This window comes from Phaenicophaeus curvirostris, chromosome 8 (assembly GCF_032191515.1).
Source record: "Phaenicophaeus curvirostris isolate KB17595 chromosome 8, BPBGC_Pcur_1.0, whole genome shotgun sequence".
Taxonomy (NCBI): Eukaryota; Metazoa; Chordata; class Aves; order Cuculiformes; family Cuculidae; genus Phaenicophaeus; species Phaenicophaeus curvirostris.
Window position 1 is genome coordinate 2,567,123 of NC_091399.1, and position 288,358 is coordinate 2,855,480.

At 43.2% G+C, this 288,358-nt stretch overlaps 4 protein-coding genes, 1 long non-coding RNA gene and 1 pseudogene across 6 annotated transcripts; 3 read left to right on the forward strand and 3 right to left on the reverse strand.

Moving 5' to 3' along the window:
- Positions 1–24,142: 24,142 nt before the first annotated feature.
- On the forward strand, positions 24,143–105,713 carry LOC138723254 (serine/threonine-protein kinase TNNI3K-like; annotated as a pseudogene).
- A 7,763-nt stretch (positions 105,714–113,476) lies between these two features.
- Positions 113,477–150,025, reverse strand: LOC138723186 (glutamate-rich protein 3-like). The gene is made up of 14 exons (XM_069862102.1): positions 149,982–150,025; positions 142,212–142,305; positions 140,164–140,289; positions 139,481–139,552; positions 137,584–137,712; positions 136,844–136,927; positions 134,569–134,796; positions 133,695–133,875; positions 132,251–132,437; positions 129,300–129,592; positions 126,575–126,775; positions 118,382–118,519; positions 114,252–116,578; positions 113,477–113,775 (listed from the first exon to the last, which is right to left on the reverse strand). The coding sequence occupies exons 1-14, from the start codon at positions 149,999–150,001 to the stop codon at positions 113,704–113,706; spliced, it is 4,152 nt and encodes a 1,383-aa protein (XP_069718203.1). The 5' UTR covers positions 150,002–150,025; the 3' UTR covers positions 113,477–113,703.
- A 5,017-nt stretch (positions 150,026–155,042) lies between these two features.
- On the reverse strand, positions 155,043–162,618 carry LOC138723187 (quinone oxidoreductase-like). Of its 2 annotated transcripts, none has more exons than XM_069862105.1 (9): positions 162,540–162,618; positions 160,443–160,567; positions 159,960–160,112; positions 158,805–158,968; positions 157,991–158,042; positions 156,623–156,772; positions 156,124–156,225; positions 155,941–156,036; positions 155,043–155,685 (listed from the first exon to the last, which is right to left on the reverse strand). In XM_069862105.1, exons 2-9 carry the CDS (start codon positions 160,551–160,553, stop codon positions 155,524–155,526), a joined length of 990 nt encoding a protein of 329 aa, XP_069718206.1. In that variant the 5' UTR covers positions 160,554–160,567; positions 162,540–162,618; the 3' UTR covers positions 155,043–155,523. The 2 variants fall into 2 exon arrangements, with proteins under 2 accessions (XP_069718206.1, XP_069718205.1); XM_069862104.1 differs by lacking the exon at positions 162,540–162,618 and adding an exon at positions 161,674–161,813.
- Positions 162,619–162,676: 58 nt separating this feature from the next.
- On the forward strand, positions 162,677–168,594 carry LOC138723198 (tRNA wybutosine-synthesizing protein 3 homolog). The gene is made up of 6 exons (XM_069862115.1): positions 162,677–162,866; positions 163,996–164,076; positions 165,927–166,025; positions 166,849–166,920; positions 167,202–167,335; positions 168,217–168,594. Exons 1-6 carry the CDS (start codon positions 162,693–162,695, stop codon positions 168,437–168,439), a joined length of 783 nt encoding a protein of 260 aa, XP_069718216.1. The 5' UTR covers positions 162,677–162,692; the 3' UTR covers positions 168,440–168,594.
- Positions 168,595–198,292: 29,698 nt separating this feature from the next.
- On the reverse strand, positions 198,293–202,790 carry LOC138723172 (tRNA wybutosine-synthesizing protein 3 homolog). Its single transcript, XM_069862077.1, has 5 exons — positions 202,669–202,790; positions 200,706–200,804; positions 199,812–199,883; positions 199,398–199,531; positions 198,293–198,515 (listed from the first exon to the last, which is right to left on the reverse strand). Exons 1-5 carry the CDS (start codon positions 202,687–202,689, stop codon positions 198,293–198,295), a joined length of 549 nt encoding a protein of 182 aa, XP_069718178.1. The 5' UTR covers positions 202,690–202,790.
- A 25,334-nt stretch (positions 202,791–228,124) lies between these two features.
- On the forward strand, positions 228,125–232,523 carry LOC138723126 (uncharacterized). Its single transcript, XR_011337816.1, has 3 exons — positions 228,125–228,300; positions 229,558–229,744; positions 232,410–232,523. It is a non-coding gene; the product is annotated as an uncharacterized lncRNA (long non-coding RNA).
- The last annotated feature ends 55,835 nt before the right edge of the window (positions 232,524–288,358 follow it).

Below are 288,358 nucleotides of genomic sequence, written 5' to 3' on the forward strand. Positions count from 1 at the left end.
TTCTTACAGATAGAATATAGTAATTATAACTCCTGAGAGCAAGTTCATAATGGAATCGTTGGCACAACCTTAACTACAGTGATAGGAACAAAATGGTGTTAGGCGTTTGCTATGGTGAATTAAGGAACACAAGGTTCTTTGCAAATCTGCCAGCTCTCCAGTGTCCGAGAGATGAGGGCGTGAATGCCAGTTGCCCATCAATAGCTGGAGGAGTGGAAGAGCCAGCTCTTGGAGTGCAGGGGCCACGCTCTCCATGGGCAGGGCTGGGCTGGGACCCCAAATCCAGAGAGGGTAGCAGCTCCCTGCCACAGTCCTGGCAGAACTAGTGGTCCCACGGAAGGATGAGAGCCAGAGACACAGCTGTTTACTTGGGCCACCAGCAGAGAGCTGGTAGTTGAATTCTCCTCCTCCTCCCCAACATTTTCCCGTCTTCACACTGCGAGATTGGTACGGGGCCATTTTTCAATGGCTGTGAGTACCACACCTCAGTGCTCAGTGGCAGCACCTTGGACCACGGGGTAACATTTGTGTGTGAACATCACCTTGCTTTTATGCTACCACAAGAAAAAATCACATATGGGAACCGTAGGCTGATGGGGAGGCGCCAATTACCTGTGTAGTCCTCTCTGTGATGGGATCAGTGAAGGCTTACTGAATACACACAACAACCTTTTTGACTGAATCGATTGCCTCGAGGATTTTCCTCCTGCCTCCAACCCACTAACACAAACAGGAGCTCCGGCACGGCCCTGGCCAGACCCACCAGTCTGCTCGGTGTTGTGCTTTGGGTGGCTCACAGCCGTGCCAACACGAATCCCTGCCCTGACCCCACTCCACCCCCAGCATTGCCCTTCTCCCCAGCACATCAGCCTGCAGTTCTTCTGCATGCTTACTCTGTTCAATGAGAAGGGAAATCAACTGTTTCGCAGCCTGCTTCACTGCCTGGATAACACACCCTGCCCTTTTGTATCCAGCGGGGCTGAACATTTTCAGCTTGGCATAAATTAATTTAGCCTGCAGTAGTAAAGTGCATTACAGAGATGATTATATTCCTGTACTAAAGCGTGTGCACCTTAATAAAAGCCCAGCTAGACTACATATGGAAAAGGCAACACTGCGGATTTATCTTTTTTTCTGCATTCTTTTATAGCCTCCATTTGCTTTTGTTCTCTTTTTTTATCCTTTTTGCTTTTATGTTTGCAAGTGATAAGTTTTTCCATGTTTTACATTTCATATGTAGTTTATCTCTTTATTTTGTACTCATTTTGCATTGAAAATGGAATGAGTCTTTAGAATAATACAGTCGATATTGAATTTTTTAAATTGCTGTTGGGTATATACTGCATAAGGTGGTTATCTGATCTCTAACTTAATCATTTGAAAATATTGCTGTGGGGAAAGCTGGCTTGGTAGCAACGAGACCCCTATGCTTTCATAAAATTTATTTAACTATAACCCATTATAAAGCATTAATATAGGTTTCATTTACTTTCTGTCGCATTCAGGTCAAATTCATTGTATCCCATTACTGAAATCACACCAAAAATGAATTTGTAAACATATACTCTCTATGCAGGATGTTATTTAAGCTTATCACAATATACTACTGCACTCTGGATTTCCTAGTTACTAAAGTCAGTAAAAACAAACAAAATGAGGGGTTTGTTGTAGTTCAAAAGTTGAGGCTCAGGGCCCAGATAGAACTTTATGTATTTGTTCTACTGGAAGTAATGGATGTCAAAAGCAGAAGGAAAGCCAGTTAAAACCCTAAACATTTCCAGTACCTTGGAAAACCCTTCCCACAGCACTGGAATTTCAAATGCCGCGGCCACATCTCACTCCTGTCTACTGTAGCTGGAACAAGAAGCACAGCACCTTTTCACAATAATAATCAGTTGCTGGTATACTATTAGTGTTGTTTTAATGCTTTGCATAAATATCTGTCTCACATTCTTTACTGGCAGTTCTGCAATGTTAGCACAGTGCCGTGCAGTGCACGGTCTTAACTCGGCACACAAGCAGCAATCCTGCTGATGGAAACGCCCCATTCAGTGTCAGTCTGGATAGATCAGCCATTGCGTGGGGAAAGAGGTACCATACATCTACTAAACGCACTTCTGCCAACAGCCCGCATTGCTGCCACAACCCACGAAATTACTTCCCAGTGCCGGATTTGAAATCCAAGTGCATCGTGGTGACTGTAATGAGGAAAATCCAGAGTCACTCCACTGGCAGTAAGGCACCCATCTGGCCTCGCACCAGGCTGACTGGGCACAAAACTCTGCTGTGTGGGCTGGACTCACAATTCCCAAAAGTCTGTCCCCCCAAAGCAGCGATGCCTCATGTAGATGCAGCAAAAGCAGTTCAGAAGAGAGAGTCCTGCGAGGTGAACCAGGGCCAGGGCTCTGCTCGGTCCCAGTCACGTCAGAGCTGACTATGTAAATGCCAACAGCAACTCAGGCCTGAGGCATCACAACTGTGCTGGCTTGGGCACCCATTGCTTATTGAGATGAGCTGCTGTTGAAGAGGTTTTCCTGCTGGACATGTTTCTGATTTTCACTGGACCAGATCTACCTACGTAGCATTCAGCCTGCAGGACAGTTTGGTACGGATGATAAATCATGACAAGGCGTGTTGCCCTTGCTTAACGTCTGCAGGCATGGATGCTTCAAACAAAGCTTGGAAGCCGCAGTCTTGGAGAGTTCCTTGTGTCACAACTGTGTTTTTACTACTACATTAATTCAGGCTGTTAAAGGGATCTAAATGGAATTATTTCTTCTAGAATTTTTACTCAGTGTTACAGTGATCACAATGCAGAATGAGGGCAATGTTAAATTGTAATCTCCACCAGAGCCGACCCTTGGAACAACATTCAGATCATACCATCTGCTGAGGATCGTGCCAAATCGGGCAGCTTTGGCCCTATCTGACTACGGTGGAAGTAGAGGAGAGGAAGCAGCTTCCATTGATAAGCACCCAGATGGACAAATCCAAATACCTACAGAATCAGGGAAAAGGAGAGAGTTTGACTTGAGATATTCTTATGTTGATTTCTCTTCACATTGCTAAATGTGAGATATTGTACCTCAAGGACTGTAGATATGAAGTTAGAGAATTATATTTAAATAATGTGAATCTATAAAGTCCATTTTCCCATTCTTAACTCACCCTGAAACAAATTTTGGAGGCATTTATGTCAGACTGCAAAAGCAAGCAGGGGTTCTTTATTTTCAGTGTAACCTAGTCATTCTGGTTTTTATGAGTTTATCTCTATAGGGCCCACAGATTTTTCATGCTTTATAAGCAAATCCAACGCATCTGCTCCAGCTCCCCTTTCCTCTGGTGTTCAGCATCAGAGGTTTAACAGGGAAGGCGACAAACTTCCATAGCTGATAGCTAACAAATGCAAGATGCACAACAAAGCTGCTATAATGCCATGTTAATCTATGCTCTGAAGCTTCTAACTAATAAAATCAAATATTTTAAAATATTTTCTGTATTTTGCGTAGTTACAGTATGTGGAAATTCTTAGTATTTATTATGAATATGACAGCTTTCAGCAAGGAATTCAGTAGTTGTTCATTGTTGATGTAAAGTTAGGGCAGTTTTAAGTTGGTTGCCGCCTCTTTTATGAGACATAAACTTGTGCCTGACTGTCCCTGGATCTTTGAATTTCTTACTCTACCCAAAGAAAAGGTGAATACTTCTCTTCCTTTTGATTTCAGGGGTCATTCTAGTCACCAGTACAAGTTGCTAAACCTCTGACACCAAAGTCAACTGCAGCATAAATCAGTGGATGGATCTAGTCTGTTAGATTCTTTATGTATCTAGGGGAAGTAGATATCAGGTTTGATTTTTCAGGCAATTACATGCCTTTGATTTCAAAGGCATTTCTCTGGTATAAAACCAAGGTATGAGAGTGAAGAATTAGTCTGCCTGAAATTAATATCACTTTCCATACACTGATGTGAGGGTACAGGTGTTTCAGTAGAAAGTAAAGGATTAAAAAGATAGGATGCTGAGGAAAATGAATACTTGCACAAATGAATAGCAAGTAAAGCAGACTTTGAATGTTAACATTCCTTCAAGTGTAATTTTTCTTGCATTATAGAAATGGTTAACATAAAAGCATTTCATATTTGTTTTTCTGGAAATTCTTGAAGGAGTACATTGTATATTCCCAATAGAGAAAAGCAGCACCGTACAATTGATGAAAACACTGCAGAGAGCCAGGCTCGTTCAAGTTTCTGCAGCTGTGGTATACACTAGGATTTTCTGCACCTTATTTCCCTGTGCCAGGTGAGATCCACAGCTAAAGTTGCCTCCTGAATTCCTAGTTGGATCAGTATTAACTTGAGGACGTTATACTGATTATAACTAGTGTAGCCAGCCACACTTTGGAACGTATTAGATCTTGTCCTGCACACCCAGCTGTGTCCAATGAAGCTGATTTCCTCCACAACCATGAATCATTCCCAGATGAGTCCAAAGGGTCACCGAGTCTTTCTGAAAGGGATAAAGTGGTATGAAATCCCAAACTTCACAATGAGGATTCTCACCATCAGAGCTGCAGGAAAGCCTGACCAATGCCTTGCACACTTGACCTTTAAAGTAACATGTCTTGACTGCTTCTGCAATGTACCTCATCTCCAGAGTTTATTGGGTTTTCAAGCAGTGAGAAGAAGTAACCCACTACTGACAGAGGTGGGTGCTGCTTTTCTTATAGACAAGAATCAAATTACAGGACTTTTAGCACAGAGTAGTTCTAATGTCACCCATCAGAAGAAATACAATATGTCCAAATTCAGATTTTTCTTTCAGGATTGTTAAAAATGGTATTGAGTAAAGTTTGCATGGGCCTCCACAGTGATGGACTGGAGGTATGACACCTTTCCCCACTGTTGCTCTGATGACCTTCTCAGGCTGTTGGGAACTCAGAAGGTTTAACACAGATTTTCTTATTCTGTAACCCTTCAGGAACATCAGATAAGGCTGTTGGTGTCTGTAGACTGACACACAGGCCCCAGGAATCACTGTGGATAGGACATGCTTAGTGGCAATGTCAGCAAATTCAGACTGCACAGCAGCCTGATGGAGAGACGTGGTATGTCTCAAACGTGGACCATGACCCATCAACGTGGCCTTAGGGAAAGGAAGCTTGAGCTACACCATGACGAGTGCTGACAGCACATCCTTCCCCTCTACCCAACACTGGTGAGGTTACATCTGGAGTGCTGGGTCCTGTGCTAGGCTCCTCACTGTAGGAGAGACATGGGCATACTGGGAAGAATCCAGCTAGGGGCTGCCAAGTTGCTGAAGCATCTCTTCCATGAGGAGAGACTGGGAGACCTGGGACTGCTCAGCTTGGAACACAGCAGGCTCAGGGGGATCTCTTTATTTATAAATAAAAATAAATTAAGTTACAAAGCAGGCAGATTAAATATAAATCATTATTTCAGCAATGCTCAGCAATATGCTTTCACTATTATTACCACAGGCACTACCAATACCCTTCAATCCTGATGATCTTGCCAACAAGACCTTTTTGGCTTCCTATATCTTGATTATATTAATTGGAGTTTAACTACTAAATATAAGAAAAGCAGCTACATTTGTAAATCAGTTTTCTTTGACTGTCCAGACCTGCATGTCTCTGGGAATTGTCTGTACATAGAGGCTAGGGATAAAATTAATAGAAATGTTCTAGAAACAATTTAAGAGGGAAAAAATATCACAACTGAAAAACTTTAAAGGCAGCAGAAATCTTGCCGTTTTATTTAGCAGGCTGAGGAGTCAGCCCTTTGTATTTCTCAGCTTATTCATTTAGGACTGAACAGAATCTTGCTGAAAACCTCTACCATTAATGCCATGTTGCTGAGGTGCCCACATAGTCCAACCACATTCACCTACCTATCACACATTTTTGATGATGCAGGTACCCGTATGGTGGGCATCATTGCCCTGCTCGGGATGGTCAGCCCCTTCCCTGGGGCCACATGCCACTCTCCCCTGGGAAACGGCACGCTCCTTGCAAGGAACACAACAGCTTCGCTCTGCACAGCAAAAACTGATGTTTCAGCCACGAGGAGGCTTGGATTGGGCTTTGGAAATCATGCTTATTCTTCTCAGTCTGAATTTCAGGTGCACCAAGCATCAATAGCTCCCACTGACAGATAAAATGCTGCCTGTCTGCAGAGTTTCTTAGAAATGAATAAGTGTTTTGTTTTTTTTTTTTTTAAAACAACAACAACAACAACAAATTGCTGGTTAACTAGTGGTGGGATAGAAAGGGAAGAACTTTTCCAGCTTTCAGTCAACTGAAAAGTTAATGAGTGAACTAGATCCCCTGGCTCTGTTAAGCATACCTTGGCACAGATGTAGAATTCACCAAGGACTGTGGATCCATGGACCAGTCTTACCTAGAAAAGTCTGAGTGTTACATACTTTAAGATAAAAGACCATTCTATCTCCCACCTGTGCTCTCTGCCCTCACCTGCTATCAAGCAGCCACCCTGAGACTGGAGCTGGGCACGAGACTGCAAGCTCTTCATGCATGTCATTCCTTTTGTCTCCTCAACACCCTTGAAGAAGTCTGCGTGGCTTCAGTCACTTTTTGTTCAACAGGCTGTATGTAAGCAAAGCCGTACTTATCACATTTTTTATGGGTCTGAGTAGAGGCTAGTGCTCTACCTGCAACGTGGCTGGCATTAATGGCAATTACCCGTCTGCTTCAGGAAGGGATATTCTCAAAGCCTATGATCAGATGTTTCTCAAGTAAATCACACGAGATCAGAATTATGTATTGTTTGTCAATGAATCAAGTGAGATGCAAATTGAAACATAAGATTTTTCTCTGTAATGTACAATAAAAATTCAATGGTTAGCAGTTGATATGAAGCATATAGATATGTTTTCAACTAGGTACAACAGCTATGAAATTAGGAGTTGCTAAGTCATAATGCATTTCAGCACAATACTGATGAACCCATTTTTCCGGCACATGTGAAATGACTAGCTCATTTTAATTCTTTATAAATAACAGATAACAGCTTAAGAGGCATGCTCCATGTAATTCATTTTTATGACTCCGTTTCCTCCACACTTGATGCTCCCGTGACATTGGGGTCAGGAGAAGAGGCTGTATTATACATTCTCTTCTTCCTTTCCTCTTCTTTGTTGCTTTATAATGTAGCTATCGTAAAAAAAAAAAAAAAAAGGCAGCAATTTAGGGCATCAGAGTTCCGGTTGACTGATGTGGCCAGAGATCATGTCATCAGTAACTTTTCATTTATCTGTGCTTTATATCTCTACTGTTGCTTTCTAATCAGCACTCCCACCAGGTACTGGTTTTCTATTGAAACAGTGACTAAATGAGCTGAGAATTAGATCTATATTACATCAGCAGTGGGCATTGCAGATATTACCAACACATTAAAAGAGACATTCAAATGAAACAAACAAGAACAAGTTCTTTCCTGTTCCAGAAATTGATCCTGATTCCACAGTTTAGTGGCTGAATAGTGTTCAGGAGAAAGCAATGAGTTCTGTCACAAACAAGCTATTATATGGGATCATTAACTGAAATAAGGTGACTGTTACTCTACAATTTCATGTTTCTTTGTTCTTAGAAGATTGACTAAGCTGGAAAAAGATGGGTACTTTGTTGTGACAACAGTTTAAGGCTCAAAACCACAAAATTCTTGGTTGTCAAGGGATTATAATTATGCATATAAGGAAGGCCAGAAAAAATAAACACTGACCCGCTACTGATAAAGGTAGGCAGTGCTTTTCTTGTAGACAAAATGCTGTGTGTGTGCCCCCGTCCATTCAAGAGGTAGCACCACCTTAATGTGAAAACAAGACATTCCTCTCCCTCCTCTGGAAAGGCACTAGCCAAAGGAGATGTCAGAGCAGCTGTAGCCCCAGCAGTATCCACAGGGCTGCCTTTGCCATTTCTGCAGGGCAAGTTAAAAGGACACTTTTGAGCCTCCTGAGTCCTGTGGCGGTTTTTGGGCAGGAAGGAAGCTTCTGAGTGTCCTAATGAGGGTCTGACAAGGTCTAACTGAATATGATGAGCAGCACAGCTGAATGCAGAAGCCGAGTATCTTTATTTCCCCACAAGGAAACTTCTATAATAATTAAACCAGGTCTTCATTCAGAAAGACCTGTGTGCCTATGTGGCAAAGATGGCCAATGGCATCTTGGCTTGTAGCAGAAACGGTGTGACCAGCAGGTCCAGGGAGGTTATTCTCCCTCTGTACTCAGCACTGGTGAGACCGCTCCTTGAATCCTGTGTTCAGTTCTGGGCTCCTCACCACAGAAAGGATGTTGAGGCTCTGGAACGAGTCCAGAGAAGAGTAACACAGCTGGTGAGGGGGCTGGAGAACAGGCCTTATGAGGAACAGCTGAGTGAGCTGGTTTTGTTTATCCTGGAGAAGAGGAGGCTGAGGGGAGACCTCATTGCTCTCTACAACTACCTGAAAGGAGGTTGTGGAGGGGAGGGTGCTGGCCTCTTCTCCCAAGTGACAGGACAAGAGGGAATGGCCTTGAGCTCCGCCAGGAAAGGTTTAGCCTGGACATTAGGAAAATTTTTTTCACAGAAAGGGTGATTGGGCACTGGCAGAGGCTGCCCAGGGAGGTGGTTGAGTCACCTTCCCTGGAGGTGTTTAAGGCACGGGTGGACGAGGTGCTGAGGGGCAGGGTTTAGTGATTGATGGGAATGGTTGGACTCAATGATCCGGTGGGTCCCTTCCAACCTGGTGATTCTATGATTCTATGATTACAGCCTTTGCATTGTTGATATTTTGGTGAATCACTATATAATGTTTTTTTTTTCCCTATGTGTTATCTGTTAAAAGATTTTGAGACAATCAGAATATTACTGCAAATATTTTAAAATACAGCAATCAGGAGTTGAGGAAAAACACAACAAAATATTTGGGATAATGTTGGACATCATTCTTCTGTTTCAGAAGTTTCAGTCCCCCCGTCACAGGAGAAATAATATCATCTGAACTACTGATTGCTGAAATAATGGGTAGTAGCTGATTATCAGCTCATCTGATGTGTAAATATTAGTCAACTAAATTTATATTTATCTGTGTACTTTCAGCAGAGTTTAGTCCATGTCCATATTTGCTTTGAACTCCCTTCCCTTTACCACGCCCTTTGATCTCTCTTGCCTCTCCTCACTGTCTCTATGCCCTGGAGAGGAGGGAAGAGCCAGGAATCCCTGCCCCACCAGAACCTCAACATCCCTCACTCTGCCCATCAGAGCTGCTTTGTTTATCCTTTCACTAGGCAGCTTCTTTTTGCAGGCCTGAATATGTGAATTTCTATGTTGTATATTGCTCCTGGTCTCCCATTTGCAGTGAGCAAGAAGCCAAGGGCGAAGGAGCGGTGACACTTTGCTCTTGGTCTGTTCCCTGGGCAAGAGCAAAACAACCTGCTTGTAGTGGCCTGAGGAGCAGCCTCCTGCCAACCTCCCCTGTCCCTTCAGTGCTCGTGTAATTCTGGAAATGTATAAAGGCTGCAGCCCAAAATCTCTGCAAATATTTGCTTTAATGTTTAATGAATTTGCTTCAGCAGTGTTTACCTTGCTTTTGTATTCACTTTCTCAAAACATTCATGCATGAAAGCCTCGTAAATGCAATCCAAGACTGAAGCAGTATTCAAAGTAAGAATTTCCTCCCCACTTTCATGCACAGCACTGCCACAGCATCGATGACCCCTCCAGTCACAGAAAGACACATTATTCAAACTTCAGAGGACTGATCGCTCCTTCCGGGAAGGAAGAGAATGGGATACAACACTGTTACCCATTGACACAACAGTTGTAAAAGCAAGATAGGTGACGTGGTGGCTCAGAGTGGCCATCTGCTCTACAGCCTCCCGTTCTGAGTTTCTTCAGTAACTAGCTAAGAGGAGCACTTTGCCACACATACCTCCCCAGAGTGAGGAGAAGCAGAGCTGGGCGAGGCTGGCATTCATGGTTTGCTCATGGCACAGCAGGCGCCACTGGAACCCCGCACAGGAGAGGGCTGCAGCAGTCAGTCCTCTCTGCTGCAGCTAACCTGGGCAGAAACTCCACACAACTCAGCTCACAGCTCACTGAGGGCTGTAAGAGTACCTACTCTCTGCAGAGCACTTGAGAGAAGGTAAATTCCTCTCTATTGTTAGTACCTTCCAGTGGACAAAACCAGGTGGTCACAGGAGACTTCATCTCCCCTTGGGCTGGGTTCCCCCACTTGTTTGTAGTCATCACTGAGGGTCATAGCATCTTCCCAACATAGACTAACCCAAAAGGGAACTTAATTATACAGATAACATAGTTTGTATCACAACTAATCAGATTTCTTGTTACAAAAGAATCTCTTATGAAGTGAGAGGTTAAACACTTCTTTTTTTCTGAATGGCAATATGCGCAGCTGCTGAGAGTAAAATTGTCTGAAGTGGGTGTTTTTTTTAAAGGAGCAAGTTAAATTGAACCACTGACATTCTCAGCTCTAGAAATGCAAAAAAACCAAATTATTTTTGCCTGGATTTATAAGCAAGGACAAAATCAAATTCATTGAACTTCAGTGTATTTGAAAGTGATTAGAATCCATATCACAAAAAAGGAGTCTACTACTTTTTCTAGCAAGAGGCGATTGTAATTCCATTGTTGCACTGCTGAGGATGATGGCGGCACATTGTATATTATTTTTATTCACATTGACTTCCACCTCACCCCATTATAATCAATGTTAAAATTCAAATCAATAGGACTGCGTGTATGCGTCAAGTTGGGTTCGTGCATGAAGGTCACTCATGAATCATAGTATAACAGTGCAACCACAAATCTTCAAAAAGAAAATAAATGTTAAGGCATAACCGTCTGACCTAAATGTACTTTTTATAGCAAGCAATACCCATTCTCCATAAATACTGTGAAACCAAAAATGAAATTTCCACAATGGGGTACTTCTTCCCATTTGTTGTGCAGTTGGATCAAGGTAAAATAATGATTGGTTTCTGTAGTCAGAGGAACATGAGCACAGGACTCCCCTTCCCTTTAGTTACTCGTGTTTGGATTTCTTTGTATTAGATGGGATACAAGAAGTTTGATCTGTGTATTCCCATAGTGTTAATACACCATTTCCTTTAATAGAGGAAATAAAATATGAGTGGGTAGTGCATCTTACGACAGATTAATTGTGAAGTTAACATTAGATGTTATTTTAAAAACTCATAAAATTGACAAGTGGTGTGGCTTGATAAGTTGTAATAAAAAATCTTGTTTGGTCTGAACACTAGTCAGAAATAATGGTTATGTCTTCAGACTTACAACAAGAAAATGGTTTTAATATACTTTATAATTTACTTAAAGAAAAAGAGAGAGGGTAGTAGTGCACAGCAAGGCCAGAGTCTTGGAGATTGAAGGCTGAATTAAACTATTTAGATTAGGCCTGGGTGTTTCAGCAAATGCTTCCTGAGAATGGGCAAGCATGAAAACTTACTTGGAAAATAGGATAAAAGGTAAAAATCTTGGGAGGCAGAGTTGCTGATGCTGAATAAAAGTGAAAAATACAATTGGGAGCACAATGCCGCACGAGAAAGCTCTCTGCTCTTGGGCTCAAAGCACGCTGGTGTTTTATTTAATAAAGGGAAAAAAAGCAAGCAGGGTGTGGAATGGCAACACAACAAACTCACGTTCCCTTTGACTGCTTTCACCTCGACTGCTCCACTGAAATATAGTGGCACTGTTCCCCAACTGCATCAAAAGATGAGGAAATTTGCCTTACAGAGTTTTGCTAACTGCAGGAAGAGCAGTTAACAAATAACCAGACGTAGATGGGTAAATCTCAGAAAAGGCTGGGTGCTGGGGTAGCCAGTCATGGTGCTGGAGCCCTGGCACACTCCAGCTCCACACCCCAAGGGAGAGGCAAAGCACTGATCTCTGACAGCAAATTCAGGTGTCATGTTATGAAAGCTGCTTGCATCTGCTAACGCACAGGTGGTTAAACAACTGTTAAACCAGAGCTCTGCCCTTCCAACAGCTACATCTGCTCAGAGTCCTGTGGTTTCCACATTTAATCCCTGACTGCTCAGCAAGCAGTGTTTTGGGAACTTCCTTCCACAAGTTCCTAAAAGAGATGATGCTTGTGAGGATGCTGCTGTTCTGCAGTCCCTGTGCTTTCCCAGGCAAGTGCCTTTCCACCCAGCACCATGGGATGTGCAGGCACGATTGTAAACAAAGACCAAGGTTGACTTCTAACATGCAGAACACTTTTATCTGTTTCAATAAAAAGGAGAGGTGCAGAAATAATGCTAACACAACAGCCATCGATGCCATGAGAAGAAACGTCAATTTCAAAATATTTTTATTTCTTTTAAAATTAGAACACCACACAATGGATATTACCTGGTACTTTATGATGAACAATTTTCTTGAATCTCTGTGCTCCTACTGATGAATTCAGAGATAAGCAGGAGTGGCAAAATAAGTTTTCAGTAGACGTTATGCTTCCTGGTGTCTGCAGGATGGAAGTAAATGGCACACAAATCTTTGTCAGGTTTGAAATAAACAATGCTTTTGTTTTCTTTAATGAAAGAAAATATCCTTTAAGCATATTATTATAACGAAAATCCACTCAAATTGTGGAGATATCTAAAGAGCACAGCAGTAATGCCCATATTCCCCCATGGAGAGAAAGAAGGGACAGAGTCCTGGAACAGGGATCCCCCAAGGCACCTTGCCCAATTCCTGGCATCAAGGCACCACAATCCGCACTTTCTCCTCACAATAACAGTACCACCCATACTGTTCTATTGCTTGTGAGAGCTGTAGCCCCATTAAAAGTCTAACAGAAATCTTGTTTTATCATAAAATATTGTATTTTTAAAATGGCATATGCGGATTGTCTTATTTCAAGCTCTTCCTGCAAACCAGGGCTGTCACACTGAATATACATGTAAATCTTTGCCTGCTTGTATATATCAATATATACATATAAATGCATGCAACTTTGCATCACTTGCATGATAAAATTACAGAAGGATATGGAAACGCAGCAGGGAAATGATAGCTGCGCCTGAATTGTGGCGTGTGCATCCCAGCTACAGCGGAAAGAACAAACTTGAAGGCATGTGAAGCTGAAAGCTGCTTTTGTATCTCCTGTGTTGTACTTCAAGTGAAGCAGAGGGAGCCTGCACGCCAGCATTTGAAGGAAATAATAATTCTTGCTTGTGAGAGGAGGGAAGGCAGCATTTTACATTGCCAAGGGCCATTTTTAGCATAGAATGAGCAAGTTGTTTAAGCAGGCGTCTCACACTGAGTTCTAAGCTGTCAGTCTCCTGTCGTCACAAGGATGCAAGCAATGGATGACACGCAGAGAACTCCTGCGGCACCTGGAGGATCCTGCCACATGAGGGCAAGGCCAGTTTTCGGTCTGTGAAGCTTGGGACCATTCTCTGATACCTGATGATGTAGGCACCCACCAAACAGCTGGTTTGAGAGGGACCCTGCCCCTTCTAGGAGCTCAGGAGGCTGAAGAGGATTGTTTTTCCAACCAGCTTACTTTCCACACAATCACTGGACAGCCAAATTTCACAGGGATCACCTGATGTGCTGACTCTTTTAAAAACCTGTTACTCTGATTTGGTGGCCAAATGGAGGAGGAGTGCATTTGGAAGTCTAGACCTCGCACAAAGAGATGACTGTGTCTGCAACTGTATACAGGGCTGGAGAAGAGGATCTCCCTTCATGTGGGCAAGAGCTTGCCACCTGGTAATTTTTTCCACCTCTGCCTTCTTGGTGGTGGAAGGAGGCTGCAAGGAGCCTGGCCTCTCCACCTGGCACTCCGCATGTCACGCGTGCCAGCACACTGCCCTCCTGGTTAGGGCTGGGGATCTGGTTCTGCTTGGCCACGCAGCATTTCATAGGATCATAGAATCACCAGATTGGAACAAACCCACCAGATCATCAAGTCCAACCATTCCCATCAATCACTAAACCCTGCCTCTCAGCACCTCATCCACCCGTGCCTTAAACACCTCCAGGGAAGGTGACTCAACCACCTCCCTGGGCAGCCTCTGCCAGTGCCCAATGACCCTTTCTGTGAAAAACTTTTTCCTAATGTACAGACTGAACCTCCCCTGGTGGAGCTTGAGGCCATTCCCTCTTGTCCTGTCCCCTGTCACTTGGGAGAAGAGGCCAGCACCCTCCTCTCTACAACCTCCTTTCAGGAGGAGAAGAGGAGGCTGAGGGGAGACCTCATTGCTCTCTACAACCTCCTTTCAGGTACTTGTAGAGAGCAATGAGGTCTCCCCTCAGCCTCCTCCCTGCCGTACGGCTGCTCGGGAAGCCGGCTGTGTTCTTAGAGGCATTTCGTACACTCGGAGAAGTGGAGACTGGAAGAGCCACTGGGCTCTGCCGAGCCAGGCCACAGGAGAGCGCAGACCAGCGGCTGCTCTGGACTGAGAAGCTTGTAGGAGTTGGCAAAGATTTTGCTGCTTTTTGATTATTTCTGCCAACGTTTACATTTACATTTACATTTTCATTTTTATTGGTAACAGCAGGTGTCTCGTGTTCAGGTGCAGGGGAAATGAATTTTACATTTTCCTCTTAAAAAACATACAGGGACCATCATATGAATTTCATAAATGGAATATTCGAGGAAAAAAATAAAGCGCACTATTCTTCATCGAACATTTGGCTGAACAGTAGAGTTTAGTGATACACAGCACTGCTGGTGTCCAGCATTCAGATGGGTTCAAGAAAAGATTAGTCAAACTCAAGGAAGGAAAATCTGCTTAGGCCCAATTGGTAGACCACCCTGGACACCAGCTAATTAAAGGGGTGGGAAGACACAGTGCAGAAGCATCACAGTATTCTTGCCCTTCTTTTATATTTTCCCTTGGCATTCGCTGCTGCCTAAAGGCCAGAGGCAGAATTCAGGCCCAGAATTCCTACAGCTGCAGTCTTCCACCCTCTATGCCTCTTCTTCCTCTGTGGATCTGAAGAAGGCTCATGGCCATTTTTTGCAGCATTTTAAATTATTGTTTGCATCTGCAATGTATTAGAAAAACTTGGCAGGACTGCTTTTAAAAAAAAATCTCAAATATGGAAGCTAAAACTTCCCTAAAATATGACAACTACTCCCATTAATTTTAAAACAAGAACAAAGAAGGTGTGTTTCAATGGAAACTGAAGTTCTAAACTAATGGACTGCCTTGTATAGATGTCAGACTATCACTTCAAGAAAACTCAATTTTCCTTAAAAGTAGCTAAAAGAAACAGCTGCACCTCCCAGCACACTTCAGTGGTGGGGCGGAGAAGCTACATCTCCGGGGAAGTCATCAGGCATACGCTCATTCTAATTTGATCATCATCATGGAGACTGGCAGCAAGGATAACTAGTTGTACCCAATGCAGGATCCTCTAGGATCTCTGTTGCAATGGATTTCAGGCACAAATTACCAGGCAGCCAACACCCAGTTACGAATCTCAGGCACTTCCAGCTTTTACTGGCTTTGCACCTCTGTTCAAATGAGACGTATGTTTAGACTCCCAGAAAGCACCATCACTCCTGAAGCATACAAACAAGCAAGTTCAGTGACAGAACAACTCAAATATGCAGTTTACATATTGTACTACAGGAATTGTCAGTGATTCTTTCCAATTTATTCACCTGCTTATGGCCTACGGGGATCTGAATGCCAAAGTCTGTCTTATACAGTCTTGATTCATGTCCGATTCATAACACTGTATGCAAAAATAACATCTTTGGCACCTGAGTATTATTCCAAAACTGTGCTGAACTGACCCAAGGGGCCTAATGAACTCAGATAGTCTTGACCAAGTGTAACGATACACTGAACTAAGATGAAACAGAATCTGTCCACAGCATATACTTATAAAACTCCAGGTCCTATTACTATTAGCAAGTCAGTTCTACTGTAGCAGCACTCACCTATTACAAGTGGATTAGTGCACCGATTACAGAAACAAAACACAAAAACATATTGTGTATGCCCAAAAGCTTGCTGTCTAAAATCTTGGTCCACCAATACTAACACACGAGCTCAAGTGAAAGCAAGGGAGTTCTTAAAAAAAAAGTACAGTTCAAAGGCTCAGCAGATGAATTCAAGGCACAGTAAATGCACGGAGCACATGGAATTTCAGGTTACAAGGAGATGAAAGTTGAAGCTAGCAGCAGTTAAAGTTAAATTCCACAGAGACACAGGGCGCAGGTAATCTCCAGGTGGTCATAGGTTTGTTTTTGTCTCTAGGACAGAACTGTAGGTTCTGTAGGTAACAGATCTAAAAAACAGCACAGCTCTATTATCCCCTGCAAGCCAAGAGAAAACAAGTTACTATCAACAGCACAATGTCCCAGTAATGCTTCCCATGAAGACCTACTTTGCCAGATCAAACTGGCAAACATCCCTCTGGACAGGACACGGCTCTAGCTGCAGAGATCAAGTCACAGGGTGTTTATGTAACTACGCTTATACAAAGTTGGCAAATCGCACCCAGGTATAAGCCTCGCCAGTCCAGATGGCAACTCAGTTTTAAAGCAATGGGAAACACGTCACGCTTTAGGGCTAAGAAATAGAACCGCTAAGGAACTCCCAGAACAGTTTTCATGTGCCTAGCATGATTTAACACAGATGAGAGCTAGAAACAGAATATAAAGATAGCAGCAGGGCTGCTTTGAATGCACGCTATGAGTACAGCTACGCCACCAAAGGGGGACAGACCAAGGCTGGATTCGCTGCAATCTGTTACAACCTCAGGATCACACTTCCACACCCTGTCTCAGCGGACAATTAAGTTCACACCAGTTCCCTGCCCTCAGCACATGCTCTGCATGCACAGCATTGGATGCTGGAGGATCTGCAAGGGGCCTCAACATCAATTCCATCACACAGGAAGGAGCACTGAGGACATCAATGACGCATTTTGTGTGCTGTGCTTGACTCCATGAGTAGATGCAAAACAAACCTGCACTTAAAATGAACACATCTTGTGGACTAAATTGCTTATGAAATGACATCTTACTTATACTAGTCCTGACACCACTACCCGACTCTGCAAGGTGCACAATCCTCTTGCACTCAAAATTACCAACAAATTCTCACTTTTAATAAATTTATTATCACATCTCAGTTGGGAAAAGTCCACACTTATTTATGCCTTCTTTCCACCTCTTCTGTTCAGTGCTAGGGGAAAAAAGTTAACGTAACAAGATATTATTACAAAGGGGGAAATACTAAAAATGAACAAATAGGAATAAGGAATAAAAGATCACAGAATCACACAGAATCACAGAGTCACTAGGTTGAAAAAGATCTCTTAGATCATCGAGTCCAACCATTCCTATCATCACTCCTATTTCATCGCAGATCATAGGCAGTTTGTGTTCAATCACAAGAAAATATAAATTAAGATTATTTTCGATCACTGCAGTGATTTTATAAGCAAGGATTTTTCAAACCTCATTTGAATTTCTGTTGGATTTTATACTCTATAGAAAGACTGCATCTCTCTTGCAGCCTCAACCTTCTCACAAACAGTTATATTACCTTTATTTAATTCACCGGGAAACAAAAATGTGAAAGTAACATTTCCATTTAACTCGAGAAACAGTTTGCACAATAGGACTGTCAAATGTAAGGAAGATAAAGCAATTAATTTTAAACTAGCAGTAAATGGAGAAGTCTTGGTACATTATGACAAGCAAGAGGCATGTAAGTCAGCTCAGGATCTAACAAAGCCATTGAGGAGAAATGTTAGAGGGCAATAAACCCCTGTTCTAGAAGGAAAAGACACTCCTGACTTATTCACTGTGTGGTGGATGGAATTTCATTGTTTGTCTAATAAATGAGAAACTCCCTGCAAGTTTTCTCTGGGATAATTTATGAAGATGTATGACTTGGACTGCATGAAGGTCAATATTTAAAACACTAGACATTAGAAGTGCTGACCCAAAAAAAGTGAATGGCAGGAAACGCTATTTATTCTACAGAAAAATGATTCCAGAGCAGTTTAATCTTTCTGAATTAATAGTGACTGCCTTGGACACTTCACTGCACACTTTTGTACCTACATTTGGATCAAGAACCATGGACTATCTCACTGACTCCAGCTCTTGCTCATTAACAGCCAGTCTTGAAGAATGATCCTCCCAAACCGCCTGACCGCTGCAGGAGAACAGTCAGCTGAGCTGACAGCATTTCCTCCCAGGGCCAGGACTGAGTCAGTCATGCACCCAAGGGCACAGCTGAGGTTCTGACTATTCAGGGCCATTAAAGACAGCACTTCTAAAATACAAGATGGGATGTTGGGTTTCCTGGTGACTCCTTGGATATAAGCGCAAATCCTCAGGAAGCGTAAGTAGTCACAGCTTCTCAGGTGTCAGCGACCATCGACCTGAAGTGCTGATCTGCCCCAAGTATTTAGAGCTAATTTTCTGACTGGCTCCATCTCCATTTCTGTAACTAAATAGTTCAGCAGGGCCTGCTGTGGACTGGCACATGCTTACATGGCCAGTGGGTTTGGCTGCATTTCAGTGACAGATGGCAGAATTAACAAGAACAGATAAAATGTCCGTCTTTTACAAATTCAGTAGGAATTGCATGAGTTTCCTACACAGACTCAACATCCATACTGGACATGCACAAAATGTAAAGTATGCATTAGGTCAACTTCTCTAAGATTCATTATGAAAAAAACTAACCTTGTTTATCATCCTCTGACGCACTGTCACTTTCATCTTTCTCACTGTCAGAGGCCCGCGTTGCCTTCTGTGATAAGTTACTCTCCTTTTCGTAGTCTAAATCAAGGTTTTTATCATCTGAAGATGACTTTGACACTCCATTCATCTCCTCGCTAGTTTGTTCCTCATCATTACCTTCTTCAGTCGCTTCAAAATCTTCCTCACACTCTAAAATAAAACAATCATTCTGTGAGACAGGAAATGGAATTCACAACTAATGAAGTTCTCTTTAAGCAAACAGAAGTTAGCTTCAGTAATCTCCTTTTGCCTTTGCATTTGCTCTTTTTAAAGGCATTAAAGAATCTAAGACTACAGACAGGAATCATAGGAGCACACTATCATCAAAAAGTACCATGTTCTTCACAGACAGAGTAGCAAAAATGTAATAAAGTTACTGAATGATGCATCAAGTATGATTAACACATTAAAAACAAACCAAACAAAATCAGTAGCCACTGAAAGGATCAGAAAAATTAAGAGCTGGGCAAAGTCAAAAGTAAAATGCAAGATATTTTCATTACAGGAGAAAAGTCTGTTGTGATGAAAAAAAATACAAGTAATGGAGAAAGCTGGAGAAAGCTAACATATTGTAGCACAAAGTAAGATAAATGTGGATTGACATGGCTAATTAGTAACAAAGTTGGGGGAGGGGGTTGAGCCCAGGCTAGACAGGAAGGAGCCTGGACGTGGGGCAATGGTGATTGGGAGAGGGTGTGCGGGTGAGGACCACCAGTACCTCACCACACAAAAACTGGGGGAGAACACACCTCGGGGTGCTAAGGGAGATGCAGGCACTCTGGTGTTAGCTACTCCAGTTACCAGGCAGTTGGGAACGAACTCTGTTCCCTCTAGGAGGGCTGAAGGCTCAGCAGCTCAGCTGAAGTGCATTCACACCAATGCACGCAGCATGGGGAATAAGAAGGAAGAGCTGGAAGCTGTCGTAGGGCAAGGAGCCTATGATGTCGTTGCCATCACGGAAATGTGGTGGGACGACTCATAGAACTGGAGTACGGCTATGGTGGGGTATAAGCTCTTCAGGTGGGACAGGAAGGGTAGGAGAGTAGGCGGGGTAGCCCTCTTTGTAAGGGAGGACTTGGACTCCATTGAGATGGATTGTGGCGATCAGGAGGTTGAGTGCCTGTGGGTCAAAATCAGAGGAGCCCATAAGAAGGTGGATTTTGTGATGGGAGTCTGTTACAGACCACCCAGCCAAGGAGAAGCAGCTGATGAGTTCTTTTATAAATGGCTGGAGTCAATCTCTAGATCAATGCCTCTCATTCTTGTGGGAGACTTCAATCTGCCTGATATCTGCTGGGAGTACAGTACAGCAGAAAGGAAGCAGTCTAGGAGTTTCCTGGAGTGCGTGGGAGACAACTTCCTTGCACAGTTGGTGAATGAACCAACAAGGGAGGGTGCCCTCCTGGACCTGCTGTTTGTTAACAGAAAAGGCCTTGTGGGGGATGTGGCAGTAGGTGGATGCCTAGGACTAAGTGACCGTGAGATGATAGGGTTTTCTGTTCTAGGTGAAGTGAAGAGGGTGGTTAGTAAGACGGTAGCATTAAATTTCCAGAGGGCAGACTTTGATCTCTTCAGAAGGCTGGTTCGCGAAGTCTCATGGGAGACAGTACTCAAGGGCAAGGGAGCCCATGAGGGCTGGGAGCTCTTCAAAAAGGAAATCCTAACAGCTCAGGAGAAAGCCATCCCCGTGGTCTGGAAAAAAAAGCCAACAGGGGAGAAAGCCAGCTTGGTTGAATAGAGAGATCTTGAGTGATATCAAGAAGAAGAGAAATGTTTATGGGCTCTGGAAGAAGGGAGAGGCCTCTTGGGTGGACTACAGGAGGGAAGAGAGATTGTGTAGGGAAAAAAATCAGAAGGGTTAAGGCTCAGCTAGAAATTGGATTGGCAAAGTCTGTGAAAGATAACAAAAAGTCTTCCTGGACTTCAGCAAAGCCTTTGACACAGTTTCTCACAGCGTTCTGCTTGAGAAGCTGTCAGCCTCTGGCCTGGACAGATGCACACTCTCCTGGGTGGAAAACTGGTTGGATGGCCGGGCCCAGAGAGTGGTGGGAAATGGTGCGAAATCCAGCTGGAGGCCAGTGACAGGTGGGGTTCCCCAGGGCTCAGTGCTGGGTCCAGCCCTGTTCAATGTCTTCATCAATGATCTGGATGAAGGCATCGAGTGCACCCTTAGCAAGTTTGCGGATGACACTAAGCTGGGTGGAAGTGTCGATCTGCTGGAGGGTCGGGAGGCTCTGCAAAGGGATCTGAACAGGCTGGACCGCTGGGCAGAGTCCAATGGCATGAGGTTTAACAAGGCCAAATGCCGGGTCCTGCACTTGGGGCACAACAACCCTATGCAGTGCTACAGACTAGGAGAAGTCTGTCTAGAAAGCTGCCTGGAGGAGAGGGACCTGGGGGTGCTGGTTGACAGCCGACTGAATATGAGCCAGCAGTGTGCCCAGGTGGCCAAGAAGGCCAATGGCATCTTGGCTTGTATCAGAAACGGCGTGACCAGCAGGTCCAGGGAGGTTATCCTCCCTCTGTACTCGGCACTGGTGAGACCGCTCCTCGAATACTGTGTTCAGTTCTGGGCCCCTCACCATAAGAAGGATGTTGAGGCTTGGAACGAGTCCAGAGAAGAGCAACAAAGCTGGTGAAAGGGCTGGAGAACAGGCCTTATGAGGAGCGGCTGAGAGAGCTGGGGTTGTTTAGCCTGGAGAAGAGGAGGCTGAGGGGTGACCTCATTGCTCTCTACAACTACCTGAAAGGACGTTGTAGAGAGGAGGGTGCTGGCCTCTTCTCCCACGTGACAGGGGACAGGACAAGAGGGAATGGCCTCAAGCTCCGCCGGGGAGGTTTAGGCTAGACGTTAGGAAAAAATTCTTTACAGAAAGGGTCATTGGGCACTGGAATAGGCTGCCCAGGGAGGTGGTTGAGTCACCTTCCCTGGAGGTGTTTAAGGCACGGGTGGATGAGGTGCTGAGGGATATGATTTAGTGTTTGATAGGAACGGTTGGACTCGATGATCCGGTGGGTCTCTTCCAACCTGGTTATTCTGTGATTCTGTGAAAAAATCTTTCTACAAATATATAAATAATAAAAGGGGGACTAGGGAGACCATATAGTCCCTATTGAACACAGAAGGAACAACAGTAACAGGGGATGAGGAAAAGGCTGAGCTACTTAATGCCTTCTTTGCCTCAGTCTTTAGTTGTAAGGAGGGTTGTTCCATCTGTGTACAAACCCAGGAGCTAGAGGAGCATAATGAGGCTCCCGTGATCCAAGAGGAGGTGGTCAGAGCCTTGCTAGCCCAACTAGACAGCCACAAGTCTATGGGGCCGGACGGGATTCACCCTAGGGTATTGAAGGAGCTGACGGATGTCCTGGCCAAACCCCTTTCCATCATCTTCCAACAGTCCTGGAAGACTGGGGAAGTCCCACTGGACTGGAGGCTGGCTGATGTTGTGCCCATCTACAAAAAGGGCCGCAGGGAGGATCCAGGGAACTACAGGCCTGTCAGTCTGACCTCAGTGCCAGGGAAAGTCATGGAGCAGGTAATCTTGAGTGCTCTCATGAGGCACATGCAAGAGAACCGGGTGATCAGGCCCAGTCAACATGGGTTCACAAAAGGCAGGTCTTGCCAAACTAACCTGATCGCCTCCTATGACAAAATGACTCGGCTGCTGGATGAGGGAAAGGCTGTGGATGTGGTCTTCCTGGACTTCAGCAAAGCCTTTGACACAGTTTCTCACAGCATTCTGCTTGAGAAACTGTCAGCCTCTGGCCTGGACAGGCGCACACTCTCCTGGGTGGAAAACTGGTTGGCTGGCCGGGCCCAGAGAGTGGTGGGAAATGGTGTGAAATCCAGCTGGATGCCAGTGACAAGTGGGGTCCCCCAGGGCTCAGTGCTGGGTCCAGCCCTGTTCAATGTCTTCATCAATGACCTGGATGAAGGCATCGAGTGCACCCTTAGCAAGTTTGCGGATGACACTAAGCTGGGTGGAAGTGTCGATCTGCTGGAGGGTCGGGAGGCTCTGCAAAGGGATCTGGACAGGCTGGACCGCTGGGCTGAGTCCAATGGCATGAGGTTTAACAAGGCCAAATGCTGGGTCCTGCACTTGGGGCACAACAACCCTGTGCAGTGCTACAGACTAGAAGTCTGTCCAGAAAGCTGCCTGGAGGAGAGGGACCTGGGTGTGCTGGTTGACAGCCGACTGAATATGAGCCAGCAGTGTGCCCAGGTGGCCAAGAAGGCCAATGGCATCTTGGCTTGTATCAGAAATGGTGTGACCAGCAGGTCCAGGGAGGTTATTCTCCCTCTGTACTCGGCACTGGTGAGACCGCTGCTCGAATCCTGTGTTCAGTGCTGGGCCCCTCACCACAAGAAGGATGTTGAGGCTCTGGAGAGAGTCCAGAGAAGAGCAACAAAGCTGGTGAGGGGGCTGGAGAACAGGTGTTACAAGGAACGGCTGAGAGAGATGGTTTTGTTTATGCTGGAGAAGAGGAGGCTGAGGGGAGACCTCATTGCTCTCTACAACCTCCTTTCAGGTAGTTGTAGAGAGCAATGAGGTCTCCCCTCAGCCTCCTCTTCTCCTCCTGAAAGGAGGTTGTAGAGAGGAGGGTGCTGGCCTCTTCTCCCAAGTGACAGGGGACAGGACAAGAGGGAATGGCCTCAAGCTCCGCCAGGGGAGGTTTAGGCTGGACATTAGGAAAAAGTTTTTCACAGAAAGGGTGATTGGGCACTGGAACAGGCTGCCCAGGGAGGTAGTTGAGTCACCTTCCCTGGAGGTGTTTAAGGCACGGGTGGACAAGGTGCTAAGGGGCATGGTTTATTGATTCATGGGAATGGTTGGACTCGATGATCCGGTGGGTCTTTTCCAACCTGGTTATTCTATGATTCTATGATTCTATCCCGGCACATATCTCCCTCACTTCTCTGGGTCTCACTTCACCTCCCCTCATAGCGCCTCACCCCAGCATGCCTCACATTGCCAGTCTTTACCTCACCTTTATGCTCCGTGCTTCACCTCACCTGCGCTTGCTTTTCCTTTAGCTGCTGTTAGAAGCCTTCTCCCCGATTTTCTCCCTGCAGGCAGTGCTACAGCAGCTGAGGGAGGGGGCAGCGGTGCTGCCTGTGGCCTGGGGGTTGGCACAGCTCTTCCCTGAGTGTTGGCAGCAGCCGTGCCATTTACCCCAGAGGCTGCAGAAGCTGCAGCACCAAAGCAAGACAGAAAAGGGGTGGCTCCCTGAGCTGTCATGGGCCTATTTCAGGTTATCCCATGGATTTTACTTCAACTGACAAACTTCCGGTTTGGCTTGTTCTGTGCATCCAAGCCCCCAGGAGACATCAGACTGAAGCCAAGTCCTTCTGAAATCGCAACATGCATGGAATAGGTAAGCCACGCCCTGGCAAGCCCCCACCTTGGTCAGGGTACTTGACTGCTCCGCTGTTCCCCAGGTCTCCCTCCACACAGCCCAAGCTGAGCCAGCAGCAAGGAGCCTTAGCTGCTCCCTGGGGACAAGCCCAGTGAGGACAGAGAAGCATGTGCAAATCAAGCTACAAGGTCCATCTCGGTATGTTCAGGGGCTCAGAGGGGAGAGGGTTCAATTTTTACAGACTTAATCATAAGGGTTTATTTCATAAATCTCATGAATTTTACAAAAAAAGGACAATGTTATTACATGCTTTATTAACACTCCAGAGAAAACTGAAGTGGTTTTACCCAGATCACGTGACACAGTAGTGAAAAGTGAAAAATAAAACATGCATCTCCTGCCTTTGGAGCTGTCATATGATTGATCCACATGCGACTCACTGTCCCAGGAGGGGCTGGTCTCTGTTGCAGCAAGAGGCTTCCAGCAGCTACCCTGGTCGAACCTGCACTGCCTTCACCGCAGCAGCTGCAGATGAGCTTTGCTGAGGACAGGCAATGGCACAAAGGAGCCTCCCAGAAACTTCTGTGTCTCTGGTGTGAGTAGCGTGGAGGATTGCCACGTTCTGAGTGGGTGTCTGGAAGCTGAGTGGCATGAGTGGGAAGCACGGCATTCCCGAAGGCAGAGCCATTCCAGGTGATGGGTGCTGGTGCAGCTTTCCTGCTGCTCTCCCACCAGGCAGCTGACATGGGAGGTGTGGAGCAAAGGCCGTGATGCTGGCTTCCTTATGAGGAGGAGAAAACTGAGTCCCAGAGGCCTGGAAACTGATAGATTTGGGTTGGCAACATCTGCAGCAGATGTGCAAACACTTGTGCAAGCGCTACCCTGCTCTGGCAGTCACTGAGACACCCTGTGTAGAGCCAGCAACTCCACCTGGTCCAGCCACAGATCTTGCCAGCAGAGCAGCTCCTTGAAGTACAAGTTATGAAAACAAATGCTGATCTATCTTGTTTGACAATCAAAGGTAAAAAGCCTCAAGGTTAACAGTCTCCTGCATGAATAGATGAGAAAACATTTAGAAAGTTCCACTGCTATAAAAGACCAAATGCATCTGTCGCTGAGATCGTGATGTTGTCTGGGCTGCAGAGGGAGGGCTGTGCTGAAGCCAGCATATCCTGACAGTCCTCTTTACCCCAGTGCTCTCCAGCAGGTGGGAGATACAGCCAAATAACTTGTGTTTGGCTGCACAGCCAAGGCTGTGTTTTACACATTTGAAGAAAAATAAAGAGTGCTTAGCTAATAAAAGCAGTGAGAGATGAGATACCCATCTCCTTGGTGCATTTCCAGCTCTTCCGGTTGCTTGGCAACTGGATGTGGAGGATGAGTTCTGAGGCTGGTGGCTTTTTGCAAATATTTGGTTGAATATCACAGGGCGTATTGTCAAAACAGTTCAAAGTCTCCTGAAATACATCCTTGGTTTTATGTGTAAATCAGTTCAAATAAATGGATGAGCTCATGCTGTGTCAGGAGGAGTGCAAGTTTGTTTACAGTGGGATGCAGCATGTTGAAGATTTTATGTATGTGTGTTATATTTACATATCTTCTTGCCTGAAATCCTTAACTGAGAAAGATAAGAACTTATACAGGACAGCTGCCAAGGTCAATCAACACTCTTTAAGTATATAAATATATGCTAAATATATGTCAAATATATGTTAAATATGTGTGTGTGTGTTTGTGTGTATTTATACACATATATATACCAAATAAAAAATAAACCACAAACAATAAAAGGGGGAAAAGAGACCTATACAGAAACCAGCATCAACCCCATCATTGGCTGGGACAGTATGTGTAAAATAGTTCCATCTGATAGAAGACACTGGGAAATGGATATGAAAAGGGGAGACAGTAGATAGGCAGATATGTACTAAACAGATTACTGAGGATGTTCAGTATGTGCAAGTGAAACGCGGTGTTATGTTGCTGTTAACCAATCTGTCACCGTTCTTCAGCACAGACTCTTACAGGAATGCATCTCTGTACTCATTCTGGATTAATTTTGTCGTGATTTATTTGCAAGTATGTGTGCACACACAGAGCCCTGTTTGCTTGATTCACCCTTCCCGCTAGCCAGTTCAGGGGGTGGGTGGGAGGTGGGGTGTTACTGTGTTACTGTGGTGCTGGGTCCAAGATAAAATACTAACAAACAGGACAACTTTGAGTACAGGATTTAGTCATGTATCCGTGTAGATCCTGGTCCTCAGCTGTCTTGAATGTGGTCTGCTGATTGATTTTGTCCTAATTCATGTCTTGAGGAATTCTGCCTAGAGCAGGAGCAAAATGACTTCAAGAGTCTCCTCCTTTCATTGTAAATCTGTAAGGGCTGCTCAGACCAGCTTCCACCTGGTCATGTCCTTCGTTAGCTCTGATGGCCGGTTTAGCCAGCTAGGCTGCTGCTGCCTGGTGGGGCCCAGAGGGACATTCTCTGGGGTGGTTCTGTATGTGCCCATAGCAGAATGCAGAGTAATCATACTGAACTCCTGTCAGCCAGCTCATTTCCTCATCTAATTCAGTGGGACTTCCTTGGCCTCCCAACAGGTACAGCTATTACTGAACTGTAAAAAATCAGTACTCTCTGATGCGATGCAATTTGCACTTCCAAAGTAAAATGACCAGATGCTCCAAAGCCATCCCCTGTGGTTGGACACGCTTTAATGTTATGAGCTGAGATCACCTCTGGTCTCCCCGAAATGGGGACCTCCAGCACTCCTTGGGGATCCTGAAAGTATGCTGGGAATTCAGCTTCTTAAATTCTTTTCTGTACCGAGTTGGTAGCAAGCTGCCAAATGACCCGCTTCCTGCCAATTTTAGGTATTCCACAGATGAAAGCACATGTTTCTATTGAAATAGACAGTAGACTTTTAAGCAAGCTGAGTAGGTACCTTTATTATTTTTTTATAGTTGACAGCACAGACTGTTTTGCTCTGTGTCATTGTTGCATGACATTCCATGTGGCACAGGGTTTATTTTTAGCCAGAGACTATCACAAGTATTTTTCGGTAGGTCTGTCGCTGCTCTTGAACAAGGAATCATATTACTGCAAGAACTTGCTGAAACAAAGAAGATACATTGGACAAATGGGAAATTATAAATCTAGACCAACCCAAACTTGCACTGGTAATTAATATTGCTTTTTTAAATGTGATATACCATATATCCGTCTACAGGATCCAAATGAAGTTTCAGGAAATAACTCATTGCTATTTGAGTTCAGGATAAGGTATTGTATTGTTCTTGGTTTACAAGAAGAACGGCTTAATCCAAATCACATCTACATTCTGTAAAAGAAAATGAAAGGCTCGTTAACTAAATTTCTTTGTACAATCATGTAAGATCATATTAACCCAGATTATTATACTGATGTAACTTGTACTTAATTAGAAAAAAACTTTAAACTTCCAATCTTTGTATGCTGTGTGTCTATGCTGAGATTTAAGAAAGAAGAGCTAACAAATGCAACCTAAGATTTAAGTTTTTTTCTTATTGAAGTTAAAAATATTTCCGATAAGGGTTCGTATGTGCAAGCTGTCCGTAAGTCAGCACATATGTGTTTCTTGGTTGCAGCAAAACTGGTTTAATAGCTGAAATATTTTAAACATTCATACTTTAATAAAAAATATATTAAACATTACAGCTGCATTTTTAAAAATCAAATGCTTTGGTTGCTGAGACGCTTTGATTTGAGCTCCTGGGTTTCATATGTTTTGAAGTGTTTTACAAATTGGTTTTTTTTCTTGGTAGATGAATGGAAGAAGAAAGTTAGTGAATCATATGCTATAATCATAGAACATTTAGAAGATGACCTGCAAATCAAAGAAAAGGAGCTGACAGAACTAAAGCATGTTTTTAGGTAAAATATTCTGGAAATATGTTCATTAATTTCTTTCAAATGACTATTTGCTATTAAACAGTTTCAGGTGTTCTCTTATGGAAGGAGTTTGTCATGACTGGAATGCATGTTCTTTAATGTCTGTTTTTGAGAATATGTCATTGTTGTTCTAGGCCAGAGTCTCACAGCCTAGTAGCAAACTTAGTGGCTGTTAATTAATAACGCCAATATTTTACAACAAACACCTATGTGCTTTTGTATATTAATCAACTTTAATGGGATGTCTATTTTTTTTTGTGTACTTTTAAGTTTTGCTAATGCGTTTCTTCAAACAGGAATATTACCAAAGGAACAAATTTTAAAGAAACACAAAAGCAGTTTGTCTTCTGAAAGTGGATTTCAAATTCATATCATAATCACTCTCTCAGGACAGCACATGGTAACAACCAAGTTCACCCAACTGAGTAACATACTTACAGGTTCATTATCTGAAAAGCTCAAATACAGAAAACACCCAGCTCATCGCCTGTGCATAAAGAAAACGATCAGGTAGATAATTTCAGACATCAAAACCACTTGAATAAAATAGGGGATTCCAATCAGAAAGAACTCATGAGCTCAAAAAGCCAAACTGGTCATATAAATAATTCATCATGCTCACTTTCAGCCAGCATAATTATCACTGTTTGAGCCTGTTAAGTGAAAGACGACACTGGGCTTTCACTGCAATATCCTGACCACTTTGCCTGTGATCCAGTAAAGTGCTTTAGTACTTGTCTCATTTTAAGTCTATTTAATATTAAAACTAACTATCCTAACAAATTGGAGCGGGAGAGGACCATTTTAGACGAGCGAGACAACAGAGTATGTGGCGAAAGTGCTTAATTCCTGCATTAGGCACAATAGTAAGGAAAAATACAACTTCAAGATTGTCAGACCTTTGGCAGTTCAGCTTATCAGTCTATCTTGCTGCCTCATGCAAGCCTGAGAAGATGTCAGCCAAACTCTTTTTTTTTTTTACTCAGGCTTGAGGAATCAGCCAGTGAGGTTCTTTTCAAAAGCTGCCTTCGCCCACAGATAACGAAGTCAGTCAGGTTTTGTACATGTTTAAAATCCAAGGATGGCCTGTGTGAAAAATCAGTCTTGACTATGCAAAAAATGTTTCTACAGAAGCAGTGGTTATTTTTGGAAGACTTCTTATCTCTGAAGTAGCAGAGGAATTAATAGTTTTTTTCCAACTGTTAAAACAAATCAATTTATATCAAAACTAAGAACTAAGGAACTGGATGGTTGTTGGAAGCTAAGGTAAGGAAGGTAATTTGTCTGATGGAAATTACATAAGTAGCTGTTAAAATCCCTGCTGTGAAGGATTTGGAACATAAATATGAGAAAAGTGACACAGCCTAGCAGAGGAAAGAATTGCCAACACCCCATTGTTGGGGAACCCATGTGCGGGTCAAAGGGTAAATTGTCCAATGCCTTGGGAAAAAAAAAAAAGAGTAGCTGCAATAGTGAAAAGTAAATGTATCCATAGTGCAGTACCTGTCACTCCTTGGATAAAAGTTGTCCCCATTCTGTTGCTGTATCTCAGAACTACTAGTGCAATGGTTTCCTAAAAAGACCACCCTAAAAATAAAAAGTCAGAATTTCATTTCCCTAAAAGAAGCAATTATGTCTTCAGAAAGAAATTAAGAGGACAAGTATATAAAACTAGGCCCTGAGCACTGTCATGTGAGCTAGTTTTCATTTTCAATGTAGGCCTTTTAATCACAGCTTTTAATATATAAAAATTCCCTTGCAATATTTTCCTGCAAAAACATCTAAATTTTGCCATTTTGTAAGAATTCAAATAATATTAGAAGTAAATATCATTAACAAAACAAACTGAAACTTTTAATTATTACTTTTCAAACTGGGAGAAGATGAAAATTGAAGTATATAGCTATAATCATAGAATCAACAGGTTAGAAAAGACCCACCAGATCATCCAGTCCAACCATTCCTATCAATCACTAAATGGTAATAATGGTAATCCGTGGGTTCCTAAACACACATTAAGTGCTAGGAATATGAACTTTCAATGTATTCTGGAAGACAGAAATTGAAGCAGGAGACATGACTTTACAGCACGATAATATGCTGTGATTTTGAGACTTACTGAATTCATCCTTCAAGCAAAACAATCAACTGCAGTTACTGCAGTGCACCAATGTGTACAGTGTGTACTTTCCTGCATACCTAACGTGCTACAGCAAAGAAAAGACATCTAAAAGGATTTGTTCCCCATAACCTGGAATTTATTTTCCCCTCAATTGACCCTGAAGGAAAACCTGAAAAACAGATGAGCTATCATTAATCATAGTAATCACTATCACTGTCATTAATCACAGTAAGTCAGAGAACAATTGCACAAAGAGAAAACATATTTGAAGAATGAGATTTTATTTTTACTGAGCAAAATATTTTCCAAATGGTAAAATGGCAGTGGCAGATGAAGGGCTGTCACCAGACAAAGGTAAATGTGAATACGTGTGACAAAAATGTTCCATGCGGAAGCAGTTAACATTTCAGACATTAAAAAATGAGCTTCCTTAACACATGATACCCGTCTTCTAAGGAATGCATATGTAAATCTAGACTTATGTAAGAATTAATGCCACTGAGGCACACAGGTTTCACAAAATAAATCCAATTTTTGCATTTATAAATAAATCCTGTGCTCTGTCTTTATCAGGCCCATATCTGTTTGAAACCATACACTGAGAGAGCTGGGGTTGTTTACCCTAGAGAAGAGGAGGCTGAGGGGAGACCTCATTGCTCTCTACAACTACCTGAAAGGAGGTTGTGGAGAGGAGGGAGCTGGCCTCTTCTCCCAAGTGACAGGGGACAGGACAAGAGGGAAGGGCCTCAAGCTCTGCCAGGGGAGGTTCAGACTCGACATAAGGAAAAAAATTCTTCACTGAAAGGGTCATTAGGCAATGGAACGGTCTGCCCAGGGAGGTGGTTCACTCGCCTTCCCTGGAGGCGTTTAAGGTGTGGGTGGATGAGGTACTGAGGGGCATGGTTCAGAGATTGATGGGAATGGTTGGACTCAATGATCCGGTGGGTCTCTTCCAACCTGGTGATTCTATGATTCTATGATTATAAAACATTCAGTACTGATAACAGGCAGTCAGGAGTTTTCATCAGAAAAAGAAGTGTTTTCCCAAAAGCTAGTTGTTATGAGGAAAAAAAAGTCAAATTTTCTCACAAGGAAAATATTTAATTTTTATATATGTAATATTTAATTACTATTTAATTTCATTTTTATTAGAGCCACTGAATTATTTACTTACATAAATACAATGCTTTCATAGAATCATGGAATAGTTTGAGTTGGAAGGGACCATAAGGGTCATCCAGTTCCAACCTCCTGCCATGGGCAGGGACACCTCCCACCAGACCAAGGCGCATCCAACCTGGCCTTGAACACCTCCAGGGATGGGGCAGCCACAGCTTCCCTGGGCAACCTGTGCTGGTGCCTCACCACTCTCAGAGTGAGGAAATTTCTCCTTATGTCTAGTCCAAATCTGCCCCTCCCCAGTTCCTACCCATTGCCCCTAGTCCTATCACTACAAGCCTTTGTAAAGAGTCCCTCCCCAAATACTTTACACATTTGCAATTCATACCACCATTTTCTTCTGTGAACAGCAATTCCTGGAGGAGCAGTACAGGTGCTCCTCCTTTTGCCCAGTCCCTAGGTGATTGCAGTTGTTATGGCACTGGATGTCTCAGCATACACTGTCCCGGAGAGTCCAGGCTACAGCTTCTGTAATGTGTCGCTTCATAATTTAATAGCTCTCAAACTGCTTCACTAAACATTTCACATCTGAAAGTTAAAATTATTTCTTCCAAAACAAACCCCAGAAAAATGCGGTAGTTTATAATTTCCAGATGAATTTTACCATACTTCATGAAAAATAATTTGAAAACATAAGGTTTATTCATGGTTTAGAATGATGACACATATTGAACAAGCAGAATTACTTTTAGTATAGACTTAACTAAGGTAACAAAAACCAAGACAAATCTCTGGTTTCATCTGCCCTTTAAATTCCTTTTGAAGAGTAAATTATTGAAATATTTATTGAAAGATAAGGCCTGAGTGTCACTTTGCTTGACAGGGGTCATGTTGCTAAGAGGAGATTTGCATAGGTTTATGTTTTAAAAGGAGAGAGAAGTATTAAATCCTTATTTTTATTTGTAACTACATTACATATGTTTAATAGTGCTACTCACTCAGGATGGATTTATAGACACAAAAATCTTAGTGTTCTGCTAAACCTTGATCGTTGGCACACTGATACTGAACAGATTAAAACCCAAACACCTAATGAAAGATCAAAATTTACACTCTCCACAAAAATATTAATTACTATATGTATTTAGTTTTCCACAAATGTAATTACTAAGGGTGTTTAACTGAGCAGTAACGAATCAATCTGCACTAAAAGAAACTGTGAGTCTTGACAACAAAAGCTAAAATATTCAAGTACACCAATTGTTTAACAATCAAAGTAACAACAGAGTGAACATTCTCCTTCACCCTTTTTGGAGGCTTTCTTCCCTGTTTAAAAAATAGAGGTGACACTTCAGGCATTCAGGAACTTTTCAAATAAACTGTAATGCAAATTTAGGTAGGACTTCCAGATGGAGGTGGGTGTAGCTCCAGCCATGGAGAGGTTACTGCTCTCTAATAATGTAGGGAGCATTCACTCCGTGAAGGGAGAGTGTCCAGTCACATTGTCCACAATATTACACGAAGATGTCTTTCATGTTTCTTTGTGAAACTAGAATCATCTTTAGGTTACCATCCGTCCCCTTGCCAGTGTTTCTACCATTGTTTTATGAAATACTCTATTTTTATGTACTTTTTTTTTTTTAAATAAAAAAGAACAGAGCATCAAATACAAATGCTGAACATCTCTAATGAGTCAGACTTGGTATGCATCCCATTTAATAGTTACTGTATTACAAATGTACAAATAATAATAATTACTTTCTTGTAATTATCCATTTAATTTCATCCTTGTGTGGCCTAAACACTATGAAATCATTAAGCTATGTAAAAATGTAGTACCAAAAATGTGGAAGAAAATTACATATTAAATATATGTTATGTGTTATGTGTTATGTGTTATGTGTTATGTGTTATGTGTTATGTGTTGTATGTTATGTGTTATATGTTATGTATTTATTATATGTTATATGAAGCTTCATTTTGCCAGTGTTACAATATGTGAGTGACATGTAGTTGTCCGAGAATTTTAAGTGCAAACATGCTTTTCCTTAGTAGGATATGAGTACAAACAGTAATATTTTTTTTATATATATATCAAAACCAGAAATACTTGAGTACTAGTTAATGAAAAGTTGGACTGATGCTCTACAAATGATTTTAAAATTCTGTTTTAATATATCTCATGCCAGTGCAACAAATTAAATTAGAAAAACAGCACTATAAGATTACACCAGTCTGCTGAGCAATGCAGGTGCCTGCTCTTCCTGGTGCCTCAAAGTAACACTCACAGATCTTTGGACTTTATGTGCTACTGAAACTGCAAATCGCACCCAGAAATGTCACTTTTGGAAAGACTAGTTCATTCCTGCAAAATGCTTTAGAAACATTTTCCCTTTAATCACCACCAAATTTCTATCTGGGCTTTGGTTACTTCCCTTTCATGGGTGCACTTCTGTAGTCTTTCCATATAAATTTTTCCACATATTGATTGTGTAGTGTTGCTACGATCTCATTTGGAGAACATAAACATAGTTTAGGAAAGGCTTTTTCTGGTTATTGTTTTCACTTACCTTGTTTGCCTCTAATTCTCTGTGTGTTGTGTTCATCACTTCAGAATAAACACGTAGGTTTTTAAAATATTTCTTATTTATTATTGCACAAATAGAAAAAACTGATTTTGTATGGATTATTTATGTTCCTAATGAGCCTTTCCTCTTTTTTTTCCTCTAAATTAGCTGAACTTAGAATGCAGATTCTGTGACTGAATAGCAAGATTGTACAAAAAATGAAAAACCCGGACTACTCACTTACTATCAGTAAACTATTTCTAGATTAAGTGAGTATGAACGGGTATAAATTTGGCCCTGTGTCTCAGAAAAAAATAAATATATATTAAGAGTTCTCTTTTAAATTTTTTCCAAATGAAAGAAACTGTGCTAAAGGGTGAAAACAGTAATAATCTGTAAAATCTGCTGCTCTGTTATCCACATAGTGAGTCATTGATTCATGTGCATACTTTGATCTAGTGGGATGTCCCTGGGGGGGGGTTGTAACTAGATGTCACTAGAGGTCACTTCCAACCCTAACGATTCCATGATTCTATGATACCATGATTCACTTGTTATACAATTTTCCACAGAAATTGGCTGAGAGAGGCAAAGAATTTTACCCTACGGCTTCAGCTCTGCAAAGTACTTAATAATAACATGCATAAACTATTTTCTCCATCTTAGATGCTATCATGAAGGAGGAGATGATCCTGCACTGCTGAAAGCTGAGTAGAACTTTACTCTTAATTTCAGAGCGTGCAAGATCATATCCAAAGATTGCGTTGACACCTGGTAACATTAAAGCAATTGGTGGGATGGTAGAGAAGATGTTTAAGAAAATATACAATGTTAATTAATTAGGTATGATATGTGAACACCTGAAAGAGAGACAGAAGCTCTTAGGTCCAACAATGTCCTTGATTACTATCTAAGTATTAGGAAAATAGATATGTTTTTTGAGATCATTTCTGTGCATCAGAAAGGTAGGAGTAAAGCTGCTTGCCCATGCTGACATTCACTAGCACCCCTCAAAACGACTGCCCCTGGAATAATGTTGTATAAAGAAGGAGTGCAGTGCTTCTGTTTTGAATGGACAAAAGAGTTAAGTGTCTGAGAAAGCCAAGATTCTGGAGGCGTTTGCTAGTTACTGGAGTTCTTTTCAGCAAGGTCTGGACCTTAAAGGAGGAGTTTGGTTCTCTAGATGTTCAACTGTCTTTAACAAATTCATATTAAAGTGTGAATTAACAGTGAGCCGGTACATGGCCAGATCTGCGACTGTCCCAGTGGATAAGGAGATGATGCCTAATTCCACTTTGAGGCTTTGCAAGGTGTATTTTATGACTTGCCTCGGATCAGCAGATGAGCTACCTATTTCACTTTGCTTTCAGACTCTCACAGAAGTTTTTTACATCATCTTCATATTTTTTCCTGCAAATATCACTGTTTTCTAACTTTTTCTTTTCCTAAAGGTAACAAATCACATATTAGAACTCTTATGCTGAAAGGACTGCGCCCATCCAGATTAACAAGAAATGGATTTACAGCTCTGCACTTGGCAGCTTATAAGGTAAATTATTTTTAAAATAATTGATGGAAAGAAATCAGAACTGCGCAGCTTGTTTGTTTGAGCTGTCTAGTTGAACGCTCTAGTTGCTGTTTCTGGTGAAGATGTAAATTTCACATTTACAGTGCGTGGGGATGTAAGGAAATTAGCACGTGCCTTCTGCAATGTCATCCACGAGGATGGAAGTATTGATTAAATCATGCAATGATACTCAAGGTAGAGGTGTGTTCTTTTTATTATTACAGCTATTAACATAAACAATCTCAAAGGGCTTTATTTTGCAATTAGTCTCTTTTTTTGCTTCCTTTTTGTTGAGCCTCCTGAGGTTCCACATTCAGCTTCAGTATTAGTTTTCTTCACTATTGTATTTATCTTTTATGACTCAACAATAACAGTAGGAAGGAATAAAGTGGACAAAGACGGCATTGCCCTAAAGAACTATTATGATTCTTATCTTGAGTTGGAGCATCTTACAAATTTCATCCATGTATAGAATAGCTCCAAAACCACTTAACTTTTTAGAAGGACCTCAGATCAAATTTAGGATTTTCTATTCTAGACTGTGATGTTTAATCCTTTTATGTCCCATGGGTGCCACAAGGCCATAACAGCCTCTTCTGAAAAGCTCTCATGGCAGACAGCATTATGATTTGCTGTATATTCAAAGCTGATGGAAGGTTAAGTAGGTTGGCACTTGTGTGTCACTCTTGATCCATCAGTGGTGTTCCTCAGTCTGTTGCAAGAGGACACAGATATGGTAGATGGTCTTTAATGCAAATATCCCATTCCAAATGCATCAGGAATCATCAGTCACAGTCATTCTCCTCCAAAAGCTCACCTGTGGAAAAGGACGCAGCTTGACTTCTATTAGGTAATAATCTGATAATTAGAATATTTGCACAGAGAGAAGATCAAAGTCTGCATTGGAGAGAAGTCAAACTGGCATTTCCAGTCAGCAGGTTATGGCTGTCCTGGAGTGAGCATGCAACCAGCTTTCCCCTGGGAAGGAACAAGAGGGTCATTAGAATGGGAAGAGGGAAGGGAAAGCCTAACATAGGTTGAGCAATGGCAGTATTGCCTGGGACACATGGCATGCAGTCATGAGTATTATTTGGGCAAGGAAGACACCAAACCCTTCATGCAGCAATGTTTTAGCTATTGTAGAGGGGAGTAGGAGTGGAAAGAAAGGAGAGATGCAAGCTTTTTTAACTTTGTCTGAAGATGGGAAGGAAGTTGTCCCTCTCCCGCCACTTCCAATGTTTGCTATGCACAAGCTAAGTGAGTTTCCTGCTCCAAATGCTGGACTTCATGAATCCAAACACTGGAAATCTGAACTTGCCCCAGAAATGTGTAAAGAGGTAGCTATTGCTTAGGCTGAAGATTCAATCATGGAGCCAGATACCTAAAGTTATGATGCTATGGATGCCTCCTGCTCTATAAATCCATGACTTAACTCTTTACATTGCACCATAAACTACCTCTTCTAGTTACTATAATATGAGCACTTCTGTTATCTTGTATTATATCTTCTAATTCCTATGTTAGTTTGATTTTAAAGCTACTGGTACCAACTAGATATGCAGAGCTATCAAAAGATGGCAATAATTGGATCCTATACATCATGAGTTGAAGTGATGGTAAACTGCAATCATAAACTCTTCATCATGTGCAATGTTGCATAATTTCGCCAATGGCGTAGAAGAATTTCTCTGCCTTTTTTAATGTCAATCTCAGTGAATGGTTTCCAGTGAATAATTTAGTTGAGAAAAAAAATACTTTACTTAATAGGATTTTTATAACAGGTTTCTAGAATGTTTTCATTACATGAGAACAGGCTTCATTTTGCTATCAAATCTTGCTTTGCCTGTTTTCCCTGCACTGTAAAGTTTATAAATCTCTAGCATGCACTTAGGCAAAACACTATATCAGCAATTTATTTAATCACTGAAGTCATGTGATACAACATCCAAAATCTTTGCCAGGCTGCACAAAGCTCATCAGACTGGTGTGACTTCTGGGATGTAAATTAAAATGTAATATAATATTTCTCCCATAAGTGATACTTTAGGACTTTAAGATTTCCCATGTGTTACGCAATGAGAGCTTTTGTTATATTATAGTTCTTTTCCAAATAAGTTATAAAGGAGCCTAGAGGTACCTCAGAAGCAATAAAGTGATGTATATCAAAACAGGACAACTTCTTGTGAAACTCCTTGACTACTTCTTATCTATAATCTAAATATTCTGTGACATTTTGTTACAGTGAAATGGACTGAGCTGCTAACTAGAACAGAACACTTCAAGATAATTCAAACAGCCTGTCTTCCCAGGCTGCATAATATACAATTCATTATACAACCAAGTACTGTGCTTCAGGGTCAAAAACTCTTTGATAGGAGAAGTGATATAAATTTTTACTGTCCATTATTATCAAAGAAAAAAATCCTAATATTGCCTGAAAATAGGAAAATCATTTCAGTATGAACAAACATTATGCTTTCACAGACATATTTTAACTGCTACTTCTCTGGTATCAAGTTATTTTTGTCCTTCTTTTTGGTGTCTGCTCTGAAGAGGTAAAGAACAATGAGGAAGTCTGGACCTTATAGCATCTCTTTTGCCCCTGTGTTATGAGCATTTCTTCTTAGGAAACAAGGAAAATTTATTGGAGAAGGCTCATCTCAGGGATAGATGATGGAAGGCAAAACCCCAAGACGTGAAAATTATGATATCTCTAGTTGTTGCTGCTGGAACACATGATGTTTGAGGAAGATGGCCTGGTTTCTCCTGAGAGCTCTACCACTGCCCCCAAACAAAGCAATTCCTTTCTCTGTTTTTAATATCACTGTTTCTAAAGGAAAATGTATTAATGGTTATATTTCCTGGACATTATGAATCTTAACGTGTTTCTCAACTTTATTTTTATTATTATCATTTGATAGTGCCTATTACTGTTGTTCTACCTGAAAGAAATTGTAGCAAAAATTGTAGCAAAAATTGTGCGCTTAACAGGAAAGAATTGAAACAACATGAAAAATAAGCTCACAGTTCAGAATTTGGCATACATGCTATATATTCATCCTGGGAACTCCTCAGGCGCTCTTCTCTCTTTGGTTCTATTAAGTTTTGACATTTAAACACTTTGTGTGAGCACTTAATAATGGCTTGAAGACTGAGAGATCTTTACAGATGTCATAAAATCAGAACAGAGACTGGTTTTAAGGATTTCTGAATAGAAAAAGACAGACTTCCAATGCCCAGGACAAATCTTCTCCCTACTCTTTTCCTTGCACTCTTGTTCTCCCGACTGAATATGAGCCAGCAGTGTGCCCAGGTGGCCAAGAAGGCCAATGGCATCTTGGCTTGTAGCAGAAATGGTGTGGCCAGCAGGTCCAGGGAGGTTATTCTCCCTCTGTACTCGGCACTGGTGAGACCGCTACTCGAATACTGTGTTCAGTTCTGGGTCCCTCACCACAGGAAGGATGTTGAGGCTCTGGAGCGAGTCCAGAGAAGAGCAACAAAGCTGGTGAGGGGGCTGGAGAACAGGTCTGATGAAGAACGGCTGAGAGAGCTGGGGTTGTTTATCCTGGAGAAGAGGAGGCTGAGGGGAGACCTCATTGCTCTCTACAACTACCTGAAAGGAGGTTGTAGAGAGGAGGGTGCTGGCCTCTTCTTCCAAGTGACAGGGGACAGGACAAGAGGGAATGGCCTCAAGCTCCGCCAGGGGAGGTTTAGGCTGGACATTAGGAAAAAGTTTTTCTCAGAAAGGGTGATTGGGCACTGGCAGAGGCTGCCCAGGGAGGTGGTTGAGTCACCTTCCCTGGAGGTGTTTAAGGCACGGGTGGACGAGGTGCTAAGGGGCATGGTTTAGTGATTGATGGGAATGGTTGGACTCGATGATCCGGTGGGTCTTTTCCAACCTGGTTATTCTATGATTCTATGATTCTCCTGGGGTCATGGTCAGTCATTTTTCTTGAAATGCAGCAGTGTAGTAGCTGAGAGGACCTAGACACGGGCATCTCTTTGGCTGCTTTCCTGTAATGTTAGCACTATGTCCCAGAAATAACATGTTTTAAACTCATGCCTTTCAGGACAACACAGAACTGCTAACCGCACTGCTGCATGGTGGAGCTGACATTCAGCAAGTTGGGTATGGAGCTTTGACAGCCCTTCACATTGCCACAATTGCTGGTCATCATAAGGTCTGTTTCCCTTTTTCTGTACAGGAAATTATAATAAGTGAGTGCTAATATCAGCAGGTCATTTAATTTTAGATTCATGCATTTCAAAACAAAACTCACAACTGGTTTAGTACACCTAAATTTTATTTAGTTTTGTGTACAAATGAGTGTTTTGACATTGAAGAAACATGCACAAAGGACATAGATCCGTTTGTCACTCTCTTACCTTTATATAAATGTCTTTTAAGTCTTGGCAAAAAAAAATGTTATTGTTTTCTACATATCAGAAGTGTTAACTGATAGTTATGTGATGAAACGTGCTCACTCATGTATGTCAGGATTTCTGAACCTGGTCATGGAGTAAGGCTTCCAAATGCTGTTTTTCTGAGTGCGAAGAACACACAGTAAGAGAGTTTTATTCCCTCTTCCAGCTGTCACAGGCTCTGCTTCACAGCTCTGTGGTTTTCACTTCAGAAAGGCACAGAGGTTCTCAGTTTAGAGCTCTTCTATACTTCAGATTAGTGCAGAGAAAACTTGTCAGGGTAAGTCTAACGTAAATCTCAAACATCCATATTGGTAAGTCTTCTATGGGTTGGAGGCTTATCGCTATGGGGAGCAGAGGAAGGAAGAGAGGAATGAGGTTCCCTAAATGCCCCTAATCAGGCCCTTCCCTTTCTAGACCTGTTGTCAGTCATGAATCTGTTTTCCTAGCATTTATCACCTCGGTTCTGTCATTTCACGCTTCATCTCATTTCTGTCACCCTGGCAACAGCTCACTCAGTGTAATTTATTTATTTTTTTTAATCTCTTAAAGTACTGGGTGTGCAAAATTACCTTGGTAATGAAGGGTTTATGACTGTAAACGCACTCATGAATTCAGGTGCTTTGCTTCTTATCTCCTTTGGGTCCATTAAGCAAGCAAAGATTTTGTCCTCTGCTTGAGTAAAAGTCTTAACTTTTACAGAGTGCTGGACTAATTTATGGAGACAGAAACATCAGAATTCTTTAAAGCGAGATAATCAGGAAGAAATGGGGAAAAAAGTACAAAGGGGGCAAAATAGATTATATTAATACTTGCCTTTAAGCTGTGAATTTAATTGTGAATTTTAGACTTATAAATTCACTTCAAATATAGAGTGTGACTGGATGAGTAGAACAAAGCCTATGTGCAGTTTTCAACAGAAAAGGACAACTTCTGTGTATGTACATGGCAAGAGAGACTTACGAACTCCCGAGTTAAAACAGTCACTGAGCTTATGTATGTAAAGAAAGCTTTCTCTTCTGCCACAATTTCAGTCAACCAGCTTATTCACGCACACACACAAAGAATTTACTATACTTATGCACATAGGAATAGTTAGGTAATAATACGTCGAAAGAGAGAGACTTCTATCTTTTCAAACATGCTGTATTGTTGGTGAAATAATCTCTTTAAAATTTAAGTTAATTACACATCTGAATTACTTTGAAGCTTCTGAAATTTGCAATAGGCACTCTTTGCAAATTTTTGCACTTAATACCTTTGAGTGTTTCTCTTTGTGTGTTAGCTGCACATATCCATGCATAGAGACAGTACCGAACATCACAGCAGTCATTGCAAGGCTCCAAGTTCTTTGGAGTCCTTGGACACTGATGCAAATAATCCCATCAGGAAAGTAGTCACTGGGAGAAACAAGCCAAGCTTTGCAAATCCAGCTCTGTACAGCTGACATACCAACACTTTTGCAAGTGCAAGTGAGAACTGTACTCCCTTAGGAAATCTTCTCACATAGCTTGGCTGCAAAAGGCTGCCTGATTGTGAGAGTAAAGGAGGCAGAGACTTACTGGAGCAGTTTTAATGTTACTTAGTATACTGAGTACACGGTAAGTCACGTGAAGGGAAGTTGTGTCAATGTAAAGGTACCTCCCATTTCTAATGGAAATAAATGTTATCTTCTTTCACCCTCTTATGGATTATATATATATAGGTTATACATATGTGGAGATTGAGATTCATGGGCGTGGGATTATGCATACTTTGTCTGCTGAGAACTTTATCAGACATGAGGGCCACCAGGAGTAACTCAGGATACTGGTGAATTTAGCTTTATGTTGCAGCCTTCAAACTGGTTCCAAAATTATTTAAATTCAATAGGTGTGCACTTCTTCTTGAAGACAGGATACGTAAAAATACAGTTGGTGTCATCCTTGAAATACCTAGAGAGTCTGTGTGTGTGAAGAAGGTGAAATTATAGAAGGTTAAAATAATTTACGGGTGGTCATATGAAGGCAATCAACTAAAAAGCTCTTAGTCTTCAGTGTTTCAGTCAGCAACTCCAGCAGCAATCAGGGGACAAATCAGTCTGTGGCACCTGTTAAAGCCAGAGAGTGAGGCAGCATCCTAGCGGAGCAGGCTAACTATTTATAATTTGAAGGTCAACTCTCTAGGTGGAAGAATGAGGCTCGTCAGTATGTCTGTGCACGTGTGAGGCTGATAGGAATGGTTGGAGTCGATGATCCGGTGGGTCTCTTCCAACCTGGTGATTCTATGATTCTATAAGTGTGAGTGGGGATTGGGGACAGCATTGTAGCATCACATGTCTCAGCTCACAGGGCATCGTGGCATTCACTTCAAGTACACATACAGCCTTTTTATTAGCTTAATGGAAATCCTTCCTTGTGTATCCTATTACTAAAAAACACTGGATCTAATTGTTCTGTGCAAGAATTATAATGGAGATATTAGCCAGAGTCTTAAGACTTTAATGATCTTTTTCACTTTTATGGAGTATGTATTTAATGTTTCCTCTGTGGGATATACAAAGTACTCTTCTCTACATTGGGGCTTCAAGTAATTTTTTAAATGTCTGGGCCTTATCCTGCAAATGTCAAAAGGAGGCCCGCTATTCGTCTCGTGTCATTAGCTGATACTGAGGTTATTGAAAAATACCGGTGCTCAGCATTCGACAAGGAAAAGGCCATTAACTTGCTAAGAAATGCCTTAATGTGAGTGGTTTTGAATAGTTCTTTATTTCTTCCTTGGGAATTATTAGACCTTTATCAGAAGCGTTCTCCATAAATGAAGTGGGACTCTATAAATCTTCTTTGGTTCGTCTGCTGGTCTGGGGACCAAAGACTTATAGTCAAAGTGCAGGCTTTTTTTTTTTTTTTCCTTCTTTATATAACTTTGGAATCTTCAGTCAGCTGAGAATCTCCTCTGGTAGATTAAACAGCTTATTTTGCCCACAAATTCATTACTATACATGGAAATATGGAATTATTTTCTCAACTTTCCTAAAAACAGAATAAATCTAAGAAAGAGAAAATATATTTTTTTTCATTTATTCCAGTAAGAAAAATAATTATTTATACCATCAAATAAATAAAGAGGAGAGGTATATACAACAATCTCTACAATATAGTCTTTAACTACAGAAGAGGACCAACTACATTTAAGAGAAAAATAGAGAGGACTTGGAGGGAAAATGGCTTTTTTCCTCCATTCCCTGAACAGTAAGTCTGTGGCTTTTGCTCTACCCCACACCTGAAACCAGTTCTATGAAATTAGGATATTGAAGGCCATCAGTGTCAATAAGATGCTCCATCTCATCTAAGTCAGTATGGTGTATAAATATTTCATGTGCTCTGTGACTCAGTGATGTGTTTTATTTCCCCAATACTATGCTGTTTGCTTATTTTATCTATTAATAGCAGTTACAGGTCTCAATGGGAAGAATGAAAAATTAATGAAAAAATATTAAATAAGTTGATGACCATGTTAGAAACATCACCAAATAAGTTTAATTAATCACTCATTAAGTCTGCTACTTTGAAAATATTAAATGCTTCCAGCCCAAGGAAGTCATGGCTGAATAAACAATGCATGTGCCTCGTACTCATTTCTGTGTTGTCCAGTACTACTGTGTTGGAAAATGAGCATCATTTTCTATTTCAAATTTTAAGTCAAAGTTTTCATTCTGAGATTAAAAGATCTACAGATGCATTAACTGGACTGAGGACTGCAGGCAGGATGAACCACTGAGACTTAATTTTTGCAATCTGCAAACCTGAGAATCCGAAGTGTGAATGTGTCTGTAGCAGGGACCTCTTGGGGAAAAGGGATTTAGACTTTCTACAGTAATAAATCCCTTTTCATTTGCAAGTCCTATGTTACATCAGCATGTTTGTCACCTCCTGCATTCACTGGAATTTTACTCGTAATAGGAGTGCATCCAAATGTTTAAAGAAGCCTTGAAAAATTAAATTTATTTGAGCCTATTTAAATGTTTCACAATGTTCCAATTCTCTTCTGTTATTCCCTGAATTTTATGCCAATGCTGCATCTTCCCAGCTCTTTGTTTCATCCGACACCAATTTTTCAGAACTTTTCAGAAGCAATCTAGAACCGGGAATGCAGAACTGGTATTCACACAGCATCAGTACTAATGGCTACACCAGCTGCAAGGGATTGGGGAATCAAAGAGTCTCAGAATTTGTTTCTCTCTGAGGACCTGGCCAGTGACAAAGAGGACTGCAACTCATGAGTTTTGAATTCAACAGCTGTTTTTATTAGCAGGCAATGAACTGTCCAGATTGAATGAAGTGCAAAAAGCCTTTCATAGCCCACAAGTTGAAGACCAAGGTGTTTGGCAAACATGAGTATAAATGCTTTGAGTTGTGGCTCAGTAAAGGAGCTTACCTTAACCTGATAATGCTAACTTGTCTGAAACCCGTGGCAAACTTGACAACACTGTTCTCTAGCTGTGCTTTCTTCCCTAGAATGTCCTAGGCAACATGTTTCAGCTAGAAGTCAAAGTAAATGCAAACTTTTAAAACTATGATATTGTTGAATTTACAGTGATCTCTTTGCCCACATTTAAAATATGTTGTTTCTAGCATCTACCAATACCTGTAGAATATTTTCAAAATCCCATTCTCTGGCTCCCCCTTTGGAAAAGCAATCCCAGGGAGAGCACTTTATTTCAAGACACCAGTACCTGCATCTTTCATTAATGATTTATCTGTGACCTGTGTTTCATCTGACTGGAACAGCTGAGATAAAAGAATGTATGAAAGCTTATTGCTGGTCTGATGTCTGTCCTCGTGTCTTGCAGAAGAGCATATATTAAATATTTCAGTAGATTTTTTCCTAAGGAAGACAATTAATTGTACGTTCATCAGCAAACTCTATTTAAAACATTCAGAAACTCCTTTAACGGTTTTTTAATTCAGTCTGATAGAATTTGTTCTACAATTCTTACAGATACCTGAAGAGTTAGGAGTTGTAATAATTTAATGCAGAGACACATTGCAGTACATGACTGATCATATCTACATTACCTAAAGTGGAGGGAATTTGGCAAATTCTCGCCACTAATTGTTGAAGTTGACTTCTCATTTAAATTTTGACTGGTAAGAAGACAATAATAATTGATTTTATTTTCTTAGAGGATTTCTTATCCCTTGCCCTTATCCAAAAGACAAAATCCTTATGTAGTCTGTCTTATGTTTTATTTTGTTGACTTCTAACCTTCAGAGTAGCTCAATTAATTATCTTTGAAGTGAAAATAATTGACTTCAACTTTCAAAAAGCTGCTGAACAAACTTTTCATAAGAGAATCTTAAGAAACATAGAATCACTAGGTTGGAAAGGACCCACTGGATCATCAAGTCCAACCATTCCTATCAATCACTAAACCATGTCCCTCAGCACCTCATCCACCCGTCCCTTAAACACCTCCAGGGAAGGTGACTCAACCACCTCCCTGGGCAGCCTGTTCCAGTGACCAATGACCCTTTCCATGAAAAGTTTTTTCCTAATGTTCAGCCTGAACCTCCCCTGGCAGAGCTTGAGGCCGTTCCCTCTTGTGCTGTCCCCTGTCACTTGGGAGAAGAGGCCAGCACACTCCTGTCCACAACCTCCTTTCAGGTAGTTGTAGACAGCAATAAGGTCTCCCTTCAGCCTCCTCTTCTCCAGCCTAAACAACCCCAGCTCTCTCAGCCACTCGTCGACAAAGTAAGAGTATTGTTCAAAGTATTGTTCAAATGGCATTTTTAATTTAAAATTGGTTGTGTGGAAAAGGGGAGCAGTTGCTTCCCTCATTGTCCAGGCCGTGACACTGCAAGTGCACCCCAGGAAGCTGCCAACTGCTGTTGCGGCTCGTGTTCAGCCTGCTGTCAACCACGATCTCAAGGTCCTTTCCAGCAAAACTGCTCCTAGTCAGGCAACCACAGCCTGTGCTGTCACCATACAGGATTTTGTGTTTGTCATTGCCGAACTTTGCATGGGTCATGTTGGTCCATTCCTCCAGCCTGGGTCCCTCTGGATGGCAGCCCCACCTCTGGTCTACTGAGGACTTTATTTGTTGTGCCCTGCTAACATGAAGAGAGTGCACTTCATTGCTGCCTTCAGGACCCCTGCTAAAGGAATTACAAAGAGCAGGTCCCAGCATAGACCTCTGTAGTACTCAACTTGATACTTAGCCTCAAGGCAGAATGCAACTTTTTACCTGCTACCCTCCAAGCCCTGTCACCAAACCACTTTTTCACCTGCCTACTTTTGCACCCATTCAGACCACAAGATCTCAAATTTGCTACAAGAATATTAGGGAGACTGTTGAAAACGGTGAAGAAGTCAAAGTAAATATCATCCACTGTCCTCCCTTCAGCCAAAAATTCAGTTATCCTGTGGTAGAGGACAATCAGGCTGGTCAGGCAAGACTTACCCTTCGTACATCTATGCTGACTGTACCTGCTCACGCTGAGGTGTTGAGAACTGCTTTCTCTTCAGCTTGAAAATTTTCCCTAGTTTATATACCGCACCTTGAGTCATAGTCTTTCTCCCAGGATTAAAATCTTTTCCTGGTCTTTCTACAAGAATTCAAAGCTCTTTTTGCATCATAAATTTTGCCTCCACTTTCTGAAGCAGTTTCACCCTTACACATCACTCCAGCATATCCACCTACTTGTAATGCCTAGCAAAACTTTCACTGTTTTCTAAGATTCCTTTCTTCTTTCTTAGAAAGATAGTTTGTCTGTGGAACTATCAAGATTGTCTCTGCACCCCTCTCATCATTTACAGTTGAGTGGAGTTTGCTTAATATGACTCACAAAATTCTTTTTATCAGGAAATCACAAAGTAACCAGCATGGCAGCCATTTCTACAGCCTGGAAAAATGTGTCAAAATCCATCTAGTTCTATGTTTATCATCAAAGCTGGATCCACATTGCTCAATGCAATTTTTTTCATCTTGAAGAGCCACAGTGAAGCTTGTAGATGTATCTAAATTTTGAATTTCAGCTTTCGAAGAAATTAAGAAGTGGAGTTGTGGTCATGTCCCTGAACATGTTATAGCTTCACAGTTGCATGCCTCAATTAAAACTAAACTAATACAAAGAATTTTTGACCATATTCATGTAAAACCTACAGGTTCAAACTTCTCTTTTTAGAGTCAATACCTACAACTTCAGTTTTATAATAGCAGTTTGCTGAAGAATGTCTAAGATTAATCACTCAAAAGCCATCAAACCATTAAATCACAGACTAGCTGGGTATGTGTTCCTCACCTCTGGTCAACCAAGCTACCTAGTATACTGGAAACTGTCTGGACATGAGAAGTCCTCCTAAATGGAGGGAGCCAGTAGCATTAACCAACCAGTAGCTGAGTGTGTTCTTTATCTTACTACATGAACTTATTAACACTCATCCAGCAGGCAGATGTGCTAAGGCTGTTTCTTTTATAGTCTTCAGCTGATATAAGGGTAGGCAGCTTCTCTCAAGATCTCAGGGGATCTTTCATGGATTTTTTTTTTTTTTATGGAGTCAAACTGTCATGCTCCATAGCAAAAGGATGTGCAACGAAAGGATGTCAATGCACACGATATTTAGTAAGGGAAACTCTGACTATATAAATGGGGCGAGGGGATCACAATGAGAGTGGTACAGCACTGAAAACTTTCCAGAGAGGATGCAGGACCTCTATCCTTGGAACTAATCAAAATTCAATTGGGCAAGGCCCTAAGCAAACCAGTCTTTGAAATTAGTCCTTCCTTTGATCAGGAAGGTGGACTAGGCACCTCCAGAGGACCCTTCCAGTGTAAATAATTCTATGATTCATTGTCTCTATTTCTTTCAAATGTGAACTCTATTTTTCCTGGGGGCTGCCCAGCTGGAAGGCAGAAATGGACCTAGGAATCCTGGTCATCAACAAGTTGAATATGAAATAGCAACATGTCCTTGCAGTTAAAGACATCCTGGGCTGCATTAGAAAGAGTGCTGCCAGCAGGAGTATTCCTGGCAGGTGAGGTGATTATTGCCCCATGTTCAGCACTGGGGAGATGGTATCTGGAGAACAGTCCCCAGTGCTGCGCTCACAGAGAAGAGATGTATGAACATATATGAGTGAGTGCACCAAAGGACTGTGAAAACAGTTCATGGATTGAAACGTCTGACGTATGAGGAGAAGCTGGCAGAGCTGGGATGGTTTGGCCTGGAGCAGAGACGACTGTAGTGGGATCTTATCAATGTGTACAATTACCTCTGGGGGGATGGGAAATAAAGAAGAGGGAGACAGGCTCTTCTCCAAGGTGACCTATGACAGGAAGGATGTCGACGGGCGCAAATTGAAATTCAGGAAATTCCATTTAAGCAGAAGAAATGGCTTTTATACTGTGGCAGTGCTCAAACACTGGAATATGTATCCAGGGAGGTTGTGGAGCCTTCATCCTTAGAGACTGAACAATATTAAAAAACCTGACTGGATGTGGCCCTGAGAGATCCGCTCTGGGAAACACTGCTTTATGTAGGGATATTGGGCTGGACAATCTCCAGATCTGCCTTCCAAGCTCTGTATTATCTGTATTATCCACAGAGTCTGGCTATGGCTGCTTGGAATGCTTTTCATCCCCAGGATTACCTTTATTCAGGAGTCCTCTCACTCCTGCCAGCTCCCACCTTCTCCCTTGCCACACGCTCAGAACTCACTACAGGTATAAATAGCATAATGTAGAAGCTTGCATTCCCCCTTCTTTCTCATTTCTTCCAGTTGCCAGGGAGGTGTTTCCCAGTTGCTCACTGTACTGTGGGTGATTCATGATCCAGCATCTGTCATCATTGTTACACTCAAAAATTAACATTCATCAAAATTATATATAGAAATACTCGATCCATGGTACAAGCTGCTTAGTGTGTCAAAATTCTTCCTTGTGCTTCAAAAAAAATGAGCAGCCCTTGGGCTTTGATGTACAATCCAAAGTTGGATGCAGACTTCTATTTTGACAGTTGTTCAGAAAGTCAGTGTTTGATAATTCATGGCTGTCCAGGAAAACACTGGCTCCCCGAAACTCCAAAAAAAAGTAGCAATTTGAAAGAAAGCACTTAAGTTTATTTGTTGAAGCCAAAAGGCTATTGTCTTCTGAAACACACAGAAATCTTTACACCTTGAGGGAATTATGCTTGAGGATTTACCTTCATACATTTACATTTTAAAAGATCTTTCTCTTTGGTTGGATTTTGTTCTTTTACTTCTAAAAACTCCGATATTTTTGTTGATCTTTGCTCATGATGGCTAAAAGAAAATCAAAGGTTATTTTGAGAAACTCCAGACGGTCATTTCTGCACCTCTTACTTCATAAATCAATCTATTTACTAGCAAACACATTTGCAGGCTTATTTATAAAGCACCAGTGACATTCAGTGTTCAGTTAAAGTACTGTAAGTTAATCACTTTGCCATGTTGTACACAGTTCCTCACCTTTTTAGCTTGCTTGTTTGGGGATTTTTTCCTTTTTTTTTAAATTGGTGATGTAAGGTTTTGAAATCTTGTTTCACTAGTTGACAATGCATGTATATATATTGTTTCTAACAGGAATTTTTTGTTTCCTTCTTTCTAGGCTGTTGAGATTCTTTTGCAACACGGAGCTTATGTAAATGTTCAGGATGCAGTTTTTTTCACCCCATTGCATATTGCTGCATATTATGGCCATGAACAGGTAACTGAACAGGGAATTTCAGAAGGCTGAGAAGTGAAACACTGAGGCAACTATGAGTTTAGTGTTAGATATCTTTGCTTTACAGTCCAAAGGATCTTCCCCTGAAAATGTCTCACATACTGAATTTACACTTTTAAGTCAATCTCTGGTTCCTCTGAAAGTCTGAATATCAACATTTCTTCACTTTAATGCTCTGTGCTATGTCGTAGTATGCCCTCCTCTAGACCCCTCGAAACGATTGTCTCACTAGATTCGATAGCCAACAGACAGACTTGGACCCAGATACATGTTTCACTTAGATATTTGTTTATCCCATGTTTCAAAGACTGTGTGAAGAATGTGAGCACACTATCATAAACCTCTCCAAGGAAGTGAACATCACTTCCCAGTAATAATTGCATGGCAATTCTACTGGTTTTCCTTGGAATCCACAAACTAAATTGCGGCAATGTTTAAGTTACTAGAAAAAATGATCATTCAGAGAGCAGGATTTTTCCATGAGGTACTGTGCACATGACTAGTCCAACCATGCTTGCTTCATTCATACAAATCACAGACTTATTGAAACATAATCTGAAGTTCTGACCAAAGCTGGCATCAAACCTCCAAGTCCTCTTTCTTTTACTGAAGTATAATTGACATACAATTAATCTAGCATTACAGTCATTTGCTCGAAATAGTCCTTCTGTGTGAGCTGTAGTAATGGGTCTATTTCAGCTCATGCGAGTCATTCCCTATCCCTTCCTTTGGCTAAAAGCATGTATTTGGGGATATTTTCAAGTTTCAAAGGATGACTTCTAGATAGAGTGTATTTTTCATTTCAGTGACATGTTACTTCAAGTTCATTGAGGAGTTGTGGTAGGAAAAGCTTTTGAAAGGGCAGAGTTGAGATACACAGATGATTGAAAATACTTTTGTGGCTGAGTGGCAGCAAGGGTGTGAGCCATAGATGTGTTTCTGAGATACTTTCTTTCAGATATATGCACCTCATCATCCAGTAACATTAAGAAACTCCCTGCCTGTTAGGCTGAGAGATTAGTTTCCTTTTTTTGCCATAAGCCACTTCTGAACAAATAGTCACAGTCTTGTGAAACTGTGCTGAAAGTGTGTATGGTGCCCTTGTGATAAGAGACTGTTCAGAAAGGAGGTTAAGTCTCAGGCATTTATGGGTTTTGAAGGTATTTACTTTATTATGCAGACTGGGCAGTTAAACAAATACATGTGTCTTGTGTCTAGCCTCTTGACCAGATACAACAGTTTAGAGAATGAACGAGCACTTGCTTTTGAGAATTTTAATATTTTCATAGATATGTAACTTAGAAATTATTTTTCTACTGCATCTCCTCTCCGTGTTTGAATTTTAAAGAGATGCCCACATATATTATTGGCCAATGCATTACTTTATCTGATTTTTTCATGTGATAATGTAATTACCTTTGATGAAATATTCAGGTAACCCACCTCTTACTGAAGTTCGGGGCTGATGTGAATGCAAGTGGTGAAGTGGGAGACAGGCCTCTCCATTTGGCTTCTGCCAAAGGCTTTCTCAACATTACAAAGCTCTTGATGGAAGAGGGGAGCAAAGCTGATGGTAAGAAAATATATTTTAAATAATCAACTTTAACACTGTATTTTATAAACAGAGTCAGGCCTTGAATCTTGAATTTAGCTTCCTAACACATACTCTATATGCTTGTGTATCATCTTTGAGCAACTAAAACATAAAAGAGCAGTTGGAGAGTTCTCTTCTTGGTATGCCTGGTTTGTCATCTCACTTGTATTCCATTCCCATTAATAAGTTAGGGGTGAAAAATAGCAGCAGAAAACAAAATAAAGATTAATGTACAGAAGTAACTCACTACTGAGACACTCCTATCCGGAACACAGAGCCCTGTGGTATCTATCTCAGATCAAAATTACTTCAATGCACACTGAACTCCTAGTGAATGAGGTACAGATGAAGGACTTTAAGTCAAAATTATACAGCAGGTAATTTAAAATAATTCAGATGAGAAATTGCAAATGGTTCACAATTCCACAGAAAATGGAATCTTTTTAGCACATGCTTCATTATGCTATACAAGTTTCATTGTGGGACATCTTCTGTAAAAGAAAGTGCACGTGAGAGACATAAGTGGTTGGAGAGATAGAAAAGCCTGTTAGCATGCTTTCGGTATTCTATGAGAATTCAGAATCTGTGCATTCTTTTTACAGGTGATCTGACACTGTAAGACTATAATGTTACAGTTCAATGCTGTATATTTCACATATGCCACAATTTAACATATTTTCTATTGTAATTAATATTGGCATGCAGCCAGTAGTACTACTGAATTCTTGCGCTTGCTCTTTCATTCCCTTTCCTTATGCTGTTTCAGCAGTGTAGAAGGCACAGAACATAACACACTCCAGTCTTACTTTTACATTGTTCTGACACTTGCATCACAGATGTGCACACACACTTGTGGCCACCTCTTGCCATCATAAATGTTATCTTATCTTCCACTTACATGAAGGAAGATAAACTTTACTATAGAAAATAAAGAGCTGTATTTTTTTTCCTGTTGTATTATCAGCTGGCCTGGATGGCCACACTTCTGCTGGTGTCCCAACACCCCAGCAGAAAAACGAATGTGGAAATCGAGAGTGGGATTTAAAAAAAAACAACATTAAAAGTACCTCAAAATTATCAATATGTTCCACTCTTCCTTATGTTCCATTTCTCTGAAATCAGGGAGGGCCTGGAAACAGTTGATTCTCAAATGCTTGAATATAGAAACCAGACTTCTAATGCAGATGTTTGCATGACTTCAAAAACTTTTCCTTTCAAAACAAAAGAAAAAAAAACATGTTTTAAAAACTGTTTTATAGCCTGATGTGGTGACTAAGAAACAAAATATCTACAAACCTGTAGAACTAGTGGGTGGCCAGAAAGCAAGCATTTCCTTGGCATCCCATAAGCTAAGGGATATTTTTTATTATTCTTCAAAACAGGGGTCCTGGAGATTTCTTTCAGGGACCACACAATATATTCTTTGTCATTATAATTCTGATGGTCTTTTAATAAAATTTGTCTGCTTTCAGGACTACTGGCCTGCCTGGAGTTACAAATGACTTTGAAAGTAACTTTGAAAATCAGTGTAATGGCTGCCAAATCCAATAAATTTTAAAATTAAAACCAGAATTTGACTTTAAATATCACAACACATTCAGTCATGCTTCATCTAGTATTAAACAGTTATCATTCACAGGGACTTGGGAAATTTCTTTTTTTTTTTTTTTAAACAGACTTACACTGTCTTTTTTTCATCCTTTTACTTACCAAAATGATTTCACCTGTTAGTTTTTACCTAAGTAAAGTCTTAGTCCTAAGAGTTATTTCTACTGTACTCCATTTGGTTCCAAACAAGAACTTACCATTTGTCTGATCTGACTGTTTACTGACTAGGCAACCTGAATTTTTAGTCTCTGATTGCCATGACAGTTGTGCTATTTACTCAATTTGCTGTAAAATATTTTAAGACCACTGTTTGAAGATCTCTCCTGTATTTGTCTTTAATAATTCCTGAATCAATATGAGGTACTGTTTTGTGACAACTCTCTTCTGAATTGTATTTGACTGATTTTGTCTTGTTTTGACTCTGAACTTCTCCTTTTTAAGACAATATCCCATCTTAGCTGTCGTGCTCCATTTAGAAAACAAAAAGCTATCAATTAAAATAAAAAACATCATCCTGTGTTGCGGTTATACATCCTTCCAGAAGCAAAGAAAATCATTTGCAAGTATTTGACATCATTTCCAACTGCATAAACAAAGCAGAAGTTATATGTTTCTTTCCTTGCTCCACCTTACACCTTATTGTTGCAGAAGCTCATGGCCCTGATACCCCTAGTGTCCTTCAGGCCCTTCAGTGGGTACATATTCTAAAAAGCAGACATTTATTATAATAAAACTTTGACATTTATTTCCCTCTTAGTTATTGAACTTCATAATAAATCAATTTCTGGTACCATGTCATAATAAAAAATAAAAGATAATATGTCACATGAATCTATAAATTGAAGAATGATTTTAAAATAGAGAAATAAAACAGTTTACCTTTCTTTACTCCTTTACTACAGGGCTGCTAGGAAGGTTAAGAGGGAAGTTGCAGGCCATAAACTTAATACATGTTACAGGAATTCTTTTCTGAGGGCCTGAAATAAATTTCATCTTTGGAACTGTCTCTGAACATCAGTGAAGTTACAGGTTCATCTCATTTCAAAGGATTGGCCATTTCTGTCAGCATTCAGCATTACTTTAGTAAGGCTTTAAAACAGGGATTTAAACCTCAGAATGTGTATGGTTTACCTCTGTCCCCAGCTACAGGGAAGAATTGTTCCTGAGAGATGTTTGTCAAAGTTTTGCTTAAGACCTTTGGAGTACAAGTTTGAGTACCTCTAATGGACAGATTATTCCTTAGTAGTCTATTAATTTCCTTTATACTGTCTCTAAGATCTGGTCCTTAATACTGCTACTCAATATGATAACATAAACCTTAAAACCAACTGGATTTTCCTTTCCAAAAATCAACAGTGAAACATGTTTTGTCTTAGTATTTCTAATTAACAACTACTGTTCCATGCATTTGGAACAACTGAGTGGATCTCTTTCTTACATAGAGTGACTACATAACATAATTTTCCTTCAAATTGTGGTATACTGACAGAAATGGTTCCTTCTAAGGGTTGTTTATAACTTGTGGTTCGTTCATGGAAAACTACATCAAATCATTCAATTCATCTGCTACTGGAAGAAAGCAATTATACCCTAAGTCCAAAAATTGTCTTGACATTGCACCATAGATGACACCGAATAATGTAGTTTTGATGTATGAAAGCCCACGGGAGTTTCAATTTTAAAGAAACAGGACCATAAATATTTTAGCAGAAGATTTCATAACATGTCTGCACAGCATAAAGCATTACTGAATATCCAAACCAAGCTGTATTAAGTATAAAATTCTTTCTATTGTCTCTTTCTGGGTCAAATGGCAGTGAATGCCCAAGACAATGAAGATCACGTTCCTCTGCACTTCTGCTGTTGATTTGGACACCATGAAATTGTGAAGTTCTTACTCCAGAGCAGCTTTGAAGTCCAGCCCCATGTGGTGAATATCTACGGAGACACACCTTTGCACCTGTGAGTCCTGTAGAGAAGATCTGGAGAACAGGCCTTATGAGGAGCGGCTGAGAGAGCTGGGGTTGTTTAGTCTGGAGAAGAGGAGGCTGAGGGGTGACCTCATTGCTCTCTACAACTACCTGAAAGGACGTTGTAGAGAGGAGGGTGCTGGCCTCTTCTCCCAAGTGACAGGGGACAGGACAAGAGGGAATGGCCTCAAGCTCCGCCAGGGGAGGTTTAGGCTAGACGTTAGGAAAAAATTCTTTACAGAAAGGGTCATTGGGCACTGGAACAGGCTGCCCAGGGAGGTGGTTGAGTCACCTTCCCTGGAGGTGTTTAAGGCACGGGTGGATGAGGTGCTGAGGGATATGGTTTAGTGTTTGATGGGAACGGTTGGACTCGGTGATCCGGTGGGTCTCTTCCAACCTGGTTATTCTGTGATTCTGTGATTCTGTGATCTGTTTTACAGGGTTTGGGCCTGACTGGGAAGCCGATGTTGTTAACAATTCTTTATTGACTCCATCTTCAGTGTGTGTTACAATGGAAAGTTTGAACTTGTCAAGGAAATAATTCAGCTCTCAGGAACAGAAAGTCTAACTAAAGAAAATATATTCAGTGAAACAGCTTTCCACAGGTGAGAGGTTTAAAATGCCATTATCAATAGAATTCTGCTTACACATGCATGCAACACAACACCCAAACTAACAGACGCCTCACCAACAGCCAGGTGAGGAACAAAGCAAGCAATGAGCTTAGCATGGATGTTCCATTTTTATCTTGAGATACAGGACAGGACATGAAGTAAAAGATAGAACCTAATAATGGAGAGAGAAAAAGCAAGCAAGAGAGAGAAAGGTAGGAAAGGCATCAGGTTTGTCAGCATCTATATGAATAATGACTACTCTTACTGTCCAGTTTGAGAGCTGACTTTAGAGTCTGTCCCACCTAGAAACCTGCTGGAGTCTGGATATTCTAAATTAGAAATGAGGTGACAGAATGACGTTTGTTCATGGTGCTGTAACTCTGTAAAGTGTTATTTAAAAGGCACTTTGCAAAACAGATTTTATTAATTTTACATAGCTATGCAAAATTAATTCATACAAGAATAACTAGGCCAGGTTGGATGGGGCTTTGGCCAGCCTGATCTAGTGGGACGTGTCCCTGCCCATGGCAGGGGGGTGGGAACTGGATGATCTTTAAGATCCCTTCCAATCCAAACTATACTATGATTCTATAGTTAGAATGTTTCTGAAATGACAGAAATGAACATACTTTGGTGGATTGTTCATGTGATCACACATGTCTAAAGCTCTTTTTTTCTGTTACTACATTCTTATCTCCATGTAATTATTTTTAAACTTTTGGCTACCAAAATTGTTTGTCCTTTAACGGACTATAGCATTCACTTTTCTCTTTCTTTTTGCAGTGCTTGCACTTAGGGAAAGAACATAGAACTTGTAAAATTTCTTCTTGACCAGAACGTTGTAAGCATTAATCACCAGGGAAGAGATGGACATACAGGTAACATTGTCATCCTTATCAGCACCAAAATATTTCGAAGCCATATACACTATCAGGATTTCCAGGGTACTTCCCATGACAATTAGATGTTTAGCATCCAATTGCTTTTTGCACAACTCTTAACTTTTTTGATATAGATTTGGAGGCAGGCATAGAAGTGACAAGAGTTTAATGAGGATGTGTCAGGCACCTTAGCTTGTGTATGAGTAAGCAAACCTCATGTAAACTGATCATCCCATAGTTAGGTTTCTAAGCAATTTTGAGAACTGGGCCCAAGTATTACTCTTCTAGAGACTGGGCGTATGGGATACAGTGTCTGAAGGGCTGCACACCTCGATGTCTCTACTACAGACAATGAAAAAGAGTCTTCTTTGTTTCTACTTGCTTTTCCTTGTGTACGAAGTTGTTAAATATGATTTGCAGGTGGTACGGTAAATTCTGACATGTGTAGCAGGCGGTAGATTGATTCTTGCAACCTTAATATTTTATTTTCACCCATTGCCTCAGGTATTTTTTTCAATAATATATTCTTTTATTGAGGAAATCAATTTGTGGTTTATAGTTGTTGCTGCAAGTCCAATCACAATGTTCTGAGCGTTCTGCTTACAATGCTTTCCTGATGTTCTAGGATTGCACTGTGCTTGCTACCATGGTCATATTCGACTTGTACAGTTTTTACTGGATAATGGAGCTGATATGAATCTCGTAGCTTGTGATCCCAGCAGGTCCAGTGGCGAAAAGGATGAGCAGACCTGTTTGATGTGGGCTTATGAGAAAGGTATTTCAATGTTGTAATTTCCATTACCAAATCCATAATAACAGTACTGGAAGGAGAGAACAGTACAAAAAAACCCTCAGTCCCTCTACACTGGAGCTCTCACCATCTGCTTTCCATTTCATGGCGCACAGGGTTATAGAGGAGAGCCTTTCCATTTATCTTCTCGATACTCTGTTAAACATCAGTTTAATTTGACACAAACTCAAGGACAGGAGTATTTATGTGCTGCTAAAATAGAAAACATACAGCCTGTCCAGAGAACTCTCTGCCTTTCTCCGGTAGCATTATGAGGAGCAATGAATCAGAGTTAGTAATCTTAAATTCTTGCAAATATGCATCAAAGCAAGGCATTTGTCCTGGTTCCTATGATACTGTCCTACATGTACAGCAATGCGTCTATTTTCTGTCCTATTTTGACTCCATGACTTCTAGGACACTCTTGCCTCTTCCAGAGGCATTAAAGTACCAATTATTATGAGAGTGACTGAAATGGAGTAAAAGTATCAATTTCAAAGGCCTTTCAAAGACCTGATATTTTCAAAACACTTTTTGAAATTACTGAGTGAAAACACATCTTTGAAAGGTTTAGAAAAGAGCTTTGAATGTTGCCAAGCAGAACCTCGTGCATCAAACATCTGAGCGTGTGAGCATGTTGTGCATATGCCTCTCTTTTCCGCTTCCTTGCAAAGGAGCACAAAGAGTGTAGCGACTCTCTGCATTAGGGTAGTGTACAGATTTTGTTCAGTTTAGGACACCAGAACTGAAATACTTCAGTTCCTCGTTAGGCCTATTGAAGACTATAGTCAAATTCAGCTTCAGGAGTTCTGTAGCAGGGTTTTTTTCTGTTGCCATATGTCACACTTTAGTATTAGGTGGGCTTGTGAAAATAACATGCTTGATTTTATTAACAGGTATTGCCCTATATTTCTGTAGGTAAGAATCCAAGTATGTTTCAGATTAGCACAGCTATATCTTTGTTTACATGTTTTATAGGCAGATTGCACATTTTTTAAAAATACACTTATTTTGTATAAATTAATTTAAAATAAAAAAGGCTATTGTGTTTACCTGAAATCCTTTTATTTCCCCTTTCTTTTTTAGGTCATGATGCCATTGTTACCCTTCTGAAGCATTATAAGAGACCTCAAGATGAATCACCCTGTAATGAATACTCACAGCCTGGAGGAGGTATGGTCTGAGAAATCACTTTATTCTCTAACTCAAGGGTCTGACCCAAAGGTGGCTGAAGTCTCTGGGAATGTTCCATGGATGTCAGGGAGCTTTGGATCAATTCTGCCTGGCAGAAAGAAAATTAGTGTCATGAGAATCTTCATTTGCCAGGTACACTCTATTTATGTCAAAAGTCTTCCTTGATCTTAAAATAGGGTTTTCACTTTGTATTACTCACTAGAAATAAAAGCTAAAAGCTCTGAGATGGAGATCAATCCTTGGTAATCATTACGGATACCTTTTTATATCGTTAACACCTTCTTTAGTCATTCTCTTTGTGTTATGCAGCTCTGATGTTTCTTTGATTGCTGACATTCAGTGTATTTCTATACTCACTCCCTTTCCTAATTTTTGATATCTTCAGATATCTAATTCCCCCTTGGGAAGAATTAATTACCCTTTTTGCTACAAAAAATACTCTTTTGTATTCTCTGATTGTTAAAAGAACTCAGCTCCCACTTAAGCAGAGAAACGAGAGATGAAATTTTGTCATGCGGAGAAAGCTGAAGTCTTTTGAAAAATCTAGCCAGTAAATGAAACTGTGTGATGTGCTTGCAGCTCACCTGCCAGAATATGTGGCTCTGACCTGAGTTCCTTTGCAGGGTCCAGCTGATGTAAAATTCTGCATTGGCTGCCTTTAATGCCAGAGAAACCCAGTGTCCTTCCACAGTTTTGTGGGAATACACGTAACACCCACCACTACCAAGAACACAGCAATGTAACATCACGATCATAGTGTTTGTGTGCTTATGTACATTTTTCAACCCTTTATTTTTCATTCTTTAAGCAGTCTTTGCCTCATTAATTTGTTAGTACAGATGCTTATACTGTCTTTGAATTCCATAAGATTAATTTTGTTCTTTTATTTCAGATGGTTCCTATGTGTCAGTTCCATCCCCTCTAGGAAAGATTAAAAGCATGACTAAAGGTATTCTCAATGGCAAGGGAAAACTTGAACTTTCATACTTCTTTTATGTGTTTGCCAGACTCAATATACCGCACAAGATTCTTTATTCCTGGAATTTTCATTGTGCAGGAATTTAATGATGTGCAGAAGCAGCAGCTATACTTCCCTAGGATAAATTTAGGATACCAGCTGTGTTGTTCAGCATCATAATAAGTCCTGTATTTTTCTGATTTACATTTCTTTTAAAAATATATTTACTTTAATTTCCTAGAGAAAAGGATATGATTGTGAATTAGTACTAACGGAATACACACATATCCATGAATGCAAACACATATTGTATTGAAATCCACTGTAAAATGTCTGGATTATCTTTACAAGAAAAATCCTGTCTGAAAATAATTTATGTTAAACGGAAACACATATAGATAAAACATTCAGATGAGTATCTGTACTTCAAAATACTTCAATTTTTGGCGTGCTTTCAATTTGCCCCTTCAAATATATAGTCTGGATATAATCAAAACCTTACATCCTTTATAGAAAAACACTGAAATATTCTATTCTATATTTTGAAATATTCTAAAGATCAACAAGGTAGAGAAGTTTGCCAACTAAATTAAGTTGCAAATTTTAGATTCCACCTGTCACTAAAGAGTCAGTCAGATCTGTAACAACATCCTCAGCATCAGCAGTGAGCACTGGCTATACAGAAAAAAGGAACTAATTCTCCATATAAAGAGTTTTATGCAACCATGACATGATACAGGCAGGGTATGATTATGGGACAGTGCTCATCATTGATAAGATTTTAAAGCCAAGAAAGCCCGAGGCAACAGTGTCGTTTCAAGTATTTTTCTTTCACTGGGGTTTACTGCTGTTACTGAAAGGAGAGGGGATAGGATTATCAGTCAACCAATTTACAGAGGAAAATCAGCTTTTATTGTGCAACAATTTTGTGAAGTTAAATGCTTTATCCTGTCCTTCCCCATGGCCCTGCATTTTACAAATAGACTAGGTGTTTTCTTTGGCAGAAAAGGCAGATGTTCTCCTCCTCCGCGCTGGTTTGCCATCACATTTTCATCTTCAGTTCTCTGAAATAGAGTTCCATGAGAGTATTGGCTCAGGTACCAGAAATAAGAATGCGTCCATTTAAAATATCTGATGTTCATGATAAATATCTTTGTCCTTATTTATTTTAAACCATTTTAGGGTCTTTTGGAAAAGTATATAAGGGACGATGCAGAAATAAAATTGTCGCAATCAAACGGTAAGTTTATCAGACTTTTCTTTGGTTAACAACCTAGTTTGAAGAATTAAAAAAACCTTGTATTTTATTCTATTTTTTACCCTATTTTTTTCCTTCACATAAATTCTAAGCTATCGAGCCAATACCTACTGCTCCAAATCTGATGTGGACATGTTCTGCCGTGAAGTTTCCATTCTCTGCCGACTGAATCATCCCTGTGTCATCCGGTTTGTGGGAGCTTGCTTAGATGACCCAAGTCAGTTTGCTATTGTCACTCAGTATATTTCTGGAGGATCGCTCTTCTCACTGCTTCATGAACAGAAGAGGTAGTCCACTCATTCTGCGCTTGGGATTGTGGTACAGAATTCAGAAGATCAGTAAACTTATGCTGGTAGATATGTTATTCATTTCAGTATAAAACAACAGAAAAAGTAACACACTAGAAAATGTTAGCTTTGATTCAAATTGTTTGGAGTATAAGGGCAATTAATAAGTAATCACAAAATTGTTATTTAGTCATTATTTTACATTATATACATTTACATTACATAGATTACATAACATTATTTTGTACTTAAAACTATTTCAAAGGTTCTGTGTTTTACAGATAAAAATAATGTACAGATCATTCTTGTCTGTTTATCAACACTGAGTAATACTATATTTTTTTCAAAATATAGAAATCTTGATCTGCAGTCTAAGTTAATCATTGCTGTAGATGTTGCCAAAGGCATGGAATACCTCCACAATCTCACACAACCAATCATATATCGTGATTTGAACAGGTAAGTTCCTTCCTCTACCCTAAAAATTCAGGGAATATTAACCCTCAAATCAACAGCCATGGTCTCCAGTTTCGTCTGTGTTTGCAGACCCTTGTAACTGCTGGGATCTCATTAACACTGGTGAAGCTTGGAGGAAGATCTACTTGCATTAGTTGGACTGGGGAACTGGGACACTATGCTTTCACATTCATTGGAGCCTTTAATCCATTTTAGTTGAATAACTTGACAGATGGTAGTCAGCTTCATGCTTATGATGATTTCATTGACAGACATCGAAAATATACAAAATATTTCTACCCTATTTGCGTATATTATTCCTGTCTGCTAGCCTTTTTACAACTGATGTGATGCAGTATATTTCCCCAGTATATTTTTTTAATCCAAAACATTGATTAATACATTTCACCTACTTTTACTACTCTAAGAATTAAGCGCTGGAGAACAGGCCTTATGAGGAGCGGCTGAGAGAGCTGGGGTTGTTTAGCCTGGAGAAGAGGAGGCTGAGGGGTGACCTCATTGCTCTCTACAACTACCTGAAAGGACGTTGTAGAGAGGAGGGTGCTGGCCTCTTCTCCCAAGTGACAGGGGACAGGACAAGAGGGAATGGCCTCAAGCTCCGACAGGGGAGGTTTAGGCTAGACGTTAGGAAAAAATTCTTTACAGAAAGGGTCATTGGGCACTGGAACAGGCTGCCCAGGGAGGTGGTTGAGTCACCTTCCCTGGAGGTGTTTAAGGCACGGGTGGACGAGGTGCTGAGGGATATGGTTTAGTGTTTGGTAGGAACGGTTGGACTCTGTGATCCGGTGGGTCTCTTCCAACCTGGTTATTCTGTGGTTATTCTGTGGCTTGATTTAAACTAGTCCTTAGCCCCCGTAAGTCTGATGTGCAAAAGACTTCCAGACAGCAATCCCTCCTGTTCATTCTAGGTTCTTGTCTTGAAAAGGGAGGAACCTTGGCTGAGCTTGTCCTTGTTGCAGGCAGGGGAGCAGCCATCTAGTTTAGACTAAGTGCCTAATGCTGACAGCCAGTGAGGTACAGGACATAAATCCCAGCTCAGGTTTCAACTGTAAATGCCACAGGCAAAGAAGTAGGAAAAAGTCTACGTGAGCTGGTGATCCAGACTTCCCTCAGGAAATGAAACAGGATTGAAAAAACCTCAGTTTTTATACAAACCACTATGAGTCACATGCACTGAACTGCACTTGTCTAAAGACATTTCATTTTGTTTATATCTCAAGTGACCAGACGTATAGAGTTGTGGTGATAAAATAAATAACATTTTCCTGAGTCTTGCTGTAAGTTTTCATTTCCTAGTGACACTGATAACTGCAATGAAAGATTCCTTGTGAAAGATACTCATTCATTTGGGAAAAGGAGCTGGGTTTTTCCCTTTGCTAGGCAAAGAAGTAAACTGCTTGTGAGACTATGTCTCAAATTCGCTCTCAGTACCCAAGAATTTAGGGTTCAAAAGGGTACTTTCAAAAATGAGTACCTGCTCTTAAAGTTGTTTTTAAGGGAACTAATAACTCTACTGGTGGTTACAGAGGAAAAAAATATCCTTTCAAATAAAGAAGAAATTCCAATCACTAGTGCAAAAGAAGCTGCATATTTCTTCATTTTAGTCTGAAAGATGCAGTCTACAAACCATATCACTTCAAACCAGTCTTCTCGGATTTAAGTACCCTGGGTTAGCAATATTGGCACAAATATTGCTTTATACTCAGACTGCCAGTTTCAGATCACTTTGCTTTATTCATCTACTCCAAAGTACAAGTGCATCCACCTGCTCATATTAAAACTACTACAAACACATAAAAATGACTGCTAACTGCTGCCAATTACTCATCCAATTACTTCATTTCAATGTGCAAATATGGTAATTCTGGATAGATGTGATAAATGTATGATGTTTAGCAGAATATTGCTGACATGACATATGCATCCATGTATATTGACTATATGGAGGGTTAATCTAAGTATATTAAGATAAGCCACATTCTGCAATTTTACTGTAGCAGAGCTACCTAAAATACATTGCGTCAAAGAGTATTTTAAATGCACTTTGGATTGGCTAAATACTTTCAAGAAGTACATCACTTTTCAAAATTCTTTTAGCCTAAAAAAGGCTGAAGCCACATTTCAGAGACTATTGAAATGCTTCATTTGGACATTTTAAATTATGTTTTCTGTTCTTCCTAGTTTTTTTTTGTTTTAATTCTAATTCAGATTCCAAGGTTTTAAAACATAATTCTACTTACCAAATAAATCTCAAAATAAAAGAAAAATTGAATGTTTTGTCTTCATATGAGCAAATAAGATTTTATTGACAAGAAATGATGTTGCCCACTTTTAATTCAATAATGTTAAGCTCTATAAAATAGTCAGACTCGATGCAAAATTATACAGTCCATTAAAACCACTTACTCAAACAGTTCCACTAAGTAGCAGGAGACATTAGGACAGTCAAACTCTTAAGCGCAGTTCAACTCTCTCTTGATACATTCCAAACTAATTACAATTCATTATCAAGCAATTTGACTGCAAAGCTCTGCAGTAACCAGTTCTAAGAAATTTGAGAAGAATTTGAGGTTCAGGGCAATCTTGGTAGGGAAAACACAAGGTGTGTATTCCTGACTACATTTGTGGGGGATACCTGCTGCAGCACAAGCTGCCAGCTCAACACCGGTCGTGTGGGAATCCTCCCCTGGAGCAGCAGTAGAGCTCTCTGCAGCAAGGTCAAGCAGATGAGGATGGCTCAGCTCTAGCTTGGGCCTGCAGAGCCACAGCAGGCAGCCAGCACTCCAGAAACTCCCTACTCTCCACTCTGCTGCACCTCCCAGCCCTGCAGCAGCAGCCACTGGGATCCCCAGAGATCAGTGTGTGGGCACATCACCGTTCCCGACCAGGCGGTGCTTTGCTACGCAGATGTGGCACCTTTTTATCCCCTTACGAGCTCCAAGCGCTCTTTCCATGGTGTCTGGTCTCAAATTCCCTGGTGTGTGACTTGCACCTTACGCTGTTGTTTTATAGTTTTTACGGATACGTTGGGAATTAAGTCAGCTTTTGACAAGGTCAGCCAAGGCTTCTCCAGGTTCTGTCTCCCTCAGTGCAGAGCATGCTAAGTCCTGACATCTTGTCATGAAGACTCTAATTTTTCTATAACTGAAATTATGAAATGCTGAACACTTAATTCATTGGTTTCTGTCCTTGCTGACTGGATTTCCCACACAGTGGAATACTTTCTTCTACTGTTCTGGAAGGATGGATACAAATACTTGTTTAACGGTTTTAGGTTTTTTTAATCTTCCATTTGAGAATTCTCGGTTTATTTTCAGCACAGTGCTGTGCTTTCAGATGACACCTTTTTTTAGCTCTCATGACTTATTTTCCTTTTATTTGTTTGGTTTATCTTTTTTAGATTAAATATTCCCCATAACCAGTTTCTTGGTTTGTTTGGCCCATTTGTTTCCAGTAAAAGCATTTCTGATTTAGGCTGAACATTAGGAAAAAAATTTTCATGGAAAGGGTCATTGGTCACTGGAACAGGCTGCCCAGGGAGGTGGTTGAGTCACCTTCCCAGGAGGTGTTTAAGGGACGGGTGGATGAGGCGCTGAGGGGCATGGTTTAGTGGTTGATAGGAAAGGTTGGACTTGATGATCCAGTGGGTCTTTTCCAACCTGGTGATTCTATGATTCTATGATTCTATGATTGGATCGCCTCTAAGAGCTAAAATCTAGTGCAGGGCAGTGCAGTCATTGGGTTTGTTTGATGATACTTGAGGGGAAGCGCTGAGTCCTCAGTGTATGCAGAGGAAATCTGTTCTTGCTTTTTTAGGTGTGAAAATAGTCTCGGGGTGTGCATATTACAGTACTGAAATACCTCACTGTATGGGATTGTGAGATTTGAGATGAAAATTCCTCCTTGGCTAGAGACAAAAGATGGTTCTTGGTTCTGTCAGCTCTTCAAAGCAGAAGGTGCACTATTCAGACTGTGGATAGTTGACTCTCCTCTTACACAGCAGAGCTGTGCGCTGCTTTGGACAGGCCACTTTCTGCCTTTGACTGTCATCTCTTCTCTTCTACATGGCTTCCCTTGTAAGTGCTGAGCACTGACATGGATGCAGTTCTGCAGTTTTGGCCCAGATCAGGACTGCTAACAATTTCTATAGAGATGCTTTTACTCTTTTGGCAAAGGGATCTTAGCCCATCTTGTATGACAAAGTCTGGATTAAAAATAAATAGAAACTCACGATATTACAAAGTTTCAGTAGATTAAATTGTTTGGAACTAGGCAGAGCTGTTTTATATTAACCTTTCTTTCTCAAAATAAAATAAAATAAAAAAAGCTATTGGTAACAGTGATATGGCTCCACCAGTCCTGGAGTCTTTAATAAATGTTACAGGAAAAAAAAAAGGTGGTTTAGGCCAGACCTTATTAGTGAGTGTCGAGTTTTTTAAGATTTATTCACTATGATTAGCTGTGCATAAAGCAACATGGATCTCTATCTACACTAACGACAATCTGGAAGAATGTCTTCTTTCTACCTTTTTTTTCGTGACTGTACTTGACTCTTTTCTCCATTGCATGTCCATGTCCATCACCTTTTCTCCTCCTTACAGTTAGGGTTCCCTTCTCCTCAGTCTACTGGCTCTGACTTTACATGTCCTCCACTTTCTTGCTGAGTCTCCTTCATATACCTGCATCCTTTCACAGGTTCCTTTCAGGTCACCAAACTGTGGAGCTCAGAGGAAGATGCTTTCTGTTAAGGCTGTAGTTCTTGCCTCAGTCATGACTCAAGCCAAAAATCCCATGTCTGAATGCTGCAGTGTGTAACTGTTTTAAGACAAGATCCAGACCTTTAGGTTCAGCTTTGTGCCTTTTCACCACCAACTGTTAAAAAACATCTAGTTCTGCACTGAAGGATTTAAATAATGTTTTCCACAAAAGAAAAGCCAAAATAGTATCTTAGTACCTCACTACAGAGCCAAAAAGCATATCATTGCTTCACACAGCTTTTACAGGATCGTATTTGTGAGGGTCAAAAGATAATTTACTGTAAGCACATCAGTGTCGTTGATGTGCAGTGCTGAAAGCAGCTTAACTTCTGAGAATTTTTAGTGAAAGCAGGAGCTGTGTTTTCAGCATGAATACCAGTCAGCCCACTGGCACAATTACTGGATTAAAATCTTTACAGCAGCTGAATAGGAAGAGCAAGAGTGAAAGTCTGACCCTCTTGTGTTAAATTTTGCCAGTGGCTTCACAGGAGCCTTAAATTTTTTACCTTAAATTTTCACATAGCTTGTAACCCTCTTTGTGATTTCTGAAATCTATTGCAATGCACAAAATGCATTAAATAAATCTGCAATATGAATTGACAGAACAGAGAAGAAAATTAATCCTTCGTGTCTCTACCGTGGAAAAGGGGTTATCCTTCCATTTTGAGGATAATTGGGAGTTTTATTTTGCTTTCCAGTTCTGGAAAATGAAGTTCTAACAGCTATTAGCCATGGTGACATGTATCAGCTTATTACTACTTATACCATGGTGAGGGATTGTAGCCACAATGATTATAGCACTTTAATAAAAATGAGACCATTTTAGTATCAATTTAATTTAAGCCATAACAGCTGAACATGGCTGGAACGAGCCTTTGAGTGGCTAACCTTCATTTGATCGCTCTAAATATCTGTAAAAGTTTCTGAGAGGTGGCTTAGTGAGGAAGATGAAAGGCAGGATGGAAGCCTGGTGGTAATGGGGATGGTGTCTGCAACTTCTCTTTGTTATAAAGTCCCTTATGAAATTTTAAAATAGCAGTCGCCTTTCATTAGAGCCACAGCATGTTAAAGGTAGAGGGAGCTTTTCATGACCCTATTCTCTGGGTAAGGGACATTCACTGAATGTGCTTTGCCTGTCTCCTGCCCTGAGCAGGAGAAGCCCTTGCAACTGGCAGGCCTGCAGAACTCCTTGCCTTTGTAAAAGCCAGGATGATTACACACTTCTGATTCTTTTCTCTTTTTTTCATTCCATGGTATCTTGAAGAGAATGATGCTTGGTCTCACAATTTCAAACTGTGTGGGGCCTTATAGAAGATAATTAATTTCTGATTCTGCTGAACTCATTATTAACCTTCTGTCAGTTCAGCTCGGATCAGATTTATCTTGCTGTATTTCTCCAAACAGAGGCTTAAGAGTTCCTTTCTCATCTGTAGTTTTCAAATTTCAAAGTGCCATTGAGGCAGTAATAGCATTTTTGAGTCATACCTTCCAAGCTTTATTTCTGAGGGTTGTATTTTTCAGTTTAGAAAAGAAAAATCATTAACTGTAGTGTTCACTGATGGTACCAGATTGACAATACCCTTCCGGAGACTTTCTCCTGCTTTCGGATATATCCATGAACTCAGCACCAAGATGGGCATTTTGGCACTGTTTTGTCAGAAATATTTAGGCATCCCATGCCAAGAAAGGGTCTGGTTATTGATTTTTTCAGCTTCTCCATAAAAACTCTTAACCCAGGGCTTGGCTATGTGTATCATCAAGTTGGGTTTATTTAACTTCTATACAATCCTTAAGTAGATTGAAGTTGAAGCTAGGGGTCACTACATTTTATTCACATTAAGAAATGGTGACAATTTGAAAGGGTCAAATTTGAATCAAGACCACAGAAATGTCTGCAGGTATTTATGACTCACGTGTCTATATTCAACCCAGGATACAGCCTTCAAGAATCCCTCTAGTTTATCTTTCCATTTGATTTAAATTTTCATTTGACATCTGGTGGGGGTCTCAGAACAATATTGTATTCAAATCACTTAAATAGTTGAATGAAAAGTATATACAAGCGCTAAAATTATATCAAATATAAACTAATAGTATATACAAGAGCTAAAATTATATCAAATATAAACTAATAGTCTCATGGCTCTTTTAGTTTAGAATCATACATTGTATAAACCCTCTGCACCCTTATGATGAAATTTATCATCCCAAGGTTTGGGTTCAGGTGAAGGTAGAAATCTTTAAGACAGTGATTTGTAGGAGTCCTGATTCTAAGAGCTTAACTTTTTTCTGTCCTAAAAACTGGTCTCTGGTGAAATTTGTGTTCCTCACTTGATGGTTCTTCCTCATATCTACAGCTCTAATACAGGCAAGTAATGCTTTTTTGTTGAGACCATTAGCATTACATCCATTTTTTGCTTCCTCAAAAGCCATTGCCAGCTTTTTTATATACTTTTTTATATACTCTTCACTGTCCTGAATTTACCTGGATAAGCCAGCACTTTGATAAACAGCATGTAAGCATTATTGTGTCCACATTCATACACTTTCGTGCTGTAATTTACTCAGCCCTTCAAAAGCCGAGTGCCATGACGGCATAGGGACTGCTGTTTGTAAACTTTGATCTTCAGAGTTACTGAAAGCTTTTGACCTAGCTAAAGCATTTTGTGGCTCTTTCCCCACATGCCCAGCTTGTTTGAAAATCTGTGTTTGTGATGCAAATTTCGAAAAGCCTTGCTCTTTATTTGTTCTATGCAACTGGTATTTTTCTGCTTCCTCTGGTGTGTCCTTTTCTGAAAAATAAATCAATTGCAATAGCTTCTTTAAATCAGTAAATCAATTTTCAATAGATTATATAGACAGTTTTCCTGCTAAATAACATTTCACTTACATAGTCATCATCTATATTGTGGTACTGCATCTTGGATATAGTACGTCTTCCACTAGCAAACATGTAAATAGGAAGTATTTTGTCTTTGTCCCTAAGCTTGGTTCTTTCCAAATTTTCTAAAGCTATAAAAGATTGTAAATGTGGCAGTAGCTCACTTTTCCAGTTATTTTTAAAGGTTTCCTCACTCATCAAGTTTCTGTACCAGGTACAGAACCTCCTCTTTTCTCTAGCAAGTATGACAGTAATTGAACAGTATCTTGCTGTTTCAGACAGATGTCCAGCTAGACCTAGTTAAGTGCAGAAGTGAGGAGATGTTATTGACGCTCTTTTCAGCTTTTCTGGTTGCTAGCATCTATCGTAGATGTCTTGTGCCTGCAGCAATATGTATTTGCATTCTATGATAGTATCAGAGTGGCTTGAAAAATAATGAATTTATGTGTAAAAACACAGCCTTTTCTTTTTCTCCTAGAAAAAGTTATCCTTTCCACACTTCAGCCTATTTCTGAGCTGCCCAGAAAAGTATGGCTGATTCCTAATTTGTGGATCTGTTAGGATAAACACCTACTGCAGCTGCAGTATGCAGGATATGAGGGATCGCATCCTTGTGCAGAGCTGATCCTGCTCAGGGCAGCCTGTGCACTAAAATGTGCTAATGGATGGCTCTCACTGTCCTAACCCCCTCAGATTTAAAGATGTTCTGTTTTAACTCCTCTTAGGCATGCAGATCCTTCCCTGCTGATTAGTGTCACAGATGATACCTTCTAAATAATCCTAATTTGTGCTGCATCACTACCTCTGTATTACTGACTTCACAAAATCTTGACATACTTGAGTTGATCTTTCCAAATTGGGTTAAATGTAATGTTTTGTTTAGAACACAGACACTGAGTTCCTTTTTCACTTGGCTGCTGGCTGTGTCAGGGAATCATGCCAAGGGTTTTAGGCCAGGATATGTTGTGTTAAACCATTAAATTTGAGTTTCTGCACCTGAGCAACACCACAGTTAGGGGAGGTGTCGAAAACCTCAGTTTGTAGGGAGCTCGTTGTCACTCCTGTGCATGAGTCAAAGGACAGGTACTGGCTTGTGATTTACTCAGCCTGCTTTCTCTGCTGCATACGGTCCAGTAACATGGTTCAGAAATGCAGCTCAGGGTTTGGAAGGGCAGCATGGAAAAGTTTTTAACTGTTTTGCAAGCCAGACTCTACTGCAAAGACTGTTCTGCTCACATGCACATGCTTTTGCAGAAAAAAGGTCAATATTACAAGAAAAGTAATTTGGACACTGATGAAATCAATAAATCTTCTGGCTCATGTCAGAAGTCTGTATAGAGGAATATCCCCCTGGGATCAACGGCTGTTGCAGGATACAACCATTAATAATTTCACGCTGATACTGCAATGATCCACTGCAAGGTTAAGAATAAAGGACCTCAGAAGCTGTAAATAGAGTGAAGTGAATCAGATCACCTTTTAGTCTAACTAGTAGCTATCCTTACTTGAAAACTATTACCCTTATTTTTTGCAATTTACTGAGCTCAAACTATGGTTTCCCAACCCCTCATATCTTACAGTTCAATTTCTTTTCTACAAAACCTTCAATTGAGAGTGTCATGTTGAACAAGACACAAACCTGAACTAATTCTAAAGACTGGAAAACAAACTTAGATTCAAAATATTCTGTTCCTACACAGACAGGAGTTAAAGCACAGCATTTTTCTCACACGGGGGATTATTTTTCCACCATCACGCTTAGTATCTTGTTCATTCTAGTCTGCAGATATTAAAACAAAAAAAAAGAAACATTTTAGTCGTCGTTCAGCTTAGGACTGAGACCTTACATGAGTCTACAAACACAGTCCTCTGCTGTTAGAACCAACCAGTTCAGAGTCTGCCATGTATAACATGGGCTATTACTTTGGCACTAGCACATAGATTGCAGTTGAAACACCACTATATATTAACGACTTTAAGGAACAGGTAATCTTTCCATCTTTTCATAGCTTACCTTCACTTTAAATGTTGGAACTGAAACCAATATCTATCAACATCTACCATTTTCACTCTTCACCTTCTCTCCTGGATTATCATAGGACTTTTATTCTCTCTTAATATGAAGTAGGTGCCTTCCAAAACAGCTATGTTCTCTCTCTTTAGACAAGCCTTGCATTTTTTCACCTCATGACCATAGTGTAGATGCTCACCTTAGTTTTTAGCCACTGTAAACCCTAATTCCAATTTGAAGTCAAACAGTGTATGGATTATGTTCCTAACTGCTTAGTGATCCCTTTTTTTTTCTTATATTAAGCGTTAGGTGGTTGTGTTCAGCTTTCCATGTTATAAACAACTCCATCAAACCTTGTGAGCATGAGTCACTTCAGTTTTCCCACGTGAAAGTCCTATAGTTCACATGGAAGGCAATGTGAAAATTGCACAATCCTAAGAATGCAACTGTCTCTCTTTACGGTGTGCAAGAAACCTACAGTTACGGAACATCTTAAGCAGTAGTGCAGAGACTGCACCAAGATTATTACACTGAATGCATCCTCTCGGTTCTGAGAAAGACCTCCAAAATCACTGGCCTGGCCTTTCCAGCCTGCAGAACCAAGACAGAGATGCTGCTTCATTGTTGTCCATTAGCTGTCATCTGCAAAAAGCGCTCATATTTACTGTATAAGAAAAGACAAGTCTTTCTATAGCTAGTTCTGGGAGTGAGTAGCTAGAATTTATTTGTATATGGGGAGGCAGCTCTCAGTTCTGATAACTATATGCTGTCAAATGTGTCAGCATGATGATAAAATGACACATCATTTTGTATACTCGGTTATATGAAGAAGAGGAACAGGAAGTAAGTTCATTTGAAAGGCATTTATGGATCCATAGAATAGCAAAAGCCCATATGTGTATAAATATGCATATAGATATTTACTCAATATTCAGGGAAGTAATGAATTCCCTTAGCAGATCTCTATGCAGTTTGTTGCATGAAAGGCTGCTTGCACGCTAAGATATTAAAGGGAGATCCCTAGAAAGCTACAGTTAATGAAAAGATAAAACAGTTAAGCTGGGAGGGAACTCGAGTATTCTCTAATCCAAAACCTTCCTCCAAGCTGGACTGACTTCAAAATTAAATGCCTGTATGAAATCAAGTAACAGTATACAAAGCTAGCTTCAAACCTTATCTCTGGCAGAATATTTCAATTTGTATGGCAAAACCTACCAGTCGATTAGACTAAGCCCCTTACAAAATACAGAAGAGAAGGCATTTTGGACTAGATTCAATTTTGGTCATTTTGATGGACAGCGCTTCAATCTTTTACTTCCCTAACCCTCAGAAAGGAAGCATCGTGGAAACGGAAGGACTGCTGCCAATAGCTTTAATTTCAAGTTCCACAGCCCAGTGAAAGGCCATGAAATGGGGACTGGTATTAGGAGGAAGATGTATTTTCAAAATTAAGGGTTTGAAGATTCACTAAGTGCATTCACAGTGTCACAGTGCTCATCAAATCAGTAGTGTCTTCCTAATGCCCAGAGAATGTGTCTATCTTTGACAGATGTAACCAAGAATGTCAAAGAGACCAATTTGATTTAACGCTTACTGCCATTCACTGGGGATAAAAAGACAAAACCAATCTTTTCTTTTTCTTGTTCCCTTTTTTGGTACATTAAGGATTGAGCACATAAAAAATAAAATAAGATTTTTTTTAAAAAAAGCCTGTATACCTGATAAAGCCTATTAGTCCCAAATGGTTTAGTTCCACAACATATTGACAAGCATAAGCAACTTACAAAACTGCCTTAATTTGTAGTGCTACGTAAGATAACAGAGTTGGCATAAAAGAAAGTATTATCTCCTCCAACTCTTCCTGTGCTTCGTAACTGTTTGCTCTTTTTCTCTACACATTTGGCAAAGTAAATATTATTTGAATTATCTCTCCGGAATTAACATGCATTTAAGCTAAAACAATTGTTGCTAATGGGTCTAATTGACCCATTTCACAGAGCCCGACAGTGGAAGACAATTCGGAGAGAAGGTGGCTCGCTCTCAAGCGGTGCATTGCATCCCCCTCTAGTGACCGCTCTGCAGATAAACCTCGGTAGCGCCGCCGGGAAGTTTGGGGTTGTTTTCAGGAACCAATGCAGTTCACGGAAATTATCCCCAGGAATTGTCAAAATTTCCTTATTGCACGCATTTGACTAATATATGAAGACTATAGGCTCCTAGGATTTATCATTATTTATAATGTTGGCCAGCTTAGAGGATAAATTCAGAATGGGACAGTTCAGTCAGGTTGTTTAATTACTTACAGGGGGGAAATGTTGTTTTCATTGCACAGCACTTTATGAGACGCCTGCCTTCCATCTTAATTCAGGAAAAAATCAGAGGGTGCAATTTTGAAAATTACCATAAATACCTGGGCTTATTTCCCAACCCACTCTAATAAACTAGTTCATTTCCAAGACCTTTGAGGTTTAGTTTTTCTGCGGACATTAACCTAGTCTCTGTTTGTATATTATCAATTTTCTGCAAATACCTCCATTCCAGTGCCCTTTTGTTAATAATTCGAACACTTGTGCACATGCATCTTATGGATAAATCTGAGTGGATAGCAGAAACTCAGAAAAAAAGACCTTTACTTCTTGCTGTTGTGTCCTTCTTCCAAAGCAGAGTTGAGATACTGAGGTTTGAGAAGACACAAAATGTCTGGAGTATTTATAAAATATGTGTAAGTAGAAGATCATCTGGAAGACTGTATGAGCTTTTTAGAATTTCTGACCAGGGCTGATGAGAAGAATTTTGTTTTGTCGATCACTGTGGTGACGTGGCAGTTGTACATTCATTATGTTACAAATTTAATGCAGCTAAAAGCCTTCCAGAGATGGCTACGTATAAATAGTGTAGGTTATGCTATAACTGTTTAGAAGGTTACACCAGTGCATTCGAACAACCCTTTGACTCCTTGACCATCAGAGCAGGGTAACTATCTCAACAATGAGGAACAAGTTGTCTTTTTCTAAAACATATGATCCAGTTTAGCCACAACTCTTAAAATGGAGTGAGAACTTAGAGGAATTGCATGTCCTGTGTTACATGGGAGTTCAGATCAGATCAATGCTGTGGACTTTCATCTGTAAATCCACCTGCTAGTAGCCATTGCAGATTTGTTCCTCGTTGTCTTTTTTACTAAATCCTCATCCAGTCTTGTTCTAAATGTCCCTCATTCAAGAGGGAACTCACCAGAGTGGCCACTCTGGCATGGGACCTTGTCCTTCACACCCAGTCTCTGCCCAGGAACCTGAGACAGCTGGTAGGAGGCTCTGTCATGCAAAAGACTGTCAGAAAGAGGCAGGTTGGTGATGTGTTTCTGTGTACTTGACTGCTTTATTGCACAGCCACCAATTCTGTCAAATGCCAAGATTCTAGCCAGGAGTGCTACACCAATGTTTCTGGAGAACTGGAAGCCAAATTACATCTGAGGTGGCCCCCACATCCCCCAGGCTGCTCTGCCTGGCTCTGTGAACAAGGATAAGGCATAGCCATTATTAAGTGGCAGGGGATTATTTCAGTTCTCAGCTTGTTGAAATCGGCGGAGAGCGAACGGAGGGAGTTTTCGACCACACTAGGATGGGTGATCAAAAGCTCAATTTATTGATTCACGGTTGCTTCTTTTATACAGAGTTTAATTAACTTATACATATTGCAAAAACTTAGCTCATGATTGGTTACATCCACCTGCAGAAGTTGCGGTCTATCATGCTTGCACAGCTATATTCTATCTTGACTACTCCCTCAATGTGTTCCTCCTTTGACACTAAAGTTTCTGTTTAACCAGCATAACTCACATTTTACAAGGACGACACGTCCTTGATACCTCTTTCTGAAAGCCATTGTTGTAAATATGTCTCTACATCAGCTCCAGGTGCTGGCTTCAGCCTTGTTTTGTCCAACTGTCTGTGCCACTCTGAGAGACAAAAAGATGGGAAAACGCAGTCAAGGGCTGGGTTGGGTGGATGGACAACAGAGCCAGCAGGTGCATGTTCACCCTCTGGTGCCACAGCTTGCTACCCACAGCCATTGGACCTGGAGTGCTGGGAACAGGCACTGGTGCCAGAGAACTCATGAGTTCAAAGGAACCACTGCTTTAACCAAGGGTACACTGAACCAGGATGACTCTGCTTGAATGTTTCTCCGCGTGTGGAGGAAGAAAGCAGCATCTGACACTACCCAAGTCCTCAACGAAAGCGCTACAGAGCTGCTAAGCACTCAGTTCTCAACTCCTGATTACCTTTCTTTATATATGTACCTATTTTTGTGACTGGCTTTCTGCATTACCTTACAGGGCTTTTGAAGGGAGTTTGCTTGTGAGCCAAATGCCGTTAAGCTGGCTGTCTCTCTCCAGGACACTGATGACAACCCTCCAGCACAGCCAGGGCTGCCCAGCCAGGGGCTCCAGCAGCCAGAAGGGTGACAGGGCGAAAGGGCCCCTGTGCACTGGCGGCAGCCCCAGGGCTGGGCAGTGAAGAGCAGGGCATGAAAGCCCCTCTGCCACAGTGCAGGGGAGATGAGCATGGTATAAAAAGGATAAGAAATATTTACAGTCTTGTGTGGCAGTATTTTTGTAGTTGTTTTGTTCATACTTGGAAGCTTATTTTTTAAAATCCTTCAATTAACAGAATGGACACATACGTAGGGTTAGATTTCCTCTCAGATGTTATCCATATCCCTCACTGTCTTTGAACAAATCATATGTAAAAAAAGCTGAGTTTTCTTCGCATTACCTTCAATAAACAGGTTTAAACCACCGCACAAATCCATAACTCACCTCTTTGGTTCAAGTAGTTTTAGGATAAATCCAGCAGGTTTAACTTTAAGCCTCCAAATACCTGTGCTGACAATCTGAGGTGACATTGTGGTTATTCAGTTCTTTACATTCACCGAGGCTTGCAGTTGCTATGGTTTCAAAGATTTCCCTGAAACCAAAACACTTCTACAGGTGTCCATACAAGTAATTATATTTGGTAAATAATTTCTCTGATCTCTAGATGTCCTGACAAGAGATTGCCCCAAATATGACTGACCAAACAGGGTTTTTCCTTCCTAACTCCAGATACCATATCTGGGGCAAAGATGAAGACTTCGTATTGAAATAAACGCCTAACAAATGCATCAGGCATGAATTTTCCATTTCCCTGTGATTTCTTGCTGTCTGCTGTTCAGTTAGAAGCCACGAGCCTGAGCCTCACACCAGCTGCAGGGCACCTGAGATCCAGGCCATTTCCTATGGTGCACAGGCAGTTCCAGCTATAGCAGCTGGAGTTAGGATGAGCAGGGGTAGGGAACAGACACAGGGAAGCTCTGCAGCCTTCACATGATAACTCCAGCATTTCCCATTCCTGTCTGCAAAATTCTGCTTGGACAAACCACAGCTCCAGCCACAGACCTGCGCAGCACAGGCTCAACCCTCCACAGAGCAATTGTTTCCATCAAGTAATGACAAAAAGTGTGTATTTCACTGACAATAAGAGGAAACATTAAAAATTCTCTAAGCGTTCCTGACTCTTGAAGCAGATGCAAGTCTGGCACTTTAGCTGAGACCCAGTTCAGGTCCAGAGTGACTTGGCATGCATCATCAGTTGCACCCTATGAGGTCGCAAAGATGTGATGGAAACCAACATTGTAGGAGTGGAGCAAGACTGAAATCCTGTCTCCAGCAATGTCAAGAGACCAATCTCCATTAGTGCAAGCAGGGAGAAGTTTTCATCCTAGATGCTGCAGTAAGATACAGGATGGATGACGTGTCTTTTTGTCGTAAAGAAATTTAGATATTTAAAAAATGAAGTACCTTTGCCTCTTGAAAGAAACACTTCCATTAATAAGTGTGGTCATTCAGCTGAATAGGACTCCACATTGCATCATTATTTTTTTCCCCAGCTTAATGGATTTTTTATGTCTTCCAGTGATCCATTCTATTTGGACTCTTCAGATCATTTCCTTCCTTTCTATATATCAGCATAAATTAGGAATTACCACTATTAATTTACACTTACTCAAGCCTTAAAAGAGAAAAGAGTCAGTCCATGTATTTTTATTGAACAGTCACCACTGTGTTTACATTCAAACATCATCCTTTTCACCTCATCACTGCGATTCAGTGTGCTTATTGAATAAAGCTGCTATACTTGATCTAGAAATAATTACAGGAATTGTTGCAATCTAGTAGTGATTAGAAAATGACATTCTCATTTATGAGGCTATTGCATTTGCCTTCTCAGAGTTAATGCATACTTTCTAACAATATATATGAGATGTAGTTACAAGTGTTTTATCTATAGACATTTAACTGCTTAAGCAGGTGATCCTAACTCCTCAAGAGTTTACCTATAAACAGAAAACTGTAAAGTTTTCACCATCTTTAGGAAACTGCATAACAATTACCTTTATTTTTTTCCCTCAGTCACAATATTCTCCTGTACGAGGATGGTCATGCAGTTGTTGCTGATTTTGGAGGTAAGGGGTCGTCAAGAAATATTCATAAACAAACTTCAAATTCACTAACACTAAACATGTGTTTACTAGAAAATGACATGTATCTCAAAGCGTAGCGTATAACACCTTCAGTACATTCATGCAAGGTCTTCTCATTCTTAGATGGGCTGCTTTTCTGACATTAAATAAGACTGGCAGGCTTCTGTGGGACTGTATTTTAAAGCAGGGCTCAGTGACTGTGGTGACTCCAGATACAGTTACATTAACCAGTACAAATAACCACACGGTCACAAATTCTGGGCTTTTGTAAACAGCTACTAAAGTCAATGGAGCTTTGAAGATTTATGCCAGTGCTGAATTTAGCAGGCAAGTTTCAGAATCTTCATTGTCTGTACACACTCTTGTTGAAAAAGAGCTATCACAGCTCATCTGCACTTTCCAAACACCAGGGATAGTTAAAAAAAGAAAACCAACAAACTTTTTATCAAGATTTATGTATAATGAGGTGGGTATCAGTGTTGGCTTAACAGTAATCTTTTTGTTGTTCTGTGTGTTTCAGAATCTAGATTTTTGCAATCCCTGGATGAAGACAATATGACAAAACAACCTGGGGTTTGTTTCTTGTTTTGTTCTACATAATTAGTATAAAACATACAGCAAAGTTAGGAGTATAGCATTTCATCTCTTGTAATGTTTCTCTGTGACGTTTTCTTTTCCTTTAAGCCTTTTCAATAGAAGAGATGAGTGAATATATAATAGATGCAAGAGAAAATAATATTTTTTAAGTTGTCTTTGGAGCTCTATTGTGCCCCATCCTCATACACAGTTTGCTGGCATGTGGTTCCTATTTCTGGTAGGGAATAGATTGTTAGACAGTGATTCTCTTTCAGAGTTATTTTCTCCATTACAAGCCCATCACTCACAGAGAGTCAACTTTGCAAGACAGTACCGTTGTCTTCATAAGTTTTAATCCAGATGGATTCTGTGTTTTCACTCCATGGTCATGACAGTTTGCATCACCTTAATTGCTAGTTGTGGAATAGGGTGGGTGATGCCAAAACAGGGTTGGTCAATCTCCTTTCTAACAATCTCCTTTCTAACAAATTATAACGCACACTCACTGTGTGAGGAGTGACTACTGCTGCTGCAGATGTGGGTCCTGCAGGATTTGATGACATCTCAGTGGGAAAGACTGTCTTGTAAAGAATGTAGATTATGTTAATGAGGTAAAAGGAATCTGCAAAAACACCTTGAACTCATCACTCCAGTGAGAGGCTGGTTGTTTGTGAAGCAGCCTCAGAACTGGGCTTCCGCAGGAAGCGGCGAGGTCCAAGAGAAAAGGTACCAGCCCAGTGCAGTTGTCAATTTTTTCCGCCTGCTAGCTGGACTGTTAATTAATTGGTGTTAGAAGGCATGCTTGGTCCTGATGACATGGTATCCAGACCTTGAAGCTGGGTGTTCTGATTTTGTTCTAGTATTGCTCTCATGTTTAAAGTCTGGTCAGGTGGGCTTTACAGGGCTGAGACAGCTACCATACTAATGTTGTTATGTATAGTGTGCAATAATACACTGCCTAGATTTTGCAAGCTAAGGGAAAAAATTCCTGGCAACTTTACCAGTTATTTTGTGGTGCCACGGAGGCAAGGGAATAGGAAAAGAAGAAAAAACAAATAAACTAATGCAGGAAAATGTGCATAAGTGAGGAAGCAAACACTGTTAATGTATTCTTTATGTTTCCTGACATGCAGAACCTACGCTGGATGGCCCCTGAGGTGTTCACCCAGTGTACCAGGTACACTATAAAAGCCGATGTTTTCAGCTATGCTTTGTGCCTCTGGGAGCTATTAACAGGTGAAATTCCATTTGCTCACCTGAAACCAGGTAAGATACTCAATGAGTTAATACTTAAACTTCTCTGAATGTAGAGAAGTAGCTACATTGTATGTACATTTTCACATTTGTGTTCCTTTTTCACCGGTCCTTGTTTCACGGCCACTTAACTGAAGATCAAAACTTACATTCCTGGGAGCAGTTCCAGTACAGCATCACCTACATTACCTAAACTTTCTGTAAGATTACTGTTTCTAATATCAGCTGCAGTTAATTTTGAATTAGCCAGTTTACTCTGTTCATACTGTGGTCTAAGTAGACCTAGAAGACTCGAGAGTAGTTAAAGCTCACTTGGAGCATCACAAATTAAATAAAAGGGATAAAAAGTTATACAGGAGTACTGTTTCTCCCCCTGCTTCTCCCCTCATTTCTTTTAAATATATTACATCGACTGAATTACAGGGTCCCTTTTCCTGAATTCTCGGGCTTGTTGCAGCTTTAGAGACAAGCATTTTATGTCCCTTCTTTCTCTGCTGAGACACTGTGCCTAGGGAAGGGCTCTTTCCTTGTCCTCCACTGGAGTGATGAGTCCTTCCTTACCTCCAGAGCACCAACAGTTTATTCGAATCCTATCATAAAACATATTTCCAAAGATTGTGTCGGTGCCCACAAACATGGGGATGCAGTTTTCCCAAATGCTCACATTTGATCTAGGCTATTCTCCTTAATGTTTTTGGTCCTCTCAGTGGCCTAAGTAAGTGTAATTTTCCCTCTTCCATGGATAAGTAAGCTGAGACTTTGTACAAGGTAGTTTTACATACTTTTTATGTACACAGCTGATTTTTCAGATGTAAGAGTCATGATTCACAGCTAGTTCCTCGTCTTCTGTGGTACCTCCAACTACTGCTCATAAAAGATATATTTACACACACAACAAAACCCAGATACTGAATGTGCACATCTGAATTATATATAATTCTGCAAAAAGCAGCTTTGGGGGTGTTGTATGTCTTATAGTCTATGTATAAGCCCTGAATTTATGATATATGCTCACATTATGACTATTCAATTAAATACAAATCTCATCTTTTTCTCAAAGTTATGTATTTCAAGGCAAAGGATTTTCTTTATGAAAATTTTGTATGTTATCTGCAGAACACTAATTATGCATCACTGACATTTTTTTTCTGGTTTACAGTCACCTCTGTGCTGGCTTAGATGTCTAAGAAGCCATTCTGGTGAAGTTCATTGAAATAATTAGGTGTTGAAAAGAATATCTGAGTATAAAATTTGATTATAATGACAACTAGATATTGTCCATTGAAATAAAAGTAGTTACCTTATTAAAAGCAATTTTGTGTTTTCTACTGAATCTAGTACAGTACCCAATTATATAAGGATATGCTCTATACTAAGATATCCATTCATCAAATTTCTATTTGATGAACATTAATAAACATTTTTATAGGTATTGAATCAAAGTCACTACTTAATTTATCAAATAGAATATCTATTAAAACAGGTGGTGTCTCAATTAAATGACTTCAAATCCTTAAGTCAAACATGATGCTTGTTGAGGTCCGCATCATGCACTCATATGGAACCAAACCCTGCAGCGTATCTTCTAGTTAGCAAGAAAATCTACTGAATGTGCTCAATGATCACCTGTAAAATAGACAAGGTGAAAAAGACATAAAGAATGGTGGTTCTGAGAAGTCACTGGAGAATGTAAAATTTAATATTTATGAACCATAGACTTTACTTCTTTGCTGAAGGTTTTACAGTCAGAGAGTTTGCATATACTTCAAATATAGCAATTAGGCAACAGGTTGATACTTAATTTTATTAGCAGATCATTATACTATTAAGGCTCAGGCCACACAGCAAGTGTCATTCAGGTTTGTAGACAGTTTAGGAAACAATTGGGATTAACAACCAAGCTGAGACTGTGTAAGTGTGGAGCACAAATACATGTGCACAGAAGGCACAGGAGCTGTATTTCATAAACACTGTGTCATCTCAGCACAGTTGTGCTTACAAAAGCAAAGAAAGAGTGTTTTTGCAGATCGGTGCATTGGATTATTTGTTTGATCTGCCTTTGTTGTCACTGTTTTCTTTTGGGGTCTGCATATATGTGATGCAAGTTCTTCAGCAGATGTGCCGATGTGTTCGTTGCTTGAGCTGTAGGTGAGATGTGTGGGTCTGTCATCAAGTTAGAAAGCCATGAATGGTTTCCAGACCAATCCCATCCTGTTTTCCTGAGAACTGTGGCTCAGTTCTCTGCTTGTGTGCTATGTATCCCATGCACGCTTGCACAAGGCCTGAGTGCAAAGGCATCCTTCTGTGCTCTAGGCAGAGTCTGCATGCAAAAGTGGACATTGGCAGTTACCTGGTGAGCAATCTTCCATTTAAAATATGTTTTGCAAGGCCCAGGGAGCAAGAGGGAACTCTCTGACATCTGAAGATCCTTTGAAGTTATTTTTCACAGATGATATTCAGTTCACACCCAGAAAAGTGTTGGCATGTGTGCTTTGGATAGAGTTTTGTGAGGAAAGACAGGGGTATAGATGTCTGGGGATTATAGACATGAAACTAGATTTAGAAAATGAACCAATGCATCCTGCATAGAAAAACAATGCAAAGATGACACTTGCATGAAGAAATGGCGTGTTATGATTATGAACACCCAGGTATCAAATACAGGAGATGTTGACTGGCATTCTGCAGTTTACTATTGTTGCCCTGATCCATAAACAAGAACAAATGGATAGAATATTTTTGTAGGTAGATTGCCATTGATTCCTCTCATGGCTTATAGTTGCTCTGACCCAGAGGAAAGGCAGAATATGACCAACCAGTCAAAACACAAAATACTTGGAATTTCAAGGATATCACACAATAGCGATGGAAAGCATCACCAAGTTCAGAGTTTTGGGGAGAACCCAAACCCTTTTTTGTTTTACTCATTTTTGAGACGAATGGATTGTCATTGTTCTATTCTGCCATTGTAAAGTACTTTTAAACAGATTTATATTTTTAGATTAAGAAAAAGCCCATTGACAGTGAAAGGAAAGCCCAAACCGTATTGACACAAACTTTATAAAGTATTATAGAAGTATACAGAGGCACGCTGTGTTTCTCCCTTTCTTTGTATAAGCCTGACCCAATTAAACTGGTGGAATAAATCCTATTAACCTTGGTAAGATGAGATTTTGCCAATAGGTCATACATCACTTGCATTACCTTTGGCAGAAAAACATAGAGTGCTTTTCATTGTTATCTTAATTTGATTTGCATTTGTCTTCTATTCTTGGTGTCAGCTAGGCAAAAGATGAATCTAGTAGTGTCTGATTCATGCTTCCAAAACCTTGTTGGAGTGGAATCAAAATTAGGCAAACTGTGTTTGCCCCTCCTATCCACAGGCAGTTACAATATCAGAGAATCTGATATTAACATTCTGAAACATCATTACGCAGACAAAAGCTGCAATGAGGACAGATGATGGCTGAAATTAATCTTTTCTTATGATGAATACTGTGATGAGAACAGGATATGGTTAAAAAAATTAGACAGTTCTTGTCACAATCTCGTGGTTGCAATCTTACAGTTCCCTGCCTATTCCATATTCACATCATTTTTAAAGTGTCGGGCAAACCAAGGATTTTACTTAGCTATTGATAGGAGTTCAAAATACATTTGTTTTGACTTGAAAAACTTTTGCTCAAAAAGAATGAGAGATTAATCATGGGTTCACTAAACCTGTAAAGTCAATTAGGAAACCACGGTGGCAATTTAGTCTTAGTCAGTAGTGTCTTGCACTTATCGAAAGGCACTTACTAGATTTTTTACTAAAGAAACATTTACATATAATTTTTGTAACAGAAACAGATGTGGGTTATTTTAAGACGTCTGAGTCTGTTACCACCTTCTCTACAACTCAAGTATACCTATCATCCTCTTAATTTTTTCTTAAAAGTGAGTGGAAAGTTAACTTATTCCCCACCCCATTCCCCCATCCACCACCCGCCAAGCCTCGTTTTTAGGGTTTAAACTGAGTTAGATTGTTTTCATCTATGCTCAGCCTTAACAGTAATGTGTTTCTGTTGGTTGTTCATTTGCAGCGGCGGCAGCAGCCGACATGGCGTATCACCACATCCGCCCACCCATCGGATACTCCATCCCCAAGCCCATCTCTACCCTGCTGATGAGGGGCTGGAATGCCTGTCCCGAGGTGAGTGTCCTGCTTCGCACAGCCAGAAAGGCAAGACAGCAGGAAAGTGGGTGTTTCTGCTTTGACTAGCCAATCTGACTTCATGAGGCTTCACTAAAAACCCCACCTACCGGTGCAGCAAACCCTAAGACAGGGAAATCATATGTCAAAAAATCCAGAAGAGTTGGTCAGCTTTGGAGGAAAGTAAATTAAGGTTTAGCCATGCAACCAAGCTTTATGTAGTTATGTAACTTCGATTGTGTCTTGAGTTATTATTGAATGAGTAGAAAAATGCTTGCTGCTTTCAGATATTTGTAGGTATTTTCTACAAATTCTTTTTTATTTCCATATAAAAATGGAATCTCTACCACTACAAAGTGAGCCAAATTACCCTGGAGTGTGTAAACTTCTGACTATTTATTTATATTTACTTGTCTCTGTGTTTATTGCTTTTAAATAAATATATTTTTCTCCTCTCAAACACAGAGTACATAAGACCAATGAGGACACGTTGCCTGGTCCAAGAGACTAGTCCTGATAAGATGATCTTTTAGTGATTCCAAACCAACAGTTTGGAAGTTTAAGAAATAAAGAATTAGGAATTTTTTGAATCTGCCCAGAACTCCTTCTGTGTTTACATTTAGTTCCTGAACAGCAGCCCTAGTTAAGTGTTTGGAAAGCATGCAGTGATCGATTATCAGATTGCCACAAAGGCATCTAAAAGTAGTCTATCAGGGTGTGAGGGGAAGGGCAACTGTCCTGGAGAAAGCCAAACATGAGGCCTTGCCACCAGGAACTTAACAGGTGCCTGTGCTTTATTAGGGAAAGAGGACCAGAAAACTTAGTGAGCAATGTGGATTGGAGATAGAATTTAATAGAGACTGGAAGATTTTGTACTTTCCATCAAGCAAACAGTAGTAAGCCAAGCACTGAAACGTTTTAAGTACTGCAACTTGTACATTACAGAGAGCAGACTTGGTTTTGAGAACTGTAAATGTAAATTTTTACATTTAATTCATGAGATACGTTCCAGGTCATGAACACCACTGGCTGCTCTGATCAGCGAACGTTTCTTGAGTTGTCTTTCTCTCACTTATATTCAGTGCGGTTCTGTTTGGCTCCAAGATGACCAGATGTGGTTTCTGTCTGATTCTTCCCATTACCAAAACCACAATTCAGATAATTGAGTAAAATTGAGGTGAATTACTTTTAATTTTTTAGAATATTTTAATCACAAGCTATTTTCTGAGTTTGGGCTTCTTGAACTCTTCCAACACAATGATGCTAGTAACTTTCAGGAAAGCTGTGGTAACTTATCTGCAGTTTTGCAGAAAGGAAAAGAAGAGTCATAACTGTTTTTTCCTCACTTTCTTTTACCTCTAAAGGTGAAGCATTAGCATATTCCACAGATGGTAGGTACAATATAGCATTAGTAGTAGAGTTTTCATCTTCATTTTTTCTGCAAGGAATTAAAGGCATTTCACTTTCTGTCTAAAAACTACCATTTCTAATTCTAGCAAACAAGCCTCTTCCTGTTCCTCCAGTGGCACTTCACCTTCTTTGAGTATGTGGTAGTTTTGATAAGGTGGATAGTTTTGGAAGCCTTGCAAATCCTACATATCTTCTTTATGCACAGAACTGTTAATCTGAAGACTGGTATAACTGCCTAGTAATATATTTCCATTTTCTGCAGAACTGAGGATACTGGGTAGACCAGGTGTAAATTATCAATTTTTTATAGTTTTGGCACGTTTTGCACTTCCTAACATCCACAATTTATAGCATATTTTTTGTTTTGATATCTGTGATTATTTGTGTGTCCAAAAAGTCCTTCCTGAATCCTTGACATTTCTACTATAGTTAAGTTTTTGTTCTGGATTTTGCATTCTTGTCTTTGGCTGAAGCATTGTGCTGTATTTTCAAAACCTCACTCTTCACACAGTTCAATTCCAGAACGTTTTCTTCCATCTGATAAGGGTTGCTTTTCATCATACTGTACTCTTCTGTTATTCTGCTCCTGACTTTTCTTCTTACCTTTCTCCACCTTTATGGTTTGTGGTTTTTTCTTGTAGAATAATTCTGGAACTTAGTACACTTTCTGTGTTTGCAGGTAAGACTGTTTCCTGGTAACAGAGAAACATTTTTGCCTTCTTCTGGCAATCCACATGGATCACCAGTTTATGGTCTGTAAAATGGTACCATCTTTTGCACATCACACTCCTTTAATTCTGGCAGTGGCTTCCAATGAAATGCCTATTCTTATGGAGTTTTAAGCTGCCTTCTGTTTTTGATGAAGACTGCCATGCTTTGATTGTTAAATACTTTTAAAGCAACTCCTTTGTAAGGATTTCATACATTCTGCTAAATGTGTCATTCCCAATGTCTTCTAAATGACAAAATGGAATTTATCACAATGAGGATTATTATTATTATTATTATTATTATTATTATTATATAGATTAAATAGCTGTTTGGGATGTTTATCTAGGTGGTACAAAATAGCCTTTCTAGTTGCAGCATAACATCAACCATTTAGGTAATATCTGAACCCAGGAATGATAAGACATTATCACCTTAGACCACTACGACGATGACACTCTGATGTTATGGCCACATTTAATAACATCCAATAAAATTAACCGATTGCATTTGAAAGCCCTTCCTGCAGTACAGAGATATCAACATCATCAAGAGCCAGGACTGGGGATGAAGGGAGTATAGAAATGCAGCATTTTGAAGATACAAACTTTTAAGAAAGGTTTAAGATTGGTACAATTTTATTAAGGTGACTTTCAGGGGGATTTGCTCAAAGAAGACAATCCCTGTCTTGGGAGCAGAAGAGTAGACCTACAGAGAGACATTGGAAGAAGGATGTGGGATGGTAGAAACTCTTGCCTCTGAGATGGTGATACAAACCAAATTCTTTTATTAGGTAGAATTTATTTAAACCAACATAAACTATTGCTTTTTAAACTGTCTTCAAATGCAAAGGAACATCATTCAGTGCATTAGTTCAAAAACACTTTAAAAATCATAGACTCATAGAATCACCAGGTTGGAAAAGAGACACTGGATCATCGAGTCCAACCATTCCTATCAGTCACTGAACCATGCCCCTCAGCACCTCATCCACCTGTCCTTTAAACACCTCCAGGGAAGGTGACTCAACCACCTCCCTGGGCAGCCTGTTCAAGTGCCCAATGACCCTTTCCATGAAATTTTTTTTTCTAATGTCCAGCTTGAACCTCCCCTGGCAGAGCTTGAGGCCATTCCCTCTTGTCCTGTCCCCTGTCACTTGGGAGAAGTGACAAAAAAAAAAAAAAGCTTTTGCATCTCTGGCAGAAGTTTCCAAATCTACTCCATCACAGTTACAAAACCACAGTATGTTTCTTGCTTTCATTCTTAAAGTGGCAGAGGATCCCCTTTGTGACTCCTTCCACAGAGAGCATTTCAGAATGCTGCTCTGGTACTGTATTATTCTAAACATAACCTCTCGCTGTTAAAGTTATTCAAATGCCACTCTATCAATAGCATTCTCATACTCAGGAGTGCTGTGAATGTATGAGTAATTTGAAGGAGTGTAAGGGTGCTCTTTAAAGGCAATTTTCTTGCCGATTAAAAATATCCATCAGCTTTCAGAAGACAGAGTAGGAAAATCTTGAAGTTTGTACTGTTCCTCTGCTTTCTTTTTATAAGCAGAGAAATGTACTAATATACTACTTTCCTGTCCCTGTCTTATATTAGTCCAATATAATCCACTATAGGTTTTCATTTTAGCCTGACTGCAAGGTTAGGAATCCATGGCTACCACCTACTTAGACTTGCTCATGAATACTTTGATATTTTTATAGCCACATATGCCAGTGTACAGGAGGTATAACATGTCCCTGAATTTTGCTAATGACCACTGATTCACTCAGGTATGTCCTCAATAAATGCACGATGATGGAAAATCAAACTCTATTTTTACTTCTGTGTTTTGAGTTTCATTCTGATTCTTACCTTACAGTTCTTTCTTTTCCTTCTAAAAAGAATCCACCGTTATCAATCTTTGAAAGGTCATGCAGTGCTGTAGTCTGTAAATCTCCCCACTGCCTCTGATTGCTTGTGTTAGTAGCAGGTCTGTAGAAATCCTCTTTCAGGGCCTCTGCTTCATCATTCACAGGCACGTTTCTGAAAAGCTCTTGAGAGAACAACTCTATCAATATGCCCTTGAAGCTTGAGATTGAGCCACTCCTTTTGTGATCAGTGTACTTCTGAACACGCCTTAGTGATGTCTGTAGGCATATGGACATTTTATTCGCAGTTAACATTGCACGAAGCCTATAATCTTGTAGAAAGTGCCATTTTTCTTTGTCAGATCCAACAATAGATATGGCTACAACTTCACTACCTGAGCTAAGCAGTGGTTAGCGGATTCCATAGTAAGATAATGTTCACACTGGGCTGCATCTGGAGTTTTTTGATGTGAGTTCATTTGCTCGACCTTGTTCAAGTTTCCAGTTAAAAAGGCCAAGACTAAACAAGAGAGACTAACATCTCCTGTGACAAATAGGAAATTTAAAAGGCAAAATTGCATACATAAGCATATTGTTAGGAAAATACAAACTTGAAAATACTCTGGTGGTCTCCTTGTAACATACAGTGGCTGAAAATTGAGAGTGGATAATAAAATCAATTACAGCCTTCTGCTGTATCATCTCACAGGCAGCAAACGCACACATATCCACTTGCAACACTGGATAAGATTTTTCAGCCAGCCTATCAGATGCAAGGCAGTGGCAGCTCTGCAGGCATATTCTGCAACAGTGCAGAGATCTCATTAGTCCCTACAGCTAATCACCCAACAACAGTCCCTCAGACTTTATCCAGATAATGCATCCTGAGTAACAGCATATGAGTACAATTTGTTCACATGTAATTCGGGCCATGTAGACCCTACAGAGCTTCGCACTTAACATTGAGCTGAGTTTATCAGGCATTTATCACTAATGCATCTCAGCCTCCTGTCAGGGCTGCTAGCATTGTAAATGACACAATAGTGGACCAGAATTTCCCTGCTCTTTTGAAGAATTGCTCCACCAGAAAATTTCTTCACTGCCTTGCAGAACTGATAGTTCCATTTGCTGGCACGTGGCTTAGTAAAACTGGTGTAGCCAAAGACAAGGAAGTCTCATCCGCAAAAGAAAGCTCACTGGAAACACATGATGATGGTCTAGGAGGTGAAAGAGAAAATACTGTGCCTTTTGAAAACTTGGAACAGACCTTGCAGTCTGTAGCGAGAGAGGGAGCAAGACTCTGAGGTCAAAGGCTGCATGAGTAGCAATAACAGATGCAAAGCCACGATTAGCCTAAGCAATAGGAATACTTGAAGCTAAGAAAACAACCATTGGGCTCCAAGATGGGCTGTCACATTTTGCTTTGCTTCCTCAGCAGCTTTTGTCCAAGCATGGAGTATACCGAACCTTCCTGAGCCTGACTGCTTACATGGGATCTCAGCCTTGGGTGATTTGACTGCAGGCAGTGATATGGCTGCAGGCAAAATTTTAAACTGTCAGATGAAAGAGCATGTTCAAAGATGGCTTTTGGCAGGTGTAGAGAAACGAGAGTTAGCCCACAGGAACAAGTGTTCCCTCACTACAGTGGGAGAGGGAAATGTAGGTGACAAGTGTGAAGTGTTGTATGGGACTTCAGGAGATAAAACACCACAACTACCTTAAGAAGCTAAAAGATGTGACAGCTACGTGTGTTACCTTGGGTCTCCCATTCAAAACTAATGCTGAATGCTCACCAGTGGCTCAGGTTGTTAATGCACTGACCAAGAAGCCACACTGATCTCCAAGCAAGGAAACCATCTCTGCAGGACCCCAGCCCTTTTTCTTCATCCTGTGGGGTCTTTCAATTTCCTGGAATTGCTCCTTTTGACTGGGGCACAGAACATCTTAAAAGCACTTCTGACTTGTCCTAAGCATCCCCTAAGGGATGCTGAAGGTGTCAGGTTTTACAGGAGCAGCTGTAAAAGAGGAATAGGAACACAATTTACAAGTTGTAGAAGTATTCTTGTTCTTGATCTCCATTTCCTAATGTAGCTTTCATCCTAAAAAGATCATATTTGTGAACTTTGGAGCTGGGAAATCTTTTTTTTTTCACTTGTTCCAATACAAAGAAAGTGGTTCTCTTGTATTATTGAGGGCAAAAAATAATTACTCGTTGCTTTTTACTCTCTGAAATTCCAGGAAGGTGCCTGTTCCTTTAATATTGATTTATTCAAAGAGTACTCTCACTATGTTGGCTATTCGCTAAATATCAAGTGTTAAATATATTTTGGTACTAAAAAAGAACAAATAGATTCAGCTGTAAATCTTTCCCCTTCTGCTTTGCAGAAATCACATTCTGGTGTCCTCTGGCTCTGCCCTCAGTGTCTGCAGAGACAGATGAGGGGTCACTTACAGGACCTCTCTGTAGCAAGGCCATTCCAGCTGTTGCCTGGAGAATGTAGGACATCAGCTCATGTGCATGTGGAGGGTCTCTTGGATAATCACCTATGAAAGCATTAACAGTTCCAGAGGTGACACCAATTTTTGCATTTCCCCTTGAAACCTGCCAATAGCAGTGATTGATAATGGTGTAGCCAACTCCCAGCGTAAGACTTCGTGAATACATGGCAAGACTCCAACCAATGATAAGGGAAGTTCTGTGATGAGGATACTATGGGAAGTACGGGAAGATGAGAAAGGTTGGCAGTGACAACCACACTCTTCCTTGCCAGCCTCAGGTGGCAAAAATGCTGAAATTTCGTAGAATCACAAAATCACCAGTTTGGAAAAGACCTCTTGGATCATTGAGTCCAATGATTCCTATCTGCCACTAAACTGTGTCCCTAAGCACCTCATCTACCTGTCTTTTAAATACCTCCAGGGATGGTGACTCTACCACCTCCCTGGGCAGCCTGATGACCCTTTCTGTGAAAAATTTCATTCTGATATCTAGTCTGAACCTCCCCTGGTGTAGCTTGAGGCCATTCCCCCTTGTCCTGTCCGCTGTCACTTAGGACAGAAAGAGAGTCTGGGAGTTAATGGTGATGCCCAGTGGCTCCCTCTCTCCACTCTGAACTGCATTCTCTCTGTCAGTGCCCAGTTCTGTTGGCCTGTCCACGTGCATTGCCCAGCTCACTACCATCATCTCTGCCTCCCAGCCCTCCACCAGCCTCCTGTTTCATCCAGGCACTTGATGGCTTTTCAGAATCATCATGTAATTCTCCTGTTTCTCCTGTGCATCTAATTACCAGACTTTTTTTTTTTTTCCTATGCCATGACATGACATATTTGTTCAAAAAACTGAAAGCCATCTGTTCTATTATATTTCAAAATTACTACATTTATTATTATTATTATTGCTGCTGGTTTGGGATGCATTTTTCATTGCTTAGGGAAGTAAGAAAGCAATAAAACTTCAAGGCAGGCAAGGCACGAGCCAATAACGTATGCATTCCACATGCATAGATTGCTCAGAGTGGTTCATTCCCATCAGCAATGTCACCGCTGATCTTAAAATGGGCCTCTGATTCCAGCTCCCTAAACTCTTTATGAGTCTTCCTACTATTCTGATTTTCCCACTGCATGATATGGAATCCAATTTTCAGAGTCTTTAAATAGTAAGAACAATGAATATTCCTTTCCTAGCTGATATCCTGGGAATTTTCATGTGGAGCTCTGATTAGTGCTGATAAAGACAATCCTCAGATATGTGTTACAATTAATTAACTCTTCTTTAGGATAGAAAGCAACTGTACTGCAAATATCAAAAATGTGTGTTGCATCTGCTGCAATTACTGTCTCATGTTTGCAGGTCAGGAGTCAGTTTAAGAATGAGTTATTGCAGTGCAGTTGTTGCTGCAGCACCTTTCTAACGAGCTGTAATTGTGACTAGTTCGTAAGGACCAGACAAGTCAGTCTGATTGTGCCAATGAACTCCATAGCAACAGCATTTAACCAAATACAGTGCACAACTGTCCTCTTGTGCTGTTAAAAAATGGTGGTTAATGAAAGATTGTTTGATGTGGGCTTTTGCAGTTTGTTGCTACGTCTGCTTTAGAGAGAACGTGAACTAACTAAGGCAAGATTGCACAACCACCATCATCCTCACACTGATAGCCTTCAGGGCCATAGACAGGTTTAATGGTGCTTGACATGATCCAAGGTAAGGGACACCAGTGACTTTCTCCTAACTGGTCTATATAGCTCTTTCCTTATATTGAGGGTCAAAGCTTCCAAAGTAGGTTTGACAACCAGCTATTTCTAGATGTTATGTGCCAGCTGTATCTCCTGACTGGGTGGATTAGATACAGACCTGTCTATTTGCACATGAAAATGCAGCAATAGATATGTATGTGGGCACTTGTGCTAGTTGAGATGAGTCAAGGCTGTCTCACTAATAATCTTACTGCTCTGGCAGTCAAAGAATCACAGAATCACAGAATAACCAGGTTGGAAGAGACCCACCGGATCATCGAGTCCAACCGTTCCCATCAAACACTAAACCATATCCCTCAGCACCTCATCCACCCGTGCCTTAAACACCTCCAGGGAAGGTGACTCAACCACCTCCCTGGGCAGCCTGTTCCAGTGCCCAATGACCCTTTCTGTAAAGAATTTTTTCCTAACGTCTAGCCTAAACCTCCCCTGGCGGAGCTTGAGGCCATTCCCTCTTGTCCTGTCCCCTGTCACTTGGAAGAAGAGGCCAGCACCCTCCTCTCTACAACCTCCTTTCAGGTAGTTGTAGAGAGCAATGAGGTCTCCCCTCAGACTCCTCTTCTCCAGGCTAAACAACCCCAGCTCTCTCAGCCGCTCCTCATAAGGCCTGTTCTCCAGCCCCTTCACCAGCTTTATTGCTCTTCTCTGGACTCGTTCCAGAGCCTCAACATCCTTCTTATGGTGAGGGGCCCAGAACTGAACACAGGATTCGAGGAGCAGTCTCACCAGTGCCGAGTACAGAGGGAGGATAACCTCCCTGGACCTGCTGGTCACGCCGTTTCTGATACAAGCCAAGATGCCATTGGCCTTCTTGGCCACCTGGGCACACTGCTGGCTCATATTCAGTCGGTTGTCAACCAACACACCCAGGTCCCTCTCCTCCAGACAGCTTTCTAGACAGACTTCTCCTAGTCTGTAGCACTGCATAGGGTTGTTGTGCCCCAAGTGCAGGACCCAGCATTTGGCCTTGTTAAACCTCATGCCATTGGACTCAGCCCAGCAGTCCAGCCTGTTCAGATCCCTTTGCAGAGCCTCCCGACCCTCCAGCAGATCGACACTTCCACCCAGCTTAGTGTCATCCGCAAACTTGCTAAGGGTGCACTCGATGCCTTCATCCAGATCATTGATGAAGACATTGAACAGGGCTGGACCCAGCACTGAGCCCTGGGGGACCCCACTTGTCACTGGCCTCCAGCTGGATTTCACACCATTTCCCACCACTCTCTGGGCCCGGCCAGCCAACCAGTTTTCCACCCAGGAGAGTGTGCGCCTGTCCAGGCCAGAGGATGACAGTTTCTCAAGCAGAACGCTGTGAGAAACTGTGTCAAAGGCTTTGCTGAAGTCCAGGAAGACCACATCCACAGCCTTTCCCTCATCCAGCAGCCGAGTCACTTTGTCATAGAAGGCGATCAGGTTAGTCTGGCAAGACCTGCCTTTTGTGAACCCATGTTGACTGGGCCTGATCACCCGGTTCTCTTGCATGTGCCTCATGAGAGCACTCAAGATCACCTGCTCCATGACTTTCCCTGGCACTGAGGTCAGACTGACAGGCCTATAGTTTCCTGGGTCCTCCCTGCGGCCCTTTTTGTAGATGGGCACAACATCAGCCAGCCTCCAGTCCAGTGGGACTTCCCCAGTCTTCCAGGACTGTTGGAAGATGATGGAAAGGGGTTTGGCCAGCATATCCGCCAGCTCCTTCAGTACCCTAGGGTGAATCCCGTCCGGCCCCATAGACTTGTAGCTGTCCAGTCGGGCTAGCAAAGCTCTGACCACCTCCTCTTGGATCACGGGAGCCTCATTATGCTCCTCTAGCTCCTGGGAACACAAGAATTCGGGGTTTGTTCATAACTTCCATGCTTTGACAGTGTTCCTTGGTGACAGAAAATAGAAAGCAGCCAGATGAATATCATCTCTATGAAGCATTTCTCACACAGGTGACTATAGAGATGGGAAGGTCCTTTATATGCTCCTGAGCAGGCATGCTTCTCAGCCAGGCAAGAGGTTCTGTGTGCTCTATGAAGCCATCTCTAAATCTGCCACTGCAGCAGTTGCATGACTGTTTTTGCACATGGCTCCAAACTGCCTGAAAAGTCAAGTAGCATACTCCAGAGGTCGGGAATTCAATTCGCTTGGAAAATGTTCCACAAAGTGGGTTAGCTGCTTTAGAAGATGCATTACAGGGATAGACTTCAGGTTTGGAAACTTTGGCCTAGTCGGTTGATTTATTGGTACTATTCTGGAATTCAAGGTTTTAACTGAACAATGTGGAAGCTTCTGTTCTGATGAATGGGAGCAGATTTTGGAGCCTGTGTAGTTTTCTGGTGTTACGGGAGGCCTTGTTTCGTATTAAAGCTTTGTATTACTGAACCAGGTACTCTGACTTTGAATATCCTACCAGAAACAGTGTCCTGGATTTGTGCCCTGGAGTCCCTTTTCGGTTTGGACTAGCTTAGGAAGACAGATTATGTGCCTAAACCTGTCCTTGTCCTGGATACCCAAGAGCTTTCTTACCTGGTTTAGTGAACTAAAGCACATGCTTGGTGTTCCACCAAGACAGCATACGGGGGAGGTTTGTGTGACTTTGGTGAATGATTTGCCACTTTTGGTGAGCTTTGCCCCTTACTGTGCTCCTTACTCATCATGTACGTATATCAAGGTGAGAACAGTGAATAATGGATAAAGTATATTTGCAGCACAGGGTGTAGCTAATTTATTTGTTGTTATTAGTGTTTCCTGGATTCTTGAATATGCTCTTGTCTTTGCACTTATGAGCTAATGTGGGAGGTGGGGATGTTTGATTTGTTTTCCATGTAGCTATAAAGTAGCTGCTAATAATCATCAGCGTGTAACTTGAATTCTGTTTAAATTTATTAATAAGATGTCATATTAAAATGTTGACTTAAGTGAGCGCTATGTAATGAATATAGTCACTGTCTCTTGTTAGCATTTCTACAGCTCATTTAGCCCAAATGAAAAAAAATCTTTTCCGAATCCTAATGCACCGTCTTTCTCATCAGTATCAGCCCAACATCATTTAATCTTGCTGATGTTTTAGAATTGTGTGTCAGAATCATAAGGCAATTGATAGTTCAACCAGCCAGTGGATGGATTGAACTTTACACAGGATGTGGGCTAAAACTTTTTAAAATGATCTGTATTAAAGGTGTTTTGTTACCATTCTTGGTAACAAAGGTTTTGAGTTATTTTTGGGAGCCTTGGAATAGTCTCTGGAGGGCCACTGCATAGAGAAAAATAAAGTAGTGTTATCACCCTCTCATCATGGAAGGTTTGTTGTGCAACCAACAGCCTACCCAAACCACCAACACAAATCTGCAGTACTGATGTAAATTCATCAAAGAGATTAATGATCAGTTCTTTCAGCGTCTCTCTTAGCTCTCTGGTGTCTATAATAACCCTCAACACAGTGATGGCTCCTGGGCATACCATTCAAGAGGATGGACCGTATGCTATTTTTTTAAATTGAGCAAACCTTCTGACCTGTGAATCCTTGCTGAGACCCAGTAAAAACTGAAAAAAAAAAAAAAAATACAGAGTGATAGAAAATGGAGCATATCTGCATGGATTTTACTGGATGTCTATGAAATGATTCCGAATGTGAAAATGTATCTTTTCTTTGCCTTTAATTTCATTCAAGGATCATCCCAACTGAAAACTAGCTCCCATCTGTCATGTCATTCTTATGATTTATCAGGTACTAGAACATCTGCTTTCCAGAAACTTTTGGCAGCAGTTGCTTCCAAAGGCATACTGACAACCAGAAAATTAGATAGTGTCTCTTATGCAGAGTTTTGCAGTAGCTGTTTTCATTTGTAAGCTTTAGAGTACCTGGGGCTTAGTTCCATATAGTAAATAAACATTGTTTTACTTTTATTAAGTACAACTCTTATGTTACAGTCAGTTCTTCCATGGGCTCTGATGGGCTCTGATCAAGTTCCATTGAAGGTGATAGAGCTTATCACGTGCAATAAATGCAGCATTTCTTGAATATTTTATAGACTAGAGCTCAGGGATACTCTAATGTGCTCATATACTGCTCTGTAACATAGTTCTTTATAAAAGGAACTACTGAAATCATCTCACAAAAAAAGTTTCTGAGTTTCTGTCCAGTCACTTGGTGAGATCTCCCTTCTTTCCACTGGTCTTCACTCAGCTAAAGAAGGGCCAACTCTGAGGACTCCTTGTTCCTGTGAAGGACTCTGTTCAGAGGATGGGTTTTGCCATGGTAATTTTCCCCAGTGTTTCCCTAGGCATAAGTTACTTGGAGCGGTGCTTCCTGGAGCCTGAGATTCTTGTGGGAACAGTGTCTTTCCAAGGGGCTTTTTCAAGTGGAGCATTTCAATGTGGCTGTTGGCATTGTGCAGCAGAAAGATTAAAGCAGTCAGAAGAGCAGAAGGCTTTATAGACCAGCTGAGAAGGGAAGCATCCAGGGGACTGTCAAATGTTGGTGAAATTCCCCTCTCTGACAGCTCATCCTTCGCAGAAAGGCCAGTAGGAAAAGTTAGGACGAATGGGCTGAGGTCTGTGCCCCGGGTTTCTGCAGCCCAGCTCATCACAGCTCTTCTTCACCAGCCAGCCCACCACAGCTGGCCTGCAGGGACACACAAGAAGCAACACTGCAGCTCCACCAGAGATATGCTGGCCGGGGCAGCAGAGGAATGTGGACTGTCTCACTGCCTTCAGCCACAACCACAGGGAGAATATATCATGCAGGACACTGCTGATGACACCAGTAAACATCCTTTCCTCTCTCCTTTTCCAGTGTAACTGCAGACAAGGACAAGTCTATGGAACTTAAAATGGACTGATTATTTTCTTTCTTATCATTTTGATAAAGAAAAGAATTTAACACCCATTGTGTTGCTATACTTTCTCACAGAGGGCTAAAACCTGAAGTCTTATTTGTGTATATTATCTCTTTGCTGTCACCTGTAGACGTGAGGGCTGCAGGACTTTGTCCTAAAGCTCTTAAAATATGCCTACCTCTTGTGAGCAATTTTGTTAAGGATGATGTGGCAATGGTAATGAGGAGCTTGTTTAACAGTTATTTAATTAAGCTATTTACAGTACCTCTCTGTCAAATACTATTGTGTGAAATGCTTTCATTAAGCCCAGATTTCCCTGGGAAGGCCGTGTTCTAAACTGCAACAGAACATTGACCAGAAATAGTAAGAAGGAGATTTATTTACTATTCCCCTCAGATACCTGATCCTGTCCCTGGCATGGCCTCCACAAACCCTTGTGCCACATAAAGCTCACAGAGTTGGAGACATGTCCGGGAATGGGTTGAGCAACCTGGGGGAACAGCGCGTAGAGCGGTGCCCATGGAGCGATGCCAGTACACCCACAAGAGAAGGAGGAGGGCAGTTGTAAGTGCAAGTGTCGGTCAGGAGCTTGTCCACTGCTCTTCATAGCTCTTGCTGTGCTCAAAGTCTTCTTCATGGGAAAAGAGGAAGATTATATGATGTATAAGTAGAGCCAATAATTTATTGTTAGCATTTTTGTATTCTCATGGTCTACTCATTATTGGCTAAATTCTAATTGTTACAGAAGAGAATAAAAATGCAGTTAGAGTTGTTATATGCACAAGTTTTAGTTTTGTAGCCTAGTACTGAACTTGCAATTCCCATCAGATTCCCAAGCAAACTGAAGGCAATGCTATGAAATTCAGAGAAAGGGAAATGGAGGGGAGCTGTGACTCATCGCCTACCTGTGAGTCAGTTTAATCACTGCAGATATGCCCCACTTCTGTTATTAACACAGCTGTGCCTTTCCTGTTGTGTTCACAGGGAAGACCAGAATTTTCAGAAGTAGTCACCAAACTAGAAGAATGTCTGTGCAATATTGAGGTAAGACACTGCAGTGTCTGCGTGTGTGCTGTGTGGCTGGGACTACAAGTGAGGAGAGCAGCAGCAGCTGAGGAAAGCAGTGGCTTTGGAGCCTGCAAGCTGCTTGTGCTGCTTTGTCCTATTATTAGCCAATGCATTATGTTTATAAGGCATGTAGTCAATAAGGTTTATATGGGAGGCAAGGACGAGATGTTGCTGGGAGCATCAGGAGCTACTCAGAGGTATACACTGAATGAGGAGCTCGACATGAGGTGTCTATGCACGCTCACAGCCCAGAAGGCCAATCATATCCTGGGCCACATCAAAAGAAGTGTGGCCAGTAGGCCAAGGGAGGTGATTCTGCCCTCTATTGCACTCTTGTGAGACCCCACTTGGAGTACTGTGTCTAGTTCTGGAATCCCCAATATAAGAAGGATATGGAACTGCTGGAACAAGTCCAGAGGAGGGCTTCAAAGATGATCAGAGGGCTGGAGCACCTCTGCTATGAGGACAGGCTGAGAGAACTGGGGTTGTTCAGCCTCGAGTAGAGAAGGCTCCGAAGACACCATATAATAGCCTTCCAGTACCTAAAGGAGACATACAAGAAAGATAGGGAGGGACATTTTACAAGGGCATGTAGTGATAGGCCGAGGGGGAACGGCTTTAATTTGGAGGGGGGAAGACAGACTTTAAGAAGAAATTCTTCACATTGAGAGTGGTGAGGTGCTGGCACAGGTTCCCAGGGAAGCTGTGGCTGTCCCATCCCTGGAGGTGTTCAAGGCCAGGCTGGATGGGGCCTTGGGCAGCCTGATCTAATGGGTGGTGTCCCTGGACATGGCAGTGACGCTGGAACTGGATGATCTTCTCAATCTCTTCCAACTCAAACCATTCTATAATTCTATGTAATAACAGTGCCTTTTTTTTAAAATCTAGTTAATGTCTCCAGCTTCCAGCAACAGCAGTGGTTCTCTGTCTCCCTCTTCATCTTCAGACTGTCTTGTTGCACGAGGAGGTCCTGGCCGTAGCCACGTTGCAGCACTGCGTAGTCGGTTTGAGTTGGAATATGCCTTGAATGCACGAGCTTATGCTGTCTGGTCGCAGAGGTATGTACCAGTCATGGTAGGGCTAAGGAGAGCATGACTCGGAAAGGGACAGAAAGAGTCCTCCCCAAGACTGCATAGCTCATGTGCCACCAACAGAAAGCCCCTGCAGCAGGGATTGTGGCCAGCTGGGGGATGTGGCTGCATGGGAAGCTAGCAGCAGAAACACACCCTGGGGCTGATCCACTGCCAGAGCCAGCGAAGAAAAGCACTTCTGCAGTCTTGTCCTCTCCTGTAACTGCTGTAGCACATGGCATTTGGATTATCTGAATGCTGTGTGAGCCATCCAACTGCCAAGAAAACAGCTAAGAATTTTCATTTTTTACTATGAGTAACATAAAAATAGCAGACAGTCAAGTCCTACTGTGTATGAGCTCTATATGCAGTACCACTGTTTTATCATGTGAAACAGCAGACCGATGACTGCCTATCCGAGAGGACAGTCATTCACTGTTTTATTGCTTCAGTCTCTGACTATATAGTGTTTTCACAAAATAGACCTTATTATTTTCCTCTGCCTGAAGAAGTGCTTCTTGTCCTTAATAATGGATGACCTTCAATAATGCAAGTGGTACAGTAAATGTATACATGATCCATACCATTGCAGGTCAATCCTCAAAGGGCTTTCCATTTCCAGAAAGGTGGGCAAGAGGTCAGGGGAGTGGATATGTGGATGGGTGGTGGAGAAGCCCTGCAATGCAGAGGAGTAACAGCAGAAAGGATTAGGGAAAGAGGTGAGTGGTCCAGTGAGAGGGAAGTCAGGAGCATTGTGGAGGTGGGTGGGATAGTGAAAGGTGGGTAGAAACAATATTCCAGAGGCATCAGCTGAGCTGGAGGAAGCTTTGCCTGCTCCTTCAGGATATGCCTGATCCACATTAAACTATCTCCAGCCTGCCAGGCAGCTCTCCTACCTCCTCCCACACGTCATACTGTCTGTCCAGGCATCGACAAGCAGCATCTCTATAGGGAACATGAATCCATCCATCCTTCTTAAAGATGTGTCTTAAAGAAGCTGGGAAATTCAGTGGCACAGACCTATCCTGTGCCTCCCAGCTCTTGCATCGGTGGTAGAGTAATAATTGTGTCCCAAGAGAGCCTGAAACAACCAGTCTGTGTCCTGCTGTTGTCAGCTGGTATCAATGTTTCATGTTCTGCTGCATGGACAATTCACTGAACTGCCCTTTCCACTTCATGACTTCACTTTACAGGTTGAAAAGCTAGATTGATCAGTTTTTCCAGAGAAAAAAACTTGAAGAGTAAGTGAAGCTGATAGCATGTCACTTTGCAGTAGTGTAATTCAGTAAACCTAGTCCTATATCCTCCCAAACCTGCACAGACAGACAACGAAAAGGCTGCCTTAGTCTCTCCTCAATAAAAGCCAGAAGCCATGAATACACCCATTAAGTTTAGATAGTCTAGTGGTAACAGACCTTTGGGGGAGTTATATATATCCACAGCATCTAATTAAGTTGATATAAAGTTCTATTTAGTACTGTGCCTTCTACTTGGACCATAAAAAGTGTCAAAGCCTGAGAACTGTGGCAAGTGGTATTTTCAATTAAAAGCCTTCTCATGCACACTCCACGAAGGTAGGCCAAAGGAAAGAACCTCTTTTTAAAGAGCAGCACTGAGCTGTTATTCTCATGAAGTATTTAAATCCAGAAGGTCTTTTTCAGTCCTCCACTCAAGTATCAGATACGGTCTGATAGATCTGAGCTCTCCTTCGTATCAAAACTGTCCTGAAGCACCTCTATGGGCTGCACGGCTTCCCTGTGCTGTTGGCAGCATCACTGTAACCATTGCCTTGTCCTTTTAACAGCTCATTGGAAATAAATGGACTAAGGACTAAAGAAGAACAATTTGGGCTTCTTGGGTTTGTGTGCGCTTGGTTTCGGTCCATCAGTAATCTGAGAAGGGCTGGCAGAGGGCAGTCCTGTACGTGATAGCTCCTTAGGATCAGGAATAAACAATGTGTTGGCAGGACAATGGTTTTGGTCAATGATGGGAAGAAAATTCAGTACTATTCTTTCCCAGTGAAACTAATTTGTGGGAATCTGTTAGCATTGATGCACCAAATAAATTACAATGATCCTAGATTGATGCCTAGAGTCGCTTCTAAAATAGTAATGTACAGATAATTGTGAAGCCCCAAACAGTGTGTTTGAGGGAAGCTACTTTGAGAATGGATGAAATGTGAGCATGCGATTCATGTTCTCGCTTCACGACTTTTTCTTGGCTTTTGTTTACTGCAAATGCCAATGGCTGGGCATCAGGTTGATACATTTCATGTTGCTGCCTTTTCCTTCCAATTCTGTGGAAAAAGGTCTCATGGTCTGGAGATGTGACCTTTATCAGTCTTATCTAAACTGACACCTCCGATTTCATTTGCAGCACTGGCCAACACCCTTCTCAGGGTCCGTCTTTGGATGATATGAGAAGAAACTTCCAGTACCCACCAATTGACAAAAATGGTGAGTAAATGCAGACTCTCAATCTAACCTTCATGCCAATCTTTGCTTGTACCAGACTCAGCTGATGCATCCTAGAAGGACCTGGTGGCTGGCATGAAGCCACTTTCAGTATGTGCTTGTCAGGGTGTTACAGGCTTTATCTGAAGGCGTGAAGCAGAAGCATACCCCAGCTCATTCACCTTCCAGGCCACAATACTACAGTGGGACTACACCTGCTGAGCATGTGATTTTTGGAAAGCCTCCCGCTGCTGTCCCACGGTGCTGCTCCTGCTGCCAGTACCAGCTGATCTCTTTGCCCGAATGTCCTCAGCTGCTCCAGGGCCATGTCACCTCCGCATTTCAGCCCTGACATGTGACCAGGGCTAGTCACAGAGGCTGCTGTGTTTGCTGAACAAACAACAGCACAGCACACATCATCATCTTTGCCTGGTGGCAGCACCACAGACTGTGCTAACACCATTTGCCCAGAGCCACGCAGATATCCTAGATCTCCTTCCCCCCACCCAGTACAAGTGTGAAAATCCAAGAGATGTTTTCTGAAACCATTGCTAGAGGGATCACTATCCCAGAGCACAGCAGTACACCTGGACACAGCAGATGCAAACCCAAATTCACCACCCCTGGAGGTGACGTGTTGATGTGGCTCTTAGGGACATGGTTTAGTGGTGGAGATGCCAGTGTTAGGTTTACAGTTGGACTTAATGATCTTAAAGGCCTTTTCCAACCTAAATGATTCTGTGATTCCATAATTCTGACACACTCTAACAAAAGCACCAGCGAGCAGGCAGGAATCAAGGCTTTGGCACTGCTTGTGCCAGTCATTTCTGCTCTGAATGCTAGGTAGAGGGGTTTTCATAAATGTTTATATCAGACTTGGAGATGTGATGACAAAAGGAGGCAAACAAAACTGGCAGGAGCCATGAGGCTGACATGACAGAGCACCGTATCAACATCTTCTGTACCAAGGAGTGAGACTGGGTTCTGACAGACAACATGGACTCCTAAGTAGAGGCATACACCACAGTCACTGCTGGTCAATGCCCAACAGGAAGGTCTCTCTGCTGAGAGCAGAGGTGTTCCATGCTACGTTAAGTTTGTTTCTGTGAGGCACACTTGCTAAGTATGCACGAGGAAAACATCGGGTTTTCTTCTGTATGCTTTATGCTCACAGACATTTTTATGCATGTTCAAATGGCAACTGTGTTGAATGGATCCATTGACTTTACGGTGTTGCTGTCCCCTGCCCTGGGGCTTTCTGACCCCACTCCTGGCACCTGCTCTCTTTTCTGACACTTTCCTACCTGTTTTCTCACCAGGAAAACACAGTATTCTGTTCTGCCTGAGGCATATCTCAGAAGCTCGTGATCTTTGCCACTTTTCACAGCCCTCAGCATGACTCTTACACTCCCTCCCCTCCTCTAAACTGAGCACATTGGGTGAGGAAAAAAAGAAAACCCGGTCATGCAAATATTTACCGAGTACAACACTAACATCAGCGTTGCTGTCATAACAAGTAGTGAGGCAACAACATTCAAAGCTGAAAAAAGAACAAAAATTTTGTTATTATTTGCTGTATGTGGATTCCCTTGGGACACAACTTTTATCAGGTACCCGGAAACTAGAAAGCTTGAGGAGGAAGAAAACAAGAACAAATCAGAAATATTTAGTGAACTCATAAAGTAGGACCATCCAGGCAAAACTGGAGAGGGTTCCTCAGGTCTGTATTTAAAAGGGACACAAGGGAATGAAGTGGAGAAAAGACTCTCCATGGCTGCGTTTAAGAAGTGATTTCAGACTCCACTCATGGAACCTCGAGATGTATTTTCAAATGTACCTGTTCTTTGAATCATAGTTTCCATAAAAGGGAACCAAAGCATGTCCACGGGAAGGAAGGTGGCCCCAGCCAGATTTCCACGTTCCAGGTCAGGATAGCAGACCTGTGGTGCAGCATAGCTTGATCACAGCCAAGAGGTGGTCAAGCTGAGCCTTGTGCTAACTCAGCTAACAATGGAAAAATGCAGACTGGTACAGAGGAAAGTGGAGATCCTGCCTGCTAAACACAGCAGGAATGAAAAGCCACTCCTTGCCACATGCTCCATTTAAGCAGGCTTATGCATCTCAAAGTTGGGTCCTACAGTGTCTCTAGGATATGTATTAATAACTCAAGAAGCAGCTGAATCACCATACCTTGTTGCCAAGACCAGCCTCAGCTGCTTTGGAGGCCCACGACAGTACTCTGCCGCCCAGCCATCACTTGCTCTGACTACATCCCAGTCTTCGAGATCTTGTTAGAGTGATCAAGCCAGTGCCATGCAGAGCAGCACATCAGAAGACAAAACTCTGAGCCCCTTTTTATGAGAGTGCCTGATCTAATGACTGCAAATATTTGCACCCATTATTTATGCCACATAAACTGATTTCACAGCTGTCTTTCCCCATTCATGTCCATTTTTATCTTTTTTCCTCTATTTGCGTTTTGCGCAATGTTTTCCATTATCCTCGTTTGCACTTGCAGTCCGTAAACAGTAGAGAACACATTCACTTTTTTTCTTTCTCAGTAAAAGACCCCTAAGCACTCTGCTTCTGTTTCTGCAAGAGCCTTCGTGATAGTAAACAATTTTCTTCATTAAGTGTATCTGAAAATAGAAATTCCACAAGTAAACACAGCCATGACTTCAGAGAAAGCAAAGCACCTGCTCTTCATGGGAAGCATCACAAATCGTGAGTTAAAACAGTGCCAGGCAAGCAGTGAAATCACATAGGGCAGATGCACGCTGCCCAAAGAAAACTGTTTATCCTCTAAAATCTAAGACTGATGTAAACACAGAGTTTAATTTTTACTTTACTCTCCGCCTTGCTCACTGCACCTCTCAGATGCTGGCAGATGAGCTCATCATGCTGCTGCAACAGTTACCAGAGTTTCCTGGCTGCAGAGAAGGCCCTGGCAAGGCTTGTGGCACAGAGGCTGTCCTGCAGGCAGGGAAGTGTCTGTACTCACTGAGTAGTTGTGCAACAGGGCAATCCCAGGCTGTGGCGTAACACAGCATCATCCCTCTTGGCACCGGGAAAGGGCACCTGTCTTCCTTGGCAGGGAAGACAGGAACCCTGGGATCCAAGCCAAGCATCCCCACGCTCTTGATTCTGACTGATAGGAAACTCTCAGGCACTGCAAGGGGGGAAAAATCCACACAGGATGTGGTCAAGGGGGCTGGACACATGAAAGCATGTATTAAAGAGAAGGTTCCCCACCGTGTGGCAGCAGGAAGGCAAATGGAAGTGGCAGGGGAGCAATGGATGGTCTCCCACCCAGTGTGACCCATGTACCATGGCACAGTGCAAAGTATTGTCATCATAGCTCAAACATATGTCCTGCTCTTGTGATGGCACAGACTGTCGTTCCTCATGTACACAGTGCTGCCCCACAGCTTTGGCTTCAGCGATGACACATGCTGCCTTCACCTCCCAATATTCAGGGCACATCCAGCATGGGCAAGAACATTGAGGCACGGGACATCTAGTACATACGTGAGATTTCTGCCACACTTCAAAGCATAGTGTGTCATGATTAGGAGATAAACCAAGGTTGCTTGATCACAGTTTAGGGATGCCATGGCCAGTTCTGCTGTAATTACCAGAGTCTTAATTTTGTGTGGCTATGTGTCTTTTCTGTTTGGCAGCAGGAATTTGGCATGCAGGAGCCTTACCAATGTTTTCTAACCCTTCTCCAGCCCCACCTTGTGACCCAGAAAGTTTTTCTGTTCTAGCTTCTCTGTTCTCTTGTTTCCCAAGCATCTGAATATCTCTGTACAATGTCCAGTTATCAAGATATTTGAGTTGGCGCTTGTGGATTTTTAATGCTTGTACAGTAAAATGTGAAACATGAGATTGATGACACTGTGTAAAGGGAAAAATGGTTTCTTTGGCATTGTTGGAGCAGCTCATTCCAAATACAGCGCTGGCAAGAGCAGCTGCTTTCTGTTTTGTAGCGTTAAGATTCAAAATATTTTAAGGACACTTATCAGACTATTTATTTCGAGCTCTTTGAAGCTCTAGCTGAAAGGGTATAAAGGTATTTCTTTTAATGGCAAACTTCCACTGTGTTATTAAAACATTGAGCTTCATGTTTTTATTTCAGCCACCAAAGTTGCTTTGCACTTGTCCTTATGAGTTCACTGCATGAAGGACAGGGTCTATTTGCTTGCAATTGAAATTTTCTCTCAGCAGGTGATGGAAATCTGCAGACAGTAACAAGGTATCAGCATGATCTGTGCCTATTTATCTCAAAATTATGTGCCCATTATTTCATTGACATTCTCAGTGCAGGAAAGTGTGAGGAGGAATCACTGTTACGTGGAGCCACACATAAACTTCTCTCTGCATCTTGCAGGCTACGTGTCAGATCCCATGAGTACCATGAGATTCCATTCCTGCAGCAGCAGTGGCAGCTTTGAAGAAAGCAGCTGAAAGCCTCAGCCCTCCACCTGCGGAGAGACTTGCCACCAACCAGAAGTAACAGTTCTCTTCAATAATCCTGGCTCCTGGGCACCCTGTGTAACACCAAGTGTTCCTAAACTGAACAGCTTTATTCATTCACGGCAAATATATATCTGTTATATCTTCTGCTCTAGCACCTTTCTCTGCTTTCCTGCTTGAGGGTGTGGGGTTTTTTGGCGGTGCGCATATGTTCTTTAACAAAGCGGATGTCCACAAGGAATGCTGCACTTACATCTGGAGCATTAATAATATGATGAGATGAAATTAAAATGCATCTATTATAGTTTCAGAGCTCTGAGGCAAGGTGCTGCTACCTTGGACAGCACGAAGGCGTGGGGCTATCGGCACCTCCTGACTGGTGGGTGCCAGACAGCTGCCAGCCCAGATACATCAAGAAGAGGAGCAACCTGTTGCTCCCCACCACTATCCAGGCTGCTGTGGAGGCAAAGCTGTTCCTGCTCCCAGCTTCTGAATAGCTCGACTTTCTTTTGTGAGTTCCCTGAAGTCCCAGTTGTGTCCCATGTCTCATTTTCTGCACCACGGGCTCAGGCAGCTCCCCAGCACAGCAGCCCATGGCTACAGCTCTTCAGAGCCCTGATCTGTGGAAGCTTTCCTGCTTGCTGAAAATAAAGAGATGTTTGGATGGCTGTTTTAACTGTATTCTTCCAGACATTTGTGTTTTCTTATCCACTTTCTTGTTTTGGTTTGAGTGATTGTTTTCCCTGAAGAGTGTAAGCTTTCATTCAGTCATTTCCTCACAAAAAAAAAGCGCAGCACAGTTACTGCAAACCAAACTTTTAACCAGAAGGAAAATATGCAAAACTAAATCCCGGTCCATAAATGTTCAATGCAGACAGGTAGAATTGCATCCCAGATGTGACAGTCTTAACGTAGTGCAAAGCTGCGGTTTTGACTCAAAGCAAACCTGCAGCAGGAGGCCATTAGGCACAAGCTGAGCTCCAAGGGCTGTGAGAAAATGACCAGGCTTTGCAGCAGCAAAGCTGATCTCTAGAAAGTAAAAAGAATATAAAAAGGGCTGGGGGGAACTCAAACTCTCCTCTTTGAAGCAATTACAGTTAATTGTACTGCTATTTTCTGTAATCTTTTCTCAAATTAGAAAAAAAACTAACTGCAAGCAATCCTGCTGTAATATTATTCCCTACCTGGATTCAAAGACACAACTGTCGTATTGGCCAGGTGCAAACCAGTGCTGCCACGTGTTACTCTGTGGATACTTTTCAGGATGTTGGTCTCTTAGAACTATGATCCCTGAACCGAGGTCTTTGATGAGGCATCCTGCAGTGTGACACAGATGAACTAGAAAAGTGTAGACTTTCCCAACTAACATCTCCCATGCCCACCATAACTTTCACAATCCTGAAGCAATGAAAATGGGGAAGATTTCACTTAGCAAGGGTCAGAGATGGTTTTTTATTTGTTTTGTTTCACTTGCTGAAAAATGCTGTGGGAGGAAAGGGAAATAACTACATCTCACTGTAAGTGAATTGTTGCTGTCAGCCCCTGGTAGCACCCAGCAGTTACCTTCTCCTGTGTTTGGTCCTTGTTTCAGTTGTGGTCTCAACTGCATGAGCAGTCACTGGGCTAATGCAAACAATACAATAAATACACAGACGGCCCTGGGATGCAGCTCACTAGGGGACATGTTGGACCCTTTGTCAAATTCCCCAGCCTCCATAAGAAGTGCAGCTGGGAAAAACATCCCATTGGTGCAAGTGGCCCTCAGCGAGCCTCCCATCCAGCTCCCGACCGCAGGAGCCAAAGAGCCTCAGCACCTGACCCTGACAGCACCAGCACTGCCTGCTCCGGCACCAGTCCCTGTGCCCTCATGGGCTGTGGGTTGAGGCAGAGCCACCTCTTCCAGCCTACAGAAACATATTTGTACCTTGAGCTTCGCATGAGGGGCCCAGCCCTCTCTTTCCAGCTCACACTTGTGCTTCCTTTTAGCACAGACAGAAAGCTCTGACTCTCCCATCCTTACAAAATGTCTCCATAAACTCAAAATCACACCCATGGCAGCCTCTTCACTCTGCAGTTGAGCCAGGTTTTCATGACCTGATAGCCCTCTCAGTTTAACACCTAATCATTGTGAAACTGAGGAATTCAGTGCAGCAAAATGAAGAAAACATTAGTGCAGCCTCTGAAATGGTGATTTGTAAATGGTGAGATGGAATGTCAACTGCAATGTGTTAAAACAAGATTAACAACTAAGATAACAATATATAGTTCTCTGAAATCCCTTTTGGCCAGAAACACTCTGAGGACAAATCCTGATGCTTCTCCAGCGCTGAATAAAGAATAACTGCCTTAATAGTTAAATTAATTATTGACTGTAAATTTTTTTGTTTCACCTCCTGACTGCAGTGCAGTGTTTCAGAGGATCAAATACTGCTCACCACTGGAAGGGTACTTCTCCTGATGCTTTCACAGCTTTCAGAGACAGTAAGTCTTTGGTCTGAGCAGGCCTCTGGACAAACCTGTAGAGCTCTCCACCCCATCTTTGCAAAGCTTTAGCAATAAGTCAGTGTCACAACGTGGGCAATGCTCTCTTAAGAGCTTTAATGAAAAGGAGCAAGAGGAAGCTTCAGTCTTTCCCATAGATCAAAGGAGATCATCTATCATCATGACAACTTTTCAGAACAATGATTAGCATTGTTATGTTGCAAATGCCTCACCTAGCAGGAGTATGGCTATAGAATTTGTGGTCCTTAAGTCTTGAAAGAGCATTAGCCAATGAGAGAGGAAACAGCTGTGCACAAGGACCCCACCCTGCAGCATCAGAGCTGAGAATAGGCACATCTGCATGACTCAATGCGAACAGCCAGAATTTGTTCTGCTTAAAAACATCCTCCTTGATCATTTCCCATTTTTAGTTCCTGAAAGCAGAAAAAGAGGGTAAAACACACTGAAATCAGCATTCTTCCTCCCTCAGATAAATCACGGTGGGGAGAAAGAGATGTCCCCTGAGCCAATTCCAGTTCATTGCTAACAAACAATTCCAAGCTTGCTGCTAACACCCTCCCAGTCAAACACAACATTACCAACACAGGCTGAACTCTGTCCTCGTTGCCCTGAAGTCCTCAGCACAGGAAAGACATGGACCTTTTGGAGTGGGTCCACGAGAGGCCGCAAAAATGATCTGAGGGCTGAAGCACCTTTCCCTATGAGGTCAGGCTGAGGAGTTGGCGTTGTTCAGCCGGGAGAAAAGAAGGCTCCGGGGAGACCCTACTGTGTGTTGCCTTTCAGTACTTAAAGGAGGCTTAAAAGAAATATGGGGAGAAACTTTTTAGCAGAACGTCTTGTGACAGGACAAGGGGTAATGTCTTTAAACTAAAAAAGGGAAGATTCATACGAGGTATAAAGAAGAATTTTTTTTTACTGTAGGGGTGGTGGGGCACTGGAACAGGTTGCCCAGAGAGACGGTGAATGCCCCATCCCTGCTAACATTCTGGGTCGACTTGCACGGGGCTCTGAGCAATCTGATCTGGTTGAAGATGTCTCTGTTCACTGCAGGGGACTGGTCGGGGTGGGCTTTAAGGATCCCTTCCAGCCCAAACCGTTCTGTGATCCTATGATTGCAAACCGTGACAAAACAACATCCAGATTCCTCTGCAACTAGGGAAAATCTGTTGTATTCTTTCTAGAAGTAAAAGCAACATCGGAACAACTGGCAAGTTTTGAGGAAACCTATGCAGAGCAGACGGGAGAAGGTGCGTTTAGGGTGCTGATGAAAATTCCCTATGTGACTCTCTAATTGACCAGATGTTTCACACATAGAGCTCCCAAAGCACAGGTAGGCACCAAGCTGAAGAATGCTGAGGCAGACAGAGATTCGATTTCATTCCTCAGAGTTTGTACTGCCCAGTGTATGAGACACCAACAGGACAGAAAGTATTAATGATCTTATCTGAAAAAATTAGTACCAACATTAAATTTCTGTTTCAACATGAATTTGTTGTTACAAATACCTCTGCATTAAGTCTCTTTCCCTTGCTTAAAACAATCATACAGTGACATGCAGCCACTGTACCTGAAAACCAGAAACTAAACTGGATTAGTGAGCAGAAAATAGAGCAAGGAAAGCAAACTGCATTTGCAGTAATGCCTCTGTGTACTCACTGTTACCAGAGCTGCACGGTATGATCTCTCAGCCCTTCCTTGGAAATGCCAGAAGTGGACACATGGAAGCAACAACAACAAACAATCAAAAAGTTTTTGAAGGCAAAAATGCTGTAGTTTAGAGGGCTCTTTACAAGGCCAACTGCTATTTTTCAACAGGTGAAAATCATCTCTTTAACCTGTGGACTGTCACAAGGAATTACTTCAGCTGTGTAAATCAGTAAAGATACATTTGAGGCACAACCATCAGTACTCAGTGACAAGCTACTGAGAATACCTGGCAGTTTAGGGAGTTAAAAGAGGCCTTTCTGATCAGCCAAAAATGAGTTTTGCCAGTGGCAAGACTGTTGCATAGTTTGCTTTTCTCACATATGCTTTGTTCAATAAATAGTATTTTTTCGGGAGGGGGGTTGGGGAAGGGCACACCTTGATTTTTCCCTAAGTGCCGCCTACATTTTATCACTTTGAAGTTAATTTTTAACTAGCCATGGGAAGAAGAGCAGAAATTACCATGGGTAGCCTTTCAAAACTGTAAAATTAATAAAATTATCCATTTCAATAGGTTTGCTTCTTACCAATTTCCACATTTTCAGATCACAAATATACTTGTGTTTTGAAAGGGAAGGAACAGTACATCTTTCATAGCCACACCTAGAGTTCCCTGAAGATGAGATGGCCAAGTTCAGCTCAATTCCGTAAGTGTCTCAAGTCCTCCGTCCACCTTAGGAATCAGTTGCCTTAAAGGACTCAGAGACATGAAGAGTAATGCAATGTCCCAGGTATAAAGCTGGCTTGTGCCATCCCACAGGTGTGCCAGGGAGCTGTGTGTGGCACTGCCAGCATGCAGAACAAGGGAGGGAAAGTGGGGTGTATGAGCAGGGGAAACCAACCCGTACTCTGTGGGGAGAGCTGTTGGGATGGGCAAAGGGGCATTTCCTTATCACAGGCCAAAGTTCACGGGTTTCTTTCCTGTAAATACAGCTGTCAGAGAAGAAGTGCGAGAGAAAAGAGATGATCCCACTAATATGATAGGAGACCAGAAACTGTGGAGTGGCTTTGGGAAATGTGATTTTTTTTTAATCAGTATATAAACCCAGAGTATTTGAAGTGAGGGATTTTCAGAGCAATAAGAGAACTTGTACGAGTTGGCATGTCCCTAACCAAAGGATCCAGTTCCCTAACTGTTACAGTCATATGCACAAGAGCCATTTATAAATATTTTAAGTGTTTTAAATAATTAATTATTAGTTTTCCAATAACTTACAACCACTACTGCATAGTTCATCTGGGACGTTCCTGATGTCCCAGGTCTTGTGGAGCCCAAGAGTGTCTTGGAAGTTCAGCTACCTCTTGATACCAACTGTTGCCTTATTTTCTAGAAGGCTGAAGTGGATCTAGTCTGCTCTCCTACTGCTGCTGCAAACTCATACTGCCACTTAATCATCTTCAGCATGTTCCAAAATCTGGATCTCTTTAAAGGAAGCTTCTATCCATACAAAAAGAGCAGGAAGTACTGGAAGTGTAGGTTGGCAGCTGGTGAGAGGCTGCACCAAGAGGAGAAATCTGCTTCAGAGACACCTTCCATCTTGAGGACTACCTGCCCCGGAGTGGCCCCAGTGCCACTGCTGCCTGCCCTGTCATCACTAAACGTATGCTTTAGAACCACCCCTGGAAAGGGAGAGCTTAGCAGGGCCATAGCACAGAGGGGACGAGTCCCTCAGCCAGAATAGGGCTGCTCTGGCTCCTGTGTGGCTGCAGCTCCCATAAGAGTTCTCCCATAAGAGCTCTCAATTTGCAGACTGAGTATTATTAATGAGTATTTTGCAATGGTTGGCAGATCACGCTGGCACTTGCCTACAACAAATGAATCAAACCTCTTCTCTTTCGCATTTTCACTACTCAGTAAAGCAGTTAGGTGTCAAATAAGCACTGTGTGGATCATGACCTATCCGAGTACAGCCTTAGTTTTAACCCTGACCCTTCCAGGGGATCACTGCCATGGCAAAAGCCTGCACTCCTCCCTCTGCCTTTGTTCGTCTGTAATGCTGGAAGTGCAACCCATGTGGATGAATAAGCATTTGTAAGTGGCTTGAGTACAGCCATGCTCATGGGCTGCAGGCATTTCCTTTCCATGGGGATCTGCAAGGCACAGTTTTAGTGGCACAAATATTTGGCCCAACATTAGTCATGGAGTTAGAAAGCAGAGATAAATATTGCAGACCAGGCCCTACTTGACTGGCAAGTATGATCTTTAGAGTGAAAGAACTGGCAAAATATCAAGGAACTACACAAATTGGTACAGAGGTTTTTATGCACCCAAGTAAATGGGCAGGTGTGCATATGTACAAAAACAAGGTCATTAGCATTAATTTAAATTCTGGCTACTTTGCATACCAGATCTATTCAACTGTAGAGTACGCAAACACAGTTTATCTATTTACTGCTCTTATTTTATATTCAACAAAACTGAAAATGTCTTGGTCCAATGAATAAGCCACCTCTGATTTTATGGACATACCCTGGTTAAAAGGAAATTGTTGAATGGTCAAACCATTGTTGAATGGTGAAAAGTCAAAAACATGCTTTGTAAGCAAACTGCTCACACCTTGCACAGAATACACATTTCAACCACACTGCTCAGCATCACTTGATGCAATGCTTTCATTTAAACTGCTGAGGACTGTATAACTATTATTAGTGGGTTTTGCCTCCTTTTCTCGTTCAAAGCTGTTCCTGGTATCCACGTTGACCAAACAAACGCAATCATCTTCAGTACAGGAGGGAACATGAATTACTTGGTCCCATTTAAATTTCCTATCTGATGTATATCAATCTTACATTAACTTACATTAAGTGACTTACATTAAGTGACTTACTTTAACAATCCATTCAAAACCCTGCTCATTTCAATTCTAGATCGCAATCTGAGAACAGAGTCACAATCCCCTTGTGTAGGAGCTGAGCATCCTGCACCCCACCGAGCGATGCCTGCCGAGCTGCTGCACGTACAGCACTGTACACCATGGCCTGGCAGCCTCTCAGGAAGCTCTCTGAGGTGCAGCAGAGCTGGAAGGGAGATGTTTGCAGCAGAGATCCTCAGTCAGCACTGATCCACCACCAGCGCTGGGCTGAAACAGCTGCAGTTATAACACAGCTTCCACAGGCCCAAGGGTTACTACTGACTGACACCACCAAAAACAAAAAGCCAGGCTTTATTCATTTCAAAAGACACATTAGAATTGTTCCGATTTAATAATTTCCAACAACATTTCAAAGTCCCAAGAATGCCACACAGTATGGCCAGTGAGAAACCAGGATCCCCATGGAGCAAGAAGCCACCTACACAGACCCACCTGGCACACACAGTACCTGAGCACATGGCAGGGCTCACTTGCCTGTGACATGCAGTGGAGACAGCCCCTCATGTTGAAAAACTCAGTGTGAGGATACTATTCCTTGTGATCCTGCCATTCCACATCTCTGCTGAGCACCCCCAGATGCTCTCATCAGAATCAAAGCATTAATGTGCGCCAGTGTCCCATGCACAACTGAAGATACAGTGAAGATTCTGCAGTTCAGAAAGGGAAGGGGCACACAGGCAAATGCAGTCAGAACACTGACACAGGTGAAAACATGGGCAGCTCTGCACAGACACACTTCTTGTCCTGTAGAAATATACAGAACAGCTGCCCTCAGCCCTCCCTCCTGCCAGTAGTGCCTAGGGGAGGAGAGGTTTAGTCAGAACAGTATTTATCTGTGTTTTGTGAAAAACAAGCACAGCAGCTGTGGAACAATCCTTGCATTTATTGCCTTCCTAAATACAAAGGCGTGCTGTTTCCCGGCCGCTGTGTACAGGTTTATTTCAGTTGTCTGCTGAACACTGAGAAGCTGCTTGAGGAAAACATGACAGGTAGTTGTGGTACCCATGGAGTAAATAAAGGAGGAGTGAACATCCCAACCAGCAGTGGTGTAAATGTTTCAGGAAACAGCACTGAAGAAGCTGCAGGAAAAGCTTAGAGGAGAGTTTCTTCCCCATCCTGAGGCTGAACGGAAGGCACAACAACTGCATCTGGGTTTGCAACGTCCTAGGAAACAATAACAAAAACATTAGCTTTACAGAAAATGTGCTAAACTTTGAGCTACTGAGATACCGCTGTAACAGAAGCAGATGCCAGAGTGACCAGAGAAGTGAAGTGCTGCCACTGACCTGGAGCGTCCCAGCCAGCAATGCTATGGAGGCTCAGCCACTGCCACCAGTGCAGGCAGAGGAGTGGTATGCGGGGTGATCAGAGCTGCACCACATGGCCAAGGGTAAGACAACTGAGGGGCCAGAAGCCTTAGGACCAGGGCAAAGGCATTTGCAATGAAGGTTCAGAAACAGGAAAGAATGCAGAAGCTAACACCAAGAAGGATTTACCACCCTTCATCCCACTTCCAGCAGCAGATGCTTAAGGTAAGTGTAAGAAACAGGATGAAGTGATGCATCCTCTGCTTATGGCAGGGACCAGTCTGGGGACTCAAACAGGCACAGGGTACAGTGGCCAACACATGCAGGACTCACCTCACAGGGATCACGGCTTCCTTCACCCACATCAGTGGCTCCTGGAGCATCAGGTCTCTCTCCAACAGGACTGTCCTTCCTCTGCACCCTGACTTCAGTGCTCTGTGTACTCTCCAAGACATCCATTCCTTCTCTTTCTCCCATGTTTTCACAGAGGCGTGGCTGCTCCCCCTCAGCTTTCACTCCCGCCTGCTCTGCCCCCTCCTGTGACCCATCCTCATCCTCATCTACCCCTGTCCCAGGAGCTGCTGGCTGTGGCTGGGTGCCCAGACATAGACCTTCTCCTCTCGCAGGCTGTCTCCCTATTGGCCCTGTTCCCCCACCCCCATGTGCAGGGGTGCTCAGGGAGGTTTCTGACATCGGCTGCTTTCCAAGGGACGTTGTTCCACATGGTTCTTCATGCTGTGCAGACAGGGGACGTGCTGTGCTCCACTCCCAGCCTGCCTCATCCGCTGGCACTGGCCTTCTTTCCTCGCACCCCAGTGCCGTCTCCCAGTTTGCCCCTTGCCTGCTGTCCATGGCTCCATTTGCCACACCTCCTTCCCCATCCCTCCCAGTCTCCCAGGCTGTGCCCCTTTCCTCAGCTGACACCCCTTCAGGAGCTGCTGCCTCCATCACACTCAGTCCCCTCCACGCCACTCCCACCACCTTCGCCTGCACCACCGCCCCTCCATCCACCCTGCCGCACCTTGCCATCTCCTGTCCCGCTGCTGTCTCAGCCAGAGTCCCTAGCCCAGCCCGGCCACCCACCACAGCAAAGGCCACCAGCCTTGCCTCCCCCATCCTGCCCACACTCAGAACTGCGGCAGGCAGAGCTGCTCCATCCATCACCCCCTCATCAGAAAACTTCTCCTTCCTTCTCTCTTTTGCACCGTCCAGTGATCCCTCCTTCCCATCTACCAGCTCACTTGGACCTGCTGCTCCACTTATAGTCCCCTCTCTGCCTCCTGACTCTGTTCTGCCTTTCTCTGCAAATAAACCCATCACCTCTCCAACAAGTCTTTCTTCCATTGCATGCTCTTTCTTTGCTTTGCTGCCTAGAGATGGGGTTCCACTTGAACATGTTTCTGCTAAGCCCTCCTCCTCCCCAGCTGCTGTGGTCTCCTCCAATGGAGAAGACACTTCACTTATAGGATCTCCTCCAGCATCCACCAGTGCCTTGAATCCAGGTGCTACCTGCCACAGGGAACCCTTCTCAGAATCCACAGACTCCTTCACTGCATCCTCTGCACTGAGAGAGTTCCTTTCTACCTCTGATGCCTTGTCAGTCTCAGATGTTGCAGCTCCTATGGCAGCTTCCCCCATTTCGATCTGCTCTTCCCCTGCTGCTTTCAGCTGTGAAAACTCATTTGGTTTCACAAAGTCTACTCCCCTAAGTGTTGCTTCTCCTGTGTGAAAATTGGTATCCCCTAGTGTTTCCAGAAGAACCTCAGGCTTCTCCGCATCCTCGTCCCTTTCAGAAATGGCTTCCTCTACAGCCTCATCTCCTTCAGGGCCAACTACCCTGGTAATATCTTCTGCCACACGAGCATCCTCCACAGCCTCCTCTCCCTCAGATACAGCATCCGCCACAATGTCTTTCCCTGCAGAACCACCCTCCTCCATAGCCTCCTCTGCCTCAGACACCATCGCATCCACCACCTTCTCCATCAGAGGCTCTGTGGCCCCCACGGCTTCCTTTGCTTCAGAGACCTCTTCTGCAGCCTCTTTTCCCTCAGAGACTTCCACAGCCTCCTCTGCCTCAGACACCATCTCATCCACCACCTTCTCCATCAGAGGCTCTGTGGCCTCCACAGCTTCCTTTGCTTCAGAGACCTCTTCTGCAGCCTCTTTTCCCTCAGAGACTTCCGCAGCCACCTCTGCCCTCTCAGACACCACTCCATCTGCCTCCCTGCATAGCAGTGCCCCTGCCAGCTCCTTTCCCGTAGGTGTCTGCACTCCCAGTGCTGCCTCACTCTCCGTCCCCTCCATCAAAACTTCCTGCTCCCCACATGCCACCTCTACACCAGACTCCATTCCCTTCCCTGTCCCCATGCCTTTGGGATCTTCTTCTGCCATGGTGCTGTCCTCAGGAGCAGATTCCTCCACCGCAAGCTGACCCTCCACCAGCATCACAGCTACTGTGTCTTCCTTGGGAAGAAAATCTCCCATCCGTGCCATTTCTTCTCCTGCCTCTTCAGTGCAAACATCTCCTCCCTCAGTAACAAAATCTTCCTTCTCAAGTGCTTCTCTCTCGTCTATCATGTGCCCTTCTCGTACCACTTGTTCTGCTGCCTTCTGCACATCAAGTGTTCTTGTTCCTTCTGCCAAGAAAGCTCCATCTGCCGCTATTAAGAATTAATCAAAACATTAGTTTTATTGAGAACTGTGTTAGCATTAAGGCTGGTTTATGGGGTTATTATTAAAGATTCTGTCTCTCCCAAGCAATGAAGGTACATCAGCATGGTGATGAGAAGAAAACTTGCTGTGCTACTTCTCATCACGCACCTGTGTTCTGTTCTACTGCTGCCATTCTGGCATCTGGCATAACTAATTTGAGGAAAAATGTTGATGCATGACCAGCTATCAAGTCTGACAGTTCGGCCTGCCTTGCCTAGTCTCCCTCCCTCCCTCACCTGCCTAGCGGGAAGCTCAGGTGTGTGTATGAAATAGCTCTAAGCTTGACAGCAACATTCAAAAATTAAGAAATAGGTGGTAAATTGCTGTTGTAAAACATGCACACACAGGAAGAATACTACTCAGTTGTTCATGCAAAATGGATAATTGCTTCCCACGGGTTCTGTGATTACATCAAGGGAAATAATTCCTGCCCCCTGGGAATTTTACAGCAATTCCTCCATTGAACCGGGTGCTCCAGGGTCTGTCCCTGAGCAGGCACCCTGCAGTCTGTACTGCGGCACCGCTGCTTGGCACAAATGTGGAAGGTTCCTATTCTTTAGAAAATGAGAAGTCTTGTGTCACTGAAAGGAGCGAGGATCCATGTCTTCCCCGATTTGTCTCTGATTTCTGCCTGGCGCTCCCAGATCTCAGTGCCTGCTGGCATGTGTGTGGCAGCTGATGATGCTCATCACACTCCATGTGCCTTCCATAGAGTTGGCTTCATTCGCTTGCTGGGAACCTTCAGATTTGCAGTTAGGTACAAGATTTTATCAGGTTACAGTGTTTCTGGTATTTCTTTTCTCAAAATCTCTTTGTACCATTGGATTGTTTGAGCATTTCGATAGAAGTGGTGTAAATGTTGCTGTCAAGGGAATGTAAAGGCCTGATTTTCTACCCATTGCAAAAAGAAGGAATGCCGAGGGAGTTAGGAAGATTCACCAGGAGATGGTTAGGTGGACATAAGGAAAAAGTTCTTCACCTAGAGGGTGGTGGAGCACTGGATCAGCTCCCCAGGGAAGCAGTCATGGCACCAAGGCTGACAATATCTAAGAAGCATTTGGGCGACTCCTTCAGACACATGGTATATACACAAAAGCACAGCGTCCAAATTGCCCAGCTGCTACTATTGGACTGAGTCTAATGCAACAGATTTTGCAAGTCCCTGTAAAAGACATGATTTGTTCACTTTGTCTAAAAGAAATCAAAGGCTGTGCTGTGTGTGGCATAACTATTTATAATCATTAGCCAGAGTAAATTAACTTTGCTGTGTGTGAGATTTCCCAATCGTCAATTATGCCAACTGCCAACAGGGAGATGAGTTTGGGAGACAAACAGCATGGAGATCAAGTCTGCAGTGCAGCTTCCTTCCTAGTCTGTCATTCGCATCCTATGCAAACAGTCCCATCCTACCTGTCTTGACAATACATTTCCCAGGGAGGCCCCATGCTACCTGAAAGCAAAGAGAAACTCACTAGATTCCTGCTTTCTGCAGCTGTTGTCTTGACTGGTAGCCAATTTTTTCATGGCCTGGATTCCTTACCTATGGCCACTATGACTACCAAAGAAAGTATTAATTTTACATGACTACAGAACCTAGCTAGTGATCACCCAATTTTATACAAGTTAGGAAAGAGAAGAGCACAAGGAGTGTTTGATAGCCTAGAAAGGAAAGGGAAAGGGCAAATACTTCTATAAAAAGATTTCAGGGGAATAAGATTTAATCCACATTCCTGATCAACAGCCAATCTCACCTTCTTTGGCACCACAGTCTGTATTTGTTATGTTCTCTTCTTCCTCATCTGCGTGGGAATCGCTAGGTTCAGGTTCAGAATTCACATGAAGATCATTTCCAATCACCTTTGCTAGTTCCTCCTGGATTGGCTTGCAACCTAACACAAAATTAAAAAAAGAGGAAGCATGAAAGAAACCATTAAAAAGCAAAAGGGGAGAAGAAGGCATGCAGCTACCTCAGCTTGGTTTAAAATTTAGAAATTTAATATTAGGGCAAACTCAATTTGAGCCATGTAAATCTTCACCAGTAAAAAAAAAATTTTTAACATAGGTTACAACCAAATGGAGAAAACTATTAAAATTCCAAGGTGAAATTCATGCATTAGCATCTACCAAAACACAGAGCAGCAAACTTCCACATTTTCACAAAACAGTGAGATTGCTTTCCTCAGGCAGGCTGAGAGAGGTCCAACATACAAGCAACAATGGTTTTTTCTAGATATAACATTATTAATGTTCTATGAATACTTAAAAAACATAAACAACAAATTCTACGTGATGTTTCCAACTACAGTTCTGATGATTCCTCAATTCCCCAAACTAACATATTTCTGAAGACCTATGCTTATCAATAAATAAGTGAGGAAGTGTTTTCTGTTCTGAAAATGCAATGCTTGCAATTCTTCACAGTCAAGTCAGACATTTGAAATGATTACTAAGATTGTGCTTCCACTTCCATTTTTACTTTATGATTTGCTGGATGATTAAGTGTATGACTTTCAACCTAGTAATACTAAACAGCCTCTTTATGAGGAGTATTCCAGCTATGTACACTGTCCAATCCCTTCAGATCTTTAAGATCCTTTCCAACCCAAACCATTCTGTGATTCTACAATTCTACAATTCTATGGATCATTGTAATTTCTGGGCACATTATAGTGAAATCATGCATCTTTGCATGTGGCAGGATGTTCCCTCTGGTAGTTTATTAAAAAAAAAGGGCTATCAATTCTTAAGAGACTGATTTTTTATACATGTTGCTGTCTATATGCAATTTAATCTGTCTGCTGCTTCAGAGTTAGTCAGGGCTCTGAAAGGTCGAAGAACAGGAGAGGTTTTTGTTCCCACTGGCTTGCAGTGAGAAGACTTTTCTGCCCTATCACAACCTTGCACTCTTCTCTTCCCAGATCCCTGCCTCTCTCTTACCGGTGCACATCCTGTGCTTTCCCACCTTTTTCCTAGGAGGTTGCTTTTTTCTACACCATTGATACTGCCTTGCTCCTCAGCCTTGTATATGTTATTTTTCTTTTTTTTTTCATTTTTGTTTTGATTTCTTTCTTCCTCTTCCTCCTGTCGTTCCTCATACTTTATGTTTACACCCATCCTTTCTACCCCATCAATACCTTGCACCTGCACAGCTCTGAATAGACTTGTGAGAAAACTTTTAAAAGACCATTTCGGTCTATAGTACAAGAGGCACTTGCTCAGCACAAACAACTTTCTTTCCTGTATCACAGGTCTCAAAGGATAGTGATAGCTTCACTCCTTGCTGTGACATTTCACCTGGGTGAAGCACGAAGACCTGCTCTGCAAGGGACCATGAAAGCTGAGCAGGGAAGGTCCCAGGAGAGCCTTAAAAGGTTCCTCCTGGGATCCAAGATTCTGACAAAGGTCTCTGTGTAATAGCACACAACCTGCTTGAGTCATTCTAACACTCCATCTCTGCAGAGGAGACAAGAAGCTTTCCACTCCAGGACATGCCTTGGCTGCTTCACGCAGAGATACCTACAGCACTTTCTATGACTTGCTGAAATACCAAATGCTTTGCTAGGTGTGGTGCATCTATTTCACTCTGACCTGATTACAGGCCTGAAGTCTGAGTAGCTGGCAGTTTCCATTCTTTGCAGTGCACTGCCTGCACGACATTTGACAAAAGGGAATTGACAGTCTATCAAAACACAGAGCCCAGGGAAAGATGACAAATACTGCTCACAATAATTCTCTCCCTTGGGATCAGCAACATCTCCCTGTCACAAAGAGCACAGCAAGATCAGAAAATGCGCAGCAGGACCCCATCCCAAGTATTCCCATCCTTCTGACAGATCTGTCACACCACCAGCTGTGATATGCCCAGACTCAGCCTGCAACTGAACAACCCCAGAGAAGAATTTCACACCTTTTGCTTCAGCATATACAGTTTTCTCTGATAAATTAGTTTTGCGCTGTTAATGACAGCACTGGTTAGGAGACAACGTGTCACAAGCAGAGCATGATGGGTTTTCCTAGAGCAAAGCTGAAACACTGCCACAACAATCCCAACCAAACACAGGCTGGATGGGTGATGAGAACGCCTACCCCTGCAGAGAAATCCACCTGAAGAAACCTGGGAGGCCCAAGAATGAACTGCAGTCACGGTAAAAGTCCAAGCTCTTCAGCCCTCTGAGTGTCTCTCAAGGCTTTAAGAGCTCAGCCTTTTGGAGGATGGGAGTAGCAGAAATTGTAAGCATCTTGCATTTCTTTTAAGACTGTAAATGTCCTTAAATTTTTTAATTAGAATCTTAATCATTGCAGCATCTGTGTCATGCACCTAGAAGAAGCTAAGTCCTTCATGACTGCTGTTATCCTACAATATTTCTTTAGCATGCTCATTTTATCTCAAAAAGGGTATTACCTTTTTCTTTCATTGCTCTACACACAGTTTCTTGTCAATCTATTATTTGCTAGAAAATATACCTAGACAAGCCCCACGTAGATGGGGACAACTTTGTATGCAGTGTAGAAAATCATTCCTATCTGTAGTTTCTATAATTCAACGATTACTCTTGTCCTTCCTTGACCTAAATCTCAGGCAGCAGAGACCGTGCAGGACTTGCCTAACAAGTAAATGTTGTTACCTATGTAAAAAAACAGACAATCTCTCTATATTTGATAGAAGATCTCTGCTCAGACCTAGAGCCATGAAACCATGTGTGTTGAATAGAAGCACACAGGAATTTATGCTAATAAAGAACAACACTATTGCCTTGGCCTAACTCAATACCAGTTCACTAGCTTCACACATTGATCCCTCCTTGGTTTTGTAGCACAATGTAATACTCTGTTTTCTAGGTTTTAGAAGTTCCTTCTTCTTCAGTAGTACTCAATGAAATCATCCGAGCCTAGAAGTGAAGGTGTTTAAAATAGAATTTTCCTTAACACAGGTGAAGAGAGAGGTTCCAGAAGGAAACATCTTCAAAAACTTCAGCATTATTCAATTAATAGTATGTTAGTGTCTTTCCTGTCGGCATTCTGAATGCACAAAAAAACAAAAGCCATCCAAGACAGCCAAGGTAACCTAGCAGCAACAGACTTGCAAAGCATTAACACCAACATTCAATCCAGTTATTCCACACACAGCTACCTCATATAGATGCACTGCACTGAACCAAAACCAACAGAAACAGAACCTAAAACTTCTGTTAAGATAAAGGGAAAGCACTCTACCTTCCACTGCAAATCCAGCAATACAGAAGGACAATTGGAAACTCCATCTACCGTGGCTGCTGACTCTCCTATACATCATCACCAGTGTATAGGACTATTCTTTTATACTCCCTGATTGAACAACTCCAAAGACATTTCCCCATAACCTGGATGACATGGGAAAGCAAGGGCTTACATTTTTTCCCATTCCTCAGAAATAATAATGCCAAGCCTTCCTCATGTGGCCAAGCTTTTATTAATTGTCCATTATCCAGAAAGGTAAAGTCGAAACTGCAAGTTGCCCATTTTATCAGCACTAAAAGTGAGGTGTCACACAACTAACTGATGTGCTCCTTGCTAACAAATGATGCGCTCTTTACCAGCAGAGTGAAGCAACATAACCACGGATGGTTTTGACTTTCCTGCTTCATCTATTCTTTCCTTTTCCAGCACAGAATTTTCCAGGTTTTCCTCCATTCTGAGCCGCTTATTCTCCCTGTTCTCATTCACATATTGTGCATGTGATGCATTATCAGATGCCCTTTTGGTATCATACTCCTCTTCATCCTCAACATCCTCAACATTTCTTTCTGATAATGGAACTGAACCAGATTACCTCCATCAATCACATTCCAACAGCACCTCTAAATACAATTCAGATAGGTTTTAAAATAGTTTCTTCAACTCCATTTGATAAAAGATTTTAACTATAGCAACAACTCTTCAGTGTGCTCCCGTTATCTCAGTGAATATGATAAAGATCTCCAAAATCATGTGTAAACCATTCAAGTTGAACTGGAGACAAAGTTCACTGTTTCCTCTTAAAAAACATACAGGGACCATCATATGAATTTCATAAATGGAATATTCGAGGAAAAAAAAGCGCACTATTCTTCATCGAACATTTGGCTGAACAGTAGAGTTTAGTGATACACAGCACTGCTGGTGTCCAGCATTCAGATGGGTTCAAGAAAAGATTAGTCAAACTCAAGGAAGGAAAATCTGCTTAGGCCCAATTGGTAGACCACCCTGGACACCAGCTAATTAAAGGGGTGGGAAGACACAGTGCAGAAGCATCACAGTATTCTTGCCCTTCTTTTATATTTTCCCTTGGCATTTGCTGCTGCCTAAAGGCCAGAGGCAGAATTCAGGCCCAGAATTCCTACAGCTGCAGTCTTCCACCCTCTATGCCTCTTCTTCCTCTGTGGATCTGAGGAAGGCTCATTGCCATTTTTTGTAGCATTTTAAATTATTGTTTGCATCTGCAATGTATTAGAAAAACTTGGCAGGACTGCTTTTAAAAAAAAATCTCAAATATGGAAGCTAAAACTTCCCTAAAATATGACAACTACTCCCATTAATTTTAAAACAAGAACAAAGAAGGTGTGTTTCAATGGAAACTGAAGTTCTAAACTAATGGACTGCCTTGTATAGATGTCAGGGTATCAGTTCAAGAAAAGTCAATTTTCCTTAAAAGTAGCAAAAAGAAACAGCTGCACCTCCCAGCACACTTCAGTGGTGGGGCGGAGAAGCTACATCTCCGGGGAAGTCATCAGGCATACGCTCATTCTAATTTAATCATCATCACGGAGACTGGCAGCAAGGATAACTAGTTGTACCCAATGCAGGATCCTCTAGGATCTCTGTTGCAATGGATTTCAGGCACAAATTACCAGGCAGCCAACACCCAGTTACGAATCTCAGGCACTTCCAGCTTTTACTGGCTTTGCACCTCTGTTCTAATGAGACCTATGTTTAGACTCCCAGAAAGCACCATCACTCCTGAAGCATACAAACAAGCAAGTTCAGTGACAGAACAACTCAAATATGCAGTTTACATATTGTACTACAGGAATTGTCAGTGATTCTTTCCAATTTATTCACCTGCTTATGGCCTACGGGGATCTGAATGCCAAAGTCTGTCTTATACAGTCTTGATTCATGTCCGATTCATAACATTGTATGCAAAAATAACATCTTTGGCACCTGAGTATTATTCCAAAACTGTGCTGAACTGACCCAAGGGGCCTAATGAACTCAGATAGTCTTGACCAAGTGTAACGATACACTGAACTAAGATGAAACAGAATCTGTCCACAGCATATACTTATAAAACTCCAGGTCCTATTACTATTAGCAAGTCAGTTCTACTGTAGCAGCACTCACCTATTACAAGTGGATTAGTGCACCGATTACGGAAACAAAACACAAAAACATAGTGTGTATGCCCAAAAGCTTGCTGTCTAAAATCTTGGTCCACCAATACTAACACACGAGCTCAAGTGAAAGCAAGGGAGTTCTTAAAAAAAAAGTACAGGTCAAAGGCTCAGCAGATGAATTCAAGGCACAGTAAATGCACGGAGCACATGGAATTTCAGGTTACAAGGAGATGAAAGTTGAAGCTAGCAGCAGTTAAAGTTAAATTCCACAGAGACACAGGGCGCAGGTAATCTCCAGGTGGTCATAGGTTTGTGTTTGTCTCTAGGACAGAACTGTAGGTTCTGTAGGTAACAGATCTAAAAAACAGCACAGCTCTGTTATCCCCTGCAAGCCAAGAGAAAACAAGTTACTATCAACAGCACAATGTCCCAGTAATGCTTCCCATGAAGACCTACTTTGCCAGATCAAACTGGCAAACGTCCCTCTGGACAGGACACGGCTCTAGCTGCAGAGATCAAGTCACAGGGTGTTTATGTAACTACGCTTATACAAAGTTGGCAAATCGCACCCAGGTATAAGCCTCGCCAGTCCAGATGGCAACTCAGTTTTAAAGCAATGGGAAACACGTCACACTTTAGGGCTAAGAAATAGAACCGCTAAGGAACTCCCAGAACAGTTTTCATGTGCCTAGCATGATTTAACACAGATGAGAGCTAGAAACAGAATATAAAGATAGCAGCAGGGCTGCTTTGAATGCAAGCTATGAGTACAGCTACGCCACCAAAGGGGGACAGACCAAGGCTGGATTCGCTGCAATCTGTTACAACCTCAGGATCACACTTCCACACCCTGTCTCAGCGACAATTAAGTTCACACCAGTTCCCTGCCCTCAGCACATGCTCTGCATGCACAGCATTGGATGCTGGAGGATCTGCAAGGGGCCTCAACATCAATTCCATCACACAGGAAGGAGCACTGAGGACATCAATGACGCATTTTGTGTGCTGTGCTTGACTCCATGAGTAGATGCAAAACAAACCTGCACTTAAAATGAACACATCTTGTGGACTAAATTGCTTATGAAGTGACATCTTAACATAAAAAGATATTATTACAAAGGGGGAAATATTAAAAATGAACAAATAGGAAAAAGGAATAAAAGATCACAGAATCACACAGAATCACAGAGTCACTAGGTTGAAAAAGATCTCTTAGATCATCGAGTCCAACCATTCCTATCATCACTCCTATTTCATCGCAGATCATAGGCAGTTTGTGTTCAATCACAAGAAAATATAAATTAAGATTATTTTCGATCACTGCAGTGATTTTATAAGCAAGGATTTTTCAAACCTCATTTGAATTTCTGTTGGATTTTATACTCTATAGAAAGACTGCATCTCTCTTGCAGCCTCAACCTTCTCACAAACAGTTATATTACCTTTATTTAATTCACCGGCAAACAAAAATGTGAATGTAACATTTCCATTTAACTCAAGAAACAGTTTGCACAATAGGACTCTCAAATGTAAGGAAGATAAAGCAATTAATTTTAAACTAGCAGTAAATGGAGAAGTCTTGGTACATTATGACAAGCAAGAGGCATGTAAGTCAGCTCAGGATCTAACAAAGCCATTGAGGAGAAATGTTAGAGGGCAATAAAACCCTGTTCTAGAAGGAAAAGACACTCCTGACTTATTCACTGTGTGGTGGATGGAATTTCATTGTTTGTCTAATAAATGAGAAATTGCCTGCAAGTTTTCTCTGGGATAATTTATGAAGATGTATGACTTGGACTGCATGAAGGTCAATATTTAAAACACTAGACATTAGAAGTGCTGACCCAAAAAAGTGAATGGCAGGAAATGCTATTTATTCTACAGAAAAATGATTCCAGAGCAGTTTAATCTTTCTGAATTAATAGTGACTGCCTTGGACACTTCACTGCACACTTTTGTACCTACATTTGGATCAAGAACCACGGACTATCTCACTGACTCCAGCTCTTGCTCATTAACAGCCAGTCTTGAAGAATGATCCTCCCAAACCGCCTGACCGCTGCAGGAGAACAGTCAGCTGAGCTGACAGCATTTCCTCCCAGGGCCAGGACTGAGTCAGTCATGCACCCAAGGGCACAGCTGAGGTTCTGACTATTCAGGGCCATTAAAGACAGCACTTCTAAAATACAAGATGGGATGTTGGGTTTCCTGGTGACTCCTTGGATATAAGCGCAAATCCTCAGGAAGCGTAAGTAGTCACAGCTTCTCAGGTGTCAGCGACCATCGACCTGAAGTGCTGATCTGCCCCAAGTATTTAGAGCTAATTTTCTGACTGGCTCCATCTCCATTTCTGTAACTAAATAGTTCAGCAGGGCCTGCTGTGGACTGGCACATGCTTACATGGCCAGTGGGTTTGGCTGCATTTCAGTGACAGATGGCAGAATTAAGAACAGATAAAATGTCCATCTTTTACAAACTCAGTAGGAATTGCATGAGTTTCCTACACAGACTCAACATCCATACTGGACATGCACAAAATGTAAAGTATGCATTAGGTCAACTTCTCTAAGATTCATTATGAAAAAAACTAACCTTGTTTATCATCCTCTGACACGCTGTCACTTTCATCTTTCTCACTGTCAGAGGCCCGCGTTGCCTTCTGTGATAAGTTACTCTCCTTTCCGTAGTCTAAATCAAGGTTTTTATCATCTGAAGATGACCTTGAAACTCCATTCATCTGCTCGCCAGTTTGTTCCTCATCACCTTCATCTGCTTCAAAATCTTCCTCATACTCTAAAATAAAACAATCATTCTGTGAGACAGGAAATGGAATTCACAACTAATGAAGTTCTCTTTAAGCAAACAGAAGTTAGCTTCAGTAATCTCCTTTTGCCTTTGCATTTGCTCTTTTTAAAGGCATTAGAGAATCTAAGACTACAGATAGGAATCATAGGAGCACACTATCATCAAAGAAGTATCATGTTCTTCACAGACAGAGTAGCAAAAATGTAATAAAGTTACTGAATGATGCACCAAGTATGATTAACACATTAAAAACAAAACAAACAAAATCAGTAGCCACTGAAAGGATCAGAAAAATTAAGAGCTGGGCAAAGTCAAAAGTAAAATGCAAGATATTTTCATTACAGCAGAAAAATCTGTTGTGATAAAAAAAAATACAAGTAACGGAGAAAGCTGGAGAAAGCTAACATACTGTAGCACAAAGTAAGATAAATGTGGATTGACATGGCTAATTAGTAACAAAGTGGCTTACAAACTAAATGAATTAATTAAATCCAGCCAAAGGCTTCTGCAGAGGAATAGTCTGTTATCACATTACTCTAATCTCCTCACTCAGGTCCCAAGTGAAATCCTAAAACAAATGACGCTACCGCAGAATTAGCATTCTTACATCAACAAGGTCTAGATTTCATTCCAAGCTACCAGCCTGATGAGTTGTAATGTTTGATAGATGACTTTGCTCAGATCTACAGGTAAAGACTTTCTTCACGCATACGCATAAAAGAATCTTTCTCTTTCCAGCCAAGGCTGCACTGTTTGAAATCTCAGGCACCAGCAGACACAGGGATGTCAGTGATTTCCACTTAAAATTCAGTCATTCCATGGCTACAGTGAGCTCACCGCACATAGAGCAGCGAGGCCACAAAGCTAAATTGTGAGGGAGAGCTGCCACTGCTGACACACCAGCTGTCCCTCAGGGCCATCATTTCTCACCTTTCCGATTTTATTGCTCATCTCTTTTTCTTCCCATCAATGCTTCTCAAGTACTGAAGTGACAGAATGCCAAGGACAGAAATGAAGAGTATCTGATGCAGAACCAATTAGGCAAATAAACAATTACCCAGACAGTGAGAATTAAGGGAATAAGGAGATTCATTTTCTGTATAAAAAATCATTTGAGATTCCAACTGCGTTGTTGGAACTGAGGCCTCCTTAGGTACCTGTCAGAAAGGTGCCCACCTCCTGGAAGGAAAAAGGCGTGATTAATCACAAACACACATCCACAGGGATTAATGAGGAAGCTAAGCAGTAGCACTGCAGAATTACAAAAGTAAAAATAGGAATAGGAAGTAAAAATTAAAATCTCTCTCTAAATTTTACTTTCTCTGAAAAAGGCATTATAATAAGGAGCAAGTCAAGGCACAGCCTGAGCTCACCAACTCTCCCACAGGGGCAGGCAGAGTTGGAGGCAGCCTGCTGGCTACAGCGACTGGCCTGAGGTGGCACTGGGAAATGGCACATCCTGAGCATGCAGCTGGACCTGCCATGCATCATTTTTATATCACAAATATTTTATACCACAAATATCTTTGTTTGCCACAAGAAACAGTCCTGGACAAACTTCAGCAAGGGCAGCCTCTCTCCAGTCTTTTTTTTTGTTTTAAATCTCTGTCAACTGAAACAAGATGGGATTCAGGCAAAAAGGGCAAGGTCAGCCAGTTACAACAGGCAATGGGAGCACTCAGTAAAGGGAAAGGACGATAGCCCCAGCAGGGCCAGAGCAGAGAACACAAGAAAGGCAAGCGGTAGACCTGAAGAAGGAACAAATGCTCAGATAAGGAAGCTGGAGGCTTGGGCAAGTGTCAGGTAAATGGTGCTTGGGGCAGTGCAGTGGAGAAAGGACTTGTAAGAGGCTTAGGTGAACAAAGCATTGCACTCCCACTGGCAACAGGAGAAAAGACCAAAATAGTTCATCTGGAGTTAAATCTTGCTGATTTTTTGATGCTATGTGCTCTTCCCACTTTCCCTCCCCTTCTACACCCAGTATTCAGCCTCCTCCCCTTCACAGTTTGTCACTCCCATCCATTTCGCATCAGGCAGCAGGAGATTTTCTACCTCCTGCCCCTATGGTCACGCTCTTCTCTCCATTCATCTTATGCTGATGCCCTGTCTCCCTTAGGAGCTCACCTCAGAATCACACCCAGTCCCTTTTCTTCCTTCTTCTCTACTTCTCCTCCACCTGCTGCTGTCGTCCTTCTTCACTGCTGTCCCTCCACTGTGCCCCATGTGCCCCGTGTTCCTCCTGCCTTCCCACCTACCTCAGGCTCCTCTTTCAGCCTCTCAGACCCTCCTTACTCATTTTCTTAGCTCTTGCAAAACCCTCTCATCCTTTTGCTTGGCCAAAAGGAGTCCCACCGATTTTTTTGCCCCGACACTACCATCACCACATTTCTCGCACATGAGATGTCCTAAGAGAGGATGTTCCAGGTGGAGTTGGAGGCCCACAATCCCATCCCTTCTCCAGAACCATCCTCTCCCATTTTTCATCCTCTTCTTTTGTTTTTGAATACCGTACCATATTTCCCGGTGTCTTCCTGACTATCTTCACTCTCATAACCACATATTTTCTCTTCTTCCTTTCTGTACTCATGTCTGGTCTCCATTTTGTCCTCACTAGTTTCCACACTCTCTTCATAACATGGTGAGATGACTAACACTGAATCTTTGCTTGATTTCTGCTCGATACTGCTTTCACTTGGCTCACTCTGCACTTCATCTCTCCAGGAATCTACATGCTTTTCCTCATTGTTCTCCATCTTTGTCTTGGGAGGGGATGGCTTTTTGTCCAGACCCATTGCAAAAATGCACCTATTAAAAAAAAACAAGGAGAACTGGGAAGTATCACATTTTTCTTCCTGTGAACAATGGAAGGGCAGCAGACACAGCTGTTTAGCTCTTTATCAGAAGTAAAACCAGATATTTATCTGCCTTTGCATTGCCACTCAGATAACAGGGTTACTGATAATGGCTTATTTGGAGAAGGACCCTAAAGTCCTCAAGTGCTCCACAAACATAGAGGCAGCTCCTCCTTTAAGGAGAGTAACATTATCTGCACTTAAAGGCAACAATTGAAACATAAACAGATTAAAATTGAAATTATCAAAACTGTCCATTAATCTCAAGCTACACCAAACATGATCTGTGAAGATATAATCGCGGAGAAAGGCAGAAGAGCTCATATAAGAGGCAGGTTTGCTCCAAATCCTGCTGTAACATCAAGTAAAGCAATAACTCAGGTTTTGTGGCCAACACTTGTTGGTTCTTTTGTTTTTAATTTCTCTAATAACTGTTGGGGGGAATGGGAGATTGAAATTGAATTCTTTTCAGTTTCTCTTCTGTTTTTCCTACCTAACAGAAATGTAAACAGCTAGAAAACAAAGCATTTGAATGGCCTTTTGAGAGTGTTCCTCTTCTATAACCTGGAGTCACAACTTATACAGTCAGGAGGCTCATGTAAGAGGCCAGAGTTCCTACTCCTGATTCACTTTACCTGCAAATGCCAAGAGCCACCCCCTAAGCCCTGCAAGCATCAGGATGCTATCAAAACTGCTTTTTTATGTAAGGCTTCATTGCAATTACCCTCATGTTCCAGCTGTTCACAAACTACAGTGAAATTCACAACAATCAGTCTAGAAATCCTTTCAGTTTGTGGGCATGAAATGTAAACGTGACAATGTGACAATTTCTGATAAAGGTCCTACCTTTCAATTATGTGTTCGTGGTATTTTTTTCAGGGACCTTTGAGATAGTGAAGCACTTTTACTGTAGAGAAATGCTGGACCCAGGCAGCAAAAAACTCTCTGTGCAAGGATCACAGCATCAGCATAGAAATCACTGCAGTGTCCCCTCTTTGTGAATCAAAGCCTTAACCCAACAGGGAAAATCAACTAGGATCTTTACTGAGAATCAGAGTGGGTATTTAACATGTGGATGTGGTCCAACACGCAAAATAGGAGTCAAACATAACTGCGTCAAAATAATTGCCATTTATGGAGAGTATCTGGTTAATGGAGATGATTTTTAGTCACCAGGCAAGGTTGGCTGGACTGGCAAGAAACAGGAAAACTGAGATATCACTAAGATTAAGAGGGGAAAAAGAACAGAAACTGAGGATGACTCAGGAAGATATTAATTCCTGGAAGATTATATTCATTACGAAAATTCACTTCAAGTCTCTCTAGAAATCACAGAGAAGCTGAGATTTGGGCATTTCCTAAACTCTTTTGGTACTATATCCGTTCTGAATGCAGATACTTTTCACTACTTTGAACATACTAAGGAATTCACTTAAAGAAACCATGTTCAGTGTTAGATTGGAGTGGATAAAGCATGGTACAATAAAGCAGATTTTTTTTTCTTGGAATTGAGTCCTTATCCAGAAAACATAGTATAGCTCTATGGATGGTCTCTTCTTCCAACTGGTTGTTGCTCTTTTAAAAATTACTTACGAAAAGAACGAAAAAGTTTAAAAATCACCCATGTGTGCAGAAGTTTACTTGTCTAGCATGGCTTAACAATCTCAGGATTTTATTAAATGTAAGGTTTCTTGGCAAAATAACAGACGTTTCTCAAAGCATGGACTTCTGCCCCAAACCAAGAACCTTCTACACAGATTTGTTGTCTGAAACCTGGCTAACATTCAACACTATCTTATTCAGCAGCCAGGGGTATTACAGCAGAATCCCACCTTAGAGGCAGAGCTGTTTAAAAAGAAATTATCCTGTTCTCACAATCACAAAGAAAACCCTGAAGACTACAGTTAACTCAGCAGTACTCCTAATATTTATTCCACTATCACTTCCACCAGAAACACACAAGCATACCACCCACAGCGACTCCTCCACACTGGACTGCAGAGAAAGTGCTAACTGCCTCCTGACAAGCTGACAGAACCAGTGCAAACACTGTCCACTGCTCGGCGTGCTCAACAGAGAGACTGACGAGGCAGCACAAAGAATCATAGAATCATAGAATGACCGGGTTGGAAAAGACCCACTGGATCACTGAGTCCAGCCATTGCTATCAATCACTAAACCATGCCCCTCAGCACCTCGTCTACCCGTGCCTTAAACACCACCAGGGAAGGTGACTCAACCACCTCCCTGGGCAGCCTGTTCCAGTGCCCAACGACCCTTTCTGTAAAGAATTTTTTCCTAATGTCCAGCCTAAACCTCCCCTGGTGGAGCTTGAGGTCATTTCCTCTTGTACTCCCCTGTCACTTGGGAGAAGAGGCCAGCACCCTCCTCTCCACAACCTCTTCAAAGGTAGCTGACCTCGATGGCATCCTTGGATGTGGGACTCTGAGGAATAAGCTCAATTCTGCACATTTCTTAGGGAGCCGAAAAACAGACCAGGTTCTATAGAGCTGCGGAGTGCCAGAAAGATTAAAACAGAAGAAACAAGTGATAAACTCTCTAAAAACTGGGCTGTTCAGTCCTTGTGAGCAAAGCATACTCATCTCCATACCTGTAGCAAGGAGAAGCTCCTTCCACATTGAGAAAACCAAAGTGTCCACGTCTGCCTCCCAGCCTGGTATTCTTGTGATGTTTGTATTCACAGCAACAGCTCAACCTGTCCACTTGCATTCCATTGAGGAAAAAGGTGAGGCTGAATGGGAAACCATGGTGCCTTTTCGAGACGAACTGGAAAGTCTCTGTAATCACAGAAAGGAAACGGATCAAAGGAAAAGGCAGTGCCTTTCTATCAGCCAGTTGCAATCGTTGTGTCTCATCTGCATCACCACCAAAGTGTCCAGCACTCTGAGGTCAGGTACATGGTTCACAGGTGTATTAATTAGCTGATAAGACTCTACTTCCTCCCCACACAGCAGCCTTGTCTCTTCGCTGTCGAGGAGTACCAAGATGGACACCCCTGCGACAAGCAAATACATCATCAATTTGGCCACTCAGTGCTTCAGCAGAACCAAAACCAGAGCCTCCTGTCTCAAAAAAATTAACTGTCACATGGTTTACGAGAGGTTAAATTACGCACAGAAAGTTTAGGATTCCTGGTGTGTGCCTGGAGCTGTTTCAGCTGCTCTGCAGAGGCACCGTTCAGCATCCAGGCCTGAAGGGCACTGAGGCTGCTACCCAGACCCGTGCTGGGGAGAGTGGGTTGTACTTCCTTCACCCACAAGTCAGAGTATCCTTCCTAACTGACCCGAGCACATTCCAGCAGGAAGGAAGCCCCACCGTACTCCAGCAGTTTCCCTAGCAGGTGTGAATGGGTCTGGGGACAACAGGATCACACACAAAGAACACCTTCCAGACAGCTGCAATGAATGCCTCTCTGTGGGCACACTGCAGTGCACCCATAACCTCAGGGTATATAGGGAAGTGCAGGGATCTCTGCACCATCTTTCCATAACAAGTGAAAACACAAATCCACACACAGTGTGTCCTGTGAGCAGGAATGAGTAGTATGGTCTGTGAAATCAGTCTTTTTCCTCTAGGCCATTTCCTCTTCCCAATTTCCCAGAACACAGTTCACCTTTCACTGATGTGATGGAATAGCAGTGGCATAAAATAAATGGGAACTGGGCTCCCACTATGCACTTTTCCTTCTGCAGCAATAAGCAACACACATTGATGCACTATTGCAAGTCAGAAACAAAGAACCCCTATTTAAGGACAGTTTACTGATACAACTGCTTTATTAATCACACATCTCTGTACAAAACTAGTCAAATCTACAGCATTTTATTAAATCAGTTCTCTAAATTCATTCTTTTGTTATTTGAAAAAGTAATCGTAACATCATTTTCAGTCATGAAACAGTAGATAAGGTTTAGTCTGGAGGCACATGTCTTGACTGAGCTCAGCTGAAATCATTTCAGTATCACATCAACATTTTAGCCAATAAAGAAGATGTTACTAGAGTCAATACAAACTCTTTGACTCTTTATCCTTACCTCCTTCCAACAGCTTGCCTTTGTAGACACAAAGGTTTTGTCCTCCACAATGCTGCTGATGGACTTCAATTTCATCTCTGTAGTTGGTACTGTCATAACGTAAATGCAAACCTTTTCCTAGGAAGATCATGGTAACAAATGCGTTGCTGTGTAACAAGGGCTTAGGGAATCCTCCAGAATTCTGCAGCAGAAAATACACAAAAAGTGCATTTGGCTTCCAGTTCTAATAAAAGGTGAACTCAAAGACCACATATATGTGGAATGCACTTGAGGCTTCCAGCCCTTTAAGACAGGCTTAGAGGTGTTTAAATTGGGAAGAGTTTTGTAACATGCAGAAGGGCAATAAAATATTTTTAATTGAAAAGCCATTGCATTGAATTTCCCAGAATGGCAGGGACCAAGTTTGATTGTCTCTCCCAGTCCTGGGTTCCTACAATTTCCTTGCAGCAGTCAAGACTGGCTGGAGTGTAACAGAAGAAGTTTTTACACACTCACAGCATTTCCCCCATCCTGCTGAAGTTCTGGCACCAGATACAGTCAGAGGCAGGATCTTGACTAAGACAGAAGGATTGACTAAGACAGAAGGATTGACTAAGACAGAAGGATTGACTAAGAGAGAAGGCCATAAGTAAGAGTTCCTACGCCTTTTTGTTCAAGCACCTTTTTAGCCCCAGCTGATGAAAAACACCCAATGGTTTAGTATACAGAGAAAAGGGTGGCAGCTATGCATTTTAAAAGTTGTAATTTTTTTTTCTTTCAAAAATTCAGGGAATCTTTATGCAAACTAGATAGCCACATCTTTCAGCTTTAGGCAAATACACCCACAGGGAAGGTAACGTAACAATAAACAGAGAAGCAGACAGGAATAACTCACCTTTGGTAAAAGCTGCCCTGTGACATTTGCCGCAGTGGTGGGATGAAATAATCTGCCTCTGAGCATCCTAGTTCTTACTGCTCTCACTGCATTTACACTATTGTCTCCCTTTTGCAGAGGGGGAGGTGGCACTGGTATCATATGATTTTTGATGACTGGGAGTTGATACGGGGATATACCAGTTACATATTCCACTGAATTCCTAAGTCTTAACTCACTCCTCTCCCCCTGCAAAAACATGTTAACCAGGTTAAGTAGGTGACACAAAAAATAGCTACCAAGCATATTGAACTACTCATGGTTTGACTGCTCTTTACAATTAGTAACACTCATACCTCTAGAACAATTTCCGCACTTGGTGCTTGCCATTACCTTGTTTATGTCATTAAATTGTTTATGTTACCTTGTCATTGCCTTGTTTATGAAAACATTTATAGGCTAAACCTCTTCGTTTTAATTTGCAAAGCAACGGACAGGCGGCTTGAAAATGTGGCCCTTAGAGATCTAGACAACATCATTGTTAAACACATACTACTCGTAACCATGCAGAGTTCTGCTTCCAGGCAGGCACAATACTGCACAACCCCACAGCACTGCTGCATTCTTTCAGATGGCAAGCAAATTCCAAAGCAGTCAGCCAGAATCTTCCAACAGTAACATTATTTGGCACCAATTATACAAGAAGTTGTTCAAAACGCTTCTTTGCCTTTGTAGCAGAGGTTTAGTCCTCCTTCTGAATGAATTGCAAACAGAGGACCAAGGCCCTGAAAAGCAAAACATCTCTAGAGAATAAATTCTGCAAACATTGCGTGCTCTGGATCCGAGTTCTGCATCATCTTCATGCTTTATGACCGATTTAGCTGTTTTGTCCGTTGTGAGCATTAAAGAAACAATGCAAATCACCCATAATTATAGAAGACATAGAAAGTGTCAGCAAATTCTTGGAGGGAAGATCATGACCATCATAATATGGAACAGATGCACAGCAGCACAAAGTTGTTCATGCATTTTCTGCCTGTCAGTGGTCACAGATCCAACATCCTCCATTCCCATGGAACTCCTATCATACAGTCAATTACATAATGCTTTTCCTAGAAGAGAAGACAAGTCCAAATCTCACCTGAAAGTAACTGAATGCATATTAAGATCATGCTTGGCTACACCAAAAAGCTCTCATTCTCTGAACCCGCTAGTGTGATTTAGCAGTAGTAATGGTAAAAAAAGAAAGATGTTTTTGGCTACTTTTCAGCTGTAGATGAAGATGAAATCTTGTAAGACTGTGTGAAAATATTCCTGAATTATTGATCTTACCCAGATGGCTGCTTCCCTCTTTACATAAAAGAAAACCTATGTAGAGGTAGAAAAATTTGCACACAGAGAGATTTTAGACTATAAAAGACAAGTCACCACATTTTTCCGGGCTGTGATGAAAAACTGGGCATTAGACCACTAAGACAATGTCTTGAAAATTAAACAGAGATCAAAAAGGAGCATTTAAATAAAAGCTGGTAAATATTTGGAAGGCGTGTTGCCTGCAGTATGCAGTTCTGGGAACTGCAGTACTAAAGCACTATTATAAAACTCTCCATGAATCTGCATTACCTCCAGAATGAAATCCAGCCTCACCCCACTGGCAAACTGCTGATCAGGCTCAAGTGTGTGGTGCTTTTGTTTAGCGCTTGAAGCCTTTGGCGCAGACCCTATGGCAGCAGAGCTACAAACTGGCGGGAGGCGAAGAGGTTGTAGCGTATTTCCTGGAGCTGTGTTTGGTCGCCAAGAAGTCTAAAAAGGAAAAAGAAAACAGCTACAAAATCTCAGTGGATCATTTCTAGTGCAGTGTAGAATCTTAAAATAAAAAATAGCACTGGTCAATATATTTGGAAGTGATGAGTGACTCTCAGGTATCCTGGGGAAACAAAATTTCCTGGACTGCCTCCAAAGAGCCAGACCACTTTAGGCATCTCTAACTGAGTATCCACAAACTGGAGCATCCAAAAGAATTCTTGGCCATAAATAGTTTTTGCTACTGTCTCTTCACAGTGCAGCCTTGAAGCAAATGTAATGAACTGAAAGGAACTGTAGCAGCATGCTGTTTCGGTGGCTTCACCACATGGACATTCAGACACTACACCACCAAAGCACGACTGTTCAATGCTGAACACTTTTCTGACTTTTTATTTTATCTTTTCCTTGTATACTCTTCAGAATACCGCATTGAAATGTTAAACACCTCCCCCCTCCCCAAAAAAAAAACTGTTTAACTGAGTTAAGTCACCATCTTGGAAAAGGCAAACTCCTTGGCTTGGTGTTGATGAGAAGGATGTTCACCATGATCATCAACTACAGCCCTACGTGCCCTCTGTGTGGGATGGAGAGGAGAAGGTCACTCAGGACTGAACAACTTTCTTCAGTCCGCACCAACTATCATTATAGAAATGGAGAACCAGATAAAACTGTGCTATATAGTTGACCTTGGACTTCAGTATCATTCTTTTTCAACAGTATATTAACATTCCTTCTCTTCCCATCAACAGAGTAAGAAATTTCTGAGCCAGCACTCCAAAGCATGGCCTTCTGGAATGAACTTTAGTCTTACTTCGCCCCTTCAACTCTGTTCTCTAAAAATCCTCCCTTGCTTTCAGGGTTTTATAACATGTGTAAGCTTGTCTGCAGCCACAGTATTCATTGACAATACTTATGGTAAGGATACCAGCCTAGCCTTGGGTGACGAGGCAGACAAAAAGGAAATATTAAAGTAGATTTATCACAAAGCAAAGCCATTTTTCTCTAGGTTCTGATTTGACACTCTTGCAACCTCAGCTTCTGGAGATTTCTTTTTAACTACACAACCCTGCAAAAAGGAAATCAGCCTTGAGTGGGGCAAGACAAAGCCTTCATGTAGAACAATCAGGGTGATCATTGCTTTACACTAGGCATAGATGTCATAGGTGTACGTACACACTTTTGGCTGTGCATGCTTACATTATAGCGTATAGAGCATTTGGTGAAACTCACCAGTTGTGACTGACCAGATGGTTCTCCCACCACAAAACGATGGGGCCTATAATGATTTCGTGGACCGAGTGGTGGATGTGGGGTGTACACAGAGCTAGCACCTTCCACTGATTTTCCAGATTTTTCCACCTAAAAGAACAGAAATGTATGTCTCTGAGGTGCTAAATATCCTTAACAGCAATGTCTGAGCTTGCCTTCCCTCTGTCTTTCATCAGACAGCTATGATAATCAAATTGCCCAGATCCAATTGAACACCTGCTTAAGGAATGAGAGAGAGATGAGGGAAAAGACTTCTTCCAGTCTCTGATTGATTCCCCTGCAGCCTTCTACAGCTGCACATCTCCCCAAGTTCAATTCCTCTGCCTATTTCTGTAGATCTCCCATTTCTTGATTTAGTCAAAGGCCTTTTTCTTTTCAAAATCTGACTGCATCTGCCATTTCCTTGCTCTGACAGTGCCCCTCCCTGCCTTTTCTTCTCAAGAGCTCCACACTGGGCTGATTACCCTCCTGGACATAGATAGCTACATTTCTTATCCTCCCTTGCCCAGTCATCAGGTTTTCTCCTTTCCTTTCAGATTAGCTACTCAACCAATTTCACTGAATGTATGAAGGGAGAATTAAATTACAATACTAATTGCAGACAGGTTCCTGTGTCCTAGCGTGGCATCACAGCAAAGACACAGATCGTATATCTGCAGGCGTCTCCTTTACACTTCTCACTGAAGGAAGCAGTTTTGCTTTATGTTCCAAAAGTACCCAACTCCAGAATCCCTTAATAGGGTGCCTTGGTCACTGCTTACACAGTGGCAACTTTCTACCAGCAGGAGTTCAGTCAGTAAATAATGCTTTTGCAATTATCATAGTGAGCAGTGGTTTTCATTAAAATCTCCTCCTTTCTTTACCTGATTAATTGCTCACAAACGCATTATTAAAATGAAAAAGATTCAAAACTGTTCTTTAACTGCTCAAAGAAGCAGCTAGCTTCTCAGCGCATGCTTCTCAATGCAGGCTCTAACGAAGAGATAGGATGTTGAGGACATGTCAGCCAAAATGACAACTTTTCCCATACGCGTCCAAGTGACTTCATAGGGAGAACCATTGACTTCTCTGGGATTTCCACTACTGTAACAACTACAGGATCAAGCTCTACCCACACAACACCAAACTCTTTTCATTAGTTACATGCTGGTTCAGATAAACATCGTGAGGAGAGGCAAACGACTGAAAATTTGAATGCAGTGCTCAGCAGCAGTCAGAAGTGGATAGTCGCTAGAAATACAAGAAGAACTTCAACAAGTATCTTAAATTATTCATCCAGTTCTGGTTCCCTATTTCAGAACAGAAATAGTAGAACTAAACAAGGTAAAAAAGATGGTAACAGTAATGAGAAGCCTGGAATGGCTCATGTATGAAAGATTCAACAGACTGAGGGTCTTCAGCTTGGGAAAATGAGAAGGAATATGAAAAACGCATGTAAAATCACAAATGTCTTGGAAAAGGGGAATAGTTATTAATTTTTTTCATAATGAGAACAATGGAGCATCAAACAGAATTATCAGACAGCAGATACATTAATTATTGTGCAGAAATTCAAGGAAGTACCATTTTATTCAACTTGCAATTAAATTCCACAACTAAGAATACTGCAGAACCAAAATAATAAGTTGATTCAAAGGGAATCATGTTTAGGAATGGGAGCTCCTGAGCTGTTCGATAGAGGAAGAAGATGTAACCTGGGGCAGGATCATCCTCTACTTGCTTGTTCCTTGTACTTTTTCCATAAACCACAGAGACAGGATGCTTGATTCAATGAATTGTTGGCCTGACTCAGGGCTGTTATTTAGCACAGGGCAAAACTAGCAAGTCCCATCAGTACTCAATAGCGTTCAAGCCTTACCTTGATTTTCTGCACCCTCACCTTCTTCACAGAATTTTCAAGTTTCCTTTTCATTTCCAGCTCGTGATGACGCTATCAATGTCAGAGAAAGAAATCTCATTAACAGACATTATGAGATGTCAGTGAATGTAAGAGCATTTGCTTCTGTTCTGCTTATCACTCACCTGCTCCCTGGCCATTACCCTCATTTTGCCCAGCTATGAAACTACTACTGACTCAATCCATTTGCATTACATCCGTGTGTATTAATATCAGAAAGGGAACAACTGAGCATTTGTAAAGTTGTAGGGACCAGCTGCACTCTTGATACGTAGTGGGGATGTGACCAAATCTTGTACTCAGGTAACATATACAACCATGTTCAAATTATTTTGGTTTTATTAGAATTTTTTAAGCAAACTAGCCTGTGACTATCACCCCAGAATCTGACAACTGCCAGCATGCATTAAGTGAGCCAAGATAGTGTCTGTTCTAATGGCAGTATGGTTTAACAGCTAGAGGCCAGTGGAGGTTCCATGTGGGGGACGCCAAGTACAAAGATTGTCCCTCTTCCCAGCAGGAGATACATTTTCAGGAGAGCATGAGAGCACAGCTACAGAAAACAGACTGGTATGAGATAATAGCCACTGTCTGTCTGCTGGGAAGTATTTGAAAAGGCTTACAGATCCCTAGTAAATGCATACCTCCATATCAAGGATCTTCTGAAATATGGCCTGAGCCAGGCACTCCTCTGCGTATCTTTGCCGATCCTTCCTCTGAACATTTTGCCGGTATTCTTTATCAGATATTATTCTTCCACTCCTTGAGATCTGTGGTAAACAAATATAAAGTGACTAAAAAGAAGAGACAACAGACCAAAGTATGTTTTCAAACAGAGTAGCACCTCTGCTTTCTGTCGTGGTGCTGGAGCTCACCTTCCCAGCACAAAACTGTAGTTTCTTTGACTGCATGGACCCCACCAGCCAAACGAGCAGGAGAGAAGCAGTCATGTTTTCTAACAACTGAGGGCTCAGCCTTACTCTTCACGGGCCATCGCCCAAGTCAGTGAAGGGTAATTAAACACTCGCCTTCCTACTGTGTGAGGGTTGCATCTGCCTGTGCTAACCAGCGTCACACCTAGGAGTGCATAGGTATTTTTAAAAATATTCAGCACATTCACCTTTACCAAATCCTTCAGTTTTCCATTAAACACTTTTGAAAAATAACATTGAAGCTATTTAAACTGCTAATAGAGTCAAAGATGCTTAGATCTCACAGTTTAAAAAAAAAAACCAAGAGAATCAATATGAGTCTGTATATTTGCAAACTGAAAGATCTTGCAGAGAAAAACTCCAGTAAGCAAAACGAAATACAGACCAAAAAACATAAAACATTCTAAATTTATCAAAACACCTCCATGAAAGATCTTCTTCTGCCTGGATGTGAAATGCAAGCAGATTGACAAGCATTCTCACATCACCAGAACAGTACAGTAATACAGTGCCACATGTAACTTCTTACTGGAAATGCATTTACTGAGCAGAAGCTCAGGGCTAAGCCAAAGCTCTCCAATGTTTAGATACATCATCAATCCATGTCAGCCACTCTTCGCAGTTTCAGGCAGACAGGCATTATGACTGCTGCATTACAGACTGCAGTGGAAGCATAAGCTTGATATTCCATGGAGTATGGCCTCCATACTGACTCTTAGCACATTCCTTCTTGTGTGGAATCATCGTTCACCAGCAGCCCCCATGGCACCACTTTCAGAGCCCCAGGTGGCCCTTGGACCTTGTCATCCTGAAACACGCTCAGTGTCAGGTGAAGCATTTCCTCAGCTGCAACTACTGTCTTCAAAACTGCTTAGCACACAGAGCTAAGCTCCGAGCTCTGGCTTTCTGTCATTCGGATTTCAGTAATGCAGCCTTAGGCAGAAACGGTGTGACCAGCAGGTCCAGGGAGGTTATTCTCCCTCTGTAGTCAGTGCTGTTGAGACCGCTTCTCGAATCCTGTGTTCAGTTCTGGGCCCCTCTCCACAAGAAGGATGTTGAGGCTCTGGAGCAAGTCCAGAGAAGAGTAACGAAGCCGGTGAAGGGGCTGGAGAACAAGACTTACGAGGAGCGGCTGAGAGAGCTGGGCTTGTTTAGCCTGGAGAAGAGGAGGCTGAGGGGAGACCTCATTGCTCTCTACAACTACCTGAAAGGAGGTTGTAGAGAGGTGGGTGATGGCCTCTTCTCCCAAGTGACAGGGAACAGGGTGAGACAGAATGGCCTCAAGCTCTGCTAGGGGAGGTTCAGGCTGCACATCAAAAATTTTTTTCATGGAAAGGGTCATTGGGCACTGGCAGAGGCTGCCCAGGGAGGTTTTTGAGTCACCATCCCTGGAGGTGTTTAAAAGACAGCTGGATGAGGTGTTGAGGGCATGGTTTAGTGACTGATGGGAACGGTTGGACTCAACGATCCTGTGGGTCTTTTCCAACCTAGCGATTCTGTTATCTAGATGACCTACGGTAGGTAATAATGCAGCAGAAAATGCCTGGATTAAACAAACCTGCCCTCAGTCTCAGTGTGATCGCATGGCTGTGATCTGGCACAGCACGACTTCACATTTGGCTAGCTGGTCAACTCCTCACCAACACATACCTCTAACAAACAAACAACAAATCCATTAGTGGTTTGATTTGTCCACTATTAGAGGAAACAAAGAACTCTCCTCTTTTTTTTTCTCAGAAAAGGAAACTTTTCAGTCTCACCAGTCCTGATCTCAGAAGATGTCGTCTTATCCTGGCATTGCTGAAATATCCAACCAGGTGTTTGTCTGTAAGGCTATTGTAGGTTCCAATAAATCTGAAATAAAATCAATATAGATACATGTAATCCCTTTGATAGTCAAATTATTACAGCTTAAGTTATACATACTTACCCAATAGTTTGCTGCACAAAATGCTATCTTGATGAATCAAGCCCAACATTTTGTCACATAAATGCTAATTAGACTATGTAAAAGCAAGATCTTACTTACAGCAGTTCAGCATTGACCAGCATCCCACCACTGAGGCACAGGGTCCAAGAAAGCCCAGCTCTGAAAGTCTCCTCCAAGACCGACTCTCACAACAGCCTCCTCAGGTGACCTTCACCAGGCCATCACCATATCATACAACATCTGGAGCTGGATTACTGGCATGGACTCCAGCTCCCTTGCTACCCAGCCATGGGCTTTGTCAGAAGTGCAGTACATGGTACATCTCCAGGGAGGGGGATGTCCCATAACTCCTGCACCACTGCACTGCCCTACCACGCGCCTCATGCTCCCCTTCCTCCTCCCGCCTCCCAACTCGTGGTAGGCATGGCAGTGATAGAGCTTCTGGCAGCTTGCGCAAAGACCTATAATAATAACTTGGCTTGGGAGGGACCTCCAGAAGCCACCTAATCCAGATCCCAGCTCCAGACAGATCACTTATTCAACTTTATCTCTACAAAAGAATTTTCCTGCAGTCTTCATAGCCAGCTCTGAGCCATTATTGTCTGGTCTCTAACACCAAAAAAATTGCTTTCTTCCGTCTACTCAGGTTAACAGAAACTGCTAGCACCAAAATATATTTTCAAGACAGAACACTGTTTCCATATTATTTTCACTGGCTTGAAAGTTAGCAGACATGTTATTAACTGGGATGCAAATTCTGCTCTGATGAAGGGACTATTTATTTGTGTTTTCAGCCAAAGCCTCCTTCTGTACCCACATTTCCATCCTTTTATTTTAACAGCAATTTCCCCTTCTTTAATGTTCCCTCCATCAGAGGGAGTGTACATCAAATTTGCCACTTTGAACACCTATACAGAAAACTAAGTTGCTTCAATTTCAGATGTCAAAAAATAGGCTTAAATATAACCTTCTGTTTTGAACAATTTTCTCAATTGGGATTCAGCTACGTATCTGTTACAATGTTGTCTGGCTAACCACTAATTTGCTCATGAACAAAAAAGCCTGCCTCAAAAAGCATTTCTCCATTTGGCCTTTACACAAATAGAACTCACAAACAACTCAGGAAAACCAATCTACAACAGCAACATTAGGAACCATCCTAAACCATTTCAGGGACCATTTATGTGAACACAACAGCGACTCCAGGCTACTATTTAAACAGACAGACAAGAATGTTTATCCCTCAAACATATTGATAAATTCAATTGCACAAAACTTGTGCAGGGCAAGATTCATAACTTCCATGGTATTTACAGGCCAGGAAGCCTACGGTACGGCATTACGGTTTTGCTGGCTGGCCCCACATGGCTATAGTTTGAAGTGCAACTTGCATTGATGAGAACAATTTTGCTCTCTAAATACAGTTACTGTGTTACATTTTTACATTTTTACATTTACTTTATTACATTTTACCAAAAATCAGCAGATCTGCTCTGTGTAACCTATTTCCTCAAACTCAATAAAATCCAAACATGCTCTGCAGGAAAGCAAAGAGTTCGTGCCAAAGTTGGGGCAGCAAGCAGACTCCTGTGTCTGCAGGAATCCCATCACTATTGCTCCAGCACTCAGCCAGCTACCACCTCTTCACCACCTCGGCCTTTCTGTGGAGAGCACGCTTTGCACTGGCAGGACCGAAGAAAGTCCCCCTCCAGACCCAGGTGTCAGAAAAGAGGCAAGTGATGAAGGATCTCTCTTGAGAACCCAGGTCTTCCTGGGTTAGAAAGCACAGACACCGGGCAACCCATCGCTCAGTTCGGTACCAGCCTGCACGGCTCAGAGCCAAGGACCCAAGGCTTTTGCCACACCATGCTCTCAAGATTTTAACGAGACTGACTAGCCAGTAGCACAACAGCTCTGAAGGGCTGCTCAGTCTAAAAGAGTCCTGGGACTAGGCAGTCGTAGCAGCCAGCGTGGCTGGGCTACACTACCTGCTGCCAATCTTTGCCCCTCAAAAGACCCCTCATGTTATGCAAAAGTCCTTTTCTGTATTTGGAGCAATAAACATGGGTCCAATATGAAATGCAAGAACCTCTCGAGTATTTTCCAGTTCCCATGCTAAAATACTCAAGATTGTCTTTAATGCATACACTGAGTAATCCAAAGTGAACAAACTGCATCTCTCTTCTCTTTATTGGTGAAAATCCGCCAAATCAACAAACATAGAGACCCTGATCATGTAGGTTGTCAGAGTAAGGCCCTCCCCAGCTCCACACAAGAAATGCCTTGCACCTCTGGAATGCCAACAGAGCTACAACTTCCTAGCTGCCAAAGATCAGAGCTTCAAAAAATTGAACCCAAGATATGAGAGTTAAACACAAAACCAGAAGCATCCGTAACTAGCAGATACCTTTTTTAAGAGTTCTTAGCACAACCTTATCGTACGTCACCCTCTGGAAAGAGGACAAACAACGAAATACATTTCAGTCAGCTGAAGTTTTTAATAGTCTAGATCCATTCACGTTGTTAAATGCACACACACAGCCACACATTGCATAGTGTTCAGCCTGACCTTCAGGCTCTCTGGGCAGGAAATATTTTAATTACACAACAAGAGATTGATCTCTCTGGTTTTCTTTGGCTTTAAATTTAAATGCCACTGTACCTCTCTTGCCTGTCTTTCAATGGGACGATTCATGAAAAATGTCTATTATTAGGCCAGGGCACCACACACAACAGCATGTTCAGGGGAAGAAAGAACAATTTGATTAAAAAAAAATTAAGAAAAAGCAAGGAGATCATGAATTTACAGGAATTTTATCTGGGGTTTCACAATAATCGCCCAAGTAGCCTGCCAACAATAAATTAAACTTTAAACAAACAATTTAGCTTACCCTGTTATGCACGTTGATCAAATACCGGCACTATAGCAACTGTTCTACATTACTTTTTAAAACCATTAGCATTTGAAACCACCAGATTACATCAATTATGCTAAATGTTGACTTACAGTACGCCCTGGCAGTTGCATACAGAGGCAGAGGAGAAACTCAATCCAACTCCTCTTCATTTACTCCCTTCCATCTAATATTTCATGGACCATGTAACTAGTCAAAACACAATTCCCACCTGAGCACGGTGACACAGCAACTTTAGTTTCAAAGACAACTCTGCACACGTTTTCTCATTTAAATTATGAACAGGCTGGTCTTTAAAAATGCTGAATTAAACTCAAAGTTCAGAGAGTATTGGGGAAAACGAGGAAATGTTTTGGGCCTGAAACAAAACCCGTGAAACCACTGGAAAGAATGGAAGGGCATCCACTAGGCTTTGGCAGAGCCTGACTTCCCAGAGACACCCAAGCTCTCTGCCCAGGTGAATGCCTCAGTTGCCTAGAAGAGCAGCACAAGCAGAGCCTCACTGAACACCCGGGCACCGGCTCAAGCTTGGGTTCAAACTGTGTGCAGAAGCAGCATCTAGCCCTGCAAGTCTGTGCCCACTAGCAGCTGCTGCCCAGTTCCTGCTCATGCTGACTGACTGGTTCATCCTCCCCTGTCAGACTTTAGGCAAGTGCAGCCGGAGCGGGCCATGCTGACACCTGTCCCAAGTCCCTCTGGAGCATCCCACTGACACCAAAGAGTTAGACCGACTCGGCACTCCAGAGGATGAGGTGCAGGTGCAATTCCCAGCCCAAGGGCAGCCACAGCGAGTTACCAAACCAGGTAACTTCCTTTCCCCAGGCACCAAGGAAGTCTACCAAATACCATCATGCGCATGGAGCACATGTTCTCTCTGGACACCCTGAAGAACTTAGTACATGAAGGGAGTTCCCCACCCGCTGGCACAAGGAGGGGACCCTGGGAGGCAGATGCATCCCATTCCCAGGTCTGTCTCTGCTTTATGTGGGCATCTTGACCTCCCACCCTTTGAGACCAGCAGCATGCCAGGTGCTCACTCACCCTTCGGTACCATCTGCGCTCCTAGGTAACACCTTAACTGCCTGTTCATGAAAACAAACTGCTGTTGCTAGAGACAACTCTGCTTTTCTCCCAAAAGTAATAAATTAATAAAGCCAAGTACAAGGACACAAATTAACACACAGAATGGATGCACAAACCAAAAAAGCCACAATTTGTTCTGCTTTAAAAGAATGTATTGAGGGCCAAAGTAAAACAATTATCAGCCCAAAGCCCCGCAGAAGGAATTACGTCTGCAGTGGCAGGGAGTCCAGCTGTGCAGATGACTAAGTACACAAAACAAAAAATACACCAGAGCCAGTGACTAGGATTTTAGTAAATTAAGGAAGTGTCCACTTAGAACTCTGTATTATACCAGATTTTCATTGCATTATCATTACCATTACTATTTATTAACAGTATCTGGTTTTGATCAGCTTACAGCGCAACGCACTGCGTGCAGAGCTTGTGCTGTGTATCAAAAGGATCTTTAAAACCACTCTTATTCATTTGAAAGGACTAAGTCACAGTAGGCATCCAGCATCAATTTTGTAAAGCACATGTTCACAGTTAATAATTTACAGTGCAATTAAATCAGTGACCGTTCACCAAAGAAATAATCCAAGAGAGCATCAAAGCTCTAGTTATTGATCGGTAGAGTCACAGGGAATTACAGCTCCCATGTTTTACATGATCACTGGAGTTCGTTGCTCCTTCAATCAAGCAAAGAGTCCTGCCCTAATGGAGACCATTCCTTGCTTTAACAAGCTAATGGATCTGGCATTGTTTCTGCTGGGGACATAAACAAGAAAGGCTCAGCCAGCCTCCAGACAGAACAAATTCAAACACAGACTGTCAGTTAAGAACCCCACAAGGCAAGGCCCCTGCCCAACATGTTCCATTTGGGAGCAAAGACTTCTCCCAGGAGACTTTCCAGACACCTGGCCACTGCCTGCAATACCCTCCCTAAGGAAACTCTTGAGCCACCGTTAAGTACATCCCATTTCAAAAAACAATGCCGTCAGGGTCTCCACAGAGGAAAGCAGATGGTGGCAAAGTGATTTTCTGCAGGACTGGAATATGACATGAAGTCCTGAAGGTCAGGACATTGTGAATTTTAGCTGGGAATAGCCCAACAGGCACATGTGGGCCTAAGAATCCAAAGACGGCATAGTTCCATCACAGAGGATGGGATTTTGCCATCAACCCACCAGTACAGGCATTTAGAAGACAACTGCTGGCATTGCCACACAACTCAACATAAATGCTTGTTCCGTTTGGTGCCTCCAAGCTTGAGCCAAGTGAATACGGCCAGTGACTACACTGCACTTGGATTCCTCTCTCTGTGAAAGAGGACCAGAAGATGAAAAGCCAGGAAAACAATCCCCAGTCTCCGCAAAAAGAGGATCTTGCTTTGTAGGGTGGCAGGGTTGTAACACTTGCGAACTGACTTTTCCAACTACAGCCTTAGGCCGTGGCCCTTTTCAAAATATGGGGAGCTGCTGCTGTGCAGCTGGGTCACTGGCAGACCCTCAGCTGCACCACCTTTGGACTTGAGGCACAGCTCTGGCTTCTGTGTTTTTTGATTTCAACCTCTGCTGCTGTGCTTATAAGAATAAGAAGCCACGCTGGAACCCAGCTACTGAACCAAACTTCATTGAAGTCAGTAGATGACTTGAAATCTGGATGGGGCTGTGCAGTCTAATGATAATTAATTGCATTATTTCAAGCTCACAAAACCCTGAAGCCCAGGTACAATCTTCCTCAGGTGATAACAAGGAAGGGGAAGGTCACAGTCTCTCCAAACCACACTGCATCTCTGCTTAAATAGTTGCACGTCCCCTCCAGCCTTGGCCAGCTGATCTCAATGAGACTACCAGTTGTTTGCCTCATGGACACACAGGCTACATTCACCTTTCACTTTTGTTTCAAAAGCTTCAAGCGGCTCTCTTTACTCTTTGCCTAACCTGAACTATTTCATGGCCAAACCACTGAAGATTCTTTGGCCAGATACTCCGTGAAAATTACTTTATTTTATGAATACTTTGCCCCAGGGCATGGTCAATGACCTCAAAGGAGCCAGAGATCTAACAAGCAGACAGAAATGAGCTTACTCTGCCTGCACCCAAAGGCAGTCACAAAGCTCTGGAACACAGACAGTGGCTCGCCCAGCACTGCCCAAAGGCTACGCAGGACCCTTAGGAAGTTTAACATGGCCAGGTGAAAGTCCTACACCCAGGAACGAACAACCCTGTGCTACAAACAGCACAAGCTGGAGACAGACAGGCTGGACGTAGCTCTACTGGAAAGGATCAGCCCGTCCTGGGGACACAAGCTGGATGAGGTGAGTCAGCCACAGCACCGGGCAGCGAGGACGGCCAGCAGCATCCTGAGCTGAAATAAGAGGAGCACAGCTGGCAGGAGGGAAGCGATTGTCCCCTTTCCGTGTCACCCACTAGACCCCATGTGCGTGGCTGCATCCAGGTTTGGGCCCTAGTGCACAGGAGCCGTGGATGCACTGAAGTGAGCTCAAGGAGGCCACCAGGATGGTGGAGCTGGAGCACACGCCCTGTGAGGAGAGGCTGAAGGAGGAGAGGCTGCGCAGCCGGAGCAGGGGTCAGTCTGAATGAAGCAACTTGGTCTGATGTCAGCTGACCCCATGAGCAGACCAGACAAGAGACCTTCCTTGTCTTTTGCAGAGTGAATTATTTTGTGATCCTATGGCTCATTTGACTGCTGTACTAAGCTAGCACTATTGAACGGCTCCCAGAGTGAGGAGCAGAGGCAAACCCCACATGTGGTGGCCTCTCCACTTCAGCAAGGTCTTTGCAAGTCACAGCTCTGCAATTTCCAGTGTTTTCCCTGTAAGGTAGAGATTGGAGCTGTTCCTCAATACATCTGTGAAATAAATGCCATCGGCCACGGCAGAACTGTTTCCCCAAAACTGTTCTAACAAACTATCATCCCGACTCCAAAAGTGCCTTTCACGGTAACTAGAGGGAAACAATCTTCCAAGAATAAGGTTTTAAGTATTTTGTTTGGAGTCCTATATATTTCTGCATACAAGAAACACACTTTTTTCCAAAAGCTTTTATACAAGCAAATCTTTCTACAGGTTCCAATCTTGAGCACAACTTGGCATGGAAACGGGAGCCAAAAGGCTCTTGTTCTGCTACCGATTTGTGACACGGCCGGGAGCAAGGGACTCGGTCGGTTCTTTACCCAGAGCATCGCTCAGCATACAGGACGTGCCAAATCACGTTACAGAGACGGGGACGTGCACAGGTCCTCAGGATCTGTAATTCGTGCCGCCTCGGGGCCGTGTGGATGCTCTGAACGTTCCAGCCCGCGGCTGCGAAGCCAGACACCGAGGAGGGGCACACCTGCCGCCAGCCCCTTCACGGACGGAGGGGATACAACGAATTCTCGGGGTCTTGGCCGGCGCTTTCGTTGTGAGGGGACAGGCGGCGCATCCCCCCCGCGCTGGACGCAGCGACACGGCGGTCCCCGAGTTCCCAAGGCTCGGAGCGGCGCGGCTCTACGCGGAGCCAGCCCCCGGCTGCACCCCCACCCTCCTTCCCCCCCAGGCTCTCGCTCCGCGTCCCGACAGAACCGGGCAAGCACGGCCCGGCCCCCGCTCCACTCACCCCGTCTGCGGAGCTCCCATCGCGGCGGCTCCCAGCGGCGCTATTGGCCGCGTCCCGAGCGTCGCTAGGACACAGCGGGGAGGGGCGGGGTTGCCAGGGCCGCCCCCCAACCCCCCGGCGGCGGCCGCCTGTGACGCCGACCCCGAGCTGGCAGGAGACGCTGCAACGGGCTCTTCCCCTGCAGTACCAGCGAGCTGCCAGGGTAAAGGAAGAGAAAGGCAAGGAGAAGGGAAGGATGAAGAAGGCCTTTGGATACAATACAGGCCTGTGAACTTAAAAACACAGTGGGAGATGAGAGGATGCTCGATTGTTTCAAATCATAGACTCATAGAATCACCGCGCTGGAAAAGACCCACCGGATCGTTGAGTCCAACCATTCCCGTCAATCACCAAATCATGCCCCTCAGCACCTCATCCACCCATCTTCTAAACACCTCCAGGGAAGGTGACTCAACCCCCTCCCTGGGCAGCCTCTGCCAGTGCCCAATGACCCTTTCTGTGAATTTTTTTTCCTAATGTCCAACCTTAAACCTCCCCTGGTGCAGCTTGAGGCCATTCTGTCTCATCCTGTCCCCTGTCACTTGGGAGAAGAGGCCAGCACCCTCCTCTCTTCCTTTCAGGTAGTTGGAGAGAGCAATGAGGTCTCCCCTCAGCCTCCTCTTCTCCAGGCTAAACAAGCCCAGCTCTCTCAGCCGCTCCTCATAAGGCCTGTTCTCCAGCCCCCTCACCAGATTAGTTGCTCAAATATCCATCCACATTTCCATTCTCTCAGCACAAATGACAGGAAAGCTCCAAAGGGTGCATTTCAGTGGCCTCCAGCTTGACTCTGATACAGGAGATATCATCATCCTTCCCCGCTCCTGTTGTTCCTCTGCATCACAGCGGTTCCTCTCAAGGCTGCAGCACAACTGAACTGAGAAGGCGAGGAAGAGCAGGGCCAGCCCTCCCTTGCTGATGAACCAGCTCCAAAACATTGAAGGACTTCAGCTGTCCTTCAATGGTCCTCTGTGCCATGATCCACCCACATGGAATACTGAATTGTCTCTTGTAAAAGAAGCAACTATCAAGAACATCAACATCTTCCAGACTTTTTTATCTTCCCAACCCTGCAATTAAAGTCTCATTAATTTATTGTATCCTGCTGGAACACACCAAGGCGGCAGGAACACATGCAGGGAACCACTCGGTTACAACGGAGAGGGGATACTTTTGAAGCACCATTTATTTTGGGCACAATGATATTAACGAACCACAGCTGCAATTCCATCCCTCTGTCTTTCAGAACTACACGTACCTGCCCTTTCCAGATGCTGCCATGGCTACACATGGCACACACAGATACACAGATAACATGTGGCAAGCGTGGAACCCCAAGCCCTGCCTGTCTGTGCGAAGTTGAGCACAACAGTGAGAGCCGGTGTAGCCTCTCCCACCACTCACAGCCCCATCACAGAGAGCACCAGCATTCGCTGATTCAGACCCCTCCTCTGATTAAACTCAAAACCAGCCAACCTGACAGAATTATTCTGCCTAGTTTGTTTGTCTGCTATCCTTTTCCTCCATACTCTCCGCTCTGTGGAGGGGATGGCACGTTCTAAAAAGAGAGCTGGACCAAGGGCTCTCTAGGATGACAGACTCTCCAGATGGGTGCCCTGACAGACCAGACGCAGCTGAAGGATTAGACAGAAATGTGACAAGCAACGTCTCCAAGAAGCTCAGCTGCAGCAGTTCCCAAGCCAAAGTGGTTCCCCCTCCAGTGACAAGAGTGTTCTGCTAACAACGAACACAGCACGGAACATCCATGGACACTTTCAACCGTTCCCCCTGGCAGATTACAGTGAGAGCGGGTTTGCACTGAAATGCGAGGCTGGGGCTACTGGAACTAAGTTGTGGGCAAGCCCCGGCCCCCTCACCTTCAGCATGACAAGATCTCACAGCGCTGCACCTCCACCTACAGCCGCAGCCCAGGCTCATGTCTGCCACAGCACTGACAACACTGCCCTCTCATCCCTCACACCCACTTCCTGGCCACAGTCCCAAAGAGCCACTGCATCTCCTTGTTCCTCCCTGTACCTTGTGGTCAGTGCTATGCTGTAATTTTTATTCACACTGCGTGTCCCAAAATGAAAACAACCCCTTCCATTTGTACCATACATCAGATATAGACCAAGAATTTAGATGCTCTATTGCATGTCTTCTTGGGGCCCCTCACTACAAGAAGGATGTTGCAGCTCTGGAGCGTGTCCGGAGAAGAGCAACGAAGCTGGTGAGGGGGCTGGAGAACAAGACTTACGAGGAGCAGCTGAGGGAACTGGGGTTGTTTAGTCTTGAGAAGAGGAGGCTGAGGGGAGACCTCATTGCTCTCTACAACTACCTGAAAGGGGGTTGTAGAGAGGAGGGAGCTGGCCTCTTCTCCCAAGTGACAGGGGACAGGACGAGAGGGAATGGCCTCAAACTCCACCAGGGGAGGTTCAGGCTGGACATCAGAAAAAAAAAATTCACAGAAAGGGTCATTGGGCACTGGAACAGGCTGCCCAGGGAAGTGGTTGAGTCACCATCCCTGGAGGTGTTTAAAAGATGGGTGGATGAGGTGCTGAGGGGCATGGTTTAATGGTTGATGGGAATGGTTGGACTTGATGATCCTGTGGATCTTTTCCAAACCAGTGATTCTGTGATTCTGTGACACAGCTGTCTGAGTGCTGCGGGTTCAATGTGCTTGGCTTTGCCGGGAGAAGCCTGCAGCGTCAGAGAAACAGAAGAACTCCTCTGACACCTTCTGGTCAGGAGCCCGTAACAAACCCTGTCCTATGAACATCAGCAAATGCATTGACAGGGAAACTGCTCTCAATTTCATCTCTGAGCATTAGCTCCAGCACAGAGGCGGCGTGAAGCAAGAAAGGAGTCACTGTAAACCATAAGCCTCTCATTCCTGTAACACCCTCTGAGCAAAGGACAAATTAAAAAGAACCACAGATTTTAAACCATACTGTGTATAAAGAAAATGTGTATTTTCATACACACATCATCATATCAACCATTAACTGCTATGCTTGACCTGCTATTTAGTACCTTCACATTAAGAGATGTTTTACTTTTTCTAACAGTGCTGCCAAGCAGAATCACAGATTCCCTACCTGCCATAATTTCACCAGAAGGAACAGGAATAATCAGCATCTTTTACCTTAATAATCAGTTAAACACTGCCTACCCACATCATTTACACTAGGCTAATCATTCTTAAACCTTCAAATTCAGAGCAGGTGGGAATGCAGCTCCCTACTCATGTTGGAATTTTGACCTGCAGGGAAGCCAGCATCTGGCCACTGGGACATCCACACAGCCTCCAGCTGTGACAGATGCCAAACCTGTGACACTGGCAGGCAAGGACCACGCTACTGCACTCCTACAGCCAAGTCCTCATAATCCTTCTCTTCCCCAGCAACTACTTTCAAAAGCACTTACTAAAATTAGTTTGAAATACTTAACTCCAGAAACGCTCCCATCTTTATCCCTGGCAAAAGCATCCATTTGATGCAACGGCTATAAGGGTTGTATGAACAAGGAACAGTTAAATGACTCCGTATAATAGCAGAAGGACCTCACATTTACATTTGCACAGAAGAAACAGCACTGTGATCTGCCTGCTGTAGAAGACGGAGCTCAAGTAGTTCACCAAACCAATTACATGACAAACAGCTTGAAAGAAATGAGGACTTAACTCAGTCACCCAGCATATTCCTTTAGACCTATGTTTAATAGCTATAATATCTTAGTATTATCCCCCCCCATCAGAAATTCAAACACTTTCTTAATTCCTGCTGGGAAAAATAGGTAGAGCTTTTTAGAGGTGCGTATATTTATGCTATGTTAGAAAATTTACTCACCTGTAAGTTTAAATTATCACTTGAGTAGCAATCCCAAACATGGCATTAAAAGAGACGCTTTCATACCTGAAAAAGGCTGATATTGCAAGTCTGAATCGGTGACTTGGAGCGCTCTCCTCTCTACTGAGAGGTTAATGAAAAACACCAGAGATGCACTTCCACAGGGACAAGCTTGGTGCTGGACAATGTCTTCCTTACATGACTTAACTTCCATTAGAAGAACATTCCTTTCCTCTTTGACACTGAGACCTTGCTCTTTCACCACCAATATTAACTAAATTAGTTCCGTAAGCCTCCCTGTAAAAACCTCTTCTCTCACCTTAATATTTTAACAGGGGATGACAAACCTAGGGGAGAAATCCAGACATTTCAAAAGATTTTGCCAATTATTTTCTTAGTTGGGATTAAGCAAAACATCAGTAGAAATTAATGCCGTCTCAGAAAAAAAAAAATAAAATCACAGCTTCGAAGAAGGTAGTGCAATGCCTGAGGAAACTACACTTGGATTCAGAGAACATGTGCTGATTTATGATAGTATGACACTAAACAAATCTAAATCAAATGTTAAAAAACAAGTTTCGCAGACAAAAATGCCTCTATATTAAAGTTTATGGTCAGTAAGGACTCACTTTTCCTCAGAGGAACAGAGAAGTTCTTCCTTGAAGTTGAGAAAATTCATCTGCAAGTGATGACTTCATGACTCATTAGAGAATTGGATCATTAAAAGGAAGTGCCTGTAATACCAAACATTTTGAGTGTAAAAACTGTCAACACAAAGAAATTGTTCTTCCTGAACTGCATTGTATTTGGATATGGACAACAATGTATCCACCTTCATTTATGAACTAACACAATTCTCAGCACCAATGAAAGCTGTTCAGCCTTTCTCTTCTCCTCACTTTAGCCACAGATTCAGGTGACTTTAAATTTAATAAAGTTTGCAGGAAGAATTTAAATCCTAGCCACTTACCATCAAGGAATTAGCTGTTTCTCCCAATATCATCAGCTACAGAGTAGCAAATACAATAACAGCAAGTAACTTCAGAGTTACAGTCCCTCTGAATTATCTGTGACATTTGCAATTCAGATACTAAGTCAGACATAGCAAAACAAAAATGCCTCTGCGTCCTAGTAGTTCTCATTTGACAGATTCTTTGGCCATGAGCTGAAAAGTGAATTGTTTTGACAGTAAAAGCTTTTATTCCAAGTAAATTATGTGACAAAAATGGAATAAGACAAATTACGGTTAAAAAATTAACAAAGTCCTAGTTATATCTGTATAGCTAGTTCTAGACATATGTGTATCTGTTAAAAATCATTTTGCACTGCCCACAGCAGCTTCATTGTAACTTCTCAGAGAGCAAGAGATCCAATCCTGCCTGAGGTATTCGCTTCCCTTGTACCACAAGGCCACATCACCAGAGAAAATTTATTATTTCCACATCAGCCAAAAGAGCTACAAAAATTACTTTAAAGTATACACAACTCTGCTTATTACAAAAAGAAAACCGATTGGTAATTGATTGATATAATTAATGTAAATCAGCATTTGCTGTTACTGCTAAACCTGATTAGAAGTAAGTTTTATACCATACATCCAATTAATCATGTAAGCAAAGATGCAGTTAGAACAGCTACAAAATAAATGGGAAAAGGCTTCACAGAAGGAGCACCATCTTTCCTCGTGCACCACTGCCATGAATAATGTCTTCATGAGCCTTAGCTACTTGCTCCAGTGGATATTCTGGGCCCACAATTGGGTTCAGCCAGCCAGCTTCTATGCCATCAAGAAGTGCCGCTGCACATTCATGCATCTCCTCCTGCATGTAATAAAGACAGCATTTACCACCGCAGGGCCTTTACATTCTAGAAATGTATTTACTGTTTATGCAAAAGTTAAACCAAATTTCACAACCCAAAAATATTTTATGATGTTCTGAGATTAGATAAAAATGTAAAGGAATGAACCAACAAGTTATTTACGGTGAAATGATCCCTACAATAGGTTTTAACTGAAAACAGAGAAGTGTTGGAATATGCCAACAAAACATGCTTTAAAATGAAAATGTTCCTACCTCAGCTGCAAGAAACAGACTGACTCCAATTATACTAGATTCCTTAGTCATCGTGTCTCTGGGATTTATCTCGATGGGACCTCTACAGCCCACAACCTGTTACAAATAAGTTACGATGGAGTTTCACTCATAACTATTCAACTGTGGTGTTACGTGCACAAAGTAAGTGACAAAACCACTTACCATCACCCTTCCTCCACAGGACAGCAATTGTAAGTCAGCAGCAAGATTGATGTTAGAGAGCATTTCTATTATTATATCAACTCCTTCCATCTTTGTGTATTCCTATACAGGATATAATACCTTATTATCAGTCCAATTAGTGCTTGGGTACTACTGTTTATTTCATATCCTATAAATAACACACATTTTACAGTTTATTGATTACATTTTAAATACAGCCTTTGTACTAAGACTGACAGGTAATAAATTTAATTTTAGAGTATTTTGATCTGATGAATTGTAATATGCTACCATACTGGAAATTGCTGGAATGCAAGTTTCTAAATTCCATCGCCAGTGAAGAAAGCTCAGCTCTTCTAGCCTGGGAAAGTTTTTCCTTGTGTAGAAATGAAAAAGACAGTACGCTATTGCTCCCACATAAATCTACTTAAAAAAACTTCTGCAAATGACTGCTCATTCTGTTAGTAAGAAGAATCACCTAGCCCTGATACATGCTTACCTTAATTTTATCAATGTAATTTGCTTCTCTGTGATTAAATACTTGGTGAGCACCATTTCTCAGGACTATGTTCATGCCCTCCTCAGTTCCTGCTGTACCCAAAACCTTTAAACCACAAGCTCTGGCAATCTGACATGTCGCTATTCCAACCTGAGGGGAGGAAGCGGGAGGGAAGAAAAGCAAAAAAAAAAAACCCACAAAAAGGAAAAATTAAGTAATTAAGTCTTTTTTCTCTTTCTTTCTTAGCATCGATTTCATATATTTCACCTGCAAATTGGAACTTACCAATTTAAAAAGTTAGCCTGGAAACATTTTTTTAGCCATAAGTTATTTGCACCTTAGAATCAGTCAAATAAAGAAAAGATATTTACAGAGATGTGGTAAAACTTTGTGGGGTTTTTGAAGAGATATCAGCATTTAATATAAATCCACGTAGAATGCAGTCTGTTTGTTAAAGCTGGGCCATAGATACTTGATACAAAGCCAAGGCAATTCTTGCCTTCACAGAATCATCTGCTATTGATACCAGCACTACATACTGCAAAGAAAACCTGCAAGCAGAAATTTTGTTAACATTATGAACCTTGCACAACCAGATAAATTATTCCTTTAGAAACCAAATTCTCTGGGTCTCGTATCAGCTCTGCACTCCAGAGGATGTTTGGAGGTGTTGGATGCCTCCACAAAAACCTGGTGCTGGAGCCAATGGTCATCCAGGCACAGCAATGCCATCTCTTGGCATTGCTCTGTGTCATGGCAACAGCATGGGAGACCAAGATGGGGGAACACAGACACTGCCTGCCCAGGATTCAGTCCCAGCTGGTCAGCTCCCGGAGGCTACCGATTCAGCAGCTCCCACAGCAGCCACAGTTACAGGATATGTTCCAAAACGCATGCTCCAAGGATGGTGACTCAACCACCTCCCTGGGCAGCCTGTTCCCATGCCCAATGACCCTTTCCACAAAAAATTTTTTTCTGACGTCCAGCCTGAACCTCCCCTGGTGGAGCTTGAGGCCACAGCCCCTTGTCCCGTCCCCTGTCACTTGGGAGGCCAGCTCCCTCCTCTCCACAACCTCTTTTCAGGTAGTTACAGAGGTCTCCCCTCAGCCTTCTCTTCTCCAAGCTAAACGACCTCAGTTCCCTCAGCTGCTCCTCGTAAGGCTTGTTCTCCAGCCCCTTCACCATCTTTGTCGCCCTTCTCTGGACACACTCCAGAAAAAAAAAAGCATCTAAATCATCTGAAACAGAAACCTAATTTTGTTAATCCACTAATTGATATAAATGTGACCATAAATCACACCACAGACAAAAGCAGATGCAAAGACAGAAAGCAGCATTTCTTATAAGCTGCCTTCTCCAAATACTTACCCCCCCACTGGCTCCATGCACTAGCACGCTCTCTCCTGCTTTGGCATGCCCTCTGAGTGGAAAACAGAAAATATTGGCATGAAGATTGCAGTACACAGCCGTTACGCGTCAGATTGTATAAACCAACGTCAAAACTCATCTTTCACACAGTATGATTTCCAATTCATGTTATGGCTAAACAGGTACAATCAGCTGGAGGCAAAATAAACTATATCACTTATAAATTTACGTACTGCACAGTTATGTTGTGCACCTAGCAGCAAGTCATGGTCTGGTACTGAACTTAAAGATTTTCACCTGTTACAGAACATAAAAGTAAACCATGCTGGTTCTAACAATTTGTTCCATCAAACTAAACCAGATGTCCAGACCTAAGCTCTCACCTAGCGGACATGAAGCCTGGCTTTAACTCATTACCCTGCCCTATGGCACAGACAGGGCTGTACATGAAGCCTCTCTGGCACAGAGGCTCAGGAAGAAGAGAAATTAGAAGAAATTAGAACTATTCCTGTTCTTCACTGGCTAAAGTAACAATTAGCACTGAGAGAGAGTTATACATTTTATTACAAGAATCTTATTGGAGAAGCCTTTCCAGGCCTGTTCTCTTGAGAAGAAATGTGTAACAGGAGAACACCGTTGCTAGCTTCTAGGTGACAATGATATGACAATGCCATCAGCATAACAAATTTAACTTAAGAGTTTTAAACATTTCCACTCATTGATCTCCTCTCCTTTTAGAGGACAATGAAAATGTGGGCTTCAATATTTTAAATATTCATAAGCAAAATGGATAAACTTAGATTTGACACCTTACTTTTGGAAAAGAGCACGATAAGCAGTGAAGTAGGGTATTGCAACTGCTGCTCCTTGTTTAAAGTCCAGTTTATCCGACAAAGGAAACACTTTATTAGCTGCAGCAACTGCATAATCTGCATATCCTCCAGAGATCGTACCAATGGTAAAAACCCTGTCACCTTTCTAGAAAGGAGGGAAAAAAAATAGAGACATTAATCATCTCGCTTATATTTTCTTTAATATAGTTTAAGAACCAGTTCACAGATGTTTAGCTGATTTCTAACAGCTCTCCTATTAAAACTAACCGATTATATTTGTCACAGAGAGGATTTTTATAATGCTAATACATACAATCCATGCAATACAAACCATATCATTTCATACACCTAAAGTGTCATAATTAGAACCCCGGCTCTAGAGGGTAACACACAAACCTACTGTCTCATTAATATTGACCTTAATGAACCTGAACACTAGAGAATTCCAAACACAGATTCCAAATGCAAAACCTAAAAAGTTTTCACAAACACAAAATAAACATTTCTCAATTATTTTTGCTTAAACGTGGAAAAGAGATATTCTCTTAATAAACCTTACAACACCTCAATATTGCCACTGCTCTGCAGAAGGGCCGGCTCAAGCCAAAATCCCACAGGCGATGTGGACATGCACAGCGGGCAGCACGTCACCTATGTATGCCCAGCGCCGTGGCACAACACCAGCTGTGGGGCCAAGACAGCACCCAGCCTGGCCCTTGGCCACTGGCAGAGCAATGCCAGGGCCCACAGAAGGCACAGATACACAGCTCTGAGTCTTCTGCTGCCAGCATGGTGACCTCCATAAACATCCAGCATGTGGATGGGGTGGGTCCGGTCTGCGGACACCGGGTAGTAACTGCTGCAGGGTAGTGCAATGGTTTGCCAAGCAGCTCGAGCATGCAAATGCACAAGCTTGGCCACTCGGCATTTTTGGGATGTCTGTCTGGGGCACACACACGCATTGCATCAGCTCTCACTCTGGACTGTCAGGGTGACCCCACTGTGTGCTGCCACTAGCTGGCAAAGGTGAAAAAAGCCAGCAAAGCAATAGAAACAGGATTAGCAGCAGAGCAACCACACAAAGATGATCCCATAAACAATCATGAATTAAAAATGAATGTATTTTCTACACCTACCTTGAATGCAGTAACATGTTCTCCAACCCCTTCAATTACACCAGCCACATCTGAGCCTGGAGTGTAGGGTAAAGTTGGTTTTCTAGCGTAAGTCCCAGAACGAATATATGCCTCGACAGGATTCACCCCACAGGCGTGGACTTTAATTAGCACCTAAAGAAAAGATGCTCCTTAAGCAATAATTAAAGAGTTTTAGAAATTGAATCCACAGCACAGGATCATGGCACTTTAACTAGATTTTTAACAGAGTAAGCAAAAATCTGAACTGAGGCTATTTTCAGGAAATCCTTTCTATAGATTATGTAGCCCATGCAAAAGTAAAAAGCCCACACTTGTTAAACATGATGTCTCAGGTTGTACAAATACACTGATCAAAAACTACATATTCAAGATGAAAAGTTTCGGTTTGCATTCTTCATTCTGTTCTGAGTACGCCTATTATCATCCAATGCCATTATTTCAGTACACAGAACTCATATATACCTGATTTTCTTTTGGAACAGGAATTACGACGTCTGACTGGATTTTAAGCACTTCAGGGCCACCAAATTCAAAAACTCTGACAGCTCTCATCAGATTTCTTGTGGCTGACATAGTTATCAGAATATCTGCAGGAAAAAAAATATGGTATTGCCATCATAATTTATTTCGCATTTTCAAAATAAAGAAATCAAACAACCACCTGCCAAGCAACTGATTAAACAGAGCTTCACTCTTTATTTAAACTGGGGGAAGGAGAGTTGGTTTGGGCTTTTTTCCAAAAACTTGCAAAACGCAGATCCCACTGCTGGCCAACTCCAGTTATGGAACTTCAGGGCTGCAGACAGAAGCAGGCTTTTCCCAAAGATGATTACAGCTTTCACAAGGACCTGACTTCAACATTATTTTTTTCCTAACTCTAGTCTGTAAGAAGCCTGCATAGTTTTGGTTGTCTGTTCAAGCCAGAAAGAGCACTGGTCACAGGGATGTACACTACTAAGATTTCCCTAGGACGTGGCAAAAATCCACTCTGCCAAGCAATTTCTGCAGTACAGGTCACTTTTATATGTTGTGATAACAAACCATAAAGCAGCTTCTATTCTGCTCAGAAAAAAAATGGACCCATATGTTTTAATAAACTATTCTCCAGCCTGGTGATGAACCTAGTATGGGGCCGCCTTCAGAGGACTGGAAGCAGCCCGGTACTGGCTGGAGTGGCTGCAGGCAGGCAGACATCATCCCAGTGGCTCCAAGCACCTGGGGAACCCCAGACTCATCGGCACAAACCAGTTGCGGAATGGGGCAGGGCCCAGGGCCTGAGAGTGGGGAAAGCAGGGAAAGCAGCAGCAGCACAGCCCATACAGAGAGCTCTGCCCCTCGGGATCATAAAATCATAGAATGGTCTGCTTTGGAACAGACTTTAAACATCATCCAGTTCCAACTCCCCTGCCATGGGGGGGAACTCCTTCCACCAGACCAGGCTGCTCAAGGCCCTGTCCAACATGGCCTTGAACGCTTCCAGGGATGGGGCATCCACAGCTTCCCTGGGCAACCTGTGCCAGTGCCTCACCATCCTCATTGGGAAGAATGTCTTCCTAATGTCTAGTCTACATCTTCTCTACTTCAATTTAAAGACATTTCCCCTCATCCTGTCGCTACATGCCTTTGTAAAATGTCCCTCTCGAACTTTCTTGTACACCCCCTTCAGGTACAGGAAGGTCGCTATAAGGTCTACCTGGAGCCTTCTCCAGGCTGAACAACCCCAATTCTCTCAGCCTGTCCTTGTACGGGAGGTGCTCCAGCCCTCTGATCATCGTTGTAGCCCTCTTCTAGACCTGTTCCAACAGCTCCACATCCTTCGTTTGTTTGTGATTCCAGAACCGGACATAATGCACCAGGAGGGGTCTCACATGAGACAGGAATAGAGGGGCAGAATGCCCTCCTTCGCCGTGCTGGCCAAGCTTCTTCTGATGCAGCCCGGGGCACGGTTGGCCTTCCGGGCTGCGAGCGCACATCGCCGGCTCATGTCGAGCTTCTCATAGACCAGCACAGCGAGTCCTTCTCTGCAGGGCAGCCCTCAGTCACATCATCCCCCATCCGCAGATCGCCCCGACTCGCGGTAGGGGTGGAACTCGGCCTCCCCGCGCCCCGAGGACACGGCGGGAGTCGGGGCCTCCCTCGCCTCAGAGCAGCCACCGGCAGCCGGGCCCTCGGCGGGCGGGAAGGTGGCCCCGTCCTCCGTGGGAAGCAGAGGCGGGGCCGGATGAGAGGGGCCCGACCCGGCTCCCGGGACGCTCAGCACCCACTCGACGGGGAAACGCGGCGCGGAGCCGCTCCGCAACGAAACAACAACCCGGGCACAGCGCGACCTCCGCCGCCAGGCCTCGCCCCCGAGTACGGCCCTCAGGGAGACCCCGCCCCGCCGCGCCCATCACCGCCAGGCCCCGCCCCGCCCGCCGCCGCCGCCGGAGCCCCGGGCCCCCCTCCCGCCGGCAGGGCCGGCCCGAGCCGGAGCCCCGCGGCCGTGTCCGCCTGGGCCTGCGGAGCCGGGCCCCGAGCTCGGGGACAGCCGGCACGGGCAGCCCCGCGCGCGCCGCCTACCTCCGCGGCGCTACTGCCCGCGGCGCGAAGCGGGCCCGGGCCGGCGAGGGGGGCGGTGACGGGATCCCCGCGCCCCGCCCCGCGCCCCGCCCCGCGGCCGCCCCCGCGAAGGTTTGTCCCGCGCAGGCTGCCGTCGGCCGGGCCCGGCCCCTCATGGCGGCCTTCGCGCGGCGGAAGGCGCAGCGGCTGGCGCGGGCGGACGGCAGCAGGAAGGGCCGCCTGGACGAGCGCGCCGCCCCCGTGCTGCGGCTGCTCAACGCCCGGGACCCGTTCTGCACCGCCAGCTCCTGCTCGGGCCGCCTCGTCCTGCTGCAGGGCGGCGCCGCCGTGAGTCCCGCCGCGACGGGCTGGGGGTGCCGGGGGTCCCGGGGTCCTGCTGGGTGTCTCTGCTCCAGGTTCTCATATTAATTGCTGAGACTTAAATCCTTCCAGTGCGAGACCGTGCTCTCAACGCTTTATCTGACTGAGAATAGAATCACAGAATAGTCTGGGTTGGAAGGGACCTTAAAGATCATCTCGTTCCAACCCCCCTGCCATGGGCAGGGACGCCTCCCAGTAGATCAGGCCCATCCAACCTGGCCTGGAACACCTCCAGGGACGGGGCAGCCACAGCTTCCCTGGGCAGCCTGTGCCAGTGCCTCGCCATCCTCATTGGGAAGAAATTTCTCCTTATGTCTAGCCTAAATCTGCCTCTCTCCAGTTTATATCCACTGCAGCTAGTCCTGTCACCACAAACTTTTGTGAACAGTCCCACTCCAGCTTTCTTGTAGCTCCTTTCAGGTACCGTAAGGTCGCTAGAAGGTCTTTTCAGAGCCTTCTCCCAGGCTGAACAACAACTCTCTCAGGCTGTCCTCATAGCAGAGGTGCTCCAGCCCTCTGATCATCTTTGTAGCCCTCTTCTGGACCCGTTCCAACAGCTCCACAGTCTTCTTATGTTGAGGATTCTGAAACTGGACACAATACTCCAGGTGGGGTCTCACGAGAGAGGAATCACTTCACTCGCCCTGCTGGCCACGCTTCTTTTGATGCGGCCCAGGACACGGTTGGCCTTCTGGGCTGTGAGTGCACATTGCTGGCTTATGTCGAGCTTCTCATCAACCAGCACCCCCAGGTCCTTCTCTGCAGGGCTGCTCTCAATCACGTCGTCCTCCATCCTGTATTGAAACTGGGGATAGCCCTGACCCAGGTGTAGGACCTTGGCCTTGTTGAACCTCATGAGGTTTCCCCAGGCCTATTTCTCCAGCCTGTCCAGGTCCCTCTGGATTACATTCTGTTCTTCTATGAGGAGCATGGATAAATCCGTTTTAAACTACTCCTATATGAATATATTTTCGTACCTTGAGAAAACACGCTTTTTTAAAAGCAACGTTATTTATGATGAAGGACTGTTTTCTTTACACAAAATCAAAGATCGTGTATCTGTAGTGCCACTTTAATTCTTTCTCTCTGTCTCCAGAATATAAACAGCTCTGAGATCCAGAAGAAAAACTGCACCTGGCTCATGGTAACACATGAAATGTGTAACAAAGACGATGTGGTAAGAGGACATTATGGTACAACTTCTGTATTTATGTAATGCAGGATTCCTAATGTCATGGAAAAAATGGCATGTAAATGGAAAGAAATGTTCAGGTGTTTTTATGACTGTTACTGAGATGAATCAGCACTCTAATTTAAAAATAAACTGTCCTCTAGTTGCTCTACTTAACAGATTCTCAAGAGCTGTTTTTAGGAGAATGCTTTTAAGCTTAAGACCAAGTTCCCTGCGTAGTTGTAAATGCAGCCAATATGAAATGTGACTGATTTTGTATGGTCAGAAGTCACATAATCCCCATGTCTCAATAGCTTCTCAAGAAGTCAGGAATAGGTGTTGCTTCTGTCACAGAACACTGACTTTCAGAAAATGATTTATGAAAATCTCGGATGAGGTGAGTCTTGGTTTTGCAAAGCCGTGGCTCTGTTCAAAATGAAAGCTGTCCTGTCCAGAAGTGAAATAAGCTCAGTTTTTGTCGAATGCTTGCTGGTCTTTGGGCAGTGATATAAGAGTCATTAGCAGGTGCCACAGGGTGAAATACAAAAAATGTATTCCTCACTGACACCACAGTGACAATTACTGTATCAAACCACGCATTTCACTGGTGGAAGTTCTGTATCAGGCAGCATTGAGATGATGCTTTCTGGAAAAGCAGCGTTCCAGAGACATAGGAATTACTAACTTAGCTGTTCAGAAAGACCGGCTTCCAACTTAAAATAAGAACATTTACAGAGGAGATTCTACACAAACACATTTAAGTAGTTTTCAGTTTTTGAAGGAAAGTGGGGAGTGCTACTTCATCAGTTTTCTTTTATGCCATCATTTCTTAAAAAAGCATATGAATCTGATTATTTTATTGAATATTTTCATTTTACAAGAAAGATGAGAAGGGCTGGACAAGACAGCAACGGAAAGGGTAACAACTGACATCTCTCCAGTTAACGCAGCACATTTCTTAGCGCTGTAAATTGAGCAAGTGAAGGCAAACGGGGGGGAGATGGTGCTTATGGTTAAATAATAATAAAATGAAACAAGTCATATAACTGCCTCAGAGCAACTTTTCTGAATGGAAAAAAGTAGTATCAGCCCTTAGGGCCGCTCTGCAAAAAAGATAGCATAGAAAAGTAGGGAAATTGTACTGATAAGCCCTGTAGAATGTCATACAGCTTTCTCCACGCTTGCAAGTCTAGGAAAAATTGCCATTAGCATCTCAGTCTTCTGGCACAGCTCAGGGGGTCTGAAGGTGATGTCTTGCATTTTACAATTATGAAGTTACTTCCCTTTTTTTTTTTTTTCCCTTGTCTTGTGTATTTATGCATCTAATTTCAACTTTGACTTTTTTACCTTTGTAGGTGTTATTATTTAAACTAGGATTCAAACGTGATCAAGTCTGTTAGGCCACAAATTTCATCTGCTGAACCTGAGAAGAGTTTCTAAAGTTGAGGAATGTGCTTCAGAAGTAAATGTCTTTTATTTTAAAGAACAGCTTTAAATAACTGAATAGTTGTGCTCGGGTTTCACATGGCTGCAGCAACGCAGCCCTCAGTCTGTGCTGTCTGACTGAATCTATTTGTTTGCATGTAGGAAGACACAAACAGAGAAGCGTACATCTTTAAAGTCTCTCTTGCTATGAATTGCAAACTGAATCATGGGAATCCATGAGATTTCTGTGTATTACAAGCAATGAAAAATTAAAAGCAGCTGAACGTGATTCCTTGGAGTTCATGGGCTGCATTTTAATGCTTGTTTCACACATGGACTAGGTACTTTTTTTCTTTCTTTTTGTTTTTGTTTTTTCTTTCTTTTGTAGCCCATCTCCAGTGTTAATATAAATATTTTGGTGTTTTTTCCAGATGGCAGCACTTGAGAAAGCTACTGGTGATGTTGTGCTCAAGTTTGAACCATTTGTTCTTCATGTGCAGTGTCAAGAGATGCAGGATGCGCAGCTTCTGGTAAAATTACATTGACTAACAGTATCACAATATTGTTCTCTTATATTCCATGCTGCAAAGGTAAAAGTGTTGGCTCCTGAGCAAGCTCTAGCACTTTAGAATAGTCCCAGATGTGCTATATGTTTAATAACCAAGGTATTAAAAGTAAGCTAATGAAGAAAACACAGCTTTAAAGTGAGTAGAGATTTTGCTTTCCATTTTAAAATCAAAATTACTCAACTGCAGCTTGGTTTGCAAGCTGAAGCAGATTGCCTGCTACAAAACTTTTCCAGCGATCTCAGGTTGCTTTCATGGGCTGAAAGTGACGGTGTTTGTAGACAGCATTTTGCTGCCAGCCAGGCCATTTGGCTCCTGTGTTGCAGCTCATTGAATAGTACCTTTGCCTTCTGCTTTTCTAGCCTGACTCCAGAGAGTAATGCATGATGCGTTTGTTCCTTCATTGATCTAGAAGAGAGCTGATTAGCTGCTTTTATAGCATTGCTGCCCTTCTAGCTGTACAAGAGTAGCATGACTGAGTGCATGGCTACCAGATGATGTAGTGCCGTGCCCAGAGAGATGGTCATGTCCCATCTGCAGTGACGGGTTTAGATTGGACAGTCAGGATTGACTGGAGCTCTCTTAAAACTGCCCACTATTTGTGACACTACATGGGTTTGATCTTAAAAACATTTTACTGTAACTATTTTCTTGTATTAATCTGGGGAGATGGTTTGGAATAAGTTTTTTGCAAAACTGAGACTGAGCTGCATGGCAACCTACTGGGAATTATTCCTTGCTGTGAAAGTGTGTGAGACTTGTTTAAGGTATCTTTTTTTTTCCTCAGCATTCAGTGGCTGTTGATTCTGGGTTCAGGAACTCTGGTATTACAGTTGGCAGAGGAGGAAAAATTATGATGGTAAGGACTTTTCTACTGACCTGTAAGGAATATAACAGAATCCCATCATTACTTGTAGCCTCAGTTTTTTCACAAGCCAAGATCTGTGCTGTAACGTGATTGACTGCTTTCACAGGCCATGCTGTAGCACTGCAAATTCTTTCTGCCTCATTTGACAGCAAACTAACCAATTGTGTGGAAGAGTGTTTTTTTTTCCTTTAGTAAATTCCCCATAATATTCAAACAACCTTAATAAAATAAAAAACTTTATTCTAGAGAAGTCTTTCTCTGTGTGTTTTTAGGCTGTCCGGAGCACTCATTGTTTAGAAGTTCCATTGAGCCACAAGGGGAAACTGATGGTCTCTGAAGAATATATTGAATTTCTGATACATGTAGCTAATCAGAAAATGGAAGAAAACATAGGGAGGATTGACAGGTTTGTTGGATTCCACTAGTCCTGTTCATTACATCTAAATCTGAAAGTGAAAAATGCACAGGAGAGATTGTTTATATAAAAAAAAACCCAAAACACAAACTAGACAGCTCTTACAAAGTCTAAAATATAATTTCAATTAATTGTAGGAGCTCCAAAGGCTATAAAGTATTTAAGGAAAAACCTGTAAGCGATATGAGTTTGCAGACTTTGTTATTAAGTGTGGTTTGAGTTTCTTTTCTAATGTTAACAGCATTTGTTATTCTAACACAGTGGCCATCTCAGCAGAATTCAGGTGGCAATACATGCTTTAAACCACTAAATGCTTTGCATAGTTTGCAAAACTGAGGATTTTTGAGGGTGGTGGAGAGTTACACACAGTACAATTGTGTCCAGCTGAGGAAGAGAACAGGCAGAAGTGCCAGAGTGCGAGGGACACAGATACTGGTGAGGCACCTATGTATACGTAATCAGAGGAGTTTCTTTTTATGTGTCCACTGGGAATCTCTGTAGTGGTTAAAGTTAGCAGTGACTGCTCATAGCAGCAGTCCATCTGATTGCTAATGCTGTCAGTCATTAAACATTTAACCTGATACCGTTTCTAGTTTCTGTAAGGTTAACAGGGTCTTCATGGCACTTGAGTGCCTCCACCAATTGATTGCTAACATCCAGGCATTACAGAGTGGAGTAGCAGGACACGCACAAGGACACGCCCTGGTATTTCTGATTATCCTTCCAGTGTTGGCTAGAACATCTCAATGTCAGTAGCAATTTTCTTCTCTTGGCACATTTTGGTGATATTGCAAAAGCATTTGTTTGTTTAGTTTTGCAGATCCTGAGCAAACCTACAAAAAATAATACTGACATAATTTGTTTCTTTCTAGATTCTACAGAAGCTTAGAGTCAGCTTTGCAAACTGCCGCTGGTGCAAATGACTTGCATTCTGAGGGGATGGAGAGGAGTCGCTCTGTGTATGTTCGTAGAAGGAAGAGGAAGACAGTTCACAGACAAAGTGTATGCCCCTCTCCCAAGGATCAGCATGAAGAGCTGGAGCCTGAGGATGATATAGAAAACAGTCTTGATATTTTTGCTGATATCATGATCTAGACTAAAGCAAACTGAATAACAATTGTAATGCTCTTTGTAAGAGACAGAAATACTGCTCTGTTCTAAGCAGTAACACTCCCATGGATGTTTACCAGAAAAAAGGTAATTAAACAGAATTGTGCACAGGTTCAATGCCAGAGAACAAAACCTTAGAAGGTTCTGGGTGTTGTTTTTTTTAAAAGCACTGTCTTTTACTCTGTCTGCTAGTTATCACAGAAATAACTGGTTTGGTACAGCCTTTGGCTATGTCCTCAGTGGTGGCGTTTTGTGTCCATATGCTGAGTTTAGGCCTTCTGATTTTCACAGACCAGAGAAACTCTAAAAGCCTAGTTGTTATCCCTGAAGGTTTTTAATCCCTGTAGGAGCTTTGCCAGCAGTACAGATGCCCGTCTCAGAACAGGACAAAGCTACGTGTCAGCCAGCTGAAGGACAGTTGCTGGTGTGGAGATAAGAACAGAAAACTAGAAGTTGGGTCCTGCTCTGTGCCAGCTTCAGCCACTGTGTCCTGGATCCTTTCTGGCCGTTGCACTGGGCAGCAGTGTTGATGTTGTTTTCCTGCACTTTGCTGTGTTTCAGGCTCCAGCCCCCTGTGTGTTGCCATCTTCTGCTTCCCTTGGCCAGTGGCCGTTAAGTGTTATTTTCCTTTGAGTCTTGTAGCCAGCTCCATACATTGATGGTCTGTTTGCTCCCTTACATCTCATTCCATGTGGCTGGTGCCCAGCCTCCGTTCTAGCTGTCGGGCATAAGGTCATCCGAAGTGTACCCTAACAGGCTTTCTTCCCAGGCTGTGAAGCATCGGCACTCAACAACTGTTAAGCACAAACCAGCGCAATAATGTGCACATTCCTGTATTGCATCCCTGGAAAATTCACTCCTTACTCCAGGTGTATTTTGCAGAGCAATGGTGAATTTGTGAACATTTGCAGCAATGGATCCTGAGCCTGCCCTGCTTTTTATGCCCCTAGTAATACACTAACACTGCAAAACAAGGCCCTGACTGAAGGAAAATGGTTTATTTGGTGCGGTAGCTCCAAGTTCACAGAGCAGGGAGTTGTCTGTTGGGAAATGGTTAAGTGAACAAGGACATGGAATTCTTCCAGGCCTCAGACTGTGGGTGGGAGGGTCCAAGGAGGAGACATGAATCTCCTTGGTGACCAGTCCTTTGCTGTCTCTAATTCACTCCAAGCTTCAGGAACGGTGGGGTTTTGTTTTATTTTTGTTTTCTCCCTGGCAAGGCTGCACATCAGGACCCCTTGGTGGTCAGCCTGCCCTTTGCTGTGTCTTGTGCTGCAGTTTCAAGCCCAGGAGCAGTGGTGTGAGTTTGGGAGTGGTGCTTCCAGCTGTGAGGATTGTAGCTTGCTGGGGCGCTCGGTGTGGTGTTTGCCTGAGAGGCAGTGCCATTTGGCTGGTGCCCATGGATCCCGCTGGCTGTGCCGCAGTTTGTGGTAGCTGGACTTGCCATGTCTCTTCCTCGTGTGCAGAGAAGTCAGCCACAGCACAGTCCCTCTGCCCCCCAAGAATCAACACTGTGTTACTCCACTGCTTTTCTCCTGGCAGACTCAATGAGATTTTCAGGGGACCATGATGAGGATGTCATCACCACTTAGCCCTAAATGCACCTGGATCCTTTAGCTGTTTTAGGATTCGGGCTTGGCAGAGCCCACATGGTCACTGCTGTGCCTGTGTCCAGGAGTCGCTGCCTGGGGAGCAGACCAACAGTCAGGCTACAGGTATGCCAGTCCTGTGGGTCCTGCAAAGCAGCTGGAGGCATTCCTGGCCCTGGCTTTGCTTCCTCTTCTGCTGCAAGATCTCAAAAGTTCTGAAGTCTTTGTTACCTGGTGCTGGGTTTTCCCTGTCCTAAACTCATGGTGTTGTCCTTCCTGTTCTGTGCTTAGTTCCAGATGCTGAGCCATACATGGCACTGCTGCATTTCCAGGAACTCCTGCTCCTCTGATATCTTACACATCCTTTGGTCAAACTATATAATAAATTAATCTTAGAGAAATTATTGTTATCATCAGTTAATTTCTTTAGAGAGAGGGAACAAATAATTTTCTCCCGTGCCTTGTCAGCTGGCTTGGCACTGGCTTTCAACAAGGAGCGTTGGGTCCAGGGGCAGTCTGAGCAGGGAAGCACATAGCTCAACAGGAACAGAATTGCACCAAAAGCAAACAAAACAGCGTTACAAGTGCAACTTTCTCTGTGTTTCAGTGCTGTTAGTGCTGAGCCAATGTAGGTGCATCTGCAAAAGCTGCTGGAAGTGACGTCTGTGCTAAACCCTGCAAGTGGTGTCCCATCTGTCCTGCTCAGAGCGATGTCTGCTTCCCTTCCATGCTCTCAGCTCCCGGGCTGTGGCACTAATGCTGCAGAAAGCTCAGCTCCTTTGGCTTCTCTTGGACTGAGTCTATGAGGATGAAACTTCTCTCAGAAGAGGGCCCCGCTGCCTCCAGGTCTTGACACTGGCAGGTTTCTCCCTGCCTGTGGCTGCTGGGGTCCAATGCCTGGGAGGCAGACACCTGTCCTTGCAGGGATCCACCTCCCCTTCTGGAGCCAGGCACCTCAGGGAGGCCGAGGTTGTGTGAGTCACTATCCCTGGAGGTATTTAAAAGACGGGTGGATGAGGTGCTCAGGGACATGTTTTAGTGGCTGACAGGACTGGTTGGACTCAATGATCCTGGTGGTCTTCTCCAACCTAGTGATTCTGATTCTGTGATTCTGAGTGCTCTGCCTGCAGTGGTGGACACCTCGCCTGGATGTTTTGGTGCACTTACTTCAAACATTAGTGACCTGGCACAACTGACCATGGGCACCAGGATTTTGGAGACCAGCTCTCCCTCTATCCTTTCCCAAGACAAGGAAGACTGACTGAAAATGTCGTATGAGTTGGTGGAACGAGAAGGTGCACATTCAGCATACAAATCTCAGTTGCAGTTGACACAAAGGTGTTGAAGAAGCATTCCTGGATAGATGGGGGCTGAGCCTAGGGCCCCGTGGTGGAGATGAGCCTGAGGCAGCTGGGCAGCAGGTAAGTGTTGTACTCGCCTGGTGCTACGCTGGGGGACAGTGCTGAGCTCTGGACTGCTGGCATAGGACTAAAGGACTGGTGTGACTGCAAAACACAGCACATAAACTGCTTATGCTGCTGAAGACAAGGAGGGACCATGAGTTCAGAACCAAACATTTCAGGAGGGGTAAAGTGAAAAGGTATGGTGGGCTAGCCACTCCAGAAAAAAATGCCTTGGAACTTGGTTTCTGTGAAGTTAACTGTGCATTGCTTTACAGTGTGTTAGTCAGCAGTTTACTGTTCAAAAGCAGAAATTGCGGCTAATTTCTGGAGGAGAAACAAATTCTTGTGTAATACTGGCAAGGTGAAAACCCACTGTAGAGTTGTGCCAGTCTGATCCTGGATTGTACGCCTGGAGTTTCCTCCTTGTGAGGTTGCTAGAGTGAGAGCACGTTGATCCCTGGGGAATGATGACATTTGATTCACTTTAAACAAAAAGAAAAGTTAAGAGTTTTTTGAGGTGTTTTGGTTATCACTAAAGCCCTTTGCTTCTGTAGTGAAGAGTTAGCTTCAGGCTAGCACAGCCAAGATAACTGGCACAAAGGCAGAGCCCTGAGCTCTGGGGAGAAGGGGAGGTCTCAACCTCTGCCTCTCTGGTCTCGTTTTTCCTGTGTGGAGTAGTTACACTTTCCAGAGTCACAGCGCTGTGCCGCTGTCAGGGCTGTTGATTTCCTTGACATCGTTTCTCCTTAAGGTTAATAGTATTTCACTTTTTTGTTTAAAACTACTAACAGCATTCTCTGTGTGCACTGGGACTTGGATATCTGAATTATAATGTCAACAGCCTCTGCTGTTTTACTTTTGTGGAATGAGCTGTAGTTACCAGAACCCAAATTACACCCTCTGCTTCTGCTTTTGCTCAGATCTTTCCTGTGCTACCTTTCTTGAAAACTTATCTGCGTGTCCTTTCCTTATTTCCTCTGGGCCCATTCCTGAAGCTACTGTGGATGTAACTGTGTGAACTGGGGATGCTCACACAACTGCTTTGTTTGTTAATTAACATCCAGTGACCTAGGCTGCAGATGGTGAAGGCGAGTGATCATAATCATCAAGCTGTTTTTCTTTCTTTTCAATATGAAGAGTTTGGGGGTAGGAATGGAGGTGCCTTTGCAAAGCAGTGGTAGAACCAGCTGGCATGCTGAGGGCACAGCAAGGTTGTTTGCCTTTTTTAGCTTGGTTTTGGAGACAGGTTTTATATCTCCATATGCCACTTTGATTGAGTTATCTTTATTGTTTGCCTCTTGGTTTTTTTAGTTTCCACCTTGCTCTCTAACGGTGGAAAACACACATGCTAGAAATTTTCCATGACAGGAAGTTCAAACTCGGTACAAAGATTCCTTCTTGGGAAATAGCTGAGGAAACAGGTTTTACTGTGTGCCCTGAAGATCAACAGACCTGGATCCCCATCAGTCAATGACAGAAGATAATTCCAGAGTCAGGGGGCTGAAAAACTTCATCTTTTTTTCCTAGAATAGTTAAATTCAATGGCAATGGACCATTAGATCGTATGGAAATCCTAGGGTCTCTCAATGCCTGAGCTATATAAGACCCCAGTTAGATGAAAACAGAGAGAAGGATGAGGTAAGATGCTAGGAGAACTATGCTGAAGTAAGTCTGCAATTGACAAACTTGCTTGAAGAAACTGTGCTTTCAAGATTGACTTCAGTGACTGATAAACTTAGGTGACACATTTATAAAGATGTGAATGAATATCTGGCACTTTAGACTGCCTGAAATTTCTAGCCTGAATTTTTTATTGGCTGCAGCTCTAAAATAGTGGAAGCCATTTATGTAACTCTCTGAACACCCTTGATAGGAGTGGCTATATATCCTATTCTTAAACAACTCTGCGTGAAAAATGGTTTTTATTTGACTTTGCAAAGAGGCTGGAGAACTCCACAATGATACGTTGCATACCCTTGAAAATTAGCAGAAGTGGGAAAAGAAAGGTAGTGCAACAGTATATCACAGATTCAAGGGGAGCAAGCTAGAATGGTAAATCCCAAATTATTGAATGAGGGTTCATTACTATGTGCTGTGAGTGCTGTGCGATTAAAGAATTGCGCCAGATTGCCTATGGTATGCTGGTATAATCACATTGATTTTATCACAGCTATGCCAGTGTGATGCAAAGGAGAATGTGGTCCTAGAAATGTTTATGGTTAAGTGTTAGCAACTCAGAGGAAGCAATCTAATTTTGTGCCTTCCAAGGAGACAGAGCTCCTGGTGAAGTCAGCCGTTCAAAGTGGCGTGTCGCTTCCATGAATGCCTTCTGTGGATGGCAATGCTGGGGAGCAGCAGGGGTAGCGGCTCAGAGTGCCTCCTTCTGTTATGTTTCTCTTGCATCAGGTCCCTGCTCCCAACACTGACAGAGAGTTGTGCCTGACAGTACCACAGGGTTCAGTCCTTCAGCTGCAGATGAGGAGTGAACATCTGAAGTCAGTTAGTCAGGATGGCTCTTCAACAACTGGCAGCATCTGTGCAACATTCATGGCAAGCACACAGTTTTAACAGCTTAGTTCTCAGCCATACCCATGCTTCTCTGTAAGACTGCAAAGCTGCAACAAGCTGTCCAACACTTTTGCAAGCTTTTACATTAAAGTGGATGATAATAAACCCATTTTTTTTTGAGACCTATGCATGTCAGCATGTTTTTGTAGCGACATGCCTTCATACCTCCCGTTCCACCGGTGATGGAATTTCAGCAACTGGCTTTTAGTGATACCAGAAATTTCTGGTGCCTCTAGGAAGCCCAGTGAACAGCTACAAGAAATGCAATTGTAGACACCTGTGATGAATAACAGCATTGATGTTATATGGTTAGTGAAGGCATAACTGCTCCTCTCTTGTACTAATTTCCCAGCCCTGTGCAGGCAGTGACTGTGAATGCACTCAGGCAGTGTGTCTATTAGCTCACTTTAGTTAGCATCATAATGATCGACTCGCTAGGATAACCTATAACCATTATAAGGGATTTTCAGCCTTACTCACTGTGTATTCTTTTGCAAGGATGCACACGAGCAAACAGTTACTTTTCCAGATTGATATTGACCAGAGAAGGTGAAGCCAAAGGTGGGAGAATCACAGAATCACAGAATAACCAGGTTGGAAGAGACCCACCGGATCATCGAGTCCAACTGTTCCCATCAAACACTAAACCATATCCCTCAGCACCTCATCCACCCGTGCCTTAAACACCTCCAGGGAAGGTGAATCAACCACCTCCCTGGGCAGCCTGTTCCAGTGCCCAATGACCCTTTCTGTAAAGAATTTTTTCCTAACGTCTAGCCTAAACCTCCCCTGGCGGAGCTTGAGGCCATTCCCTCTTGTCCTGTCCCCCGTCACTTGGAAGAAGAGGCCAGCACCCTCCTCTCTACAACCTCCTTTCAGGTAGTTGTAGAGAGCAATGAGGTCACCCCTCAGCCTCCTCTTCTCCAGGCTAAACAACCCCAGCTCTCTCAGCCGCTCCTCATAAGACTTGTTCTCCAGCCCCCTCACCAGCTTTGTTGCTCTTCTCTGGACTCGCTCCAGAGCCTCAACATCCTTCTTGTGGTGAGGGGCCCAGAACTGAACACAGTATTCGAGGAGCGGTCTCACCAGTGCCGAGTACAGAGGGAGGATAACCTCCCTGGACCTGCTGGTCACGCCGTTTCTGGTACAAGCCAAGATGCCATTGGCCTTCTTGGCCACTTGGGCACACTGCTGGCTCATATTCAATCGGTTGTCAACCAACAAACCCAGGTCCCTCTCCTCCAGGCAGCTTTCTAGACAGACTTCTCCTAGTCTGTAGCACTGCATAGGGTTGTTTTGCCCCAAGTGCAGGACCCGGCATTTGGCCTTGTTAAACCTCATGCCATTGGACTCTGCCCAGCGGTCCAGCCTGTTCAGATCCCTTTGCAGAGCTTCTCTACCCTCCAGCAGATCGACACTTCCACCCAGCTTAGTGTCGTCCGCAAACTTGCTAAGGGTGCACTCGATGCCTTCATCCAGATCATTGATGAAGACATTGAACAGGGCTGGACCCAGCACTGAGCCCTGGGGGACCCCACTTGTCACTGGCCTCCAGCTGGATTTCACACCATTTACCACCACTCTCTGGGCCCGGCCAGGCAACCAGTTTTCCACCCAGGAGAGTGTGCGCCTGTCCAGGCCAGAGGCTGACAGTTTCTCAAGCAGAACGCTGTGAGAAACTGTGTCAAAGGCTTTGCTGAAGTCCAGGAAGACACATCCACAGCCTTTCCCTCATCCAGCAGCCGAGTCACTTTGTCATAGAAGGCGATCAGGTTAGTCTGGCAGGACCTGCCTTTTGTGAACCCATGTTGACTGGGCCTGATCACCCGGTTCTCTTGCATGTGCTTCATGATAGCACTCAAGATCACCTGCTCCATGACTTTCCCTGGCACTGAGGTCAGACTGACAGGCCTGTAGTTCCCTGGATCCTCCCTGCGGCCCTTTTTGTAGATGGGCACAACATCAGCCAGCCTCCAGTCCAGTGGGACTTCCCCAGTCTTCCAGGACTGTTGGAAGATGATGGAAAGGGGTTTGGCCAGCACATCCACCAGCTCCTTCAGTACCCTAGGGTGAATCCTGTCCGGCCCCATAGACTTGTGACTGTCCAGTCGGGCTAGCAAAGCTCTGACCACCTCCTCTTGGATCACGGGAGCCTCATTATGCTCCTCTAGCTCCTGGGTTAGTACACAGACGGAACGACCCTCCTTACAACTAAAGACTGAGGCAAAGAAGGCATTAAGTACCTCAGCCTTTTCCTCATCCCCTGTTATTGTTGTTCCTTCTGTGTCCAATAGGGACTGTATGGTCTCCCTAGTCCGCCTTTTATTATTTATATATTTGTAGAAAGATTTTTTGTTATCTTTCACAGACTTTGCCAATCCAATTTCTAGCTGAGCCTTAGCCCTTCTGATTTTTTCCCTACACAATCTCACTTCCCTCCTGTAGTCCACCCAAGAGGCCTCTCCCTTCTTCCAGAGCCCATAAACATTTCTCTTCTTCTTGATATCACTCAAGATCTCTCTATTCAACCAAGCTGGCTTTCTCCCCTGCCGGCTTTTTTTCCGGACCACGGGGATGGCTTTCTCCTGAGCTGCTAGGACCACCCTTTTGAAGAGCTCCCAGCCCTCCTGGGCTCCCTTGCCCTTGAGTACTGTCTCCCATGAGACTTCACCAACCAGCCTTCTGAAGAGATCAAAGTCTGCCCTTTGGAAATTTAATGTTACCGTCTTGCTAACCACCCTCTTCACTTCACCTAGAACAGAAAATTTTATCATCTCATGGTCACTTAGTCCTAGGCGTCCACCTACTGCCACATCCCCTACAAGGCCTTCTCTGTTCACCAACAGCAGGTCCAGGAGGGTGCCCTCCCTGGTTGGTTCATTCACCAGCTGTGCGAGGAAGTTGTCTCCCATGCACTCCAGGAACCTCCTAGACTGCTTCCTTTCTGCTGTGTTGTACACCCAGCAGATATCAGGCAGATTGAAGTCTCCCACAAGAAGAAGAGGCATTGATCTAGAGATTGACCCCAGCTGTTTATAGAAGAGCTCATCAGCTGCTTCTCCTTGGCTGGGTGGTCTGTAACAGACTCCCATCACAAAATCTACCTTCTGGTGGGCTCCTCTGATTTTGACCCACAGGCACTCAACCTCCTGATGGCCACAATCCATCGCAATGGAGTCCAAGTCCTCCCTTACAAAGAGGGCTACCCCGCCTCCTCTCCTACCCTTCCTGTCCCGCCTGAAAAGCTTATACCCCACCATAGCCGTACTCCAGTTCTATGAGTCGTCCCACCACGTTTCCGTGATGGCAATGACATCATAGGCCCCTTGCCCTACGACAGCTTCCAGCTCTTCCTTCTTATTCCCCATGCTGCGTGCATTGGTATAAATGCACTTCAGCTGAGCTGCCAAGCCTTCAGCCCTCCTAGAGGGAACAGGGTTCATTCCCAACTGCCTGGTAACTGGAGTAGTTGACACCAGAGTGCCTGCATCTCCCTTAGCACCCCGAGGTGTGTTCTCCCCCACTTTCTGTGTGGTGAAGTACTAGTGGTCCTCACCCGCGCACCCTCTCCCAATCACCAATTCCCCACATCCAGGCTCGTTCCTGTCTAGCCTGGGCTCAACCCCCTCCCCCTTCACATCTAGTTTAAAGCTCGATTTATGAGCTTGGCTAGGTTTCTAGCAAGGGCTTTAGCCCCCCTAGGAGACCCATGTGTCCCGCCCTTAGCGAGAAAGCCTGGGGGTGCGTGAGCCCCCCCATGATCAAAAAAGCCAAAGCCCCTCTCCTCGCACCAGGCTCGGAGCCAGGTATTAATCGAATTCTTCATCCTGGCTTCCCCCTCCTCTCTATTTAGCATTGGGATGGAGCAGAATACTACTTGTGCCCCAGAGCCCTCCATCACTTTCCCAATTGCCCTGAAGCCATTCTTGATGGCTTTGGTCTTTTTGTTTGTTAGGTCGTCATTACCAGTTTGGACTACTATCAGAGGATAGTAGTCTGTCTCGTGGACCAGGGAAGGAAGTTTTCTAGCTACCTCCTTCCCTGATGCCCCCGGTAAGCAGCAGACCTCTCTGTGGAGCGGGTCCGGTCTGCAAATGGGTCCCTCCATTCCTTTTAGGAGGGAGTCCCCTACAACAATCACCCTCCTCTTCTTCTTGATGGAGGATGTTTTTATCTTTTTCTGAGAATGGTGCAGCCTAGGGAAGGATTCTAGGCTGTGGGAGCCACCATCCTCATCCTCAGGGCTGGATTCCACCTGCAGCACCTGGTACTTGTTCGCCAGGGGGATCTGGGGCTTTGCTGTCTGGGTGAGGGGAGCAGGTTTCCTTCCTCTGGCAGGAACTTGCTGCCACTCCCCATCTCTTGTTCCCCCAACCGTGCAGTTTGCAGGTGGATGATGTTCGGACACACCAGCTCCAGCAGGCTGCTGAGTTAGTGAGAGGGCCCTGCTCCACTGGTCTATCTCCCTCTCACACGCCCTGATGGTCCTCAGCCTCTTCACCTCCTCTCTTAGCTCCTTCACCATGTGAAGGAGTTCCCCCACTCGAGCGCAGCTTTCACAAGTGGGGCCAGTACCAGAGGCACGAGCCGGTGTGGGGGGGGGGCACTGCCTGCAGCCCAGGGTCTGGGTAGCTGCCTGCACCCACTGTGGCTCCGTCTGGGCGGCAGCATCCATCCTGCCTGCTGCAGCACACGGAGCAGCTTTAACCTTCTGCCGGGTGGCCACCATGGTCTTCGGTGTCTTCTGCCTATTCCCTAGGTCCTCTCTGCACCCTGCCTTCTCGAACTGCCACGCTCCTCTTTGCCCCGCTCCAGATCGCTGTGCTCCCAGGGGCGTAGTTTAAATCTCCCGCGGTAGCTGCCGGGACCGCCCCCTCCCGTCAGGCACCGCGCGGGACCAGCGTGTGGGGGCTGTCAGGACCCCCGCCTGAGAGGCGCCTGAGAGAATGGATCTCTTAAAGTCTCAAAAGCAAAGATTCATGTTTGATTATGTTTTAGCACCCTACGGACCAGTCAGTTTGTTGCGATCAGTAACTTCTGTTCATCTGATATCCAAAGCCGCCTTCTTGAATCACTTTTCCTTTGTGATCTAGAGTTTGCCAGTTCTGTTTTTAAACTCAGGTTAACTCCTGCTGGCATTACATGACACTACATATTATGTTAGAAGTTTGTTTAACTCCGTACAGAAATATGTGGTGACAGATAGTTCCTCAAAGAGCTCATTGCTTTCACCGATTCTCCAGCTTGACACTTTGCTGGCTACTCAGAGACCTGTTTTTTGGCAGGGGTCGTGGATGCTACCAGAAGAGTTAGGGCATTTGAAGGTGAGAGCCAACAGTCTCCTGCTTTGCCAACTATGTATAGTGCCAAAGTAAAGCTATCATATTGAAAGAAAACACACTCTAGACTTTTTTCATTTATTTATTGCAGCTAAAAGTGACCAGTATATTCAATGGTACAAAATGCGAGACTAAACTCTGGTCTTGTTTTCTTCTTACAACACTCTGTGGCCCTTCTTCCTAAGGAAATTTCCTGCTGTTGTGTAGATTTCAGCTGTTTGAGCTCTGCCTCCAGATGCTCATGGAATTAAATGTTCAATATTGGCTGTCAATGGCAATGAGTGCTGCTGGTCAGATCCCCCATTCAAAGGGGAAAACATAATTTCTTCTCTCGGAGCTTGTTAAAAGGCTGCTTGGCTGACCAGAAGCAGCCACATATAACCTCCGTGACGGTAACCATAGTGGATTCAGGTTGGTGCTGTGACTGTGTGTGGGAGAATGGGGTGCAGCCCTTACTTCTCCACGGTGACTGCCAAAATGACTCTCCCAATGTGTGAATGCCACCGCTTTCCCTCTTTAAACTGGGTGCCTAAAACCCCACGGGCTGCCTTTTGGCATGACAGGATTTGGTGAATCCACTAAGAGCTCACACACACTTAAAATCCTCAGGCTGGAGACAACGCTGCTGATTGTCTGCTGAGGATAGGCTGGGAGGTCGAGCATCTCCGGGTTGAGAAAGGAGTGCAAGCTGGCTGGGTGCAGGCAGACTTCTGTCCTCAGGGAGGGTTTTGGCAGGTGCCTTTGGTGGAGTGGAAAGACCTGGGCTGGAAAGAGCCTGTGGTGAAGGGCCCTGGCAGTGTCAGGCATTGGGAGGGTAGTGAAGCATGCATGTGTGCTGCCCTGTGTGCTTTTCTTGTTCCTCTTCCCCAGGCTGTTCATCAGTGTGTGCAAGCGTCTATATCACACTGGGACATTCGACTCCCTTCACCTGCCTTTCCTGGGAAACAGTGTTCATGGTGCTGACAGTTGCATGTAGGTAAGTCATCTTCTGGAATGCTCTGGGTGGTCCTGGTGCCAAGCTTTCTCCCCAGCCCTGTGAGTGATGTGTGTTCTGGAGGTGGCACAGAGCAGTCTCTGATACCACTTGTCTGCTCTGGAGCCCTTTGCTACACCACCCTTCTTCAGCAAGGGGAATTTTCCTTGTCTAGTTTGGATTTTACTTTTGAGTGAGGTTTCCAGTCTTGGGCCTTGGGTAACCTGCCTACTCCAAGGAATTACCAGTGCTCAGACTGTGGATGTGGTTATCGCCTTCCTGTGTGGGCTCTGCCTCACCGACATGGTAATGACATTGCTGTGACTCGTTACAGGCAAACTTCTTTAAATTATAACCCCCACTGATAAAACAGAATAATGACCTCCCTATGTCATGCCAGCCAGAGGAGTCCCACTGGGGGCTATTGAGGTCAAGGGCAGTAAATTAGCAAATGCCACGACAAATAAATGAGAGTTAAGGGAAAAAAATCTAGGCACATGGCACATTCTTGCTGAGCGTAGCCTACGATGGGGATTGTGAGGCTTTTATGATGCAGTTTGGGTGGGTGATTGAAATCCTGTAGTTCTGGAGAGAGGTGGAACCTTCTCCTCCCCACCCCCCTGCCTCCCTTGATCCCTGAGCTGGATTGATGCACATGGAAGACCTTCTGATGGGCTCCTTGCTAGGCTTCTCCTTTGCGAGCCTGAAACTGTCTAGGAGCTGCTCAGCTCCAGTTCTGCACATAGAGCTGTATTCCTGCTGAGCTGCTCAGCACTGTGCTTCTGCAGCACCTGTCCATGCTGAGTGCCTGCTCTGTACAGTTGGCATGGAGGTCCCACAGGCAGCTGGGGCTGGGCAGGCCACGCAGGCGAGCTGGAAGGGGTCTGATCTGACTGATAGTTGAGAAGCACAGTCCCCAAAATGGTGATCTAGGCAGCCTGTGTGACCGCATGCCGGTGCTGAGGAAGAGGTGGTGTGCCCCGAGCTCTCCTACCTGCGTCTCCTGGGTCATACGTGGCACCACCAATGAATCATAGAATCATAGAATGGTTTGGGTTGGAAGAGACCTTAAAGATCATCCATTTCCAACGCCCATGCCATGGGCAGGGACATCCCTGTGATTCTGTGATTCTGTGATCCCCTGGACCAGGCTGCCCAAGAACCCATCCAGCCTGGCCTTGAACACTTCCAAGGAGGGGACATCCACAACTTTCCTGGGCAACATGTTCCAGTGCCTCACCACCCTTATTGTGAAGAATTTCTTAAGGTCTAGTCTATATATTCCCCCCCTTCCCCTCCCCCCTCCCAATTTAAAGCCATTCCCCTCGTTCTATCACTACATGTCTTTGTAAAAAGTCCCTCCCCAACTTTCTTGTACACCCTCTTTGGTGCAGCATCCCTCTGCATAAAGAGGGACCAGAGTCATTGCAGAGGAGAGAGAATGAAAGAGGGGTTGAGAACTGGCTCTTGGGCATTCAAACAGTGTGTTTGACAGTCCTGGGATCTGTTCCCAGTGTCCCATGCTACTCCTGTACATTGCCTAACACAGAACATAAAAGTTGTCTTGCTGCCAGACATGTGAAGCAAAGAGGTGGGTTTTTTTACTGAGAAGTGCCCAGAAGTTAGGGTTTGTGGTACCTGGCTGCTTGTTACCTTGGGCCAGGTCCAGTAAAGCGTGTCAGCAATACGCAGTTTGTTAAGTGAAGGTCTGCGATCTGCCACACTGCAAAAGTGTCTGTGTGCTGTGAGTCATTACACCAGAAGCATACCCTAAGCAACCAAAAGTGCATTGCACTGTGTCAGGCATAAAATTTGGACAGGAAACAGAGGGTTTTTGGCTTCAGCAGACAAATCGAACCCCTTGTGTAAAGAATTTGCAATTTCAAGAGGAAAACTTGGAAGGAGGGAAGAATGTACAAAAAGTGCCAAGAAACAGACTCACTTATCTGGCACAAAATATGAAGAAATCTTTCCAGCTGATGGTGAGATACCCAAAAGCACTGCAGCGGTCACAAGTTAGCAAACTTATTTGTCTCTTTGTTCCAGGTAATATTAGTAATTTTCCAGTAGATTTTGAGGACCCTACAGTATGTTATAAAATCACTTTTGGGTGACAAAAGCAAGAACATAAAGCAGATTCTAAGTTTGTCAGGCACATATATTCATGTTTCACTGATGAAAACTAACAGAACAGAAAGTTCTTTTGAGCTTGGCTGTAGGTGTATACAATGAGGTCATGTAGATCCAGGTGCAGCCATTAAGGAAACATTTGGTATTGTGAAGTTGCTTGAACTTCAAATACTGATACTTCTAGAAAGTGTGTTATTTAATATAAGTGTAAATACCAGGAAAGAAAGGGAACTGCTTTTTTTAGCTTGGGAAGTCATGTGCTTTCTCAACAATAAATATAATTAACAATTGACCTCACTTTGCACACATGAAGTGAGATGTAGTGAGATGTAATGATGTAGAACCTGTGACATTATCCCTCTGTGCATTGCTGATAAATGAACCTATGACAACATTGCTAACCTACCGAAAGCCACGCTTGAGCTCTCTTCTGCCTACAAAACATAAATCCCCTGCTTCTGATCCTGTTCCCAAATGTTTCTTTGCAGAGCTCATCTTGGTGATTTTCCTGCCTTTGTACCTCTAAACTCAGGAAAGTGTCAAACTCATTTCATGTGCCAAGAGGTGGCTGCTGAGCAGGATGAACTTGGCCCGGGGCTGGCCAGCCCAGGGTGGCAGTGTCCTGGCAGGGACCCTCATAGCTGTGCCTGGGGAGAACCGAATGCTGCTGGGGCAGCTTCCCTGAGCTTAGCATTTTTCCTTCAGCTGTTGAATTTCAGTGTGGTGTGCTTGGTACATGCCTGGTGAGAAAAAGCTGATGGTTCGTGTTCATGAATGCGTTGAGGATCATTCTTGGCTAAGGAAGTTGTATTAATAAGTATTAATAAGAAAGACAGGCCTCCTCCTGCACTCCAAATTAATTTGTTTCAACATTGTAAAGTAAGAATTCATATTTTTTTCACTGTTTTGTCTCCTTTTTAAAATTATTTCCAACTTCTAGTGGCCTCTAAAGTCGGTAAAGAATTTAGACAGTACGTTGCCTTCCTTTGTATTGGTGTTAAGTGGAGGCATCAGCATAGTTTACAGTCTTGGTGGGGAGAGTAAAAATGATAGATAGTTGGTCAACAAAACTTTAGACCAAACTCTTCTCTCTGCAGATATTTGTCCTTTGAAATGCTGACACAAAATCTCTTCAGATTTTAAAGGCTGCATGTTACTCTTCAGTTTCTGGTATTAAAGTCAATTTCTCACAAATATTGCCTAGAAGTCTTATTTATATTCTTGCCTTCATTGATGTAATTAGATCCTGAAATGTATTGATCATATCTTTTAAATTCCTTTGTGCAAGACTAGAAATAAACTCCCCTAGGTCAAGTTCTGTTTATACAGTGGACTGTTCTTGCAGAATTACCTTCTTGACTTAATAGCTTCCTTTTGGATGACATTTCTGCCAGAAAGAAGACAAATTGTCGAAGGTCTGCGTGCAGATCAGCTCAGAGTGTGGGAGGAGATTGTAGCAGATCAGATAAATTGCAGCAGGCCTGGCCAGCAGCGTTGGGCAGCATGATGCCGGCCAGCGGCAAGACACTGTGGGAGCACAGCTCCCTCCCCACACTGTAATGTGCAGCAAGAGCCCTTTGGCTTTTGGATGCTATCAGGCTGTAATTTGTCCCGTTTAGTCTGTTCTTCAGCCTGAAGAACTTAACTGGCACGGTGACAATGAATTAGATCAGCATAGCTGATCCTTTCAGCTTAAATGTTGACAGGTTCAGTGGTCCTCCAGACTCTTTACATTAAACCTAGCAATTACCTGGCTGTACCCAAAGTAGTCACGTTCGTTTGCAGATGTTACACAGTGCAATTTTCCCTGCACCTTGCCTCCCACTCATTCCTGCAACCTTCTTTGAAACTGTTGTCTTACAAATAGTTGGGAGCCGAAACCTCGCTGCTGAATCTGCTCTCCTAATTGCACATCGGCTGTGATGCTGAATTGGTCTCCTGATGTGTAACATCAGGGAACCAGGACTAAAGGACCTCATACCGTAACCCTACTCTTGGCGAACTTGATGCTGTTCCATATATATATGTATGTTATATAGAACACACTATGTTATATAGCACACATTCTATATATGATACATATACATATACATATACGTTACCTATATAACACAGTTTGTTTTGTTTATATGTATATAAAAACAAATAAATATGAGTTGATTGAGAATAGTTCTGCTGAAGTTAAGGGCTTTAAATTGTATGAAGTTTATGGTAAGAGGATAATCAGGGCTGCAAGCACCAATAGAAGTGGCACCAAAATCTGTGCATTTTGCAGATGTACTTGAAAAATGAAGATAAAACTTGACTCCATGCTTGTCTTGTCATATACTGTGTTCATTGAGGTGGGGATCAGCATTTTTCTGTGGCATTTCTAGCTACTGCACCTTAATTCTGTTTAAAGTATGCCTCCAAAGCCTGTGCACATAGGGGGAAAAACACTAAAGCACAGCTGTGTCATACTTAAAACAAGGGAGTTGTCTTTTCCCTTTGCAAATTCTTCTATTTATTGTATGTTCTACAAGAGAAGAAATATAAAAGTCTCCTTTTAATTAAGCTTTTTATCCTTTGAAGTTATTTTGGTTTTTTTTTTCACATTGGTGATGTAATTTATGTAAATAATCATCTATCTATGAAAGGAGTGTGTCTGTCAAAAGCTAAAATAAAAAACATCCATCATTTTGAAGTGATTAACATTCTCCAGATGTTTAAATCATCAGATTTCAGGAGTTTCCCTTTGTTGCGATAATGATATAGTATCCAGAACAAGAATGTTTACTTTTTTGTATGGGTCAGACACAGATTTTTCACAATCTTATTAAAGCATGCAGTTTATTGTAATTGTATGTGCAGATGAAAGCATATGCAGTTATTATTATTTCCTTTAATTGTAAACTGCTGCTGCTAATTTTACTGTACTGCTGAAACAAAAGGAGTGAACTTGAAAGGACCACCACTGCCCACTTGTGTAATCAATTTATACATGTCAAGTCCGTACAGAGATGGTTATCCTGCTTTGTTCGAGGAGTGGTGACATGCTACCACCCTGCAGCCAGCCCTCTCCCCCTCCTCTGCTTTGAAGGAGCTGCTTGGGCATACAGTAGATGTAGCTGATAATATTAAGTGACAGTTCTGAACCGTTGTAGTCAAATGTGTTCAGCTTGTTCAGCTTTAGACTTCAGGGAAGAAATCAAACATGCATTCTTCTCTAATGCGAGGGACCTTGTGGTTGATCAAGAGAGATTTATCCGTCCTGCTCCAGCCAGCTCTCTATGGTAACTGGAGCCTCAAAGCCTCGCTGGAGGTTAAGGGCAGGGGGGGTTACAAGCAAGGAAAAGGGCTACACGTGGATAAAATGGGTCATTTCCTCTCCCTTCTGTTGTCATTGCAGAGCAACACCCTTCAATTCATAAAACTAGCTAACGTACAAGAGAAATGTGCAGATCTTGTGTGTCACCACCTTGGCAAACTTTTCTCAGTGCTGAGAAAATACACCTGGATAAAACTCTGAGCAGGCTGCTTGATGATGGCAATGAGCCGAGATGTTTGTTTTTAAAAAAACCTCTCCTGAAATACAAATTTTGGTAGATTCCCCTCAAAAAATAATAGATAATTGTTCCAGGTAAATAACCGCCCTTTCTTCCCCGAGATTTAAATTGAGCTGAAATGTTAACCAAAAAATAGTTCAAAATCTAACATTTTTTCAGTTGATGGAGGGTGCTTGTGAAATGAATAACTACGCCCTGCAGGATCGCAGTATTAGGTAGCCAAGGCAGGGACAGTGTGTGATGCTGCCTCCCAACACCTTCCCCACAGGGCTTGTTTTAGCACGCAGCTGTCCACTTAGTGGCTCCAAGCAAGCTTTTCTTCGAAAGATGTACAAATCTGTCAGAGCGATTTCTGCCTTGACCCATCCAGGACTCGTGTTTCTCAAAGGCTGCGCTTGGATGGGTCCGCAAGGGGGAAGCTCAGCCGGGTCCCAACATCTCATGTGCATTATGGAAAACTTGCCTTTCCCCAGGCATTATAACACACTCCTTGGTGTCCTTTACTCCATGGGAAAAAGGCAGAGAAGCGAAAGCTGTGTTTTGTGGAAGAGGAGAAACCAGGATTTCTCTCTGTTCTCTCCAGTCCCTGCCAACATACTATACATGATTAAGTCTCTAAAATGTTAGTCTGTTTTTTCATCTGGATCCTTGGATTTGATTTTGCCTCAGGCAAGGTAAAGAGAAATAGTCATCGAAACACAGTTTTCTGTGGCACGCAACCTTTACAGCGTCACAAGGTACTTGCCTAGGATGGCCAAAATAATTTATTAAGGACTTTAAGATTTATTTGCGAAGAAACCAGATTGTTCCACAGAAACCTGTGCTGCACCCAAAGGGCTGAAATGGTGAGCTAGATCAGCCGAGGAGCTGAGATGCGAAGGGAGAAAAACCACACACATGTGGTCAGAGCTCTGCGTGCTGTCCCTAGAGCAGCAGGAGAGAGTTGGTAATGAACAGACAGAGCTCATTGGTGGTTTCCTGAGCCCTCACCCATCAGGAAGTTGGGCACTTTGGGGAGTCTGACACCAGCTGGGGGCTCTGCTCTGCTGTGCGGGTCTGATTCTCCATCCCTAGAGCTTCTGTGCAGCTCAGCTCCTCTGCCAGCTTAGCAGGCACAAAGTCCTCCCTGGTAAGCATGGGCATGAGGATAAGGTCAAATCCTTCACCCTTCTCAGTGTGCTCCTATGCTCTCTAGAAACTGGTGGGCTTCAGAATATGTAATCAATTATGCAAATGTGCCTGTTACAGACTGGGTGAGCTGCTCAGATGGGCAAATGCAACCAGGCGCATTTGTCTAAGTACAAGGAGAGTGGGTGGACGGGTTTTGTTCTTAGCATTGGACCAACTGGGAATAAAACAGTTCTCACTTGGAGAGTTACGTCAGCGACATCAAGTGTAAATGATGAATTAAAGCCAAAGGCTCTCTTCTGCTTTGTCCTACCTTGGTATTTTCATATAACAGTGCTGTGCAGTGCACTCTGGACTCCTTGTGCTAATTAAGAAGGTAAATGCAATTATTTGTATTGGGGTCTGGCTGAGGGGTGGAGGAGGTGGTGGGAGCATGGGGACAGGAGCATGGGGAGAGGACGGGCTGGGCTCACCAAGTGGGCAGGTGCTAGAGAGGAGCAACTCAGAGGCTACCAAGTCTGGGGAGGAAAAGCGGGTGTCTGGGCCACCACTCGCCGCTGCCACAGTGCCACATTTGTGCAGGACTATTCCTACCAGTCGGGGGGAAGGGGTGATGGTCCCTGTGCCCCGGGGTCCCCTCCTGCCCCTCTGCACAGCTGGGCAGCTCGCTGGCATGAGCAAGGGCAAGAGAAAGGACCTTTTTCCTTGGCTGAGTGCTCCACTTGGGTTGTATTGACTCTCTCCCGACCATTGGCCTGATGCTACTTTCAGGGTAAGAGGCGTGGTGGTGCTCTGCAAGAATGTGTTGTAAATACAGGTGTAAGAAAGGAAATCATTTCTGCCATTGTGTGTTGGCTTCACTGTGCATTCTGTATTCCCTCTGAGTCTGACTAACTTTTTTTTTTCTCCTGAATAATGCTGAAACAGACTCTTCCTCTTTCTGGAGTAACTTATTTTTGTGAGTCTTCCATTACCTCATTCATATAAGCTTGCTAATTGGGCTGAAATATGAGCCGGTTGTGTGGTTTTTTTCCCCCCTTGATATATTGGACCCTCCAAAATGACAGCTTTGGAAAACAAATGATAGCTGTGAAAGTGAGTTAAAAATCTCCACTAAAATGGTCATTCTACTGCACTACAGCCTTTAGCACCCAGAAATATGAGTTCTGCTATCTTTCTTCTCCCTGGTTTTGTACACAGTAGCAAGTGCTGCCTTTCTAATGCAGCATTACATGAAATGGTGCAGTTTGACCTCTGTGCTCCCAGTGCCTGTCCCACCACTGCAGTCATGGATGTGGCAGCGCTTCAGTGCTAAACTTCTTTTAGAGATGTGCCAGTGGACAGTGGAAGTGTTACAGAGTTTCTCCCTGTGAACATACTCTGAAGCAAAATTCAGCTATTTCAGAGCAGTAGCAATTAAGTAAATTTATTTTAAAGGTATACATGGCTTCCTATAGATGGGTGTATGTGTTTCTGAACCCCGAATGCCTGTGAGTGCTGCAGGTTGGCACCTCAGTGGGGCTGGAGTTGTCAGTGCTGCCTTTTCAGTGCTGTGGGCTGGAGTGAACCTTGATGGTCTCCGAGGCATTTTCCCCTTGTACGAGGACCCCCTCAGGTGTGCTGCACATCTCTACAGAAAACTTGGGAGGGGTTATAAAATAAATACGATAGGCCAGCAAAACAGATGATTTCTGGTAAGAAGTGGTATAAATTCAAGCTCTTGTCTTGAATCTGGTTCCCAGACAAACAAAACTCTAAACTCCAGCACCTACACACCCATCAGTGCTTTTAATTGACTTCAGTCATTTGAGCATTTCCTCATCCCTATTTCCCATGTAACTGCAGGTTTGTTATGTGCCATGGAGTCCAGATGACATCCCAGCCAGCTTCTGCTGCTTTCTTTCAACTTCATACCTGGAATTGAAGTTCACACAATATTTTCAGCCCCCCGTCCCCACAAAAAAAAAAAAAAAGGGGAAAAAAAGGAAAGATACAGAGTGAGGAAGTAGAGAGGCAGGAGGAGAAAAGACAAACAAAAAATACAGTTTGCTTAAAAATATCTCTGCTTGATGGAGGCTAAAAGGTGGCAGCTGTGCCAAAGCAGTGGACCCTAAATCGTTGAGGAAAAGAGAGCAGGGAAAGCTCTGATTGCTTCTGGTACAGTGGTGAATGTGCGCTCTCAGCCATAAATCAAGCAAGCTTAAAAAAAAAAAAGACTCAATCAAGGCAATAATGGCCTCCACTTCACAATCAGACAAGTGCTCCTACTTCAGAAATCTTACCATTTAAGGCTGATTGCTAACCCTGGCCTCATTTCTAATCTAAAGGGCAAGTAATAATTTGGAAAAGGAATTATAACAACTTCCCAACCATTTGGTAAATCGTTATTATTTTAAAGGGGTGTTGGGAGGCTGTTGCTGTTTGTCAGACAGTTTGTCCCTGCTGCTGCGCTACCATTTCCACCGCACTGATTCTTGCTAATGTCAGACTAGAAGGAAAGAAATGCACAGCGAAAATATATAAGAAAGAAAAGCCCTGTGCGACATTCTGATCACAGGTCTTCAGAGAGTTACAAGTTTAGATGAAGGCACACAAAGAGAGAAGAAACGGCTCCTTTTTTGTTCCTGTACAGTGCCCACAGCCTTCTGTTGGGATGAGGGCTTGTGCGGAGCAGGGATGCTGTTTCTACTCCAGGAGCTCCTGCTGGAGTTGTCTTGGGTGGGAAGCTCTCCGCCTCAGAAAGGCCCCAAGCGCGCAGGGTGCTGCAGTGCCTGAGATGCTTCTGTGCCTGGGGTGCTGCAGTGCCTGGGTTGCTGTGGGGCCAAGGATGCTGTGGGGGTCGGGGTGCTGCGGCAGCCTCCTCGCAGGCCATCGAGGTGCTGGGGCAGCTGCCCCACTCCTGGATGGCGGTTGTGCTGCCTCGGCCCTCACGCTCAGGGGCTCCCCAGCCTAATGGGGACGAGGCTTTACTGGCCTGACACCACCTACACCGTTCCTCAGATGCAGTGCCACCAGAGATGATATTAATAATTTAACTGACAGGCTATCAGGAAGGGAAATGCAAGTTATATTAGTGTAGAACCCTGGCACCTTAATTACATTTATTGCACTTGTTTTCCCCTTTCAAGCATGCAGAACTGCATGTGTAAATATTTCAATATTTATGTAAATATTTATTTAAACATCTGCTCCAGATCTGTTGTGATTTTCATGTGGTTTTTTCTAGGGAGAAAGCCCTGAATGAGAGGATTTGGGCAATGTGCATTCCTGCCATGAATTGGGGATTGCCACACCGCAGAACATGGGATTCCATCAGCCTCTTTTCCGAACGACAAAGCATTGAAAAACAGATGCAATGTGACCCAGAGTGAAAAGAATGAGGGAGATCTGTGCCCGGCTTTCCCTAGGTTACTGGATCCTGCTGAAATCATGACAGTGTTTTGATAACAGCAGGCATTTGTGACCAAAATACCTCTTATTTTAGAGAATCGAGGACAAAACGGGATGCCATAATTTCCCGCATGACTGTGATACATTTTGTAAATAGGCCTGTCAGTAGGTTTTGGAGGAGCGCAAAATTTCATTCACTGACTCAGGAGTTAAATGCAGCACCAGCTTTAATGCACATTATAAACCTTACTGCTGGTTTGCCTCGTGAAGGGATCTGCTGCCACGGTTATTTCAGTCTGTCTTTTAAACATGATTTGAAGACAGACTGATTCGAAAATTTTCAGCGACCTAGTGAAATCTGAACTGCTTATTGCTGGACAAAAAGTATGATGCTTCCATCAAAATAACAACTTGGAATGTGTTTTATTAAAGGGACTCCATCTAATATTACCCTGGAGTGCTGGGGATTTGAAAACACATTCTTGAATTTGAACTTTTGTATCTAGGTAATAGGAATGAGGGGGAAACGGTAATTTGTAATATTTGTAAAATACGCACATTTGGGGCCAAATTCTGATCCTGCGTAGAACCAGCCACAGTGTTGCTGCATATATTTTCCAAAAGCGGCACATCCCTGGGTGCTGCCTATCATTCCAAGGCGAAGATGGTGCGGGGAAAACATGCAGACCCTGCACAGGGCTCTGTAAAAATTGCTGTATTTTGCTCTCTCCTCACTGCTCCATTTCTGCACAATTTCTGCAGTGAATGTCTTTTCAGTGAGGGAAAAACGAAACCAGGTTCAGTCTCTGTGGAAAAATTCTGCCTAAAATATGCCGCCAAGGGATGGAAAATAACGGGAAAAAGTAAATTGTGTGCATAAACTCTGAGCGCATTTCACTTGTAAATATTCCTTGGGTTTTGTTAGCAATGTTATGCAAAAATATGTAAATCAGTGGATTATAAAAGAGCAGTACTGCCAGTTTAATATTGATACAGGACCGATCGGGACGTAGAACACTACTTAGAAAGCAAAGGGATCCATTTACATCTCAGTTAGTGGAGAAACAGCGGTCAGTCCCAGAAAAAACGGGTTTTGCAGTCGAGCTGTTTGGTATTTCAGGAGTTTAAATGATTTATGCGACACGGGTGGGACAACCCCCAGGGGCTGATTTTTCTCTTTGGAAGATGGTGGTGTGAGTCCAACCGGCCCCAGAGACCACTGAGCCAGGCCGAGGCGAGGCCTGCGGCCGACGAGTCCTGACGTCGAAGTGCAGTGACAGTTGCGTTGGGGTCCTCGAGCGAGGGGGCCGTGCTCTGCCGTCTGCGTTGGGACTTCTCAGCCCTGTACCCAGAGCCGTGTTCCATCTTTGCCTCCTGCCACTGGTCCCGTGTCGCTGGGTCACTGCGGCGCGCAGGCATTCCGGGGCTGGGAAAGGGACACTGCGTGGTCCTATTCCCTCCAAGCAGACAAACCCAGGGAACGAGAGCCATTCCAGCGGAACAGCCCGAATAAAACACACGAGGGTTTGTTTAGGGGCTGTGAGTTCCAGATGCGGGGGGACCCTTGGCTTAACGTCGCGGTGTCACTGTTGGAATGATCACAGGGAGGGGGATGCGGGTGTTCCTGGCATCGGTGTCACGGGCACCGCGAGCAGGACGCTTCCCGGTTTCGGAAGCTGCCTCTGCAGTTCACGCAGCGGGGCAGACGCGGTCCTGCTGAACGCGTCACGCGGGGCGCTCGGTGCGGGGTCGCTGCGGCGTCCGGAGGGCGGCGGGACGGGCACCGCAGGACGGGCTGGGGGCCATGGACGAGCCCCGGGGGGCTCCCCGCGGTGGGGAACGCGGCTGCGCTCCTACCCGAGGCGGAGGGCTCTGCTCCGGGTGATCGGGGCCGTGTGCGGGGGCCGTGTATGGGATCGGATCCGTGTGCGGGACTGTGTGCGGGTCTGTGTGCAGGGTCCGTGTGCGAGTCCGTGTGCGGGTCTGTGTGCGGGACCCTTGTATGGGATCGGGTCCAAGCGTGGGTCCGTGTGCGGGTCTGTGTATGGGATCGGCTCCGTGTGCGGGTCTGGCTCCGTGTGCGGAGTCCGTGTATGGGATCAGGTCCGTGTGCGGGATTGGATCCACGCGTGGCTCCGTGTGCGGGGTCCGTGTGCGGGTCTGTGTGCGGGACCCTTGTATGGGATCCGTGTGCGGGGTCCGTGTCTGGGATCGGCTCCGTGTGCGGACCGTGTCCGAGCTCTCCCCGCGGCGGTGGCAGCGCCGCCGGCACCTGCGACCCAGCGCCGCGCTCGCCCGTCACCGCGTTTCCCGTGCCGCGTCCAAAATGCCGTAAAATCGCATTTAAACGGTATTTAGAGAACTCAGCCAGGAAATAACGCGTTTAGGGGCATGAAAGAGCGCGTCCTGCTCGACCGGGCGCAGCCCCGACGCCTCGGCTGCCACCCGCCCCCAGCTCGGGCTGTTGGGCCCCCTCTCACCCCTCGCGACTCTCGGCTGTTGGATTTTACCCTTTCTGCTGCCCTGGCCGTGCCGTGTCGAGCCTCGTCCCAGCACAGCGCTGCGATTCCTCGGCTCCGTGCCGGCGGAGGGGAAAAAGCCCCGAGGAGATGCGCGTCCACCCCGCGGGGAGGTGCTGGGAGCGGCGCGGCTGCCGGCGAGGGAATGGTTAAACGACCGGCTTGTTCGCTTCTAGTGGTCGTCTTCAAAGAAATCTAATTACAGTCACTACAAAGCTTGGTTACGGTGCTATTCTGCTAGGAAAGTTACACTTAAAGTAGAATAAAACACTGATCATCGACTAATCAGGAACTAAGACTGAATGTAAAATTTCATGATTCTGTTGATTCTTAACGTATCCTAGCAACAGACCCGAGGTACTTGCTCAAAGGACCTCATGTAACAAATAGGATCCAGGTCTGCTTAGGAAAAGTACGTACTAGCTACCCTACCCAAGTAGAACATACACCTGCAGCAGCCAAAAGACCATCATAAATCTTGTGAAGGACAGAAGAATAGGTTTCAGGAGGCAAGAAAGATATACCTGAGCGGTCAAGTGGAGATAAGTGCGGGTCCAGCCAAGAAAAACCGACGAGTTTGCCAAAAGAACAAGATGTAATAAAGACAATGCGAGGAAGACTACTTACTTCATCTGAGGAAGACTACTTACTTCATCAGGACGACCACCAGAGGGGGCTACGCAGGCGCAATAGAGACTGATGTCGCAATAAGGCGATGAAGTAACCTACCTATGCATATGTATTAGATAATGAAGTAACCTGTTGAATATACAATAGATTGCGAAACTTTTAGAGAATAAAAAGCGGACGCGATGTGACGGTCTTTGGAACCAGATCTGGGTGCGTACCCCTGGTTCCCGGGGCCTCGAAATAAAGCACCACATATAACCTCCTAGTGTGGTTATGTGTTTGTCATTCTGCTAACAATTCGAGGGAAGAAATTACCTTCTTTTTGATAAAAATTCAATTGGCTTTGAGAACAATATTTCTCTTCTCGTGGGGTTGTGCGGAATGAAAACAAAATAAGATCTATTTCTTTTCCCCGGTATAAAATTGACCAAAGTACTGCATCTGCTCAGTTACCAGAGAGAAACCTCATCCAGAAAGCAGGATAAAAGCTTATGTGTAGTTTCTGTGTGGAACAGGGTTATTGTCCTCTGTATTTAAAAAGGGCTGAGGATGCTCTGCTCCTGATGTCTGGATGTCTGTCTGCTGCTGTCGCACCAGAGCTGGGCGGTTTAAAACAGCAGTTTTTACAGGCTTTGCTTTCTCTTCCTGTAAAGAAATAAAGAAAAAAAAAATCGAGGAAAATTTAGGCATACGATTATCTATTATTTTTTTATAGACTCAAATTTCTTTTCAAGGAGAAAAAGCACAGCGCACACCACTGGTGTTGCTTCCAACCGGAAAGTTAAATGTCCTCCTTAATATCACATTGTGTAAAATCAAATTGAGAAGATATTGCAAACTAATTGTGTATTTTCAGTAATCAGAAGTATTAAAGACTTTCTTAGACTCCAGGGCACGGTATATTTAAGAGTACAAAATTGTTTTAAAAATTTGAGACTAAATTTTATACAATTGCATGTAGTTGTTAAGTGCAGGGAAATTCAAGTAAAGGATTAATAGGAGTGGTGGCTGAGAATGGATAACCCGTCCTATCCTGAGGCTTTAACTCCATTTGAAAACAGTGCTTTTTACTGCAATCTGATGCTGTTACTGTTATGTTCTTGTAAACTGATCTAAGTACTCAAGTTTCAGAGGAAGAAGTCGTTTCAAGCAAATACTTGTGCTTGTGACATCTGTGATTTGTATATAAAGCATTATCGCTGAGTGACTCCCGTGCTGAAGTGCCTGCCCGATGCTGTTTGTGAGCAGGACTCTAATGCCAGGAACAGCAACTTGAAGTGATTTTGTGGTACGGATGACAAATGTTATGGTGAGAGAAGACCATCAGTTACTGGAGGGAATGAACACAGCTGCCTCACTAGAAACAATTGAATGCAAAGTGAATGAGACTGTACTTTTAAATGTTCCAGTATTTAGCAAAAGCAATTATGAAAGTTGGGCTGTAAATACCCTTTTGTTAACTATGGCTAAGCCCACTTAGAAGTGGTAAAGATTTGCAAGTTTTAGGAATCTTATTGCTTCTCAGTAAGTTTCTTTTCTGCCATGAACCCCAGAATTACCTTTCCAAAGGCTCCGTGCAGCCTTCCTGTCTGCTGGGATCCCTGCAGTCTGCAGTTGAGTAATGCATTTAGGGCATGACAGAATTAGTTGCAGGAGCTGGAGATAAAACACAGCTTGACAAAATTAATCTCAAAAGGAACTTGTGAAAGTTGTGTAAGACTCAGGAGAAGTGTGGTTATCCCCTAGAATTGGGGCTAATAGGGGCAGTGATGCAGGGAGCAAGGTGGTGCTGGCATTTGGCACCTCCCCAGCAAGGCTGCAGGACCCCTGAAACTCCCCTTGGTATCGCCTCTGGAACATTCAGGGGAGGAAAAAAATAAGAAAAACTTTGTTATAACTGTTTGATCATTTAGGCAGTGAGGTAACAGGATTCTCTAATTACACTGAGAATCACACAACTACATATTTTTTCTTGTTGTGGGGTTGTTTTGATTTTTTGTATGAGGTCCCCAACAGTCTGCAATAATTGGAGTTAACGGGTATAAAGCAACAAGATGGCCATAGTTAGGGTCAACTTTCTGGGTTAAGACTGTCAAAAAATGTTCCTGAATTTGATATATAACTTTTAAGAGGAACGTGGGATCACATTGCACTGCAGTTGCTGGCAAACCTTATTTCTGAGAACGTAAATCCTGTACGGGCTGTTACACACAGTCAACGTTTGGGCATTATTGTATTGCTTGGACTAATTTTTTAAAAGAAAACAAAAGTAAAAGGAGTTTCCCAAAAATGAAGTAGTTTCACTAAATACCTTTTCCTCCGATGCACAGCCCCACAGCTCTGCCCTTGAAAGCACACTGGCATCCTGGGTTATACATAAAATTAGTATCCCTGCTCCCTCTCCCACCTTGCACAGGTGCAGTCATGACCATACACAGCTGGAAGTAAAGCCTTCTGAGTTCTGAGGCAGGCTGCCTTGGACACAGCAATGGCAACTCTTTGGGCTGGGATTGAAGTCTGATGCAGTTTCTTCCAATCTCTGCTTTTTCAGTACTAAATTTTTATCTTCCCATACGTGGGGCAAGGTGACAGCACTGTGAAGTGCACGGCAATGGCTCCCGTTCATTAATGACATCTGCAATCCCTTGCAGGATTGCCAACAGATCAGAGCCAGACCTTGCCAGCATCGCTTTGGAGGTAGAAGGTTGTTCTGGCTGCTCCAAGCAAACCCTCTGCAATCCACCCACACCCCAATAATGTGTGGCAGAGCCACATCCCCAGGCCTTGAGAGGCTGCTGACTCCAGCTGCCGTGGGGACCCTCGGCTGCTCCCACCCGTGGTCCTGCTGTTGCACAGGCTGTGGGATCCCAGGTTCACTTGTCCCTGTGGTGGCAGATTCTCTCTGCCCATTCCAAGCCCACCAGGACTCAGCACTTGCTGCAAGCCTCCCAGCAAGCAGCTCCTCAGCATTAGAAATGGTCTCCCCCTGGTTCAGTCAGAATTAAACAAGGATTAGTCCACCCAGATACGAAGGCTTCTTGCAATATTTCAAGATCTTATGTACACATTCACCTCACAAGCTGATTTTCTTTCATCTTCAAAAACTTATCACTAGTGCCTCACCCCCTCCACAAGAGGAAAATTGTAGCGACTACTTTTTCTGTTGTTTGTCCAATTTGTGCTTGCAGCCAGCAGCCAAGGGCAGCATCAGCCTCCAAGTACCTCACTTGACACAACCACAATCTTCTTGCATGGATAGAACCGCGTTGTCTTGATCACCTTGCCACACTTCTGCTGAGATCCTTCGAGCCACCAGAAACAGAGTGAAAGCACGTGCACCGAACTGCTCAGGCTGTACATTAGAAACACCACAAGCAACACAAAAGGCTCAAGTTTATTTTTTCTGGCATGCATGCTGCTGGAAACACATCCCAACAGGTCTTCCAGAATCTATTTAAAACCCCCAATTACTTTTCCCTTTAGCTGCCACGTTGTATGTCACTTTTTTTTTTTTTTATGGTGGAACTAAAACATCCCCAAGACACAAGTTTACGTAATGGAAACAATGACAACTCCCTGCTCTGTGAACTTGGAGCTACCGCACCAAATAAACCATTTTCCTTCAGTCAGGGCCTTGTTTTGCAGTGTTAGTGTATTACTAGGGGCATAAAAAGCAGGGCAGGCTCAGGATCCATTGCTGCAAATGTTCACAAATTCACCATTGCTCTGCAAAATACACCTGGAGTAAGGAGTGAATTTTCCAGGGGTGCAATACAGGAATGTGCACATTATTGCGCTGGTTTGTGCTTAACAGTTGTTGAGTGCCGATGCTTCACAGCCTGGGAAGAAAGCCTGTTAGGGTACACTTCGGATGACCTTATGCCCGACAGCTAGAACGGAGGCTGGGCACCAGCCACATGGAATGAGATGTAAGGGAGCAAACAGACCATCAATGTATGGAGCTGGCTACAAGACTCAAAGGAAAATAACACTTAACGGCCACTGGCCAAGGGAAGCAGAACATGGCAACACACAGGGGGCTGGAGCCTGAAACACAGCAAAGTGCAGGAAAACAACATCAACACTGCTGCCCAGTGCAACGGCCAGAAAGGATCCAGGACACAGTGGCTGAAGCTGGCACAGAGCAGGACCCAACTTCTAGTTTTCTGTTCTTATCTCCACACCAGCAACTGTCCTTCTGCTGGCTGACACGTAGCTTTGTCCTGTTCTGAGACGGGCATCTGTACTGCTGGCAAAGCTCCTACAGGGATTAAAAACCTTCAGGGATAACAACTAGGCTTTTAGAGTTTCTCTGGTCGGTGAAAATCAGAAGGCCTAAACTCAGCATATGGACACAAAACGCCACCACTGAGGACATAGCCAAAGGCTGTACCAAACCAGTTATTTCTGTGATAACTAGCAGACAGAGTAAAAGACAGTGCTTTTAAAAAAAAACAACACCCAGAACCTTCTAAGGTTTTGTTCTCTGGCATTGAACCTGTGCACAATTCTGTTTAATTACCTTTTTTCTGGTAAACATCCATAGGAGTGTTACTGCTTAGAACAGAGCAGTATTTCTGTCTCTTACAAAGAGCATTACAATTGTTATTCAGTTTGCTTTAGTCTAGATCATGGTATCAGCAAAAATATCAAGACTGTTTTCTATATCATCCTCAGGCTCCAGCTCTTCATGCTGATCCTTGGGAGAGGAGCATACACTTTGTCTGTGAACTGTCTTCCTCTTCCTTCTACGAACATACACAGAGTGACTCCTCTCCATCCCCTCAGAATGCAAGTCATTTGCACCAGCGGCAGTTTGCAAAGCTGACTCTAAGCTTCTGTAGAATCTAGAAAGAAACAAATTATGTCAGTATTATTTTTTGTAGGTTTGCTCAGGATCTGCAAAACTAAACAAACAAATGCTTTTGCAATATCACCAAAATGTGCCAAGAGAAGAAAATTGCTACTGACATTGAGATGTTCTAGCCAACACTGGAAGGATAATCAGAAATACCAGGGCGTGTCCTTGTGCGTGTCCTGCTACTCCACTCTGTAATGCCTGGATGTTAGCAATCAATTGGTGGAGGCACTCAAGTGCCATGAAGACCCTGTTAACCTTACAGAAACTAGAAACGATATCAGGTTAAATGTTTAATGACTGACAGCATTAGTAATCAGATGGACTGCTGCTATGAGCAGTCACTGCTAACTTTAACCACTACAGAGATTCCCAGTGGACACATAAAAAGAAACTCCTCTGATTACGTATACATAGGTGCCTCACCAGTATCTGTGTCCCTCGCACTCTGGCACTTCTGCCTGTTCTCTTCCTCAGCTGGACACAATTGTACTGTGTGTAACTCTCCACCACCCTCAAAAATCCTCAGTTTTGCAAACTATGCAAAGCATTTAGTGGTTTAAAGCATGTATTGCCACCTGAATTCTGCTGAGATGGCCACTGTGTTAGAATAACAAATGCTGTTAACATTAGAAAAGAAACTCAAACCACACTTAATAACAAAGTCTGCAAACTCATGTCGCTTACAGGTTTTTCTTTAAATACTTTATAGCCTTTGGAGCTCAAACAATTAATTGAAATTGTATTTTAGACTTTGTAAGAGCTGTCTAGTTTGTGTTTCGTTTTTTTTTTTAATTTGAACAATCTCTCCTGTGCATTTTTCACTTTCAGATTTAGATGTAATGAACAGGACTAGTGGAATCCAACAAACCTGTCAATCCTCCTTATGTTTTCTTCCATTTTCTGATTAGCTACATGTATCAGAAATTCAATATATTCTTCAGAGACCATCAGTTTCCCCTTGTGGCTCAATGGAACTTCTAAGCAATGAGTGCTCCGGACAGCCTAAAAAGACACAGAGAAGGATTTCTCTAGAATAAAGTTTTTTATTTTATTAAGGTTGTTTGAATATTATGGGGAATTTACTAAAGGAAAAAAAACAATCTTCCACACAATTGGTTAGTTTGCTGTCAAATGAGGCAGAAAGAATTTGCAGTGCTACAGCATGGCCTGTGAAAGCAGTCAATCACGTTACAGCACAGATCTTGGCTTGTAAAAAAACTGAGGCTACAATTAATGATGGGATTCTGTTATATTCCTTACAGGTCAGTAGAAAAGTCCTTACCATCATATTTTTTCCTCCTCTGCCAACTGTAATACCAGAGTTCCTGAACCCAGAATCAACAGCCACTGAATGCTGAGGAAAAAAAAGATACCTTAAACAAGTCTCACACACTTTCACAGCAAGGAATAATTCCCAGTAGGTTGCCATGCAGCTCAGTCTCAGTTTTGCAAAAAACTTATTCCAAACCATCTCCCCAGATTAATACAAGAAAATAGTTACAGTAAAATGTTTTTAAGATCAAACCCATGTAGTGTCACAAATAGTGGGCAGTTTTAAGAGAGCTCCAGTCAATCCTGACTGTCCAATCTAAACCCCTCACTGCAGATGGGACATGACCATCTCTCTGGGCACGGCACTGCATCATCTGGTAGCCATGCACTCAGTCATGCTACTCTTGTACAGCTAGAAGGGCAGCAATGCTATAAAAGCAGCTAATCAGCTCTCTTCTAGATCAATGAAGGAACAAACGCATCATGCATTACTCTCTGGAGTCAGGCTAGAAAAGCAGAAGGCAAAGGTACTATTCAATGAGCTGCAACACAGGAGCCAAATGGCCTGGCTGGCAGCAAAATGCTGTCTACAAACACCGTCACTTTCAGCCCATGAAAGCAACCTGAGATCGCTGGAAAAGTTTTGTAGCAGGCAATCTGCTTCAGCTTGCAAACCAAGCTGCAGTTGAGTAATTTTGATTTTAAAATGGAAAGCAAAATCTCTACTCACTTTAAAGCTGTGTTTTCTTCATTAGCTTACTTTTAATACCTTGGTTATTAAACATATAGCACATCTGGGACAATTCTAAAGTGCTAGAGCTTGCTCAGGAGCCAATACTTTTACCTTTGCAGCACGGAATATAAGAGAACAATATTGTGATACTGTTACTCAATGTAATTTTACCAGAAGCTGTGCATCCTGCATCTCTTGACACTGCACATGAAGAACAAATGGTTCAAACTTGAGCACAACATCACCAGTAGCTTTCTCTAGTGCTGCCATCTGGAAAAAACACCAAAATATTTATATTAACACTGGAGATGGGCTACAAAAGAAAGAAAAAACAAAAACAAAAAGAAAGAAAAAAAGTACCTAGTCCATGTGTGAAACAAGCATTAAAATGCAGCCCATGAATTCCAAGGAATCACGTTCAGCTGCTTTTAATTTTTCATTGCTTGTAATACACAGAAATCTCATGGATTCCATGATTCAGTTTGCTAAGCTTGAGGATTGATAGCAATTCATAGCAAGAGAGACTTTAAAGATGTACACTTCTCTGTTTGTGTCTTCCTACATGCAAACAAATAGATTCAGTCAGACAACACAGACTGAGGGCTGTGTTGCTGCAACCATGTGAAACCTGAGCGCAACTATTCAGTTATTTAAAGCTGTTCTTTAAAATAAGACATCTACTTCTGAAGCACATTCCTCAACTTTAGAAACTCTTCTCAGGTTCAGCAGATTAAATTTGTGGCCTAACAGACTTGATCACGTTTGAATCCTTGTTTAAATAATAACACATACAATGGTAAAAAAGTCAAAGTTGAAATTAGGTGCAAAATACACAAGACAAGGAAAGAAAAAAAAAAAGGGAAGTAACTTCATAATTGTAAAATGCAAGACATCACCTTCAGACCCCCTGAGCTCTGCCAGAAGACTGAGACGCTAATGGCAATTTTTCCTGGATTTGCAAGCGTGGAGAAAGCTGTATGATATTCCACATGGCTTATCAGTACAATTTCCCTACTTTTCTATGCTATCTTTTTTGCAGAGCGGCCCTAAGGGCTGATACTACATTTTTCCATTCAGAAAAGTTGCTCTGAGGCAGTTATAAGACTTATTTCATTTCATGATTATTTAACCAGAAGCACCATCCCCCCCGTTTGCCTTCACTTGCTCAATTTACAGCGCTAAGAAATGTGCTGCGTTAACTGGAGAGATGTCAGCTGTTACCCTTTCCTTTGCTGTCTTGTCCAGCCCTTCTCATCTTTCTTGTAAAATGAAAATATTCAATAAAATAATCAGATCCATATGCTTTCTTAAGACATGATGGCATAAAAGAAAACTGCTGAAGTAGCACTCCCCACTTTCCTTCAAAAACTGAAAACTACTTAAATGTGTTTGTGTAGAATCTCCTCTGTAAATGTTCTTATTTTAAGTTGGAAGCCGGTCTTTCTGAACAGCTAAGTTAGTAATTCCTATGTCTCTGGAACGCTGCTTTTCCAGAAAGCATCATCTCAATGCTGCCTGATACAGAACTTCCACCAGTGAAATGCGTGGTTTGATACAGCAATTGTCACTGTGGTGTCAGTGAGGAATACATTTTTTGTATTTCACCCTGTGGCACCTGCTAATGACTCTTATATCACTGCCCAAAGACCAGCAAGCATTCGACAGAAACTGAGCTTATTTCACTTCTGGACAGGACAGCTTTCATTTTGAACAGAGCCACGGCTTTGCAAAACCAAGACTCACTTCATCCGAGATTTTCATAAATCATTTTCTGAAAGTCAGTGTTCTGTGACAGAAGCAACACCTATTCCTGACTTCTTGAGAAGCTATTGAGACGTGGGGATTATGTGACTTCTGACCATACAAAATCAGTCACATTTCATATTGGCTGCATTTACAACTACGCAGGGAAGTTGGTCTTAAGCTTAAAAGTGTTCTCCTAAAAACAGCTCTTGAGAATCTGTTAAGTAGAGCAACTAGAGGACAGTTTATTTTTAAATTAGAGTGCTGATTCATCTCAGTAACAGTCATAAAAACACCTGAACATTTCTTTCCATTTACGTGCCATTTTTTCCATGACATTAGGAATCCTGCATTACATAAATACAGAAGTTGTACCATAATGTCCTCTTACCACATCGTCTTTGTTACACATTTCATGTGCTACCGTGAGCCAGGTGCAGATTTTCTTCTGGATCTCAGACCTGTTTATATTCTGGAGACAGAGAGAAAGAATTAAAGTGGCACTACAGATACATGATCTTTGATTTTGTGTAAAGAAAACAGTCCTTCATCATAAATAACGTTGCTTTTAAAAACCATGTTTTCTCAAGGTACGAAAATATATTCATATAGGAGTAGTTTAAAACGTATTTATCCATGCTCCTCATGGAAGAGCAGAATGTAATCCAGAGGGACCTGGACAGGCTGGAGAAATAGGCCTGGGGAAACCTCATGAGGTTCAACAAGGCCAAGGTCCTACACCTGGGTCAGGGCTATCCCCAGTTTCAATACAGGATGGAGGACGACGTGATTGAGAGCAGCCCTGCAGAGAAGGACCTGGGCGTGCTGGTTGATGAGAAGCTCGACATAAGCCAGCAATGTGCACTCACAGCCCGGAAGGCCAACCGTGCCCTGGGCTGCATCAGAAGAAGCTTGGCCAGCAGGGCGAAGGAGGGCATTCTGCCCCTCTATTCCTGTCTCATGTGAGACCCCTCCTGGTGCATTATGTCCGGTTCTGGAATCCCAAATGTAAGAAGGATGTGGAGCTGTTGGAACAGGTCTAGAAGAGGGCTACAACGATGATCAGAGGGCTGGAGCACCTCCCATACAAGGACAGGCTGAGAGAATTGGGGTTGTTCAGCCTGGAGAAGAGAAGGCTCCAGGTAGACCTTATAGCGACCTTCCTGTACCTGAAGAGGGTGTACAAGAAAGTTCGAGAGGGACTTTTACAAAGGCATGTAGCGACAGGATGAAGGGCAATGTCTTTAAATTGAAGTAGAGAAGATGTAGACTAGACATAAGGAGAAATTTCTTCCCAATGAGGATGGTGAGGCACTGGCACAGGTTGCCCAGGGAAGCTGTGGATGCCCCATCCCTGGAAGCGTTCAAGGCCATGTTGGAAGGGGCCTTGAGCAGCCTGGTCTGGTGGAAGGAGTCCCCCCCCATGGCAGGGGAGTTGGAACTGGATGGTATTTAAAGTCTGTTCCAAAGCAGACCATTCTATGATGTTATGATCCCGAGGGGCAGAGCTCTCTGTACGGGCTGTGCTGCTGCTGCTTTCCCTGCTTCCCCCACTCTCAGGCCCTGGGCCCTGCCCCATTCCGCAACTGGTTTGTGCCGATGAGTCTGGGGTTCCCCAGGTGCTTGGAGCCACTGGGATGATGTCTGCCTGCCTGCAGCCACTCCAGCCAGTACCGGGCTGCTTCCAGTCCTCTGAAGGCGGCCCCATACTAGGTTCATTACCAGGCTGGAGAATAGTTTATTAAAACTTATGGGTCCATTTTTTTTCTGAGCAGAATAGAAGCTGCTTTTTGGTTTGTTATCACAACATATAAAAGTGACCTGTACTGCAGAAATTGCTTGGCAGAGTGGATTTTTGCCATGTCCTAAGGGAAATCTTAGTAGTGTACATCCCTGTGACCAGTGCTCTTTCTGGCTTGAACAGACAACCAAAACTATGCAGGCTTCTTACAGACTAGAGTTAGGAAAAAAATAATGTTGAAGTCAGGTCCTTGTGAAAGCTGTTATCATCTTTGGGAAAAGCCTGCTTCTGTCTGCAGCCCTGAAGTTCCATAACTGGAGTTGGCCAGCAGTGGGATCTCCTGATACCTATAAGGTTCCTATGTGCCTCTGCTGTTCCGTGATTTTTTGCTAGGTCACAAGTAAAGTGCTTCTCTCTGAGTGGATCAGCTTCCTGACAGACCTGTGTGTAACTGTCCTGTGGTGGGAGTACCGTGCTCATGGTGGTTTGTTGGAGCCCATCAGGAATGAGTGTGGTTGGAGCAGTTGCACCTCCCTGTGTTGATAAGCTTTCCTTGTGTCCAGCAGTGCCTGTGAGCTGTGAGCTGCAGCACAGGGCTGTCACATACAGATGCAGTTGTGGAATTAAGGACTGGAATCTTAAATGTCTGCATTTCAGTCTTTCCTGGCTTGTTTTAATGTTCTAGGGGTACCTTTGTTTGTGATAGCTGATTAATAGATTTTTTTTGCCTTTTTTACCTGGAGGTTTGACAGCCTGCAGGAGCGGGGACTGGAATGTCACTTGGTTAGACAACCCTGTTGGCCTGTGTGTAGCAGGCTTTTTTTTTGCCAGAGCGTAGCAGTAAGTTGTAGCAGTTTTCCCCCCAAAGTGCTGTATATCTGTACAGATGTGACAGCTCCTGTTCACAGGAGCTGCTGTAGAAACATTTCTATGGGAAAATTATTTGCATGTGGTTCTCTTAATACCCATAAAGCCCTGCAAGTGGTGGGGTAAATGTTCTGCGTTTTGCAAGTTTTGGGAAAAAAGCCCAAACCAACTCTCCTTCCCCCAGTTTAAATAAAGAGTGAAGCTCTGTTTAATCAGTTGCTTGGCAGGTGGTTGTTTGCTTTCTTTATTTTGAAAATGCAAAATAAATTATGATGGCAATACTATATTTTTTTTTCCTGCAGATATTCTGATAACTATGTCAGCCACAAGAAATCTTATGAGAGCTGTCAGAGTTTTTGAATTTGGTGGCCCTGAAGTGCTTAAAATCCAGTCAGATGTCGTAATTCCTGTTCCAAAAGAAAATCAGGTATATATGAGTTCTGTGTACTGAAATAATGGCATTGAATGATAATAGGCGTACTCAGAACAGAATGAAGAATACAAACCAAAACTTTTCATCTTGAATATGTAGTTTTTGATCAGTATATTCGTTCTGGGACTTATGCTAGAAAACCAACTTTACCCTACACTCCAGGCTCAGATGTGGCTGGTGTAATTGAAGGGGTTGGACAACATGTTACTGCATTCAAGGTAGGTGTAGAAAATACATTCATTTTTAATTCACGATTGTTTATGGGATCATCTTTGTGGGGTTGCTCTGCTGCTAATCCTGTTTCTATTGCTTTGCTGGCTTTTTTCACCTTTGCCAGCTAGTGGCAGCACACAGTGGGGTCACCCTGACAGTCCAGAGTGAGAGCTGATGCAATGCGTGTGTGTGCCCCAGACAGACATCCCAAAAATGCCGAGTGGCCAAGCTTGTGCATTTGCATGCTCGAGCTGCTTGGCAAACCATTGCACTACCCTGCAGCAGTTACTACCCGGTGTCCGCAGACCGGACCCACCCCATCCACATGCTGGATGTTTATGGAGGTCACCATGCTGGCAGCAGAAGACTCAGAGCTGTGTATCTGTGCCTTCTGTGGGCCCTGGCATTGCTCTGCCAGTGGCCAAGGGCCAGGCTGGGTGCTGTCTTGGCCCCACAGCTGGTGTTGTGCCACGGCGCTGGGCATACATAGGTGACGTGCTGCCCGCTGTGCATGTCCACATCACCTGTGGGATTTTGGCTTGAGCCGGCCCTTCTGCAGAGCAGTGGCAATATTGAGGTGTTGTAAGGTTTATTAAGAGAATATCTCTTTTCCACGTTTAAGCAAAAATAATTGAGAAATGTTTATTTTGTGTTTGTGAAAACTTTTTAGGTTTTGCATTTGGAATCTGTGTTTGGAATTCTCTAGTGTTCAGGTTCATTAAGGTCAATATTAATGAGACAGTAGGTTTGTGTGTTACCCTCTAGAGCCGGGGTTCTAATTATGACACTTTAGGTGTATGAAATGATATGGTTTGTATTGCATGGATTGTATGTATTAGCATTATAAAAATCCTCTCTGTGACAAATATAATCGGTTAGTTTTAATAGGAGAGCTGTTAGAAATCAGCTAAACATCTGTGAACTGGTTCTTAAACTATATTAAAGAAAATATAAGCGAGATGATTAATGTCTCTATTTTTTTTCCCTCCTTTCTAGAAAGGTGACAGGGTTTTTACCATTGGTACGATCTCTGGAGGATATGCAGATTATGCAGTTGCTGCAGCTAATAAAGTGTTTCCTTTGTCGGATAAACTGGACTTTAAACAAGGAGCAGCAGTTGCAATACCCTACTTCACTGCTTATCGTGCTCTTTTCCAAAAGTAAGGTGTCAAATCTAAGTTTATCCATTTTGCTTACGAATATTTAAAATATTGAAGCCCGCATTTTCATTGTCCTCTAAAAGGAGAGGAGATCAATGAGTGGAAATGTTTAAAACTCTTAAGTTAAATTTGTTATGCTGATGGCATTGTCATATCATTGTCACCTAGAAGCTAGCAACGGTGTTCTCCTGTTACACATTTCTTCTCAAGAGAACAGGCCTGGAAAGGCTTCTCCGATAAGATTCTTGTAATAAAATGTATAACTCTCTCTCAGTGCTAATTGTTACTTTAGCCAGTGAAGAACAGGAATAGTTCTAATTTCTTCTAATTTCTTCTTCTAATTTCTCTTCTTCCTGAGCCTCTGTGCCAGAGAGGCTTCATGTACAGCCCTGTCTGTGCCATAGGGCAGGGTAATGAGTTAAAGCCAGGCTTCATGTCAGCTAGGTGAGAGCTTAGGTCTGGACATCTGGTTTAGTTTGATGGAACAAATTGTTAGAACCAGCATGGTTTACTTTTATGTTCTGTAACAGGTGAAAATCTTTAAGTTCAGTACCAGACCATGACTTGCTGCTAGGTGCACAACATAACTGTGCAGTACGTAAATTTGTAAGTGATATAGTTTATTTTGCCTCCAGCTGACTGTACCTGTTTAGCCATAACATGAATTGGAAATCATACTGTGTGAAAGATGAGATTTGACATTGGTTTATACAATCTGACGCGTAACGGCTGTGTACTGCAATCTTCATGCCAATATTTTCTGTTTTCCACTCAGAGGGCATGCCAAAGCAGGAGAGAGCGTGCTAGTGCATGGAGCCAGTGCGGGGGTAAGTATTTGGAGAAGGCAGCTTATAAGAAATGCTGCTTTCTGTCTTTGCATCTGCTTTTGTCTGTGGTATGATTTATGGTCACATTTATATCAATTAGTGGATTAACAAAATTAGGTTTCTGTTTCAGATGATTTAGATGCTTTTTTTTTCTGGAGCGTGTCCAGAGAAGGGCAACAAAGATGATGAAGGGGCTGGAGAACAAGCCTTACGAGGAGCAGCTGAGGGAACTGGGGTCGTTTAGCTTGGAGAAGAGAAGGCTGAGGGGAGACCTATGTAACTACCTGAAAAGAGGTTGTGGAGAGGAGGGAGCTGGCCTCCCAAGTGACAGGGGACGGGACAAGGGGCTGTGGCCTCAAGCTCCTGTGGCCTCAAGCACAAAAGTGCTTTTGTGGTGTACTGTCTCAATGTCCATGTGGTGAAGCCACCGAAACAGCATGCTGCTACAGTTCCTTTCAGTTCATTACATTTGCTTCAAGGCTGCACTGTGAAGAGACAGTAGCAAAAACTGTATTTATGGCCAAGAATTCTTTTGGATGCTCCAGTTTGTGGATACTCAGTTAGAGATGCCTAAAGTGGTCTGGCTCTTTGGAGGCAGTCCAGGAAATTTTGTTTCCCCATGATACCTGAGAGTCACTCATCACTTCCAAATATATTGATCAGTGCTATTTTTTATTTTAAGATTCTACTCTGCACTGGAAATGATCCACTGAGATTTTGTAGCTGTTTTCTTTTTCCTTTTTAGACTTCTTGGTGACCAAATACAGCTCCAGGAAATACGCTACAACCTCTTCGCCTCCCGCCAGTTTGTATCTCTGCTGCCATAGGGTCTGCGCCAAAGGCTTCAAGCTGTAAACAAAAGCACCACACACTTGAACCTGATCAGCAGTTTGCCAGTGGGGTGAGGCTGGATTTCGTTCTGAAGATAATGCAGATTCATGGAGAGTTTTATAATAGTGCTTTAGTACTGCAGTTCGCAGAACTGCATACTGCAGGCAACACGCCTTCCAAATATTTATCAGCTTTTATTTAAATGCTCCTTTTTGATCTCTGTTTAATTTTCAAGACATTGTCTTAGTGGTCTAATGCCCAGTTTTTCATCACAGCCCGGAAAAATGTGGTGACTTGTCTTTTATAGTCTAAAATCTCTCTGTGTGCAAATTTTTCTACCTCTACATAGATTTTCTTTTATGTAGAGAGGGAAGCAGCCATCTGGGTAAGATCAAGAACTCAGGAATATTTTCACACAGTCTTACAAGATTTCATCTTCATCTACAGCTGAAAAGTAGCAAAAACCATCTTTCTTTTTTTACCATTACTACTGCTAAATCACACTAGCGGGTTCAGAGAATGAGAGCTTTTTGGTGTAGCCAAACATGATCTTAATATGCATTCAGTTACTTTCAGGTGAGATTTGGAGTTGTCTTGTCTTCTAGGAAAAGCATTATGTAATTGACTGTATGATAGGAGTTCCATGGGAATGGAGGATGTTGGATCTGTGACCACTGACAGGCAGGAAATGCATGAATAACTTTTTGCTGCTGTGCATTTGTTCCATATTATGATGGTCATGATCTTCCCTCCAAGAATTTGCTGACGCTTTCTATGTCTTCTATAATTATGGGTGATTTGCATTGTTTCTTTAATGCTCACAACAGACAAAACAGCTAAATCAGTCATAAAGCATGAAGATGATGCAGAACTCGGATCCAGAGCACGCAATGTTTGCAGAATTTATTCTCTAGAGATGTTTTGCTTTTCAGGGCCTTGGTCCTCTGTTTGCAATTCATTCAGAAGGAGGACTAAACCTCTGCTACAAAGGCAAAGAAGCGTTTTGAACAACTTCTTGTATAATTGGTGCCAAATAGTGTTACTGTTGGAAGATTCTGGCTGACTGCTTTGGAATTTGCTTGCCATCTGAAAGAATGCAGCAGTGCTGTGGGGTTGTGCAGTATTGTGCCTGCCTGGAAGCAGAACTCTGCATGGTTACGAGTAGTATGTGGTTAACAATGGTGTTGTCTAGATCTATAAGGGCCACATTTTCAAGCCGCCTGTCCGTTGCTTTGCAAATTAAACCGAAGAGGTTTAGCGTATAAAGGTTTTCATAAACGTAATGGCAAGCACCAAGTGAGGAAATTGTTCGAGAGGCATGAGTGTTACTAATTGTAAAGAGCAGTCAAACCATGAGTAGTTCAATATGCTTGGTAGCTATTTTTTGTGTCACCTACTTAACCTGGTTAACATGTTTTTGCAGGGGGAGAGGAGTGAGTTAAGGCTTATGAATTCGGTGGAATATGTAGCTGGTATATGCCCGTATCAACTCCCAGTCATCAATAATCACATGATACCAGTGCCACCTCCCCCTCTGCAAAAGGGAGACAAGAGCGTAAATGCAGTGAGAGCAGTGAGAACTAGGATGCTCAGAGGCAGATTATTCCATCCCACCACTGCAGCAAATGACACAGGGCAGCTTTTACCAAAGGTGAGTTATTCCTGTCTGCTTCTCTGTTTATTGTTACATTACCTTCCCTGTGGGTGCATTTGCCTAAAGCTGAAAGATGTGGCTATCTAGTTTGCATAAAGATTCACTGAATTTTGAAAGAAAAAAAAATTACAACTATTAAAATACATAGCTGCCACCCTTTTCTCTGTATACTAAAACATTGGGTGTTTTTCATCAGCTGGGGCTAAAAAGGTGCTTGAACAAAAAGGCGTAGGAACTCTTACTCATGGCCTTCTGTCTTCGTCAATCCTTCTGTCTTAGTCAAGATCCTGCCTCTGACTGTATCTGGTGCCAGAACTTCAGCAGGATGGGGGAAATGCTGTGAGTGTGTGAAAACTTCTTCTGTTACACTCCAGCCAGTCTTGACTGCTGCAAGGAAATTGTAGGAACCCAGGACTGGGAGAGACAATCAAACTTGGTCCCTGCCATTCTGGGAAATTCAATTTCTAGCGACTATCCACTTCTGACTGCTGCTGAGCACTGCATTCAAATTTTCAGTCGTTTGCCTCTCCTCACGATGTTTATCTGAACCAGCATGTAACTAATGAAAAGAGTTTGGTGTTGTGTGGGTAGAGCTTGATGCTGTAGTTGTTACAGTAGTGGAAATCCCAGAGAAGTCAATGGTTCTCCCTATGAAGTCACTTGGACGCGTATGGGAAAAGTTGTCATTTTGGCTGACATGTCCTCAACATCCTATCTCTTCGTTAGAGCCTGCATTGAGAAGCATGCGCTGAGAAGCTAGCTGCTTCTTTGAGCAGTTAAAGAACAGTTTTGAATCTTTTTAATTTTAATAATGCGTTTGTGAGCAATTAATCAGGTAAAGAAAGGAGGAGATTTTAATGAAAACCACTGCTCACTATGATAATTGCAGAAGCATTACTTACTGACTGAACTCCTGCTGGTAGAAAGTTGCCACTGTGTAAGCAGTGACCAAGGCACCCTATTAAGGGATTCTGGAGTTGGGTACTTTTGGAACATAAAGCAAAACTGCTTCCTTCAGTGAGAAGTGTAAAGGAGACGCCTGCAGATATACGATCTGTGTCTTTGCTGTGATGCCACGCTAGGACACAGGAACCTGTCTGCAATTAGTATTGTAATTTAATTCTCCCTTCATACATTCAGTGAAATTGGTTGAGTAGCTAATCTGAAAGGAAAGGAGAAAACCTGATGACTGGGCAAGGGAGCATAAGAAGTGTAGCTATCTATGTCCAGGAGGGTAATCAGCCCAGTGTGGAGCTCTTGAGAAGAAAAGGCAGGGAGGGGCACTGTCAGAGCAAGGAAATGGCAGATGCAGTCAGATTTTGAAAAGAGAAAGGCCTTCGACTAAATCAAGAAATGGGAGATCTACAGAAATAGGCAGAGGAATTGAACTTGGGGAGATGTGCAGCTGTAGAAGGGTGCAGGGGAATCAATCAGAGACTGGAAGAAGTCTTTTCCCTCATCTCTCTCTCATTCCTTAAGCAGGTGTTCAATTGGATCTGGGCAATTTGGTTATCATAGCTGTCTGATGAAAGACAGAGGGAAGGCAAGCTCAGACATTGCTGTTAAGGATATTTAGCACCTCAGAGACATACATTTCTGTTCTTTTTGGTGGAAAAATCCAGAAAATCAGTGGAAGGTGCTAGCTCTGTGTACACCCCACATCCACCACTCGGTCCACGAAATCATTATAGGCCCCATCGTTTTGTGGTGGGAGAACCATCTGGTCAGTCACAACTGGTGAGTTTCACCAAATGCTCTATACGCTATAATGTAAGCATGCACAGCCAAAAGTGTGTACATATACCTATGACATCTATGCCTAGTGTAAAGCAATGATCACCCTGATTGTTCTACCTGAAGGCTTCGTCTTGCCCGACTCGAGGCTGATTTCCTTTTTGCAGGATTGTGTAGTTAAAAAGAAATCTCCAGAAGCTGAGGTTGCAAGAGTGTCAAATCAGAACCTAGAGAAAAATGGCTTTGCTTTGTGATAAATCTACTTTAATATTTCCTTTTTGTGTGCCTCGTCACCCAAGGCTAGGCTGGTATCCTTACCATAAGTATTGTCAATGAATACTGTGGCTGCAGACAAGCTTACACATGTTATAAAACCCTGAAAGCAAGGGAGGATTTTTAGAGAACAGAGTTGAAGGGGCGAAGTAAGACTAAAGTTCATTCCAGAAGGCCATGCTTTGGAGTGCTGGCTCAGAAATTTCTTACTCTGTTGATGGGAAGAGAAGGAATGTTAATATACTGTTGAAAAAGAATGATACTGAAGTCCAAGGTCAACGATATAGCACAGTTTTATCTGGTTCTCCATTTCTATAATGATAGTTGGTGCGGACTGAAGAAAGTTGTTCAGTCCTGAATGACCTTCTCCTCTCCATCCCATACAGAGGGCACGTAGGGCTGTAGTTGATGATCATGGTGAACATCCTTCTCCTCAACACCAAGCCAAGGAGTTTGCCTTTTCCAAGATGGTGACTTAACTCAGTTAAACAGGTTTTTTTTTTTTGGGGGGGGAGGTGTTTAACATTTCAATGCGGTATTCTGAAGAGTATACAAGGAAAAGATAAAATAAAAAGTCAGAAAAGTGTTCAGCATTGAACAGTTGTGCTTTTGTGGTGTACTGTCTCAATGTCCATGTGGTGAAGGCACCGAAACAGCATGCTGCTACAGTTCCTTTCAGTTCATTACATTTGCTTCAAGGCTGCACTGTGAAGAGACAGTAGCAAAAACTATATTTATGGCCAAGAATTCTTTTGGATGCTCCAGTTTGTGGATACTCAGTTAGCGATGCCTAAAGTGGTCTGGCTCTTTGGAGGCAGTCCAGGAAATTTTGTTTCCCCAGGATACCTGAGAGTCACTCATCACTTCCAAATATATTGATCAGTGCTATTTTTTATTTTAAGAGTCTACTCTGCACTGGAAGTGATCCACTGAGATTTTGTAGCTGTTTTCTTTTTCCTTTTTAGACTTCTTGGCTACCAAATACAGCTCCAGGAAATACGCTACAACCTCTTCGCCTCCCGCCAGTTTGTATCTCTGCTGCCATAGGGTCTGCGCCGAAGGCTTCAAGCTGTAAACAAAAGCACCACACACTTGAGCCTGATCAGCAGTTTGCCAGTGGGGTGAGGCTGGATTTCATTCTGGAGGTAATGCAGATTCATGGAGAGTTTTATAATAGTGCTTTAGTACTGCAGTTCGCAGAACTGCATACTGCAGGCAACACGCCTTCCAAATATTTATCAGCTTTTATTTAAATGCTCCTTTTTGATCTCTGTTTAATTTTCAAGACATTGTCTTAGTGGTCTAATGCCCAGTTTTTCATCACAGCCCGGAAAAATGTGGTGACTTGTCTTTTATAGTCTAAAATCTCTCTATGTGCAAATTTTTCTACCTCTACATAGATTTTCCTTTATGTAGAGAGGGAAGCAGCCATCTGGGTAAGATCAATAACTCAGGAACATTTTCACACAGTCTTACAAGATTTCATCTTCACCTACAGCTGAAAAGTAGCAAAAGCCATCTTTCTTTTTTTACCATTACTACTGCTAAATCACACTAGCGGGTTCAGAGAATGAGAGCTTTTTGGTGTAGCCAAGCATGATCTTAATATGCATTCAGCTACTTTCAGGTGAGATTTGGAGTTGTCTTCTCTTCTAGGAAAAGCATTATGTAATTGACTGTATGATAGGAGTTCCACGGGAATGGAGGATGTTGGATCTGTGACCACTGACAGGCAGGAAATGCATGAATAACTTTTTGCTGCTGTGCATTTGTTCCATATTATGATGGTCATGATCTTCCCTCCAAGAATTTGCTGACGCTTTCTATGTCTTCTATAATTATGGGTGATTTGCATTGTTTCTTTAATGCTCACAACAGACAAAACAGCTAAATCAGTCATAAAGCATGAAGATGATGCAGAACTCGGATCCAGAGCACGCAATGTTTGCAGAATTTATTCTCTAGAGATGTTTTGCTTTTCAGGGCCTTGGTCCTCTGTTTGCAATTCATTCAGAAGGAGGACTAAACCTCTGCTACAAAGGCAAAGAAGCGTTTTGAACAACTTCTTGTATAATTGGTGCCAAATAGTGTTACTGTTGGAAGATTCTGGCTGACTGCTTTGGAATTTGCTTGCCATCGGAAAGAATGCAGCAGTGCTGTGGGGTTGTGCAGTATTGTGCCTGCCTGGAAGCAGAACTCTGCATGGTTACGAGTAGTATGTGGTTAACAATGATGTTGTCTAGATCTATAAGGGCCACATTTTCAAGCCGCCTGTCCGTTGCTTTGCAAATTAAACCGAAGAGGTTTAGCGTATAAAGGTTTTCATAAACGTAATGGCAAGCACCAAGTGAGGAAATTGTTCGAGAGGCATGAGTGTTACTAATTGTAAAGAGCAGTCAAACCATGAGTAGTTCAATATGCTTGGTAGCTATTTTTTGTGTCACCTACTTAACCTGGTTAACATGTTTTTGCAGGGGGAGAGGAGTGAGTTAACACTTATGAATTCAGTGGAATACGTAACTGGTATATCCCCGTATCAACTCCCAGTCATCAATCATATGATACCAGTGCCACCTCCCCCTCTGCAAAAGGGAGACAAGAGCGTAAATGCAGTGAGAGCAGTGAGAACTAGGATGCTGAGAGGCAGATTATTCCATCCCACCACTGCGGCAAATGACACAGGGCAGCTTTTACCAAAGGTGAGTTATTCCTGTCTGCTTCTCTGTTTATTGTTACATTACCTTCCCTGTGGGTGTATTTGCCTAAAGCTGAAAGATGTGGCTATCTAGTTTGCATAAAGATTCCCTGAATTTTTGAAAGAAAAAAAAATTATAACTATTAAAATACATAGCTGCCACCCTTTTCTCTGTATACTAAAACATTGGGTGTTTTTCATCAGCTGGGGCTAAAAAGGTGCTTAAACAAAAAGGCGTAGGAACTCTTACTCATGGCCTTCTGTCTTCGTCAATCCTTCTGTCTTAGTCAAGATCCTGCCTCTGACTGTATCTGGTGCCAGAACTTCAGCAGGATGGGGGAAATGCTGTGAGTGTGTGAAAACTTCTTCTGTTACACTCCAGCCAGTCTTGACTGCTGCAAGGAAATTGTAGGAACCCAGGACTGGGAGAGACAATCAAACTTGGTCCCTGCCATTCTGGGAAATTCAATTTCTAGCGACTATCCACTTCTGACTGCTGCTGAGCACTGCATTCAAATTTTCAGTCGTTTGCCTCTCCTCACGATGTTTATCTGAACCAGCATGTAACTAATGAAAAGAGTTTGGTGTTGTGTGGGTAGAGCTTGATGCTGTAGTTGTTACAGTAGTGGAAATCCCAGAGAAGTCAATGGTTCTCCCTATGAAGTCACTTGGACGCGTATGGGAAAAGTTGTCATTTTGGCTGACATGTCCTCAACATCCTATCTCTTCGTTAGAGCCTGCATTGAGAAGCATGCGCTGAGAAGCTAGCTGCTTCTTTGAGCAGTTAAAGAACAGTTTTGAATCTTTTTAATTTTAATAATGCGTTTGTGAGCAATTAATCAGGTAAAGAAAGGAGGAGATTTTAATGAAAACCACTGCTCACTATGATAATTGCAGAAGCATTACTTACTGACTGAACTCCTGCTGGTAGAAAGTTGCCACTGTGTAAGCAGTGACCAAGGCACCCTATTAAGGGATTCTGGAGTTGGGTACTTTTGGAACATAAAGCAAAACTGCTTCCTTCAGTGAGAAGTGTAAAGGAGACGCCTGCAGATATACGATCTGTGTCTTTGCTGTGATGCCACGCTAGGACACAGGAACCTGTCTGCAATTAGTATTGTAATTTAATTCTCCCTTCATACATTCAGTGAAATTGGTTGAGTAGCTAATCTGAAAGGAAAGGAGAAAACCTGATGACTGGGCAAGGGAGGATAAGAAGTGTAGCTATCTATGTCCAGGAGGGTAATCAGCCCAGTGTGGAGCTCTTGAGAAGAAAAGGCAGGGAGGGGCACTGTCAGAGCAAGGAAATGGCAGATGCACTCAGATTTTGAAAAGAAAAAGACTTTTGACTAAATCAAGAAATGGGAGATCTACAGAAATAGGCAGAGGAATTGAACTTGGGGAGATCTGCAGCTGTAGAAGGCTGCAGGGGAATCAATCAGAGACTGGAACAAGTCTTTTCCCTCATCTCTCTCTCATTCCTTAAGCAGGTGTTCAATTGGATCTGGGCAATTTGATTATCATAGCTGTCTGATGAAAGACAGAGGGAAGGCAAGCTCAGACATTGCTGTTAAGGATATTTAGCACCTCAGAGACATACATTTCTGTTCTTTTTGGTGGAAAAATCCAGAAAATCAGTGGAAGGTGCTAGCTCTGTGTACACCCCACATCCACCACTCGGTCCACGAAATCATTATAGGCCCCATCGTTTTGTGGTGGGAGAACCATCTGGTCAGTCACAACTGGTGAGTTTCACCAAATGCTCTATACGCTATAATGTAAGCATGCGCAGCCAAAAGTGTGTATGTACACCTATGACATCTATGCCTAGTGTAAAGCAATGATCACCCTGATTGTTCTACCTGAAGGCTTCGTCTTGCCCGACTCGAGGCTGATTTCCTTTTTGCAGGATTGTGTAGTTCAAAAGAAATCTCCAGAAGCTGAAGTTGCAAGAGTGTCAAATCAGAACCTAGAGAAAAATGGCTTTGCTTTGTGATAAATCTCCTTTAATATTTCCTTTTTGTGTGCCTCGTCACCCAAGGCTAGGCTGGTATCCTTACCATAAGTATTGTCAATGAATACTGTGGCTGCAGACAAGCTTACACATGTTATAAAACCCTGACAGCAAGGGAGGTCTTTTAGAGAACAGAGTTGAAGGGGCGAAGTAAGACTAAAGTTCATTCCAGAAGGCCATGCTTTGGAGTGCTGGCTCAGAAATTTCTTACTCTGTTGATGGGAAGAGAAGGAATGTTAATATACTGTTGAAAAAGAATGATACTGAAGTCCAAGGTCAACTATATAGCGCAGTTTTATCTGGTTCTCCATTTCTATAATGATAGTTGGTGCGGACTGAAGAAAGCTGTTCAGTTCTGAATGACCTTCTCCTCTCCATCCCATACAGAGGGCACGTAGGGCTGTAGTTGATGATCATGGTGAACATCCTTCTCCTCAACACCAAGCCAAGGAGTTTGCTTTTTCCAAGATGGTGACTTAACTCAGTTAAACAGGTTTTTTTGGGGGGGGGGTGCTGCGATTAAGAGACGGGACGCAGCCTGATAAAAGCAAAATGTCAGATTTATTGCGTTTAAAACACATTTTTATAGTGATTACAAGAGGCGTGTTTCAAACTGATTTGTTTTTACCCTAAACTAGGCAATCAAAGGTTGGTTAATACAAATGAGCCTTTTTAAACATCTAATTGCTTTTAGCAACAGCAGCAGTTTCTCTGTGGATGTGGTCTTCCTGGACTTCAGCAAAGCCTTTGACACAGTTTCTCACAGCGTTCTGCTTGAGAAACTGTCAGCCTCTGGGCTGGACAGGCGCACACTCTCCTGGGTGGAAAACTGGTTGGATGGCCGGGCCCAGAGAGTGGTGGGAAATGGTGTGAAATCCAGCTGGAGGCCAGTGACAAGTGGGGTTCCCCAGGGCTCAGTGCTGGGTCCAGCCCTGTTCAATGTCTTCATCAATGATCTGGATGAAGGCATCGAGTGCACCCTTAGCAAGTTTGCGGACGACACTAAGCTGGGTGGAAGTGTCGATCTGCTGGAGGGTAGGGAGGCTCTGCAAAGGGATCTGAACAGGCTGGACCGCTGGGCAGAGTCCAATGGCATGAGGTTTAACAAGGCCAAATGCCGGGTCCTGCACTTGGGGCACAACAACCTTATGCAGTGCTACAGACTGGGAGAAGTCTGTCTATAAAGCTGCCTGGAGGAGAGGAACCTGGGGGTGTTGGTTGACAGCCGACTGAATATGAGCCAGCAGTGTGCCCAGGTGGCCAAGAAGGCCAATGGCATCTTGGCTTGTATCAGAAACGGCGTGACCAGCAGGTCCAGGGAGGTTATCCTCCCTCTGTACTCGGCACTGGTGAGACCGCTCCTCGAATACTGTGTTCAGTTCTGGGCCCCTCACCACAAGAAGGATGTTGAGGCTCTGGAGCGAGTCCAGAGAAGAGCAACAAAGCTGGTGAAAGGGCTGGAGAACAGGCCTTATGAGGAGCGGCTGAGAGAGCTGGGGTTGTTTAGCCTGGAGAAGAGGAGGCTGAGGGGTGACCTTATTGCTCTCTACAACTACCTGAAAGGAGGTTGTAGAGAGGAGGGTGCTGGCCTCTTCTCCCAAGTGACAGGGGACAGGACAAGAGGGAATGGCCTCAAGCTCCGCCAGGGGAGGTTTAGGCTAGACGTTAGGAAAAAATTCTTTACAGAAAGGGTCATTGGGCACTGGAACAGGCTGCCCAGGGAGGTGGTTGAGTCACCTTCCCTGGAGGTGTTTAAGGCACGGGTGGACGAGGTGCTGAGGGATATGGTTTAGTGTTTGGTAGGAACGGTTGGACTCGGTGATCCGGTGGGTCTCTTCCAACCTGGTTATTCTGTGATTCTGTGCTTTCAGCAACAGCAGCAGCTCCTCTCTTCAAGGCCACTGTTTCGCAGCCACAGACACCCGTGCTCATCCGCACGGAGCCAGCAGTCTCCATTCCTCTCTAAACAGAAGCCCTATCTCACTCCTCCCAGGGTCTCCGACTGACAAGCTCCAGCACGTCCTGTCCTACATCTCCCCCTTCCATTTGTACAACAAGAATCTTATCCACCCATTCTTTCGAGAATCTATCACCCAGGAACATCCTTTAACTACCACCCATAAGATTAAGAGCATCCATAATGTTAACGTCCTCCTCATTCTTGTCGACTGCTTTCGTGGCTGGGGCTCAACAGTTGTCACGCAGCAATGTGGGCTTGATCCACCTTGCAGGTGCCCAAAGTGGTCCTGTATCTGTTGAAACACAAGCATAACCTCGTCCCCATGTTAGTAGCTTATACAGACCTGTCCATTGCCCATAATAACTGGTTTACAATAGCACTTTCAAATTGTCTTATATTTGCTCTAATTTTGATGACATAGTTTGTACATGCTTCAACTTCAACACAATTTGATTATCTCTTGCTAATCGCAAAAAATTCATTACATATTGCTCCATTGCTCCTTGGTGTCTCTCCTGATTCCCCGCTTTTTCTTTTTTGCTAACAATGTTTTTATTACTTGATGGGTACGTTCAATAATGACATGACTTGGTAAATATATATCAGTACTTTCTGGATAATCTATTAGATCTACTTATAAATTCAGAATATTTACCGTGCACTACTTAGCACATTCTTTTGTCATTGGGATATAAATGATTGTCGAGTCTTGGCCTAATAACTAAACACTTCTTTTTCTTCCCTCGGTGATTATCATTGTAATCATTTCAAATTTAGTGAGTATGGTTTTTGGGGTTAGTGTGGTAAAATATCCACTCAATAATTTGTAATGAAGCTTTTGACTTTTCCTCTATTATTGCCTCAATTATCCCTAAAGTTTGTCTGCACTAAGACCCAGCAGTTGCTGACGAGTAACATTGGAATGCAGAGTGTTCTCACAACATTTTCCTAGAGAGATAACACCGTTAACTCTTTTGGACTTCTTCAAGGCTGAGAGAAAAGAAAAAAACTTAGAAAGGAAGGAGAAAGAGGGGGGGCACTCACACACATACAGCTGCATGTTTTGCTAGGTATTTTAAAACTTTTCCTTCTGAAGCCTTTCATTCCAAAGATCCCCAGGTAAATTTACCTGTTTGCCGGCTTAGTGGACATTTGAGATTGAAAGGTCCCAGAAATGTATTTTCAAGATTAATTAAAACCAATTTTTAAGTCTTACAGACGTTTGAAGCACTTCAAACACACACACACATACAACCACTCATTTCTCAGCTAGCCGAATACATTCATAAAATGTTAGTTATCACTATTGGATCCACAATTTTTCCATGTTACGGATATATAAATTACACACGGTACCGGGAACATACAACACTTAAAATATGTCCATGCATTATCTAATAAGGCTTATATCGATTGTCTAACAAATATTTCACTTATGCTAGTCTTTCGTAGTTTCTGCATTGATAGAATCACGAACTGGTCAGTTGAACCACAGCCTCTGTCTCTTCATGGGGTACAATTGCTGAAAAACAAATCAGATGAGTGATTCTAGTGCCCTTTGATATAAAGTCAGAAGGCATAAGCATCCAAACTATTACTTGCATCACTCTCGTAAAGTTGGTATCAGTCAATTCTGGTAAAACAAGCAATCTTTGTAACAGGTGATGATGCAATTAACAGTGCAGTAAGTCCATTATCCATTTTTATTTGAGAGGGTATACCCAAAGTGGCAAAGGCACGCATCAAATGTTTACGGACGTCATGTGCTTTTTCTCCTGTGTGACAAGAAGCAAATAAGGCACCGGAAAAGGTGTCTACAGAAGAGTGAATATATTTCAGTTTGCCAGACTCCAGAAAGTGAGTTACGTCCGTTTGCCATAGCTGTAAACTTTGTAGTCCTCTGGGATTAACTCCTCCTGCTATCGATGGAAAAGAATGTCTTTGGCAGTCAGGGCATACAGCAACGATATTAGATGCTTGCTGAGAGGTGGGGCCAAACTGTCGTTTGAGACCTCCAGCATTCTGGTGAAAAAAGGAAAGGCTAAGTCTAGCCTGTGCTATGCGATCGGGCAATACCTGTACTGGTAATGTCAATAAATCGGCCCATCGATTTCCTTCTGCAATAAAGCCAGGTAGAGAAGTGTGTGACCTAACATGCATAACAAAATAGGGGTGAGGGCGAGAGTCCAAAAGAAAAATAAGCTCCTGTAACAAAGCAAATAAGTTAGGATGTGAGAGGTCACGCAATAAAGATGCTTCGGCTCTCTCTACAATCCCTGTAACATAAGCAGAATCAGTGACAAGATTAAGTGGTATGGTCCACCTCTGGAAAACTCGAACTACTGCAGTCAGTTCCACTATTTGAGGGGATCCAAGAACGGTGTCTATGTCTGAGTTCCATCGTTCATGTTGGTCATCCCACCATAAAATAACTAACTTATGCGTTTTTCCAGACCCATCTGTAAATACGGTAAGGGCCTGCAATGGCTGATCACTCCTTTTTGGCTTAGGCATTAAACGAAAATCTGCATTAAGCAACTTATGTGAAGGTGGATGGGATGTAAGTTGGCCTGCATAGTCAGCTAGTGCCATAACAAAGGCATCTGATTGTTGATAGAGCCACTGTAAATACATATTTGTTACAGGTAAGCAAATACAAGTAAAGTCTACTCCTGATAATGCCAGCAAACGTTGCCTGGCCTTAATTATCAAACAGGCAAACATTTCATGCTGAGTCAAAATAGTTTTTGACGATCCGGAAAAAAAATCCATTCAATAATTAACAGTGGGTCTGATTTTTCAAAATCCCATTGAAATATCAGGGCATGAGGCTGTCGAGCGGGATTTAAAATGATCAGGTAAAAAGGTAACTTGGGAGCCCAACGATGTGCTTGTTTAAAGCTGATTGCCGTAGCAACCTTTTGTAAGGAGTTAATGGCTTCAGGGCCAAGACTGCGGTGGGAACACAAGTTAGTATCTCCCTTGAGCAGTTTGAACAAGGGGCCTAAATCCATGTTAGAAATTCCCAACAGCGGCCGGACCCAATTGATTGTGCCTAATAGTTTCTGTACATCATGTAAATTTTTTATGTCTGTTCGTATCTGTAAAGGTTGCAGAATTACGGATTGAGCCCTTATACGCCAGCCCAGATATTTCCATGGTGGTGTTTTTTGAATTTTTTCCGGCGCAATACAAAGGCCTGCCGAATCGACGGCGGTCATGACAAGGGCTACGGCTTCCTCCATGACCTCGTGGCATTGTGCAGCCACTAGAATATCATCCATATAATGATACAGTAAAGCATTGGGCACAGCAGCCCTGACAGGGCTAAGCACTTTAGCCACATACCACTGACAGATTGTAGGACTATTTTTCATACCTTGTGGTAGCACAACCCACTGACGCCTTTGCAACGGAGCTTGCATGTTAACGCTAGGAACAGAAAAAGCGAATTTAGGAGCATCACTTGGATGCAGGGAGATATTGACAAAACAGTCTTTAAGATCGATAACAGTCAAATGCCAATCCCGAGGTATCATAGTAGGGGACGGAAGGCCGGGTTGTAGGGCCCCCATGTCTTCCATAGCGTCATTAATTTTTCTAAGATCATGGAGCAAGTGCCATTTGCCAGACTGTTTTTTGATGACAAAAATAGGCGAATTCCAAGGACTGGTAGAAGGCACAATATGTCCTTTCAGCAATTGTTCAGCAACTAATTCTTGAAGGGCACGAAGCTTTTCCAGTGGAAGGGGCCATTGATCAACCCAAATAGGGGTATCAGTTCTCCAAGTTATTTTCAGGGTGTTGTGCACTTCAATGGCCCCATCTAAAAATGGGTTCAAATAGACATTCCCCACTGGGACAACACATCACGCCCCCACAAAATCATGGGAACAGGCAGTACAAAAGGCTTAATGGTGGCTATGTGTCCCTCTGGACCTTGAATTTGTATTAATTCTAGACTCTGGTGTCTGCTACCAGTCCCACCGATTCCAGCTAATGTTTGGGAAACATTGGTTAAAGGCCATTGTGATGGCCATTTGGCCTGTGATATTACAGTAACATCAGCTCCGGTGTCGATAATCCCACTGAGCACTATTTGTTGTTTCCCACGAATGAGGGTACATTGACATAGGGGTCGTTTTTGAGAGATAGACCCACAAAATCTGTGGGTCCCTTGTAGACCCGAACCCTCCCTTCCTTTGATTGGGTTGGTGAGAGTCAGGGGGATCCGTTCCCATGGGAATCAACACCAATTGCGCTATACAGCTACCTTTTGGTACTGTACAGGGAGGAAATGGGGTCCATGCCATAATTTTAATTTCATTAACGTTGTCAGAGTCAATGACCCCTGGTAATACAAAAAGTCCTGACAAAGTAGTAGATGACCTTCCTAGCAATAGTGCCTGTGTCCTGGGGGGTAAAGGTCCTGAAACATTTGTCGATAATAAGTGAACCGAGGAATCTAATAATGTTACTGGGCGTGAGGTTGCCAAGTCCAGTCCGGCACTACCTGCTGTTGCTGGGCGAAGACTTGAGGCGGTGCTGTTTCCCTCCAGAGGTTTCGAAAAGTTGGCCATGGTATTTGTGTCCGCACGCGTCGCTGCCCCGCGCTCCGTGGTCGGTTTCCCTGTATCGGTTGTCCCTGAAAATCATACTTGGAGCGACATTGATTAGCATAATGACGCCCTCTCCGACATTTGAGACAAATTCCAGGTGTTTGGAATCAAGTTCCAGCGTTAGTACTTAAACAATCTCTTTTCAAATGACCAGGTTTACCACAACCATAACAATTCCCCAGTCCTGTTTGATTCGTCGGGGCACGCCTGGCTGCAAAAGCCACAGCCATAGTTTCAAATTTATGATCTATAGTGCCGATTCTATTACAAGCCTCTACCATTTCAATTAATGTAGGATTTGGGTTCGGGAGAGATTTTAACAGTTTCTTACAATCCACATTAGCATTTTCAATGGCTAATTTCAACAATAAAATTTCCCGGGCCTGTACATTATCTACTTGTCGTTCCAAAGCCTGTTTTAATCTGTCTATAAATTGCATATAAGGCTCTTGGGGTTCCTGGGTAATAGTAGTAAATGCTTTTTGCGGTTTCTGAGAATCAGGGACTTTCAAAAAAAGCCTTTTTAGCCTCTTCACGGGTCACCTCAAGGGCCTCCTGTGGGATCCGAACCTGATCCACAGGATTAGTATGTTGGCCTGTGCCTGTGAGATGTTCTATAGTTAGCGCGGCTATATCAGCATTACCGTGACCCTCATAAGTCAAAAGAAGTGCCTGTAGTCCCCTCCTCCAGTGAGCTTCCCACAAAGAATATTGTGTAGGTGTCAGTAACAATTGTGCCAGAGATTTTAAATCATGTGGAGTCATGACATAGGTATCAAAAACAGAAGATAATAAACTCGCAAAATACGGAGAAGAAAGTCCATGTTCGGTTACCGTACGGTGCAATTCCTTAACAATTGGGAAAGAAAGAGCCTCCCACTGAGCCCTCCGACCTTGATAGATAACAGGGGCCACTATGTTTTTTGCGATTTCTAATTCCCCTTCTTTTAAGGCTTGGCGCCTTATGTTAATCCACACATCATGTGGATTGGGGGGGTAGAGGTCTGGTTCCTTTTCAGGATCCTCCGGTCCCGGATCAAAGGGATTGTCAGCCCCCCCATCGGGGTGTGCAGAGACAAACGCAGCCAGTTGAGGGAGGTGAGGGGTCAGTACAGTTGTTGACGATCCTGCACTCGGCTCGAAATTATCGCTCTGCTTTTTTGAGCCAACATGCGCCTTTAACGCTTCAAAAACTTTCTGCCAGGGAGCCCCCCTTTCGCTCTTTTTTTTTTCTCTGTCGTAGCATCCCATAGTTTCACCCCCACATCATCCCAGAATTTCCGCATAAAGATAGTGGACGCAGTTACAGTGGGTATTTTCGCCTGTACCCATTTAAGTTTTACTTTGAGATCATGCCCAGAAATATTTTTCCCATGCTTTTGAAGAAGGGCTTTCATAAGTTCATATACGTCTCTTTCAGGGGAACACACCTGATTCACCATCTTATGGTTTCCCACGGCTCACCTCTATGCTCCAGAGGGATTTTTGACCGGTCGGTTTCTGCTTCGTTTCAGCAATTTATTCAATCTTGCTTCTTTTCAGCAGCTTATTCAATATTCCATGGGACTCGCAGCATTCCACTCAGCCATGTGGTTCTCCGACCCTTTGGTAATCTCATCCGTATCACGTCGGGGTCACCAATTTGCTGCGATTAAGGGACGGGACGCAGGCTGATACAAGCAAAATGTCAGATTTATTGCGTTTAAAACACATTTTAAAGTGGTTACAAGAGGCGTGTTTCAAACTGATTGGTTTTTACCCTAAACTAGGCAATCAAAGATTGGTTAATACAAATGAGCCTTTTTTAAGCATCAACTTGCTTTTAGCAACAGCAGCAATTTCTCTCATCAAGGCCACTGTTTCGCAACCACTGACACCCGTGCTCATCCGCACGGAGCCAGCAGTCTCCATTCCTCTCTAAACAAAAGCCCTATCTCACTCCTCCCAGGGTCTCCGACTGACAAGCTCCAGCACGTCCTGTCCTACGGGGGGGAGGTGTTTAACATTTCAATGCAGTATTCTGAAGAGTATACAAAGAAAAGGTAAAATAAAAAGTCAGAAAAGTGTTCAGCATTGAACAGTCATGCTTTGGTGGTGTACTGTCTCAATGTCCATGTGGTGAAGCCACCGAAACAGCATGCTGCTACAGTTCCTTTCAGTTCATTACATTTGCTTCAAGGCTGCACTGTGAAGAGACAGTAGCAAAAACTATATTTATGGCCAAGAATTCTTTTGGATGCTCCAGTTTGTGGATACTCAGTTAGAGATGCCTAAAGTGGTCTGGCTCTTTGGAGGCAGTCCAGGAAATTTTGTTTCCCCAGGATACCTGAGAGTCACTCATCACTTCCAAATATATTGATCAGTGCTATTTTTTATTTTAAGAGTCTACTCTGCACTGGAAGTGATCCACTGAGATTTTGTAGCTGTTTTCTTTTTCCTTTTTAGACTTCTTGGCTACCAAATACAGCTCCAGGAAATACGCTACAACCTCTTCGCCTCCCGCCAGTTTGTATCTCTGCTGCCATAGGGTCTGCGCCAAAGGCTTCAAGCTGTAAACAAAAGCACCACACACTTGAGCCTGATCAGCAGTTTGCCAGTGGGGTGAGGCTGGATTTCATTCTGGAGGTAATGCAGATTCATGGAGAGTTTTATAATAGTGCTTTAGTACTGCAGTTTGCAGAACTGCATACTGCAGGCAACGCGCCTTCCAAATATTTATCAACTTTTATTTAAATGCTCCTTTTTGATCTCTGTTTAATTTTCAAGACATTGTCTTAGTGGTCTAATGCCCAGTTTTTCATCACAGCCCGGAAAAATGTGGTGACTTGTCTTTTATAGTCTAAAATCTCTCTATGTGCAAATTTTTCTACCTCTACATAGGTTTTCCTTTATGTAGAGAGGGAAGCAGCCATCTGGGTAAGATCAATAACTCAGGAACATTTTCACACAGTCTTACAAGATTTCATCTTCATCTACAGCTGAAAAGTAGCAAAAACCATCTTTCTTTTTTTACCATTACTACTACTAAATCACACTAGCGGGTTCAGAGAATGAGAGCTTTTTGGTGTAGCCAAACATGATCTTAATATGCATTCAGCTACTTTCAGGTGAGATTTGGAGTTGTCTTCTCTTCTAGGAAAAGCATTATGTAATTGACTGTATGATAGGAGTTCCATGGGAATGGAGGATGTTGGATCTGTGGCCACTGACAGGCAGAAAATGCATGAATAACTTTGTGCTGCTGTGCATTTCTTCCATATTATGATGGTCATGATCTTCCCTCCAAGAATTTGCTGACACTTTCTATGTCTTCTATAATTATGGGTGATTTGCATTGTTTCTTTAATGCTCACAACAGACAAAACAGCTAAATCAGTCATAAAGCATGAAGATGATGCAGAACTCGGATCCAGAGCACGCAATGTTTGCAGAATTTATTCTCTAGAGATGTTTTGCTTTTCAGGGCCTTGGTCCTCTGTTTGCAATTCATTCAGAAGGAGGACTAAACCTCTGCTACAAAGGCAAAGAAGCGTTTTGAACAACTTCTTGTATAATTGGTGCCAAATAGTGTTACTGTTGGAAGATTCTGGCTGACTGCTTTGGAATTTGCTTGCCATCGGAAAGAATGCAGCAGTGCTGTGGGGTTGTGCAGTATTGTGCCTGCCTGGAAGCAGAACTCTGCATGGTTACGAGTAGTATGTGTTTAACAATGATGTTGTCTAGATCTATAAGGGCCACATTTTCAAGCAGCCTGTCCGTTGCTTTGCAAATTAAACCGAAGAGGTTTAGCGTATAAATGTTTTCATAAACGTAATGGCAAGCACCAAGTGAGGAAATTGTTCGAGAGGCATGAGTGTTACTAATTGTAAAGAGCAGTCAAACCATGAGTAGTTCAATATGCTTGGTAGCTATTTTTTGTGTCACCTACTTAACCTGGTTAACATGTTTTTGCAGGGGGAGAGGAGTGAGTTAACACTTATGAATTCAGTGGAATATGTAACTGGTATATCCCCGTATCAACTCCCAGTCATCAACACTCATATGATACCAGTGCCACCTCCCCCTCTGCAAAAGGGAGACAAGAGCGTAAATGCAGTGAGAGCAGTGAGAACTAGGATGCTCAGAGGCAGATTATTCCATCCCACCACTGCAGCAAATGACACAGGGCAGCTTTTACCAAAGGTGAGTTATTCCTGTCTGCTTCTCTGTTTATTGTTACGTTACCTTCCCTGTGGGTGCATTTGCCTAAAGCTGAAAGATGTGGCTATCTAGTTTGCATAAAGACTCACTGAATTTTTGAAAGAAAAAAAAATTACAACTATTAAAATACATAGTTGCCACCCTTTTCTCTGTATACTAAAACATTGGGTGTTTTTCTTCAGCTGGGGCTAAAAAGGTGCTTGAACAAAAAGGTGCAGGAACTCTTACTCATGGCCTTCTGTCTTAGTCAAGATCCTGCCTATGACTGTATCTGGTGCCAGAACTTCAGCAGGATGGGGGAAATGCTGTGAGTGTGTGAAAACTTCTTCTGTTACACTCCAGCCAGTCTTGACTGCTGCAAGGAAATTGTAGGAACCCAGGACTGGGAGAGACAATCAAACTTGGTCCCTGCCATTCTGGGAAATTCAATGCAATGGCTTTTCAATTAAAAATATTTTATTGCCCTTCTGCATGTTACAAAACTCTTCCCAATTTAAACATCTCAAAGCCTGTCTTAAAGGGCTGGAAACCTCAAGTGCATTCCACATATATGTGGTCTTTGAGTTCACCTTTTATTAGAGCTGGAAGCCAAATGCACTTTTTGTGTATTTTCTGCTGCAGAATTCTGGAGGATTCCCTAAGCCCTTGTTACACAGCAACGCATTTGTTACCATGATCTTCCTAGGAAAAGGTTTGCATTTATGTTATGACAGTACTGACTACAGAGATGAAATTGAAGTCTGTCAGCAGCATTGTGGAGGATAAAACCTTTGTGTCTACAAAGGCAAGCTGTTGGAAGGAGGTAAGGATAAAGAGTCAAAGAGTTTGTATTGACTCTAGTAACATCTTCTTGATTGGCTAAAATGTTGATGTGATACTGAAATGATTTCAGCTGAGCTCAGTCAAGACGTGTGCCTCCAGACTAAACCTTATCTACTGTTTCATGACTGAAAATGATGTTACAATTACTTTTTCAAATAACAAAAGAATGAATTTAGAGAACTGATTTAACAAAATGCTGTAGGTTTGACTAGTTTTGTACAGAGATGTGTGATTAATAAAGCAGTTGTATCAGTAAACTGTCCTTAAATAGGGATTCTTTGTTTCTGACTTGCAATAGTGCATCAATGTGTGTTGCTTACTGCTGCAGAAGGAAAAGTGCATAGCGGGAGCCCAGTTCCCATTTATTTTATGCCACTGCTATTCCATCACATCAGTGAAAGGTGAACTGTGTTCTGGGAAATTGGGAAGAGGAAATGGCCTAGAGGAAAAAGACTGATTTCACAGACCATACTACTCATTCCTGCTCACAGGACACACTGTGTGTGGATTTGTGTTTTCACTTGTTATGGAAAGATGGTGCAGAGATCCCTGCACTTCCCTATATACCCTGAGGTTATGGGTGCACTGCAGTGTGCCCACAGAGAGGCATTCATTGCAGCTGTCTGGAAGGTGTTCTTTGTGTGTGATCCTGTTGTCCCCAGACCCATTCACACCTGCTAGGGAAACTGCTGGAGTACGGTGGGGCTTCCTTCCTGCTGGAACGTGCTCGGGTCAGTTAGGAAGGATACTCTGACTTGTGGGTGAAGGAAGTACAACCCACTCTCCCCAGCACGGGTCTGGGTAGCAGCCTCAGTGCCCTTCAGGCCTGGATGCTGAACGGTGCCTCTGCAGAGCAGCTGAAACAGCTCCAGGCACACACCAGGAATCCTAAACTTTCTGTGCGTAATTTAACCTCTCGTAAACCATGTGACAGTTAATTTTTTTGAGACAGGAGGCTCTGGTTTTGGTTCTGCTGAAGCACTGAGTGGCCAAATTGGTGATGTATTTGCTTGTCGCAGGGGTGTCCATCTTGGTACTCCTCGACAGCGAAGAGACAAGGCTGCTGTGTGGGGAGGAAGTAGAGTCTTATCAGCTAATTAATACACCTGTGAACCATGTACCTGACCTCAGAGTGCTGGACACTTTGGTGGTGATGCAGATGAGACACAACGATTGCAACTGGCTGATAGAAAGGCATTGCCTTTTCCTTTGATCCGTTTCCTTTCTGTGATTACAGAGACTTTCCAGTTCGTCTCGAAAAGGCACCATGGTTTCCCATTCAGCCTCACCTTTTTCCTCAATGGAATGCAAGTGGACAGGTTGAGCTGTTGCTGTGAATACAAACATCACAAGAATAGCAGGCTGGGAGGCAAACGTGGATACTTTGGTTTTCTCAATGTGGAAGGAGCTTCTCCTTGCTACAGGTATGGAGATGAGTATGCTTTGCTCACAGGGACTGAACAGCCCAGTTTTTAGAGAGTTTATCACTTGTTTCTTCTGTTTTAATCTTTCTGGCACTCCGCAGCTCTATAGAACCTGGTCTGTTTTTCAGCTCCCTAAGAAATGTGCAGAATTGAGCTTATTCCTCAGGGTCCCACATCCAAGGATGCCATCCAGGTCAGCTACCTTTGAAGAGGTTGTGGAGAGGAGGGTGCTGGCCTCTTCTCCCAAGTGACAGGGGAGTACAAGAGGAAATGACCTCAAGCTCCACCAGGGGAGGTTTAGGCTGGACATTAGGAAAAAATTCTTTACAGAAAGGGTCATTGGGCACTGGAACAGGCTGCCCAGGGAGGTGGTTGAGTCACCTTCCCTGGTGGTGTTTAAGGCACGGGTAGACAAGGTGCTGAGGGGCATGGTTTAGTGATTGATAGCAATGGCTGGACTCAGTGATCCAGTGGGTCTTTTCCAACCCGGTCATTCTATGATTCTATGATTCTTTGTGCTGCCTCGTCAGTCTCTCTGTTGAGCACGCCGAGCAGTGGACAGTGTTTGCACTGGTTCTGTCAGCTTGTCAGGAGGCAGTTAGCACTTTCTCTGCAGTCCAGTGTGGAGGAGTCGCTGTGGGTGGTATGCTTGTGTGTTTCTGGTGGAAGTGATAGTGGAATAAATATTAGGAGTACTGCTGAGTTAACTGTAGTCTTCAGGGTTTTCTTTGTGATTGTGAGAACAGGATAATTTCTTTTTAAACAGCTCTGCCTCTAAGGTGGGATTCTGCTGTAATACCCCTGGCTGCTGAATAAGATAGTGTTGAATGTTAGCCAGGTTTCAGACAACAAATCTGTGTAGAAGGTTCTTGGTTTGGGGCAGAAGTCCATGCTTTGAGAAACGTCTGTTATTTTGCCAAGAAACCTTACATTTAATAAAATCCTGAGATTGTTAAGCCATGCTAGACAAGTAAACTTCTGCACACATGGGTGATTTTTAAACTTTTTCGTTCTTTTCGTAAGTAATTTTTAAAAGAGCAACAACCAGTTGGAAGAAGAGACCATCCATAGAGCTATACTATGTTTTCTGGATAAGGACTCAATTCCAAGAAAAAAAAATCTGCTTTATTGTACCATGCTTTATCCACTCCAATCTAACACTGAACATGGTTTCTGTAAGTGAATTCCTTAGTATGTTCAAAGTAGTGAAAAGTATCTGCATTCAGAACGGATATAGTACCAAAAGAGTTTAGGAAATGCCCAAATCTCAGCTTCTCTGTGATTTCTAGAGAGACTTGAAGTGAATTTTCGTAATGAATATAATCTTCCAGGAATTAATATCTTCCTGAGTCATCCTCAGTTTCTGTTCTTTTTCCCCTCTTAATCTTAGTGATATCTCAGTTTTCCTGTTTCTTGCCAGTCCAGCCAACCTTGCCTGGTGACTAAAAATCATCTCCATTAACCAGATACTCTCCATAAATGGCAATTATTTGGACGCAGTTATGTTTGACTCCTATTTTGCGTGTTGGACCTCATCCACATGTTAAATACCCACTCTGATTCTCAGTAAAGATCCTAGTTGATTTTCCCTGTTGGGTTAAGGCTTTGATTCACAAAGAGGGGACACTGCAGTGATTTCTATGCTGATGCTGTGATCCTTGCACAGAGAGTTTTTTGCTGCCTGGGTCCAGCATTTCTCTACAGGAAAAGTGCTTCACTATCTCAAAGGTCCCTGAAAAAAATACCACGAACAAATAATTAAAAGGTAGGACCTTTATCAGAAATTGTCACATTGTCACATTTACATTTCATGCCCACAAACTGAAAGGATTTCTAGACTGATTGTTGTGAATTTCACTGTAGTTTGTGAACAGCTGGAACGTGAGGGTAATTGTAATGAAGCCTTACATAAAAAACCAGTTTTGATAGCATCCTGATGCTTGCAGTGCGTGGGGGGTGGCTCTTGGCATTTGCAGGTAAAGTGAATCAGGAGTAGGAACTCTGGCCTCTTACATGAGCCTCCTGACTGTACAAGTTGTGACTCCAGGTTATAGAAGAGGAACACTCTCAAAAGGCCATTCAAATGCTTTGTTTTCTAGCTGTTTACATTTCTGTTAGGTAGGAAAAACAGAAGAGAAACTGAAAAGAATGCAATTTCAATCTCCCATTCCCCCCCCCAGTTATTAGAGAAATTAAAAACAAAAGAACCAACAAGTGTTGGCCACAAAACCTGAGTTATTGCTTTACTTGATGTTACAGCAGGATTTGGAGCAAACCTGCCTCTTATATGAGCTATGAGCTCTTCTGCCTTTCTCTGCGATTATATCTTCACAGATCATGTTTGGTGTAGCTTGAGATTAATGGACAGTTTTGATAATTTCAATTTTAATCTGTTTATGTTTCAATTGTTGCCTTTAAGTGCAGATAATGTTACTCTCCTTAAAGGAGGAGCTGCCTCTATGTTTGTGGAGCACTTGAGGACTTTAGGATCCTTCTCCAAATAAGCCATTATCAGTAACCGTGTTATCTGAGTGGCAATGCAAAGGCAGATAAATATCTGGTTTTACTTCTGATAAAGAGCTAAACAGCTGTGTCTGCTGCCCTTCCATTGTTCACAGAAAGAAAAATGTGATACTTCCCAGTTCTCCTTGTTTTTTTTTAATAGGTGCATTTTTGCAATGGGTCTGGACAAAAAGCCATCCCCTCCCAAGACAAAGATGGAGAACAATGAGGAAAAGCATGTAGATTCCTGGAGAGATGAAGTGCAGAGTGAGCCAAGTAAAAGCAGTATTGAGCAGAAATCAAGCAAAGATTCAGCGTTAGTCATCTTACCATGTTATGAAGAGAGTGTGGAAACTAGTGAGGACAAAATGGAGACCAGACATGAGTACAGAAAGGAAGAAGAGAAAATATGTGGTTATGAGAGTGAAGATAGTCAGGAAGACACCGGGAAATATGGCACGGTATTCAAAAACAAAAGAAGAGGATGAGAAATGGGAGAGGATGGTTCTGGAGAGGGGATGGGATTGTGGGCCTCCAACTCCACCTGGAACTTCCTCTCTTAGGACATCTCATGTGCGAGAAATGTGATGATGGTAGTGTCGGGGCAAAAAAATCAGTGGGACTCCTTTTGGCCAAGCAAAAGGATGAGAGGGTTTTGCAAGAGCTAAGAAAATGAGTAAGGAGGGTCTGAGAGGCTGAAAGAGGAGCCTGAGGTGGGTGGGAAAGCAGGAGGAACATGGGGCACAGTGGAGGGACAGCAGTGAAGAAGGACGACAGCAGCAGGTGGAGGAGAAGTAGAGAAGAAGGAAGAAAAGAGACTGGGTGTGATTCTGAGGTGAGCTCCTAAGGGAGACAGGGCATCAGCATAAGATGAATGGAGAGAAGAGCGTGACCATAGGGGCAGGAGGTAGAAAATCTCCTGCTGCCTGATGCGAAATGGATGGGAGTGACAAACTGTGAAGGGGAGGAGGCTGAATACTGGGTGTAGAAGGGGAGGGAAAGTGGGAAGAGCACATAGCATCAAAAGCATAGATTTAACTCCAGATGAACTATTTTGGTCTTTTCTCCTGTTGCCAGTGGGAGTGCAATGCTTTGTTCACCTAAGCCTCTTACAAGTCCTTTCTCCACTGCACTGCCCCAAGCACCATTTACCTGACACTTGCCCAAGCCTCCAGCTTCCTTATCTGAGCATTTGTTCCTTCTTCAGGTCTACCGCTTGCCTTTCTTGTGTTCTCTGCTCTGGCCCTGCTGGGGCTATCGTCCTTTCCCTTTACTGAGTGCTCCCATTGCCTGTTGTAACTGGCTGACCTTGCCCTTTTTGCCTGAATCCCATCTTGTTTCAGTTGACAGAGATTTAAAACAAAAAAAAAGACTGGGGAGAGGCTGCCCTTGCTGAAGTTTGTCCAGGACTGTTTCTTGTGGCAAACAAAGATATTTGTGGTATAAAATATTTGTGATATAAAAATGATGCATGGCAGGTCCAGCTGCATGCTCAGGGTGTGCCATTTCCCAGTGCCACCTCAGGCCAGTCACTGTGGCCAGCAGGCTGCCTCCAACTCTGCTTGCCCCTGTGGGAGAGGTGGTGAGCTCAGGCTGTGCCTTGACTTGCTCCTTATTATTATGCCTTTTTCAGAGAAAGTCAAATTTAGAGAGAGATTTTAATTTTTACTTCCTATTTTTACTTTTGTAATTCTGCAGTGCTACTGCTTAGCTTCCTCATTAATCCCTGTGGATGTGTGTTTGTGATTAATCAAGGCTTTTTCCTTCCAGGAGGTGGGCACCTTTCTGACAGGTACCTAAGGAGGCCTCAGTTCCAACAACGCGGTTGGAATCTCAAATGATTTTTTATACAGAAAATACATCTCCTTATTCCCTTAATTCTCACTGTCTGGGTAACTGTTTATTTGCCTAATTGGTTCTGCATCAGATACTCTTCATTTCTGTCCTTGGCATTCTGTCACTTCAGTACTTGAGAAGCATTGACGGGAAGAAAAAGAGATGAGCAATAAAATCGGAAAGGTGAGAAATGATGGCCCTGAGGGACAGCTGGTGTGTCAGCAGTGGCAGCTCTCCCTCACAATTTAGCTTTGTGGCCTCGCTGCTCTATGTGCGGTGAGCTCACTGTAGCTGTGGAATGACTGAATTTTAAGTGGAAATCACTGACATCCCTGTGTCTGCTAGTGCCTGAGATTTCAAACAGTGCAGCCTTGGCTGGAAAGAGAAGGATTCTTTTATGCATACGCATGAAGAAAGTCTTTACCTGTAGATCTGAGCAAAGTTATCTATCAAACATTACAACTCATCAGGCTGGTAGCTTGGAATGAAATCTAGACCTTATTGATATAAGAATGCTAATTCTGCGGTAGCGTCATTTGTTTTAGGATTTCACTTGGGACCTGAATGAGGAGATTAGAGTAATGTGATAACAGACTATTCCTCTGCAGAAGCCTTTGGCTGGATTTAATTAATTCATTTAGTTTGTAAGCCACTTCAATCATAGAATCATAGAATCACAGAATCATAGAGTCATAGAATACTTTGGGTTGCAAGGGACCTTAAAGATCATCTAGTTCCAACTCCCCTGCCATGGGCAGGGATACCTCCCACTGAATCATGCTGCCCAAGGCCCCATCCAACCTGGCCTTTGAGACCTCCAAGGATGGAGTAGCCACAACTTCCCTGGGCAACCTTTTCCAGTGCCTCACTACTCTCACGGTGAAGAAATTCTTCTTTATGCCTAGTCTAAATCTGCCTCTCTCCAGTTTATACCCATTGGCCCTAGTCCTATCACTACAAGCCTTTGTGAACAGTCCCTCCCAGCTTTCTTGAAGACCCTTCAGGTGCTGAAAGGTTGCTATATGGTCTCCTCAGAGCCTTCTCTTCTCGAGGCTGAACAAGCCCAACTCTCTCAGCCTGTCCTCACACAGGAGCTGCTCCAGCCCTCTGATCATCTTTGTAGCCCTCTTCTAGACTCGTACCAACAGTTCCATATCCTTCTTATGTTGAGGGTTCCAGAACGGGACACAATACTCCAGGTGGCCTCTCACGAGAGAGGAACAGAGGGGCAGAATCACTTCTCTTGACATGCTGGCCATGCTTCTTTTGATGAAGCCCAGGATATGGTTGGACTTTTGGGCTGCGAGAGCACACTGCTGGCTCATGTCAAGCTTCTCATCAACCAGCACCCCCAAGTCCTTCTTTGCAGGGCAGCTCTCCGTCACATCATCCCCCATCCTGTATTGAAATCAGGGATTGCCCCAGCCCAGGTGTAGGACCTTGCATTTGGCTTTGTTGAACCTCATGAGGTTCTCGCAGGCCCATTTCTCCAATCTGTCCAGGTCCCTCTGGATGACATCCCGTAGTTCTGGTGTGGCAACTGCGCTACTCAGCTTGGTGTCATCTGCAGACTTGCTGAGGGTGCACTCAATCTCGCTGTCAGTATCATTAATGAAGATATTGAACAGCACTGGTCCCAGTACGGACCCTGGAGGGACACCACTTGTCATGGATCTCCATCTGGACTTCGAGCCATTGACCACTACTGTCTGAATACAACCATCCAACCAGTTTCTTAGCCACTGACCTGTGCACCCAACAAATCCTCATCTTTCTGATTTAGAGACAAGGATGTTGTGGGGGACCTATCAAAGGCAGAAGTCCAGATACATCACATCTGTTGGTTTATCCATGTCCACTGCTGTGGTTACTCCATCATAGGAAGCATCTAAGTTGGTCATACAGGACTTGCCCCTGGTGAAGCCATGCTGGCTGCCATTAACCACCTCCATGTGCTTTAGCATGTCTTCCAGGAGGCTGTAACAACCCAAATCTACATCTATGTCTCCCCCATCCAGGTCCTAGGAGCCCACCTCAGCCCAGGACAGGGCCCTTGGTCCTGCCTGAGCTCCATGTCCCAGCCCAACTCAAGACCTGGCCTGTCACCTGCCTGGCCATTCCAACACTCAGAAACACCTGGTCCCACAGGGGCATATACAGCAAATGGTCTGAAAAGGTTACAGCTGAATGAAATTTTGTAGAGGCTTCAGGAAGAACAAACGATTCCAGCTAAAATCTCAAAAAGTGTCTACATTTCCTCACCTGGCTGTTGATCACAAGCTCTCAAAGGTGCAAGGTCTAACCAGGAAATACACACACCACTCTCGTTTGTAAGCTGCAGGCACTAGTGGTTAATTTACAAGATATATAAGTTCTAGCAATAAAAAATTCATGAAGCAAGGGTTGAATCCCTCTGCTGCCAAGCAAATGGGAACATTTCCACCACCGCAGGCTAATGATTAATTTATACACACGTACCGGGACAGCAGACAAAAAGTCCTGTTTATTGTCTAGACAAGAGCCGGTTCCACCTTTCTTATCCTAAAGAGCATTGCCACTTCTAAAAGTTGAGTAAAAATCATCAATAATTCTTCAGAAAGGGCATTAAAATTAACCTGCCTATTCAGTTATACAAGACAGGAAGGGAGGGAGGTTTAGCTGTATGCAGTCACATGTTTGTCTTATAACTTCAGGTATAAAGTTCATAATGACACTATCGCAATCCCAAAGGTGTAAAATCCTAAAAACCGTCCCCAGAGGAACAAGGATTAGTGACAAGAGGAGTTTTTGTCACTTCCTGGTCATCTCCATCCCTGAGAATTGTGTTGGCAATGTTTTGACACTACTGAACTCCCTGTGCTCTTTCCTCTGTGGCGCTGGAGGTGGCAGCAAGCTCTCCCCATGCCCCTCTTCCCTTCCCAATGGCACAGCCACCCAGCCACCCCAAGCCCAGATCGCAGTGTTTGCTGGGTCCCCTGCCTTGGCTGGCAGAGTTCAGGGAGGCATCCCATGGGCTGAGGCACACAGCAGGGCATCAGGGAGCTGTTCTCTACCCTGAGGACTGGTGGCAGATGGGATTTCTCAAAAGATTTGGTCAGGTAGATTAGAAGAAATTTTCCTTTGTTATTGGAAGCCCAGTGCCTAAAGAAACTACATGCAGCAGTGAGAACTCTTGATCAAATAGCACACAGTTTTCAAGTCAATTTTCTTGCTCCCTTTCTGGTGACCTCTCATTCAAGCAATGGCTAGTATTGCACCTGCTTTATTTGTAGAGGTCTGAGAAGTTCACAGACCAAATTATAAACATTTCACTCTGACTGACTACACATTTCATAATTACTTTGAAGTCTGGCATTTCTGGTTTAGGGGAAATACGCAGAACCCTGGCTAAAGTATTGTTTGGGTAAAAAAGCCAGATTTCACTTTAGAAAGGAGCAGGGAAAGGGGAATTAAAATTGTGTTTATTAGACTAAAAGTCACATTTTCCACCCACAATTTTGCAAGCAGCCTTCCACAGAAAAACAAGAAGAAGGTCACCAATGCTGCGATTCTGTTGCTAATGCTACTCAGCTGCCACCCCTTACTCATTTTTTATCCAGCACGGCAGTCCACAGAGCACATGTAGCATTTGGGCTCATGACTCACAACAGGATAAAAAGAACCCTGCACGCTGGCCTGTGAAGGAGGAAGCATTTTGTGGAGGAAGGAAACCAAAAGTCAGCAGGTTTCATGTTTTCTCATCTCTTCTCCAGCACAGCCAAACATTTCAATGGTAAAACAGCAGAAACAAGGTGTTCCTCTTGAGCTACTGCTTTCTCAGGTGCTTCTGCACACCAGCACCAACCCACGTCTTCCCGACAACAAGGGTACTCTGACTGCTGACGCTTCACCTCCTCTCGGATGTGTCACCTTGTGGGTGTGGGAGCCGGACCCCGAGTAACGATGAATCTCAATGTGAGTATGGTCGTTCTCGTTTATTCGTAAACACAACAATCCTTATATACTTTTCCAACAGAGCATGCGCCAACAAGCAACTTACAATTGGTCCAATTAAACTGTCCGCGCACCTTAAAAGTTACAGGATTGGCTCGAGAGGGTTGAGCGCGCGAAAGGAGCTAGTCCGGCCCTTTCAGGGACTTTCCAGCGCTGAGTTCCGGGCTTTTGTTATGCGCTTCTCCCGGTCAACATACCGAGGTCAGCTTAAAGGGGAACGCCAGGTTTAATCCTGAATGTTGAACCCTGGATTGTTCACTGCTATTAAATCATATAGCCACCCTTCCACAACTCCCCCTTTTTGTTTTTGAACAAGCCAGGCTTCATCATTACGTGCAACAGCATTTTTCTTACACATAATATTACACAGCTAAAAAGTGCTATCCCTAAAACAACCATTATCAACAACATTAGTCCAACTACTACAAGTACACAAAACATCAAGATAACAAACTTCTGATCTCTTCATTTATTCACTCGCATTGTCTTTTTGTGTTGGCAATTGGTCGCGTGCCATAGATGATTCTCGATAGGGTCGAATGCTTCTAGCTCGTATCCATTTAGGACCACCCTCTGTGGAAACACACATATATCCTCGACCATTGAATATAACAGCAACAGGTCCTTTCCATACCCCAGTTATCGGATCCCTATATAGCCCTCAAAAGCGAGGAATAGTTGTTTTCTCACTTAACTTTATACTCTGATGATGTATTACTACTGATGGCTCTTCTCTGTTACCCATTAAACACAAGTAGTTCAAAGTAAATAATGCCTTACTTAACCTCATTTGCACATCCATGTCTTCCCCTTTCTGCTTTTGCAAATAATCTTTTAAAACTTGATGCGTTCGCTCTACCAAAGCCTGTCCAGTAGGGGAATGCGGAATCCCTGTAAGGTGTCGAACTCCCCATTTAGACGAGAAGATCCTCATCTTTTGACTACTATAGGCAGGCCCATTATCCGTTTTTATGTTCTCAGGCACCCCCATTACCGCAAAACAAGGTAACAAATGTTTACAAACGTGTTGTGCCTTTTCCCCAGGCAATGCACTTGCCCAGACAAATTTCGAGAAGGTATCAATTGTTACATGAACACATTTCAACCTTCCAAATTCCGCAATATGTGTGACATCTGTTTGCCAAAGTTCTAAGGATTTTAAACCTTTAGGGTTAACTCCTATCCCTATTCCCGGGCCGTGATTTCCACATTGTGGGCAAGCCTGTACAATACTGCGGGCTTCATTTTCTGTTAGATCATATTGTCGTCTTAAACTTTGGCATTCTGGTGAAAGTGCTCATGGCTCTGCCTTGCTTGACGAAACTTATCCATAGGCGGCATATGTTGAGCTGGACTAACCAAACTATCAGCTATTTGATTTCCTTCTCCCAGCCCCACGTCAAGTTGGTGACTACGAACATGAATAATACAACAAGGCTCAATACGTTGTTGAAGTGTTGATTGCAACTGCATAAATAATGTCCCTAGTCTGGGATTGTTTCTTTCTCTTATAAGAGCATCTTCTAACCTGGGCACTACTCCTGCCACATATAGTGAATCTGTAACAACATTGAGAGGAACGTTCAACCAATTTAACAAGGCCCAGGCTACAGCAGTTAATTCCAAAGTTTGGAGAGAATCTTGAGATTGTCCCTCTATAATGTGTTTGTGCCATGCGTTGCCATTGTGCCATACACAGACAGCACGATGCAACCGTTTTCCGGCATCAGTATAGACAGTAAGACCGTCTGTCAGTGGCTGTGTGCTGACCTTCGTTTTTTCCAACCACTGATTTCAGCACAATATTTGCCATCTTTTCCCTTGTGGATGCTGTGAATGTATTTTCCCTACAAATCCTAATAGGGCTTCGTGAATTGGCGTTACATTTCGTAACCACCACTCCAGGTCTACAGCATTAACTGGGATGCTAATATCTGCAGGCACTTGTCCAGTGAGCTCAATGATTCGAGATCTACCTTTTCGTACCAATTCTGCTACAGCATCAGGTCGGGTTTGGATGCTTGTTTTTGGCTGCACTCTTAGAAATACCCATTCCAAGATGATAAATTCATCAAACCCGTCTTTGTCAGTGGCATTACTATCCAGTAAGGTAGAGACTGTCTCCCCCTTTTTGTTTTGCCACTGACAAATGACGGCATACGGTGATTCTAAACCATTACACACTATAAGTGAAATAGGTATATCTACGATTCGCCGAGATGACCAAGAAGTTTGCAATTTGCAAACAATTTTTTGCAACAGGCTATGGTGTTCTGCAGTAAGTTCAATCTCATGAGCTGGGTCCGCATTGCGTAATAACGCAGTCAGCGGGGCAATTTCAGTGTTTGAAATCCCGACACAGTTACGTACCCATTGAATGTCACCTAGCAATGTCTGTACATCTTTTACTGTTTTTACACAAGTTTTGAGCTCTATCTTTTGAGGCCGAATTTGAGCATCAGTGATATGCCAACCCAAATATTTCCAGGGGCTTGATCTTTGTACCTTGTCAGGTGCAATAACAAGCCCTCTTGCTGCTAACATGTCTATTAAGGTTTTTAACGCCATGTCGCCAAAGGGGGACTCTTGACAACAAAGTATATCATCCATATAGTGATAGATAATTGTCTTTGACCATTGTTGGCGAATGGGTCGCAAGGCCCATGCAACGTACAATTGACACAAGGTGGGTGAGTTTTTCATTCCCTGTGGTAAAACCACCCATTCATACCGCTCTGCAGGTTCGGACTTATTTATGGCGGGAACTGTAAAAGCAAATCTTGGTGTATCCTGTGAATGTAGCGGAATTGTGAAGAAACAGTCCTTTAAGTCTACTATTAGAATATGCCATCCAGCTGGCAACATATTAGGTGAGGGCAGACCAGGTTGCAACGCCCCCATAGGTAACATCTGATCATTGACCTTGCGAAGATCATGTAGCAGCCGCCATTTTTCCTTATTCTTTTTTGGTAATACAAAAATAGGTGTATTCCATGGGCTAATGGATGGCTTTATATGTCCTGCTGCTAGCTGTTCAGCAACCAATTGTCTAGCTATTTGCAGTCGCTCCTTAGTCATGGGCCACTGGTCAACCCACACCGGCTCATCCGTTTTCCAAGTCAGCGGCGGGTTGGGCAACTGCTCCCCAGCGGCCAATACTAAAAAGGGCGTGTTGTCAAAACTGCTCCAATTTGACTCAATACATCCCTTCCTATAAGAGCCTCTAAAGTGCCTGGTAATGCCATCACGTATACTTTAAGGACAGCTATTTGGCCCTCAGGGAATTCGAATTGAACAGGATCTCGATTGACCATAGGGACAGAATGTCCCCCCACACCAGCTATAGATGACGAAGGCTGTTCTACTGGCCAGTGTTGAGGCCATTTTCTTAGACTGATTATTGTCACATCTGCACCGGTATCTAGCATGGCCTGAATTTGCTGATCTTCATTCTGACATGACAGTTTAACTGGTACTATAGGTCGTTGATGCATTTTGGTAGTAAAACAGACAGCAGGTCCTGTAGATCCAAAACCCTGATCACCTCTATAGGCCTGTGAAGGGCGCGGCGATGGTAAAATACCTTCAGTGGCGACAATCTGCGCAATTTTACTACCCTTTGGTATAAAAATAGGTGGATGCAATGTATATGCCATTACCTGTATATTACCTGTAAAATCGGCATCAATCAGTCCAGGTAAGACAATTATTCCCTTCATGCTAGCAGACGATCGACCCAGTAAGAAACCCCCAATTTTACTGTCCCGATGATAAAGTGGGCCATGAGCCGTGGTAGGAATCTTTTGTACAGTAGAGTCTATAAGAGTGATATCTACTGCGGTCTCCACGTCGACTCCCAAGCTCCCTCGGGTTGCTGGCTGGTGTTGCTGTAGAAAACATGGTTCCTGGGCTGATAGGTCTGTAGAGGATTCATTTGTGTCCGCACGCGGCCTCTGAGCGCGCTCAGTTCTCCGTTTCCCACACAGGCCTTTGTCGCATGGGATGGCCTCTGGCAGTTGTCACACCAAAGTGTTGCTCGACAGTTCTTTTTCAGGTGCCCTTCGTTCCCACATCGGTAACATTTCCCACGAAAAGGCTGAGCAGAAGATGATGTCGCGTCCCGATATTTCTGCTTTCTTGCTACTGCGGCAGTTGGTTGAGTAACCATCCTCTGCTACCAGATGTGGGTGTGGGAGCCGGACCCCGAGTAACGATGAATCTCAATGTGAGTATGGTCGTTCTCGTTTATTCGTAAACACAACAATCCTTATATACTTTTCCAACAGAGCATGCGCCAACAAGCAACTTACAATTGGTCCAATTAAACTGTCCGCGCACCTTAAAAGTTACAGGATTGGCTCGAGAGGGTTGAGCGCGCGAAAGGAGCTAGTCCGGCCCTTTCAGGGACTTTCCAGCGCTGAGTTCCGGGCTTTTGTTATGCGCTTCTCCCGGTCAACATACCGAGGTCAGCTTAAAGGGGAACGCCAGGTTTAATCCTGAATGTTGAACCCTGGATTGTTCACTGCTATTAAATCATATAGCCACCCTTCCACATCACCTCCATGAGATGACAACTCTAAGAGTAATGTGGCAGTGACAGCTTATTGGTGTTGTATGACTCTGTAACGGTGTCATTCCTGAAAGTACAGCTGTCCAAAAGGATGAATTAACATGATGGCTCTTGTATGGCAAGAGTCTAAATACTGACAGCTCGGTAGTCGCGCAGGTCACCGCGTTAGACGCTCTGGTGCTCATTCTGTTCAGCAGTACCTCACTGTTTCAGAACAGTAGGGATCAATTTTTCATTCGTAATAAGTAAAGTTCAAAAGCCATGGAGTTTATCAGCCTGTCCGAGACAGCTGTGAGCATTGCCAGGTGTTTTACTTGTCAGGCTGTTACCCACAAAGTGTTTTTTCTGCATAACAATGTTACAGCTAGAAAAATGTTGTTTCCTAAGAGTCTATTTCCAGATGAAATGTTATTACTTATTTATATGCCCACGACATGTGCCTGGAAATTAAGAGGTATTCGCAGAAGTGATTCTCCAATGACCATCAAGTACATGATGCTGCCAGTGCTTATTCCTTACATTTGGCTTTCTCTTATCATGAGCAGTAAGTATGAATTTGATTCATTTCTTACATGGCTTCTGGTGATTCATCTGAACTTCCTTTTATCCCAATAATTCTGCACGATGCGCTACATGAACATGAACTGAGCGATCAACATAGGCTCTGCCTGACAGTGAGACCTCGTTTTGTCCACGCATCAAAGCCACAGGGTAAAAGTTCATACATTTGTTTACACCTGAGACATGTACTGCAGAGAAACACCCTCTGCCCTCTACCCAAGCACAAGGATTGGCCAGAGCAGTGGTAGTAGGGCCACTGAGGTCATCCCTCGATGTCCTCTTCGTGGCAGCATGAGAAACGTCACAGCTCTTCTCCAAGTGCAGACAAATGATTTTATTTCCAGTCTGAGCAGTGTGTCAGGCTACAGCCAGCAGCAGGTTCAGTGCCACAAATGCTGCAGGAATGACCTCAGAAGGGTCTGAAGAAAATAAAGTCATCCTAGGCTCCTCATGTTATTTCCCTTCCCCAGTTTTCAGGAACGCACAAGATGCACAGCCATGTCCTCTGGGATACGACAGCATCCATGGAGAGTCCAGCAGAGCTCAGCTGAGCAGAGAGGGATGCCTGGGCAGGGCGAGAAACAGCCCAGAGCATCCCCACTGCTCAGCCAGCAGTGTCCTGGCCAGGCAGCTGACACCCTCTGGCCCCACTGCGACAAGCGTACGGCTTGCTCACTCACTGCAGGCCATCCCTCACTCTGTCGAAGAGGAAGCTGGTTTTTTATCTCTTCCTTTGTGAGATAATAATGGGGTTTTTTAATTGAAACATGTTCAGCTTCTCCTTCTTCCTTCTTGTTTCAAAAAGTTCTGCCTCTGCCAGCAAAATAAGAGCCTGTGTTGCTGGGGTTTTTTTTCAGAAAATGAGAGTTTTCTCTTCCCCTCTTTTTTGCAAGATTTCAGCTCTTTGACTTTGGAAAAGAAATCATTGTGGTGAAAGTATTTCTTGAAACGATGACAGAAGCAAAATTATATTCCTTTGTAGAAAACAGGGACATTTGAAGACAGGCTTAACGTCTTTGTTCTTTGTTCCGGGAAGTATGAATTCTCAGGCTCCTGGACCATTAATCCTTCCCCGTTCTTAGTTTTTGAAGATGAACATTTCAGAGGATGAGGCATTGTGCTTGAAAGGTCTTTTCAGAAAATAACTTTTCCCTCCACAGTATGTTCCAGTTCTCTGATAATATGTAGGATAACTTGGCAATTTGTGGCTTTTCCTCATAAATATTTATTTTCCCAAGACACCACAGTGTGAATGGGCTCCCAGAGCTGCTGCAGCCTCTCCCTGTCATACACAGCAGAGCGGATTTAGCAACTGCCCCAACCCCAGTGCCTGTTGGGCTATCTCCTGAAAGCTCTGCTCTACTGGAGGATGCTCTGGCCACAGCCGTACTGCTGAGGGCTGGGGTACCGAGCATCTCCTCCTCCCTCTATGCCCCCAGTCTCCTGAAGGTGAAACCATAGAATCATAGAATTCTTTGGTTAGAAAAGACCTTTGAGATCATCAACTCCCACTGTACCTGTCCACTACGAAAACATATCTCTGAGCACCTCATCTATCTGTCTTCTAAATACCTTCAGGGATGGTGACTCAGCCACTTCCCCGGCTAACCCATTCCAGTGCCTGCTAACACTTTCCCCCTACTTGGGACAGGTCTTCTTTTCTCTGTAAATATTAGTTCTACATCCATTTCTCACTATATTGCTGACTCCAACAATTTTCCATACAAATTTCCTAAATTTGCTATCATGAGGTTCAGAAACTTAATTTACTAACTCTCTTAGCATCTTAGCAGGAATGCCAGATGAAACTAGGTGTTTTCCGATTATTTCCTTTATCGTGTGCTGTTCTTAAGGTAACTTTAAAAATTAAACTTAAAAATTCTTCAAATACATTCATTTTAAGTCAGATCTTAAAGAGGACAGCAATATTTCATGACTTTTGAGTCAGTTTTAAGTTTAGTTGATCCCATTCTTCATTAGCACTGAATCTGCTTTTCTTTTCACAGTTTTTCAGTCCTGGTATGTTAGTCCATGCTTTTTAAGATACTCATTCCCCAGTGTATTACCCACCAAAATTTTTAATGTCACCCATGTTGTTCAGACTAGATGTTGCTCCTGGTTAGAAAGAATTGATTCCCGCATGGAAAAACTCAGGCTCCCACGTCACAAATCCAATTTGTCCCTCTTTTATTCCCAGGCCTTCAGCAGGCTGAAGGAAAACTATCTGAGTCTCCACAGGGTTTTCAGCAAGTTCTGGCATCACCAAAAGCTTTCACAGAACTGTGTGTCACAGAAAGTAAAAAGAAAAATGTAGGGAAATGTGCAGTGTTTGCAGAAAGCATGTGTTTAGATTTCATTCCTGCCTCTGGAACTTTTTCCTTTAAAACATATTATGCAATTTTTCTATCAGTTGGAAAAAAATATTGACTGTTCTCTGGAAAAAAAAAAGAAAAAAAAGACATTTGGCTGGATTTCTTTTTGGTGATCTTTACTTAAAATACCCAATACTTCTATGTACTCCTGCAGAGGCAGAAACCCATCTTCAGCAGAAACTTGAGTGTGTTGTACGTGCACAAGAAAATGAGAAAAGGTCAGAGCTGCAGTCACGGTGCCGAATGCCACACCAGAGCCATAGGGTAGTCCCCAGGCCATCCTGGCACCACCGGGGCATGGAACTAGGAAAAGCATTGGGATGGGCCATGGTGAGCACCTGCTCATGGACTTTGCTCCAACTGCACCAAAAAGCCCTTCCTGCCACTTGCTGCCTATGCCAGGGTGCAGGAAAACCTGGTCTGCTTCTTCCCAGGGACAGAGAAACCTAACAGGGGGAAACTGGAGGCTGGCTGATGTTGTGCCCATCTACAAAAAGGGCTGCAGGGAGGACCCAGGAAACTACAGGCCTGTCAGTCTGACCTCAGTGCCAGGGAAAGTCATGGAGCAGGTGATCTTGAGTGCTACCATGAAGCACATGCAAGAGAACCGGGTGATCAGGCCCAGTCAACGTGGGTTCACAAAAGGCAGGTCTTGCCAGACTAACCTGATCGCCTTCTATGACAAAGTGACTCGGCTGCTGGATGAGGGAAAGGCTGTGGATGTATCTTCCTGGACTTCAGCAAAGCCTTTGACACAGTTTCTCACAGCGTTCTGCTTGAGAAACTGTCAGCCTCTGGCCTGGACAGGTGCACACTCTCCTGGGTGGAAAACTGGTTGGCTGGCCGGGCCCAGAGAGTGGTGGTAAATGGTGTGAAATCCAGCTGGAGGCCAGTGACAAGTGGGGTTCCCCAGGGCTCGGTGCTGGGTCCAGCCCTGTTCAATGCCTTCATCAATGATCTGGATGAAGGCTTCGAGTGCACCCTTAGCAAGTTTGCGGACGACACTAAGCTGGGTGGAAGTGTCGATCTGCTGGAGGGTAGGGAGGCTCTGCAAAGGGATCTGAACAGGCTGGACCGCTGGGCAGAGTCCAATGGCATGAGGTTTAACAAGACCAAATGCCGGGTCCTGCACTTGGGGCACAACAACCCTATGCAGGGCTACAGACTGGGAGAAGTCTGTCTAGAAAGCTGCCTGGAGGAGAGGGACCTGGGCGTGTTGGTTGACAGCCAACTGAATATGAGCCAGCAGTGTGCCCAGGTGGCCAAGAAGGCCAATGGCATCTTGGCTTGTATCAGAAACGGCGTGACCAGCAGGTCCAGGGAGGTTATTCTCCCTCTGCACTCGGCACTGGTGAGACCGCTCCTTGAATCCTGTGTTCAGTTCTGGGCCCCTCACCACAAGAAGGATGTTGAGGCTCTGGAACGAGTCCAGAGAAGAGCAACAAAGCTGGTGAAGGGGCTGGAGAACAGGCCTTTTGAGGAGCGGCTGAGAGAGCTGGGGTTGTTTAGCCTGGAGAAGAGGAGGCTGAGGGGTGACCTTATTGCTCTCTACAACTACCTGAAAGGACGTTGTAGAGAGGAGGGTGCTGGCCTCTTCTCCCAAGTGACAGGGGACAGGACAAGAGGGAATGGCCTCAAGCTCCGCCAGGGGAGGTTTAGGCTAGACGTTAGGAAAAAATTCTTTACAGAAAGGGTCATTGGGCACTGGAACAGGCTGCCCAGGGAGGTGGTTGAATCACCTTCCCTGGAGGTGTTTAAGGCACGGGTGGATGAGGTGCTGAGGGATATGGTTTAGTGTTTGATGGGAACGGTTGGACTCGATGATCCGGTGGGTCTCTTCCAACCTGGTTATTCTGTGATTCTGTGATTCTGTGAGACCAGAAGTAGCACCCACTTTACAGGCAGGTATAGGATTAGTCTTTCCTGAAGGCAAATTCTTCACTGCACAAGGTGCTGTGTCATCCTACTCCTCACTATGGATTTTATTTAAAAACAATAATCAATGAAATTGAAAGCATCCCTGGACTGACGAAAGAAGGCTGGTTGTGCTGTTGTGCAGGCGTACCTTGTTCAGCATACAATCCTGCACCAACAGCTCTGTGAGGTGGGCTCTTGGGCATGAGGGAAATGGCTTCTTTTGGAAAACTTATCTGCAGAAGAAGCAACAATTTCCCTGTGAGGATTTGCAGGATGATCTGAAACAACTTCAAGCTATTACTGAAATTACCTGCATCTCACATTCCCTCTTTCCTGCATTATTGTGTGTCTCTCGTTCCTTTACCTGCATTGATACTTTTGGTTAAAAATCATCCTTTATTCAAATTTTTTCAGGGCTTCCATGCCTACTGCTTCCTCTCCATATTAAAATTATGGTGAAACCATAATATTTACATTAAGATCTTCCCTGTGCCTATTAGAAACTTTTTTTGTTCCATCACTTAGAATATTCTTCTTGTGTAATTTGGTTGCATCTTTTTCTTGTCTGTATTTTCTTTTTTAATGGAAGGATTTAAGACACATTTTCCTTTTAGAGGAATTGTAAGGTTACATTTCGTTATGGAAGACTGTATTTTTACAGTTGCCTTTTTGACCTGGCTGTGCTGCACTGATGTCAAATATTTTCTCAAAAAAACCCCCAATTTCCAAAGTTTTCCATACAGAATTTACCCAGAGTTGTCAGAAACATATTACAGGACACATCCAACTCAGGGTGATGGATCTGCAAGGTTCACAGTCCAAAAAACCCTGCTGGGATTTTTCTCTTGCCCCATTTAAAAAGGGAAAATGCCAACATGACAGACAAGCTTTACAAATGGAAGGAAGGTGCATGAAACGCAAGCACCATACACGTCTGGCTGAAGGGCCTTTTCTGCAGGTAATAAACTCTCTGGTGCTAGGGCAGCGCACTGGCAGCTTTTGCACTCTCTGTTGTTGCAAAGCTCTCCATCACTCTCAGCGAGGTGAGAACCCCGAAGACAAGCAAACAGCATGGACAGCATGGGAGAAATTGGCAGGGTTTGCTGCCCAGCCAGTACGTGTTCATGTTTTATGTTATTACTCAAAGTATATTAACACCAGACTATGACACATGTGGAAGTGTGAATCTGAGGACCATTCAATACTGTGAAGTTTCCCACTTTATCAGTTACAGAAGCATCTCTGCGAACTTTGTGCTGTGAAAATTCAGCATTTGAGACGCTTACAATTTCTCAGCTCTTAAATGCTGTGGAGTGGTCTCAATAAGGGTGTGCTGAGTGGGTACAACATACCCCTCGTGCTGCACCTGCGTGTGTGCATGTGCGCTGCCCATTGAGGGCTGGTTCAGCTCTCCCTGTCAGCAACGTTCGTGGACCAGACTGTGTATCTCCCTCTACAGAAGAACTAGCCTTGGGCTTCCTAATATCCCAGTTCTCCTCCTCTTCTGCTAGTGGTATCAAGCCTCTCTGACAACAGTGCATGCTGTAGACTCTCAAAATGTCACCGACGATGACTAAAGCAAGTACAAAATATAGGGATAGTAACAAAAAAATGCAAACTAAACCCAACAAAACCAGGCAATTCTCTTTTACAGAACCACTTGGAACACCTGTGATGAAACAGTTACAATTAGATCAAGTTCTTTAGCAAAACCAAAGAGTTTCAGTGATACATAGGACGAGTAGTGAAATTTGTAGGCAAGCATTATGTGTCTCTGCTCATTACAAAGAAAGAAAACTGGGAAATGTGACCAATTGAAAACTGAAAAGGATGCTTATAGAAGTATCAAAACCACTTCTGGAATAGTCATACAACTTAATTTTAGAAATTAAAATTAACAATGAGACACCAGCCTTGCTGGTCTGGTGAGATGTTGGTTTGGACATAGAGAAAGCTCCTCTAAAAGGAATTTCAGAGCCCTTGGGCAAGGTACTAGTCACAATATGGTTCATAGGTTTGATTCAGTTTTCATTCCAAAGTCAAATTATAACAAAAAACCTTGAAAGTTTTAACAGAACAAAACTAATATTTCTTGCAGCTTTGTGCAATGCTAAGGAGTAGATGTTGAAAGTACCTTCCAGCTCCTGAAGTTTCCCATTCTCTATTTCTTAACCTGAACAGAGTATGGATTTCAGGTTTCACACTCAGCACTACAATCCGAAGATTTTTCCCAGCCTTTTCCTGTGTGTTAATGAACTCCCTCAAGGTCCCAGTTGCAGTGAGAGATAAAGATGACATTTGATGTCAAACTCAACTCAAATTTTTTTTTATGTAATTTTAAATAAAAGGCATCTGCACCTTGGCTGCGTCCCCTGAATGCCAGGGAATTCTGGCATGAAAGTAAACCTGTGTCATGATGCCAGCACATGTTGGTGCTAGATGTAGCAGCAAAGCTGATTTCTGGGGTGGAATCCATATCTTGGTGCCATCACAGAAAAGGCAGTTGTCAGATTTTTTTCCTTCAAAATGTGGAAACAGAAAAGTAAAATCTGTATGCCCCTAATCCTCCAATTTACACATGTGAAAAAAAATGAAGGCTGGAGCCTTCTGGAGTGTTAGCCGTAGTCTACTCACAGCAGATGTCTTATTTATTTTATCACATGTTACCTGACTAGATAATCCAAGAACCAGAGTAGGTAAGACCACTAATGGTAGTGGAAAACCACGAAGGCTGGGCAGGACAACACATCATATAAAATCTATAGTTTTATAAACATATAAATCTATAAAAAGAATCAAGACACAAAGTATGCTTTAGCCTGCAAATTCCTCAAAATAATGATTAAGTCATACAGGATGTAATATAGCAGCAGAAATTATTAATAAGAATAATTAGGAGTGCATTTAGCTGCATTAACGCAGTTAAGATCAGAATTTTGCTCCAGACCTTTTTCTGTTTTCATCTGGACTTGCAGAGCCTCACAGCGCACTGCTGTCCAGGTCAACCAATGTCAACAGTCATTGTTTCACCAAATCCACCGTCTCACCAGCCTCATGGTCGGTCTGACAAAAGTTAGATGTGAAACTGCAGGTAGCACCTTGAGCACAGGGTGTAGGACAGATTCCCCAGGGTGTAGTGCTTGAAGCCCCAAGGGCACAGCGGCAGGAGCAGCCCTGTAGTTGGTAGGATGGCTTGGGCAGGTCAGACAAACACAGCCAGCACCAGCCTGGCCCCTCACACCTTGAACCAGCAGCAGAAGGCAGCAGACATCTTTGGAGGCTGCATGAGAGCATGGATGAGGAAACTCTTAAACTGACAATAAATAAAAGCACAAGGAAGCTTTCTTGTTAGACACTTCCCATACACTCCTAGAAAACCTCTTCGGGTCTGACCAAGACCAACAGCCAGGGCGGCTCACGTGGAAACTGCCCAGGAGGTGCAGCTCAATGATGGGATGTAGGAGCATCCTCTGATCTGGGAGAAGGCAGCAAGACCAGAAAGTGTCTTGCCCTAAACACAAGAGGAGAGACCTGGTCATTGTGGATGGTCTCAACAGAATATAAACCATACTGTTGCATTAATAAAAAAAAATAGAAATCGTATTTGGTATATGCAAATTCTATAAATCAAATAGATATGGGCCTGGCTGCCTGAGAGTAAAGCCCCATTAATTACTTAGATAGTCTCAAACCAGATGTCTCAAATCCAGTATACACCTTTCATACACATCACTTCCCTTAGGGGCAGTAAAAAAAGTACATAAAATAAAACCCAACATAAAACGTACAAAGAGAAAACAAGTCAACATCATCTCTGAGGAAGAGCACAGACCAGCACACCACCTGAAGAACCAGCCAGAAAGATTATTTGGATTAGTCTTCCAATTATACAGCATAGAATGGGAAAAAAATGATTTTTATAAGGCAATGACTCCAAACTTGACCGACTTCTCCAAAGCTTTTCTGAAAAATCAAAACAACCTCATGATCAAATCTGTGCATTGCTGCCAAGTTTTGTTTGTTTCTCCTCCTGAAAGGATTCTTTAAACAGCAGCAAGGCAGGAAGCAAAGAGAAAGACACCACACTGACATCTAAAGACATCAGTGTACATACAGCATTGTACGTAAAATCCCTGAATGAAAATAATCTGTTCATCCACCCGTTCATCTAAAGCAAATTCCTTCTTGCCCTGCCGATGAGAGCAGCAGTGGGTTATCCCAGAAGCAGGTTATCCTGGCAGCTGCTGCAGTTTGCAGCCACCTAGCATGCTCCTGCGGCTGCTTCAGGCAGGGGGTCTGGGTGCTGGGGCAGGGATGGGCACAGCAAACCTTGACACAGCAAAGCTTAGATCTAGTCACAGCCCGTACTCTGAGAGTCATAACGCCAGTATGGTTGTGACACTGCTCTTGATTGATCCAGCAGTTACGTACCTCATCATACTCCTCCAGAGGCCACAGGCTTCTAAAATGGTGTTTGGGCCTGCAGATCTCATTGTGGTCATAGCTCAACATCTTTTTCTATCCAGTTTTGAAAAATAAAATGAATCAAATATGATTTGCTAGAACACGGGTTTTACCAATGAGATTTTGCACATTGCTCATCCGCACGTCTTGGTCATAACAATCCCTACAAGTGGCATCATCAGCACCAAGTTGGGGTGAAGGCAGAGGGGACAGGGAGGGTGAAATCACTGCATCTTCTCCATTCTCCCTGGGGCAGATACATTCTTCGGGGTTCCCCAAGGGCAACTGCTGCTGCAGGGGTCACTGAGCTCCCCAAGGCAGAGAGCAATAATGAAGTTGCAGGAGTACAGGCTTGCACTCAAAATTTTGACACGGAAAGGGCTTCATCTGGCAGGCAGAGTCCACCTTGGTCTCCTCTGAAAGCACAGACAGAACCTAGCAGAGGAAAAAATTCTGAACTCAACGCTCCTCAGGTTCTACCCATCTCTGTCCACACCTGAGAGGCAAGCTCAAATCAGAAGCAAAAAAATTACACAAATTTGCAAGAGTTTAAGGGAAAGTGACTATAAACAACGCTAAAACCCCAGTTACTTCAAGTACGGCATCCTGCAGGAACTGCTGAGGCAGATGGATTCTGAACAAAGATTATTTTATGATAATGCCACAAGGCCAAGGAGCTTAGCGCAATTCAGAGCTCTGTCTGAGCACTGATAAATTCAAAAGCAAAGCTCACGATAGTCTCACTTAGCCCACTATGAAGGTGGAGCACTGAGAGATGTCAGGGAGAAAACGGGCAGTATCAGAGACAGGCACGATGCAAAGGGACCCTTCTGTGAACCCGGGACCCTCTGGTTTTCCTCTCTTCTCCATCTTCTGGGGCAGAGATCCACGCTGCAGGAGGGATATGCATGAAGTCAACCCCCGCTTCTGAAAATTTCGATATTGCAACCAGACTTCTATATTATTAACGTTCTAGATTTTTAATTTTTTGCATTTTACTTTGTTACACAAAAATAGGATGCGGGATGTAAAACCAACGTCCATGCATCATGTTCTACAGTCTCATTGAGGAAAATACAAACACCTGGTAGGTGCTGGTGATAGAGGCAGACCCTTCGCTGGATGGTGTGCTTTGCACTCAGATCCCAGTCGTTGCTTCAAGACCACATGTGGAAGAAGCACCTGCAGAAATCCCTCAGAGGCACTTTGTAAAGCTTTGCTTCCTCACCAACACACCCAGAGCCATGAATAGTAAACAGAGTTGTGCCACATAAGGTACCAGTTACAGTCACAGACTTCTTACACTTCAGTGTTAAATCCCCACGACAAACAGCTGCTGTGGCTCCTCTGCAAGGCAGAGTATCCCCCTTCACTCACAGCCACATGGAAAACGAACCAGCCCAGTGTGTTTCCAAGCCAGCTATTACTTATTACCTACCAAATCTGAAATCTAAATACAGGTTTATTTGCATAGCACTTACCAGCTCACCACTTGTCATCTTCCTAGCATTTCAGTACTCCTAACTTTGAAGGGCCAGTGTCAAAGCCTTTGAACTGGTTTGAATCTATAGCAGGCATCTGCGTGTATGTACAGAAATATATACAATGTTTTACAGAAGTATCTGACACTACCCTCTAGTTCAGAAACTGTGGAAAATTGTGCTACAAGCATGTGGTTTTTAAGGTTTATGGCTTAACTTCCACAGTTTGGCTAGATGAGACCTGACAGTTTATCAGCTTGGAACTGGTATTATATAGCCCCTCCCCATCCTCAGAGCAAACAACAGACTGTGTGTGCAGGACTATACAGAACATAATGCAGATATTTCTTACAGTGCAAACTCAAACAGGTGCACATTGCAGCACAGTGGTGCTGTGGACTGTAGCAGCTACAGAAGCTGGAGCAATTCACCGTGCCAGTACCCACTGCTCTCACCACTCATTCACAAATAGTCCTTGGCAATGGGAATGGCGTGAATGTTAGCCGCACAAAGGCTGTGCAACTCTGCTGCAGAGGCAACAGCCAAACCAAACAAGGAGTTCAGATTTAAAAGAAGGAAAAGTGGTGTCTGGGTTGAGCAGAAGGGGGGATGTCACTCTCTGTGCCACTGAAACAGAAACGTTGTTACCGTGAATAAATAAGAAGTGATCGTTTTCTCCTGTGTCTTGGGCTCTAATTCTGGCATTAGATGGGCAATCTCCTATCACCATATCGCTCATAAAATCATTTTAATAATTACTTTCATGCTTGATCACACCCTCCTATCATTAATAGCACTGGCCGTGTGCAAATATAGCAAATAGTGAATGTCGGAGGTTATTTGAGCATGTTACTTTGAAGCTGAACTGCCACTTACCTATTGGGGGGGTGCATTTTTCTGGGGGAAAAAAAAGCCTATAGCGTTTTGTTTACAGAACATAAAAAGAACTGTGGTACTGAGGAAGAGAAAATGAACCATAAAATGTTGTTGTTTTGCCTGTTCTTTATTTCCTTCCTAGGGTAGCCAACCCCTCTTGCTTTCTATTGTATGCATCACATTGCGTTGTCTTTGTCATAAAGGGGCTTTCTACGTGTCACTCTGTTCTGGAGCTTCTTCCCCTCTGGACCTTGGCTGCACGACAGATATGGAAGCCACTTGTGAGGGCCCTCAGGCACTCCAGACACACTTGATATTTCACAATAAATCTGTATTTATCTAAAAAAGAGCTCCCATGTACTTGCACCAAATTATTTACACCATGCTTGTGTATTTGGCCTCTATGCTCTGCATGAGCTGCAGTTTCAGGTTTCTGACAAAGAGTTTCTGGAAAGTTCCTTTACATTTACATGGAGGTCCCAGCATAGCTCACGTAAGATCCACTAAAAGCAAAATTGCACTGGAGGAGAAAGCCCTCTGCAGAAATAACGACAACCTGTAAATGTGAAGAGTGAACTGACAGAAGTAGTAGCAAAAATTTTATCACATCCAGCCAGTACAGGCCCAGGGAAATTTATAGAATAAGGTTAATAAAAACAGGATGGAAAATAAATAGTGGAAGGCAGGCTCAAAGCAGCATTTATTTATTTATGTTGAGTGCCTCATTCACTGCTGACCTACTAAAGAGATATCCAAAGAAATACCAAAACTGTGCAGTGCTCATCCAGTGAAAATCGTGCAGGGCTACGGCAAGTTCCAGGTGCAAAGGCGCTGCTGATGTAAGCTCATCATCTGTCCAGGTTTTAAAGTCAACTGGTAATACTAACGTCATCTAAATGTTCACATTTTCCAAGCCCTCAAAACATTGTCTTTCCAAATACTATTCTTATCAAATATAATTCTTGCCATTCACGGCTTTTGCCTGGCAGTTTCAGATGACTAAAGAGTTTGCTAACAATGTTCTCACACCATCTTTTTGCTCAAAATATACTGAAATGATCTGGTTATAAAAACTATGGTAGTTAAGATCAATTCATGGTTATTGCTACTTCTTCTAAATGCATTGTCAAGCTTCTTGAGACTGTGGGCTTTCAAGGTTACCACAAATCAAAGGCTATTTTGGCTTGCTCTTCCGAAGTCCAGCTAGAGTTGAGCCACACACAGTAAAACAATCCTTGAAACACATCTGCACAGCAAACAATATGTGGACATTTATTTGCTCCCATCAGCACCTCAACTTGGTGCGTGTCCCCCAGACAGACTCTCCTTGGATAATAGTTGCTTTTCACAACCCAGCTAAGTGAACTGTAGTCGAACTGGATAGAGAACAGGGAGGAAAGTAAGAGATTCCCTATCAGACTCTTCTAGAAACTCATTTTTGTTCCTTAATAAGAAAAAGCGTCCAAGCACTGACGGAGGAAATACTTTCCACTTGTGCCAAAATAAAAATAAAGATTTTTCTCAAATGTTAGCACCTCAGGTCAAAAAAAATTACCCTTCAGGTGAAATACTGTAGAAGCTTGCTGTGGAAAAGGCACCAATCCAAATTCACTCTATGTGTACTGGCTTCTGCCCTTTTCCTTCTGCCATCTCTCATTGTTTCACATGCTCACCACGCTCAACTGAAGAAGTCTTTAACGTGCATTCACGCCAGCTGGAGTTCAAGGAGTAACTGAAGGAAAATAGTGAATTAAAGAGGGTGAGGTTATTGTAAGTTACTTCTTCCTCTGACTCCTCATCTGGCAATTTAACCATCGTGGATGCCAGCAGAGTTCAGACAAGCTCTCCTGGGAATCCAGCAGCAGTCCACCCGTGCATTGCCTCCAAATGTAGCCCAGTGCACCAGCAGAAGTGGATAGCTGTGGGTAGGCTGGAGGTGGTTACATTTCAGATGACAAGAGATTCAGTTGTCCTTACAGCCATATTTAGTAATGGTTTGGTCACCTGAGGATCTCTCTCCGGCTCTCCAGGCACTGCAGTAGCATGGGTTTGCCTGCCAGCTGCCTGCAATGTCTCAAACACTTTAGGATGGGAGGAAGGTCCTCAAATGCCGATGTTTAGGTAGATGAGTCACAAGCCAAGTACCACCAATAGTGCCTCTTCCTAGACTTGCTGAGATTCACATCAGTATTTTGCCCTTTCTCTCTCATCATGATAAAGCTGTCAGAGTACTGCCCATAGCGTTGCTTTAGGAAACCAGTTTTCAGGACAAGGAACTAAGAAACCATTTATACAGCAAATTTTAAAATGCAGCAGCATCTTCTGCCATGAAAGAATCTCTTATGTTCATTTTCAGTCTCATAACATGATCAATAGTCAAACAATTTTTTCGGCTCCAGCTCTCACGTACGTGTTAACTTGCAATTATGCTCACAGGGTGTAGGCGCAGAGTACAGCATTGATAAAAACTGAAATACCTTTCTAACCCTACTAAAATATTTGCCAACTTCCTGCTTGTTTCCTCTTCTTAAACTTGCTGACATATACACTTCATCTTTAAAATTATGCAACCAAAAAATCTGTACAATTTGTTAACCAAAAACCTGTACAAGGTAGTGAAAAATTTTTCTTTATCAAGCTGACATAAAAAGCAAGTAAACGTACGCCAAAATTCCTGTTCCTGCTCTCTGGACCTTCCAGCCTTTTAGTAATGAATCTGCAATATTAGAAAACAGTGTTTTCCTCAAACTTATCTTTCTTTTCTATTTCCACTTTACTCATTTCAGTGCTCCGCTGAGCAGCCTTGAGCATCCTGAGAATCCCAATCAGAATCCACTGTGCTGCCCCATTTTTGAACTTTGCTTTGAAAATCAACTTTAATTGTCATTGCGTTGGCTTCCAAGTCTGGATAGCCTACAGCTGTCCTGGCTGCAGTGGTCGGCATCACCAAGAGGGAAATCACCAGGCTGCAGGCAGCAGAAACCCGCTCAGCCTCTCTCTTGGCTGCAGTACTGCATCACCATCTTGCTGAACAGTTTTGGACTGTGTTAATGTGCTGGGCAAATTAGTCAGCCAATCCGTTGGTGTCACCCAGGGTCTTTCCATTAGTTTTAATGGGCTTTGGGTCAGACCCTTACACAGGAGTGGCTAGCAAATGACCAATCATAAAAACCCCTTCTGGTGACATGCTAAATATTCTCAAACATATAAAAATGTTCTCAACTGTTTATGACAAAGAGCAGCCACTCCTCATGACACTGTGCTCGCACAAAAACTCACCATAGACTAACACAGCCACAAGATTTTTATGTCATTCTGTGAACATTCTGCATGAGGAGTGCTGCAGCGACCATTTCAGAAGCTCACTCAGACATACCATTAATAGAAGCAGGTTTGAACCTTGGAATGCATTCAGACCCCAAAATATCCCATTTAAAAAGGACCAGCAGACAGGTAACAACTTGGCTGCTGTCTCCCACAAAATGTCTATGGCTTTGGATGAGAAATTAGAGCTGTGATGAATGAAGTGCCTAAAGTGACAATGATCTCCATCGAGATGAGGTTAAGTTTGTGAGAGAGACCTTCTGCACAGCAGCGTACCAACCACTGAGCTCAAGCAGAAAGTAACCGCAGCTGCTGCATCTTACCAGGAGCATGCAGGAACCCAAGACAGCATTGGCACTGCAAGGCAGACACAGCAAATGAAGCTGCTGAAAGGAGGGCAAGCAGGGACAGTACACAAGGATAGCATGATAGGATCATTGTAATGATGCTGTTTGGACAAAGCCTCTGCCCAGCCAGGCTGCTGCTGAAGTGAGTCCTTTTGGCTTCCCCAGCACTACCTGGGGAGGGAGGTTTCTAAAAGCAGAGGCAGCACCGCTGGCTGAGAGAAACCCTGGCTCTCTCCACTGCTGAGACCAGGAGATGTCAAACTGGAACTGAAACACCAAAACCAGAGCTGTATTTCTCCTTTCTTGTCCTCCTCCTTGTGCATGTACGTAATTGACTTTAATTAAGCTCGCATAGCATCTAAACCGTGAAACCTAAATGTCTCTGGGATCAAACAGCAGCATCAGGAGAGAAATTACTGCAGCGTAACATATAAATCTTATTTCACAAATGAGAAAATCATAGGCTGTTTTTCTTTTGCCTAGATCATTTTTTTAAACTTTCTGCCTGCTCACTCTTTTGCTTCCCCTTTGGTAAGAGATCACCAGCAACAGATAAATAGTACCCAGGAGAGAGTTGAAGTCAGTTTTAGAGGAAGCCAGGCTGCAGACAATATAAATATTGTATTAGTCCATTTCAGTAAAAGGTCTTCCCAGCTGCTGAGACTGACTCACATCACCAGGAAACCAGAGAGCACTGTGCCATGATGACCCACTGCAAGCAAACAAACTATACTTAATGCATTTAACCAATAAAATACAGAGATTCTGGGATTTGCCAGGCTCTCTCAGCCATGTACACATCCACACCTTGTTACTGACAGCAACAGTGCCTCTTCTGAACAGTTTCTCTTCCTTGTTTTGGATAGACACACAACCTTTACCAGAGACACCATTTCATTTAAATCCTCCAGGCTCTGCTCCTGGAGGAGCAAGGCAGGACAGTGGGCTGTTATTGCACGTATTTTCTGGTGCAATAATTAGTACTTTGAACCTTCTAGCTTGGAGTCGAGCCTCAACCCTTCCCTAGCCTGCTGTCTTTCCTCCTCTGCAGGAATATTTTCCCCTGCCAGAGTGCTGACTCTATACAGGTCACCCACACCCCATACCAGACCACGCTCCTGCCCTGTGCTTCTGCAGTGTCAGGATAACCTGGGTGTCAGAAGTCTACATGGGGAAGCATGTGGAGAAGAAACCCTTTCAGCGTTACCCAGCAGGGACAGAGACAGTTTCTGCCTCCCTAACTGGCAGCTGGCAGGGCAGGGTGTCCAGAATAATGTGGCCAGAGCAGCACAGCGCTCGCCTCTTCTGCCCTGGCATCCACCAGTTCTTGAGGGACTGGGTATTGCTGACCCTGCAGCACAGGAGCAACATAGACATGAATCTTGGTTCACCCCAAGCTTTAACTAAACTTCCTATACTCTGGCAAAAGCAAAACACAAATGACTGGTTTCATAAATGCGGCTTTTTCCCAGAGTTTCTAGCTAGCTATAACCACACCAAACCCAAACCCAGTAATCCAACTGATTGCATACCTGCTGCAGCAAACAGCCACTAGACTTTTCATGTTTTCTTTTGTTAACTACAGAACCACTACTGCAATCACCACCTTTGGAATAATCAGGGCCAATGTTCAGATCCTCCTCATTAATCCCACACTCATGATCTTCCTTCTCTCCCACAACGAGCTCCTCCCACTATCAGAAACCTGATTAGCAAATGAATACCAACTATTTGTGCAAAAGGAGCCCTAACTCTCAATTAAGGATTTAATTTCTTCCATTTTTCATGGATTCCGTGCTGTGTCAGATCCCTCCTTTCTTGCTGTGACCAGACTCCCACTGACTCATGATCAGTAATTACCTGAAGTTCACAAATATTTCATACAGCAGAAATGATGTGGACTAATTCACATCTCTTTTATGTTGCTAAAACACTAAGCAATTTCACCAATTTCAGCAGTAACCCTAGTTTACTTTCAGTGCAGGGGTGATCAGATGTCAGCTGGTAATTAATATACACTAATTGCAAGCCCACTGTGTGAGATTCAGATATTTATCTGTCCCTCCTGACATCCTTAAAATATTTAGTAGAAGGCAGACACTAAGAACATTTCAAACTGTGCAGTTAAAATTAATCATAACTATGACAAATGCAAATAGAGGAGTTATACTTATTTGCTTGGTTCAGCTATGGGAGTCACTATATGCACATACAGGAGAACTGTATGCAAAAGAAAGTTATTATTTTGCTATATTTTGACCTTCCTGTGTTCAAAAAAGTCTTCAGAAACTCCAAGCAGAGGGTGTTAACAATTTCGTCATGAGGACTAATTGCTGTGGAGCTAGTGCAGTGCAAATCCAGCAAGCAACTCAGGATCTTTCTTTTCTCCTTAGAAGGCATCATCTATACGTGCAGCTGTAAGCTTGTGGAATGCAAACAAATGAAGTATCGGTGTGATAGCTTCACTTTCAGTGAATGTAAATAACTAAACAATTAGTCATTTAAAATATTAATGTTGATATCTGATGGTTTTTCATGTGTAGGTATTGCTGCTTGTAAGATGAGCAGGAATGTTGAAATTTAAAGGAAATGCGAAGTTTGGCATCAGCTTTTTGCTGGTTAGAAAGAGACGGTACCTGGAGGTAATTGCTTGAAGAAGCAGCACTAATTTTGTTTTCACATCCTGCTTACAGAGTAAAGACTTATTCTAATTTATTTTATTATTTTACAAAGTCATAAAATCTGATGCTGTAATCCTCATTGTATTTTAACATGGGCCATTAGGATAAATGGGAGAACTTGCATGCTGTGAATGCAATAAACAGCCCCAAATGTATCTTACCTATCTATATATTTTTTAATTATGTTTAATCTTTGGAATATGAACTATATGAAGGACAGGTGAGGGGAGAAATGAAAAGGAATATACATACTGTGTGACATCGTTAGTATTCCAGGGTGAGAAAGCAGCAAACAGATAGTTTACCATGTGCCCTTTCATTAGAAAGGCCACCTGCCAACTCGTTCCCATTTTCCCTTTACTGAGTTATCAGATGCATATAAATGAAAGTATTCCTGGGATAGGCAGAAACGCTCATCTGTAGTAAGAGCGCGCTGCCGTTTGTGAATGAGCCTGGCTGCAGTAGCTGCTCTTCAATATATGCTAAATAGAGCACCTTTTAGAGCAAAACTTTGAACGTATATTGTCTGTGTGCTCTAAATTAAGCAGCCCATGAATTAAAAAAGCCCTTTTATTCCGACAGTAACAGCAGCCTTTGATACAGTTCTGAGTTTAACTTCTGGATGGTTCTTTGGCAGCAAGTGTTGCTCTCATTACCTTGCAGGTGTGTAGACTTAGTCACAGCAAGGAGAAAGGATTTTGTTTACTCCAGTGAAGTCAAAGTAATACTGCTGCAGTTCTGGCCTGGGAGCCTTAACCTCCAGTGCCAACCTGGGGCTTCTGCAGAGAGGGCAGCCGGCCACCCAGGCTTTTGCTGGCAATGTTGCAGAAAAGGCTTTCACTTCCTATCACACTACAAATAGCCAGAAACTGGATTATTCAGCATTGTTTATTCACTCCAAAACAGGGATTGGTTGTGTTTATGGCACAGAAATATAGAAGGGCTCAGAGAAATCCTACAGAAGCCACTGAGTCCCCCTGACACGCACCCACACACAAGTATTTGCACATAAACTTACATGTGTGCACATACATGCTTGCAAACACGTGATGCACATTCTTTGGTTCAGTAAAGCTCTGGAAGACTCTCCAGGGTAAGAGCAAAACACCCATCTCTGTCTTCCTGACCACTTTCTTTCTCTGTGTTTTTGGAGACATAACATATGAGGGTAACATATGAGTTACCCTTTTCTGATGACAGTAAATTACTGCACTTGTTTCTCCTGGGAAAATATCTTTGTGATAAAATATCATTTGGAGTGCCATAACTTCACTTCAGCTATTTGCAACAGGAAGAAAAACACATTCAGTGTTGGCCTCAGGTGTGACTTAAAAGCAATTCTAAAGCATATAAAAGTCATCACATCAAGGAAAATGTGGGTTTCTCTCAGAGGCATGTGTTTGTGCATGCATATACCAAATATTTATCCCATACCTATTTGATAAATGCCTTACTTCTCAAATTGCAGGTAAGGGAGTTGATTCTATAGTAATTTTGTACTTTCATCATGACAAATTTTGCTTTTATACTAATAATATTGTCATCCCGTTGTTGTTGTTTCAATTTCTTTCTCTACTGCTGATAAATGAAAGTTAATTGAATTTAATAATGTAAACGGTAGGAGCAAGCCCATTAGCTACTCTGAGCTACTTGAATTGTACTCGTTGTTATCAATTAACTAACCAAACAATAAGATGCTGACTCAGCAACTGGAGACTAAGATCTCCTCCCCAGTTTTTTACCAGCTTCAGTCCCAGGATAGGGAGTCTTCGTCATTGGTACATTATTCATGAAATTAATGAAGCCTTGTCACTGAAAGATATAAATTTTTGGTACTCAATGTTCATGAGATATTTTGCCTCATGTTGTCGAGAACAGAGATGCCATGAAGGTTACTGTGGACTAATGAAGCAAAAGGGTCTGGATTTTCTGCAATTGCTGGAATTTATAACTTCCATTTCCATTAAACAGTATCTTCATGTGGGAATTCAGATTTTCAAGAAGGGAAGAGAGTGGGGACCAATTTCCAAAATTTCCCCACGGTATCTGTAGCCTGTAATGCTTTTATTGTCTCCACTAAACAGGTACATGCTTATGACACACAGAAAGTTTTTTTTTTTGAGAGTATTCTTTGAAACATTACCTTGACAGGAACCAGCTCATACCTGAAAACAAGGTTTTTGATTTCTTCCCTTATCTGTGGGCTGGAGAGTGGTTAGCACATGACAGGGTCCTTCATAGTAAAATCTTACAGAAAGAACAGAGTTTCTTGCAAGTCATGCTCTGTCTTGACAAGAATAGCATTTGGGCAGAGTGTTTGGATTTGAAATTTCAAGGGTGAAAAAAGGGTGTTAAAATTCTGAGCTAAAGCGTGTTTATTCTTCCAGCATAAATTACACAGTTGCTTAATATTGTTTACTAGTGTAAAAAATGCGCTTATAACATTCAGGCAAATATAGCAAACATCCAAATGCACATATTTGATAGATCTCTCAAAGAAAACAAGGTAGGTACCAGTATCCACGACAACAAAGCCACTAAGATCCATGGGAATGTGAGCAAGATACTGTTTAGCATTATGTAAATTTAAGAAAAAAACAGTACTACGAAGGGCAGGGGGTGTTGTGCATACATGTGAAATTTATTACCTATCCCCACTCAGACGTCTTGATGTTTTGGGGCCGCAATGCTGGGGGGTTGTCAGGAGGTAGGAGAACCTGATCTCACTGCAGAAAGAGCAGCCCCAATACCTTATCAGGCAGCCTGGGAGAGCAGTGGGCAGTCCAGAGCGAGCTGTGGGGATGATGCCAGTGTGGGTCTGCATCCCCTGCATCCCACAGCGGCACGCAGGATCGAGGTGGGAGAGGAGTGGTGGTGGCACAGCTCTGGAGTTCTTCTGGTCACCTGCCCACCATGGGTGGTTTTGTTGGACATGCTCTAGAATGTGAAGTCCCATAAACTGCTATTTTCAGTGTTTGTTCTAGAGGATATGTCAGCCTTCATCAAAAGTTTGACTATGCTCTACATCAGCATGAGAAAGACTGGAAGGCAGAATTCGTATAATCTGTTACTCAAGCAAGAAACTTCCGATACTGCTGAATACAGTTTTAAGGGTTAACAGTTCATTCTACTGCCTCAGTTTCATAATTCTTTATTTCTGACATAGCAAATTCTCAAGAGCAAAAGTGACTAGAAAGTGGGTAACTTTGGGACAGCAATTATTTCATTTGAAATGAAGGTCACTGGATAATGCACAGTACAGTTTCTCTATGAAAGGTTTTTTGGTTTTGGGGCGGGGGTGGTATCCACAAATACCTTTATATTTCCTGAGAAAAAAGCTGTGTGAACCCAGAGTGCCAGTTGAAAAATCTGTTGTTATGTTTATGAACTATACAACTGGCCAGATTTTGTGACATGAGCAGCAATTTAGCAAAGGAACAAAACCAAAACAATTTGTGCCTGGGTGAAAACCATCTACACAAAATGTCAGCTCAGGGCAACTTCTTACAGATAGAATATAGTAATTATAACTCCTGAGAGCAAGTTCATAATGGAATCGTTGGCACAACCTTAACTACAGTGATAGGAACAAAATGGTGTTAGGCGTTTGCTACGGTGAATTAAGGAACACAAGGTTCTTTGCAAATCTGCCAGCTCTCCAGTGTCCGAGAGATGAGGGCGTGAATGCCAGTTGCCCATCAATAGCTGGAGGAGTGGAAGAGCCAGCTCTTGGAGTGCAGGGGCCACGCTCTCCATGGGCAGGGCTGGGCTGGGACCCCAAATCCAGAGAGGGTAGCAGCTCCCTGCCACAGTCCTGGCAGAACTAGTGGTCCCACGGAAGGATGAGAGCCAGAGACCCAGCTGTTTACTTGGGCCACCAGCAGAGAGCTGGTAGTTGAATTCTCCTCCTCCTCCCCAACATTTTCCCGTCTTCACACTGCGAGATTGGTACGGGGCCATTTTTCAATGGCTGTGAGTACCACACCTCAGTGCTCAGTGGCAGCACCTTGGACCACGGGGTAACATTTGTGTGTGAACATCACCTTGCTTTTATGCTACCACAAGAAAAAATCACATATGGGAACCATAGGCTGATGGGGAGGCGCCAATTACCTGTGTAGTCCTCTCTGTGATGGGATCAGTGAAGGCTTACTGAATACACACAACAACCTTTTTGACTGAATCGATTGCCTCGAGGATTTTCCTCCTGCCTCCAACCCACTAACACAAACAGGAGCTCCGGCACGGCCCTGGCCAGACCCACCAGTCTGCTCGGTGTTGTGCTTTGGGTGGCTCACAGCCGTGCCAACATGAATCCCTGCCCTGACCCCACTCCACCCCCAGCATTGCCCTTCTCCCCAGCACATCAGCCTGCAGTTCTTCTGCATGCTTACTCTGTTCAATGAGAAGGGAAATCAACTGTTTCGCAGCCTGCTTCACTGCCTGGATAACACACCCTGCCCTTTTGTATCCAGCGGGGCTGAACATTTTCAGCTTGGCATAAATTAATTTAGCCTGCAGTAGTAAAGTGCATTACAGAGATGATTATATTCCTGTACTAAAGCGTGTGCACCTTAATAAAAGCCCAGCTAGACTACATATGGAAAAGGCAACACTGCGGATTTATCTTTTTCTCTGCATTCTTTTATAGACTCCATTTGCTTTTGTTCTCTTTTTTTATCCTTTTTGCTTTTATGTTTGCAAGTGATAAGTTTTTCCATGTTTTACATTTCATATGTAGTTTATCTCTTTATTTTGTACTCATTTTGCATTGAAAATGGAATGAGTCTTTAGAATAATACAGTCGATATTGAATTTTTTAAATTGCTGTTGGGTATATACTGCATAAGGTGGTTATCTGATCTCTAACTTAATCATTTGAAAATATTGCTGTGGGGAAAGCTGGCTTGGTAGCAACGAGACCCCTATGCTTTCATAAAATTTATTTAACTATAACCCATTATAAAGCATTAATATAGGTTTCATTTACTTTCTGTCGCATTCAGGTCAAATTCATTGTATCCCATTACTGAAATCACACCAAAAATGAATTTGTAAACATATACTCTCTATGCAGGATGTTATTTAAGCTTATCACAATATACTACTGCACTCTGGATTTCCTAGTTACTAAAGTCAGTAAAAACAAACAAAATGAGGGGTTTGTTGTAGTTCAAAAGTTGAGGCTCAGGGCCCAGATAGAACTTTATGTATTTGTTCTACTGGAAGTAATGGATGTCAAAAGCAGAAGGAAAGCCAGTTAAAACCCTAAACATTTCCAGTACCTTGGAAAACCCTTCGCACAGCACTGGAATTTCAAATGCCGCGGCCACATCTCACTCCTGTCTACTGTAGCTGGAACAAGAAGCACAGCACCTTTTCACAATAATAATCAGTTGCTGGTATACTATTAGTGTTGTTTTAATGCTTTGCATAAATATCTGTCTCACATTCTTTACTGGCAGTTCTGCAATGTTAGCACAGTGCCGTGCAGTGCACGGTCTTAACTCGGCACACAAGCAGCAATCCTGCTGATGGAAACGCCCCATTCAGTGTCAGTCTGGATAGATCAGCCATTGCGTGGGGAAAGAGGTACCATACATCTACTAAACGCACTTCTGCCAACAGCCCGCATTGCTGCCACAACCCACGAAATTACTTCCCAGTGCCGGATTTGAAATCCAAGTGCATCGTGGTGACTGTAATGAGGAAAATCCAGAGTCACTCCACTGGCAGTAAGGCACCCATCTGGCCCCGCACCAGGCTGACTGGGCACAAAACTCTGCTGTGTGGGCTGGACTCACAATTCCCAAAAGTCTGTCCCCCCAAAGCAGCGATGCCTCATGTAGATGCAGCAAAAGCAGTTCAGAAGAGAGAGTCCTGCGAGGTGAACCAGGGCCAGGGCTCTGCTCGGTCCCAGTCACGTCAGAGCTGACTATGTAAATGCCAACAGCAACTCAGGCCTGAGGCATCACAACTGTGCTGGCTTGGGCACCCATTGCTTATTGAGATGACCTGCTGTTGAAGAGGTTTTCCTGCTGGACATGTTTCTGATTTTCACTGGACCAGATCTACCTACGTAGCATTCAGCCTGCAGGACAGTTTGGTACGGATGATAAATCATGACAAGGCGTGTTGCCATGCTTAACGTCTGCAGGCATGGATGCTTCAAACAAAGCTTGGAAGCCGCAGTCTTGGAGAGTTCCTTGTGTCACAACTGTGTTTTTACTACTACATTAATTCAGGCTGCTAAAGGGATCTAAATGGAATTATTTCTTCTAGAATTTTTACTCAGTGTTACAGTGATCACAATGCAGAATGAGGGCAATGTTAAATTGTAATCTCCACCAGAGCCGACCCTTGGAACAACATTCAGATCATACCATCTGCTGAGGATCGTGCCAAATCGGGCAGCTTTGGCCCTATCTGACTACGGTGGAAGTAGAGGAGAGGAAGCAGCTTCCATTGATAAGCACCCAGATGGACAAATCCAAATACCTACAGAATCAGGGAAAAGGAGAGAGTTTGACTTGAGATATTCTTATGTTGATTTCTCTTCACATTGCTAAATGTGAGATATTGTACCTCAAGGACTGTAGATATGAAGTTAGAGAATTATATTTAAATAATGTGAATCTATAAAGTCCATTTTCCCATTCTTAACTCACCCTGAAACAAATTTTGGAGGCATTTATGTCAGACTGCAAAAGCAAGCAGGGGTTCTTTATTTTCAGTGTAACCTAGTCATTCTGGTTTTTATGAGTTTATCTCTATAGGGCCCACAGATTTTTCATGCTTTATAAGCAAATCCAACGCATCTGCTCCAGCTCCCCTTTCCTCTGGTGTTCAGCATCAGAGGTTTAACAGGGAAGGCGACAAACTTCCATAGCTGATAGCTAACAAATGCAAGATGCACAACAAAGCTGCTATAATGCCATGTTAATCTATGCTCTGAAGCTTCTAACTAATAAAATCAAATATTTTAAAATATTTTCTGTATTTTGCGTAGTTACAGTATGTGGAAATTCTTAGTATTTATTATGAATATGACAGCTTTCAGCAAGGAATTCAGTAGTTGTTCATTGTTGATGTAAAGTTAGGGCAGTTTTAAGTTGGTTGCCGCCTCTTTTATGAGACATAAACTTGTGCCTGACTGTCCCTGGATCTTTGAATTTCTTACTCTACCCAAAGAAAAGGTGAATACTTCTCTTCCTTTTGATTTCAGGGGTCATTCTAGTCACCAGTACAAGTTGCTAAACCTCTGACACCAAAGTCGACTGCAGCATAAATCAGTGGATGGATCTAGTCTGTTAGATTCTTTATGTATCTAGGGGAAGTAGATATCAGGTTTGATTTTTCAGGCAATTACATGCCTTTGATTTCAAAGGCATTTCTCTGGTATAAAACCAAGGTATGAGAGTGAAGAATTAGTCTGCTGAAATTAATATCACTTTCCATACACTGATGTGAGGGTACAGGTGTTTCAGTAGAAAGTAAAGGATTAAAAAGATAGGATGCTGAGGAAAATGAATACTTGCACAAATGAATAGCAAGTAAAGCAGACTTTGAATGTTAACATTCCTTCAAGTGTAATTTTTCTTGCATTATAGAAATGGTTAACATAAAAGCATTTCATATTTGTTTTTCTGGAAATTCTTGAAGGAGTACATTGTATATTCCCAATAGAGAAAAGCAGCACCGTACAATTGATGAAAACACTGCAGAGAGCCAGGCTCATTCAAGTTTCTGCAGCTGTGGTATACACTAGGATTTTCTGCACCTTATTTCCCTGTGCCAGGTGAGATCCACAGCTAAAGTTGCCTCCTGAATTCCTAGTTGGATCAGTATTAACTTGAGGACGTTATACTGATTATAACTAGTGTAGCCAGCCACACTTTGGAACGTATTAGATCTTGTCCTGCACACCCAGCTGTGTCCAATGAAGCTGATTTCCTCCACAACCATGAATCATTCCCAGATGAGTCCAAAGGGTCACCGAGTCTTTCTGAAAGGGATAAAGTGGTATGAAATCCCAAACTTCACAATGAGGATTCTCACCATCAGAGCTGCAGGAAAGCCTGACCAACGCCTTGCACACTTGACCTTTAAAGTAACATGTCTTGACTGCTTCTGCAATGTACCTCATCTCCAGAGTTTATTGGGTTTTCAAGCAGTGAGAAGAAGTAACCCACTACTGACAGAGGTGGGTGCTGCTTTTCTTATAGACAAGAATCAAATTACAGGACTTTTAGCACAGAGTAGTTCTAATGTCACCCATCAGAAGAAATACAATATGTCCAAATTCAGATTTTTCTTTCAGGATTGTTAAAAATGGTATTGAGTAAAGTTTGCATGGGCCTCCACAGTGATGGACTGGAGGTATGACACCTTTCCCCACTGTTGCTCTGATGACCTTCTCAGGCTGTTGGGAACTCAGAAGGTTTAACACAGATTTTCTTATTCTGTAACCCTTCAGGAACATCAGATAAGGCTGTTGGTGTCTGTAGACTGACACACAGGCCCCAGGAATCACTGTGGATAGGACATGCTTAGTGGCAATGTCAGCAAATTCAGACTGCACAGCAGCCTGATGGAGAGACGTGGTATGTCTCAAACGTGGACCATGACCCATCAACGTGGCCTTAGGGAAAGGAAGCTTGAGCTACACCATGACGAGTGCTGACAGCACATCCTTCCCCTCTACCCAACACTGGTGAGGTTACATCTGGAGTGCTGGGTCCTGTGCTAGGCTCCTCACTGTAGGAGAGACATGGGCATACTGGGAAGAATCCAGCTAGGGGCTGCCAAGTTGCTGAAGCATCTCTTCCATGAGGAGAGACTGGGAGACCTGGGACTGCTCAGCTTGGAACACAGCAGGCTCAGGGGGATCTCTTTATTTATAAATAAAAATAAATTAAGTTACAAAGCAGGCAGATTAAATATAAATCATTATTTCAGCAATGCTCAGCAATATGCTTTCACTATTATTACCACAGGCACTACCAATACCCTTCAATCCTGATGATCTTGCCAACAAGACCTTTTTGGCTTCCTATATCTTGATTATATTAATTGGAGTTTAACTACTAAATATAAGAAAAGCAGCTACATTTGTAAATCAGTTTTCTTTGACTGTCCAGACCTGCATGTCTCTGGGAATTGTCTGTACATAGAGGCTAGGGATAAAATTAATAGAAATGTTCTAGAAACAATTTAAGAGGGAAAAAATATCACAACTGAAAAACTTTAAAGGCAGCAGAAATCTTGCCGTTTTATTTAGCAGGCTGAGGAGTCAGCCCTTTGTATTTCTCAGCTTATTCATTTAGGACTGAACAGAATCTTGCTGAAAACCTCTACCATTAATGCCATGTTGCTGAGGTGCCCACATAGTCCAACCACATTCACCTACCTATCACACATTTTTGATGATGCAGGTACCCGTATGGTGGGCATCATTGCCCTGCTCGGGATGGTCAGCCCCTTCCCTGGGGCCACATGCCACTCTCCCCTGGGAAACGGCACGCTCCTTGCAAGGAACACAACAGCTTCGCTCTGCACAGCAAAAACTGATGTTTCAGCCACGAGGAGGCTTGGATTGGGCTTTGGAAATCATGCTTATTCTTCTCAGTCTGAATTTCAGGTGCACCAAGCATCAATAGCTCCCACTGACAGATAAAATGCTGCCTGTCTGCAGAGTTTCTTAGAAATGAATAAGTGTTTTGTTTTTTTTTTTTTTAAAACAACAACAACAACAACAAATTGCTGGTTAACTAGTGGTGGGATAGAAAGGGAAGAACTTTTCCAGCTTTCAGTCAACTGAAAAGTTAATGAGTGAACTAGATCCCCTGGCTCTGTTAAGCATACCTTGGCACAGATGTAGAATTCACCAAGGACTGTGGATCCATGGACCAGTCTTACCTAGAAAAGTCTGAGTGTTACATACTTTAAGATAAAAGACCATTCTATCTCCCACCTGTGCTCTCTGCCCTCACCTGCTATCAAGCAGCCACCCTGAGACTGGAGCTGGGCACGAGACTGCAAGCTCTTCATGCATGTCATTCCTTTTGTCTCCTCAACACCCTTGAAGAAGTCTGCGTGGCTTCAGTCACTTTTTGTTCAACAGGCTGTATGTAAGCAAAGCCGTACTTATCACATTTTTTATGGGTCTGAGTAGAGGCTAGTGCTCTACCTGCAACGTGGCTGGCATTAATGGCAATTACCCGTCTGCATCAGGAAGGGATATTCTCAAAGCCTATGATCAGATATTTCTCAAGTAAATCACACGAGATCAGAATTATGTATTGTATGTCAATGAATCAAGTGAGATGCAAATTGAAACATAAGATTTTTCTCTGTAATGTACAATAAAAATTCAATGGTTAGCAGTTGATATGAAGCATATAGATATGTTTTCAACTAGGTACAACAGCTATGAAATTAGGAGTCGCTAAGTCATAATGCATTTCAGCACAATACTGATGAACCCATTTTTCCGGCACATGTGAAATGACTAGCTCATTTTAATTCTTTATAAATAACAGATAACAGCTTAAGAGGCATGCTCCATGTAATTCATTTTTATGACTCCGTTTCCTCCACACTTGATGCTCCCGTGACATTGGGGTCAGGAGAAGAGGCTGTATTATACATTCTCTTCTTCCTTTCCTCTTCTTTGTTGCTTTATAATGTAGCTATCGTAAAAAAAAAAAAAAAAGCCAGCAATTTAGGGCATCAGAGTTCCGGTTGACTGATGTGGCCAGAGATCATGTCATCAGTAACTTTTCATTTATCTGTGTTTTATATCTCTACTGTTGCTTTCTAATCAGCACTCCCACCAGGTACTGGTTTTTATTGAAACAGTGACTAAATGAGCTGAGAATTAGATCTATATTACACCAGCAGTGGGCATTGCAGATATTACCAACACATTAAAAGAGACATTCAAATGAAACAAAGAAGAACAAGTTCTTTCCTATTCCAGAAATTGATCCTGATTCCACAGTTTAGTGGCTGAATAGCGTTCAGGAGAAAGCAATGAGTTTTGTCACAAACAAGCTATTATATGGGATCATTAACTGAAATAAGGTGACTGTTACTCTACAATTTCATGTTTCTTTGTTCTTAGAAGATTGACTAAGCTGGAAAAAGATGGGCACTTTGTTGTGACAACAGTTTAAGGCTCAAAACCGCAAAATTCTTGGTTGTCAAGGGATTATAATTATGCATATAAGGAAGGCCAGAAAAAATAAACACTGACCCACTACTGATAAAGGTAGGCAGTGCTTTTCTTGTAGACAAAATGCTGTGTGTGCGCCCCCGTCCATTCAAGAGGTAGCACCACCTTAATGTGAAAACAAGACATTCCTCTCCCTCCTCTGGAAAGGCACTAGCCAAAGGAGATGTCAGAGCAGCTGTAGCCCCAGCAGTATCCACAGGGCTGCCTTTGCCATTTCTGCAGGGCAAGTTAAAAGGACACTTTTGAGCCTCCTGAGTCCTGTGGCGGTTTTTGGGCAGGAAGGAAGCTTCTGAGTGTCCTAATGAGGGTCTGACAAGGTCTAACTGAACATGATGAGCAGCACAGCTGAATGCAGAAGCCGAGTATCTTTATTTCCCCACAAGGAAACTTCTATAATAATTAAACCAGGTCTTCATTCAGAAAGACCTGTGTGCCTATGTGGCAAAGATGGCCAATGGCATCTTGGCTTGTAGCAGAAACGGTGTGAGCAGCAGGTCCAGGGAGGTTATTCTCCCTCTGCACTCGGCACTGGTGAGACCGCTCCTTGAATCCTGTGTTCAGTTCTGGGCCCCTCACCACAGGGAGGATGTTGAGGCTCTGGAACGAGTCCAGAGAAGAGCAACAAAGCTGGTGAGGGGGCTGGAGAACAGGCCTTATGAGGAACAGCTGAGTGAGCTGGTTTTGTTTATCCTGGAGAAGAGGAGGCTGAGGGGAGACCTCATTGCTTTCTACAACTACCTGAAAGGAGGTTGTGGAGGGGAGGGTGCTGGCCTCTTCTCCCAAGTGACAGGGGACAGGACAAGAGGGAATGGCCTTGGGCTCCACCAGGAAAGGTTTAGGCTGGACATTAGGAAAAACTTTTTCACAGAAAGGGTCATTGGGCACTGGAACAGGCTGCCCAGGGAGGTGGTTGAGTCACCTTCCCTGGAGGTGTTTAAGGCACGGGTGGATGAGGTGCTGAGGGTCATGGTTTAGTGTTTGATAGGAACGGTTGGACTCAATGATCCGGTGGGTCCCTTCCAACCTGGTGATTCTATGATTCTATGATTCCAGCCTTTGCATTGTTGATATTTTGGTGAATCACAATATAATGGTTTTTTCCCCTATGTGTTATCTGTTAAAAGATTTTGAGACAATCAGAATATTACTGCAAATATTTTAAAATGCAGCAATCAGGAGTTGAGGAAAAACACAACAAAATGTTTGGGATAATGTTGGACATCATTCTTCTGTTTCAGAAGTTTCAGTCCCCCCCTCACAGAAGAAATAATATCATCTGAACTACTGCTTGCTGAAATAATGGGTAGTAGCTGATTATCAGCTCATCTGATGTGTAAATATTAGTCAACTAAATTTATATTTATCTGTGTACTTTCAGCAGAGTTTAGTCCATGTCCATATTTGCTTTGAACTCCCTTCCCTTTACCACGCCCTTTGATCTCTCTTGCCTCTCCTCACTGTCTCTATGCCCTGGAGAGGAGGGAAGAGCCAGGAATCCCTGCCCCACCAAAACCTCAACATCCCTCACTCTGCCCATCAGAGCTGTTTTGTTTATCCTTTCACTAGGCAGCTTCTTTTTGCAGCCCTGAATATGTGAATTTCTATGTTGTATATTGCTCCTGGTCTCCCATTTGCAGTGAGCAAGAAGCCAAGGGCGAAGGAGCGGTGACACTTTGCTCTTGGTCTGTTCCCTGGGCAAGAGCAAAACAACCTGCTTGTAGTGGCCTGAGGAGCAGCCTCCTGCCAACCTCCCCTGTCCCTTCAGTGCTTGTGTAATTCTGGAAATGTATAAAGGCTGCAGCCCAAAATCTCTGCAAATATTTGCTTTAATGTTTAATGAATTTGCTTCAGCAGTGTTTACCTTGCTTTTGTATTCACTTTCTCAAAACATTCATGCATGAAAGCCTCGTAAATGCAATCCAAGACTGAAGCAGTATTCAAAGTAAGAATTTCCTCCCCACTTTCACGCACAGCACTGCCACAGCATCGATGACCCCTCCAGTCACAGAAAGACACATTATTCAAACTTCAGAGGACTGATCGCTCCTTCCAGGAAGGAAGAGAATGGGATACAACACTGTTACCCATTGACACAACAGTTGTAAAAGCAAGATAGGTGACGTGGTGGCTCAGAGTGGCCATCTGCTCTACAGCCTCCCGTTCTGAGTTTCTTCAGTAACTAGCTAAGAGGAGCACTTTGCCACACATACCTCCCCAGAGTGAGGAGAAGCAGAGCTGGGCGAGGCTGGCATTCATGGTTTGCTCATGGCACGGCAGGCGCCACTGGAACCCCGCACAGGAGAGGGCTGCAGCAGTCAGTCCTCTCTGCTGCAGCTAACCTGGGCAGAAACTCCACACAACTCAGCTCACAGCTCACTGAGGGCTGTAAGAGTACCTACTCTCTGCAGAGCACTTGAGAGAAGGCAAATTCCTCTCTATTGTTAGTACCTTCCAGTGGACAAAACCAGGTGGTCACAGGAGACTTCATCTCCCCTTGGGCTGGGTTCCCCCACTTGTTTGTAGTCATCACTGAGGGTCATAGCATCTTCCCAACACAGACTAACCCAAAAGGGAACTTAATTATACAGATAACATAGTTTGTATCACAACCAATCAGATTTCTTGTTACAAAAGAATCTCTTATGAAGTGAGAGGTTAAACACTTCTGTTTTTTCTGAATGGCAATATGCGCAGCTGCTGAGAGTAAAATTGTCTGAAGTGGGTGTTACACCCACTCCAGAAATCTTTTTTTTAAAGGAGCAAGTTAAATTGAACCACTGACATTCTCAGCTCTAGAAATGCAAAAAACCGAATTTTTTTTGCCTGGATTTATTAGCAAGGACAAAATCGAATTCATTGAACTTCAGTGTATTTGAAAGTGATTAAAATCCATATCTCATCACAAAAATGGAGTCTACTACTTTTTCTAGCCAGAGGCGATTGTAATTCCATTGTTGCACTGCTGAGGATGATGGCGGCACACTGTATATTATTTTTATTCACATTGACTTCCACCTCACCCCATTATAATCAATGTTAAAATTCAAATCAATAGGACTGCGTGTATGCGTCAAGTTGGGTTCGTGCATGAAGGTCACTCATGAATCATAGTATAACAGTGCAACCACAAATCTTCAAAAAGAAAATAAATGTTAAGGCATAACCGTCTGACCTAAATGTACTTTTTATAGCAAGCAATACCCATTCTCCATAAATACTGTGAAACCAAAAATGAAATTTCCACAATGGGGTACTTCTTCCCATTTATTGTGCAGTTGGATCAAGGTAAAATAATGATTGGTTTCTGTAGTCAGAGGAACATGGGCACAGGACTCCCCTTCCCTTTAGTTACTCGTGTTTGGATTTCTTTGTATTAGATGGGATACTAAAGTTTGATCTGTGTATTCCCATAGTGTTAATACACCATTTCCTTTAATAGAGGAAATAGAATATGAGTGGGTAGTGTGTCTTACGACAGATTAATTGTGAAGTTAACATTAGATGTTCTTTTAAAAACTCATAAAATTGACAAGTGGTGTGGCTTGATAAGTTGTAATAAAAAATCTTGTTTGGTCTGAACACTAGTCAGAAATAATGGTTATGTCTTCAGACTTACAACAAGAAAATGGTTTTAATATACTTTATAATTTACTTAAAGAAAAAGAGAGAGCGTGGTAGTGCACAGCAAGGCCAGAGGCTTGGAGATTGAAGGCTGAATTAAACTATTTAGATTAGGCCTGGGTGTTTCAGCGAATGCTTCCTGAGAATGGGCAGGCGTGAAAACTTACTTGGAAAATAGGATAAAAGGTAAAAATCTTGGGAGGCAGAGTTGCTGATGCTGAATAAAAGTGAAAAATACAACTGGGAGCACAATGCTGCACGAGAAAGCTCTCTGCTCTTGGGCTCAAAGCACGCTGGTGTTTTATTTAATAAAGGGAAAAAAAAGCAAGCAGGGTGTGGAATGGCAACACGACAAACTCACGTTCCCTTTGACTGCTTTCACCTCGACTGCTCCACTGAAATATAGTGGCACTCTTCCCCAACTGCATCATCAGATGAGGAAATTTGCCTTACAGAGTTTTGCTAACTGCAGGAAGAGCAGTTAACAAATAACCAGACGTAGATGGGTAAATCCCAGAAAAGGCTGGGTGCTGGGGTAGCCAGTCATGGTGCTGGAGCCCTGGCACACTCCAGCTCCACACCCCAAGGGAGAGGCAAAGCACTGATCTCTGACAGCAAATCCAGGTGTCATGTTATGAAAGCTGCTTGCATCTGCTAACGCACAGGTGGTTAAACAACTGTTAAACCAGAGCTCTGCCCTTCCAACAGCTACATCCGCTCAGAGTCCTATGGTTTCCACATTTAATCCCTGACTGCTCAGCAAGCAGTGTTTTGGGAACTTCCTTCCACAAGTTCCTAAAAGAGATGATGCTTGTGAGGATGCTGCTGTTCTGCAGTCCCTGTGCTTTCCCAGGCAAGAGCCTTTCCACCCAGCACCATGGGATGTGCAGGCACGATTGTAAACAAAGACCAAGGTTGACTTCTAACATGCAGAACACTTTTATCTGTTTCAATAAAAAGGAGAGGTGCAGAAATAATGCTAACACAACAGCCATCGATGCCATGAGAAGAAACGTCAATTTCAAAATATTTTTATTTCTTTTAAAATTAGAACACCACACAATGGATATTACCTGGTACTTTATGATGAACAATTTTCTTGAATCTCTGTGCTCCTACTGATGAATTCAGAGATAAGCAGGAGTGGCAAAATAAGTTTTCAGTAGACGTTATGCTTCCTGGTGTCTGCAGGATGGAAGTAAATGGCACACAAATCTTTGTCAGGTTTGAAATAAACAATGCTTTTGTTTTCTTTAACGAAAGAAAATATCCTTTAAGCATATTATTATAACGAAAATCCACTCAAACTGTGGAGATATCGAAAGAGCACAGCAGTAATGCCCATATTCCCCCATGGAGAGAAAGAAGGGACAGAGTCCTGGAACAGGGATCCCCCAAGGCACCTTGCCCAATTCCTGGCATCAAGGCACCACAATCCGCACTTTCTCCTCACAATAACAGTACCACCCATACTGTTCTATTGCTTGTGAGAGCTGTAGCCCCATTAAAAGTCTAACAGAAGTCTTGTTTTATCGTAAAATATTGTATTTTTAAAATGGCATATGCGGATTGTCTTATTTCAAGCTCTTCCTGCAAACCAGGGCTGTCACACTGAATATACATGTAAATCTTTGCCTGCTTGTATATATCAATATATACATATAAATGCATGCAACTTTGCATCACTTGCATGATAAAATTACAGAAGGATATGGAAACGCAGCAGGGAAATGATAGCTGCGCCTGAATTGTGGCGTGTGCATCCCAGCTACAGCGGAAAGAACAAACTTGAAGGCATGTGAAGCTGTAAAGCTGCTTTTGTATCTCCTGTGTTGTACTTCAAGTGAAGCAGAGGGAGCCTGCACGCCAGCATTTCAAGGAAATAATAATTCTTGCTTGTGAGAGGAGGGAAGGCAGCATTTTACATTGCCAAGGGCCATTTTTAGCATAGAATGGGCAAGTTGTTTAAGCAGCCGTCTCACACTGAGTTCTAAGCTGTCAGTCTCCTGTCGTCACAAGGATGCAAGCAATGGATGACATGGAGAGAACTCCTGCGGCACCTGGAGGATCCTGCCACATGAGGGCAAGGCCAGTTTTCGGTCTGTGAAGCTTGGGACCATTCTCTGATACCTGATGATGTAGGCACCCACCAAACAGCTGGTTTGAGAGGGACCCTGCCCCTTCTAGGAGCTCAGGGGGCTGAAGAGGATTGTTTTTCCAACCAGCTTACTTTCCACACAATCACTGGACAGTCAAATTTCGCTGGGATCACCTGATGTGCTGACTCTTTTAAAAACCTGTTACTCTGATTTGGTGGCCAAATGGAGGAGGAGTGCATTTGGAAGTCTAGACCTCGCACAAAGAGATGACTGTGTCTGCAACTGTATACAGGGCTGGAGAAGAGGATCTCCAAGGAGAATGCTCACAGCACACACTTCTAATGGTTAAATAAAATAGGCTAAGAGAAACACCAACACATTTTATAGACTGTGTGTGTCTGTGCCAGACATGATAGAATGTTCAGGAGAGTGCTCTAAATATTTAAATATATTCTCCCCTTCATGTGGGCAAGAGCTTGCCACCTGGTAATTTTTTCCACCTCTGCCTCCTTGGTGGTGGAAGGAGGCTGCGAGGAGCCTGGCCTCTCCACTTGGCACTCTGCATGTCACGCGTGCCAGCACACTGCCCTCCTGGTTAGGGCTGGGGATCTGGTTCTGCTTGGCCACGCAGCATTTCATAGGATCATAGAATCACCAGATTGGAACAAACCTACCAGATCATCAAGTCCAACCACTCCCATCAATCACTAAACCCTGCCCCTCAGCACCTCGTCCACCTGTGCCTTAAACACCTCCAGGGAAGGTGACTCAACCACCTCCCTGGGCAGCCTGTTCCAGCGCGCAATGACCCTTTCTGTGAAAATTTTTTTCCTAATGTTCAGCCTGAACCTCCCCTGGCGGAGCTTGAGGCCATTCCCTCTTGTCCTGTCCCCTGTCACCTGGGAGAAGAGGCCAGCACCCTCCTCTCCACAACCTCCTTTCAGGTAGTTGTAGAGAGCAATGAGGTCTCCCCTCAGCCTCCTCCCTGCCGTACGGCTGCTCGGGAAGCCAGCTGTGTTCTTGGAGGCATTTCGTACACTCGGAGAAGTGGAGACTGGAAGAGCCACTGGGCTCTGCCGAGCCAGGCCACAGGAGAGCTCAGACCAGCGGCTGCTCTGGACTGAGAAGCTTGTAGGAGTCGGCAAAGATTTTGCTGCTTTTTGATTATCTCTGCCACCATTTACATTTACATTTACATTTTCATTTTTATTGGTAACAGCAGGTGTCTCGTGTTCAGGTGCAGGGGAAATGAATTTTACATTTTCCTCTTAAAAAAACATACAGGGACCATCATATGAATTTCATAAATGGAATATTTGAGGAAAAAAAAAAAGCGCAATATTCTTCATCAAACATTTGGCTGAACAGTAGAGTTTAGTGATACACAGCACTGCTGGTGTCCAGCATTCAGATGGGTTCAAGAAAAGATTAGTCAAACTCAAGGAAGGAAAATCTGCTTAGGTCCAATTGGTAGACCACCCTGGACACCAGCTAATTAAAGGGATGGGAGGAGACAGTGCAGAAGCATCACAGTATTCTTGCCCTTTTTTATATTTTTCCTTAGCATTTGCTGCTGCCTAAAGGCCAGAGGCAGAATTCAGGCCCAGAATTCCTACAGCTGCAGTCTTCCACCCTCTATGCTTCTTCTTCCTCTGTGGATCTGAGGAAGGCTCATTGCCATTTTTTGTAGCATTTTAAATTATTGTTTGCATCTGCAATGTATTAGAAAAACTTGGCAGGACTGCTTTTAAAAAAAAATCTCAAATATGGAAGCTAAAACTTCCCTAAAATATGACAACTACTCCCATTAATTTTAAAACAAGAACAAAGAAGGTGTGTTTCAATGGAAACTGAAGTTCTAAACTAATGGACTGCCTTGTATAGATGTCAGGGTATCAGTTCAAGAAAACTCAATTTTCCTTAAAAGTAGCAAAAAGAAACAGCTGCACCTCCCAGCACACTTCAGTGGTGGGGCGGAGAAGCTACGTCTCCGGGGAAGAAATCAGGCATACGCTCATTCTAATTTAATCATCATCACGGAGACTGGCAGCAAGGATAACTAGTTGTACCCAATGCAGGATCCTCTAGGATCTCTGTTGCAATGGATTTCAGGCACAAATTACCAGGCAGCCAACACCCAGTTACGAATCTCAGGCACTTCCAGCTTTTACTGGCTTTGCACCTCTGTTCTAATGAGACGTATGTTTAGACTCCCAGAAAGCACCATCACTCCTGCAGCATACAAACAAGCAAGTTCAGTGACAGAACAACTCAAATATGCAGTTTACATATTGTACTACAGGAATTGTCAGTGATTCTTTCCAATTTATTCACCTGCTTATGGTCTACGGGGATCTGAATGCCAAAGTCTGTCTTATACAGTCTTGATTCATGTCCGATTCATAACACTGTATGCAAAAATAACATCTTTGGCACCTGAGTATTATGCCAAAACTGTGCTGAACTGACCCAAGGGGCCTAATGAACTCAGATAGTCTTGACCAAGTGTAACGATACACTGAACTAAGATGAAACAGAATCTGTCCACAGCATATACTTATAAAAATCCAGGTCCTATTACTATTAGCAAGTCAGTTCTACCGTAGCAGCACTCACCTATTACAAGTGGATTAGTGCACCGATTACTGAAACAAAACACAAAAACATAGCGTGTATGCCCAAAAGCTTGCTGTCTAAAATCTTGGTCCACCAATACTAACACACGAGCTCAAGTGAAAGCAAGGGAGTTCTTAAAAAAAAAGTACAGGTCAAAGGCTCAGATGAATTCAAGGCACAGTAAATGCAGGGAGCACATGGAATTTCAGGTTACGAGGAGATGAAAGTTGAAGCTAGCAGCAATTAAAGTTAAATTCCACAGAGACACAGGGCGCAGGTAATCTCCAGGTGGTCATAGGTTTGTTTTTGTCTCTAGGACAGAACTGTAGGTTCTGTAGGTAACAGATCTAAAAAACAGCACAGCTCTGTTATCCCCTGCAAGCCAAGAGAAAACAAGTTACTATCAACAGCACAATGTCCCAGTAATGCTTCCCATGAAGACCTACTTTGCCAGATCAAACTGGCAAACATCCCTCTGGACAGGACACGGCTCTAGCTGCAGAGATCAAGTCACAGGGTGTTTATGTAACTACGCTTATACAAAGTTGGCAAATCGCACCCAGGTATAAGCCTCGCCAGTCCAGATGGCAACTCAGTTTTAAAGCAATGGGAAACACGTCACGCTTTAGGGCTAAGAAATAGAACCGCTAAGGAACTCCCAGAACAGTTTTCATGTGCCTAGCATGATTTAACACAGATGAGAGCTAGAAACAGAATATAAAGATAGCAGCAGGGCTGCTTTGAATGCACGCTATGAGTACAGCTACGCCACCAAAGGTGGCGTAGACCAAGGCTGGATTCGCTGCAATCTGTTACAACCTCAGGATCACACTTCCACACCCTGTCTCAGCGGACAATTAAGTTCACACCAGTTCCCTGCCCTCAGCACATGCTCTGCATGCACAGCATTGGATGCTGGAGGATCTGCAAGGGGCCTCAACATCAATTCCATCACACAGGAAGGAGCACTGAGGACATCAATGACGCATTTTGTGTGCTGTGCTTGACTCCATGAGTAGATGCAAAACAAACCTGCACTTAAAATGAACACATCTTGTGGACTAAATTGCTTATGAAGTGACATCTTAACATAAAAAGATATTATAACAAAGGGGGAAATATTAAAAATGAACAAATAGGAAAGAGGAATAAAAGATCACAGAATCACACAGAATCACAGAGTCACTAGGTTGAAAAAGATCTCTTAGGTCATCGAGTCCAACCATTCCTATCATCACTCCTATTTCATCGCAGATCATAGGCAGTTTGTGTTCAATCACAAGAAAATATAAATTAAGATTATTTTCGATCACTGCAGTGATTTTATAAGCAAGCATTTTTCAAACCTCATTTGAATTTCTGTTGGATTTTATACTCTATAGAAAGACTGCATCTCTCTTGCAGCCTCAACCTTCTCACAAACAGTTATATTACCTTTATTTAATTCACCGGGAAACAAAAATGTGAAAGTAACGTTTCCATTTAATTCGAGAAACAGTTTGCACAATAGGACTCTCAAATGTAAGGAAGATAAAGCAATTAATTTTAAACTAGCAGTAAATGGAGAAGTCTTGGTACATTATGACAAGCAAGAGGCATGTAAGTCAGCTCAGGATCTAACAAAGCCATTGAGGAGAAATGTTAGAGGGCAATAAACCCCTGTTCTAGAAGGAAAAGACACTCCTGACTTATTCACTGTGTGGTGGATGGAATTTCATTGTTTGTCTAATAAATGAGAAATTGCCTGCAAGTTTTCTCTGGGATAATTTATGAAGATGTATGACTTGGACTGCATGAAGGTCAATATTTAAAACACTAGACATTAGAAGTGCTGACCCAAAAAAAGTGAATGGCAGGAAACGCTATTTATTCTACAGAAAAATGATTCCAGAGCAGTTTAATCTTTCTGAATTAATAGTGACTGCCTTGGACACTTCACTGCACACTTTTGTACCTACATTTGGATCAAGAACCACGGACTATCTCACTGACTCCAGCTCTTGCTCATTAACAGCCAGTCTTGAAGAATGATCCTCCCAAACCGCCTGACCGCTGCAGGAGAACAGTCAGCTGAGCTGACAGCATTTCCTCCCAGGGCCAGGACTGAGTCAGTCATGCACCCAAGGGCACAGCTGAGGTTCTGACTATTCAGGGCCATTAAAGACAGCACTTCTAAAATACAAGATGGGATGTTGGGTTTCCTGGTGACTCCTTGGATATAAGCGCAAATCCTCAGGAAGCGTAAGTAGTCACAGCTTCTCAGGTGTCAGTGACCATTGACCTGAAGTGCTGATCTGCCCCAAGTATTTAGAGCTAATTTTCTGACTGGCTCCATCTCCATTTCTGTAACTAAATAGTTCAGCAGGGCCTGCTGTGGACTGGCACATGCTTACGTGGCCAGTGGGTTTGGCTGCATTTCAGTGACAGATGGCAGAATTAACAAGAACAGATAAAATGTCCATCTTTTACAAATTCAGTAGGAATTGCATGAGTTTCCTACACAGACTCAACATCCATCCTGGACATGCACAAAATGTAAAGTATGCATTAGGTCAACTTCTCTAAGATTCATTATGAAAAAACTAACCTTGTTTATCATAGAATCATAGAATAACCAGGTTGGAAAAGACCTACCAGATCATCAAGTCCAACCATTCCTATCAAACACTAAACCATCCCCCTTAGCACCTCATCCACCCGTGCCTTAAACACCTCCAGGGAAGGTGACTCAACCACCTCCCTGGGCAGCCTGTTCCAGTGCCCAATGACCCTTTCTGTGAAAATTTTTTTCCTAATGTCCAGCCTAAACCTCCCCTGGCGGAGCTTGAGGCCATTCCCTCTTGTCCTGTCCCCTGTCACTTGGAAGAAGAGGCCAGCACCCTCCTCTCTACAACGTCCTTTCAGGTAGTTGTAGAGAGCAATGAGGTCTCCCCTCAGCCTCCTCTTTTCCAGGCTAAACAACCCCAGCTCTCTCAGCCGCTCCTCGTAAGGCCTGCTCTCCAGCCCCCTCACCAGCTTTGTTGCTCTTCTCTGGACTCGTTCCAGAGCCTCAACATCCTTTTTGTGGTGAGGGGCCCAGAACTGAACACAGGATTCAAGGAGCGGTCTCACCAGTGCCGAGTACAGAGGGAGAATAACCTCCCTGGACCTGCTGGTCACACCGTTTCTGATACAAGCCAAGATGCCATTGGCCTTCTTGGCCACCTGGGCCACTGCTGGCTCATGTTCAGTCCCTGTCAACCAACACCCCCAGGTCCTTCTCCTCCAGGCAGCTTTCCAGCCAGACTTCTCCTAGTCTGTAGCACTGCACAGGGTTGTTGTGCCCCAAGTGCAGGACCCGGCATTTGACCTTGTTAAACCTCATGCCATTGGACTCAGCCCAGCAGTCCAGCCTGTCGAGATCCCTTTGCAGAGCCTCCCGACCCTCCAGCAGATCGACACTTCCACCCAGCTTAGTGTCGTCCGCAAACTTGCTGAGGGTGCACTCGATGCCTTCATCCTCTGACGCACTGTCACTTTCATCTTTCTCACTGTCAGAGGCCCGCGTTGCCTTCTGTGATAAGTTACTCTCCTTTTCATAGTCTAAATCAAGGTTTTTATCATCTGAAGATGACTTTGACACTCCATTCATCTGCTCGCTAGCTTGTTCCTAATCATTACCTTCTTCATCTGCTTCAAAATGTTCCTCATACTCTAAAATAAAACAATCATACTGTGAGACAGGAAATGGAATTCACAACTAATGAAGTTCTCTTTAAGCAAACAGAAGTTAGCTTCAGTAATCTCCTTTTGCCTTTGCATTTGCTCTTTTTAAAGGCATTAGAGAATCTAAGACTACAGACAGGAATCACAGGAGCACACTATCATCAAAAAGTATCATGTTCTTCACAGACAGAGTAGCAAAAATGTAATAAAGTTACTGAATGATGCATCAAGTATGATTAACACATTAAAAACAAAACAAACAAAATCAGTAGCCACTGAAAGGATCAGAAAAATTAAGAGCTGGGCAAAGTCAAAAGTAAAATGCAAGATATTTTCATTACAGGAGAAAAATCTGTTGTGATGAAAAAAAAATACAAGTAATGGAGAAAGCTGGAGAAAGCTAACATATTGTAGCCCAAAGTAAGATAAATGTGGATTGACATGGCTAATTAGTAACAAAGTGGCTTACAAACTAAATGAATTAATTAAATCCAGCCAAAGGCTTCTGCAGAGGAATAGTCTGTTATCACATTACTCTAATCTCCTCACTCAGGTCCCAAGTGAAATCCTAAAACAAATGACGCTACCGCAGAATTAGCATTCTTACATCAACAAGGTCTAGATTTCATTCCAAGCTACCAGCCTGATGAGTTGTAATGTTTGACAGATAACTTTGCTCAGATCTACAGGTAAAGACTTTCTTCATGCATACGCATAAAAGAATCTTTCTCTTTCCAGCCAAGGCTGCACTGTTTGAAATCTCAGGCACTAGCAGACACAGGGATGTCAGTGATTTCCACTTAAAATTCAGTCATTCCACGGCTACAGTGAGCTCACCGCACATAGAGCAGCGAGGCCACAAAGCTAAATTGTGAGGGAGAGCTGCCACTGCTGACGCACCAGCTGTCCCTCAGGGCCATCATTTCTCACCTTTCCGATTTTATTGCTCATCTCTTTTTCTTCCCATCAATGCTTCTCAAGTACTGAAGTGACAGAATGCCAAGGACAGAAATGAAGAGTATCTGATGCAGAACCAATTAGGCAAATAAACAGTTACCCAGACAGTGAGAATTAAGGGAATAAGGAGATTTATTTTCCGTATAAAAAATCATTTGAGATTCCAACTGTGTTGTTAGAACTGAGGCCTCCTTAGGCACCTGTCAGAAAGGTGCCCACCTCCTGGAAGGAAAAAGGCGTGATTAATCACAAACACACATCCACAGGGATTAATGAGGAAGCTAAGCAGTAGCACTGCAGAATTACAAAAGTAAAAATAGGAATAGGAAGTAAAAATTAAAGTCTCTCTCTAAATTTGACTTTCTCTGAAAAAGGCATTACAATAAGGAGCAAGTCAAGGCACAGCCTGAGCTCACCACCTCTCCCACAGGGGCAGGCAGAGTTGGAGGCAGCCTGCTGGCCACAGTGACTGGCCTGAGGTGGCACTGGGAAATGGCACATCCTGAGCATGCAGCTGGACCTGCCATGCATCATTTTTATATCACAAATATTTTATACCACAAATATCTTGGTTTGCCACAAGAAACAGCCCTGGACAAACTTCAGCAAGGGCAGCCTCTCCCCAGTCTTTTTTTTTGTTTTAAATCTCTGTCAACTGAAACAAGACGGGATTCATGCAAAAAGGGTAAGGTCAGCCAGTTACAACAGGCAATGGGAGCACTCAGTAAAGGGAAAGGACGATAGCCCCAGCAGGGCCAGAGCAGAGAACACAAGAAAGGCAAGGTAACAATAAATAGACAAGCAGACAGGAATAACTCACCTTTGGTAAAAGCTGCCCTGTGTCATTTGCTGCAGTGGTGGGATTTCTTTTTAACTACACAATCCTGCAAAAAGGAAATCAGCCTCGAGTCAGGCAAGACGAAGCCTTCAGGTAGAACAATCAGGGTGATCATTGCTTTACACTAGGCATAGATGTCATAGGTGTACGTACACACTTTTGGCTGTGCATGCTTACATTATAGCGTATAGAGCATTTGGTGAAACTCACCAGTTGTGACTGACCAGATGGTTCTCCCACCACAAAAGGATGGGGCCTATAATGATTTCGTGGAACGAGTGGTGGATGTGGGGTGTACACAGAGCTAGCACCTTCCACTGATTTTCTGGATTTTTCCACCAAAAAGAACAGAAATGTATGTCTCTGAGGTGCTAAATATCCTTAACAGCAATGTCTGAGCTTGCCTTCCCTCTGTCTTTCATCAGACAGCTATGATAACCAAATTGCCCAGATCCAATTGAACACCTGCTTAAGGAATGAGAGAGAGATGAGGGAAAAGACTTGTTCCAGTCTCTGATTGATTCCCCTGCACCCTTCTACAGCTGCACATCTCCCCAAGTTCAATTCCTCTGCCTATTTCTGTAGATCTCCCATTTCTTGATTTAGTCGAAGGCCTTTCTCTTTTCAAAATTTGAGTGCATCTGCCATTTCCTTGCTCTGACAGTGCCCCTCCCAGCCTTTTCTTCTCAAGAGCTCCACACTGGGCTGATTACCCTCCTGGACATAGATAGCTACACTTCTTATCCTCCCTTGCCCAGTCATCAGGTTTTCTCCTTTCCTTTCAGATTAGCTACTCAACCAATTTCACTGAATGTATGAAGGGAGAATTAAATTACAATACTAATTGCAGACAGGTTCCTGTGTCCTAGCGTGGCATCACAGCAAAGACACAGATCGTATATCTGCAGGCGTCTCCTTTACACTTCTCACTGAAGGAAGCAGTTTTGCTTTATGTTCCAAAAGTACCCAACTCCAGAATCCCTTAATAGGGTGCCTTGGTCACTGCTTACACAGTGGCAACTTTCTACCAGCAGGAGTTCAGTCAGTAAGTAATGCTTCTGCAATTATCATAGTGAGCAGTGGTTTTCATTAAAATCTCCTCCTTTCTTTACCTGATTAATTGCTCACAAACGCATTATTAAAATTAAAAAGATTCAAAACTGTTCTTTAACTGCTCAAAGAAGCAGCTAGCTTCTCAGCGCATGCTTCTCAATGCAGGCTCTAACGAAGAGATAGGATGTTGAGGACATGTCAGCCAAAATGACAACTTTTCCCATACGCGTCCAAGTGACTTCATAGGGAGAACCATTGACTTCTCTGGGATTTCCACTACTGTAACAACTACAGCATCAAGCTCTACCCACACAACACCAAACTCTTTTCATTAGTTACATGCTGGTTCAGATAAACATCGTGAGGAGAGGCAAACGACTGAAAATTTGAATGCAGTGCTCAGCAGCAGTCAGAAGTGGATAGTCGCTAGAAATTGAATTTCCCAGAATGGCAGGGACCAAGTTTGATTGTCTCTCCCAGTCCTGGGTTCCTACAATTTCCTTGCAGCAGTCAAGACTGGCTGGAGTGTAACAGAAGAAGTTTTCACACACTCACAGCATTTCCCCCATCCTGCTGAAGTTCTGGCACCAGATACAGTCAGAAGCAGGATCTTGACTAAGACAGAAGGATTGACGAAGACAGAAGGCCATGAGTAAGAGTTCCTACGCCTTTTTGTTCAAGCACCTTTTTAGCCCCAGCTGATGAAAAACACCCAATGTTTTAGTATACAGAGAAAAGGGTGGCAGCTATGTATTTTAATAGTTATAATTTTTTTTTCTTTCAAAAATTCAGGGAATCTTTATGCAAACTAGATAGCCACATCTTTCAGCTTTAGGCAAATACACCCACAGGGAAGGTAATGTAACAATAAACAGAGAAGCAGACAGGAATAACTCACCTTTGGTAAAAGCTGCCCTCTGTCATTTGCTGCAGTGGTGGGATGGAATAATCTGCCTCTCAGCATCCTAGTTCTCACTGCTCTCACTGCATTTACGCTCTTGTCTCCCTTTTGCAGAGGGGGAGGTGGCACTGGTATCATATGATTGATGACTGGGAGTTGATACGGGGATATACCAGTTACGTATTCCACTGAATTCATAAGTGTTAACTCACTCCTCTCCCCCTGCAAAAACATGTTAACCAGGTTAAGTAGGTGACACAAAAAATAGCTACCAAGCATATTGAACTACTCATGGTTTGACTGCTCTTTACAATTAGTAACACTCATGCCTCTCGAACAATTTCCTCACTTGGTGCTTGCCATTACGTTTATGAAAACACTTATACGCTAAACCTCTTCGGTTTAATTTGCAAAGCAACGGACAGGCGGCTTGAAAATGTGGCCCTTAGAGATCTAGACACCATCATTGTTAAACACATACTACTCGTAACCATGCAGAGTTCTGCTTCCAGGCAGGCACAATACCGCACAACCCCACAGCACTGCTGCATTCTTTCCGATGGCAAGCAAATTCCAAAGCAGTCAGCCAGAATCTTCCAACAGTAACACTATTTGGCACCAATTATACAAGAAGTTGTTCAAAACGCTTCTTTGCCTTTGTAGC

Coding starts and splice junctions, on each gene's coding strand:
- LOC138723186 (XM_069862102.1), bottom strand. CDS start 150,001: ATGGGAGCTCCGCAGACGGG. Junction 139,553..140,163: donor AGAAGATCCTTGATATGGAG/GTATGCATTTAC, acceptor TGACATTGATAG/CGTCATCACGAGCTGGAAAT. Junction 118,520..126,574: donor GTCAGAGGATGATAAACAAG/GTTAGTTTTTTT, acceptor ATTTTGTGTTAG/GTTGCAAGCCAATCCAGGAG.
- LOC138723187 (XM_069862104.1), bottom strand. CDS start 161,752: ATGATCAGAGGGCTGGAGCACCTCCCGTACAAGGACAGGCTGAGAGAA. Junction 160,113..160,442: donor CTGTTCCAAAAGAAAATCAG/GTATATATGAGT, acceptor TCTTTTCTTTAG/GTGCTAATTAAAGTCCACGC. Junction 158,043..158,804: donor TATCGTGCTCTTTTCCAAAA/GTAAGGTGTCAA, acceptor TTTTCCACTCAG/AGGGCATGCCAAAGCAGGAG.
- LOC138723198 (XM_069862115.1), top strand. CDS start 162,693: ATGGCGGCCTTCGCGCGGCGGAAGGCGCAGCGGCTGGCGCGGGCGGAC. Junction 162,867..163,995: donor TGCTGCAGGGCGGCGCCGCC/GTGAGTCCCGCC, acceptor CTCTGTCTCCAG/AATATAAACAGCTCTGAGAT. Junction 164,077..165,926: donor TGTGTAACAAAGACGATGTG/GTAAGAGGACAT, acceptor TGTTTTTTCCAG/ATGGCAGCACTTGAGAAAGC.
- LOC138723172 (XM_069862077.1), bottom strand. CDS start 202,689: ATGTGTAACAAAGACGATGTG. Junction 200,805..202,668: donor TGTGTAACAAAGACGATGTG/GTAAGAGGACAT, acceptor TGTTTTTTCCAG/ATGGCAGCACTAGAGAAAGC. Junction 199,884..200,705: donor TGCAGGATGCACAGCTTCTG/GTAAAATTACAT, acceptor TTTTTTCCTCAG/CATTCAGTGGCTGTTGATTC.